The sequence below is a fragment of the Diadema antillarum genome, unplaced genomic scaffold, assembly GCF_040938485.1.
Source record: "Diadema antillarum isolate AM-2024a unplaced genomic scaffold, OU_Dant_1.0 scf00000131, whole genome shotgun sequence".
Classification (NCBI taxonomy): Eukaryota; Metazoa; Echinodermata; class Echinoidea; order Diadematoida; family Diadematidae; genus Diadema; species Diadema antillarum.
Window position 1 is genome coordinate 2599206 of NW_027271020.1, and position 243082 is coordinate 2842287.

Sequence of the window (243082 nt, forward strand, 5' to 3'; positions counted from 1 at the left end):
AACTATTTTGTGCATACATTTATGCAAACATAAGTTACAGTATATCTCTTGCTCAAAGACAAATTAGGCAATTCTTGATGTACAGAAATTCAGGAGACCATCGTCATAAGCAAGCTCTTGACGAGGACAATGGCCTCAGAAATGATTGTCTAAACAATACAACATTGTAAGAATATCACATAATAAATCACCATTCACTGAGTGGCGATAAGGAGAAAGGGAGGGAAGAATGAGAGGAAAAAGTGCAGTGGTGCATTGTGCATTCTGTTCTCTCACTTCAAATCCCAAGAAGACCGAGTTTCTTGAATCTTGTAATTACAGCACATATCCACAACTCGTCAACATACAATAAAGGGACTTAATGGGGATGGAGTCTCGATGTTTGCAATTGGGTAAAAGTTAAGTTGTTATAATTCGGAAGCAAAGGTGGGACTACTTTTTAGCAAGAAGGTAATTGTTTAATTGTCTCGCTCTGATGAGTTGATTTTCTGGGACCTAAGTAATACAAGCTGTGCTTTTAATTTCAGCTAGCCTATACATTGGTTCTTATTACCATTAAGTATTTACTTTTTGGCAAATGTGTATAGTACATTTATTAGAATATACGTTTCAATCAAAAGAAGTCAAAAAGTCAAAAAGACAAGATGTTATTGTGTAGGGATGTTAACTGTAACTCGGTTATGACTATCTTTTTCTTTATGCTTGTGAACGCAAAGTGGAAATAAATTCAAATCAATCAACTGATCAAAACATCAATTCGAAGAAATGACTCAGGGTATAGGCTATCAGGATACTATGGGTTGACTCAACCTTGTCGTATGGGGGTAATGAGAGCCTTAGATGTTGTCTGATACTGTGGGGGAGGGGGTTGCACGATTCTTACATTTTAGTGGCATACTCAAGTGCTGATAGAGGTCAATTACTTACTGGAGATGGGTACATTTCACTTTAACGGACAGAGGTAACTGACTGACTAAAGGTATAGGAGATAAGTGTGGCGAACAGTAATCACGTAATGGAAAGGAAGTAGGGCCTAGGTAGTAATAGATTTTCTTACATCACACAACAGTGACAACACCTTAACGTCACCTTGTTTCATGTCCATGATTACGATTGTGTCCATTTTCTAGCATACGAAAGTTGTTTATTTCATAGCTATTTTTGTGTGTGTGTGTGTGTGTGTGTGTGTGCGTGTGTGTGTGTGTGTGTGTGTGTGTGTGTGTGTGTGTATTATGTCAGCGTTTAACGAAACTTCAACTTAGGAACAATTCTGTTTGGGGTTTTTTTTTTCGCTGCAGAAATCCTCTTGAACAAGAGAGTGGCATTTCACTTTAACGACCAGCTGTGACTGATGAGAGTGAGTTGAACTGTTACAATGTTCGTAGATGTACTTGAAACTAAAGCAGGAAGGGCTACTTCGGTGTCTGGTTCCTACGTGCAAATAATCCAAACATAAAAGGTCAGATGAACAATCTTTAGATTGTGAATATAGAGTATTTTAATTCACTCACGCATACACACACTGATACACCTGTCAACATAGCTATAAGTTGTTCAAGATCACGTTTTCATTATTCCCGATCCATTGTGAAATTTGTTAAAAATTTGCTCGTTTCGAATCACTGTGTGTTTGTTGCTGTTGTTGTAGTTGTAGTTTTCTACGCCGCGAGACGTCCTTCATTACGCATCCTTTTTCTGATGAGTGTGGGTGGTGGAAAGGGTGGCCTGATTTGCATTAGTGCACTGGCCTGGGCAGAGGTTCACGCACTTCGCGAAAAATATAATCCCTGTTTAAGTTGCACTTCAGTAGGATATAGAAGTGAGGTAGTACCCCTCCCGCCTCCCTCCCGAAATAAGGCTCGTAATATCGAGTTTGTTTGTTTGTTTGTTTGTTTGGTGTTTTTTTTTTGATATACGCACCTTCTTTTTCATTTCCAGATTAACAAACCTTCAGAATAACGTGCCTCACCTGAATTTTTGAATTCAACCATCATGCGTAATGATAATCTTCGGGATTATTCATAACTCCACAAAATGTTCATCTTCCGATCTATAAACATCTACAGGTATAAAGAATTAGTGTTTTTCGGAGTAACGAACCATCAGAATAACAAACCTTATTTTCTTTTGGGATCAACGAATTTGAGGAATAGTTAACATCACTTGATTGAACCTACACTGCTCTGTTAGATTTAAGAGCCCCTTTATCAACATGATACTGTTTATCTGTTGTGTTCTTGTATTATTTACTTTGATAGTATTATATTCATACACCTACACACCACACACTGTTATAGTCAAATAGTAAATATGGATAAAGACTTGGAAAAGCCTGTTTTCTGAAGGAGCCATTTGTTTTTCGCGACGAATTTTCAGTGACGTATAGAAGTAGTAAAAAAACAAAAAAACAAAACAGACATATAGCTGAAAGGCGGACTTTGTGTCTGGTTGGTGATCATAATTTTGCTCATTACAATGTGCAGAGGTCCTTTGGGCGCATGCAAGTTGGCACTTACATGCCTATAACGTCCAGTGTATGCCAGGGCGTGTGTGTGTGTGTGTGTGTGTGTGTTTAATTGTTTGATTGATCAACCACTGGTTCTCACTCTCTACCAGGGTTCAAGGGTACAAACAGTGGTGATGACTTAACATTCATTATTGACCAATTGCAGCGAGTAGTACCGGTTCTCTCCGGTCACTCCCTTAACCTACCATGGGTAGCTCCATGCTCCATACCCATCATGGAGCAACAAAATGCGGTATGCTCGCCTGCATTCAGTGATTGTACAGCACAGCCAATACGGCGTTGATGACGGGATCAAGCTGACGTGAACGAGGACCAGACGTATCGGAGTCGGAGGCACAGAAAAAGGTGAGGTGGTAGCCTGAAGCCGCTGCGTCAGATTGTGGATAAGGTATATTCCTGAACAGGTTTAACGTTTTCATTATGTAGTGCACCATGACACAACCGATAACCTATATAATACAGTTCATGTACTAGTATACGCCATGAGGAAAAATCATACACCTGTCAATGCCTGTACAATTATTATTACAGTTTGGAAATTCGGTCAATACTCCTATTTACTCATATTCCTTTATTTGTTTATCTGACGACCACCCCTTTAAAAATGATACAGATTTTTAAATGATTATCTTAGATGATTTAAAGGAAGGAATTCTGTCCTTGTTCGTTCAGTAGCAAAAAAACCGAATAGAAATATGTAGAAATCATTTAAAGCAAAGATGTGACATTAATTTGGACGGTTGATGGTTTTAATATTCAAATAGGCTATTGTACATTCTTGATATGGGTCCTCTATTGCACAGTTTGGAATTCCTGATTATCTGATGAACTGAACATGATGTGACATTTATTAACAGTCACCTGGTGCCATTCGGATAGAAAGCCTGATCTGACTACTTTTATGGAGAGAGTAATATAAATATACCATCATGACTGAGACATTTACTAAAACAAAAGGTAAAGGGCACCTTACTAAATAATCGAAAATGCGAAAACCATATACCTCGTGAAGGCATCTCACTTCTTGGAGATAAAACATAAATTGACGTTTACTGCATGACTTTTTTTTTAGTAAGACGTAGTATGGCCATTTTGGCATTAATATCCGGGGACATGCCAATCTTTAATGGTAACCAATGGTTAAGTAAAAGTAGAGGGTCTCAAAATTTTGTCGCCGTAAGGAGTTGGTCTTATTAGAGAACATTGTACCCATTGCATTTTGGAAGTCCATTGGTAACACCACGCAGGGTAACAGAGGTTATAAACAATGTAGTAAGATGCGACCATAATATTATTCACGTAAATCATCTAAAAGCAAAGTGAAGTATTTGTTTTTCGCTCTCTTGCTCGACCTTTGCACGTCATGACTGAAGATCAAAGTCAAGCAGACAAAATAATTATTGTAGGCCACAACCGTTGCCCTACTCTATAGGCCTGCATAAAATACTAACTTGAATGGATGGAAAGATGACTCCGATTTCCATGCCAGGTGATATGATATGTGTGTGTGTGATATGGCATGCGTCTCAGGCATGCTGACATCAACACAATGTTGAAATGGATTCTTATTGCACAGATAAGAACCTATTGGTTGAGCTTCGTTTTGTTTGCCCAATAGTTAACCCCCTCCCCGCGCTTTCTTGTTTGACGTATCCCTGTAGCTTTATAGGTGTTGAAATTGGCAATGAATGCATATTGGATAAACCTTATAATCCAACAATCAGTCGAAAAGTACCAAATACTGGACTGGGATGGGGAGCTGACAGAATGGAAGTTGAAAGGGCCATTCCAGACGATTTTCATAATTTCACATCATGTAGTGCATAAATCGACAGCGCCATGTATAGATTTATGGAATTTATTGTGGTCTTTGAGCAGAGAAACCAATAGACCAGTTCGTAATTCCACTTTGCGCATGAGCAGAAAAAGGTCATTTGTACCAACATGCATTTTGGTTTATTAATTCACTGAGATAAGCATCTGTAATGTGATGATTATTCATGTGATCCTTATCTAAATAGTGCTTGCCAGCACATCCGCCTGACAGCAAGCCTGGTATTTGGCAATATCAAAAGAAAAAGGTTGTTATTGCATTCAATACGAAACAATGAATTAGATGCCTGCTAAAGTGTCAACTGACGGACTATTCTGGTCACCTGGTCTAAACACAAGTTCATACTTTGTTTGAACACGAATTCCATACATTGTATGTTGGGCAGCTTATGCATTATACCGCTTTGAAAACGAGTGATGTGCTTAACCAACTGAGAAAAAAATAAAGGTCATTTGTACCAAGGTGTACATGAGCTAATTACGAACTGGCTTCTGAAAAATCTTAAACAATTTACAATGAATAGCGTTGATGACATAGGAGCCTCACGTATTTCAGACAATAATGTAGCAGTGGAATTCCATTACAATACCGCTTGACTGACAAGTTCACCTGTGTAGGATGTATGCATACCTTCTTCTTTTGTTTTGTTTCCTTGAGCCCCAACTCATGCATTTTGATGGTGAGGCTGCCATGTCATCATCCTTGTTCATTGCAATTTGTTATAAATTTTGAATACATCCTTATTCATCATCCCAATCACTGTACATTCTCAAACTATGTATACGCTCAGTATCGTTGTTCAAATGTAATAGTCTGAAAAATCATCCGGAGGTCTCCCTTGATAGGAGCGAGGGTAATTATGGACACCTCAGACTCTGTAGCAGTCACTGTCACCAACATGTCGCGAAGCCAACGAGAAAAGATTCCGCCACAATATGTTGGACTCGGTTACCTTAATCGTACATGGGACCTTGCACCTTGCACTCATCTCGTCCTTGAACTTGAAGTCATACTCCCTTATCAGATAACGTCATTGTCATGTTAATGGCTATAGACCAAACAGCGCAAAATTTCTTTAACAGTGTTGTAATATAATTTTAGAAATACCCTTTTCTGCTGCGATTTATGTTAATGAGCTGACGAGCCCAACAGCCCAATATATCAACTGGTAATGTGCTAACATACGCGTGGGTATAAGAGAAGACATACCTTGGGTATAGCCGTGTGTACAGCACATCTGTAATGCATAAAAGGGGAGGTATTAAATTAAACGTCAAAATGCCAGTGTGCAAAGCGATATATTATGTATAGTAATCACTGTTAACACTGCCAAGGGACATTTACATTTTTTTAAAATCCTCAATCCAAGGAAAGAAAGGTTCCGCCCATAATGCCGATATGGCTTCGATATCTCGGACCAACCAAACTGAATATCAGAACATTTGAACATTCGAAGTTTCGTGTATTATCATTGTAGCGGATTCCAATTAGAGCCTACTGCCTACAGGAATCATCTTTCGTTGTCGCATTAACGAACATCATAGGTATACGAAATTTGTGTATTATTTGTGTGTTGAAATAAAAACCTTCGAAATGACGAACGTTTGTCCGTTTTCCGAATAACGAACCTTGAACTGTTCAAAATATTTACGAGTGTATCACCCACCTCCTCCATATGGCATTATTCTCCCAATAAGTCTAACAATACATTTTGACGGTGCGAGACACAGCAGTTTCACGTGACTGGCGAGAAACTGAAATCGCATGTTCGAAAGTTTGATAGCACAACCCTACATTGCATTGAGTTGTTGAATCAAGTTCAATTGGGATGACAAAGTTGTTTCAGAAAGCAGTATTTGGAAATTTCAACAAGTTTCATGATTGAACCTGCTCTGCACTGTAAAGGTTACAGGCTGTAAAAACAAAAACAAAACCATTAAAAAAAATGCTTCCAAGGACACTTCGTGGCGGAGGCATATGAAAAAAAAAAAAGTTTGGCAATGCAACATCCACTTCGACACGCATTCTTCCATATAAAATGTCAAACTTAATTGCCAGAGGAAGTGACCCTTTGTTATCAGTTATTTCCCATGAAACAGTACATTCCCCTGTCATTTGGTGCTTATTACTAAGAGGTTTTGAACTTGTATACTGGAGTATTGTTTTTTTCGCACTCCTCCTGGTTTCGCTATAGTATATAGTATGGCATGTTATTTCTTTTTTGGACTGTCGAAAACGAACCTTGGAGATTTCGTTTTCGGATTAACGCAAACGGTCGGAGTATAAAACCTTCGGAATGACAAACCTTATTTCATTTTCAGACTCTCGAACCTTCAGACTATCAAACCTCATGTTATTATCGATTTAATGAATCGACGGAATAATGGACCTTCTTAATTTCTTGATTAACAAGGCTCACAAATTCCAATGCTTCGTATCAAAGCCACAAAATTTCATCTTAATGAACATCTAGGTATATCGGCTTTTAGTATTTCGGAATGGCAAACCATAGCAATCATAACGGGCATCATCCGCCCGTATCCGCTATATCGCGTTCTACTTCCAATAGGTGTAGGCCTACAGTATGTTTTGACGATGTGAGATGACAGTTTTTCATGAGTAGCAAGAAATTGAAATCACTTGTTTGAAAAATTTGATTGCAAAACCCTTGGCGGTTACATGATTATTATACATTCTTGAACAAGTTTCGTCGGGATGACGTTATTGTTTCAGAGAGCAATAATTTGGGAATTTTGACAAGATTTAATTTCTATGCGGTGTTAGTTACTTGGTTAAGGTGCAATTTTGTTGATGTTTGACCTCATTACAATGTATATACTACCATTTTCAGCGATGACGAAAAATCAATGTCCCTCCCTTTTATATCACGGCCCAAAACTGCTCTAGAGATTTCAATTCTCATGATACACGACTTTATCGGTCTATATTCAAATTGCACGAAGAGACCTTGAGCCTTGCTTACAACTTATATGTAAAGAAATAGTATGAAGTAAGTAGCAGAATTACGGCACTTTCACTTGATATCTACCCTTTGAGCTGAATGACCAAAATACTTTCTCCAAATAGTCATGATCATGACGTGATATACACGTATGCCAATTTTCTGCTTTGCTTTGACCCATTCTCAAATTATGGGAAAAGTAGTGAAATTTTAGCCTTTTTATTTGACCTTTGACAGCCATGATCCCGTTTCTTTCCCGTACAGAATTACTGGTGCAATGCACGTATTACCAAGTTTAATTAGGTGTATGCATCTTTTCCCAGGTATGGAGCAAATGATAATTTCAGCGTTATACAGCGTAATCTCAGCATTTTAACCTGACCTTTGACCCTTGACCTTTGACCTCGATCATGACCCGAAACTTTCCAAGAGAATCGTTGTAAGACAGTATGTTGTAATAAGTTTCATAAAGACACCATTATATACACACTAAGAAAAAAAGGTTCAATAAGGGAGCTAAAAGGGTTCGAAGTCGCGGAAATGGGTGCAAATTACACGATTTGCGAAAATGGTGGAACTTTGCTTCTTATATGGTTCATTTGGGGTTCGATCTTGCCCCGGTCATTGACGGTGCAATATTGCGCCCCAAACTAGTCTCAAAACAAAGACCTCCTATGGTGTTGCTCGACACTAAAATGCAATATTACATATCCTTCTGCTGATATTATGAACATATATTTTTTGATATCAGGAAACTTAATTTTCTTTCATATTCTATAATCATTCATCGAGAGTATATTTTCAAATCAAGTTGAGTCCATGATGAAAGGGGTCTACTAAAAAAAACTAACGTAGAATACCTGATTGCTTGTCTGGTATTGACCAATCACATTGTACGAATAACCTAGGAGGTTTAACAGATGAAGTTCCAACTGGCTGTAATTATTCAAATAGTCGTCAGGTTTCCATTGCTGTACAAAACAATTCCACAGGTGCATTTGTGCCTTCACTGATCGGGATTCGATGCCGCCGTCTCGCTGAGCAATCTGAAGATTCATTTTGGACGTTCACATAATTTTGGCTATATTTTGCTTGTCTATCTATTAAATGAAATGAAATCCTATACTTTAAGATAAAAACATATAAAGCAAAAGTCAAATCTGAACAGAAATATTATTGTGCATAAGTGTTACTCTTAATCAGAGCTGTTTCATGTGAAAGTGTTTAAACTGTACCCCGGATAGCCGGTTTATTTTATCACTTTTCCTCATGATTCTGACAAAGCAAACTGACATGAATCTTCAAATAGAATTCTTTATCAATAGATACATCAGATTACTGCCCAGGCATGCCTATTAGAATAACGTTCGTTTTATTTTTTTTTTTGCGCAATTTCTATTCGTGTATCCCCGTGTCTTTAACATTCACTTAACCTATCTCTTATTGGTTGGGATGTCGAAACGTAATTACCATTACAAAGACATATCTTCCTGTCTGTGGGTCATTCTTGCTAAGGTGCAATATTGAGCCCATAACTAGTCTCAAAGAAAGACCTATATGGTGTTGAGCGACACTTGAATACAATATTGCATACCGTCGTGGTGCTACCATGTACATGTTTTTTTTTTTAAGATATCATAAAACTTGATATTCTCCCATAATTTCATAATCATCCATTGGAGCATTTTTGAATTAAGTTGAGTCTTTGATGGAAGGGTCTGCGAACAAGCTAACGAAGAATACCTCACTGCTCGTCTGGTATTGACCAATCAAAATGGAATATGTCACAGCATTCCCTGCATGCTTACTGTGCGATGATAGAGTCAAACCCTACTATACACCCTAAAGATTTTCGTTGCGACTCGATCTCGGGACAGCAAAAAAAAAATATATATTTTTTTTTTCAAGGCCCTCAAATCTGGAATTCCATCCACTCTGATGTGAAATGTAAGAAAATGGTACAAAGTTTTAAGAAAGCTTTCAAGCGTATTTTACTTGAAAGGTTTTCTGGAAGTTACCAATATCATTTTACGAATTTATAAGAGACTAGCAAGATAGGGTGTGTTTGTGAAAATGACATCTTGCGTATTGTTAATGTGCGCTGGTCCATGTTTTTGTCTGCGTATGCATTGGTGTGTATGTGTGTGTGTGTGTGTGTGTGTGTGTGTGCCAATGTTTTTCTCTGTATATACAATGTATTTACTTTTCCGGGATTAGTTTTGGATAAGGCCAATTGCCTTCTCACTCACCTCTTCACTTGATATCTTTTGCTGTTTGTTTGCTTTGTTTATTTGTTTGTTTGTCACATTGTCATTTTATACTAGTCATACTATTGTCACATTTTATGTATGCATATTTTATTAAGTGAAAATAAATGAAATGATAAAATAAAATCATTTAGAGAGCAAAATCGCGGATATGATAAGGGTGCAAACTACGCGATATATTTTTAAGGGTTGATTTTTTCCCTTTTTTTTTCATGGATTCATGCACGGTAAAGCCTAAGGGTAAAATGCATGCACATGAAAAATGTAAGCATATGTTTCCATGTGCTTGCAAACACCACATTTTAGAATGAATAAAGACTAGCTGTGATAGTGGAATTTCTCATGAATAAATGATAAAGCATTCACACCCTGGCCATTGTTCAACACCATTGTCAGGGTGTTAACCACATACTCCCATACACACCCATTGACCCCTGTGCAAAGTGAAAGTTTTGTACAGAGGGTTGGAAATAGAGCAAAATCTGTAACCTAACTGTGAAATTAATCATGGATTTCATGAAACTGATTTATGTTTTAAACCACCTCCAACAAAGTTGTGCACTATACAACTATCACCCATATCAGTGACAGTGTTATCTGATATATAGTTACTGAATTATTAAGAATCAAAAGTGGAAAATGTTTTTTTTTTTTAAACGCCTATTAATCCATAGAATACATTCGATGCAAAATAATGACATGGATGTTTCCTTAAGTGTCAATTCACGGACCCAGTCGTTTGGTCACCTGTTGTGGGCATGTTCATTCTTTTCTTGAACATGATTTATGAATTCAATGAATTGTTGAGTCGTGCGAACTTATGTGCACATAAGTTGACTCCCAGATGGCTCATTGTACAGCTCGTGCATGCGTAGGTGAGCTGAGCATCTAGCTCAAATTCCATTTCCACAGCAGATCAGCTCTTCTGAGGCTTTTCGTAACGGCTTACTGCAACTCTGACTTCAACATTATTTTGTCCACTTCATAATATCAAGACCCCGTAGATTCTTACTACGTGGAAAATGGTGAGTTCAAACATCATCGTAAAGCATGATTTTAAATATCCACAATGTTCTCGACCAAGGCCTTACTCTCGATATTACCCTTCATCAAATTTCTTGTATCTGTTATGTTTTTGGTTGAATAGCCATGTCTTATAATGTAGGCTTGTAGGCAGTAATATTGAAATGTTCATTTTAGAGTTCTGTTAAAATTGGCTAGTTTTATGCGTGCTGTTTTCTGTTTTATGCGTGCTGTTTCGTAACCATTCTGTGGAATTATATCAGCTTTAACGATAAAATGTCTTGCTAAAGACGTCATGGCATTCCGATTTCCGATTTCCGATTTCAGATTCATTTATTGTTCATTTAGGAAATTCTTTTTGTTGGCATATGGGCGTGCACACAGGAATGTCTACGTACATGCATAAACTTACATATATTATTCATGTACATGAACACATTATAAATGATACAATTTTCACTGCATACACAATCATACAAGCATAATTTATACTCACAATACAGTGAACACATACATCATCACAAATTTCAAATAATTCTTTACATTTACCGATCAACAACAAAACAAAATAGTTAAGAAAACGTGGAATCGGATATTCCTATAGGAAGTGTATCCTTTACATAACCTTTACGCCCCCCCCCCCCCCACACACACACATCCCCAAGGATAATACATCGCGTCGTGCCATACCACATTTGATTAATAACGAATAAAAGGAACTGAAGTTGATGAGTAATTGTTGATATACTTATGGATAAATAGACCAGTGCACTAACTAACCTTCTAATGGCAAACATTGCACGCTTATTTTAATGCTGGGATAATTCTCTATAGTCAGGTACAGTAGTGTTAGTGGTGGACTTAATTACACCCTGTATGCAGCAAGGCAGTGCATAAAAATTGAACTATACATTAAGCTGCCATGGAGAGAGTTATGTAGTCACATTTACATAAGTCAGCTCTTCTGCAAAATTATTACACACGCATGAGCAGTGGCCTTGAACTCATGACACTTGATTTTTTTTTCCTTTTCAGGTATTCAAGCAAGATACAGTATGATGAAGTTGCGCGCATTCTCCTGATCACGTAAACTTATATGCAATTCTGAAGGACAGAGTGATTCCTCAAAAGAATATGTAAGTTTAATTAATGGATTAATCCGTAATATATGTATTTTCAGGTTATTGATTCATCTAGATTTTCAGCATGTGATATCCGTGAAGTATATTATATTAAAGCTTATTATTACACATGAACGCAGTTTTATCTGTTTATCAGTTACTATAACGTAGCCACCGTTTAGTGGGTTGTGGAAAATTTGATAAGAATATAGTGCAATTTTTGATACCATCTATAATTGAGAGTTATGTTACTCAAGTGGACCATTGCGATCATTTATTCTTGCCTTTTGCGTTCTATGTCTTCTCTGTTTTTTGGATTTTTTCCTGAAAACTCCATGATGGATTGTAACTCATATACAGGCAGCATCTCTCTCTCTCTCTCTTTTTTTTTTTTTTTTTTTTTTTGGGGTGGGGGGTAATCTTCTTTTCTGTTACCAGTATTATTAAAGTAAATCAAGTCAATGTTATGAATAAGTAGAGAGGGCTATATTTTCACTTTTTTGCGTGTGTGGTAACAGGATTAGAGGTGTCAACCATAATGGGCATCATTACATCCACTGCCATGGCCAGCACCCGGACCATCATCTGTGGCAAGCTCAGCAACGGCTGAATGGCTGAGTCTTACTCCTTTCCTAACTGTGTAAAATATACAGCAAACTGATGTTAAATTGGCATGTAATATGATGCTGTCTTACTTTGTTATTTTATGTTATGAAGACTTTGAGTTGGTTAGGAAAAATGTGGGATTATTTGAATATGCCCTATGTCATAAATGTATGCAGGCCTACATAAAAGGTGTGTGTTTTCATCTCAGTCCAAATTCGCCACATTTGTTTTCAACATGACTTTACTCAGGCTATTCCACATCTATTCTTTTTCTTTTTCAGCTCTAACTTAGTGATGTTTGCATGCTGTCTCCTAATTTCCCGTCTGCTTGGAGACGACATGCTGTATGTCTGTGACAAAGTAAGTGCTGCATTTTTTTTTTTTTTTTTGTGGGAGACGGGAATTCCATCTGCTTTGTGACTAGAACTATACGAGGGATATTTCTTTGCAACATTATCATGTTTTACTTATATGACAACGAGCTGAAATAAATCTATCCGACCGGATTTGTTTGTAACCAATATCAAAGCTTAGAGGGATGGTATAGTATTGGCGGAGGCGAGGATTTGGGCTTTTAACTTTTTGTGATATACCAAGAACCTACTTATGAAATAATAGAGAGTATGCCATTCTAAGAGGAATTCTATTTTTTATTTAATGAAAATTGGTTTTGAAATGGATGAGGCATCCAAAAACAAAGTAAAACGCAGCGATCGTGATAAAAAGTGGGTCCTACTTATTATTGCTCTGTTTTGGATATCGCAGCTATTTCAAAACCATTTCTCATTATCTCAGCAAAAAATGTTAGAAACCTGAAGTAGATCTCAACAAAAACTATACAATCAATTTAATTTTCCATTTTCTGGTCAATGGTCTTAGTTGCAACCTGTTAGTTTATGTAAGCAACAAAATTGCGTAGTGTAAACGACCTATTTCCTTCGAAATTTTATTCAGTCATTATTTATTCATGCCAAAATCTCTTTCAGAACCTGGCAGGACTAAATCCCACAATCTCCACTGTGAATGCTGCGCACTAGTGACATCACTATTTGGCTGGATGGTTGTGAAATCTGCCCGAATTCCTGTATACAATCGTGTCTTCCTTCGCTACAATGTTTGCGGCCTTCTGTGCTCTGTGGCTTTGAGTATCCCAAACAAGGAAGAAACACTCGATGCATTCTTCAGCAGTACATTGCAAGCCTTGATCTGAACAGGCAACTATCACGAAAAAAAAAAAAAAAAACCTACGGCATTTCATTAACAATATTGTTCAATAATTGTCTTGATATAGTTTACCAGCCTAAAGTTTTCATGGTGTAAACTTTTACAAGGAATTGTCACCAGAGAAATGATGTTGTTCAGGTTGTCCCTCCGTTCGTACATCTGTCTGTAATCGATTATGGCAACGTTGAATCACGAAGGAAAATGAAACGAAAAGTACAAGTGGACAAGTTAATGCAGGGAGATTACTTTAGCAGTTTAACACATCGTGACAAATTGAGGAATATCGGAAAATCCGTTGAAGAGCTATATATACATATATATTTAGAGTTTCAGTGCCGCCATTTCGAGATGAGAAAGCTACATCTTTGACGTCAACCATGGATAATTGTATAAAGAAATGTAAAGAAAATAGGCATAGTTTCACGTTTCTAGCATTACAAAAGGAGCACTTGATTTACTTCTTCCAGAAGGGGGGGGGGGGGGTAATATTACCCATAACATTGTGGCAACGACAAATAAGTCGAGGCAATTTGTACTTTTCATACAGAATCAAATTTTATGGAATTCCCTTGATATTTTCTTCATGTACGTTTCCATACATGAAAGTGACACTGAAACGTTGAAAAATGCATAACTTCCACTGGATCATACGATTTTCCATGTTCACTTATGTGTTCTTATGATATTGCTCCAATCCACGGGTACATTTGGATTTCATTCCCCTTTTATACTATTTGAGGTATCCAAATTAAACTTTGCATATGTATGTACGATTGGACGAAGTTACTTCTACCACCTTGTGGGTGCCAGCGTTCAAGGTCAAATATTGTAGGTCATTGTCAAATTCTACAATGTCATTTCGTGCTCTTTCTTTGTATCTCACCTGGTAAGCACTGCCCACATAGTATTGTGGTGTTCTTTTAATAACTTTCAACACTTTAGAGCTATATGACCACCAAAGTCACTCCTCAGATCATCTAAAGATGGATGTCAAGTGTTTATATTGGGGAAGTCCGACTCCGTCAACAGTCAAAAAGTGAATGTCAATGAGCTTACATTTGAAAATCAGTGTAATCACAAATTCGATATGTGGGCAAGACATCACTTCGCTTTTACCATGTTAGATGGTGAATATTAACATTTTGTGAAGCTTCCGTTTCTAATTCATACAGCATCAGCATACCTCATGTCTGAGAATAGTGGTAAAGAAGATTAGAGACTTTGGCAACAGCGTGTAAAATTCGCAAAATTTTATTTTGTGCCTTATATTTGCTGAACAAACGTCGTAGGAGTACTACAATCTGTTAAGCAATAAAGCGGAACAATAACTCTATTATTAGCGTTATAGAATAAATGACAATGATGTAGTTCTGAAGCATACTTTTCATTAGATACTTTTGCAATGACTCCATGTATACTTTTAATCGAACTAGGTATATAATCACCAATGACTTGTACTTGAATAACGACAGAATGATTCGGTGAGGAAAGTTTTCTGTCACGTCATTAGGAAGAAGGGAACGTGTCAATATTATGCTATTTGTTCCGTAGTTATTTCTGAAGTGGTTAAATGTATTTTCCTAAAACATTTTTCATTTTATATATACCTACGTTGCATCCAGATGCCTATTCGTTGAAAAATGTGGGCAGTGTATTCAAAGGTCAAAGATCATACGTATGGGCCTAGGGTATACAACATTTCACTAGTTGTTGTTGTTGTTGTTGTTGTTTGGTGTTTTTTTTTTTTGGGGGGGGGGGGGACACGGTTCAAAGTGTCCTGAAACCTTGTATAATACATGCATTTAGTTATGTATGATGCCAAACTGTTGCCGCTCATACAAATGCAGCCGTTTCAAGGAAATAACATAAGATTATTCTTATTCTCCATGATTTGGTAATGCTAATGTGGTTCATAAGAGTCCAGTGAAACTGTGTATAGAACAAAAAATGGATTTGACAATGGTATACGATATCCGCAATTTACTCTTTGACGGGGTCTATCATCCGATTAATATGTATAAGCACGGTAGTCCCCTATTCGGAAACTACAAGTTAAGATAAGCTGCATTCATTTTGCACGCGACCATGGCGTTATAGCCAAAGGTGATCTGCAAATCACTGTGTGCCTACAGAGGATTGGAAAATGTAACAAATTTCTGTGTATGGAACAAAAAAAACAGAAACTGGTGCATGTATAATTGTCAGTCACTTTGTTAGTCGTTATGATGATTTGCTCATTGCAGTTCCGGAATCTCAGCTCGAGGGACTCGAATTGATCCCAAATCAGTCGGAATACGTGTATCACCCAAGACAAAATCTGAATACATAACTGCGATTCTGCCTAGTCTCCATTGGTAGCCCATAAGAGCTGGTATCAAGTTTGATTTTCATATTATAATCATACCTTGTATTTAGATGTTTTCATCGAAATGCCCGTATACCTGTATACGGTACACTATGCGGATGTCAATTAAGTATCTAAACGATGATAAATTGTAGTCGTAATCTAAGTGCCAAGAATCTCATGATTTAAATAAGTGTGAACCCCAAGACATGTCGTGATAAGGACTTTAAGACAATTGGCATCGTCATTATAAAACAAACTCCTAATTGTAAGACATGTAGATTCATATCTATGCTGGAAACATATCTTTTTGATGATTCATGATGACGTCACTGCTACATGAATACTGTACGCATGGAAATATGTAGGCCTATTCGTTTAAATGCATACAAACAACTTGTTAAATCCTCTTAACATCTTTTTTTTTTATAGATATGGTGCATACTTTAGAAATGTAAGTAGCATGCTCTTGTTTTTGAGGCTTTGTGTACTGGTAAGAAGCATATCTTATTCATATAGATTATGTGAATAAGTACGTATTCAAGTACGTTTTGAATAAAACGTATCCAGACAAATGTATATCATATTTTTACCTCTTCCTTCATGCAGATGTATACTCTTGCCTAGAGGGTTTGTTTGATAGATAGTGATAGTGCTCACCTTATTGGAAAGGTAATTGGGTAAATATTTGGTTTTAGTATGTCATTCAAACACAACTCTAAGTTAACTTCTATATTAACATTTCAGAACTCACAAATTCCACATACACATTTCATGATTCAAAGGATCCAAATTACACCAATCCTATTTACTGTGCAGAGTGCAACAACAGCATAAGTTTGATATACTGAGCAAACAGGCTTGCATTAGTTCGCACTATTCAAGGTTTAAAGTAGTTAAGTAACCAAATTGTACCCGGTTATGTGATGCTAAATATTTACCTTATAGGTATAATGTTGCAAATATGTGGTGCTTATTTCATCCATAACTGCTGCAAAATTGCTTCTTTAAAGGAGCCAATCAGTGTCACTGCCTGTTCCTCTAGAGACGCAATATTGCCCAGTAATCTCAAGGTGCACTTGAGGTTACTGGGCAACATTGCGCCTCTAAAGGCGTAGACAGTGACACTGACTGGCTCCTTTAAAGAAGCAATTTTGCAGCAGTCATGGATCAAATAAGCACCACAAAGGTGCAACATTATACCTATATATATGGCACAAAATCGCACCCTCAAGAGAGGCTACAATCTTGGAACTTTGGGTGCTTCTTTGCACCCTCACGAAAGGTATAAAGTTGCACCAAAAGTAGAGGCAAGAAAGGGTGCAAAGTTGCGCCGAAAATTAAAGGGGGAAAGATCACACCCTCAAGAAAGGTGCAACTCAGCACCAATTAGTGTGGGTGGAAAGATGCACCCTCAAGAAAAGGGTGAAACTTAGCAACACTTAGTGTGGGTGGAAGTATGCACCCAAGGGAAGAACTTCGCACCCTCAATAAAGGGTGCAATGTTGCAAAGGTGCGCCCACAGGGTGCACAATTATACCATTGCACCATGGTGCAACTTTTGCACCAATTTCTTGAGGGTGCAAGATAACACCCATAGGGAGCCACCAGTGTGACATCACTTTGCACCCTTAAAAGGTGCAAGAGTGAACCATTTTTTCTTAGTGTGTAGACATACATTTCCGAGATATGAAGAAAAGTGAAATTTGATCATTTTCACTCGACTTCGCACCCAAGAGCACATGGTCTAATTTTTCCTATACAGTGTATAGAGAATCCTTATCTGATAGAACGATTTACAGAAATACTCTAGATTCATCAGAATACCTTCAGGTATTGCAGAGGACGGGGGAGCGCGTGCGCCCCCAAGCTAGGCGCAGCTTCGTCCACTCAGTGGCGGATCCAGAGCTGGGGGGGGGGGGGGGGTGGGGGCGCAACCGGCGCAAGCCCCCCTTTATTTTTCGTTAAAAACAAAAGAAATAAAAAGACAAAAAATGAAATGAAACCCGGAAGTGGTACCAGAAATATTAGTTGCGCCCCCCCTCCTTTTACAGAATTCCTGGATCCGCCCCTGGTCCACTCATATACATTTCAAATATGCCAAGTTTCAGTTGGATTTACCTCAAATTGTTCTTAAGGTGTCCACAAAATTGATAACGGACCCATAGGGACGGACAGATGGACGGATAGACGGACAACCCGAAAACATAATATGCCTCCAGGACAGCAGGAACTAACCGAGGCGGAGGCATTTATAGAAAAAAGAAAAGCAGATTGTCAATGAAAATACCAACCCCGACGCGCAGTGTTATTCCACCATTTGAAAAAAGTCAAACTTATTTGTCAAAGGAAGTGACCCTTTATTACCAGATATTTCCCCTGAAACAATACGTTCCCCCTGGCAATGGGTTTGAACTGGTATATTGGATTATGCCTTACATTAAGACAACATAAAAAAATGCCTTACATTAAGACAACATAAAAAAAAATTAAGACAACATAAAAAAAACCCCGAAAGGCGCCTCTTTTTTTTTTGTTATGTTTTTTATCTCAGTCAGCCGATTGTAGTGGCACTAGAAAATTGCGCTGAAGCCTTTTTTTTTCTTATTTATTTGTTTATTTATTTTTATTTTACTTTTCTCTTTTATTCATTCATTTATTCATTTATTATTTTCATTTTACTTTTCTCTTTTATTCATTCATTTATCTATTTATTTATTTTTATTTCATTTTTCTTTTTTCTTTTTGCTAGTCACCCGCCGATGAAAACTAGAAGTGACACTAGAAACGAAAGAAATTGCACGGGAGCCTTTTTTTTTTGTCAGCTAATTAACCCCAGAAGTGGCACCAGAAATATCCCCCCCCCCACGGAATTCCCGAATCCGCCTCTGTACAATGCACGCAATTGAAATGCTAATTATGAATAGTTGATCCTAAATTATTTTGAATAGGTACAGGGTCACTGCGGCATACATGACTCTGAGATGTGGACAAAGAAGGAAAACGTAATGTTTCCATAATAAAAATGGTTGGAATATACATGTGACATTGTGAACATATTTATCAAGAACATAATTTCACTAAAAAATTACAAAGACAATGGGAAGAAGCAAAATCTCCCCTCCCCCCCCCCCCAAAAAAAATGCATATGATTAAAAACAAACAAACTGTGATAAAGACTTTTAATTATCCTTACAGTGCACAATGCACACAGTGGGAATGGGGACATTTCCTTGAATCACGATTTATTCAAGTCTATATTGAATGAGTATTCGATGTGCCCAAAATGAGCAGGAAACAAAGATTCATTTCTTCGATAAATGTCCAAATTATACAATGTATGAAGAGTATACTATTAGCAGAAACCGATGACATTGATGTCCATCATACTTTACCGTTTGTGGGAGCTAGTTACCCAAACCATAAATTATCAAAGCCCTTTAGTTCAATGTGTTCAAAGGACAAATGTATTCATCTTGAGTGTTAAACTCATTAGTGAACACTGATATTGAATCAAGTAATCCGCACAATGCACATATTATAGCCTTGATGTCTGCTCAATCAGCTAAAATTGTTATTACCTAATGTAGTTTCATGGTATTAAAATACGCGATATGGCCTGTCATGTGTTTGTTTGTACGTGAACTCTCACAAGCTCACCACTGAGGGCGGTAATCATCAAAATAGGAAGAAATACATTGGAAATATGGTAAAAACCACAGGTTTTCCTTATAATTTCCCCATCCCAAGTATGTATGCCTCTTTTTACACCAATTACTTTCATATTCGCCACAAAAGAAAAGTTTGTCAAATTTCATCGTGTTACGGTTTAAAGACATCACATGTTATGGGGGCGCTATTCATTACAATATAAAAAAGTATATGACACCTACTGTATGATGTGTTGTTTCGGATAGGTACATATATCACATTTCATATCTGCATCAATTTGGATTTTTTTTTTTTTTTGCAGATTGGTAATATCATAAAAAACTATATTAGGGACAAAACTTGTGTGAAAGATTCAGAGTGACATAAAATTAAAGGGTAATCTTTGAAAAAAATTTTTTAATAAGTTCGGATATTTGATTAATCATTTATCTCTTACTGTTAGATTCAAATAACATTGTACTCAGTCAGTTTGCTCAATCAATTTTGTATTACATCCATGTATGAAAAGAAATTCAGAAATAAATTCAGTCACTCACGATACTTTTTTCAAATTATCTGCCTATTACATTTATTGTTTGTTATCGCACGAAAAATAAGGTAAGTAATAAGAAGACAATCTCAGTGCCATTCAGAACTATGATTACTTCCTATTTTGGTCGTTCAGCATAGTATCATATTATCAACTGAAATTGGAACAGAAAAAAAAAACTCGTTTAGGGTTGCCATGGCAACCAGCAATATCGGACATAGCCAAAGTATTATCATCATCAAAATGTTGTCAATAAAATTTCAGGAAAAGTCACCAATAATGTGCACCCTCCCCGTCCCCTTACGTTTTATAGGGTTAAATATTGAGAAATGTTGTCAACTTTAAGAGTGCACTGATCGAGACTATGAAACGGGACCATGTGGGGATGGAGGGAGTTTACTGTAGGGGACTATTAAAATTGAACAAATTTTCTGTCAAAAAGTGCTATTCGATGAAAATCGACTTTCTTCACTTTTGTGAAAGCATATCTTTATAAATGCAAAGGATATTGTACAGATAGCCAACGATCTTCATTGACTGATCACTACTTTCGCGATAGTAAATGGTTATTTTGAAGCACTTTCAATATTTAAGGTACAAAGATTTTAAGAGGACAATGAACAGATGAGTAATACTTTCTATGCAGAAAAATATGTACCATTTTCTTAGTAAATATAATGTCCCGTTAGTGGCGTATCTAGGGAAAACGGCGCCCGGGGCAAGCGTGAAAATTGCGCCCCTAATTTCTGAAAAAGACGTTCAACCCCAACGCCATCCGTGTCGTCCACATAATATGCTTTTTCAAGCACTTAAAAGGGGTCTTTTGAGGGTGATTTAGATGTGATAAATTTTGATAAATTTTGGCGAGCGAGCGCAGCGAGCGAGCCGAAAATGTTTGTATTTCAGCTTACAAAACATGGAATTCTTGTCATTTTTTGCTTATTAAATCTTACAATTCTAATCAAGATATGACGGCCTTACAGATAACGATTTGTACCAACAAACTGAGAACTTGAAAAAACACTCTTAATTAGTACATGTAGTACGAGCGAGTGAGCCGAAATTTGTATATTTCCGCGTCATCATTACGTTTTCTTCTTATCTTGTTTGATTTGGTTTTTATTTTGCGCCCCCCCCCCGTATGTTCGAAACCGTTGGTGTCCTCTTTTGATCCAATCGGCAATCGCTTCAGAACGAAAGAAATTGCAGCCGCTGCTCCGTGTATCATTTTACCTGCTAAATATAAAATGGCATGTGTGAACACCATAGATATTGCCATTTTGTCCGCGTCATTATCACGTTTTGTTTTTATCTTTTCTTTCTTTTTTTTGGATAAATTTTGGCGAGCGAGCGCAGCGAGCGAGCGAGCCGAAGTTTTGTGTAGGCCTATTTCAGCTTACAAAACATACAATTCTTGTCATTTTTTGCTTATTAAATCTTACAATTCTAATCAAGACATTATGACGGCCTTATAGATAACTATTTATACCAACAAGCTGAGAACTTGAAAAAACACTCAAAATCAGTACGAGAGAGTGAGCCGCAAATTTGTATATTTCCGCGTCATCTTCACGTTTGCTTCTTATCTTGTTTGATTTGGGGTTTTTTTTGCGCCCCATCCCCCCCCCCCCCGTATGTTCGAAACCTTTGGCGTCCTCTTTTGATCCAATCGGCAATCGCTTCAGAACGAAAGAAATTGCAGCCGCTGCTCCGTGTATCATTTTACCTGCTAAATATAAAATGACATGTGTGAACACCATAGATATCGTCATTTGTCCGCGTCATCATCACGTTTTGTTTTTATCTTTTTTTTTGTTGATAAATTTTGGCGAGCGAGGGCAGCGAGCGAGCGAGCCGAAAATTTGTGTACTATTTTTTTCAGCTTACAAAACATATAATTCTTGTCATTTTTTGCTTATTAAATCTTACAATTCTAATCAAGATATAACGACGGCCTTTTAGGTAACGATTTATACCAGAAACCTGAGGACTTGAAAAAATACTCGAAATAGGTTACGCGCGAGTGAGCCGAAATTTGTATATTTCCGCAGATCATTACGTTTTGTTCATACATTTTTTTGGGGATAAATTTGGGGGAGTTTTTTGATAAACTTTGACGAGTGAGCGCAACGAGCGAGCCGAAAATTGTTATATTAACTTCAACGTACAAAACATGGAATTCTTGTCATTTTTTACTTATTAAGTCTTACAATTCTAATCAAGATAGACTTTATAGTGACTGCCTTATAGATAACGATTTACACTAACAAACTGAGAACTTGAAAAAATACTCTAAATTAGTACGAGCGAGTGAGCCGAAATTTGTATATTTCAGCGCCATCATTACGTTTCGTTCTTATCTTGTTTGATTTGGTTTTTTTTTGCGCCCCCCCCCTCCCCATCTTCGAAATCGTTGGCCGTAATATATAAGTGGCTATTAGCAATGGAAGTGGAATATATAAAAATTAATGCTTACACACGCAGTTAAACGGAAGTACTGTTCAAATTACTGAGACCATTTATACAAAAACCATAATAACCGGGGGGCCAAAAGCTAAAAACAGAGGTCGAGTTCCACTCTCTCTCCAAACTAAGTAGACCATGCTTATATTCAAGTTTTTATTGTAACAAACAACATTCCACTGGTCTACCTCAAAAAATTGGTTGCAAAAGCCTCCAAATCCAAGATGGCGTCCAAGATGGCCGCCATATTTACTAAATTTGTTATTTGAAGGATAGACTTTGATAGAAACATCAGATTTCAAAAAATGTGATGTCATATGAAAGAAAATAATTTTTTTTACAAGTTGATACCATTTTTGTGGATTATTGTGATAACTGGATTGAGATTTTAAGGAAAATGCACTCATTTTTTGATATTTTTTCTCAAAAAAGGAAAAAATGAAAATGCTTGATTCAGCATAAATCAGAGAAAAACCAAAGTATTATCTTGAAACGTTTTAAGAATTTTATTTGACATATAGTTAACATTTGGAGAAAATTAGGGGTCAGTTTCATTTTCGGTTCAGGAGTTATAATGTCTCAAACTTGAAAGCTCACTATGCAAAAATGGCCACTTTAATTGTGACAAGACCTTGTTGGTCGTAAACAGAGTCTGCGCGCGCCCAGACTACTACACGCACAACTGGCACTGGCGCTTGTAGAGGCTGCAGTGCCAGTGGTGCGTGTAGTAGTCTTAGCAAACGCAGACTTTTCTTTGACAAACAAGGGTTTGTGCCTGCAAACTAACTTTTCATACCAAGTGGTAGCTCACAGGTGACGCTGATCGCTATTACTTCAAAGTAGATTGTTCTGAAGCAGATGAGATGAAGCAAAAATCATTTTTCAAACAGAGGTAGTAGCTTGAAACTTGGCACCAATCTTGTTATAGATAGTTTAACAGAATTTACATCAACCACTCAAAAAAAAAATCATCAAGATGACAGCCATCAAACTTGACATAGTGTATTGCGCCCAATTAAATGTATTATTTCGATTTTGATACAATTTGGTCTGTTGTGCTATCTATTCACATATTTTTATATATTTTGAACATTGTAATGCTATTTTAAACCGTCTTAGGTTTTTATGGAGACATTTTTTTAAAACCAGTGATATTCTGCTCTGAAAAAGAAAAAATAAATCGAGTGGAAGTTTTCACTTTTGAAGGAGTGAATAACAGAAAACAGTGAATTTAGAGTGAAATTGGAGTGAATTTTGAGTGAAAATGTTCATTTTCACTCATTTTAAAGTGACCTTAGGGATCACTTGTCACTCTTCGAGTGATCCCTGAGGTCACTCTAAAAATGAATGAAAATGAACATTTTCACTCTCGAGTGATCCTGATATCTAACATGGGAAAGCATCTACCAATGGCATAAGTTCAGATCAATTGTGACACTATAACCCACATGAAATCAGCCTAACAATGTAAGAAAAATCTAATGACAGTAAATACAGTTTCAGCTTGCTGTTTTGTAAATGTGAATATACAGCACGAATAATCAATTTGGACAGTTTTATTCGAACAATATACTGAAAAGTAATTTCGCACAACACATTTAAGAGCAAATTTGAGAAATTGCCGCCATGTCGGATTTTTCGGGAGGGTTCTCGGATCAGAAGGGCTTTCAAGGACATCCACGGATCAGACATTATTACACATATACCATCATCATTCACGTTTCTACAACAGCACAGTAACATACAAGTAAAAAAAAAAAAACACCATATCTTTGATACAGAAGCATTTTTTTTTTTAAATCAAAGATCGGGCGTTACCCAAACACTGGAATGAGCTCCACCACCCCCCCCCCCAAAAAAAAAAAAAAAGAAGAAAGACCCTCAATATGGTTTACACTAGTACAATATCGTTCGGATGTATAGAAATATATAATAGACAGCAATATAAGAAGATTAAAAAAATTTATCAAATTATAAGTTCAGATTTAACTTTGACGCAACACACTAAAGGTATTGTCTACCATTGGGAGAGATGTCACATTCGATTTATATGTGCAGGTTAGTGCTATCACAAAACATTCTACTATGTAAAAAAATTATAATAAAGCCTAAAACTACGGAGATATCACCAATTCCTTTCAAAAAACTATAACCATGATAACTGTTGACTGCTTTTATAGTATAAAAAACATTCTTATCACATCTATTTGGTATATCTAACAATATTTAGCATCAAACATACTGATTCAAGTTTGTACATTAGTTGTTCTATCCCTAACTCACAGTTTAGAAATAGTTTGAGGAATTAACTAAAGCTGGGTTTTTGTTTTACGTGCACCAATGGTAAATAATGCCTTGAACGACAACCTCGATTAATAACCGCCATCTTGAATTTTGTGTGGATACTATTTTTGTCGCTAAATATGACATCTTGGCAAAATTTGTGCCAAATTCCAAGCTCCTATCTCTTTTTGGAAAATACTTTCTGTTCAATCTTATCTGCCTCAGAACAATCTACTATGAAACGCTACAGCAATAGCGACCAGCGTCACCTACCACTCAAATACTAAATCATGCATTTTTACATTTCTTCCTTTTTTCAAAGCATTATAAAAATATGGATTTCCTCCCCTCCCCACCAAAAAAAGAGAGAAGCAAACAACCCCCCCCCCCCCCCCATTTATCACAATACTCAGCTAAAGTGGTATCAACTTGTAGGAAGTTTTACTCTCCTTCGTATGACATCAAATTTGTTGCAATCCAATATCTCTATCAAATTTTATATTTGAAATGTTAAATTCAATAAAAATAGCGTCCCTATTAGACCGCATTTGTACTTTGGGGGTTTTTGCAACAAATCTACTGAGGTGTACTTACCGAACATTGCTTAGTATGTTTGATATAATGTATGGTCTTGTTTATAGAGAGAGTGGAACTCGAAAAGTAAGCACGAGCTTGGATTTGACCCTCTGTGACATCTTTGGGAACAGATGCGTGTTAATATATGATAGTATGTAAAATGGGATTTCAAGTTTGAGACATTATATCTCCTGAACCAAATACAATACTGACCTCTAATTTTCTCCAAATATTGATTATATGGGAAAGATGTTAATTTCTACATGGTTTTCATAAACATTTTTGAATCTATTTTTTTTTAACCTTTTAGAGAAATATTCATGGTGCATTCTGAAAAATGTCTCCATAAAAACCTTAGATGGTTTGAAATAGCATTACAATGTTCAGAATACATAAAAACCATATAAATAGACAGCAAAACAGACAAAATTTTATCAAAATCGAAATACTAGTAATACATTTACTTTGGCGCAATACACTATGTCAGCTTTGATGGCCTGCAATCTTGAATTTTTTGAGTGATTGATCCAAATTTTTTGTTTTAAACTTTCTATAGCACGGTTGTTTCAAGCTTCTACCACTATTTGAAAAATATTTTTTGCTTCACCTCATCTGCTTCAGAACAATCTACTTTGAAATAATAGCGATCAGCGTCACCTGAGCAACCACTTATGAAAAGTTAGTTTGCAGGCACAAACCCTTGTTTGTCAAAGAAAAGTCTGCGTTTGCTAAGACTACTACACGCACCACTGGCACTGCAGCCTCTACAAGAGTTGTGCGTGTAGTAGTCTGGGCGCGCGCAGACTCTTACAACCAACAAGGTCTGGTCACAACTAAAGTGGCCATTTTTACATAGCGAGTTTTCAAGTTTGAGACATTATAACTCCTAAACCAAAAATGGTACTGACATCTAATTTTCTCCAAATATTAATTGTATGTCAAACAAAATTCTTGAAATGTTTCAAGATTATCCTTCATTCTTTCTTTTATTTATGCCGAATCAAGCATTTTCATGATTTTCCTTTTTTGAGAAAAATATCAAAAAATGAGTATATTTTCATTAAAATCTCAATCCAGTTATTACAATAACCCACAAAAATGGTATCAACTTGTAGAAAATTTAATTTTCTTTCATATGACATCACATTTGTTGAAATCTGATGTTTCTATCAAATTCTATCTTTCAAATAACAAATTCAGTAAATATGGCGGCCATCTTGGACGCCATCTTGGATTTGGAGGCTTTCGCAACAAATTTTTTGAGGTAGACCAGTGGAATGTTGTTTGTTACAATAAAAACTTGAAAATAAGCATGGTCTACTTAGTTTGTAGAGAGAGTGGAACTCACTCGTTAAGTAAGCGAGTTTTTGGAGTTTGGCCCTCCGGTTTCAAAACAATATTATCATTTACCAACAATTTAGGTACATACCTATAGTTTATAGTATGTTTATAGATTAAGTTTAAAATTTTCCCCATGAGTTTTAACCCGTTGAGGACGAGTCCCGAGCAAACTCGGGCAAGCATCTATGGGAAATGCGTGTTGTAGCAAAATCAAACCGTCCTCAACGGGAAGATAAAACAGTGGAATTCGCTACACAGGTTTGAATTCGTTCCTGTGACAAGTTATGATAGGTAATTCGAGGGGTCTGATATCGATTGCTGATAGTCGTCGTCTTTGGACCTTGGGAATCCCTAATAAAAGAGTCCTATTATTTAATATCCTTGGAATGGCGAATGTGTATCGGTAATGCATGCGCACATTTATTGCACAACGTAATCCTCGGACACGCTCGGGTTGCCGGTGAGAATGTTTAGCCATATCAAGTACCTCAACCGTATCGTCTGTCTGCACGTAACTGTACACAAGACTCACAAGATCATAACAAGGAGCTAGTAAACATACACAGTACAGTACACCAGAAGCTCATATACCGCATGAACTGGTATCTCCATAATACTCAGACCGTGATAACCCCAGCTAGCAGCGTGGCCAGTGATAGTCCGGGGAAGGTTGGCCCGTAAACAAATTGAAGGGAGCTGGCTGTGAGGTGAGCAGCATTGCGTTTTTATTTTTGGCTAGGTGTAATAACCCACACGTATGTATGTATAGATAGTCAATTTCATCCCAAGTTGAAGTTGAACTTGCAACGGGTTCTTAACCCTTCAAAACTGGGAACAGTCCCGTTGTTGGTTTCAATAGGGAAAATGGTTTATTGGTCAAAAAAATACCAATAGAAAATGTCTTGTTCGGCCGATACAAATCCAACAGAAATCCAACAAACACCAATAGAAAGTCCTATAATAGGGTTAATAGAATACCAATTTTTTTTTGTTGGTCCAAAGGAATACTTTTTGTTGGACGAATAGAAAACCAACAGGCATCAATTGAAAGTTCTGCTAGGAATCTAGTGGGACCTATACAAATTATTTGAAAGCCTTGATAAGCATCTTCTTTTTTAATGCAGTTACATTAGCTAATTCTTTCCTTCACATAGACTTCTAAATTGCACATGACACATCCTCACTAGCTATAACTTATTGCTATACGGACTAATACAATACCTGATATCTAGTTCGTTATGATATTGCCGAGTATAGTTGTTGAGGTTTTAGGGTTGGTTACTAACTAGATCACACATTCGATATCATGAAAATACCACTTATTAACTAACATAAGTTAAAATTCTGAATATTATAACAATAACAATAATGTTTAGTTAGTGGCGGATGCAGATGGGGCGCACAGGGCGTGCCCTTCTTTAATTTTTTGTTAAAACAAAAGAACTAAAAAAGAAAAATTTGGGCGCGTCCGTCCCCCTTTAATTTTGTAAAAGCACCTCGATCCCCCTTTACGGAATTCCTGGATCCGCCCCTAAATATGCTTTACAAATACAATTAAATCTCTAATAAAGTTCAAAGTTAAATTTTGACTTCAAATACCGATAATAACCCAGTTGTCGTGCGGTATCTTGCAGACGGGACACCATGGTTTGCTTGGCCAGCTTGAGGACTGTTGTTCATGCCAAGTGGAGATGGGTGGTGGTCATTGCCTCTTCCACGCTCTGCGGCGTCGTCTACGGCTGTCTGTATTCCTTTGGTCTCCTCATGGTCGCCCTCATCGACGACTTCAGCAGCGGAGTCAGTAAAACGGGTACATGACGTTTTATCTTGTACGTAACGATCACCATCGCTGATCGGCGAGCTCGTCTTTTTTTTCAGCTTTAGTAGAATAATAAATTGAAGATGGGAAGCTATAGGGCAAGGGTGCATCCCATTTTCATCAGCATTATACAGCATCTACTCTCTGGAGTGTGTCGTAAATATGACTCTTAATGAGATACGAAGAAGTTTGGTTGTGGTTTTTTTTTTTCTTTTAAGATTCGATGCCTAAAAATTGCCAAACTCTTCCGAACAATTTGTAATAATTGGTATAGAACATTTTGAAAAGGATTTTGATCTAGGGATTTTGAAAAGCCAAAGCATTTGCAATCACTTATGTGTTTGTCATCGTTTTTCTTTTAATGTTAATGTGCTGTGCTTTGACGGACAGCACGATGGACATTATAAAATGATTGTTTAGGGATTGTATTGTTTTGTCGAGACCTAACTTCAAGTTTGTAACATCTTTTGGTGAGACAATAAGAAACCTCTTATGAAACGTGAAAGAGCATTTGATTCCAAGAGGAATTCATCGTTTATTTGATGAAAATTGGTTTTGAAATGGCTGAGATATCCAAAACAGAGTGATCTTAATAAAGATGGGATCCACCTTTTATTGCAGTCGCTTTGTTTTGCTTTGTTTTTGGATGCCTCAGCCATTCCCAAATATGTTTTCTTCAAATAAACTTTGAATTCCTCTTCAACCCGCTCTATTCTGTTTCATAAGTGGTTTGTTGGTATCTCGCAAAAAGTTCAAAACCCAATCAACATCTCCACCAATACTATACCATCCCTTTAAGTCAAAAAAGAGCTCGCAAAGGGAGCAAAACATAAAATTTCACCGTATATACAGACCGAACCTTCGACGTTCCCTTACAATCATCATAATGGATATGATCAAGGCGTCCTTTTAATTTCATCCGATTGCGTAGACTCTTTATACACTGTACTTTGTAATGTTCAGTGATGAAAAATAGATAATGTTGGTTTGTTTTATATTGAATGCATCGTCGTGAGGACATCAATATCTAACTGCCTGATGATGCTGACAAGTGGATTTCACGCAGCCGGCAAATAGCTGATAAGTACAAACATGATAAAAGTTGTAAGAGATCATGTTTATTGTTGCCAGTTGTATACGTTGTGATATCTTTCCAGGCTATATTGGAACATCTTCGTATGGGGTATCACTGGCGGCGTGTCTCCTCACATCACCGCTGACCACGAAACTGGGATACCGCCTTGCCGGCTGTCTGGGCGTCACCTTCTGTGTCGTTGCCTCGATTACGACTTCTTTCGCTCCCGGTATCTCCGTAATGTTCTTTTCCTACAGCTGTCTCTACGGAGTAGGATGCAGTTTCATTTTGTGCTGTGCGTTCAACTGTCCAATCGGCTACTTCCCCAATAAACATCGATCATTTGCACTGGGAACGGTGTCAGCTGGTGTTAATATCGGTAAAATCAAATGTAGACTGTAAGAAGAAAAAAAAAAGGTGTATGCATGCGTAATATATACATGTACATATATATATATATATATATATATGTAATATATACATGTATATATATATATATATATATATATCTACTATGTTTGCATTCTTTGTTTTGAATAATGAAACTCGTCAATATCAAAAGGAACTTATTGCATCAGTCAACTGACCCATTACACACGTTGCTCTGGTGTAAGAACTATTACAAATTTTCATGAGGGCTTGCTATAGGCTCTCCTTGGTACAGTTCGAGCTTAGGAGCCGCAGAAGTCACAACTCGTAGTGGTAACACGAGGCTTTCAAAAATTACGATTTAAGGGTTATTTGGGACTGGAGACAAAATTTCGTTTCCACTCTAATCTACATTAGTCTTTTATCTGTTTCTCTATTAAAGGACAAGTTCACCTTCATATACATAAGGATTGAGAGAATGAAACAATATTAGTAGAACACATCAGTGAAAGTTTGAGGAAAATTGGACAATCCGTTCAAAAGTTACGAATATTTTAAGTATCTGCGCAGTCACTGCTGGAAGAGAAGACTACTATAGTGTATGATGTCACATGCGTACAACTACATAAAGAAAATAAAAAGAGAATTTCACAAAACTTTACTTTTTGAATAAAGTGCACATTTTTTCGACTTGCTACTGACGTATGTTAAGGGTAATATTATTCCCCCTGCCTTCTGAAAGAGAGAAGTCGAGTGTTCTTTTGTTATGCGAGAAAAATGGAAATATGTTGAACTTTCTTTATTCTTTCTTTATATCGTTGTACTAATGTGACATCACAAGCTATAGTAGTCTTTTCATCCAGCCGTGACTGAGCAGAAACTTCAAAAATTAATAATTTTTTAACGGATTGTCCGATTTTGCTCAAACTCTCACTGATGTGTTCTACTAATATTGCTGCATTCACTCAACCCACATGTCTATGAAGGTGAACTTGTCCTTTAAGTAAACTATTTACACTCAGGGATTAGAACACGTATTCAATGCAGACGAAGAAATGAATAACTCATAATGTCGGCCTAATTTCGTATTTTACTCTCATAGTGAAAGTTTGTTTGTTGAGCTTAAAGCGATCTATTTTCGTTGGATTCTTTATTAGGTGTGTTGATATTCAATCCGGTCGTTTACGCCCTCATCAACCGGTTCGGTTGGCGTGGAATGATGAGGATCACGTCGGGAATCATTGCCATGGTCGGATGCTTCTGTATCCCAACGTTCACTTCTGCCCCAAGTGAGCCACGTCGGCGTTCTCCTCCGGAGGCAGATGGTCATGAAGATGGTCGCGTACTCAAGGACAAGGAATCTGAGCGAGAACAGTTCTTGGAGGACAGCGGTTGTGACCACGTAGTTCCTATTAGAACTAAGCCGAATGTGCAATCAGGTACCGTCAGTGATCATTGTGTTTCTAGAGACAAACTGGACAGCCGTAAAGCGAGGACGTTTATCGAAAATGATACAACGGCAGAGAAGTCGCTCCCGAAATTGCATCAAAACTGGAGCTCCAAAGATAGCCCTGAATATAGACTCCAGGGCAATGGTTCTGTCCACGAAGATGTTGATAAAACGCGTCATTTTGATCGTACCCCAGAAGGACTTCACGAAGCTAGAGAACCTTCGTCAGCAGACTCGCTGAAGGGTAAAGCTCACGGACAGACTGGCTCATCCTGCTCTTGGCTCCATGGACTCGAGATCCTGAAAATGCCAGAATTGTGGCTGATCCAGCTGGGCTTTGTAACGGCGGCTGTGGCTGTCTCATTTGCCTACTTCAGCACGGTACCAAATTTCGACCGATAGGCAGTTTTGCATCGTTTCAGTGAAGCAAACTATACCATGCATCGCTGCTTGTTCAAAGGTCTCTCTTTTTTTTTGTTCGTTCCAGTAGGGACACCGTGTTTTTGGTAAACTGACCTTCAGCGTGAAAGTGACGAAGAACTCCATTTGACACCATTTTCTGTTCAGGAATAGAATTTTGATCAATGAAAGAGTTAGAGGTTCAACCTGTTCGAAGAAACATATCGAAGTTAACGAAATTCAATACAGATTTACATGTTTTGAAATAATGGTAACTGGCGGCATACCTTTGATAAAGCAGTGTCATGTCAAAATAGGCTGCATCAATAATACTCTCCCGTAGGGCACATCAATATCAACACGGGAGTATCTTTACCACTTTCAGGAAATGAAATGTGAAGAATATGCCAGGTAATCAGTCCTTTGGTTGGGTTAAAGGCACATGAACAAACTTTGGAGACGTACACCACACGTGACGTCGTCGTCGCATTTACTAATAATATTCGTTTATTAAAGTGAGTGTCACGTTCATGAACAAGTGTGAACAGTTATACATTTAATTTACCGTTTTTCATGGGGGTCTCGGGTCTCCTATTCATAATCAATGCCACTCATGTTTATTTTTTTTTCTAGCTCTATCTTTATCGTTAACATGAATACGTTGCGGAATTTTTCTTTAATGGTTTGAAACTGTTGACGTCACAGGTCAACATGACCATTTCGTCGGGATTCTCGAAGAAGACGGCAGCTCTGGTCATGGCGACGATGGGTGCTACGGAGGTCGTCGGAAAGATTGTCCTGGGCGTGATAACCGATCGTCTGCCGATCCCAAAGATCTTCATTGCCATGGTGGCCAATTGCACTGGCGCCCTGTTCATGTTCTTGATGACACAGATTACGCCATCGAAGCCGTACATTTTCTTTCAGGCAACAGGTACAGACTCCAGCAGACCGAAGCTACGTTCAGACGGTGATCCCTATCAAACCTCGAGGATAGCTCTCTTCGAGGATAGGCTCGTAGTTAGGCACCGTGTTGGTGCACTCATTGGTAGCTATCTAGAAGCTAATTCGAAGATAGCTATCAACGAGATCAGGGTTAGCGCTCTATCAACGAGCCGGGGGTGGGGGGGGGGGGGGGGGGAGGGGTTCCACTCGTAGTTCAGCTTCATGTGGACAGAACTTGATAGGGGTTTGTAGATAAGCGTGGTTACGGTGACAGTTAGCCTATCCTCCAGTATAGCTAATTTCAAGAATAAGCTTCGTCGTGTGAACGCCCGCCAGAGCTTATCCTCCAAGATAGCTGTTTTCGAGGTTAGGGATCACCGTCTGAACGTAACTTAATGTCATTTGCGAAATTAGCAAGTGCTGATGTAGTGGCTCTTATTTCGTCCTTTGTCTCGTTTGTGATGACTTTCTGTTAAAGGGCTGTTGATAGAAGATTCGCAGCCTACCGCGTAATCTTGTAATAGGGTTGTAAGTACTCGCAGTCCTGGGCCCTTTTGCATAAAAGTTATGATCAAACGCAAGTCAAGAAAATCATACGCAACTTGATATTCAACCAATCAGAATGGAGCATTTGGGACTTGCGTGTGATCGTAACTTTTATGCAACGGGGCCCAGATCATACGGGACTTGCGTAATCACAACTTGATTCATCCAGTTCCTTTTCAGGTCTGTGCTTGATACTCATATTAGGCGTATAATTATTGGAGTATTATTGGAGTCAGTATCTCCAAGTATCTTTTTGTAGCACCGAGACAATGACCATGTTCACTTGTATGTATGCCCTGCGTGTAATTCAAATGATGAATAAAGAGAGTCATGTTTTATTCAGCACTCAATTTCCAGCCAACACAACTTGTTTCTGAAATCGATGTTTCTGAAACCGTAGTAAGAGAGGACTTTTTTGTTGTTGTTGCTAAAATATCATGAGTTTTTGGGGCTGTCGCCATATCATAATTGTAGGAAGATGTTTTGATTATTGTGGCATTACATGCAAATCTGTGAAAGAGTTGTGCAATATTCTTTTTAATTCATTTTTACTGATTTAAATGAATGAATCTATCAATCTATCTATCTATAGTATCTGTCTACGTAGTATTTATCTATCTATCTACTTAGTACCTACCTGTTTGTCACTATCACAATCACTTTTTATTTGTTCAACAGTGCAGGGGTTATTCGTACTGGCTTCTCTCGACTCCCTACCACATTCCATTAGTGAGCAGATCTTCAGGCACGAGTACCGGCTCCAGATGTGGGCAGGAATGTCAATATCCTTCGGCTTGGGTGGAACACTTGGAGCGGTATTCGGTAAGCGGCGATTAGCGTGGTAGAAAAATAAACCCTTTTTTGTGTCAGAAATTTTTGGCAGAATTCTATGAGGTTTCCAGTGCCAATTTCACATGATTATTTCTTTGTACATTCTGTTGAAAAAAAAAGTGGAAATAAAGTTTGAATCGATTTATTGGCTCTCAAAGTACACTCAGAGATAATGGAAGCTGAAACATGTGACGAGAAGCTATAGGCGGCTTTTGAAACTCACGAATGTGCCTTTTTAGGACGGGAACACTAGAATGCAAGAAGGGGTCGCCAGAAATCAAGAAGGCAACTTGTTTAGACTCGCCTGTTAAAGGGACTATACAGTACTGGTTGAGGTGAGGATTCAGGTTTATAACATTCCTAAGTGAGATAATGAGAAACCTCTTATGAAATATGAAAGAGCATATAATTTTAAGAAGAATTCAACATTTATATGATGAAAATTGGTTTTCAAATGGCTGACATATCCAAAAAAGTGATAACAATTAATAAAAGGCGACATGCCACGTCTTTTATTAGGATCTCTTTGTTTCACCTTGTTTCAGGATATCTCAGCCATTTCAAAACCGATTTTAATCGAATAAACTTTTGATTCCCCTTAGAATTGCATGCTCTTTGACATCTCATAGAGTGGTTTCTGAATATCTCGCATAACGTTAAAAGCTAAATCCTCACCTCAACCAGAACTGTACAGTCCCTTTATGTTCAGGAAGAGCAGAAGACAATCATAAGGTGCCTTGACGAATTACAAAGATTCCCTTTCTCTCCCCTGCTTATCCTAACCAACACGGCGTGGTAAGTTTCAGGAAGTCGCTTTCTCAACGCATGTTTAGCCACCTGAAACGGTCCAAGAAAAATTGTGCAATGCAATATTCTGAGCAGTTCTTGCCAGTCAAATTATGCTACATGTATTATGGTAGTCAAATATACAAAGAGTTACTTGAGGTTATATGGCTAAAATAATTATGGTCAAATCTTGTGAGGTGAACAGCCATGTATACGATAATTGTGTTTTATAATTTCATTACAGTTAAGATTTTATGTTCTATATTCAAGTCTTTTCATGGAAATTGATTTGTATACTCCTGTTCTTACTTTTGTCCGCTTTCTAAATATTTCAGGTGAGAGTGTTGATAAGACGGGCTCCTACCAAATGGCGTATTATGGGAATGTTGGAATCTTTCTTGCCTCCACGACACTCTTTGGTCTTGCCATTGTGTACCAGAGACTCTTTGCAAGGGACCGATTCATCTTGTTCCAAAGAGTTGGTCGCCGATATTCCGCGATTGATCAGAAGACTATTGAGAAATCTTCCAAGCCAGATCGTACCGATGGTCTTCATGATGACGTATCTTGGCGGAAAAGTGGCAACGAGTCTGGTGAATGGAATTACCTCGTAACAGAGAGAATCACCAGCGTGTAGAATATCAACTTTGAGTTTTCTGCTCGCGACGCCATACTACGAGCTTATATTCATAGAAGGCAAAATATAGAATTACTGAAACTGCATCTTCTCTATACACTTGACACTGATAATACGTATACTTAAAAAGACAAGCAAGCAAGATACAAAATATAGCATACAGTGGACCTTGACTTGAAAGTGTGTCTGCGTACGATATCTATACATAGGTACATGTGAAAGACTATACGCTCAATCAGATGTGAAATACATGTATGATGGAAAGGTAATAACCACGGGTTCCAGGAACAAATACCAATGTGAATACGTTTCGCAATGGAGATAGGACACAGAATACTGATGATGCATAGACATATGAAAGCTGAAATAGCAAGCTACAAAGGGCACAAGAAGTTATCAAAGGAAAAAAGAAAGAAGGAAAAAGAGAGACAGGAGAAAAAGAATTAGAACTGTAGAGTGAAATTGACATACAATAAATGTTGTATTATAAGCACATAATATTATACGAGCATATCCAACAAGTTCGTATACAAATTCAAGGTATAAGAACTATATAGTGTAATGATCATTATTTGATGGGAGCACATGTATAAACGTTGAAACCAGAAGTAAAGCAAGGGTGCACTTCAAAATGACCCGCATGCATTAGGAAAGGATCACGTGAAATGAAGCAGGTTGAAAGATTCTAGTCGGGCAAATTGTAATCATCACGTAGCATTGATTTAAGTTTTTCTTTTAAAATAAACAGAGAAGATGTACAGTGTATGTCGTTCCGCCCCTTCGTGAAGCAGCTGATCACATTAGATCTCACAGTCAAAACGGTTCTGGATCATTTTACCTTTCGCCTTCAAGATCAAGTTCAGTTCATAGCATTAACGTCGTCAGCCGAAAACTCGCTTAATGTCCAGAGTTAGTACTACCAAGGTCTACTGGAGGTCCCGCGTTGTTATTTATACTGTCAAAAATACATTCTACATCATTATTTTATGTGGCTACAAAATGGCAGATACTGATACAATGTTGATTAGAACATTAATGAGAAATGCACTGTATGTCGACATTTCTAAGCTCATATCAATCGAAAGGAAAACACGACACAAACAACAGCAAATTTGTTGAAACACAGCATTCTAAAATTTTGATTTGATTTGATTTGATTTCTTAAGGACATAAATTTTATTTACAACAAAGTCAATTATGTTTATATATTACAAGTCACAATAATCTTATTACATGTATTATCATGTCGTATCACAGTATGCATAGGGTTATTTTTTTTCCTCAATTGACAAAATCAGTGCATGGCCTCAGAAATGTCAGATGAAGTAATTTGTTTCCCAACTCTGCTCACTCGTCAAAATCGAATTATTTGGCAAGGAATTGGAAAGAATTATTTCAAAAATGTCTAAATCTTAAGTCTTTGCAATGTCGCCCATTAGTGAGACTAGTTATCATGTAACAAGCTTGTCCTGTATGTGATGGTTGAAAGTGAACACTTTGATATCACTATATTATTTACCTTCTGTTCGAATTTCAAAGGAGATATTTGGGGATATATGCGACTAAATTTCCGGTGCTGATGTGTGTGTGTGTGTGTGTGTGTGTGTGTGTGTGTGTATGTGTTAAATGTAATGTATTGCTATTCTGTTTCATTGAGCATACCACGTATCACGCGAATGCGTGCATTCCATACATGTTTGACTGCATTATTTGCTTAAAACTTATACACGATACTTTGCCACAATAGCGGATTGATGCAAATAAATAGTATCCCCTATACACTGATATGAAAGCATCGTATAATCAAGTCTTTGCCAGACCTTCCAGACCGGATTATTATCAGTGGTATTTTGCTATTGGTTGAAAACGTACCTTCTTTAAACTGAGACTCTGTCTCTCTATATATATCTATATTATAAACTTCCTCACGAAATATAGATATTTTTATCAATTAGCCTAACGTCCAGTTTTCTCGACCATAGTTATTATATCTTTATCTTCGATTCTCCATATATTTCAACCCTGCGTGTGGTTACTGTACCGATCCTATATATATATATATATATATATATATATATATACGTGTGTGTGTGTGTGTGTGCAAACGCAATTAGGACAGTTAACAAAGTGTGATTTTTTTCACACATTAATAGATAAAGCAGTTCAGTTACTGCAAAGTCGGTAGAAATCATTTATTTTTTAGTAATCTCGGATGAGAATTCGATTTGATGACCAAGAGATTTAATATTCCCCTATATTTTTGATATGCGCGCAGCCTAAATAGAGATGTAGGCGATAATTTGTAACATATAGGTAGAATCATCACAAAGTGAAGAGTGATATCAAAAACTAAAAACGTGTTCTATTTGCTTAAAAAAATTATAATGGTGCCATTCCTAGACTTATTGGATAATTTAAAATGTAGGCCCTACACACACACACATAGGCCCTATATATATATATATATATATATATATATATATAACATTATGGTGAAAGAAATCAGATTTCATAAGTCAGATATATGATGAAAGAAATCAGAAATTATAACATATTGCACTTATTACATCATGGCACATTATGTCATTGTTGCATCTTGTTGCGTGTTTTTGATACGCACTGTATATTATAATCATGGTCCTTCGCACTAATTTTTTTCCGCATTCCCTAGAAATTTGCTTTTAGATGCTCTATAAACGCGGTTTTTGTACTTTGTTTTTACAAAAAGTTTCAATCAACCGTGGTACCCCCTCTCGGTCGCTTCGCTCCCTCGCTGAGGATTTCACACCTGATTGCACAACATACTCCTTGGACACGCTCGGGTTACCGGTGAGAATGTATATCTAGTAGGAGTACTTCCATAACCACATTACCGTCTATCGTAATGCATAACTAGTACACAGCAATCGCATACCAAGGAGCTAGAAAGCATTATAGGCTCGGCTGTACACAGAAACTCTTACCATGGATCTGGTAGCTTCATATTCATATCGTGATAACCCCAGCTAGCAGCGTGGCGATGATAGTCAGGGCAAGGTAGGAACCGATTGAAGGGAGGTGAGCTGCATTGCGTTTTTATCTTTGGCTCCTTACATGAACCCACTAAGTACTGTATGTTTGTATGTTTGTATAAAATTGTGTATGTGTACAGCTAGGCGATTTCATCCCAGGGCGAGCTTGCAACATGTTTAACCCTTCAAAACTAACAGTCCCGTTGTTGGTTTCAATAGGGAAAATAGTTTATTGGTCAAAAAGAATACCAACAGAAAATGTCTTGTCGGACTGACACAAATCAAACAGAAATCCAACAAACACCAATAAAGGTCCTATAGGGTCAATAGAAAACCAACAAACAATTTGTTGTTGGTCAAAAAGAATACGTTTTGTTAGTCCAATAGAAAACCAACAGGCTTCAATTAAAAGTTCCGTTGGGGATTTATCGGGACCTATGCAAGTTATTTTAAAGTCTTCGAGAAAGCTTCTTTGTGTGTGTGTGTGTGTGTGTGTGTGTGTTTTATTGATTTTCAAAAACAAATCATACATAAAATTAAAACAATCAAAGCAAAAAACAAAACAAAACAAAACAAACAAACCAAAATAAAACAAAACAAAACAAAAAAAGCAGCCATACCAAGTATTTCACAAATAGGAGTTGTCACCCATTTTCACAAATCATCTTTATAAGCAAAATAATGTAGGATTACGAGAGATGTCCCAAGCAAACCGCCGACAAGCCCGCGAACATGCCAGCCGGACCGCCGCTCACTCCACCAGCACCAATTCAGGCCGCTGGCAGACTCCATTCTTTATTCGAGTGTTACATTTTTAGTTAAACATGACAAATCATCCACCCACAGTTACGATACTCTTTACTCAACCCTTCTTTCTTCATACACTTACGCAAACATGCATACACACACACACAATAATCAATATACAAAATGGAATCTGCCCACAGAGCCGATCGGATTAGGCCGGAATAGAGAGAGCAGCAAACCCACCCAGCAGGCACACAAGGCCGCCAACGGAGAGCCGGAATCATTCCCGAAACCTGCTGGCAGTATAAACTGTATGTGACTCGCTGGAATGGATGACAACCTAAAAACAGTACATGTAAACAAATTTTGCATAATACTCATACAAAACCCAAATAATAGTCATGTATGTACTATTGTACATAACATTCTTTCAGGTTTAACAAATAATAAATCTTCTTTTTTGATGAAGTCATATTAGCTTATTCTTTCCTGCACAGAAAGTTAGAAATTGCACATGACACATCCTTACTAGCTATAACTTCTTGCTGTACGGACTAATACCCGATATCTAAACGCATAAAACATTCAATGACTTCCTAGGTGCGTCTAACCCCAATTCAATATTCTTTGTATCAACTCATAGAGAAGAAGTTTTCCAAATTATGGATCTTCATGATAAGAAAAGTTCTGATTTTGATGGTATTAATAACCGTTTACTGAAAAATATTATTTTTTATGTCGGTGAACCCCTTGTCCCACATTCTTGATTCATCTGTTTCGACTGGTGTTGTACCCGACAATATGAAAATAGCTAAGGTTCTCCCAGTGTTTAAAAAGGGGGATGAAAGTGATGTTAATAATTACAGGCCTATCTGATTATCAAGTATGTCAAAGGTTTTAGAAAGAATTGCATATGTTAGAACATCTACATTTTGCCAAACAAATCATAATGTTCACAATTTGGTTTTCGTGAAGACCATTGCACATCACATGCTCTACTTTCATTTGTAGAAAAAGCGACACAAGCACTAGATATGTTTTGTCACATGATTATTTCTATGGTTAGTATTTTCCTGGACTTCTCCAAGGCCTTCGACACTATCAATCATTAAAATACTACTCAGCAAATTATATCATTATGGAATTCGTGGGAAGGCCTTGGAGTGGTTCAGGAGCTACTAACAGAAAACAATTTGTGACTTTCAACAATATAAACTCTCAGATGTTAGATATAAATTGTGGTGTTCCACAAGGTAGTCTATTTTACCCACTCCTCTTTATAATTCATATTAATGATTTTCAAAAATCTTCGAAATTATTGTCGTTTATACTGTTTGTAGATGATTTCATTTTTTTTCCCGCCCTGATCCTCATACTCTTCTTCATACCCTGAATTCAGAATTGATAGAAGTTTCATATTGGATCAAGGCTAATAAACTTTCCCTCAATATTGCTCGATCTAAGTTTATGATTTTCAGTAATTCAATAGAAATATTGCCTGGGGACATATTAATCGACAATATTCTTCTTGAACAAGTCAATAGTATAAGATTTCTTGGTATTTGTGTTGACAAACTTGGAGAGATCATGTCAATGATTTCTGTAAAACAATTTCACGAAATATAATAAAAAATATAAATATAATAAATAGACTGAAATATTTTCTATCAACTTCTTCATTAACTATGCTTCACTCCAGTTTTATTTTACCGTATTTGAATTGTGGGATTTAAGAGTGGGGCAACAGGCATCAATTCATTTTGGGAAAAAAAATCATTTTAAAAGAAAGGCGTTAAGAGTAATCTCTCATTTAAATCCGTGTGCTCATACTGATGATTTGTTTTTGTGACAATAAATTATTAAGCATAAATGATTTATATTTATTTCAGTTGGGTCGATTTATGTTCAAATATAATAATAGAAGTTTACCACAAATATTTGATCAAATCTTTCGTCGCAAGGATGCTGTACACAATATACTACTCGACGTTCCAGTGAATATCATTTACCATTTACTACGTACAATCCTCGCCCAAAATACATTTGTTTTCACTGGCCCGAGGTTCTGGAACAGCCTTGATAATACTCTACATAGGACCCCGTTTACAGGAAGTGAAAAGACCGGGCTCGGCCGCGGCCGAGTCCAGCCTTCATTTCACTGTACATAAACGCGCAAAAGACTTGTACCAAAATCGGCAGCGCATTTGGCCAAGTTCTGGAGGTAATCTCGGCCACGGCTTGGCCGCGACCGAGCCCGGCCTTGGCTTGGCCGCGACCGAGCCCGGCCTTTTCTCACTCTAAACGCAAACTGGGCCAATAATGTGGTAGCAAATCAAGTCTGGCTTCTAGACCCTTACCTCTGCCCGTACTATTTCGCTATTCAGGATATTAACGCCCTCAGTGTCGAAAACTAGTGTAGTCTAAGGTGGTTTTGTCCTGCAGAGGTCTTTGCCTTCGGCAAAGGCGGCGAATACGTCACCGCGGAGTCCAGTTTGCAAAGAGCCTGGAAACCAGACTATACCACATTGCGACCAGCGGCGCCCTCCCAATAATAGTGTTTGTTTACAAGCAGAGCACCACTACGACAAAATATTGAAAGGTTTGAATCAAAAGCCGGGCCGCGCCTGGCACTGTAAACGGACAGAATTGTGGGGCTCGGCCCCGCAATTGAGGCTGGGCTCTGCCGCGGCTCAGCCCAGCCCCGCCTGTGGGGTCTAAAAGATGCTCTGACTTTTCCTTCTTTTAAATAAAAGCTATAAAAAAAATATTTTGTCATCCTCGCGTAATCAAACAAATAGATAATTTCTTTTTCATAAGATAAATGAATAAATTAATGATTAGTATTTTTTAGATAATTAAGAGTTTGTGTTTTAAGCCAAATTTGTATAGAATTTTAAGTTCTTCCTCACGCCTTGGTGACCTTTCGAGTTATTGAATGTTGTATAGACATTGTCTTGGTTTGTTTCCCTCCCTTTCTTTTTCTTGCCTATCTTTAGTTTTATTTTCTTTCTGTTCCGTCCCTGCTTTTGTTATTGTCCTTGTCATAGTCTTTTTTTATTTTCTAATTATTTCGCCTGACATCAGGATATCAAAATTTTAAACATGGAGTGGTTGACGGATCTTGAGATGCCATCACCTCCTAGAATAATTAACAAATTTTACAAGCTATGCTTTTCTTGTAAATTCCTCTTTTCCATGTAAAGTTTTCAATTAAGATTGTATTGCTTACTTGTTTATTCATCCAAACCAGAGTTGATATCATCAAAATAATATATTCATGGTTTGTTGAAAATTACGTGATTCAAAGTTCCTTTTGAGATTATGTACTCGTGTAAGAGTTATAATACTCTGTATTACTTTACATGGAAATAAAATAATATTGGATTGAATTGAATTGAATTTAGTTCGTTATAGTTATTAACTAAAAACATAAGTTAAAAATGGGACTATCATAACAATAATGTTTAATTAGTGGCGGATCCAGAGGGGGCGCACAGGGTGCACCCCTCTTAGTTTTGTTTTGTTTTTTGTTAAAAGAAATGAAATAAAAAGAGGCGCGCTCGTCTTAATGTTTTGTTAAAACAAAAGAAATAAGAAGAAAAATGGAGGCGCGTCCGTCCCCCTTTCATTTTGTAAAAGCACCTCGATCCCCCTGTACGGAATTCCTGGCTCCGCCCTTAAATATGCATTGCAAATACAATTAGATTCCTAATAAAGTTCAAAGTTGAATTTTGACTTCAAATACCGGTAATAACCAAGTTGTGCGGGATCTGGCAGACAGGACACCATGGTGTGCTTGCCAAGCTTGAGGACTGTTGTTCAGGCCAAGTGGAGATGGGTGGTGGTCATTGCCTCTTCCACGCTCTGCGGCGTCGTCTACGGCTGTCTGTATTCCTTTGGTCTCCTCATGGTCGCCCTCATCGACGACTTCGACAGCGGAGTCAGTAAAACGGGTACATGACGTTTTATCTTGTACGTAGCGATCACCATCGCTGATCGGCGAGCTTGTCTTTTTTTCCATCTTTAAAGGGATCATATAGTTTGGGTTGAGACGTAATTTCAGGTTTCTAACATTTTTTTGTGAGATAATGAGAAACCCTTAATGAAATATAAAAGAGCATGTAATTCTATGAGGAATTAAACGTTTATCTGATGAAAATTGGTTTTGAAATGGCTGAGATATCCGAAAAAGAGCGATTCTAATAAAGTGTGGGACCCACACTTTATTACGATCTCTTCGTTTTACTTTGTTTTTGGATGTTTCAGTGATTCCAAACCCGATTTTAATCAAATAAACTTTGAATTCCTCTTAAAATGGTATGCTCTGTACTATATCATGTGTTTTCTTGGTATCTCGCAAAAAGTTAAAAGCCCAATTCTCATCTCCACTAATACTGTACCATCCCTTTAATAGAATAATAAATTGAAGATGGGGAAGCTAGGGCAAGGGTGCATTCGAGTCGAGTAAAAATTCCAGAGTTATAGCCTTTTATCATTTCTAACTTCTCACTGCCGCAGCATCCAGCAAACGTCTTTCCCATTTTCATCAGGATTTTGAAAAGCCAAAACATTTGTAATCACTCATCATTGTGTTTGTCACAGTTTTTCTTTTGATTTTAATGTGCTGTGCTTGGAGGGATAGCGCGGTGGACATTGTAAAATAATTGTTTAAAGGGATTGTATAGCTCTGTCGAGACCTAATTTCAAGTTTGTAATATCTTTTTGTGACATAATGAGAATCCCCTTATGAAATGTGAAGGAGCATGTAATATTCCAAAAGGAATTCATAGTTTATTTGTTTAAAATTGGTTTTTGAAATGGCTGAGATATCCAAAACAGAGTGATCTTAATGAAAGGTATAAGGACCCACCTTTTATTACAGTCGCTTTGTTTTACTTTGTTTTTTGGATATCTCAGCCATTCCTTAACCGATTTTCATCAAATAAACTCTGAATTCCTCTTAGAATGGTAAATATGCTGTACTATTTCGTAAGTAGTTTCTTGGTGTCTCGCAAAAAAAGTTAAAAACCCAATCCTCATTTCCACCAATACTGTCAAAAAGAGCTCGCAAAGGGAGCAAAACATAAAGTTTCACCGTATATACAGACCGAACCTTCGACGTTCCCTTACAATCATCATAGTGAATATGATCAAGGCGTCCTTTTAATTTTATCCGATTGCGTAGACTCTTTATACTGTGTAATGTTCAATGATGAAATAAAGATAATGTTGGTTTGTTTTATATTGAATGCATCGTCGTGAGGACATCAATATCTAATTGCCTGATGATGCTGACAAGTCGATCACATGATATAATTGTACAAGTTGTACTTGATCATGTTGTTTATTGTTGCCAGTTGTATACGTTGTGATATCTTTTCAGGCTATATTGGAACATCTTCGTACGGGGTATCACTGGCGGCGTGTCTGCTCACTTCACCGCTGACCACGAAACTGGGATACCGCCTTGCCGGCTGTCTGGGCGTCACCTTCTGTGTCGTTGCCTCGATTACGACTTCTTTCGCTCCCGGTATCTCCGTTATGTTCTTTTCCTACAGCTGTCTCTACGGAGTAGGATGCAGTTTCATTTTGTGCTGTGCGTTCAACTGTCCAATCGGCTACTTCCCCAATAAACATCGATCATTTGCAGTGGTAACGGTGTCAGCTGGTGTTAATATCGGTAAGGTCAAATGTAGACTGTAAGAAGAAAAAAAGGTGTATGCATGCGTAATTATATACATGTATATATATATATATATATATATATATATACTCTGATTGTGTTCTTTGTTATGAATAATGAAACTCGTCAATATCAGTAGGAACTTATTGCATCAGTCAACTGACCCATTACACACGTTGCTCTGGTGTGAGAACTATTACAAATTTTCATGAGGGCTTGCTAGGCTCTCTTTGGTACAGTTCGAGCTTAGGAGCCGCAGAAGTCACAACTCGCAGTGGTAACACGAGGCTTTCAAAATTACGATTTAAGGGTTATTTTGGACTGGAGACAAAATTTCGTTTCCACTCTAATTTACTTTAGTCTTTTATCTGTTTCTCTATTTGTAAACTATTTACACTCAGGGATTACAACATGATTGTATTCAATGCAGACGAAGAAATGAATAACTCATAGTGTAGGCCTAATTTCGTATTTTACTTTTATGATGCAAGTTTGTTTGTTGAGCTTAAAGCGATCTATTTTTGTTGGATTCTTTGTTAGGTGTGTTGATCTTCAATCCGGTCGTTTACGCCCTCATCAACCGGTTCGGTCGGCGTGGAATGATGAGGATCACGTCGGGAATCATTGCCGTGGTCGGATGCTTCTGTGTCCCAACGTTCACTTCTGCCCCAAGTGAGCCATGTCGGCGTTCCCCTCCGGAGGCAGATGGTCTTGAAGATGGTCGCGTACTCAAGGACAAGGAATCTGAGCGAGAACAGTTCTTGGAGGACAGCGGTTGTGACCACGTAGTTCCTATTAGAACTAAGCCGAATGTGCAATCAGGTACCGTCAGTGATCATTGTGTTTCTAGAGACAAACTGGACAGCCGTAAAGCGAGGACCTTTATCGAAAATGATACAACGGCAGAGAAGTCGCTCCCGAAATTGCATCAAAACGGGAGCTCCAAAGATAGCCCTGAATATAGACTCCAGGGCATTGGTTCTGTCCACGAAGATGTTGATAAAACGCGTCATTTTGATCGTACCCCAGAAGGACTTCACGAAGCTAGAGAACCTTCGTCAGCAGACTCTCTGAAGGGTAAAGCTCACGGACAGACTGGCTCATCCTGCTCTTGGCTCCATGGACTCGAGATCCTGAAAATGCCAGAAATGTTGCTGATCCAGCTGGGATTTGTAACGGCGGCTGTGGCTGTCTCATTTGCCTACTTCAGCACGGTACCAAATTTCGACCGATAGGCAGTTTTGTATCGTATTGTAAAGCACACTATAATCATGTATCACTGCTTTTTCAAAGGTCTCATTTTTGTCTCTTGTTTATTTCAGTAGGGACACCGTCTTTTTGGTACTCTGAACTTCAGCGTGAATTTGAAAACGAACTCCATTTGACGCCATTTTCTGTTCAGGAATAGAATTTTGATCAATGAAAGAGTTAGAGTTTCAACCAGTTCGAAGAAATATATCGAAGTTATCGAATTTCAATACAGATTAATGTTTTGAAATGATGGTAACTTGCGGCATACCTGTGATGATGCAATGTCACGTCACAATAGCTAGACTGCATCAATAATTCTCATTAATAATAGGCCTACACATTAATATTAACACGGGGTACGTATATTTACCTCTTTAGGATAATGAAATGGGAGGAATATACCAGGTAATCAGTATTTGGTTAGATCAGGTTGAAAAGGGAAATGTGGCACATGAATAAACTTTGGAGACGTGCACCACACGAGGTGATATCGCCGTCGCATTTATTCATTTTAATAAAGTGAGCGTTGCAATTTCATATGTGCATGAACAAGTAAAGTGTGAAGCGCTATATACATTTACAGAGACTCCAACTCTCCCGTTTTCGACGGGAGATCTCCCGCCGAAAGCCCATTTTTGCAAAATCTCCCGTTCTCCCGCTTGAGATTTGATTTCTCCCGCCTTGGCTCTGTGTCTCCCGGTGGAAAGGATTTCTTACTTATTGCTATCGTATGTTGAAAAAATAAGCCTTAGATAATACCAGAGAACATCTAGAACCCTAGGAACTTCGCGCTTCGCACACATCAACTTGGAGTCTCCCGTTTGCTAGGGGTTTCGGGCGGGAGAATCTCCAGATCAGAAGGTGCTTGGGGTTGGAGTCTCTGCATTTAACTTGTCGTTTTTCACGGAGATCTCGGGTCTCCTATTCATGATTACTGCCACTCTCTTTATTTTTTTTCTAGCTCTATCTTTATCCTTGCGGAATTTTTCTTTCATGGTTTGCAACTGTTGACATTACAGGTCAACATGACGATTTCGTCGGGATTCTCGAAGAAGACGGCAGCTCTGGTCATGGCGACGATGGGCGCTACGGAGGTCGTCGGAAAGATCGTCCTGGGCGTGATCACCGATCGTCTGCCGATCCCAAAGATCTTCATTGTCATGGTGGCCAATTGCACTGGCGCCCTGTTCATGTTCGTGATGACACAGATTACGCCATCAAAGCCGTACATTTTCTTTCAGGCAACAGGTACAGACTCCAGCAGACCGAAGTTACGTTCAGACCGTGATCCCTATAAGCCTCGAGAATAGCTCTCTTCTAGGAGAGGCTCGGTGTTAGACATCTTGTTACAGACACACTCGCTGATAGCTATCTTGAAGTTAACTCGAAGTTAGCTATCCACGAGAAATCGCAGGGTTAGCGCTCTATCAACGAGCCGCGGGGGTTCCACTCGTAGTTACGCTTCATGTGGACAGAACTTGTTGATAGGAGCTATTGTAGATAAGCGTGGTTACGGGGGACAGTTAGCCTATCATCGAGGATAGCTACCTTCAAGGATAAGCTTCGTCGTGTGAACGCCCGTCGTATAGTTAGGGGGCCAGAGCTTATCCCCCAAGATAGCTATTCTCGAGGTTAGCTGGGATCACCGTCTGAACGTAACGTAATGACATTTGCGGAATTAGCGAGTGTTGATGCAGTGGCTCTTATTTTGTCCTTTATCTCGTTTGTGATGACTTTCTGTAATAGGGATGTTGATAGAAGATTCACAGCCTACCGCGTAATCTGGTCATAGGGTTGTAAGTACTCACAGTCCTGGGCCCTTTTGCATAAAAGTTATGATCAAACGCAAGTCAAGAAAATCATACGCAACTTGATTTTCAACCAGTCAGAATGGAACATTTGGGACTTACGTTTGATCTTCTTGACCTGCGTTTGATCGTAACTCTTATGCAACGGGGTCCAGATCATACAGGACTTGGGTAATCCAAACTTGATTCATCCAGTTTCTTTCCAGGTCATGTGCTTGATACTCATATTAGGCTCATATTTGATAAGCACAGTCAGTAACTCCAGTATCTTTGGTGTATAGCAACGAGACAATGGTCATGTTCACTTGTATGTATGCCCTGTGTGTAATTTAAATGACATGTTTTATTCAGCTCTCGATTTCCAGCCAACACAACTTGTTTCTGAAATCGATGCTTCTGAAACCTTAGTATGAGGGGACATTTTTTGTTATTGCTAAAATACCATGAGTTTTTGGGGCTATCGCCATATCATAATCTATAGCAAGATGTTTTAATTATTGTGGCATTACATGCAAATCTGTGAAAGAGTTGTGCAATACAAGTATTCTTTTTAATTCATTTTTACTGATTTAAATGAATGAATCTATCAATTTATCTATCTATAGTATCTATCTATCTATAGTCTTTATCTATCTATCTACTTAGTACCTACCTGTTTGTCACTATCACAATCACCTTTTATTTCTTCAACAGTGCAGGGGTTATTCGTACTGGCTTCTCTCGACTCCCTATCACATTCCCTTAGTGAGCAGATCTTCAGGGTCGAGTACCGGCTCCAGATGTGGGCAGGAATGTCAATATCCTTCGGCTTGGGTGGAACACTTGGAGCGGTATTAGGTAAGCGGCGATTAGCGTGGTAGAGAAATAAACCCTTTTTTGTGTCAGAAATTTTTGGCAGAATTCTATGAGGTTTCCAGTGCAATTTCACATGATTATTTCCTTGTACATTGTGTTAAAAAAAAGGGAAAATGAAGTTTGAATCAATTTATTGGCTCTCAAAGTATACACTCAGAGATAATGGAAGCTGAAACATGTGACGAGAAGCTATAGGCGGCTTTTGAAACTCACGAATGTGCCTTTTTAGGACGGGAACACTAGAATTCAAGAAGGGGTCGCCAGTAATCAAGAAGGGAACTTGTTTAGACTCGCCCGTCAAGTGTACGTTCAGGAAGAGCAGAAGACAATCATAAGGTGCCTTGACGAATTACAACGATTCCCTTTCTCTCCATTGCTTATCCTATAACCAACACGGCATGGTAAATTTCAGCAAGTCGCTTTCTCAACGCATGTTTAGCCACCTGAAACGGTCCAAGAAAAATTGTGCAATGCAATATTCTGAGTAGTTCTTGCCAGTAAAATTATGCTACATGTAATATGGTAGTCAAATATACAAAGAGTTACTTGAGGTTATATGGCTAAAATAAATATGGTCAAATCTCGTGAGGCGAACAGCCATGTATGTACGATAATTGTGTTTTATAATTTCATTACAGTTAAGATTCTATGTTCTATATTCAAGTCTTTTCTTGGTAACATTAGTGAATTCCTGTTCTTAATTTTGTCCATTTTCTAAATATTTCAGGTGAGAGTGTTGATAACACAGGCTCCTACCAGATGGCGTATTATGGGAATGTTGGAATCTTTCTTGCCTCCACGACACTCTTTGGTCTTGCCATTGTGTACCAGAGACTCTTTGCAAGGGACCGATTCATCTTGTTCCAAAGAGTTGGTCGCCGATATTCCGCGATTGATCAGAAGACTATTGAGAAATCTTCTAAGCCAGGTCGTACCGATGGTCTTCATGATGACGTATCTTGGCGGAAAAGTGGATGGAATTACCTCGTAACAGAGAGAATCACCAGCGTGTAGAATAGATCAACTTTGAGTTTTCTGCTCGCGACGCCATACTACGAGCTTATATTCATAGAAGGCAAAACATAGAATTACTGAAACTGCATCTTCTCTATACACTTGACACTGATAATACGTATACTTAAAAAGACAAGCAAGCAAGATACAAAATATAGCATACAGTGGACCTTGACTTGAAAGTGTGTCTGCGTACGATATCTATACATAGGTACATGTGAAAGACTATACGCTCAATAAGATGTGAAATACATGTATGATGGAAAGGTAATAACCACGGGTTCCAGGAACAAATACCAATGTGAATACGTTTCGCAATGGAGATAGGACTCAGAATACTGATGATGCATAGACATATGAAAGCTGAAATAGCAAGGTACAAAGGGCAAAAGAAGTTATTAAATGAAAAAAGAAAGAAGGAAAAAGAGAGACAGGAGAAAATTAATTAGAACTGTAGAGTGAAATTGACATATGTTGTATTATAAGCACATAATATTATACGAGCATATCCAACAAGTTCAAGGTATTCAAGGTATAAGAACTATATAGTGTAATGATCATAATTTGATGGGAGCACATGTATAAACGTTGAAACCAGAGGTAAAGCAAGGGTACACTTCAAAATGACCCGCATGCATTAGGAAAGGACCATGTAAAATGAAGCAGGTTGAAAGATTGTAGTCGGGCAAATTGTAATCATCACGTAGCATTGATTTGAGTTTTTCTTTAAAATAAACAGAGAAGAAGTATGTCGTTCCGCCCCTTCATGAAGCAGCTGATCACGATAGATCTCACAGTCAAAACGGTTCTGGATCATTTTACCTTTTGCCTTCAAGATCAAGTTCAGTTCATAGCATGAACGTCGTCGACCGAAAATTCGCTTAATGTCCAGAGTTAGTACTACCAAGGTCTACTGGAGGTCCCGCGTTGTTATTTATACTGTCAAAAATACATTCTACATCATTATTTTATGTGGCTACAAAATGGCAGATACTGATACAATGTTGATTAGAGCATTAATGAGAAATGCACTGTATGTCGACATTTCTAAGCTCATATCAATCGAAAGGAAAACACGACGCAAACAACAGCAAATTTGTTGAAACACAGCATTCTAAAATTTTGATTTGATTTGATTTGATTTCTTAAGGACATATAAATTTTATTTACAACAAAGTCAATTATGTTTATATATTACTAGTCACAATAATCTTATTACATGTATTATCATGTCGCATCACAGTAGGGTTATTTTTTTTTTCCTCAATTGACAAAATCAGTGCATGGCCTCAGAAATGTCAGATGAAGTAATTTGTTTCCCAACTCTGCTCACTCGTCAAAATCGAATTATTTGGCAAGGAATTGGAAAGAATTATTTCAAAAATGTCTAAATCTTAAGTCTTTGCAATGTCGCCCATTAGTGAGACTAGTTATCATGTAACAAGCTTGTCCTGTATTTGATGGTTGAAAGCAATCAACTCATGTTCAGGCGGCTTATTAACAGTGATATTGTGGGTACAGACTCACAATCGGTTTTCACATCAGTACAATAATGATCACTAGAAACAAATATAAGTCAGTAATGGAATCACTTACATGTATTGCAGGCACATAAATCATAAAATCCCTACAGTTCCCTGGTAGTGTCCAAATACGATGCTTGATGCACAGGTGAATGATCCGCGATGCACCGATGAATGATTCCTTCGACGTAAATCCAGAGGCACAGGTTACAATAGTCCGCGTTATAAATCCAGGGTATATGTCCACAATAGATCCACGGTATAATGTTCACAGCGAAATGTGCAGAATCCAACGACCACGTCCAGTCGATGCGTTGAATGATGATTCGCTCAATAATGTTCAGCTAGGAATCCAGCCCGTCACAGCTTTTCCGTAGCAATGTCCATTGACACAAAAATGGAGTCTATCTCCAATGCAGGCAAATTAATTATCTGCAGGCAAAATGTCTCCCAGGCCTTATCTCCACAAACATAACAGGTCAGTAGGTAACACAGGACTGACTATAAAGTCGCTTCAGAGCCAGAAGTGACGTAACTCTCAGAGCAGAGGTGTTGGGTACTCTGCCTAATGCAGAATTTCTCTGGCTTATATACAATCCATTCAGCCCCTTCTAGCACATTCTGTAACTCTCTCCAACCTGGGGCCACCCACCTGAACATACTAGCAAGTCCTAGTTCCAGGAATCCTGGATGACTCACTGCATAACATCATTGCCAAAATTAACTACCAATCACATTGGGCTACAGGGACAGTGCCTCACTCAGCCAAACATGTAAGCACTTCCTTGAACATTCTGGAAAGGGTGAAATCATTCTAGATTGAGTGAGCTATAATGTTTTCCTGTTGCATGCATGTACTGTATAGCTACATTGTATACCACCTAGAAAATTCTCCACTGATCTGGTCAGCCTATATGTACTATATCTATACCACATAGAATGTTCTCCATTAATCTGGTCAACCTGTGTACATACACATTAAAATAGCCATGCATACAGTACATCATACATGTACATAACTACTAGTGTGTACATTTGTGACAATATATATATATATATATATATATATATATATATATATGTGTGTGTGTGTGTGTGTGTGTGTGCAAACGCAATTAGGACTGTTAACAAAGTGTGATTGTTTTCACACATTAATAGATAAAGCAGTTCAGTTACTGCAAAGTCGGTAGAAATCATTTATTTTTTATCAATCTCGGATGAGAATTCGATTTGATGACCAAGAGATTTAATATTCCCCTATATTTTTGATATACGTGCAGCCTAAATAGAGATATAGGCGATAATTTGTAACATATAGGTAGAATCATTAAAAAAAATAAAGTGCAAGTACTTTTACTTTTGCTAACCTTATTAAATCAGGACAAAGTGAAGAGTGCTATCAAAAATTAAAAACATGTTCTATTTGCTTTAAAAAGATTGTAATGGTGCCATTCCTAGACTTATTGGATAATTTAAAATGTAGGCCCTACACACACACACATAGGCCCTATATATATATATATATATATATATATAACATTATGGTGAAAGAAATCAGATTTCATAAGTCAGATATATAATGAAAGAAATCAGAAATTATAACATATTGCACTTATTACATCATGGCACATTATGTCATTGTTGCATCTTGTTGCGTGTTTTTGATACGCACTGTATATTATAATCATGGTCCTTCGCACTAATTTTTTTCCGCATTCCCTTGAAATTTGCTTTTAGATGCTCTATAAACGCGATTTTTGTACTTTGTTTTTACAAAAAGTTTCAATCAACCGTGATACCCCCTCTCGGTCGCTTCGCTCCCTCGCTGAGGATTTCACACCGTCACAATGTGCCCCCGTCGAGATCCCCCCCCCCCCCAACCAACCAAAAGTGTTCCAGCGCGCTTGATTGCACAACATACTCCTTGGACATGCTCGGGTTACCGGTGAGAATGTATATCTAGTAGGAGTACTTCCATAACCACATTATCGTCTATCGTAATGCATAACTAGTACACAGCAATCGCATACCAAGGAGCTAGAAAGCATTATAGGCTCGGCTGTACACAGAAACTCTTACCATGGATCTGGTAGCTCCATATTCATATCGTGATAACCCCAGCTAGCAGCGTGGCGATGATAGTCAGGGCAAGGTAGGAACCGATTGAAGGGAGGTGAGCTGCATTGCGTTTTTATCTTTGGCTCCTTACATATACCCACAGAGTACTGTATGTTTGTATGTTTGTATATTATGTATGTGTACAGCTAGGCGATTTCATCCCAGGTCGAACTTGCAACATGTTTAACCCTTCAAAACTAACAGTCCCGTTGTTGGTTTCAATAGGGAAAACAGTTTATTGGTCAAAAAGAATACCAACAGAAAATGTCTTGTCGGACTGACAAAATCAAACAGAAATCCAACAAACACCAATAAAGGTCCTATAGGGTCAATAGAAAACCAATAAACAATTTGTTGTTGGTCAAAAAGAATACGTTTTGTTGGTCCAATAGAAAACCAACAGGCTTCAATTAAAAGTTCCGTTGGGGATTTATCGGGACCTATACAAGTTATCTTAAAGTCTTCGAGAAAGCTTCTTTGTGTGTGTGTGTGTGTGTGTGTGTGTGTGTGTGTGTGTGTTTTATTGATTTTCAAAAACAAATCATACATAGAATTAAAGCAATCAAAGCAAAAAACAAAACAAAACAAAACAAAACAAAAAGCAGCCATACCAAGTATTTCACAAATAGGAGTTGTCACCCATTTTCACAAATCATCTTAAGCAAAATAATGTAGGATTACGAGAGATGTCCCAAGCAAACCGCAGACAAGCCCGCGAACACGCCAGCCGGACCGCCGCTCACTCCACCAGCACCAGTTCAGGCCGCTGGCAGACTCCATTCTTTATTCGAGTGTTACATTTTTAGTTAAACATGACAAATCATCCACCCACAGTTACGATACTCTTTACTCAACCCTTCTTTCTTCATACACTTACGCAAACATGCATACACACACACAATAATCAATATACAAAATGGAATCTGCCCACATAGCCGATCGGGTTAGGCCGGAATAGAGAGAGCAGCAAACCCACCCAGCAGGCACACAAGGCCGCCAACGGAGAGCCGGAATCATTCCCGAAACCTGCTGGCAGTATAAACTGTATGTGACTCGCTGGAATGGATGACAACCTAAAAACAGTACATGTAAACAAATTTTGCATAATACTCATACAAAACCAAAATAAGTACATGTATGTACTATTGTACATAACATTCTTTCAGGTTTAACAAATAATAAAGCTTCTTTTTTGATGAAGTCATATTAGCTTATTCTTTCCTGCACAGAAAGTTCTAAATTGCACATGACACATCCTTACTAGCTATAACTTCTTGCTGTACGGACTAATACCCGATATCTAAACGCATAAAACATTCAATGACTTCCTAGGTTCGTCTAACCCCAATTCAATATTCTTTGTATCAACTCATAGAGAAGAAGTTTTCCAAATTATGGATCTTCATGATGAGAAAAGTTCTGATTTTGATGGTATTAATAACCGTTCACTGAAAAATATTATTGTTTATGTCGTTGAACCCCTTGTCCCACATTCTTGATTCATCTGTTTCGACTGGTGTTGTACCCGACAATATGAAAATAGCTAAGGTTCTCCCAGTGTTTAAAAAGGGGGATGAAAGTGATGTCAATAATTACAGGCCTATCTGATTATCAAGTATGTCAAAGGTTTTAGAAAGAATTGCATATGTTAGAACATCTAGATTTTGCCAAGCAAATCATAATGTTCACAATTTGGTTTTCGTGAAGACCATTGCACATCACATGCTCTACCTTCATTTGTAGAAAAAGCGACACAAGCACAAGATATGTTTTGTCACATAATTATTTCTATGGTTAGTATTTTCCTGGACTTCTCCAAGGCCTTCGACACTATCAATCATGAAATACTACTCAGCAAGTTATATCATTATGGAATTCGTGGGAAGGCCTTGGAGTGGTTTAGGAGCTATTAACAGAAAACAATTTGTGACTTTCAACAATATAAACTCTCAGATGTTAGATATAAATTGTGGTGTTCCACAAGGTAGTGTATTTTACCCACTCCTCTTTATAATTCATATTAATGATTTTCAAAAATCTTCGAAATTATTATCGTTTATACTGTTTGTAGATGATTTCATTTTTTTTTTTTGCCCACCCTGATCCTCATACTCTTCTTCATATACCCTGAATTCAGAATTGATAGAAGTTTCATATTGGATCAAGGCTGATAAGCTTTCCCTCAATATTGCTCGATCTAAGTTTATGATTTTCAGTAATTCAATAGAAATATTGCCTGGGGACATATTAATCGACAATATTCTTCTTGAACAAGTCAATAGTATAAGATTTCTTGGTATTTGTGATGACAAACTTGGAGAGATCATGTCAATGATTTCTGTAAAACAATTTCACGAAATAAAAATATAATAAATATACTGAAATATTTTCTATCAACTTCTTTATTAACTATGCTTCACTCCAGTTTTATTTTACCGTATTTGAATTGTGGGATTTAAGAGTAGGGCAACAGGCATCAATTCATAAAAAAAAATATCATTTACCATTTACTACGTACAATCCTCGCCCAAAATACATTTGTTTTCACTGGCCCGAGGTTCTGGAACAGCCTTGATAATACTCTATATAGGACCCCGTTTACAGTAAGTGAAAAGACCGGGCTCGGCCGCGGCCGAGTCCAGCCTTCATTTCACTGTACATAAACGCGCAAAAGACCATTTAAAGGGATAGTACAGTATTGGTGGAGATGAGAATTGGGCTTTTAAATTTTTGCGAGATATCAAGAAAACACTTATTATGTAGTACAGAGCATACCATTTTAAGATGAATTCAAAGTTTATTTGATGAAAATCGGGTTTGGAATGACTGAAACATCCAAAAACAAAGTAAAACAAAGCGATCGTGATAAAGTGTGGGTCCCACACTTTAGTAGAATCGCTCTTTTTTGACATCTCAGACATTTCAAAACCAATTTTCATCGAATAAAAATTGAATTCCTCATAGAATTACATGCTCTTTCATATTTCATAAGAGTTTTCTGATTATCTCACCAAAAAATGTTAGAAACCTGAAATTAGGTCTCAACCAAAAATATACGATCCCTTTAATGCGGTACAAAATCGGCAGCGCATTTGGCCAAGTTCTGGAGGTTATCTCGGCCACGGCTTGGCCGCGACCGAGCCCGGCCTTTTCTCACTCTAAACGCAAACCGGGCCAATAATGTGGTAGCAAATTAAGTCTGGCATCTAGTCCCTTACCTCTGCCCGTATTATTTCGCTATTCAGGATATTAACGCCCTCAGTGTCGAAAACTAGTGTAGTCAAAGGTGGTTTTGTCCTGCAGAGGTCTTTGCCTTCGGCAAAGGCGGCGAATACGTCACCGCGGAGTCCAGTTTGCAAAGAGCCTGGAAACCAGACTATACCACATTGCGACCAGCGGCGCCCTTCCAATAATAGTGCTTATTTACAAGCAGAGCACCACTACGACAAAATATTGAAAGGTTTGAATTAAAAGCCGGGCCGCGCCTGGCACTGTAAACGGACAGAATTGTGGGGCTCGGCCCCGCAATTGAGGCTGGGCTCTGCCGCGGCTCAGCCCAGCCCCGCCTGTGGGGTCTAAAAGATACTCTGACTTTTCCTTCTTTTAAATAAAAGCTAAAAAAAAATCTTTTGTCATCCTCGCGTAATCAAACAAATAGATGATTTCTTTTTCATAAGATAAATGAATAAATTGATGATTAGTATTTTGTAGATAATTAAGAGTTTGTGTTTTAAGCCAAATTTGTATAGAATTTTAAGTTCTTCCTCATGCCTTGGTGACCTTTCGAGTTATTGAATGTAGACATTGTCTTGGTTTGTTTCCCTCCCTTTCTTTTTCATGCCTATCTTTAGTTTAATTTTCTTTCTGTTCCGTCCCTGCTTTTGGTATTCATATTGTCCTTGTCATAGTCTTTTTTTATTTTCTAATTATTTCGCCTGACATCAGGATATCAAAATTTTAAACATGGAGTCGTTGACGGATCTTGAGATGCCATCACCTCCTAGAATAATAATTTTACAAGCTATGCTTTTCTTGTAAATTCCTCTTTTCCATGTAAAGTTTTCAATTAAGATTGTATTGTTTACTTGTTTATTCATCCAAACCAGAGTTGATATCATCAAAATAATATATTCATGGTTTGTTGAAAATTACGTGATTCAAAGTTCCTTCTGAGATTATGTACTCGTGTAAGAGTTATAATACTCTGTATTACTTTATATGGAAATAAAATAATATTGGATTGAATTGAATTGAATTTAGTTCGTTATAGTTTTGCCGAATAGTTGTTGAGATTTTAGGGGTGGTTACTAACTAGATCACACATTCAATATCAAAATATAAAAATACCACTTATTAACTAAAAACATAAGTTAAAAATGGGAATATCATAACAATAATGTTTAATTAGTGGCGGATCCAGGGGGGGGGGGGGCGCACAGGGTGCACCCCTCTTAGTTTTGTTTTATTTTTGTTAAAAGAAAACAAATAAAAAGAGGCGCGCTCGTCTTTATGTTTTGTTAAAACAAAAGAAATAAGAAGAAAAATGGAGGCGCGTCCGTCCCCCTTTCATTTTGTAAAAGCACCTCGATCCCCCTGTACGGAATTCCTGGCTCCGCCCTTAAATATGCATTGCAAATACAATTAGACTCCTAATAAAGTTCGAAGTTGAATTTTGATTTCAAATACCGGTAATAACCAAGTTGTGCGGGATCTGGCAGACGGGACACCATGGTGTGCTTGGCCAGCTTGAGGACTGTTGTTCAGGCCAAGTGGAGATGGGTGGTGGTCATTGCCTCTTCCACGCTCTGCGGCGTCGTCTACGGCTGTCTGTATTCCTTTGGTCTCCTCATGGTCGCCCTCATCGACGACTTCGACAGCGGAGTCAGTAAAACGGGTACATGACGTTTTATCTTGTACGTAGCGATCACCATCGCTGATCGGCGAGCTTGTCTTTTTTTTTCCATCTTTAAAGGGATCATATAGTTTGGGTTGAGACGTAATTTCAGGTTTCTAACCCCTTATGAAATGTGAAGGAGCATGTAATATTCTAAAAGGAATTCATAGTTTATTTGTTTAAAATTGGTTTTTGAAATGGCTGAGATATCCAAAACAGAGTGATCTTAATGAAAGGTAGGACCCACCTTTTATTACAGTCGCTTTGTTTTACTTTGTTTTTTGGATATCTCAGCCATTCCTTAACCGAATTTCATCAAATAAACTCTGAATTCCTCTTAGAATGGTAAATATGCTGTACTATTTCATAAGTAGTTTCTTGGTGTCTCGCAAAAAAAAAGTTAAAAACCCAATCCTCATTTCCACCAATACTGTCAAAAAGAGCTCGCAAAGGGAGCAAAACATAAAGTTTCACCGTATATACAGACCGAACCTTCGACGTTCCCTTACAATCATCATAATGAATATGATCAAGGCGTCCTTTTAATTTTATCCGATTGCGTAGACTCTTTATACTGTGTAATGTTCAATGATGAAATAAAGATAATGTTGGTTTGTTTTATATTGAATGCATCGTCGTGAGGACATCAATATCTAACTGCCTGATGATGCTGACAAGTGGATTTCACGCAGCCGCCAAATAGATGATAACTACAAACATGATATAATTGTACAAGTTGTACTTGATCATGTTTATTGTTGCCAGTTGTATACGTTGTGATATCTTTTCAGGCTATATTGGAACATCTTCGTACGGGGTGTCACTGGCGGCGTGTCTGCTCACATCACCGCTGACCACGAAACTGGGATACCGCCTTGCCGGCTGTCTGGGCGTCACCTTCTGTGTCGTTGCCTCGATTGCGACTTCTTTCGCTCCCGGTATCTCCGTTATGTTCTTTTCCTACAGCTGCCTCTACGGAGTAGGATGCAGTTTCATTTTGTGCTGTGCGTTCAACTGTCCAATCGGCTACTTCCCCAATAAACATCGATCATTTGCAGTGGGAACGGTGTCAGCTGGTTTTAATATCGGTAAGGTCAAATGTAGACTGTAAGAAGAAAAAAAGGTGTATGCATGCGTAATTATATACATGTATGTATGCATATATATATATATATGTATATACTCTGATTTTGTGTTCTTTGTTATGAATAATGAAACTCGTCAATATCAGTAGGAACTTATTGCATCAGTCAACTGACCCATTACACACGTTGCTCTGGTGTGAGAACTATTACAAATTTTCATGAGGGCTTGCTAGGCTCTCTTTGGTACAGTTCGAGCTTAGGAGCCGCAGAAGTCACAACTCGCAGTGGTAACACGAGGCTTTCAAAATTACGAATTAAGGGTTATTTTGGACTGGAGACAAAATTTCGTTTCCACTCTAATTTACATTAGTCTTTTATCTGTTTCTCTATTTGTAAACTATTTACACTCAGGGATTACAACATGATTGTATTCAATGCAGACGAAGAAATGAATAACTCATAATGTAGGCCTAATTTCGTATTTTACTTTTATGATGCAAGTTTGTTTGTTGAGCTTAAAGCGATCTATTTTTGTTGGATTCTTTGTTAGGTGTGTTGATCTTCAATCCGGTCGTTTACGCCCTCATCAACCGGTTCGGTTGGCGTGGAATGATGAGGATCACGTCGGGAATCATTGGCGTGGTCGGATGCTTCTGTGTCCCAACGTTCACTTCTGCCCCAAGTGAGCCATGTCGGCGTTCCCCTCCGGAGGCAGATGGTCTTGAAGATGGTCGCGTACTCAAGGACAAGGAATCTGAGCGAGAACAGTTCTTGGAGGACAGCGGTTGTGACCACGTAGTTCCTATTAGAACTAAGCCGAATGTGCAATCAGGTACCATCAAAGATCAAAGTGTTTCTAGAGACAAACTGGACAGCCGTAAAGCGAGGACCTTTATCGAAAATGATACAACGGCAGAGAAGTCGCTCCCGAAATTGCATCAAAACGGGAGCTCCAAAGATAGCCCTGAATATAGACTCCAGGGCAATGGTTCTGTCGACGAAGATGTTGATAAAACGCGTCATTTTGATCGTACCCCAGAAGGACTTCACGAAGCTAGAGAACCTTCGTCAGCAGACTCTCTGAAGGGTAAAGCTCACGGACAGACTGGCTCATCCTGCTCTTGGCTCCATGGACTCGAGATCCTGAAAATGCCAGAAATGTGGCTGATCCAGCTGGGATTTGTAACGGCGGCTGTGGCTGTCTCATTTGCCTACTTCAGCACGGTACCAAATTTCGACCGATAGGCAGTTTTGTATCGTATTGTAAAGCAAACTATAATCATGTATCACTGCTTTTTCAAAGGTCTCATTTTTGTCTCTTGTTTATTTCAGTAGGGACACCGTCTTTTTGGTACTCTGAACTTCAGCATGAATTTGAAAACGAACTCCATTTGACGCCATTTTCTGTTCAGGAATAGAATTTTGATCAATGAAAGAGTTAGAGTTTCAACCAGTTCGAAGAAATATATCGAAGTTATCGAATTTCAATACAGATTAATGTTTTGAAATGATGGTAACTTGCGGCATACCTGTGATGATGCAATGTCATGTCACAATAGCTAGACTGCATCAATAATACTCATTAATAATAGGCCTACACATTAATATTAACACGGGGTATATTATACGTATATTTACCTCTTTAGGATAATGAAATGGGAAGAATATACCAGGTAATCAGTATTTGGTTAGATCAGGTTGAAAAGGGAAATGTGGCACATGAATAAACTTTGGAGACGTGCACCACACGAGGTGATATCGCCGTCGCATTTATTCATTTTAATAAAGTGAGCGTTGCAATTTCATATGTGCATGAACAAGTGTGAAGCGCTATATACATTTAACTTGTCGTTTTTCACGGAGATCTCGGGTCTTCTATTCATGATTACTGCCACTCTCTTTATTTTTTTTTCTAGCTCTATCTTTATCCTTGCGGAATTTTTCTTTCATGGTTTGCAACTGTTGACATTACAGGTCAACATGACGATTTCGTCGGGATTCTCGAAGAAGACGGCAGCTCTGGTCATGGCGACGATGGGCGCTACGGAGGTCGTCGGAAAGATCGTCCTGGGCGTGATCACCGATCGTCTGCCGATCCCAAAGATCTTCATTGTCATGGTGGCCAATTGCACTGGCGCCCTGTTCATGTTCGTAATGACACAGATTACGCCATCAAAGCCGTACATTTTCTTTCAGGCAACAGGTACAGACTCCAGCAGACCGAAGTTACGTTCAGACCGTGATCCCTATAAGCCTCGAGAATAGCTATCTTCTAGGAGAGGTTCGGTGTTAGACACCTTGTTACAGACACACTCGCTGATACCTATCTTGAAGTTAACTCGAAGATAGCTATCCACGAGATATCGCAGGGTTAGCGCTCTATCAACGAGCCGCGGGGGTTCCACTCGTAGTTACGCTTCATGTGGACAGAACTTGTTGATAGGAGCTATTGTAGATAAGCGTGGTTACGGGGGACAGTTAGCCTATCATCGAGGATAGCTACCTTCAAGGATAAGCTTCGTCGTGTGAACGCCCGTCGTATAGTTAGGGGGCCAGAGCTTATCCCCCAAGATAGCTATTCTCGAGGTTAGCTGGGATCACCGTCTGAACGTAACGTAATGACATTTGCGGAATTAGCGAGTGTTGATGCAGTGGCTCTTATTTTGTCCTTTGTCTCGTTTGTGATGACTTTCTGTAAAAGGGATGTTGATAGAAGATTCGCAGCCTACCGCATAATCTGGTCATAGGGTTGTAAGTACTCACAGTCCTGGGCCCTTTTGCATAAAAGTTATGATCAAACGCAAGTCAAGAAAATCATACACAACTTGATTTTCAACCAGTCAGAATGGAACATTTGGGACTTACGTTTGATCTTCTTGACCTGCGTTTGATCGTAACTCTTATGCAACGAGGTCCAGATCATACAGGACTTGGGTAATCCAAACTTGATTCATCCAGTTTCTTTCCAGGTCATGTGCTTGATACTCATATTAGGCTCATATTTGATAAGCACAGTCAGTAACTCCAGTATCTTTTGGTGTATAGCAACGAGACAATGGTCATGTTCACTTGTATGTATGCCCTGCGTGTAATTTAAATGATAACATGTTTTATTCAGCTCTCGATTTCCAGCCAACACAACTTGTTTCTGAAATCGATGCTTCTGAAACCTTAGTAAGAGGGGACTTTTTTTGTTGTTGCTAAAATAACATGAGTTTTTGGGGCTATCGCCATATCATAATCGTAGGAAGATGTTTTAATTATTGTGGCATTACATGCAAATCTGTGAAAGAGTTGTGCAATACTAGTATTCTTTTTAATTCATTTTTACTGATTTAAATGAATGAATCTATCAATTTATCTATCTATAGTATCTATCTATCTATAGTCTTTATCTATCTATCTAATTAGTACCTACCTGTTTGTCACTATCACAATCACCTTTTATTTCCTCAACAGTGCAGGGGTTATTCGTACTGGCTTCTCTCGACTCCCTATCACATTCCCTTAGTGAGCAGATCTTCAGGGTCGAGTACCGGCTCCAGATGTGGGCAGGAATGTCAATATCCTTCGGCTTGGGTGGAACACTTGGAGCGGTATTAGGTAAGCGGCGATTAGCGTGGTAGAGAAATAAACCCTTTTTTGTGTCAGAAATTTTTGGCAGAATTCTATGAGGTTTCCAGTGCCAATTTCACATGATTATTTCTTTGTACATTGTGTTAAAAAAAAAGGGAAAATAAAGTTTGAATCAATTTATTGGCTCTCAAAGTATACACTCAGAGATAATGGAAGCTGAAACATGTGACGAGAAGCTATAGGCGGCTTTTGAAAATCACGAATGTGCCTTTTTAGGACGGGAACACTAGAATTCAAGAAGGGGTCGCCAGTAATCAAGAAGGGAACTTGTTTAGACTCGCCCGTCAAGTGTACGTTCAGGAAGAGCAGAAGATAATCATAAGGTGCCTTGACGAATTACAACGATTCCCTTTCTCTCCCTTGCTTATCCTATAACCAACACGGCGTGGTAAATTTCAGCAAGTCGCTTTCTCAACGCATGTTTAGCCACCTGAAACGGTCCAAGAAAAATTGTGCAATGCAATATTCTGAGTAGTTCTTGCCAGTAAAATTATGCTACATGTAATTATGGTAGTCAAAATATACAAAGAGTTACTTGAGGTTATATGGCTAAAATAATTAATGTCAAATCTCGTGAGGCGAACAGCCATGTATGTACGATAATTGTGTTTTATAATTTCATTACAGTTAAGATTCTATGTTCTATATTCAAGTCTTTTCATGGTAACATTAGTGAATTCCTGTTCTTAATTTTGTCCATTTTCTAAATATTTCAGGTGAGAGTGTTGATAACACAGGCTCCTACCAGATGGCGTATTATGGGAATGTTGGAATCTTTCTTGCCTCCACGACACTCTTTGGTCTTGCCATTATGTACCAGAGACTCTTTGCAAGGGACCGATTCATCTTGTTCCAAAGAGTTGGTCGCCGATATTCCGCGATTGATCAGAAGACTATTGAGAAATCTTTTAAGCCAGATCGTACCGATGGTCTTCATGATGACGTATCTTGGCGGAAAAGTGGATGGAATTACCTCGTAACAGAGAGAATCACCAGCGTGTAGAATAGATCAACTTTAAATTTTTCTGCTCGCGACGCCATACTACGAGCTTATACTCATAGAAGGCAAAATATTGAATTACTGAAACTGCACCTTCTCTATACACTTGACACTGATAATACGTATACTTAAAAAGACAAGCAAGCAAGATACAAAATATAGCATACAGTGGACCTTGACTTGAAAGTGTGTCTGCGTACGATATCTATACATAGGTACATGTGAAAGACTATACGCTCAATAAGATGTGAAATACATGTATGATGGAAAGGTAATAACCACGGGTTCCAGGAACAAATACCAATGTGAATACGTTTCGCAATGGAGATAGGACACAGAATACTGATGATGCATAGACATTTGAAAGCTGAAATAGCAAGGTACAAAGGGCAAAAGAAGTTATTAAAGAAAAAAGAAAGAAGGAAAAAGAGAGACAGGAGAAAAAGAATTAGAACTGTAGAGTGAAATTGACATATTGTAAGCACATATTATACAAGCATAGCATATATCTACCAACAAGTTCGTATACAAATTCAAGGTATAAGAACTATAGTGTAATGATCATAATTTGATGGGAGCACATGTATAAACGTTGAAACCAGAGGTAAAGCAAGGGTACACTTCAAAATGACCCGCATGCATTAGGAAAGGATCATGTAAAATGAAGCAGGTTGAAAGATTCTAGTCGGGCAAATTGTAATCATCACGTAGCATTGATTTAAGTTTTTCTTTTAAAATAAACAGAGAAGAAGTATGTCGTTCCGCCCCTTCGTGAAGCAGCTGATCACATTAGATCTCACAGTCAAAACGGTTCTGGGTCATTTTATCTTTCGCCTTCAAGATCAAGTTCAGTTCATGGCATTATCGTCGTCGGCCGAAAACTCGCTTAATATATCCAAAGTTAGTACTACGTAAGGTCTACTGGAGGTCCCGCGTTGGTACTTATAATGCTCAAAATACTTTCTACCTCATTATTGCATGTGGCTACAAATTGTCAATGTCAATACAATTTTAATTACAACATTAATGAGATATGCACTGTATATCGACATTTTCTAAGCTCATATTAATCGAAAGGAAAACACGACACAAACAACAGCAAATTTGTTGAAACACAGCATTCTAAAATTTTGATTTGATTTCTTAAAGACATATAGATTTTACTTGCAACTAAGTCAATGATGTTTATAATTACAAGTCGCAATAAACTTATTATCAACATGTTGTGTCACAGTGTTTCTGAACTGAGAAAATCTGTGAATGGTCTCAGATAATGTCAGATGAAGTAATTTGTTTCGCAACTCTGCTTACTTGTCAAAATCGAATTGTTTGGCAAGGTATTGGAAAGAATTATTTCAAAAATGTCTAAATCTTATGTCTTTACAATGTCGCCCATTATTGTGAGACTATAGTTATCACGTAACAAACATGTCCTGTATATTATATAATTGTGATGGTTGAAAATGATGAGTTTGATATCATATCATTTACATTCTCTAGGAATTTCAAAGGATATATTTTGGGATATACTAATGTGCGATTATATATTTCCGGTGCTGACGTGTGTCATGTGTGTGTGTGTGTGTGTGTGTTTTAAATGTATTGCTATTCTGTTTCAGTGAGCATACCGCGTGTCATGCGAGTGCGTGCAGTCCACTACATGTTTGACTGCATTATTATATGTTTTGCTTAAAACTTATACACTATACTTTGCCACAATAGCGGATTGATGCAAATAAATATTGTCCCCTAACACTGATATGAAAGCATCGTATATCATAGCAAGTCTTTGTCAGAGCTTCCAGACCGGATTGTGATCAGTTGTATTTTGCTATTGGTTGAAAACGTATCTTCTTTTTTTCGGACTGGGACTCGATCTCTCTAATTATATCTATGTTCAAAACTTCCTCACAAAATATAGACATTTTTATCAATTAACGCCTTGTTTTCTCAAGCATATAGTTATTATTTCCTTATCTTCAATTCTCCACATATTTCAACCTTGCGTGTGGTTACTGAACCGATGCTGTAATGAACACCATATTAATATATATATATATATATATATATATATATATATATATATAAATGTTTATATATATATATATATATATATATATATATGTACACTCAACCAAAAAAGTAAGTTCCCCCGAGCATTTTTGGATATATCTCAAAAAGTATTTTACCGATTTTCATAATTCAAACGGGAATGGATAGGTAATTTTATTACTCATAACATGAATGGCATATCATTGCCACCAGATGTTATTTATGTGAAAAAATGCATTTTATGTCAAAATGCATGGGAAAAAAAGAGGCACTTAAGGGTATATGAAGCATACTGTGTACATTTCCCATTCAAGTTAGCAAATGGCCTTTTTGAATTGTTAAGTAATTCTCAGGTATTTCTAGTCTGGTACAATGTGCTTCTCTGTTAAACAGATGCTATGCATGGCCTTTTCAATATGAAAATGTTGCTTTTTAATTCCAATTGGGTTGATCACAATAATGTGCTTATGAATATTTTGCATCATGCTGCATCTGCAAATTTTTGAAAGAGGGAGAGCTACAGCTTTCCTTGAAGACGGGGTTCCGTTTAAGGAGGTGGCCAGGAGATCCAGGAGTTTCTCCCAATGCCATAAGGAAACTTAGAGCAAAGGTTCAGGAAACTGGAGTGGTTGTTTGATTATTTGTGTTAAAGTCAATGCAAATCACTAAATTGCAACTTTATGATTATATACATACAGTTGAACCTCTCTTATCCGGCCTCCCTTTGTCCGGATCTCTCTGTTATACGGACGCAATCTCACCGTGATTTTTTTTTAAATAATTACGGGAGGAAAGGGGGATTCCCAACTCCTTGAGAACTCCTACACAAACACACATGAATTACACATTACTTCCAACATGATTAATATACATTACATCAAATTTTCTTCCAAATTGCTACCTTCAGACATTTTAACATCCCCAAAAATCCTCAAATCATCGCAAGAACATGGACAGATTATGGGCTCGAGTCCTCTCATGTCGCATTGCCACATAGGTCCATACACAGCCGTCGATATGATTAGATAGGCATGTATTGTTTCGAGTCATTGGCTGAGCAACGAATGATATTGAACACTCAAAAATTGTTCACACACAGTACACACACAAAGAGAGAGAGAGGGAGACCATCTAACAATGGCGACCTACAGTCGATTTTCCCGAGCCGTGATTATCGAATTTTGAAGCGTAGTTTCGTCGACTCGTACTGTTTATTTTCAAGATCTACTTGATGCATTTCTTAATAATTATTTAGGTAAATCATCCCAAGAATTTATTTAAAAAAATGATTTCATTCTTGCAAACACGAACCTCTATTTTGGGGTCTGTTACTGAGTGTAACAATGGAAAGGTTGCAGTATACACATTACTACATGTGGTACTACAATGGGCTACATCAGTACGTGTACATGTGTATGTATATTATGTACATGTATAAAGCATTGAGTCTCCCGTATCCGGCCAAATCCCTTACCCGGATGAGCCCCGGTCCCGACTTGTCTGGATACGAGAGGTTCAACTATATATATATATATATATATATATATATATACATACATATGTATACAATTATATATATATATATATATATATATATATATGTATAGTATTACATATATCCCGATATAGTTCGTTTCTGCTCACATAGAGAACAAAGAACAAAGAACTGGGGATAATAGGGGTTGGTAGGATATCATAACCTTATCGGTCAGGGGAATATTTGGGGCAAGATGATTTGTGACTTATTACTTCTTTGGCATCATCAATTAAAACAAGGCAAGTGCCATAATGTGTCTCGCTCATTCGCGTACAAGAAATTGTACGCGAATGGGATATAACAGATGAAAAGAGATTAAAAAGGGTAAGAGTTTATGGCAAAAAAAAACCGTGCCATAAAAACTTAACATTGGGCCCTTAAAGTTCGTTGACCCCTGCCTGTGACCATTGACCTTGCGGTGACCATCCACTCCCGAAGGGACATCTACCACCCAAGTTTGGTCACAAATGGAGTTATGGATCAAAAGTTATGACCCATGATAGAAATGCGCCATAAAAACTTAACATTGGGCTCTAAAAGTTCGTTGACCCCTGCTTGTGGCCTTTGACCTTGTGGTGATCATCCACTCCCCAAGAGACATCTACCAACCAAGTTTAGTCACAAACGGACCTATGGATCAAAAGTTATGACCCATAATAGAAACGCGCCATAAAAACGTAACATTGGGCTCTAAAAGTTCGTTGACCCATGCTTGTGACCATTGACCTTGTGGTGACCATCCACTCCCGAAGGGACATCTACCACCCAAGTTTGGTCACAAATGGAGTTATGGATCAAAAGTTATGACCAATAATAGAAATGCGCCATAAAAACTTAACATTGGGCTCTAAAAGTCTGTTGACCTCTGCTTGTGACCTTTGACCTTGTGGTGACCATCCACTCCCCAAGGGACATCTACCATCCAAGTTTAGTCACAAACAGACCTATGGATCAAAAGTTATGACCCATAATAGAAACACGCCATAAAAACTTGGGCTCTAAAATGTCGTTGACCCATGCTTGTGACCATTGACCTTGAGGTGACCATCCACTCCCCAAGGGACATCTACCTTCCAAGTTTGGTCACAAATGGAGTTATGGATCAAAAGTTATGACCCATAATAAAAACACGCCATAAAAACTTAACATTGGGCCCTAAAGTTCATTGACCCCTGCCTGTGAGCTTTGACCTTGTGGTGACCTTCATAATGGCAAAATGTGGATCTTTGTATGACCCCTCTTCCCTCGAAGTTTGATTGCAATTGAAGCCCAGAGTAAAGAGTTACTGAAGTTTTTGTAGCGTTACGGACAGACGGCGGACTGACGGACGGACGACGGACGGACAGACGGACAGACGCCGCAGGCGATCCCTTAGGGTGGGATTTCACGGAGCACGCGAACGATTTGCGAAGGACGCGAATGGCAAAATCCAGCATTCGTATTTTAGTCTGCAAAAGATCGCCAAACGAACGTGAGGGTTCGGAAGCGTCGTCAATTGTTCGCGAATGTCGTTTTTACTTCGGCGAGAATTTCAAAAAAGTTTGAAATTTTTTGCGAACCTTTTCCGCACACTTGGTCGTGATTTGCTCGTGAATTGTTCTCGAAAGTGTCTTTAAAGCCTCGTCATAATACATTCTTATGCGCAAGACCTTCGCAAGACACGCGCGATGTTCGCAAAATGTTCGTGAAACCCCAAACAGACTCCGAAACTTTTGAGAATGTCTCGCGTATGTTGCGCGAAATCTGCGAAGTTTTTCCGATCATTTTACGACGTAATCGCAAACTGTTCGCGTACCTTTTGAGACATTCTCGCGAACGTTTAGCGCACGTTTGGGGGATGTATGACTTATACGTTTTCTACAAATAAAAATCGTAGCATACATCTAAACATCAAACAATTATTAACAACTATAGTAACAAAAGAAATTAAAGACTAGCAAAGAGAAACTTTAGTTGGTCAAGACAAACATATCCGTTCTCCGTGTAGAATTATATGCCTATGAACTCGGGAACCTACAGTTTTACAAGCTTTAAAGCTTTTATGTAGGCCCCATCATATTTCTTATACTTACTAGTGACATTTTCACACGATATGACCATGCACATTGTGTCAAGTACATTTTCTTTTTCTTTTTCTCCTACAATCAAAAGACATGATTGTATATATTTTGTATTCTTGTTTTGTGGTCAATAATTTTGTAATTTCATCATTGAGAAAATGGAAATATGAAATAAATTTGAACTGAACTGAACTGAACAGAAACAAATGTTAGATACAAAAAAAAATCGCAGAATACGCTTAAAATTTATCTAAAGTATGTAAAATTTCATTTGAATTATAGACATTATGTGTTGGAGGAACTGCAAAAAAAAAAATCAAATGCTTTACTAGTGGAGATAGGTCCTAGGAAAAAAATGTAGGCAAGCACACGATAGAGAAATGAGAGAAAAAGAAAGGAGAAATAGAGGAAAGAAAAAAATCAACTCAAGACAGCTTCCACCTCTCCTTGGCTACATTTTCTCTCATGATTATTCAAAAATTTTCGTTGTTCGCATTTCTGTCGCGTGTTCTTCGTGTACGTAACATGCTGTACTTTAGCAACGATACACACGACATTCGCACATACGTCGTGGAAACTTCGCACAAAGTGCGCAAGAATAGTTTTCGAACGGCTTCATTGTCGGAAAACATTCGGAGAAAAAACTTTTCCGAATGTTGGATTTTGTCATTCGCGTCCTTCGCAAATCGTTCGCGTGCTCGAGTACGCGAACGATTTGCGAAGGACGCGAATGGGTGGGATTTCACGGAGCACGCGAACGATTTGCGAAGGACGCGAATGGCAAAATCCAGCATTCGTATTTTAGTCTGCAAAAGATCGCCAAACGAACGTGAGGGTTCGGAAGCGTCGTCAATTGTTTGCGAATGTCGTTTTTACTTCGGCGAGAATTTCAAAAAAGTTTGAAATTTTTTGCGAACCTTTTCCGCACACTTGGCATTTCTTGGTCGTGATTTGCTCGTGAATTGTTCTCGAAAGCGTCTTTAAAGCCTCCTCATATGCGCAAGACCTTCGCAAGACACGCGCGATGTTCGCAAAATGTTCGTGAAACCCCAAACAGACTCAGAAACTTTGGAGAATGTCTCGCGTATGTTACGCGAAATCTGCAAAGTTTTTCCGATCATTTTACGACGTAATCGCAAACTGTTCGCGTACCTTTTGAGACATTCTCGCGAACGTTTAGCGCACGTTTGGGGGATGTATGACCTTTACGTTTTCTACAAATCAAATCGTAGCATACATCTAAACATCATTATTAAGAACTATATAGTAAGAAAGAAAGTAAAGACTAGCAAAAAGAAAGAGAAATGTTTGATGTAAAAAAAAAAATCGCAGAATACAATCAAAATGAATCCAAAGTATGCCAAAATTACAATTGAAACGAAAGATCATTAAACGTTGGTGGAGAAACTGCCAAAAAAAAAAAAATCAAATTCTATACTAGTGAAGATAGGTCCTAAGAAAAAAAACTCTAGGCACGCACACAATGGAGAAATTAGAGAAAAAGAAATGAGAAATACAGGAAAAAAAAATCAACTCAAGACAGCTCCCACCTCTTCTCGTCTACATTTTCTCCTATGATTATTGGAAAATTTGTGTTCGCATTTCCGTTGCGTGTTCTTCGTGTACGTAACATGCTGTACTTTAGGATTGATACACACGACATTCGCACATACGTCGTGAGAACTTCACACAAACTGGGCAAGAATGGTTTTCAGCTTCATGGTCGGAACACATTCGGAGAAAAACTTTTACGAATGTGAAGGCCGTGTCACACCATAACGCGGGCTTGTGGCGAGGAGGTAGTTTCCAGCACGTAGAAGATTTTCAGCGGGCGAACAAGAATGTTTGCAATTTTCATTCATGCCTTGTCATACCGTACGGGGGAACTTCTGCGGCTTGACTTGCGGGGAAACAAATTTACTCCAAGGAGCTCTCCGCAGTTGGTCCGCACCTGACAGTATCTAGCGCGTAGTTGCCCGGAGGTGCTCACGCAAGTCCGATTTAACCGCAGCCAAGTTTTTAGCATGACCAAATTTTTTTCCGGGTGAGTCGCGGGAATGCCCGTAGAGGTCCACGCAGAACGCCAGTAGGAGACCCTTAGCGGCAGTACTTCCCAGGCAGTTCCCACGCAGGTACTTCGCAGTCCCGTATGCAGCCAAGATAATGAAATTCTGCGAGATTTCAGCCATTCCATTAGAGGAATTCCTTCACTAAGTTGTCAGCCCCCACCCACGCGACTGGTACAAAGGTCACACAGTATACTCGCAAGTATAACGCGTCCAGCAAGTAAGACACATGCGCTGACTCGCACAAATCCTTTTCCACCCTCAGGAATGTCCGGTATGCTAGAAAATCCCTACACGTAACAAGCCCGAGTATAGCTTGCCCGGAAAGGTGTGACAGGGCCTAAACACGGTTGCGGGTAAAAAAATATGCGTGCGCACCTCCGGGCGACTAGTTTTGAGATACATGCTAGGTGCTGTCATGTGCGGATATCTACGGGGACCTCCGGGTAGTCAAAATTGTTCTTTGCAAGTCGCACGCAAGGCTGGTGTGACACGGCCTTTAGATTTTTCCATTCGTGTCTTTCGGCGCAAATCGTTCGCGTGCTTCGTGAAATCACACGGAACACGCGAACGATTTGCGAAGAACGCGAATGGCAAAATACACAGCATTCGTATTTTAGTCTGCAAAAGATCGCCAAACGAACGTGAGGGTTCGGAAGCATCGTCAATTGTTCGCGAATGTCGTTTTTACTTCGGCGACAATTTCAAAAAAAAAAATTGAAAAATTGATTTGTTCTCGAAAGTGTCTTTAAAGCCTCGTCATATGCGCAAGACCTTCGCAAGACACGCGCAATGTTCGCAAAGTATTCGTGAAACCCCAAACAGACTCCGAAACTTTGGAGAGTGTCTCGCGTGTTATTTTTCGCGAAATCTGCGAAGTTTTTCCGATCATTTTACGACGTAACCGCAAACTGTTCGCGTACCTTTTGAGACTTTCTGACGAACGTTTAGCGCATGTTTGTGGGATGTATGACCTACGTTTTCTCCAAATCAAACTCGTAACATACATCTAAACATCAAACAATTATTAACAACTATATAGTAAAAAAAGAAATTAAACACCAGCAAAGAGAAAGAAATGTTTGATGTAAGAAAATTGCAGAATCTAAAGTATGCCAAAATTACATTTGAAACTAGAGATTATGTGTTGGAGAAACTGAAAAAATGAAAAAAAAAAATCAAATGCTACACTAGTGGAGTTAGGTCCTAAGAAAAAACTCTAAGCACGCACATAATAGAGAAATGAGAGAATTACAGGAAAGAAAAAAAAAAACCCGCTTAAACTCAAGACAGGTCCCATCCACCTCTCCTTGGGTATATTTTCTCCCATGATTATTTAAAAAAAAAAATGAGTTGTTCGCATTTCTGTCGCATGTTCTTCGTTTTGTAAGATGATGTATTTTAGCAATGATACACGACATTCGCACATACGTCGTGAGAACTTCGCATACTCCGCAGTTGGTCCGCACCTGACAGTATCTAGCGCGTAGTTGCCCGGAGGTGCTCACGCAAGTCCGATTTAACCGCAGCCAAGTTTTGAGCATGACCAAATTTTTTTTTCCGGGTGAGTCGCGGGAATGCCCGTAGAGGTCCACGCAGAACGCCAGTAGGAGACCCTTAGCGGCAGTACTTCCCAGGCAATTCCCACGCAGGTACTTCGCAGTCCCGTATGCAGCCAAGATAATGAAATTCTGCGAGATTTCAGCCATTCCATTAGAGGAATTCCTTCACTAAGTTGTCAGCCCCCACCCACGCGACTGGTACAAAGGTCACACAGTATACTCGCAAGTATAACGCGTCCAGCAAGTAAGACACATGCGCTGACTCGCACAAATCCTTTTCCACCCTCAGGAATGTCCGGTATGCTAGAAAATCCCTACACGTAACAAGCCCGAGTATAGCTTGCCCGGAAAGGTGTGACAGGGCCTAAACACGGTTGCGGGTAAAAAATATGCGTGCGCACCTCCGGGCGACTAGTTTTGAGATACATGCTAGGTGCTGTCATGTGCGGATATCTACGGGGACCTCCGGGTAGTCAAAATTGTTCTTTGCAAGTCGCACGCAAGGCTGGTGTGACACGGCCTTTAGATTTTTCCATTCGTGTCTTTCGGCGCAAATCGTTCGCGTGCTTCGTGAAATCACACGGAACACGCGAACGATTTGCGAAGAACGCGAATGGCAAAATACACAGCATTCGTATTTTAGTCTGCAAAAGATCGCCAAACGAACGTGAGGGTTCGGAAGCATCGTCAATTGTTCGCGAATATCGTTTTTACTTCGGCGACAATTTCAAAAAAAAAAAAGAAAAATTGATTTGTTCTCGAAAGTGTCTTTAAAGCCTCGTCATATGCGCAAGACCTTCGCAAGACACGCGCAATGTTCGCAAAGTATTCGTGAAACCCCAAACAGACTCCGAAACTTTGGAGAGTGTCTCGCGTGTTATTTTTCGCGAAATCTGCGAAGTTTTTCCGATCATTTTACGACGTAACCGCAAACTGTTCGCGTACCTTTTGAGACTTTCTGACGAACGTTTAGCGCATGTTTGTGGGATGTATGACCTACGTTTTCTCCAAATCAAACTCGTAACATACATCTAAACATCAAACAATTATTAACAACAATATAGTAAAAAAAGAAATTAAACACCAGCAAAGAGAAAGAAATGTTTGATGTAAGAAAATTGCAGAATCTAAAGTATGCCAAAATTACATTTGAAACTAGAGATTATGTGTTGGAGAAACTGAAAAAATGAAAAAAAAATCAAATGCTACACTAGTGGAGATAGGTCCTAAGAAAAAACTCTAAGCACGCACACAATAGAGAAATGAGAGAATTACAGGAAAGAAAAAAAAAAAAACCCGCTTAAACTCAAGACAGGTCCCATCCACCTCTCCTTGGGTATATTTTCTCCCATGATTATTAAAAAAAAAAAAAATGAGTTGTTCGCATTTCTGTCGCATGTTCTTCGTTGTGTAAGATGATGTATTTTAGCAATGATACACGACATTCGCACATACGTCGTGAGAACTTCGCACAAATTGCGCAAGAATGGTTTTCAGCTTCATTGTCGGAACACATTCGGAGAAAAACTTTTCCGCATATTGGATTTTTCCATTCGCGTCCTTCGCAAATCGTTCGTGCTCCGTGAAATCACATCTTTTAGAATAGTCTCCCCTCACCTCCGGTGGGCTCGACAAAAATTAGCATGTTTGACTGTAACAATACGTGGTTTTTCCTTTGTATCAAAATTTTCATTTAAAAAAAATATCGTGTTAAAAAATCTGGTTTAGTGAAACTTTTTTATACGCAATACTTGGATAAGAACATTTCCACACGGAGTATTTTCATGATATCTATAATGGGATGCATGAGAAGGCCTACATTTACACTCACTTTTCTCCTTCTAAAGATTTCTCCTTCTGAGGGTCATCTTGCTTTATGTTTTGTTTTCGTATATTGTAGACAAGGCCAAGACACGATATTCGGGCCTATATAGAGGCTTTATATGTAAAATTCTCCTTTCTGCTGATTTAATGGGTCCCTGTACAACATCAGTACCAGGTAATTAAACTCAAATTATAATGTTCTTTCATCATGGCTATATTTTAAATATCGTTCATATTTTCGTTGACTCCGAGTATGTTTTTGTTGAATTCAGATTTGGAGTTATCCATTTGTAGCATCATTATTTTTACAACTTCCGTAACATGACCTTGGTCTCATTAGACTCGATAATGACAAAATAAACTTCATTTCTGGTCAGATCTATAAGGACAACTACTAGTATTGCAAATCTTGCCACAATTAAGGCGCCTGATAAAATTCATTGTTCATCGCTTCAATTTAGACAAGATATTTTGTGCTTACCACAATCAATCGAACATGCAGACTGATGGCAAATAGTGTGTGTGTGTGTGGGGGGGGGGGGTGCTATTCTTCATTCAGTATTGTGGAGATGGCTAGAGACACACTCAACAATGAATAAACCTGGGGGGCGTTTCATCAACGAGTTCGTCGGAGGTTTTCACCGACGAATTTGCTATCAGCCAATCAGACGCAAGGATTTACACTGACAACTGTTAAAAGCTAATGAAATCCATGGTCTGATTGGCTGATAGCAAATTCGTCGGTGAAATCTCCGACGAACTCGTTGATGAAACGCCCCCCTGTACACAATGCTATAGTTTACAACCAAAAGCAAGGATTCAACATACCCACTTTTAAGCGTGTGGGACCACAAGGACGAAAAAAAAAAAAGTAATTGAATGGTAGTTGAAGGTTTGATGGAAGATCATAAACCTTACTGAACTTACACGAGCAATAATCACAGATGTTGATAGATATGTATTATCGTAAATTTTATGAGAGAGCCATATTTAAGCAGTATGCATTGACTACTAGTATATTAGCCAGTAGCAGAAGTCAACAAAAAGGCGGAAGCTGTCCACAGCGCGTACACATTATTCCTGCACTAATGAATGGAGCGCATTCGTGGCACGTCTCGTACGTACTTATGTACGTTTTGACGATTGGACCAGGGAGGTGGAAGAATGATTGGACTTCTATGGTACATATACGTGGAACGTTACTGTGTCCTGCCGGCAGAGCCGAATTCGTATTTTTACATGCGTTAAAAACTCGCATTTTGTCGCTTTTACATTCACCCGACTTACATGTAGTACCTATACTACGGGGCATCAAGAGTCAACAAACGAGAAATCGGTAAGACACCATGACATGCGCTTAAGCATACAACATGAGGAAAGTTCAATGACTGGAATTGGAATAGTCTAGACCCGGTGTTATGGGTGCACCGCCGACGGTGAAGTCTTGCCGTAAAGTTGTTCGATTAGACCTCTGCTGCATTTGCTTGCTAACTGCAGACGGGTGTGTATCTAGAGCCCCTACGCATTACGGTACGTGTGTCGACGGTAGATCCTATATAACTGTTAGGCCCTAACATCCAGGTATTTTCAGTGTCTAAACACACATGCCTTTCATTGGCACGGTAGGGGCGTATCAAAACTCACATTAAATCTATGTGGCCATGCACCATCCATGATGGCCTGGTTTAAGTTCTAGACCCTTCAATCATGCTACAACAACTCTTGTTTTTTTTTAATATAGATTTAGCCTTTTTTTTTTTTTTTTTTTTTTTTTTTTTTTTTTTTTTTTTTTACTAACCACGGGCACGGAGCCGAGTTGCAGTTGTAACTTGTTTCTAAGATCCATGACCAGTGATGATGACCATTAAAGGGATGGTACAGTATTGGTGGAGATGAGAATTGGGCTTTTAACTTTTTGTGAGATACCAAGAAAACACTTATGAAATAGTACAGAGCATACCATTTCAAGAGGAATTCAAAGTTTATTTGATGAAAATCGGGTTTAGAGTGACTGAAACATTCAGAAACAAAGCGATCGTAATAAAATGTGGGTCCCACACTTTACTAAATACTAGAATCGCTCTGTTTTAGATATCTCAGCCATTTCAAAACCAATTTTCATCAAATAAACATTAAATTCCGCATGGAATTACATGCTCTTAAATCATATTTCATAAGAGGTTTCTCATTATCTCACAAAAAAAATGTAAAAAACCTGAAATTAGGTCTCAACCAAACAAAACTATACAAACATTACAATCCCTTTAATTAGTCAGCCCGACCAGACGCAGTGCACTAAGCAATAGCACAACGACTATAATTTAATACACTTGTGTATAGTTACCATTTAGTAAATTATTACACAATACACTATTACTGTAGACTCAAGGGGTGTATCCAGGTTTTTTTTTCGGGGGGGGGGGGGGGGGGGGGTCGTAACCACAATTTTTGGACCTTTACCTTTGCGAGGGAGCGGAGCGACCGAGGGGGGGGGGGGGGAGGGTGTGGGAAGGGGGGTGTCCCCCCTCCCACGGTAGGGAGTTTTTGAATTTTAAAGTGGGGCCATTTGGTGCATACCAAAGTGACTTTTTTTCCTGTTGTATGTAGGGTAAAAAGCCCTCAAAAATGTCTTTTACAAAAGTGGACCTTTTGAAAATTGGGGGGGGGGGGGGGGGTCGTATGACCCTCCCGACCCCCCCCCCCCACCTTGCATACACCCATGCGACTGTATGTAGAAATCTACACTGTACTTCTACCCTTATGCCTAGCACTAGGCACTGCAACTGCAAGTGCTGTATAACGTTACACCTCTACAACAACTAAAGAAATGTTAATATTGGACTCTCGGCAAAGTAGGATCTAGAATCTAAGTTAGAAGTTTAGTCTCCAGGGGGTGTTTCAAGAAGAATTACGTCGAACTTTAGATTTAAGTCTTAAGATGACTTAAGAGTAATGGTATGCTGTGTGGGTTTTCAATGTTTGTCAACTTTCTAATGAAAATGAAGATTTTGGAGACTTTTTTCATGTAGGCCTCTAGTCATTGATAATAAGCAAATAATCAATGCTGTTATTGTAACACAGAAATAATATATGTATTGATTTTTTTTATTGATTGATCACCGGTAATATTTGATATTTTATGTGTGATATGGGTTGCAATAATGTAAACTCTAATTTTGATGTTTTGTACCCCCACGTACGTGTCTAAACCTGCCATTCGTTTTGAATGAAACGGTGGACCCGTTTTTTTTTAGTATTCTCACACTTTCTTGAACTCGAATAAAGTCATGATTAAACAAAACATAACTATAAGCTGATTATTTGCTTTATATTCCACATCTAGGGTCCTAGTAGCCCGATCAGACGCTGTTAGTACGTTGTGCGAATACAGCGTCTGACAAACGAGGCATGCTCCATAACACGACTACAAAGCAAAGCGTTTCTTATGAAAATGTATACGTTACTCACGTTAAGCGCATGCTTGTATTACAGAAGGTTCATAAGTCCATAGAGAGCCCTCCACGATAAGTCCATTGAACAAAAAATGGTACTTTCTAGCACTGTAGAACAACACAGGAGTCCCCGACCGTCGGGTTCATCGTTGCAGAATTTAAAAATGGCGAGTTGACTTTGACTTACAATGTACGTACCTTGAGTATCTATACCGATTCGGATTTGTTGAGGGCAGCAAACAAGTTGTGGTTACGGGGCGCAGCAATTAGCTGTAGCTGCAGTGTCCCTGCCTATGTACTAAATTGCGCAATTAATCATATCAAAATGAAAAAGTTCTCTCCTGTGGCGTTGGAGGGAGAGACCCCCTCCTGCACCCCCCCCCCCCCCCCCAATCATTTCACATTCTTGCAGAGCTACAGTAGTTAATCCTACCCAGTTTGGAAACTTGGCATCCCTGCTGTGTGAGACATACAGATTCTTTGTTTTCAGTCAAAAATGGGGTATTTATTACCATACATGATGTACTACAATGTACTCCATTCTGGAAAGTGATATCCTACTAGTGTTGGTAAAATGTACATCTGAACTGGAGCTCTGTAATTCAAGCCTCATTTTCAAATAACCCCATGATAAAAGTTTCAATCGTGGCTCATGCATTGTGTTATTATTCGAGAATGGAGGCTTGAATTTAGAATTTGAACAATAGTACAACACGAGTACAGTGGTAGGTAATCTTACCGTCATCACAGTCTCGTGTACATTTTGTACATTGTGGTAGTCATAGTGGTAGTAAATACCACATTGCATAATGTAGATTGAAATCCCTACACAGCAATCAAATTTTGAGAAAATATTGCTAAGATTTGGATTGTACTTCAATGCCTCATGATAGATTTTTTTCCCTCTTTTTTTATTGGGGGGGGGGGGACATCATCTTGGAAGTAAAATTTGAAACTTCAAATGGAATGGGTCCAACTTATCTCATCGAATGGACATTTTTACAAATATGTCTGTGATATATTTAAAATGTTGCAAGCATACATGTGTGCCCATCTATCTTTATTTTCTCAACAGTGAATGGTCCATTCTCTTGTGCAAGGAAGCATGTGCCTTTGTAATTTATTACAATTCTCCCTGCCAATGAATACACTTGAACTTCATCTGTGATGTGGTATTGTCAATTGCTGCGCTTTAATATCAAAGCAGTATGATGTTAACCCTAACTAGGCTGGGGGGGGGGGGGGGCTCCAAGGCCCCCCCTCAACGTTTTGCGCGATGTATCGCAATTGCAAAAAGCTATCGCTGCGACGTTTCATGACTTTTTTCTTTCGAGTCTCCCGCATCTTTTGACACCAAATTTGCGACGCCCGAGCGCATGGTTCTGAAGTTACGCAAAAATATGTACATGCATGTCAGACCAAAAATTGCTCAAAAACGTGAATTCGTGTACAATTTCAATGCAAACTTTGCTTACAGGCAAATTTCATAAAAGCATGAGTATTTGGGGGTTTTATTGATTAAAATCAATGAATAACATATTTTCTTGTTCAGAGCGATGTCCCGGACAAATTTCATCGAAAAAACAATGAAAAAAAAATTAAGTCGAAAAAACAAAGAAATACATAAGAAATTATAAAAAAACAATAAAATACTGAAGAATTTTTTTCTGATATCACAATTTTTTTATTACGCTTGCTAAGGACACTAAAAATAATATTCACACAAAAAAATGTGCCTGTTTTGAGCTTTATTTTGTGATTTATACCAAATAGTCTGATTTCATGCATCATTATGCAAGAATTAGCATAGTTTAGCATAAATGATAATTTTTTGAAAAATTAACTTCAAGGTATTTTAGATTACATCATAGGCAATGTGTGTGCCAATTTTCGTCGTGATTGCGCGGTTGACGGCCAAGATCTGAGGGGGGGGGGGGCCTGGGAGGCCCCCCCCCCCTACTACAGTGTACCTAAATAGCCCGTGGTTAAAAGTCATAGTCATGTAATGATTTGCATTGAATTTGTCCTATTGACAAATTAATTTCTTTCTTTCTGTAGATCTGTGTGCTGACCCAGAAGCTGACATTTGATTCAAGGTTGATGTAGCAGTGAGCGGACAAATCTTTGAGACAGAGAGAGAGAGATAGAGGAGTGGTTGGAGGAAGACCATGGCATCCAGTGATGTCGACAGGACCTCGCCTCCCGATATCTCGGTGACAGTTCCCAGTCCTGAAGAGCCAGCTCCAGGAACCAGAGACCTACAGAGAGCAGTCTCGAGTGATGGCGGGCCCAACGGGAATGCGTCCGTTTCCAGCTCCCATGGTAGGCAGGATTCGACCCACTCGGTGGAGTCTGGCATCCATGGCTTGGACTCTGATGGCGGCGGAGGCGACACGGCCAGTTTGGAGGACGGGAGTGGTACCCTCAAGGCTAACCCCAAGCAGAGGGGCCGCCAGAGCATGGACTCTCTTGGGGCAACCAGCCAGGGCAGCGGTGATTGGGACACAAGTAGCCTGGCCAGCGAGGGCAGTAGCCCGGGAGGGGTCGCTCTGGGCAAGAGTGGAAAGATAGAGGTCATGAGGGCAAGCACAGAAGAGGAGCTTTTAGCGTTAATGGAAGAACAGAACAGGTATGTATGTAATGTAGTGTAACTGGCGAGCTACACGTGTATAGGGCTTACACTCGAGGTCTTATAAATTACGACCTCCTCTCATGAACAGATTTATCTTTTGCCTGTAAATAAGACTTTAGAATAAAGAGAAAGATAATTACAAACAAAACGACTGCTTCTCTCCACCTTCTAACACTAGTTATAATTTGATAACTATACTTATAGTTTGCTAATTTATTATACTAAATTTGAAACAACTTTCATAGAACTATTTTGGTGTTGTAGGTGCCCACTGATATCATGCCCGGGTGATTTTATCAAATGAGCGTGCCAAGATGGCTGCTTCAGAATTGAGTGCATGCAAATACATCCCAAGTGGTTGGCTCAAGTTCTCAGGTTTGCCTCTCCAACATGCATGTACATGTATCCCATGTATAAGTGTAAGTATCGAATCATGATATTGGAGCACTATTGTTTTTGCCATAGTTCATTGTACATTTTTGATTGACAGGCATGAAATATGTGTCTGTTCCCAAGTCCTTGTGATGGGTTGCATTCAATCTTTGTAATTGTAGGGTTGCATCTCGGACACTTGAGGCTGAATTAGCACTTGTATAAGTGAATAAAGATACTTGTAAGTCGTAGAGAATATAAACAGGATTATCTCAAATGGATCTTTGAGACAAACCTGAAAAATAATTGGAGAACTTCATCTCAGTAAGGAGAAAACTTACTTGGGTACATTTACCTGTTTTACTTCTGAGAGATTTCCTTGGGTTGTCTACATGTAATCTTTTATTTGTGTCAGATTCTAGTACTAGCAACCAATGTGTCACTGCTTTAAGGTATTGTTTACCATTGGGAACAGTGATTTCAAAAATATTGAGTTTAATTTCTCATTTGATGCATTTTATATTAACAAAATCAATACATTAAATGGGTAACTTAACTGGCCAACAACATTACCGCAAGAGCGGCTCAAATTTGTAATACTGCAAGCTTACAAAAAAAAAAAAATAAATAAATAGAAACACCCATAACTGCTAAAATATCATTTAGTGCATTGAACAGCCTGTAAATATCTCGTGAGGTAAGAAGATACACTCTGTAGCTATTAAAACCTGTGACTTCCTCTTTCTGCAGTTTTAATTTACTGGAATATGAATCACATAGATTTAACATGTACATTTACATATATAGTTATAAATAATACACTTACTTTAATATTCATGTAGGTACTTATAGATAATTGCTGCTTTTCAAAAAACAAGGATATAATAAAAAAAAAAATCTAAGGTAAAAAAAAATAAGATGAATGCATGTAAGTAATACAACTTGAACATGGAGCACAGTATTTCATTTAAACCTGCTCAGTACCATCATGGTAAAATGCTGACATTTAAGATGTACAAAATTGTACTGTAGCCATCACCGGTGATAAGAGTTGATCTACCATAGACTGAATATATACTGTGTGAATATTGGGTACCTTCACTAGAATATGGCAAATGAAGTCTACACATGCCCGATCAGGAAATGCAACATGAGGAAGACATTGTAGCTGTGCATTCTTTTAACACCAGATGTGACATACAGTTGTACTACCTTAGTGTCTGTATATTGTACTCTTATTGTACTCTTAAAATAACAAGAGACCTTTGATTATGTGATGGAAATACCAGATTTCAGCTGATCCCCCTTCACATTAATAGTCCACAGCTTAGAGAAGGCTCTTTCACACGCCCACACACACTTGAAATTACAAAGTTTTTTCAAACATTGATTTTATACATTATGAAGTATCTATGAAAACCGATAATTCGCATTATGTATGGACACACACAAAGCAATTTTCATTCCATTTGCAAAAATCATTTCTTCTTTTTTTTTTTCTTTTTGAAGGAAACCTTCGTAATGTTTTGCTACATTGTACGCCCTGTCAGTGGGAACAGCACACTAAAAAACCCTTGTTTTTAATCGATGCAACTTGTCACACTACTCTACAGATGTAGAGTGTACATTGTTTGTATTTCTTGTATTAAGGTGCCCAGGTTTTAACTGGGTCATTGTTTGGGGATTTTAAGTGCAGGTATTTCAACTGCTTCACTTACTGCTGAATGAGTTTTGTTGGGTATGTGTGAATAAAATCATGTATTAATTAATTAATTAATTAATTTATTTATTTATTAATTAATTCATTTATATTTATTTGAATCTATTTCTTCCAAATTGCTGTGTGAACTAAAAACTGAGATCTCTTGTGTATGAACGGGCCTAGAGAAAAGGTATCTACAAATGTACGTAGGATAGCGAGTGGATGTACGTTGTATACGTGTTTGTGCTGTGGCTCATAGGGTTTTTGATGTTTTTGCTGTACAGGTCTTAAAGTTGGCAAAATGACATTAAGTTGATCAATACAGTAATGTAAGTATGATGATTAGACCGAGTGATTTGATCCCATTGGCATTGTACACTGTACAACCCAGCTTACCAGTCAACATTACATGTAGTTTGTACTACCAACTGAGCTGAAGCCAGTTCAGTGATATAAGAGTGACATGAGTAGTGTAGAATTTATATAAAAATATCTCTTATCTTTTCCTCAGATTTTCTTATTTTGGTCTAATTGAAAATATGAAATCATTCATCCATAATTTATAATCATTCCAGGAGTGCATGTTATTCGGAATCATTTGATCGGAGGCAATGTAAACAAACATTTGTATGAATACATGATTTGGACTTTTTTGTTCGGTTTTTCATTGTTTTGTTTTCTGCTGCAGCCCTACATTGTACAAAATGTAGCTTTCATGCAGTATTTAAAAGTCATATACAGACCATGGAGCTACAGTTGTACACGCTGGTGTGTTGCAGCTCCTTGTTGAGTGTTAAACCATGGAGCTACATGTGTTGTACAACAGAGATTAGCTCCATAATTTAACACTCTGCAGTAGGTACACTGTACAATGTACATAGTGTATTCACTTACAAGTTTTCATCGAATTTCAACAATTACGTGAAGCAGTACACGTAAAGCCTGGCTTTCAGTTGTGCTTTCAAGTGTAAAGTACTCACCCAATTTCTTTTGCAAGCTTGGAATGGTGCATTAAACGGCAGTGCATTCAATCTTGCTTGTTTATGTGTACGTGTCTTTTGTAGCATACCACATGTACAGTACATTGTAATGTTACTGATTTCATACTAATCCACTTCAAGATTGAGCACAGATTTAATAGTGTTTGCTTAAAAGCCAGAGACCTATTGGAGGGAGTTCAGTTAAGAAATAAAAGAAAAAAAAAAAAGTGGGCAAGCTACAATGTCTCATACTGCGTGACTCACAATACAGCCTTCTTTGAATACAGGTACTCATCATATCAAGTGATTGTGGTATAAATGTACACTTACACTGTGTACCCTACAAATGTATACTAGGCAGTCTCCATTGAGTCATGTATACATGTATTCTACATTATAACATCTAAGTACAAAATATACTGTATTCTCTCATTGACAAAGTTGATCTTCTATGTACAGTTAACGAGGTATGCGGTACAGTTAACGAGGTATGCGATTCAGTGTGTTTGAACCCTCTCATTGAAAAAAAAAAAGAATATCGTTGTGAAAAGACTGGTTCTTTTATAGTCGTGTCAATGTCTTGATGCTATCAACAGTTGGGTTACCTGGGAAAGTGTCCCTATTCAAACTCTCAAAATCATTGGAGAAAGGCCAATTTCTGTGCAGATCTTTTTTTATTTTTTTTCCCCCCCAATGCTCTATTCAGAGTGAATGTGTAAGGAATACAGTCTCTGTACAGACCCCCCTTTTTTTTCAATGCTTTATTCAGAGTTAATGTGTAGGAAACACAGTTCTCTTGTATAGTGATAGATGCTATGGGAAGCAAGTTGCAAATGAAAGTATCTTGATTGCTCTCAAGTATGGGTACTTTGCACATGTATGAGTAATGTTTGCCATGCAAATAATGACAGATGTAGGACACGTTTGTCTACATGTATTGCTTGTGATGTGATATGAAGGATGGGTCTTTATACTTGGAGGCATTGATCATGCACTTGAAATGAAGGACGAAGAAGCTTCAGTGTACATGATGTAAAACTATGTCAGAACTTTTGTACTTAAGTATCATCGATATTGATATGGTGTACACGATTGTGTATGAACACAAAGTTTTCAGTTTCATACAGTGTGTGCAACATACATTTTCTTCAATGAGACTGGTTAGGAACTCATTGGCCCTGTGATTCTTTTTTTTTTTTTTTTTTTTTGCCTGTACATTATTCTCTATAGAGTGAGAGAGAATGTAGTTCTATCTATCAATACTCAAATCATTCAAAGAATCATCTTTTTCAATTACAACTTTTTTTTTTTTTTTTAGTACCAACTGAGGGTAGGAGAATAGGGATTTTAGTTGTGTTTTTCTTTATTTCTGTTTTTAGGTACAGTATAATGGTATGAGCAGATGTCACCGCACAACTCATAATGTCTACATTGTACAATCAAATGTACATGTACATTATGTACACTGTAAATTGTGAATGTTTGTACTCTGTATCGGGCAGTGTTGAGACAAGGGGATATTCAATCAGTTGGTCTTTCGCATTGATTAGTAATGAATAGATATAGCAGTGGTACTGTACCCCCCCCCCCCCACCTTTAAAAAAAAAAAAATACCAACTGAGGGTAGGAGAATAGGGATTTCAGTTTTGTTTTTCTTTATTTCTGTTTTTAGGTACAGTGTAATGGTATGAGCAGATGTCACCGCACAACTCATAATGTCTACATTGTACAATCAAATGTACATGTACATTATGTACACTGTAAATTGTGAAGTTATGTTTGTACTCTACATGTATATCAGGCAGTGTTGAGACAAGGGGATATTCAATCAGTTGGTCTTTCACACTGATTAGTAATGTTAGTTATAACAGTGGTACTGTACACCCCCCCCCCCCCCCCTCCCCCGGACCTTTTTTTTTTAAAATACCAACTGAGGGTAGGAGAATAGGGATTTCAGTTTTGTTTTTCTTTATTTCTGTTTTTAAGTACAGTGTAATGGTATGAGCAGATGTCATCACACAACTCATAATGTGTACATTGTACATGTTTGTATGTTCGCTGTAAATTGTGAATGTTTGTACTCTGTATCTGGCAGTGTTGAGACAAGGGGATATTCAATCAGTTGGTCTTTCACACTGATTAGTAATGAATAGTTATAACAGTGGTACTGTACACCCCCCCCCCCTCCCCGACCTTTTTTTTTAAAATACCAACTGAGGGTAGGAGAATAGGGATTTCAGTTTTGTTTTTCCTTATTTCTGTTGAATTACACTAGGTACTGTGTAATGGTATGAGCAGATGTCATCGCACAACTCATAATGTGTATGTACATTTGTTCATTGTACATGTATGTACACTGTAAAATTGTGAATGTTTGTACTCTGTATCTGGCAGTGTTGAGACAAGGGGATATTCAATCAGTAAATTTTGGTCTTTCGCACTGATTAGTAATGTTAGTTATAACAGTGGTACTGTACATCCCCCCCCCGGACCTCACAGCATAGTTAAAAGCCGTTTTCACACGGCGGTATGTAATATGAATCCTGATTCAAATGATGCCAGATGTGTGTAAGTACACATGTATGCAGACTGGGATTGCAGAAGGTGATTTGAATCACAATTCAAATCGTAATTAAACTGGTGGTTCAAAGGTGTTTTCCAGATCACGATTCTTTGAAATTATATTGAACAAAATAGTTGTGTGTACAGATTGACCTCCAAATCATGTTTTTTTTTTTTGTGTGGGGCAGAGCTATACTGTGTGGTCACCTTTCAATCAACACTTTCAGCAGAAAAACTGCACTCCTAATAAATGCTTTTAATACACTGTAGCACTCAAAAGCGCAAATTACTTGCCTGCTCAAGAGTGACTGATGGGAACTCAGAAAGAAGCCACACCTCTTCTCCTGGTACTGAAATTAAAATCGCAGAATCCGCGAAACCTTTCTTGGTTGTTCGTACGGACAATAATTTTAATCGTAATTGTAATCCTAATTGTAATTCAGCATGGCAAAACATTTTTTTTTTTCAACCCGTGTGAAAACAGCTGTAGATTCAGAGGAGACGATTATTGTCCGATTAATACACGTAGTGCGAATGCTTAGTCTGCCTCAATCCATAATCTAAAAAAAGACTGCCAAGTATGAATGCATGTTGTTTTACCTTCAGACAGATTTGCCTGTCACAATCAATTAGTCATATCATTATTTTTTGCAAAATGTAATATTGTATGCTCTATCTAACGTAGGAAGGATGCAAAAGTATGCAGCATAGCGCTAGTTTTTCTTTCAGGCTCATTGACTTCTCGGGCTTTTCAGTAGAGATGCATTGGGGCCATTCATACACGTATTGATTCGCTGCTGATGTACAATGTACGAGCAGAGGAGGTTTATTTGTACATAGATCGTGTATCAAGAGTATGACTTTCGCTTTCAGGCAGTTTATCTCAGCGAGGCACCGTAGAACCATGATTATAGAATGCATTATGCAGTGTACAATCATACATGCATGATGCAGGTAGTCAGAGTACTTGTACACATTATGTCCTATAACAAGACGACTACATACGTGTGGAGCGAACCTCAGAGCCGGGCTGTGGTTATGCTAAATACACTGTACAAATCAGTGATTTCCTGATTGGAGGCTGGGAATCACCCTGATACTCAGAACCCGAAGGCTGCATACAATCTCCAGCTTTTTCTCCTTCTCCTTATTTTTTTTTTCTAGCACCTCTGGAAATGACAAAATTACCAGTCAGTTTATCTGTCAGCTTATTACTCTTCATAATGCACATTTTGATGATCATTCAAAGAATCACATTCTGTTATGAGGAGAATCAATGTGTGTGTTGTATAATAGTCCTTGAAGTTAGCAGAACACTCGTCAGTTGAGAATGAGAAGGGCATTATTAAAGTTGTCTTGAACACTATGGGTTTAGTGGCAACTTAACACCCTTCTCATTTTCACTTCAGACATGACCAAATGCATGCATGCACTGAAATGTATGGTATGTGTACAGTTTTGTGTTTAAATACACCACCATCATTGGGAAATAACATAGTTAAGTATCCTACTTTGCTGCTTTCAGCATTTAATTCTGGACAAGTGAGTCAGAAGCACTTAAAGGACAAGTTCACCTTCATAAACATAAGGATTGAGAAAATGCAACTATATTAGTAGAACACATCAGTGAAAGTTTGAGGAAAATTGGACAATCGATGCAAAAGTTATGAATTTTTTAAATTTTTGTGTTGGAACCGCTGGATGAGGAGACTACTACAGCTTGTGAGTCATATGCGTACAACAGTATAAAGAAAATATAAAAGAAAATTCAACATATTTTCACTTTTTTCGCATAATAAAAGAGCAATTGACTTGCCTCTTTCTAAAGGCAGGGGGAATAATATTACCCATAACATTTATCGGTAACGAGTCAGGGGAATGTGTACTTTTTTCAAAAGATGGAATTTTGTGAAATTCTCTTTATATTTTCCTTATATTGTTGTACGCATGTGACATCTAAGTTATTCATGCACTGCAGTAGTCTTCTCATCCAGCGGGTACTGCAAAAAAACTTCAAAAATTCATAACTTTTGAACGGATTGTCTGATTTTCCTCAAACTTTCAATGATGTGTTCTACTAATATTGCTACATTCTCTCAATCCTTATGTTTATGAAGGTGAACTTGTCCTTTAAGAGACCTTTTAGGAAAAAAAAAATTAGTGCTACGCACCCCCTTGCTATATACTTGCCTAGTGCAACCAGAGTAGAACCCACTTTCTGTTTCAGGCCAACAACATGAACCATTTCTGTGTCAAACAATTTGGACGGATACAATTACGATCAAGGAGTTTCATGGTACAATGGGCTGATACAATAGAGTTTTGTGTGCTAATTGACACTTGAAAGAACACAGTGGGTTGATATTTTAGGCACTTTCCTAATGTGGTCCTTGCCCGAACACTTGTAGAAAGGAAGTGAGAGAAGCAGTCTGTTTTGATTTTCAATTCATAGCATAACCTCTAATGCATGATTAATTAATTGATTGCAATCAAATGACTAATGAGTTAATTAATTCATTATGATTAAATATGTGAGGAATCCTGCTTATGTACACTTGTATGTAAACAGTCTTGATGTAAATGCAGCTGCCTATTGCAAGGAAGGAAAAAAAGGTCTGCATAACAGCTTAAAATACACTGTGGCCAGTGCTGTTTACATTGAATGGGAATTTGGTGAAAGAATAGAGTGGTAAAATGAAAACATCATTATACCCGAAGGACAAGTTAACAATAGAAACCCCAAACAATGTCTTTTCAGGCAATTTGATTTCTTTCATCCACTTCTAGCGAGTACCACAGTTTCACTTAAATGCTTTCAGGATTTGCATTTTGTCATGGCCTTCTCTCTCTGTTCTCAGGGTGGTGTACAATACCTCGGGTAATTGTGATATGATGCAGTGGAGGTTTGCGCCATCTTTGCCATTTACATACCTTAAGATTTATGATCAAGATTAGCGGGCTGCCACCATGGAGTACACAACACGCCCCCATTTATGTACAGACTTGAACTGTTGTAGCAAATTTAACCACAATTATGTCAGTAAATGAACAATTGTTGCTGTGTCATTGGAGGATATGATACAGTAGGGTTGTATGCCATCTAAAAAAGAAAATAGAAAAAAAAATGATAAGGTGATATTGGAAACCTGCTCCTCCCCTTAAGAAAGGCAATATACTGGAGTGTAAGAAAGCAAATTCCATTAGACAATTGTCTGTGTTGAATATCAGCAGAAAAGACAAGTTTTAAATGAAGACTATACTTCTAAGTTTTTAATGAATAGCTTACAACTTCTGCTTTTGAACTGTAATAGCTTTTGCGTAATTGCCTTGTTTGGCAGCGAGTAATTCAAGGTATTGGGAAACATGCAATGGCTTGCAGATGAACAAGTAATGACATCCTTGTTCTCTTTGTATTGCTTTGTATATTTCACTCAATCTTCTGATTTCCTTACACTACAGTAAACATGTGCAGTGTAAACCATTCTAATTACTTGTTAATGTTTAATAATTCAGATAATTAGTCATCCACTCTATTTATTTGCGTGCAGATTTTCTATAAGAATCATTAAAGAGTGATGTATACAGCATACATTAAAATCATGTTTTACAATCTACATGTATTCACATCAGTTTTGTACACTTTTAGCTATAATCCTCTTTCATAATCCTGTTGAAATGACATAATGAAGGATTGCAATTGATGCAACAAGTCAGATCAAATCAGGGTAAATGTGACTGAAATTTGAAAATCTCAAAAATAGTTGTCACAGTGTTCATTGTGCTTACACAACAGTGCACAGTGTTTTTATCTGTCAAACAACATTTTTTTTTTTGCAAAAGTTTTTTTTTTCCAAAAGTTTTTTTGTTTCCAGTACTCAGTCACCACTACTCATTTTGTGTTAGTGTTTGTGTTCCTAGCATTGACTTCAAGTGACATTTTTCTTTAAATAATGCTGATTCTTGTTTCAATTTCCTTGCAAATCTTTGCCCAGGTTGCTGGAGTCAGACTCCAAGTCACTGAAGTCCATCTCAGAATCCGTCAAGTCCTCCCGTCGTGGCTCTAACGCCAGCCAGCAGTCCACCAGTTCCTCTACCAGTAACCTTAGCAACCAGGCCCTGGCAAACAGTGGCGGCAGCGGAGGTACAGGAGGAGGAGGAGGAGGAGCAGGAGGAGAGGGGGCAGAGGGGATGAGCTGCCAGGACCAGTGGCTGGTATGGGGGAAGATTGTCAATGACTGGGAAGAGTACTCCAGGAAAAAGTCAAAACAACTCAAGGTGAACAAAAATATGAAGGCAGAGAACCTTCTGCCACCTGTTACAGCAATGCTGATGTTGATATTACTATTTTGAAAATAAAAAACTATTTTTTTTTGTCCCCGCCGAACGAGTTCGAGCAGGGGACTATGAAACGGGCTCCGTACGTGTGTGTGTCCGTGTGTCCGTCCGTGTGTCCGTCCGTCCGTCCGTCCGTCCGTCCGTCCGTGTGTCCGTGTGTGCGTCCGTGTGTGATCAAAATCTTCAATTTGCTACTTCTCTGTCATTTATGAGCCAATTTTGATTCTGTTTGCTTTATATGATAGCACTACATGGGAGCTTTGAAACTTCTACACAGAATTTCAGTCGTGACCTTTGACCTTGACCTTTGACCTATATTGTACATTTTGCTACAAAATGCTACTCCTTCGCCATTTCTAACCCGATTTCGATTCCGTTTGCTTTATGTGATGGCACTAGGTGAGGGCTTCAAAACTTCTACACAGAATTTTGACCTTTGACTTCTTTGACCTTTGACCTTGATTTTTTGACCTATATTGTACATTTTGCTACAAAATGCTACTCCTTCGCCATTTCTAACCCGATTTCGATTCCGTTTGCTTTATGTGATGGCACTAGGTGAGGGCTTCAAAACTTCTACACAGAATTTTGACCTTTGACTTCTTTGACCTTTGACCTTGATTTTTGACCTATATTGTGCATTTTGCTACAGAATGCTACTCCTTCGCCATTTTTAACCCGATTTCGATTCCGTTTGCTTTATATGATGGCACTAGGTGAGGGCTTCAAAACTTCTACACAGAATTTTGACCTTTGTCTTCTTTGACCTTTGACCTTGATTTTTGACCTATATTGTACATTGGCTACAGAATGCTACTCCTTCGCCATTTCTAACCCAATTTCGATTCCGTTTGCTTTATGTGATGGCACTAGGTGAGGGCTTCAAAACTTCTACACAGAATTTTGACCTTTGACTTCTTTGACCTTTGACCTTGATTTTTGACCTATTATTGCACATTTTGTTACAAAATGCTACTTCCGGCGGGGACATATGTTACGCACCGCGTAATTTCTACTTTTCCTTGTTTTCATTTTGTTTGGTTGTTTATTTTAATATCAAAAGTACTTTGTACTACCTGTGTCCTAGGTTTGAGATTGTGGAATATCCAAGTGCTTTTAAAAAAAAAAAAAAAAAGAGTGATGGCTGCTAATCTTTATCTACAAATCATAATTTCATTCATGAATATATACTCATTTCAGATAATAGAAGCAACATAATATGGCAAACTGTTGACAGTTAATTCAATGTTTGGTATTTTCTCACTTATTCTTTGGTGAATATTTCTTTCTGGATTTTGTTCACAGTGCATTCTGCTTTCCAAAAACTTTATATCTGATTGAAATTGATACTGAGATGTGTCTACATGTATATTGTCACCACTTCATACTGGCAATCATGAATCTGTGAAGTTTGTCACTCCTATAGATACAGAGGAAAGTTACTCCAGTTGTGCAGTTTTAAGTTACGTTTGTAGGATTAGTTTTTCAACTCATGAATGTCAAGTTTAAAGCTATGCCAGTAACTTTCCTGCATACACTACATTAGGATAGCCACAAGATAGGAAAGTGGATCTTTTGACTCCTTTTTAACCTTCGTCAATCCCTTTCCCTTCCCCTGCACTCTTTCCCAGGATCTTGTTAGGTTGGGCATCCCCCACCACTTCCGGGGTATCGCATGGCAGCTATTGTGTGGTGCCTACAATTCGCCGCTCAAGGAGCAGTACGCCCAGTACCTCAAGATGCAGTCCTCCTATGAGCGCGTCATTCGCAGGGACATCGCCAGGACGTACCCCGAGCACGAGTTCTTCAAGGAGAAGGACGGCCTCGGACAAGAGACGCTCTTCAATGTTATGAAGGTGGGTGATGTGGTTGACCAATTTTGAATTTTCATTGTAATGACTTATGTTGTTGGTGGTTTACCATCATAGTTCAATATGCATATTAAACAGATAACTTATAAAAATACTGCTAGGATTAGGTTAGATGTGAGAAAGTTTTGCAAAGTTGAAGTTAGTTTTCGGCGACCGTAGTCCTGACGTGCCATGGTCGCCGATCGGCGACTAAAAACAGCGAGAAAAGCATTGATCATTTAAGTTCTTGTGGTACTGTAATGTGTTACACCAAGCAACTGCCAATGATATGTACTGGCAGCTGATTAGCATAGCCATCGTTTCCACTTAAAATATAAGCATGCTTACATAGGAAAATTTTGAGTAAATACACGATTTTTCAGCTAGATGTATTTTTGTTCACATCGCGAAAATCCGCAGCGGGCGCACCCTCTGCGAGATGTGTATGGATCAAAAGTCTCATAGGTATACCACGCGTGTGTATGCTACTGACTCTGCGTGTATTGTCTATGCGGTTCCATTCGCATTGTTCCGCTTGGACGCTGTCCTGCGGGAAGCTGCTTTGATTTTGTCCCTCAAAGAGGGTCAGCTTTCGTTCGTCGGTCAAGTCTTTCATCCTTTTGTTTTGGTGAACGTCACTAATCGTCCCCACGCTAGCATAGGAATTGCGTGTGGACAAAGGCCTGCCGATTTCAATAGAGTACGTCTGCCCGCGGTCCGCGTAGACAAAAGGAGGATTAGCAGGTTCTTCCTTCTCAGGTGGACAAAAGACACTATTCCAGGGCCCGGGACAATTACTTTAGTTTCAAATACAGGATCTGGGACTAAAGGACTCAGATTTGGGAATGAATATTATTGAGGCAGAAAGAGAAATTGCTAAAGACAAAATAAACTGCTAGTATCTTTGGAATCATACAATTCTAGGAGGCAATTTTGTTATCATTTGAAAGAGGAAATGTTGCTCTAAAACTTTCTCACAGAGTCAAGGGAGCGTTCCATTGAAGAAAAAACAAGACTGACTCTTTTTCCATACTACACAAAAATTTCTAATAATTTTTTTGATGTATCAAATATTTCTGCAATATTTCAGATTCAGATAGATATTGTGGCAAACTGACTGCATGACACGAAAGAGCAAACATTTCTTGATACATGTTGTGTAGAACTCAATTCAAAACAGTCAATAGTTTCAGAGATATGGCGGTTTTAAATTTCATTGTCAGTCCAGTTTCGAAACGTTCTGGTGTTAGGTAAAAACCTCTGGCACGTTAGGGGTTTTGGGCCTGGCACATTAAGAGTTAAGTGTCATGTGATCAGTGATACATTGTATCCTGCAGAATCGTAAATAGAGTAATGTCCTACAAACAGTGATCCACAGTATGATGCTTTAGAATTTCGAATAACGACTTGGGCCCTTGCTATCTTTGATTTTTATAGTTCCAGTTGTATTTTGCACGACATAGTAGAAACTATCACTGTAGCAGAGGCATTATTGTTTAGTGTTTAATACTTTTTGCGGAAATGTGATGTGGGAAGTCATAGGTTCAAACGTATTACAGTGAAAGTTAGTATTGTGAGACTGCCAAGTCTCTCTGATTCTATGTGAGGGTCCCTGAAATCGTAAATGTCTCTTCATGTCTTCAAATGAGATTATGAATGCCTCCCGATTTGGAATTGCATTTGACAAGTGAGCTGCATGCCACACACAAGTACACGTTGTATGTATCTCCCTAATTGCTCACTGGAAGCTTTCTGATTTTGACGTGTGAATATTGGCAACCCTGATGTAATGTAATTAGTCTGTGGTCTAACTACCAATGTAGAATAGCTGAATTTTTACATGGTGTACTGTACATCCTACAGGCTTACTCATTACACGACCGGGAAGTCGGCTACTGCCAGGGAAGTGCCTTTATCGTGGGCCTCCTGCTCATGCAAGTAAGTATTAAAACCTTCAGATACAAAGCCTGCCAGCATCATGATATACAGTCATGCTGTGTAGTGTGTTAAGATATATAACAGTTGTGTAAAGTGTATCTTATGCAGTAACACCAGAATTGTAATGGCAAAACCTGTGGGTACAAGAATACTTACTTTTATGAGGCTACCCTGTGTGAAAAGACCATAAAATTGTACAATTTTACACAATTTGTGCCATGCACATTACTCCTTACTTTGGATATTTGGTATTTATGCCAAATCAAATGAACAGGAAATCAGTGATATAAATCAACCACATGTGAAAGCTTATGTTGATTCGTGAGCAGTGGCACTTGATATGAAGTGCAATGACATTATAGTGATTGATTGAGTGTACTTCAAAATGTAGCCCTAACTTGTGATGTGATTGAAGCTCCCACTTGAGTGTGGGCCTAGGGGTTTGCAGGTACATTACAGTGTGATTATTTTTATGTTTCAGAAATGTTTCCATCAGCATACAGTGCCAAATTTTGGCTTCAACATTGTTTAGAAACCGTGCATTTTCTCATATTCTGTGTTGTTTGTGGATGGATCGACCATTAACCCGTTGAGGACGAGTCCCGAGTATACTCGGGCAGGTGTCTATGGGAAATGCGTGTTGTAGCAAAATCGAACCGTCCTCAACGGGTGAATCCAAAATTTAGCTGTAATTTGTCTTGTGCTTTCTGCAAATCATGCCAAGGTTCTAGATTTAAATTTTATTTTCTCCCTGTTCTAGATGCCTGAGGAGGAAGCATTCTGTGTTCTGGTCAAGTTGATGCAAGATTACGGGATGCGAGAACTGTTCAAGCCAAACATGGCCCACCTGGGCTTGTGCATGTTTCAGTTTGAGTGTATGATTCAGGTGAGACCACCACAGGAGACTGCTCGACCCCCCCCCCCCCCCCCCCATTGTCTTGGAGACGGCCTTTGATAAGTCACCCGTTTTTGGTTCTTGCCAGTGTGAACACCTTCCCTTCCCTCAACTGAGGTTATAATAGAGTCTGAACAAATGACCTATTTGTTTTCCCAAGCAGTATAAGATGAAGCACGAAGATTTTAGATATTGTGTTGATTTCAGTTCTTTCCGGAATGGGTGATTTAGAATGGACATTCATGGGAATGCGTAAATTTGAGAGGTCTTGCAGGCTGATGAGCCAAATAACTGCTCAGATGTTAAAAGAATCTAAAGTCTTGGAGGGGTATTATCTGTGGGTATTGATCTCTTTGTGTTCTATGCATTAATCTGTTTGTGTTGATCTCTTTGAGCTCATGGACACAAGTATCACAGGATTTTTATGGGCAGTGGATTCGATTTATGAAAGTTGGTTTGTTCTAGCATGGCATGTATTGTACAATTTTGTATGTATCATGTGTTAAAACTTGTAATATTAATCCAAGTGCTGTTTTCTTCTTGATAAGATCAGGGAGTGGTAATGTTGTTATGCGAAGGTGCATCTTGTTCTTGTCTTTCCCATAGGACATCCTACCAGAACTCTACAAACACTTTATAGCTCAGGGCTTCCACACATCCATGTATGCATCATCCTGGTTCCTTACACTCTTCGCCGTCTGCTTGCCAATATCTCTCTCCATGAGAATTATGGACCTCTTCATCTCAGAAGTGAGTATCTTTGTTCACATTTGCCAAGTTCTCCCTCTTCTTCTTCCTACTCCTCTTCCTTTTCCTCTTCCTCCTCCTCCTCCTCATCATCATCATCGTCATTATCATCATCATCATCATCATCATCATCATCATCATCATCATCATCATTATCATCATCATCATCATCATCACCATCATCATCACTGTCATCACTAAATCGTTATTTCTATCATTATCTGCATAACTAACATCACCGTCATCATCATTACCATTAATAGATTCTTCTCTTTCATCCATATCATCTTCTTTTTCATGAGTAGCAAGGTTTAGATAGATCTGCGATATGAACACGAAGACAACCAGCTTCCCGGGTTAGGCAATGGAAACAGCTGTCTCGTGACTGTGCAGAGCACCAGTTTTTGCCTAATTAGCATTGTCTCAGCATTTGCGCCGCAGATCCAAAGCTCACTATCATCATCATCATCGTAATCATCATCATCATCACCATCATCATCACCTATCACTATCACTAAATTGTTTCTTTTATCCCTATCATCTTTTTTTTTCTACTTCATTTTAGTAAGCAAGCATGTTCTAACCATCTTCATGAGAGTGGTAAGAAGAGTATGAACATGCTCACCGGAACACTGAGATTGAGAAGGTCCTTTCAGGACCACACTGATATTTAGTAAGGAAAGGATACCTGGTCTACCATGAAACCACTCACCACTATTAACCCGTTGAGGACGAGTCCCGAGTATACTGGGGCAGGCGTCTATGGGAAATGCGTGTTGTAGCAAAATCAAACCGTCCTCAACGGGTTAAAACGTTCTCCCAGCATGGAAACATGCATTCCATTTTGCATTGGTTTCACCTGACCACAAAGAACACATTGAATGCAACCTTGGAGTGATGGCTTAAAGTCCCCTCAGAAGGTAGTATGTCCTGCCTATCCAGGGGCTCAAGTATACACTGCTACAGCCAGGGAAGTTTAACCAGGGACATGTGATGGTGATTGATAGTTTTGTGGTTGTATCCCTCAAAGACCAACAGCTCTTTCCTTTTTTTCCCTCCTTTCTTCCTCCTCCATCTCTTCTATCATGTCTTCATCCTCTGTCCCGTATTAAATCTATGTCGTTTTATAATAATGATAATAGTGAAAATAACCAGTAATGTTGATAATAACCGGTATTTATATAGCCTGTTTTTAAATAGATTCAAAACGTTCACACGATTACAACAGAACACAAAAAAAAGGTCAACAATTCATTTACAGAGCTAAACAACAACAGAGAAAAAGAAAAAAAAAATACACAAAACAAAGCAAAATGTGATTACCGATGATGATAATGCCATTTCTTAATCCACATCATACCTGATGGTAAGATATTACAGTAGAAACTCCTAATACAAAAACAAACAAACAATAACAACAAAAAACACAAAAAAACCAACAAAAACTAGATACTGGAGGAATGACTCCATGCAACATTGGTTGCATTTATAGACGTGATCTGCTTTTCATGCTTTCTTGTTCTTCTTTCTTCACCAAAGGGAATGGAAGCCATCTTCAGGATAGGTGTGGCCATTCTGCAGTTGAACTGTGAAGACCTTCTCATGCTGGACATGGAAGAAATGCTGAGGGTGAGTTTAGATGGCTAGAAATGAGCAGGGCAACTCCAAGGCATCCACCCCAGGTCATGTTCATTGTAACCCATAAAGACCCAGTGTAGCTTTATGCTGTATTGTTCTATTCTAATTTTTGTGATTCATTGGTAGTAAATTTCTTAAGGTAGATTTGGTTGATTTTGGTCAAAGACTATTTTCTGTTTCATTTTCAGAATTCCAGTAAGCCACTTCAGCTACAATTGGAGCATGTGCAGATAAAGGTCATTGCAGACCTTCTCTTGAAATTGACATCTATTTTGAGGCATTTGAAAATGGGACAGGTCTTCATGAATGTAAAGAGTCATGTATGAACCAAGTACATATGTGACCGTGCATCACAAAACGAACAAAAAGTCGCGCACACTGATTTTGCGTGAGGACTGAAAATAAGTGCAATGGGTCAACCTAGCCGATCTTGACTTTTTCATACCTTCTGAAAGAGCAAGTCTTCTTTTACATTATGCTAAAATTTTGGATCATAAAACAGGCAGGAAAGTGTGTTTTTTAGCAGTTTATCTCAAACATTTTTTTTTTAGAATAGAGTGGATAGGTGTGTCTTTAGAGTCTCCTTTTCATTTCTGAGAAACCTTGTACACACTCGTCACTTTCAACTCTAATAACTTTTGAAAGAATAATGCTACTGCTTTGAAAGTTGGCATTAATTATGGACAGAATGTGTTAATGAGGCATGCTCAATTTCAGTGTAATCTGATAATCCCTTCATTGTTGTTAGTCCAGTGGTTTACTTCCTGTTTTTTGTCCCATTCATTGCGCAGCCAGCACAGCTTGGTAAAGATTAAGCGCTTGAATAGACACTGTACTTCAGAGCCTCTTTTCTCAGTTCACACTTTTCCTGAGTTTGTGCTTTCATTCCAATATTTAGATAGGTTAAGAGAGTCCATTTGATTTGATTTATACATCATTTTAAAGCTTAAAGTCTGCTATTTCAGAATATGGTCTTAACTCAAAATTCATGTCTGGCGACTTTTTGTTTGTTTTGTGGTGCAGGGTCACATATATCAGAATATACACGTGAATTTGTATTCTTTCCAACCAATTAAACAACAGCCATTCATGCAGCACTTACCAGCACATGCAAATCACCACCTTCTGCTTGGCTGTTTTCAACTAGTCTTCTTAACCCATTGAGGATGGGCTGATTTTGCTACAACATGCTTTTCCCATAGGCACTTGCCCGAGTATACTCGGGACTCGTCCTCAACGGGTTAAAGGTTCCATATTTTATAAGATCAGTGGTTCCCAAGGTCATCGCTTGATAGTGCTATTAAACTGTGAACTGGCTTATCAAAAACCTGAAGGAACTTGATTTATAAATCATCCGTACAATGGGCCACACATTTGGGAAAATTCAAGTACAGGCTTCTGTAGGCATTTTTGTACATTTTTTTTTTTTTGCTTTTGTGCAGTTCATGAATTTAATCTATCCCATCTAATCTTTCTCAAAATAAGATATGCTTTCAAATTCAGAGTTGCCAGTTTTGATGAGGATGGGGTGATAATTTCTGCAGCATAAATCCTCTAATACTTGAAGGAGTTCAATGATTGCTCCCTGCATTATGCTTTATAATCATCTGAGCCTGTATAAAAGTACTTTGACATATGATGATTTTTGTTTACCCTCCTTACACTGCAGTTTATTCAGAAGTTGGCTCCAAAGATCCATGAAGATGAACCTGAGCACCTGTTACAAACATCCTACCTAGTGAAGTACAATGCCAAGAAGATGAAGAGGTAGGCTAACGCTTCGTATGCGCAGGCACCTAGCTTATAAAACTTGCTACGTCTAGCTTTTTTACTAGCGTTCATTAATCCATTCAAACTAGACTTGGTTTTTGAAGGTTAGCTTGCCGTGTTGTTTGTAGCAATGATCCTTAGCTTAACAGGAAGGCCATGGTGGCGCAATATCTTGTAATCTGTATTCATTGATGTTTAGTTTCCAGACGCTTCAAGCAAATTGGGGAACAAAGCACAACTGGGTCAAATGTAGAAACGTGAGAATAGAGCATGATTTAATGTGATTTGCTGAGTGAAATCACTTGTGGTAAATATTTGAATCCCTCATTTTTATCAATGTCACAGATGTAAATCACACTACTGTAAAACCAGAAATGTTTGCATGCAGTTTAATCTAGTGAATTTCATGAAAACAAATCAGCAAAATCAAAATGCACATGAAAGTTCTTGTCCACGCTATGCATTGAATGCCAGTGGCAATTTGCAAAACTTTCATGCCGTGAAAAAGGCCGCTGGCTCCAGTTCGTGAAAATTTAATGCCGCAAAAATATCTTGCTTTTGATACACAGTTGAAGATTTCTTGCACTGGGAACACATTCACCATGTGTGAGCCAAGAACATCAAAAACTTCTTCTGTAGCATATTGCGTACAAATTCAAATGATGTATAAGAAGTGATATTCAGAGCATTGAGTCAGTTGACAATATTTCTGTGAATGTACACTGCTTAAAAAAAGTGAGGCAAATCTGCACATTTAATCCTATGAGTTCCCTGAGACTCAGTCATGTTAAGGCCACAAGGGGTATTAAATGTGATGTCATCAATTGTTTGTATCACATATTTAATGGATGCTTGAGAGACTTAATTCATTGTTGAATCATTCTTCCTGCGATTGTTCCCGTCTTTTTGATGTACAGATTAGAAAAGGATTACTTTGCCTTCAAGGAGAAGGAGACTGAGGAACAGATTGAGATGAGGGTAAGATTGTATCTCTGTCTGTCTGTCTGTCTGCTTGTCTTTTTGACTGGCTAACTGTCTGTGTGTACATCTGGCTGTCTCCTTCTGAAAATCAGTCTGTCTATACGAGTTTGTGTGAGTGTTTACTTTGTCAGTCTTTCTTTGTTCTCTTTGTGCTTCTGTCTGTCTGTGTCTATATCTCTGCCAGCATGTTTGTGTGCTTCTGTTTTAATATCTGTATGTCTGTCGCTTTGTCTGTCTATATGGGATTTTGTGCGATGTGAATGACTATTATAAACAGAGTTACGTCTATCTTATGTTCCTTCCTGTAATTGCCTGCCACCTGCATCACTTCATCGTAATTCTTTTCAAGAGAAATTCCAGAATGACTTTCATTTTTTGGAAAGGGCTTCTCGCTTTGGAGGATTCCAATCATGCAATTACCAAACAAAACAACAAAACAAAAAACAAACCAAAAACAACAAGAAATCATTTGTTGTCGGAATGAAATTAAGGTATATTTGCGGGGGGTAGTCTTTCGTCCAGACTCCCTATCTCATCCTCCGTCGTCTATCCTCCCCTCCAGCGACTGCGGACAGAAAACAGGCTGCTCCATCAGCGCATCCAGTCTCTGGAGAAGGAGAACGAACTCCTGGCCGACAAACTCATCCAGGGTCAGCTGACCCGCGCCATGGAGGCCGAGGAGAACTACGCCATCCGGCGGGAGCTGGAGCACACCCGCAATGACCGGCTGGCCATGTCCAAGGAGCTGGAGGGAGCGCAGACCGTCATCAACGACCTCCGGGAAAAGGTAAGATCCGGGATGAATTTGCAGACTCTGTGTCACATTTTTGTGTTTTTATTCATTTATCTGTTCATTTGCCTCTCGCTCTAATCTTGACTAATACGAGCATGTCTGATCATTTTATCCAATGTGTTTTCTTGTGTCTGTAATCTTTATATTGTTCTTACATTTTATGGGACTAAATCAACACTATTTAAGACTTACAACCACCATATTACATTGTATTTACTTTCTACCTTCTGACATGTTTACATGTATGTTTAAACATGCGTGCATACACGTACTGACATGTACATGTGTACATTCATACATCACTATACATATACGTACATACATGTACATACATTGTACATACATGCACATACAAGGTTTTGTACATTTTCATGTCTGTACATTCATATACACAGATTTTACAATGTATAAATTATACATTTTTACATACCGGTACACATATTCATACATTCATATGGGTACAATACTTTTGCTCAGCTATACTGTAGCAATCTTGCAGGATACATTGGGTGATTTCAAGTTCGGTGCTAGTGCTAGTGCTAGTGCTATCTCAGCACTAGCACCGGCGATAAAACCGAACTTGAAATCACGTCGGTGTTGGGAGTTGACCTCAAAAATTATGACGTAATTCCGGTTGCTGGTGCTGGGCTCGGTGTCGTCTGCTGAACCGAGCTCCGCCGTCTGTGTTAGCAATTTACGTGCATTTTCCCTATTGACCAACACTAGCCCCTAGGGATTATCATTTTCTTCATTTCAAGTTCGGTGCTGGTGTTAGCGTTGCCGTGCGAGACCCGTATTCACTTCCATAAGAGATGCACGTTTTACGTACAAAGTCTATGCTAATGCAATGGTCACCCACGTAAAGAACACAAACACTACAGACATGGCCATAGAAATCTGAACCTGGGAGCAAAATAAAGATAATTGTGTTTTAAAGAAGGGATGAAATTTGTGGCATTTTAATCAGTCTTCCTCATTACGTGTCTAAAACTAAGCAGTTTTGGCTACATCTTTTTATATTTGGCTTCAACTATCGGCCGTCACTTTTTTCGTCGCGCAATTCCCGCGGAGCTCGCGGTGCTGTGATTCCAACACCTAGTGCTGGTGATCGATAATTTTGATCGGTATCGCCTCGTTAATCTGACCGTCGGTGTTGGAGGTCGATGTAAGGCTGTTATTTGGCTGCTAGCACTAGCACTAGCACTAGCACCGAACTTGAAATCACCCATTCTCTCAGGCAGACCAGTGTATAAAGAGTGATGTTTTTAAAAAAAAGATTTGAAAAAAATATTGCAGTGGTAGATTCCAGTGTTGAATGGGTGTTTCAGTGAATCCTTCTTCTGTTGTTCTGTTTAATCATGATTGTTTTATGTTTTGTCACACATTAACATGCAAGCAATAACACTGCATGGCATATATTGAAATACTAATTACACCTGAACACAATTTTCACCATGTCCAGAATTCTTCTTTTCAGCTATTTCCTGTGATAATTTTGTGTGTATTTGCGATTATGTGTTTCACATTACTTTTGTATTCTGTCACAGTTTTGTTTTATTTTGTTATGTCCTTTTAATATCAGTATTTTGTTTGTCCCTTTCACATATTGTGATCATTTTGTGTTCTGCACTTTATAGCTGAGGTACTTTTTGACTTGATTTCTCCTTCTCTTGAAACATAAATGCAGTGTGTACAACAACAGTCGAAGTTTGGCTGTTTCTCTTTTTTCACTACATACAGAAAATTTAGAAAGGTAGTTTGGCTTCATAGGGAAAGGAATATTCAATATGTGCATTTCTCTTTGTATCAACTCATGCAATATCGTTTCTGCATTTGCATCTGTACCTGCACATCATACCTGATGTATGGATATGTGGTATCTGTTGTGATACAACCCTCACAATGTAACTGTCTTGGCTTCTGACACACAAATTAAAATACAAAGTAGTTTGTCTTATAAACAACATTATTGACCATGATGCCTAGGAATATATCTCTTTTGAACTGTCATAAATTTTCCTAATTGTCCTCGTTCTGTTTCCATGTATGGGTTCTGTTAAATGTCCTCCTTATATGAAGTCCAACAAATTAGCACACCAAAGTAGAAGACGAATATTGTCGGTTTCATCGACAATAGTGCAAAATTCACAATTAATAGACTTAGACTGTTATTTTGCCTAGAGAATATTTATGTGAATGTTCAAGTGTGGACAAAATGGGAAAATAAGGTTGTCATGAATAGAAAGCAGGTTTCATATGTTTTTGCAGTGCCAGCATTGTGAATTGTTTCTTTTCTTTTTGTTTCATATAGCAGCATGTGTAACAATGCATATGGGCTAAATGTGCAATGTATGGACATCGATAATCATCAGTGTTTTATCAGGGAGGCGGAAGAGACTTTCTTCCACTTCCCAGGTTTTACCACTTGTGAGAGGCACAGCTGACAGAAGTCAGCCCCCCAACTTATTCTCTCTTATTTTAGATTAGAGGAATAGTATAGTTTCGGCAGAGATGAGGATTAGGCTTTTAACTTTATGCAAGATGCCAAGAAACCACTTATGAAATACTACATACAGGTTGTAGCATACTATTCTAAGAGGAATTCAAAGTTTATTTGATGAAAATCGGTTTTAAACACATTTAAAAACAAAGTAAAACAAAGCAATCATAATAAAAGGTGGGTCCCACCTTTTATTAGGATATCTCTGTTTTGGGTATCTTGGCCATTTCAAAATCAATTTTAATCTAATAAACTTTGCTGCATTCCTCTTGGAATTACATGCTCTTTCATATTTAATAAGATATTTCTCATCTCACCCAAAAATGTTAGAAACCTGAGCTTAGATCTCAACCACAACTATACAGTCCCTTTAACTCCTGTATGCCCAGATGCTTAGCCTTACTCACCAAGTTTGTTTTTGTTTTTGTTTTTTTATTCCATCAGCTTCCAGTAATTCCTCCAAACTTGACCTACAAAATGTAGATGTAAATTCAACAAGCCCACTCGGGTGTAGCATCTTGCCTTTTGAGTCCACAGGAAGGCCGTAGTGACACAGTAAATGTCGTAGGGGGATTTGATGATCTCCATTCATTGACAATTAGTTTTGAGACATCTATGCCAATTGATGAAGAAAACACTGCAAACAAAGCACAGATCTCCCAACTGTTCGCAATTTTGAGGGGAAAAAAATCTTTATTTCGACCATTCCCAGTTCTTGTTTTCTATAGGAGTTTCTTATTTTGCTTGATGATTTTACTGTATACACTCCTACGGGAATTGCTCTTTCTCTCCTACTTTTGAGCCAAATCATCCCTATTTCTTAGATACAATGTAGACAGGTTGGGAGGTGGGGTTAATGCAATGGAGGCAAAAATTAAGATATTGATGGGAATCAATATGGTGATGAGATGATGAGAATTTGTGTTTGTGGAGTACCGCATTGAACGGAGAAATGTATGCGTGCACTTCACATTCATTTTAAGATTAGAGTTCATACTTTTGTGTGTTTTTTAATTCGCAAATAGCACCTGAATTGCAACATTTGGGAAAATAAGAACCTCATGAAATAATTGGCGTATACAGTACTTAGTCCTACTGTAGTCGTAGAAAGTCTTGTGACATTTGCGGCAATGTGTAGGTGCAATAATTCAGCAGGTGTGGACAGAATTTAGTCACTCTTGATGTGAGGATGGAACTAAAAGCATGACAGTGTGCTGCTTGGATTTAATACAGTACTTGTACGTTTGAAACCACTTTCAGACTACATCCATATTGCACCATGCTGATTGACAAATGCCTTGTGTCTTCTAATAAGTCTCAGTAGATCTATCCACCAAAGAAAGCAAGATTTTTTTTTTTTCAACATGATTAGTGGGAGGTATCTTTGATATGCCAGTGTACGTGTCAAAACAGGATGGTGACATTTAGTGCTGTGAATTCAGATTTTTAGCTCACCTGAGCCAAAGGCTCAAGTGAGCTATTGCGATCGCCCTTCGTCCGGCGTCCGTCGTGCGTCGTGCGTCGTCCGTCGTCCGTCGTCCGTCGTCCGTCATGCGTCGTGCGTAAACTTTTTACATTTTCATCTTCTTCTTGAAAACCCCAAGACCGATTTTCATCAAACTTGGCAGGTAGCATCCCTAGGGGGTTAGGAACTCAATTTGTTAAAATGGGCACCATGCCCCACCCAGGGGGCCCCCAGGGGGGCCCAAACCCCCCCAAATTAAGGAATCTGTAAAAATCTTCTTCTCTAGAACCAGAAGTGATAGAGCTAAGTTAATACTATGAGTTAGTACATTGATGACTGTAGTTTCAAGTTTGTTCATGGCAGAATCAGGGGTGCCCCCCTTGGGACCCAGGGGAGGGGGGTGGGGAAGGGTTCTAGTGGGGCCTAAATTGTACATTTTCATCTTCTTCTTGAGAACCCCATGACCCATTTTCACCAAACTTGGCAGGTAGCATCCCTAGGGGGTTAGGAACTCAATTTGTTAAAATGGGCACCATGCCCCACCTAGGGGGCCCCCAGGGGGCCCAAACCCCCCAAAATTAAGGAATCCGCAAAAATCTTCTTCTCTAGAACCAGAAGTGATAGAGCTAAGTTAATACTATGAGTTAGTACATTGATGACTGTAGTTTCAAGTTTGTTCATGGCAGAATCAGGGGTGCCCCCCTTGGGACCCAGGGGAGGGGGTGAGGAGGGGTCCTAATGGGGCCTAAATTGTACATTTTTATCTTATTCTTGAAAACCCCATGACCCATTTTCACCAAACTTGGCAGGTAGCATCCCTAGGGGGTTAGGATCTCAATTTGTTAAAATGGGCACCATGCCCAACCCAGGGGGCCCCCAGGGGTCCCAAACCCCCCAAATGAAGGAATCTTTTAAATCTTCTCTAGAATCAGAAGTTATAGAGCTGAGATAATATTATGAGTGAGTACATTAATGACTGTAGTTTGAAGTTTGTTCATAGGAGATCCAGGGGTGCCCCTCTTGGGTAGGGGGGGGGGGGGGGGGTGGTTGGAAGGGTCCAAATGGGGGCCTGAATTGTACATTTTCATCTTCTTCCTGAAAACCTCATGATGGATTTTTGTCAAACTTGGCAGGTAGCATCCCTAGGGGGTCAGGATCTCAATTTATCAAAATGGGCACCATGCCCCACCCAGAGGGCCCCAGGGGGCCCCAATCCCCCCAAATTAAGGAATCTTTAAAAAATTGGGCCCTTATTGTACATTTTCATCTTCTACTTGAGAATGCCTGGTCAAATTTTAATTTAGATTAGTGACTGCGTGAAAGGTGAACTTGCGATACTCAGGTGAGCGCTAGACCCGCGGGTCTCTTGTTTAATTTCTTCTTTTTTTTAATGTGTGTCAATGTTATGTCTCTTTTAGAGAATATTCTTGTTGGTTTTTGTCAACTATGACAATTTTGTGTCTTTTTCTAAAATGTAGTTGCTTTTTGCAATAATGTAGTAATTACTTTGATCAGTCCAAATAAGTCATATATTAATGATTTCAGTAATCTTGAAAACTTTGTAAGGATTCTCATCATATTAATCACGAACCTCTCCTTCTTGATACTAGCTGTAGAGACGTGTTATGCCTTTATTCCTTTAATACTTCCTTGATGTGTTGTCTCTGGTGTTTTGTCGTACTAATCATTTCTCACTCTCACTTTTCTCACTTTCCCTTCTTATAATAGATATTTCAATTACAAAACAGTGCCAAATGATATTTTGTAAGTATCTGTCCATGTGTGCATATTTTGTGTGTGTGCTTGACAGGGGAAAACCAAAACAACAAAGCCCTTTCCCGCTTCTTGCCATTTGCATTATAAAGAGTCAAGTCTTCCTCTGAAACGGGTTCATAATGTTATCATTCTCATGACGTGTGTGTATCATGCACCAAAATAAAAGCAAATGTGCATACAGATAGCATGGATCCAAAGAGACTTCAAATGGACAGGCTGATGTGTGTGAGCATGCAGGCTTTCTGGGTTTTTTTATCTGCAGGTGTACATCTAGGTACATGTTAGTATTAATCTCTACCTGATGATATGTTCTGCAACCAGCGTCAAGTTTGTTGAGACAAAACAAATTTATTTGACACGGACCGAAAGCAAAAGCCGCAAAGTTGGGTTCATGACATTTCTGTGAAAAACAGACATTTCGTCAGTAGGTACACTACGAAGGAGGTTTATAAAAATCTGTTCATTTCCGAACTTTTTAGCTATCATATGATGAGAGACGTACAAATTGTAGATGTGCTGTTTGTGATGACTTGAAAGTGATTGTAATCAAAAGTCTTCCAGTATGTTTCGCTGTGTGTAGCCTTACTAGTTTCTGGTATGTTGTTCCCTTTGTATAATTGTGACAGCATGATGTCACACTTTAGACTGATAGCCTGTATAACACAATGCAACATGGTTGGAATTACTGGCAGACAAAAGCCACTAGCCCCTGTGGTTACAAGCAAAAATGTCTTATTATTGCTGAATGCTTGTACAAACAATGAGATGAGATCGTGAATTAGGTGAATAATAACTCTCTGTGCAGAATCTCAATCCTTTTACATTTTTTGGGAAAAAATGCAAAATTCTCCACAAGATGAATACAATCTGTAGGTTGGTAATGACTTTAGAAGGAGGTTCACGTATCAGTCCATGGCATACTGAGTAGTGGGTATTTAACCTATTCCCTCTGAGATTGTAAAATCCTGATAAGTTTCGCACAGGGGCCACTAGGTAAACATTCAAAATGGGTTAAAAAACAATTCTGGACAAGAAATGATTTATGTAGCCACCCCCCCAGTAAAACAGAAGAAAAAATGAAACCATTTGCAAGTGCAAGAATGACAATGATATCAAAATCGGATTAAGAATATAAGGAGAATTGTAAGTGATAGTTGTAATTCATAAGTGACACTTTAAAGATTTGGATCACTTATTTCTGCAAAACGGTTCTGAAACAGTTGATGTGAATGTGCAAATGAGTGAGCTGATTATGTTATTACCTCCCAATTTTTTCTGTTGATTGTGTACAAAGAAAACTGACAAAAAGTTCAATTCTTCTGCTTGAAAAGTGTCAAACATATTTTTTCCCTAGCTAAATAAGTTCAACACCTAATCTCTCACTTACATACAACCCATTTTCTTACTTCGTCTTGTTTTACTCTAAAGCATGACATTGTCCTTTGTCCTTGGACTTTTCTTCTTATAAATTAAAATCATGAATTCTTCATTATTGGTCAATCATGATTTTATACCAAAGTGCATTGTGAATACAATTCAGAATTATTAGGCATGAGATAATGTTATCATTTGTAGAAAATGTTATTATCATCGGTATAGATGAGAGTGTTTTTCTGTTAAATGTAAAAATGTTGTGAATGTCTGGTGTGCGTGTATGTTTCTAGGTGCAATATCATCTGCTATCAATATAAAGATTGTCCGAACCGACTTCGTGCATCGTAATAAAATAGTATCTCCAATATCTGGAAATATATTGGTAAGTTTGAATATTTTGATTTCACCTTTATAGATTATAATTTGTATTATTATAATGGAAGTCATTGAGTATAACACCCTGGTCCATATTGTACCCTTTTGACTTATATTTATTTGATTTATTTATAAAGGATTTAGAATATGGATACATGCTTGAAATATGACATACTTATAGTAAATGAAGGTGTCCCAGCTGTCAGTTGAATTTGTTTATTTTTCTTTCATTTTTGTTTGTTCGTTTCTGTTATTTGAATGCAGCCCCACCGTTCAATAGAGATTTGTGTGCTAGATTATTATGTTTATTAACACCTTTTAGTTCGTAACATGACATGTGACTGCAACTGTCTATGGATCTAATGCATATAATTTCTATGTATGGATATATATTCGACACATACAGTAGGAACATGTATTAAAACAATAAAGATATTACCCAATGACTTCAGCCGTGATAGCATGTTATTGTACGATGGCTGAATCAGAATGTTTTAAATTTTGATCCGTTTATTGCATACAAACTACTAAGTTCTAAACTGTATGCTCATCTCAGTTGATTAAAAAGCAGTAACCCTGTTCAAAAATGCTCCATGCTCAGTATGACAAATTATCATGATGTTATAAAAAAGAAAATAATGATAATACTCAACAGAGACTGGAACGTGATCCTGAGCATCCGAGTGTGAGAACCTGCTGTGGCACGTTGCATTATGGGATTAAAACACCTGAATTTCTCTCTGCATGACCCTTTACTCTCACAGCTCAGGGCAATTCATCATGATGATTAAAAATATCTAAATATCATATCAAAAGTCGTGGATTTTTTTTAGTGATACTTACAATCTCAATGATTAACAATTTGCTTGTGTCCCCACACAGGAGTGGACAGTTTTCACATAGCATTGCAAAACTCAGGTTTAATTTGTTAATTTGGGGATGGGGGATGTGAGCAGCACTAGTGTGTGAGACATTCTAGTATACCCTGCAGGGTTTCTCACTCCCCTCCATCTACTAGGCTAACTAGTGATATGCACAGTACATGTGTACAGGTACCTGTACAGTCTTCTACTGGCTTGAATTTTTAATAGGTCTATACGATAGTTTACGGTGATGAATTGAGTGTATTGGACTTTCTGTTTTTGTAGCCATTTTCAGTATGTCATATCCGTTCAGTATTCATGGTACTGTCTGTCATTGGCATATCTTCTTTTGTACTTTTGTATGCAAAATATGAATATTCATGAATTCATCATAATTCAGTGGATCAACACGTGTGATATGTGAATCAGCTTATTTTTTTCTTTCTTTCTTTCTTTCTTTCTTTCTTTTTTGGGTAATACTACTTGGAAATCTTGCCCTTTTGATACACCTTGAAAAATTTAATCTGTCAAGCCAATTCACTCCTATTATGTGTCACATGTCATGCAAGAAATAAAACGTGCATGTTAACCAGAGGAAAAAAAGATGTCAAGCAATGCTTTTTCTTGGGGAGAATTTGATTCTCAAGAGGCATGCACATTTGATGTATGCATTATGATCTGAGAGAATCCAAGCACTCAATTATGGTGACTAATCATACTATAAATTTTCCAGTAAAGAAGCAGCAATGACTTAATTGAATTCAAATTCCTGTGGATATACTTGTATAATCCTGTACTCAGTAGTCATCTTGGCTGCGTCTTGGCTGTTCTTTGCATAGTACTGATTTTTTTACTATTTACAACAAACAAATGCGATATCACTGTTCTCCCTTTTGTACAAAGACAATGACCTGTTTTTGTTTTGCTTCATTTTGTTTTGTTTTTCGTCTAGATAAAAATACATGTGATGTCACATGCTGGACATACATTAATGTACCTTTATGATAGTCTAGAAGGAATTGTGTATAAATTCCTCTCTCATTCATTATTTGAATATATACTGACATTTTGCGTACAAAACAAGGGAAGCAGTACTTTTCTGATATTGTCATGGTCACATGACAAATCACATGACAAAGATGGATCTTAGTAGATTGTCACCTGATCTTAGATTGTCACCTGATATGTTTTGGGCCTTTTATATAAATTAGTCATCATGCACAACGAATATATCCACAATGACCTGATATTCTCATAAATGGCATGTAACTCTTGGTATAGTTGCATATTATGATATCCATTTTAGCTTTCTATAACAAAGTAAAATTCGATGATATGTATGTGCATATGTAGACTCAGTGAAGGACCGTTGTATAGCTGTTTTCGTAAATGAGATGTTGTTTTCATGAACTGACACTGACACTATCGGTAATGCGCTATTACCTTAGTGCATGTTGTTAAATTCGCGATCCAACTGTGATTTGCAAAGATAGCAAATATTAACCCTCGTGAAAATAATAGCGTAAACAGTACACTGTTCCTGTGTTTGTAGGAGCTCATGATTTATGCCAAAATAATTTGCTGGCTTTGACCAATTTAGGTTTATTTCATCACAGTATTATATTAACTAAGACAGAAAGAGAAAGAGAAAAAAAATAGACAAAGACCACAGGCAGAGACAAGCGAGAGAAAGATAGATGGAGAGAGAGAGAGAGAGAAATGTGGCAATTTTTAAGCAGCTATATCATGAGAAAATTAAGTATATTATGTAACATGCAAACTTCTTTTTGTGTGCAACTTTTGTATACATCTATTGTAATAAACATGCACCGTATGTATAATATATGATATTATGACAAATTATATGTAATAAATCAATTTTTATTTTTCCACTCATATGTTGGAAACTCAGCAGTACTGATTTTTAAGGGGTCATTTACACAAAATGTGTTTAAAAAAATGATCAAGAACAACAAACAAATGTGCTGGAATGAATGAAAATGTATGATAACATATGCAAAAGCTTGAACGTTATCAACTGCGGGAAGGTGCGTTTCATGTGCGTTTGTGTTTTGTGTTGTCAGAAGTTTAAAATACGGGAACCCAAACAGTAATTCATACAGATAATATTCCATGAGTATTCCAAGTTCAGTTAAAGAGGAAATGGGAAGTGGACTGTTAGAGGATTGGTAAAGGAAAATCAACTTAAGTAGGCACATGAAAATTGTGCTATATTTAGGAGTCAAGGTAAAGATTGATTGATGGTTTTTGAACAACAATGTGCTTCCATGCTTCCAACTTCAAATGGTATGAATATGAGGACAGGACTTTAAAAAAGAATACCTCAAACTGTTTACAATAAAAACTATACAAATCTTAAAGTTTCAATTTTGAGTGAGGTACAAATGGTATATTTACTCTCTACGAAGAGCAAGAGTATAGTGAGAGTATTCATTTGTGCTGTTTGTAAGTGCTTAGCATTCCTGACATTTTTCAAAAGTTGATTTATTGTGTGAGCACAAACAACATGGAGTGCTAGTATACATTACACTGACCATAATGTGCTATGTGTGTACACATGAATTTGATGTATCATGCCCACTCAAAAGTGAGTTTGTAATAACAAATGTTCTAAGTCTTCAATCTGATATATGCAGTGAATTTAGATACTCACCAGTTTATCAGGTGTTCATACTTTTCTCAATGGATTTGCAAACATGGACAAGTGCTTCTGTGTGAATTGCTGTCCAGTAGCTGTTGGAGAACTGACTTTGTTCTTTCTACGGTATCTAGACAACCATTTTGAAGTGATATATTTTTGTACGCTGATGTGGAAAAAATTAACAGATATTTTATCTTTGTGATAAGGAAGTTAGTTTCAGTGAAAGGTTTTGAATGTAAAAAGGCAAAATGGAAGTGGAGAATTTGTAATTTTGGTTTGAGTCTATCAGAAGTTTATGTACTAGCTTCATATCTGAAGCAGATAGAAGGCAGCCATTTTAAGATTTCTCAGTAGTTTACCAAAAATACAACAAAAAAGTTTTTTTTTTTGGGGGGGGAGGGTAGAATTTTTCTGAACACAACTGAAATATCACGTGTGTGCGTGTTTGTTTGTGTGTGTGTGTGTGTGTGTGTGTGTGTGTGTGTGTGTGTGTGAAATATAGTATTTTCTCATGGGAAATATTAGGATGTTGCATAAACCATCTTTTTTACTTGAATAAGCTGAGTTATGTTTGGGTCTGTGAGTATGACACGGTGTGATATAGGAAGTGGGAAAAAAAAGATTTTTGGAGATTTCAACCTGGACATTTATATAATATTGGATGGCCTTGAGATTAATACAAGGAAATATTGGACGAGCTATGCACAAATATTGGACGAGTCGAAGACGAGTCCAATATTTTGCTTAGCGAGTCCTATATTTCCTTGTATTAATCGAAAATAGGACATCTAATATTATCATTATTATCCTACCTTGTACAGAGGATTTTAGCAAAGAATATTTTCACTTACCCTTTCTGTTTCAGAGTGCTGTATGGTCTTCTACTTAGCTACTGTACTTGATCCTGACATGGGGTGTATGGTACACTCTTCAGTGTTATTTAATCTACTTCATTCCCTGATAAAACAGTGATCTATGTATCCATGGTAGCAGTCATGTTACTGTTAGGCCGAGATCTAGCTAATTTACACCAGAATTAGATGTTCTTGTATCCGAGATCTGAGACACAATTCACGCCACATCTTCCGTAGATCGTGAAAGATCAAATTACTCGTACACTGTACTGTAGTCCTATGACCTACTGTACTTAGTATACACATAACGTAACATGCATGCAAATGCAAGCGGCAGTGGCCGGCTACATGTATTTGTATATCGCGCACGGGCTATCTAGCAGTAACGCTGAGCTGATCAATCGTCTCCTTTGTTTTCATCAAACCTAAATTTAATTTCCTGGTATGAAAGTGATATTTTGTAAATTGTATGCAAAACAATTTCAACTAATTGATATATGAAATTTGTTTGTATAAACACAGAATTTTAGAAAAAAACAATGTTTCAGTTAACTCGTGATTGACCAATCACAGACGTTTTTACTTCATATTTCATGTCATCTCGTATATATCTCAGCCAATCACGGTGCAGTTTATAAAAAACTGTGGGGAATCCCCCTCTTGCCGTCCAATATTTTAAATATTGGTCGCCTCGGCAAAAAAATATTGGTCGAGTTCAACCAACTTTCTAAGTGGGTCGGAAGTTATGATGTTCGTCGACAAAATAAAACTTGTATTTGGGCTCTAAAAATCCTCTGTATGGATAATAATCACAAATATTGGACAGTTATCGAATGGTCTATGTCTTCAATGTTGAAATATCTTAATACATTTGTAAGTAAGTACTGATCATGAGGTTGTTAGCCAGGATCCAAACAGAGGCATAAAAACACAACACAAAGTTTATCCTTGGATCTATTTTTGTTTTTTCGAGAATTACTAGCAATCTTTAAATAGCCAGTACTTGCCCCAGATACACACCATATAATGCACACTGACTTATTTTTGGAGAGCTATTTTAATGAGCTGGATTTGCTATAAGTGGAGACTGATTTACTGCAGCGCACACACCTTAATGGCCGACAACAGCCGACATGTAATCTCTGCAATACCAGTCAATGGTCACAGTGAACCTGATGTTATTTTCCTTTCAGTTTTGAAATTTTCTGGTGCGAAAGATTCGCTTCAGCAAGCAAACCTACCACAATGCGACAGATGTCTACTAACATCAAGTCGCCATTGTGTGGGTAACATCGGAATGCCAATGCACCGTGCTTCGAGTTCAGAGCTGTGATTTCCTCTCTCTCTGTCTGTCTCTCCCTCTCCCCTCTGTCATTCAATAGCCCCCCCCCCCCCCCCCACACACACACACACTCCATATCTGGGACATTGCAAGCTCACAAGGTTTTTATGTCAGTCTGTCTGTCTGCACTTCTCCCTCCTTTGTTCTGTATTTATCTGCCACATTATCTCTTCTCTGTGCTGGGAAATATATTTCAAAGGTTTCTCTTTCTCTTCCTCTTTATCTCCTTCCTTCTCTCTCTATTTATCTCTCTTTCTCTCTCTCTGTTTCATTCTATTTCTATCTCTCACATTATCTCTTCTCTGTATCTGGTAATATATTGCAAACTCATAAGGATTCTCTTTCTCTTCCTCTTTATCTCCTCCCCCCCCCCCCTCTCTCTCTGTATCTCCTACCCTTTTTCTGTATCTGGGACACTTGGCTAGCTTCAAAGCATTGTGTACCCATAGAGACACATACATGTACATCATGTACTCTGATTAGCCTGGTGGTGACACATATGGCTCAGTCTGTGTGTACCGTGTCCCAGCAAGTGTTTGAGTGCTGTCTTCCCTGCAGCAGGTTGAGATCGGAAGAGACGGGGGAGATATATAGAGAGACGGGCAGAGAGACTTAGAGAGAAGGAGAGAAGGGGGAGATAAAGGAGGGAGAGAAAGAGAGCGCAGGGAAGCGTAATTATATGCGGCAACACCGACTAATGATGGGCGAGCAGAGGAGTGGATAAAAACCGTGGCGAGAGCCGACTGTGACTATCAGCTGGCTGTCCGCGCTCTGTGCGCCGTCATCGTCTGCCGGAGATGGAAATATTGACTCGCCGGCAAGATTTCCATTTTGAATAATTCCAGCGGTGTATTATATATGGCTATTGTTTGTGTCCTGTACAATTGTATATGTGTACGTGTGGTCCTGCACGCCTTCATCACTGTCCACCGTGTCTCTTACATAATCAGCTTGCCGAGGAATTTGAGCGGTGCGTTTCTCCGTTTGAGATCTCGAGGAAAACCGCTGTTTTGTAATTTGCTCATTAATCTTGTGCTGAAGTTTGGATCTGCTTGCAGCTGACCTTGTTTGGACTGCACTCATCACATCACATTTGGGCTTAAGCCATGGTCACCTCAGGACAACACTGAATTGTTGTTCTTCACCTCCAAACAGTTTCAAGTGGTAAATGCAATTCATTTTGACACATGGACCTTGCATGCTGTTTCAGATTGAGGTAGTAATAGGGTTACTTTACACACTCAAGTTTGATTTAAAACTGCAAATAAAAGCAGTAGCATATAAAGGTCTTTTTTGGCCTTTTTCAGTTTGTGATGATATGCAGTGAATGTATTTTTGTGGTATCACCCTCTTTCTATATCAAGTTGACATGATTCAGTGGTGTTAAAGTTGTAGTACATATTACTAATATTTGTATTCTATATCATGTGCCCCATATGTAGACATTGCATAGCTTTAACAGTAATGTTTTCCTTGTCTTTTGAATCCTGAATTTTGCTGTACATCGGATTGAATGATTTGATCTCAATGTTAGCATGGGTGATAAATATCATGCTTTTGCTGTTAATTTCAGACTCTCAGAGATACTGCTTTTATGGAGGAATAAATTCCAAAAATGTAAATTTTAATGTCAATTTCTGTACTGTGACATAATTTAACTGCTATTGCTAACACAGTCGGCATGAAAATTTTATTTTGGATTTGTATTTAAAGTTGATTACATGGGCTGATGTGCACTGTGCTGAGATGAGGGCTGGTTAAGTCGTCATCAAAACGTGACGTTGCAGCCGCCTGTTAATGAAGCATAATAATACACACTGATGAGCAGCATTGTGGTACAAACGACCCGTTTACATTCAGCTAATAATTGCATCATCTATTGCTAGAAATGTGAGCACCCATGTGAAATGCTCCCCCAAGGTTGTTATGTGTTCAAATTCATGTGTGCACCACATTCAATTGTTGCAATTTTGCAAATGAACATGCCCACTCAGAGATGGCCAAACTGTAATTTGCTTTTAGATGAAATTTGCAGGGCCTATGTACTAAAATAGAGCAAACTTGATGATTCTTTACTGAGTAATAACCTTCAAAACATGGTTGCTGTCTTTAGTCTAGTATTTTTAAGAGAATGAAGCAAATATAACCTAATATAGTGTAATATTGCAATTCATACAAATGCTGTATCACAATAATGCTGCTCATGATAACAGTGAAATGTTTTCATGGTAGAAATGTCTATCAAAAGGAATCAAAACATGACTCAGTCACAGTGTATTCAGAGGATTTTAAACAAAGGAGATCCATGATTTGCATAATGCATGTTACAATTAATATTCTTTTTAGAGGGGGTGGGACACCAAGAACTGTAAATGAAATTGGGTGAAAATTTCAAGGGATCCCAAGGGAGTATTAACACAGTTAACCCTTTTGTGTACTTTACATTAAGTGCAGATTTGCACAGTAATCCCTATGGCATTGTACATACATGTATTGTCCAAAGTCCCTAGCACAGAAAGGGTTAATCCTTATTCTGTGTAATGGAATCAAGTTGTTGCATGCTTGTGTTAGTGCTCAGCATGTACTGTAAGACATGACTCACACCAAACGCAGCCAGAAACGAGTGGTATTTTGATGTCATCCCTCTCTCCCCTGAGTGGTCCTCTCTGGTTACTTCTGGATTGTTTGTAGAGCTTGCCTCATTAGTCAGTTAGTGTCCCCAGATGACTCCACTCCCATCATTCTTTCCTCCTCCCTTCCTCCATCCCTCCCCCCCCCCCCCCCCCCCCCCCCCGCCACTCAGTCACCCCATACATTTATTGATCTCTAGTTTCATATCAAGTTAAAGGGAAATGCACCCCCAAACAAATTTTGTGGATTCGGTGGGTGAAAACATAATATAGCATGTCAGTTTAGTTTGAGGAAAATCAAATGATCTTTTACTAAAATAGATACATTCTTAAAGTTAATGTTATCACTGGATGGGAAGACTACAGCAGTTCTGTATATCTCAATAGTAGGAACCTATTACATTATAAAGAGAATTTAAAAACAATTGTACACATTCACTGTGACATCTTTAGCATAATGAAGAAATAAGTTATTTCCCACTTTCAAAAGTTAGAGGCAAAAAGTATTACCCTTGGCACATGTTGGTATCAAGTCGAGGGTAAAGCTTTGTGCTGTCCACAGAAGATTTTTTTTTTTTAAATTCTCCATATATTTACTTTATGTTATTGTGCTTCTTTATTAAACATTTTAGCACTACATGTATTTGATTTTCCTCAAAATTCACTGATGAGCTGTAGTAGTATTTCAGCATCTACTGAATCTACAAATTCATGTGTCTGGATCAACTTCCCCTAGACCCTCGAAGCAGAAGTTGCATCTGTATTCCTATCAAAAGATACTTGCACACTTCTATTTGAATACAACCAATTTAGTTTGTTTCTCCCAACCCCCCTCCCCAATCCACCTCCTTCCAAAAACAACAACAACAACAACATAAAAATCCACTCCTACCATCTTCCACATAGAGTGTCCTTAAAATGAGTGTCATAAATTTGTCAAAGAAAACCTTGATTTTGGCATGCATACTTGAAGAATAATGTAAACTTAAAGGACAAGTCCACCTTCATATACATAAGGATTGAAAGAATGCAGCAATATTAGTAGAACACATCAGTGAAAGTTTGAGGAAAATTGGACAATCCGTTCAAAAGTTATGAATATTTTAAGTATCTGCGCAGTCACTGCTGGAAGAGAAGACTAAACTACAGTGTATGATGTCACATGCGTACAACGATATAAGGAAAATAAAAAGATAATTTCACAAAACTTTACTTTTTGAATAAAGCGCACATTTCTTTGACTTGCTACTTACGTATGTTAAGGGTAATATTATTCCCCCTGCCTTCTGAAAGAGAGAAGTCGAGTGTTCTTTTGTTATGCGAGAAAAATGGAAATATGTTGAATTTTCTTTATTCTTTCTTTATATCGTTGTACTCATGTGACATCACAAGCTATAGTAGTCTTTTCATCCAGCCGTGACTGAGCAGAAACTTCAAAAATTCATAACTTTTTAACGGATTGTCCGATTTTGCTCAAACTCTCACTGATGTGTTCTACTAATATTGCTGCATTCACGCAACCCACATGTCTATGAAGGTGAACTTGTCCTTTAACTGAGTTGGTATAGGCTGATGTGTGACATTTCAATGTTGCATCCCATAGATGTGGAATGCCATGTATTAACAATAGATTTGCCAATTGTGTATGAAGAATAGTGCTTCTTGTCTTACACGTATAGCAGTTAACTAATCACCTCCTGTAGGTTTTCCTTTTATTCTCCCCTCCCCCATGCCCTCATATAACTTTTCTTGTTCACAGATTAGGGACAAACACAAAAAAAGATACATGCAAAAAAGGCTTTCACACTTGCGAATAACTTGGTTGTGCTTTAATTTCTACACATGTTATCAAGTTTTCCCATCAAAAGAGGTTTCTCATTATCTTTTAAAAAAATCATCAAAAATGTTTGAAATCTCAAACCCGATCTCCACTGAAATTGTACCATCCCTTTAGATGCAAATTATTTCATCAAAAATGGTACAAACAATGTATGCTCACATGGACAGGTATAAAATGTGTCTGCAAAAAACATTGCAAAAGAAAATACGTGGTTGAACCATTTACTCCTCATGTCTGAAATTTACCCTAAAATGTCAATCTGTTCAGGTTACAGTCACAAAACTTCAGGACTATAGTTGGCTGTAGATACATGATTTTAGAAATGTATTTAGGAGAATTTTGATTCAAGTTTGTGTTTAGATTACTCTTCATGAAAAAAATACTTGATTCACAACAAACATGTTCACAATAAGTTAAGTGCCAGTGTGAAGACCTCAGAGAAAGACAGAAAGACAAGTTTACAAATCCTTCTTCACCTCCCCCCCCCCCCCCCCCGGTTAATTTCCCCCATTCCTTTTTCATCCCACTTGTAACCTATTTTAATGACAATAGTTAATGCTAAGTGTTTCATTGGAAATTGTACAAAAATGTTTGGATGGAATTTGATTTTGGTCAATGTTGATATGTTGACAAGTAGCTAGTCATATATATGATGGCTTATGAATTGATAAATCTGACAACTTTTTTTTTTTTCGAAACAAGGCAATTTGTGCTTTTAATACAATGCATTGATACAAGGATTGCAAATGTCTAGACAACTTTATCTGTTTGATTTGAAATGTATGAAGTATTGATGAAATTCAAGCTGCTCCTATTAAAGCAGACTGTATACATACAGTATGCATGTATGTAATACCTGTTCATATTTGAATACTTAGAGCATGACACTTTCATGTGTGAACACACACCTCTCATTAATCAGTCACTCAGATGCATTCCGTCTGGAATGTGGCTGACCAATGGCAGTGTTATTCATCCCCGTCCCCTTTCACATTTCACTCGTCGCCAAGCATCCATAGTAACCATTGTCTCCTGCTCATCTATACCTAACACAGACAATGGAACGCATCTCGCAAGCGTCCGCTCGCTTCAAAGAACTCTTGCGAAGGGTAAGATTGCCCACGTCCGCATTAACCAATTCACTTGGGCTCGCCCTTTCTATGCTGTGAAAAGTGTTTGTGCTTCTCCTTGATCTCAGATTTTTTTTTTTATGTGAACTGGTGGTCGTCATGTGATATTCCGATGTCTTCTAACTTTTCCTCCTTGTCCTGCTGCTGTCTTCTTGCACTTTCATGCGGTGGTAGCCATATTTAAAACAAACTCGCCATTAGCTGACGTGTAGCTTTGTGTTGCTGGTTAAAATTACCTCCTTCGCTAGAGGTACGCAAAGGGGTTGAGCAAAGCAAAGTTTCCTGAAGATGCCAGCTTGAACATTTATTAGAGCCTGATATATACTTATTCCTTTCAAAAGAATGATAGTATTATAGACTTTACCGTTACGACACACTCAGTGCATATATTATGGTTCACCTATTATGAATTATTACAGTTTACTTTTATGGTATATATGCAGAAATTGTGTTGCTAAAAATATCTTAAGCATATTTTTGCGCATTATCAATTCTATATCAGGCTAACTTGATGGCATCCTTGATTTTCTATATGCTTGCCAAACTGTTTTATAGAGCTTCTCCGCACACTCTTCAACTGCGTTTGGTGCACAAGTGAATGTCTGTTGTTCTTAATAGAGTATTACATGATAAGTTTTGTTGTACACTATTTTATTGTCTCACACTTGTAAACTCTGGTATCAGTCTGTGATTGTATACCTCTTTCTCATTCTGCAGCATTCAACAGATATTTCTTTAGAAATGAATATATATTATTTCCTTACAATCTAGCCTTACTGTTGAAGGTCATATATCTTAATTGAAAAGCATCAAACAAGGTAGGACAGGGTCTTTCCTGGAGATTAGTGTCATTAATACCTGAAACAAATCTCTGTGAAGAAGATTATCCTTGATTTATCCCGCTTTTTTCAGGACATGAGATATTTATTAAAGATGTCACAGTTTCCCTGATTTAAGGAATTAATCTAAGCATACACAATATAATCACTATACCTTAGAAGAAATGTAAAAGGGATTTTCAATAGCTGATTCATGAGCAAATTTTGAGAAAAAAAAATCAGAAATATTCAGTTTCTCATACCCAGTTGCAGAAGTTGTCAAATTTAGAATTGAAACCTCCTGCTGTTCTAATTCTTTGTTACCGTCTGGAAACACAATGTGAGAAGACAGCAAAAAGAACTTTTGTACAGCTGTACATTAAGGCATATCAGTTATGCACTTGTCAATGTAATGACTCACCCCACTACCCCTGGACATGGGTGCGTCATTTCCTCGTTTGGTCCATCAAATTTGTGACCCAGGTGTTCGTCATTTTACCAGCTTTGTCCGTCAAATTTTTGACCGAGGGGTGCGTCAAAATCCCATCATTGTCGGTCAAAATTTTGACCGAGGGGTGCGTCATGGTACGTCACTTGGCTATGGAAAATAACACGCATAATATTTTGAACCGAGGGGTGCGTCATGGTACGTTACTTGGCTATGGAAAACTGCACGCATTTTTGCACGCTGCCGGTCCCGGATACTAGTACACGTACTGCGAGTGAAATTACAGTGAGCGCTTTCCCGCTGCAAGTGAAAATCAAAGTCGGGAAGCGTTTTGGAATAAGAGGAAAAAGAATTTAAAAGCCACCCTTTCTCCTTACATTTTCCCTCCAACAAACCCATGAAATCATGCATACTCAATCTCAAACCAGGGACTGTTCGGCGATGTAACAACTTAGTTCAATCTTTCCTGTCGAAACGGCAGCAGAAGAACTGCCTGCCGCATGCCATTTTCTGCTCGCGGGATAGCCCGACTATTGACCAGCTGGCCAGACGCGCGCGCGACGCTGTTAGCTGTGCGAATCTCTACGTACCGCGACTAGGCTGTAGTTACGCAGTACTCGAGCGGGAATATGAATGCCGTGGCGTGGTGTGTACCTACCTGCGCTGCAGCTGCAGCAGTATGCATCCACCGCACTAGCAATGGCCGCGCACACACAGCGCATTCTGCACACATGTGATTGTCATGTATGGATTGCATGCACAGAATACATACTACTGTACAGAATATCGTAGCAGCAGCGTGATGTACGGTGAATGACAATACGGTGCTTACATGGTAAGCAGAAACTTTTACAAATTGAAATTATGTGTACGAACCAAAAGAAAATGAAATTGCTTGAATAAAACGTACGCAAAAATCGTTTCAGTATTGACGGGGGTGCGTAAAATGTACCGAGGATGTCCGTCAAAAAAGTGACCGAGGTGTGCGTCACTTTCAACGTGTTGTCCGTCAAAAAAGTGACTGTGGTGTTCGTCACTTGCAGCGTTATGTCCGTCAAAAAAGTGACTGTGGTGTCCGTCAAAAACCCTGTGTGGTCAGTCAAAAAATGACCATGACGCACCCATGTCCGGGGGTAGTGGGGTGCGTCATTACATTGACAAGTGCATTATGGCTAGGTGACACCTCTTTAGTTTAGTATGGTGTGTACGTGCCAGGTACATTGGGGCACTCTCTCAGAAGAACTTCCTACAAGATGAGGTTTGAATAATGAATGGGAAACACCATAGCAACAGGCAATCAGTGTTTTTAACATTTTTGCAAGTGGGCACAATAGCTGTATTCATCGTACCCAAGAATTTACTATGGTAGCAAGTCTTCTCATGCATTGGAGTCTGACCTAAGTGTATATTGTGAAACGCTTAGAGCTCGTTAGGAAATATGATAACGGATCAAGAGAAAAAAAAAAATGTCAAGCACCATTATGCCTGAGACCTGACCTTTCAAGCTTTGCAATGATGCAATTTGGAAAAATGATTAGATTTCCATTCTCCTTTGTACAGCCATTGCACTTCTGATTGTTGGCACACACACTGGATTATCTGACATTGTGAATATAGCATTACACTGAGAACCCTCACCATGATATTTTGTTCTTCAGTATTAAGAATTTGGAATATTACTGAAATATGCTTCTTTCTTCTGTGTTGTACAGTCTTGAAGAAAATGTACCATTTCTCTCTGTGAGTTTTCCTTATAAAGCCCATTGTACCCCTGAAGGTGCCTCGGAAAGTGGCCAAATTTACCCGTTTGTGGTTACAGCTGCTGTCACTTTGTATTCTAACTCTGTGAAAATGATACACTCATACTTCTCAAAATTTTATGTTTGTGATGTAGTGGGTAAATGGTACATGTACTATTAAAAGGAAAATGAACCAAAGTATGTGGATTCCATAAATGCAGTTTAATATTAATAGAACTTATCAGCAAAGGTCGAGGAAAATCAGATAATCTGTTAAAAAGTTATGAATTTTTTAAAGTCTTCAGTACAGCCATGGCTAGAATAAAAAACAACTCCAATTCATGATGTCACACATGTACAATGATGTAATGAAAATATAAAGAGAATCCCATAAAATTTATGGCACTAGGTGAGGGCTTCAAAACTTCTACACAGAATTTTGACCTTTGACTTCTTTGACCTTGATTTTTGACCTATATTGTACAATGCCTACAAAATGCTACTCCTTTGCCATTTCTAACCCGATTTCGATTCCGTTTGCTTTATGTGATGGCACTAGGTGAGGGCTTCAAAACTTCTACACAGAATTTTGACCTTTGACTTCTTTGACCTTTGACCTTGATTTTTTATCTATATTGTACATTTTGCTACAAAATGCTACCTCCTTCGCCATTTGTAACCCGATTTCAATTCCGTTTGCTTTAAGTGATGGCACTAGGTGAGGGCTTCAAAACTTCTACACAGAATTTTTGACCTTTGACTTCTTTGACATCTGACCTTGATTTTTGACCTGTATTGTACATTTTGCTACCAAATGCTACTCCTTCCCCATTTCTAACCCGATATCGATTCCGTTTGCTTTATGTGATGGCACTAGGTGAGGGCTTCAAAACTTCTACACAGAATTTTGACCTTTGACTTCTTTGACCTTTGACCTTGATTTTTTACCTATATTGTACATTGGCTACAAAATGCTACTCCTTCGCCATTTCTAACCCGATTTCGATTCTGTTTGCTTTATGTGATGGCACTAGGTGAGGGCTTCAAAACTTCTACATAGAATTTTGACCTTTGACTTCTTTGACCTTGATCTTTTTACCTATATTGTACATTTTGCTACTAAATGCTACTTCCGGCGGGGACATATATTACGCACCGCGTAATTTCTACTTTTCCTTGTTTTATTCCTTTCTTTAAGTTTTATACACACATTTTTTTCACTTGTCCCGTATTCCTTCTGCTTTCTGAAAGAGATAAGTCAGGTGTTCTTTTATCACTCTAGAAAAGAGAATGAAATAATGTTGAATTTTGTTGAGGGTTTTCTTCATACATTCTTCCTATTTTTTAAACATGAAGTCACAATGTGTCATAGTCTTCTCTTCCAGTGGTGGCAGCATCAAAACTTGAAAAAAAATAACTAGTTAACAGATTGTCTTATTTTCCTCAAACTTTCATTGATGTGTTCTATATTGTAGATGTTGTAGATAGAGAGTCATTTGTATCATTCTGTTATTTCTAAAAGCCTGTGAACGTTAAGTTGTTCCACTATTCACTAAATTGTTTAATTATCAAGTGTGCTGAATGTATTTTTACTATCAATTAAATTCATGGTGGCCAGTAATATACTGCAACAGACATTTTCTTGTATAGAATTAGAAAGTGCTTGGCTGTTCATTTCTTCTGGCTTTGTCTGCTTACTGTTGCTATGGCATCATCTGCTTTGTTTGTCTGACGAGTTGTTGCTTGGTCAGGCAAACCTGGAGCAAACTTTGGTTTGTGGGTTTTTAGTTTAATGTGGAAGACAGCTTCAGTGCAGAAAATGTAGCCTGTACACATTTAAAACATCTTTGAAGTATACAATCTAATGCATTGAGTCCTTTTCTGTTAAAAGGGATGGTCTAGTTTTGGTTGAGATGAGATGGGGCTTCAGGTTTCCAGCTTCTTTTTTGTGAGATAATGAGAAACAACTTTAGACAATAAGAAACATCTTATGAAATATGAAAGAACATTCAATTCTGAGAGGATTTCAAAGTTTATTTTATGGAAATTGGTTTTGAAATGGCTGAGATATCCAAAAACAAAGTGGTCCTGATAAAAGGTGGGTTCTACCTTTTATTAGGACTACTTTGTTTTATTTTTTTTAAATATCTCAGCCATTTGAATAGCAATTTTCATCAAATGAACTTTGACTTCCTTGTATGCTCTTTAATATTTCATAAGTAGTTTCTTGTTATCTTGCAAAAAAGTTAGAATCTTAATCCCCATCACAATCAAAACTTCACCATCCCTTTAAGACTTCAACACTTGTACTCTTCCCCCTCCCTTATTCCCTGCATCCCTCCCCTGCATCCCTTCTTGCTCTACACCTCACCCCCATCCCTTCTTTTATTCTTCTCCAGTTTCCCCCTTGCAAACCCCTACATATAGCCCTCTCCCCTCTGCTCCTAGGAAACTAAAGCACCTTTATTTATACCATCGCAGTGTGAGATCCATCGGTAAAATGCGCTTGATAATTCGTGAAATGAATTACGACTTGAACAATCCTGCCAGCTTCAGTTTCATTGAAACACTTAGTGAGGCATGTTTGTTAATACACAGCGCTGAGATCATATGGCTCATTAATGTTTCAATACGAGCGATGGAAATTAATGTGTGCCATGATTACTAGATAATTACCTGTTTACTGTGGTAGGTGCCAGAAAATTGCTTGTGGAGGAGAAGTGATTTAGGCAGTTGATATCATAGCCATGTGTTTTAAAATGTACATCTATGTTAATTAGTTTTTTTAAATATATTATATGGCAACACATGTATGATTCTTGTTTGATAGTCACTTTACTTTTAATAAAAAACAAAAACAAATGATAATTCTGCAGATGCACAACTTTTTGAACTAGTGCTATGTACTATCCTTCAATTTCATTATATGCACTGAAATAATTTCAAGTCAAGTATTGTTGATCAGTACAGCAGAGCAGGGAGAGGATCAAAGGCTATGTCCGATGATTTTGAGGGTGGATGTACAAAAATGATATCAGGTTTAATTCACAATCTTCCCAATGCACGTCCTCTCTGATGTGTGCCACATGCAAAGGGCATAAAGTCTTCAGCGGGGAGAAATTGGGCTTGACAGTACTATACAGAAGGATAAAGGGAGAATGTCTACACACAATAGGCAATTGAAAGGCACTTTTGCTCTCAAAGACCACAATAGCAGTGGAAGATAATAATGTTATTGAAAAAAAATCAACAACAAATACACACCCTTTGCTGTCAATATACATATTGTTGATATTTCACTCTCAATTTTCAATCACAGATTTGAAAAGAAAAGTTATAAAGGATTATACGGCCAATATATTAGCTGTGACAGCTTACTGATGTAGTGAAACCAACTTTAGAGGGAAGAAACGAAGGGAACCTTAGTCAAACTTCATATGTTATTTTTATATTTTTTTGGTGTTTACTTTTGTTTTGTCAACTATCTTCCACCTACCTTTCTGTCAAGGGGAACGCATGTGTCAAGTTCAGTGATACATCATAATGATGACCTGAATTAGATTGTATTTCAAACTATATCGAAACATTTAGATAAGGACAAGTTACTTGAGAAGTAAGGTGTGAAATGTTTTGAGACCCTGGCCTTGCCTTTGTTATGCTCCGAAGTACTCTCTGTAAATTGAACTGATCTGGGTTAAAACAGCATCTACACAATGACTGCAATGGTGCACTTGATGTGACTTCAGATCATATAATTAAATTTTATGATTGCTGCCAATGTTGGCGCCATGTTTTTGATTAGTGTTGCAGACAAATCTTGCTGCTGAATGGCCTTGAACAGGTCTGGCTCTTACTACGTGAACGCGTGATAACCATTGGCAAGCAAACTGTGTTCAATGTCAGAGCCATTTTGAGAATTTGACCCTGAGGGGGTTAAGTTTGTTAAAAAACTCAAACCAATCTTAAATTTTCTTAACTTATGTTGTCAGTATTAGGGAAAACTGCAATAATGTCATATCTGATGATGTTTGCAAATCTCTCTTTTTAATGGTAAGGGGTAAAAAAAAAATGGTATAAATTTCCAAGTAAGCATTACTGGCATAATAGAACTGTCCACAAACAAGTGGCAGATGTAGGTCTGTTTGATCTTAGTGTAGACTAGCAGGCTGGATGGTGGACCCATTGACAGGCTATAAATAGACTATGATGTCGCACATACAGTACATGCTGGTACCAGCTGAGAGATGCTGCGTCAGGTTTCGCTCTTGAAGATGATCATGGCTGGGCAGCGATCCTCTTGAGATTCTTTTGGTTTTGATCTGTTTCCCCCCAAGGCTTCTCTTATTTCTCCATCTCGTCTCCTCCTCAGACTGTGTTTTTAGCTGTTGCCGTTCATACCAACACTTAGATTCAATTTTGAAGGGAGTTTGGAATGACATTCATAGGATGTCGTCCAACTTTCTGATTTTGACACGACTGAATTCGATTTCAGTGAGGTGACACAAAATTTTCTGGCCCTGAAAGTGCTTGCCCTGAGGCAGTGACATTTTTTGTTTGATAGTTTGAGTGCCTCATGATACTTGACTTCATTTATTTTGTACCTCTGTTACTCACTTCATCTATCTATCTCTACCTGTCTGTCTGTCTGTCTGTCTGTATCTATATATGCATCGATTTATCTATCCACATATCCTACCTATGTACTTTAGTGTATATTCCTAGCTATTCTTCTTACTTATCTATACACTTCTCTATCCATCTGCTTCTCTGTGTATCTATCTATCTGTCTATCTGTCTGTCGATATATCTATTATCTATCTATCCACCTATCCACCTATCTTCCCATGTACCTATTATGCCTACCTATTCTTCTACTTATCTGCACACCTATCCATCTATCTATCTATCTATCTATCTATCTATCTATCTATCAACTTGTCTTATCAACCTACCTTTATTATACCTAGCTATTCATCTACTTATCTATATACATACAGATCCATCTATCTGTCTATGTACAATGTATCAACCTGTCTTTCTATCTATATCTTTTTCTGTAATTTCCTGTTTGTCACAGTAGTCACCTTTAAATAGTAGTACTCCATTTTATCATACATGACTGCTTGTGAGCACCTTTGCAAAATTGGTAGAAGTGGCTTTTTGTTTGCCTGCCCAAATCTTCTTGAAAATGTTTCACGGTCTTTAGGACTTTCTGTGCCTTTTGCAGTAGACTGTGTTTTAGTTTCTTTCCTCATATGATGCATTGTATCCTTTATTCACTGGGATGGTTTCTCTCAACACCACCACAACCATCAGTGTTGATGTTCAGAATTACTTCCTTCACACCTTTCCCTCATCCCTGTTCTCCTGTTTTGTTTTGCTTTGTTTTTAGGGTGTTTTTTTTTTTGTAGGTTGAATTCATTCACTTTCCCTTATACATGATGATTATCCTCTTTCATCCAGTCTGCATGAAATAACAAAATTGTGTATTTTTGCAGGGGTGCTTCGACTTCATTCAAAGAAGCAGCAACATGTTTAGGTCGAGAGAAAGAACTAGTGAGTTATGCTGCTGAACACCCACCCCCCCCAAAAAAAAAACCACAACAACAGCAAAAACAATAAACAAACAAACAAACAAACAAACAAACAAACAAATACACATCTCTCCCTTTTTCTGGTCTTCATAGTTATTGCATATGCCATAATAACTAAAAATTCCCATTTGATGAAGCTCAACAACCAATAATAATAATACCACACCACTTGGCCACTCCCATCTCTGGGGGTCAAGGGGGAGGGTTTACAGCATCAATGACTTTTGACATCCCCTTGAATGCCAACCTCATATTAGTCTGTAGGTACAGACCCTTTGAATTTTTAAACATTGTTACAAATGAAGCTTCTATACATGCTCACTGTTGAAAAATTCTTTTGTCACTTACGGTCAAAAATCAAGGGGATTCATATGGAAACGTCGGCTCACAACACAATTTCAAGGACCCATGATGTTTCAGCGTTGCATCTTTTATCGCTTTGAGAGAGTAATAAGATATCTATTTATGTTGGCAGTTTCCAGAATAGAACCCTATTTTCTCTTTGTATATTGAGCATTCCCAGATCTCTTAATGGGTCTGAGTCATCTTATAGATGATGCCTCCCATCATTTAAGGAGGAGTAAACAGCCATTAAGCAATGAATGACAGAGAAAAGAATGAATGGCTTTGGGGGACAAAAAAATTGTGGCACCTACATTTTCACCAAGATTTTTCTACTTGGATGTGGTAGAGTCAGGAATGAAAATAAGAACCAATTTGGTTTGCTGATGCGATCTCTAATGCTGCTGAGCCATCTAGGTGACGTTGCTCATGCCATACGAGAATCCTCCTCATGTCAGAGTGTGATAGAGGGTAGAGCAGTCGTCCTAATAAGCAAGTAATAGATTGCCCAGCCGGAGACACGGGGCAGCGCACCAGTGTCATTAGCCAAGGGGATGACAAGGAAAAGGTAGCCAGCTAGGCTCTAGCGCCCGGCTTTGTGCACGACGAGAGATGGTTGGACCTAGATATCTTCACCTCAGTGCCTTTAGTACAGGGGGCGACATCATGCATTGTGTTGTGCTGTAAAAAGCGGGACTTGAGTGGTATTGTTGTTTCTGCGGGGCTGCTTCAAATCTGTAAGGCAAAGATTGGCTGGCAATAAATCTGTGTAAGTATCCCGCAAGCCTCTCTCTCGGAGGGTTTACTCTTTTTTTTTTCTCCCCTCGCTATGACTTCTCAGTTGGGATAGCTGTAGCAGTGATACAGCAGTAGAATGCCCAGAGGTGTACAGGCTTATGCCATATAAAACATCCACTGTATATACACAGCCTCCCTTCCCGGGCTGGTATGCCCTGCTTGGTTTAGGCAAAAATTGTAGGTCAGTGCAGTTTGGATTCCCTTCAATTTGTCGACACTACCATGAGATGGACTGGTTCTCTTACAAGTATAACCTCTTTGGATCCAGTCTTTGGGATTCATATTTGCAGTAGCTAACAAGCAGAATAAGGTAGGGTATGATCATGTGTATCACAAATTGCTTATACTAGTGGAAATGGTACATGTATTATCTTCATGTTTTGAGTCTAGGCACAAAGTATAAAACAAAAATTAATGTTTTTGTTGTAAAGTGAAGTAAAGGCAAGTTTATACCTACATGTACATGTACAATAGGATATTCCAAGTATGAAATTCATTTATGTTTTTCAAGTCAAATCATATGTTTTAATACTACTTAATTTAGTGGAAGTGAATGTTGCAACCCAATATTTTCTGAGTATTTCTAATTCCTATCCCAAAATATGTAAATTGGTATCTTTTAGAGACTATAAACATGATAAATCATTACATTAGAACATTGTTAAAGTTAAAGAGCATGCAGAGTTAGTGATGCATGTTTATATGAGGGCCAATCCATCAGCCTTTATTATTAATGCATTCTGCGTATTTTACATTTGTATGCATTTTCTAATGAGATTTGAATGTTTATCGCTTATCATACATCCTTCAGATAATTATATAGAATAAGAGATGAATTAAGTTTGTAAGATATGGTAGATGAATACAGTGATCACATCAAATGTTTTTATTCAGCGATTATTATTAAGTGAGAAATAGCTTGTTAAGGCTTATACAGCAAAGCATGAAATTGCTTTGTTGTTTCAAATTGCTTTAATTTTTTTCTATAAAGTAGAAATTTCCAAATTTGAATGTAATACAACTTGTTTTCATTCATAATCATCTCTAAGGAGGAACATACTAATGCTATAAATGGATGAGATACCACCGGTACATCTGTGTAGGTGTATCATGACCTCCAAGTAATGAGATCTTGATAGCTTTCTTGAGGTGCCCAGAGGAATTCCATTTTAGAGATGACTAGCTCACAACTCGGTTACTAGGCCTGTCTTCATCAGACTGAAGTTTCAAAACAGTACATTATTTTGTGGTTTTAAGAAATTAGCACAATGTCAAATAACCCACTATTTGTGTAATGAAGACGGAAATAGTGAAGTATTTGATCTGGAAAATTCCCCCAAAGCTTTGTCTACAAAGTAGTTTGTGAAATAGTGCGCTAATTTCTATTAGCACGCTAATTTGTGAATTAGCACACCATTTGGGTTGTGTCTCCATCACCGCGAAATTTTCTTGATCCCATCATTATTTGGAACCCATGCACTACGTAGAGTTCTGTGGCTAAGCCAAGTAATGATGCAAAGTACAATTGTACTTCTGCTTCATTTTTGGGCTAATTTCGTAATGTGTTCTGTTTTCAAGCTAATGAAGATGTACATTTGTAATATCGGACCATTATCCCAAACTACAAAATAGCCCGCTAGTTTGAACTTCAGTCTGATGAAGACACACAACTACTGTAAATTGAACTGCTATTTTCTGATTGTTTTCGTGTGTAGACTACAGTCATTCAAAATAACCTTCTCTTTGTTTAGGAGCAAATGTAGTAGACGTCTTTAGTCCCATGTATATTTATAATGAAGGAAGCAGAATGTCTCCCTGATCATGACTTGAATTGTTTTTAATGTGAACCCAGCTGTGACTCACCTGATTTTTGCCTTTGACCCCACCCACCCGCCTCCAGCCATAGCTCAACTCGGTTGTCATGGGCAACACACAGAGTGGCGATCCTGAGTATGAGCTCATTTATCAGATCCTTAAAGTTCGTGAGCAGGTACAAGAAATCACATTATCAGTGTATCCGTCATTTCCCAAGCTGCATCTAATCCCACACATATACTAATGGGTCGTATCGAAACAAGAAGATGCAATCTAGTGGATTACAGGAAGTTGAAACATTATAAAAACAAAACAAGTCTCAAAATGCTTCTCTCTTTCAATCATTTCAAATAAGACATTAATGAATATTTATGGCCAGTTAAATGATCAGTGTAAATTGTCATTTTTGTGTCTTTGTGTAGTTGGTTATGATGTGTTTGGAATGAATGAAATTCAGATGACTGTCAATTTAAGTTACACATCAATGTGTCATAAATGAAATCTTAAAGCTACATTGTACTCTAAACTTCCAACTCAAAAGTTTTCATTCATTGCTGTCTCCATCATTAAACACATCTGTCCTTAGTCAAAAAAAAAGAAAGAAAAAGAAAACCAAACACTCTAAAAATTCCGAGTGGAATACTGCTGTTTAGGGCCACATGTGGTTTACGGGTTCATAGACGACTTGGAAAATCCCACGCCACATATTGTAGTTGCCACTGCAGAGCAAAATTTGTTGGCAAAACCCTCCTGTGTCTTCTTGTTCAGATTTGGACCATGAGCAAAATTTACTCGTTATATACTACCATCCACTGTACTGATAATGGCAGTGTTATGTGATTGTTTTGTGAACGAGTAGAGGAATGAAGTATGGAATGCTGACTGTGAATGATGAGTTTGTTTTTCCCAATGGTTTTGTCCTTGTCTTCCGTCTCCTGTAGTCTGTCTCGTTCATGGGAAAGAAGGAAAGCAAAGAGCCGCAGTATAGCGTGTTTTATCAGGTATAACGAAAGAAGTTGCAGTGATTTAGAAGCAGACATGTCTTGGTACCCTTTGGGTGTAATGGTAACCTCTCTCCTTTCGCCAGTGAAAGTCATTACTCTGTGAAGAATCGTACTTGGAAAATTGTTTTGTCATGATGATACAGGATGATACAGGATGCTACTTTTCATTTGAAATGCTGGTGGTAAAGGCGTGTAGCTCAAGCTGTAAATGCTGTATCTTTGGGGTGTGTGTGTGTGTAGGGATTGAGCTTTGCTATACCTTCTTTCTTTGTAATTTGTAGAGAATTAAGTTATTGTTAATGAGATCTTCGTGTGCCATATATTGAATCTACAATGTATGTGGAATTAATGTTTGAATGTTTGGGAATCAGTTGGGTAATTACATGTACGTGATGCATATGTAGCTTAAGTTTTAGATAAGCTCTGAAAGGATTTGTGAAAGTGTTTGCTGCATTAGTCCTGCACTTTGTCTTTCTCTCCCCATCCCTCTCTCAACCTTTCTCTCTGTCTCTTACTTTTTCATTTGTAACTTTTTCTTTCTGCTCAAAAGGAATTTTGAGAGATGACCAGCAAATTTCTAATAAGCCTCATTTCAATTGCCTACTACTACATGTATATTAGCACTCACTATAAGTATGAAACAAATCAATCCAAAAAAAAAAAAGTTATATGATAACAGAAGGAGGGGGAGGGGGGTTAAGCTTTATGCCGCTTGTGAGTTCAAAGGTCAAAGAAGAAAGCATTAACACAGGAGGAAGACAGCTGCTCGTAGGTTCAGTTATGCTGGGTAAAGATTTCAATTTATCTTTTTAGAGTGCCTCTTTCCTTTTCCATCATACTGACATTAACAAGCTTTGGAGATAGAAAATTGGACACTGCTTTCCATCACAAGAGAGCAGTAAAGCTGCCTTGTTTAACCACAGTCAATCAAGTGGTGAATATTTATGGGGATTAACAATTCCCTGTGCAAGGGAACAAATGTGTTGGCCATTCAACCTATGGTAGAGGGAGAATTAGCTCTTGATTAAAAGGCATTGAGCCATGTCTCCCTTTAAAACAAAATCACTCATGTATGCATCAGGTTTGAAGAGGTAGAAAGTTAGTAGACAAAGAAATTTGGGAAATGTATATCAGCAAAATAAAAACATTCAGTGTCTACAGTGTGAGTTATTTCATGAGTGTATGAATTTTGTCTTCATACCAGGTCACTTTAAGCTTCTTCTTTCTAGTAATTGATAAAGGTCTAAATTGATGCAAAGATAGCAAATTTGATGGTACATGTACACTTGCAGATATTGTGTAGTTGCATGGAAGAGGAAAACATATAATTCACTGTCTTCAGGTACAGGCCTTTAGTATTTTTTATGGATGGGAGAGGATTAGTAGAAGAAGATCAAGGTGACCAGCAGGGAAGAAAAATAAGATTTGTTCATAAGAGAGGGTTTTGAACCACTTCTAGGTTTGATGTCATTATAATGTAGCATTGTATTCAAGCCACAGGAGACTCCCCTCCCCCCCCCCCAAAAAAAAAAGAAAAAAAAAGAATGAAGAAAGAAAGAAAACCCATGTTTTTGAGAAGGGGGAGATCAAAGGGGGCATTACCTGACACACAATCTGAAGCAATACTGTGCTATTTCAAGTGTTGCAGTATAATTGCATGGCCATTGAAAAGTGAAATGCACCTTTAATTCAAGTATCAGCTATGCAGGCACCTGTACCTTAAAGGACAAGTTCACCTTAATAAACATAAGGATTGAGAGAATGTAGCAATATTAGTAGAACACATCATTGAAAGTTTGAGGAAAATCAGACAATCCGTTCAAAAGTTATGAATTTTTGAAGTTTTTTTGCAGTAACCGCTGGATGAGAAGACTACTGCAGTGTATGAATAACTGAGATGTCACATGCGTACAACAATATAAGGAAAATATAAAGAGAATTTCACAAAATTCCATCTTTTGAAAAAAGTACACATTCCCCTGACTCGTTACCGACAAATGTTATGGGTAATATTATTCCCCCTGCCTTTAGAAAGAGGCAAGTCAAGTGCTCTTTTATTATGCGAGAAAAATGAAAATATGTTGAATTTTCTTTTACATTTTCTTTATACTGTTGTACGCATATGACTCACAAGCTTTAGTAGTCTCCTCATCCAGCGGTTCCAACACAAAAATTTTAAAAATTCATAACTTTTGCATCGATTGTCCAATTTTCCTCAAACTTTCACTGATGTGTTCTACTAATATTGTTGCATTCTCTCAATCCTTATGTGTATGAAGGTGAACTTGTCCTTTAAGGACAAGGTGACCTCTTATGTGTCATAAAGGTACATATTATGTACAATGTACACTAACATTTCCTCCTTGAAAGGTAGTCTAAGTTTCAGAGTTTATAGTCAGACTGAATTTACTTTAACATATAAGATTGAAAGGGAGCCAGAAGGACTGCATATATGCATGGGAATATGTCTTCTTCTTCTTCTTCTTCTTCTCCTTCTCGTTCTTTTTCTTCTTCTTTTTTTAGGAATATACGAGGAAAAAGTAGAATTTAAGGATTTTTCTGCATGATAAGTTTACCCTCTTGCAAGTTTCATGAGCATGCACAGGTGATGTTTTCATGGTTCTACAGTAGTTTCCGTGAAATGAAGGGGACTTTACAGCAACTTAGTGGTGGAAAATGGCTGAAATTGTGCATGTACATGTAAGTGTGATCAGTATGGTTGATAGTGAAGATACAGTAGTTTTATATTATAAGCTGTGGTTTATTCAAATTAGTTTGGTTTGATGTGCTGCATGCTTGAGGCTGAAAGAATGGCATGGCGTGCGAGGGGACGCTTGGAGGACGTGTGGTGTTTGGCTTTTGGTTTACATGAAGCTGGGATTACTGGATTCATGCTTGATATTCAAAAGAAAAACAACTGCAAAAGTTGTTTTTGTTATAAGATATAAGATCGGGTGCAACTTTGCATATCAGCTGTTAGCTACCTCGATCATAACTTCTTCATGGTAGATGGTCTCATCATGGCATGTATCCTGATATACTGTAGGGCGGAGAACCATGCTCACTATGAAAATGTGGTTTTAGCACAACTTTGACATTAGTTTAATATTAGTCGTCATGGTTTCTGGTGCTCAATCTGGTTGTGATTCTTTCTTGTACTGTATTGATGTAGGAATCTGCTCGATGAATTTCCTTTCAATGCAGCGGGCAACAGCCGTGTCTGTTGCGACCAGCATGTTGGTTTGCTGTGGATTGCATGAAGTCAGGGTTCAATAAACACTGTCTGAAAACCGTCAGCTGAATATTGGCAAACATTCTCACTCCTTGTTTTCTCTCCTGTCTGTGTAGCTGTGTCTGTCAAGGACATGTCTTTGTGTGTTTTTTCATCCATTCTCTGTCATTTTTTCATCATTTTTCTTAATGCGTTCTATACTCAATTCTGAAATCCCCTTTCGACGTAATACACAGACCACCAGGTTCCCACATTGGGAACAGTTTAATCTTACTTTTGCCCAAGGGAATGAAATTTGAGATTCATTCATTTCCTTTTATGTCACGTCAGTTATATTAAAATTGATTTTCCCCATATTCATGCAGGACACATTATTAAGAGATATCATAGAACAAATATTTATCGGTCATTTTCTACCACATTCTTTGTCTTTCTCCATTTCTCTCATGGTGAAACTACGTTGAGTCAATGGGGTGATACTGACTATATATTCACAATGGATTTCCACACAGGTCAGTTTCACTGATGGCTTTAAGTCATTAGACATTACAGATTTTTTTCTTTTTGTTGCTTTTTTTGCCTTACCAGTTCTCCACTAGTGATCAGTTAGCTATCTCAGTTTAATTGACCACTTTGTTTTGCTCTTGTGGAACACTTTTGATTTTTCCTGTCATTGCACAGTCTTGCTGCTCAAGTCACTGTTTTCTTGAACTACCTTTTTGATACATAGCAAGCCTTATACCCCTATCAGGTAATCGTGGATGCGGATAATAGGAGCACTAAGTCGTAAAATTTTGATTACATGAACGGGAGAGGAGTAAAAAAGTGGGCATTATTTTGATGCTGCTATTATCCACATTATTGCAGCATGAGGAGTTGATCGAGAATACATGAACGCGTTTCACGACTTATGCGGACTAACATTCCACAGTTCGGTCAAAGGTCACTCGATTTCCCGCACAACCGCTGATTGACGTGAGTATATATCACCGGAAACATTACGTTATTATAGAGGCGTGCGCAGTAACCATGACAAATACTCCCGTCTTTCGCACCGTTATATGAACGGGCGCTCGTAAAAGTAGTGCGCACTTCATGGGATATATGAACGCGATTTTGATTACTTCATCCGCATTATTTGGATGCGGATAATTGAACCACGATTACCTGAAAGGCGTATAAGATCTGCAACGCAAACGCTGTAGATGACGTGGCCTCCCGGGTTGAACAATGGAAACAGCTGTCTTGTACATGTGCAGAACACTATTTTTAGCCTAACAATATTGTCTATATAGCGTTTGCGTTGCATATCTAAAACTTGCCAATAACTTGTAGCTATTTCATTTTTTTTTTGGGGGGGGGGGTGAGGATGCAACTCTGCATTGTCACAAGCATAAAAATGGAATAATGTAGATTTTTTTTTTGCTAGATGTGCTTACCATACAATAGATCCATCTGCACTGTATCTAGTAAGCAGTAGCTACGTGATGGGTTGGTGATAGTTTTTGGTTACTACGACGTGTTCTGTTTGTTTTTTATTTGTATTGTGTTTGTTTGCCTTTTACTCTTCTCAGTCCTAAGTCCTGTATGAAGTGTAATAATGACAGCCACATGTATGTGAGCTTCCTGGTTTGAGCATCTTACAATGCTCATGCACTCCTGCCTTTTCATTTTCTCTCTAGTGCATTGTAGTGAAAGGGTTGACCTGGTAACGAGACTTTTCTAAGGTTGTCTCTTTGTGGTTGTCTGTTTCTTTGGCTGTCTATCTGTCTGTTCCGTGTAGTTGCTTAGCTTGATAGGGACCAGCTTCAGGTATCATTATGAAAATGAATGAATGCATATTTTTCTAATTACAAAATTGTATGGGCAAACGTGCCGAAGATAAATTTCTGGAAAACCCAGAAGCATGTCGAAATGAAGAAGAACAAGAAGAAGAAGAAGAAGAAGAAAAAAGATACCTGTCTGGGTGTCAAGTCTACTCAGAAACAAGAAATATTTGTATTTAAGAACATTTATTGTCAAGAGACCAGATGGAATATCTGGAGGGTTAAAGATGAAAGGTCAAAGGTGAAAGGTCACTGTGAAATTCACCTGCTTCATGAAGAATATTAAGCATAGATCAGAAATATTAGTGTGAGAGTGTGTGAGGAACATGTAAAAGGATGGATGTCCAATGTGCAATATCAAATTTCTCAAGTTGTAGCATGTAGGGCTGCCCATTAACCCATTATTTTGGGCCAGAGAGTCGTATGTGCAGGATCTTGTCTTTCATGTTTTGGGATGATACTGAACATACATTGTACTCTGTATTTGGAAGTCATTGAGCATTTGTTTCATGGATTGACCTGATGAATGGCAGTGAAATCATCAATTTATTTCTCACCGCTGAATGTGAGATTTAATGTGATGAAGATTTTGATATGTTCTGGTGATATTGCCTCTTTACTCTGCACCTGACGAGAAGACATTTGAAGCCAGGGTCATACCTGAAGCATGATCATTTTTTTTTCACCGCTTATTTTGCAGTTTTCAAACCTGAAGCTAATGTACAGTATTCATCTCAAGAAGACATACAAAATTGTAGAATATATTGACTGGTCAGCTGCTGTCTCCACGAACTTTGGGTGCTAATGGTTGCCAGGCTCATGATTATTCCAGTCCTCAGTGTCTATTTGTTTTGTTTTGTTTTGTTTCTGTAGTTCACAATTTATGTGATTTTTCTGCTTGCTAATTCTTAGCATTTCCCATTTTCTCATAGTTATTTTTACATCTGTAAGATGTGCCCTTAGGGGCATTTTACTACAAAGTTTGTGAAAGTATTTCTAGGCAAACTGACTTGAATTTGTAGAGCAAGTTCGTCATGGTAACTTCAATGCATCTTCTATTGATCTTTTTTTATATGATTGTATATTCCACTGCCTACATTTACCTACATGTGCATCATTGTTGTTATTATAGTCATAACTTCATTGCATGAAATCCTAGACATTTCATAATTGGTGATTGTGCATGAAATATCTAACCCCAATTTGCTAGTATGCTTAACTGCTAATATTGTGTTTATGCACACATATGTAATGCTGCATGATTCTTTTCGTATTACGTTTTCACTGTCAAATGTTTCATTTTCCCTTTATTTACAAATGTATTTCAAGTCTGTCATTAGTTTAGCATTGGAAATCATCTCTGTCATTATATGTTCATGCTGGACTATTGTATTATTTCCATCTGTGCTTTCAGTTTGCTTTTTATGTTGGTTTTCACAAATATTTTCAGTATTCTATGTTATTCCCTTTGTATATAAAGCATATACTCTGCAAATACATATAAAAATGAATGTGACTACATATTTCGAAGAATTTTATAGTTAATTTTGCATAAAGGCCAAATATATTGACTATGCAGCCTTAATGTATCCAACCAGGGTATTTAATGTCATACTCATATATTCATCATTCACCTTATCTCTTTATGAAGTTTATCGAATCATCGTCACAGCATAGAATTATAGTCACTTATTCATGCCCAGAACCTACTTCCAGATATATACATTAATCTCAATTAATTCATGCAGTCAGCCAATTTCATTTATGTTAATAATTTCATCCAGAGCCTCAGGAAGAAAAAGAAACTGATTCTGATATTCCCAATCAAATGAGCTGCATTTTATACTCTGCTATATTCTCACACAAAGGACGGATCCATCTGCCCACAAAGTCTTCCAAGCTTAGTACTGTACCGAGGGATAGAGAAAGATTCATCCATCATGCTAAATTGAGCTTAGCAGCAGGGAAAAAAACAAAACAGAACCAAGCACAGAAAATGGAAAACAGAAAACCAGAAACCGAACCTTTAATATAATGCCGTATAGTCTCATCTAACAGTTCATGCTGATCGCTTTAATATACCATACTCAGTAATCTTTATACTGATGAAATGAGAGATTATGGCACCAATGGACATTATAAAGGATAGTGATATTGTAGACATTGCAGGTGCAGACTTGAATCCAGACTAGTTTATGGCTGTCAAAGCAAATGATGTTGACAGTGTTAGCCTACCTTACAAGCCATGGAGCATTTTATTTTCCCTCATTCCACACAGCTTTCCCTTGTGTTCTGTAAAGAAATTCAATCGTGACATAAATGATTCAGATGTTGATATGGCAATAATGCCCTGTGTCATGATTTGGATCAAACAACCAAGACTGCAAAACTAGACAAATTAGGTAGAATAAACTTGACTTGAGACTTCAGGAAAAGGAGGCCTACAGCCTGTAAACCAGGCTAGCTCTATCCTGTGTGTAACGGAGCAAAACACATGCACGGTTTGAATGGGAATATCAGTGCAGGGGTGTTTGTTTGTGTGTGTCTGTTTGTCAAGGCCAAATATGCTCATACAAACTGATGTGGACACATTTTGTTTATCTGCCTTTGATCGAACCGAGACCATGGAATGTGTGAGGCTCTGGCAGTAAAGAGAAAATTCATTCCTTCCCCACCTCCCCCCCCCCCCCCCCCCCCCCCCCTTGAACCAATTATTATGATGCTCCAATTTTAACCACACAAGGTGTATTGCCCTTTGGGAAGAAGATTAAACTTGAACAAGATGACCTTTCATTCTCCCAGCTATCACTTATGACAAATTCTGGGTACAAGAAAGAACATGGTAGTCTGTTCACTGCATATGTTAAAGGAATGCTATATTTTTGGTTGAGACCTAGCTTCAGGTTTCTAACATTTTTGGTGCTGAGACAATGAGAAACATGTTATGAAATATGAAGGAGCATATAATTCTATGAGGAAATCAAAGTTTATTTGATAAAAATTGGTTTTGAAATGGCTGAGATATGTCCAAATCCAAATGATCCTAATAAAAGGTGGGACCCACCTTTTGCTAGGATTGCTTTCATTGTTTTACTTTGTTTTTGGATATATCTCAGCCATTTCAAAACCAATTTTCCTCAAATAAACTTTGAAATCCTCTTAGAATTGTATGCTTTGTAACATTTCATAAGTGGTCTCTTAGTATCTCACCAAAAAAAAAAGAGTTTAAAGTTCAGTCCTCATCTCCACCAATAGATACCATCCCTTTTTTATTGCAAGAATTTTGCATGATTGTAAACATACAACTTCAGTTTTTATTTTTTCCCTGAAAGTGAAAATCTGTTCCTTTGATGGAGAATTCAAATTTGATAAAGCCCCCATGTTTGTCAACAAGTCTGAAAAAGTTCCCAACCCACAAAAACAATTTTATATGGCTTCTAAAAAAGCAGTTCATATCTCTTGTCTGTGTATTGTCAAAAGGATAGTATTCAAATGACACCTAAAGAAAATTTAAAGATGGTTTGAATTGTTTTGATACTTTAATAAATAAGTGAATTATGAATTTCCTTCCATTTACAATACAGTTTCATTAAATGACACAAACCTACTTATTTCCCCCTTAAAAACTAGATTTCAAAAAATGCTTCGTCCATTTGTCATTAGATTATTATGGCCTTGAAAAATTCTCATGAAGAATGTAAATGGTACGAAGGAAAGAAAGAACATAGATTTGAAATGTGTGTGTGTGTGTGTGTGTGTGTGTGTGTGTTAATCCCCCATCATTTATTCATTGGGCCTTATCTCTATTTCATCCTTTTTTGTTACTCATGTATTTGTTTGTTCATGTGTTTGTGTGCGGGCATCATCAGGCTAAGAACGAGCATACTTCGGTGTTGGACAAAGAGGTTGAGTCCGTCGTCATGGAGCTGCAGGATGAGCTGATCTCTGTCCGGTTAAAAGAGGCGGAGTCAGCCGAAACGCTTAAGGTTCTAAACAGCAAGATAGATGGGCTCGAAAAGGTACACACATCGATGAAAGAGAACATGAAGTATATGGAGGAACTACAATTGACCAATATCAGATCTATAAAGACGTTTGAGTCTGAGTGATATTACAACAGCAATAACATGTTCTCTAATGCCACTGTATTTGCACCAATCTGTATTTGGAAAAAAAGAAGAAGTTACATTTACATTAAAGTATGCGATGATTGTAATGTGCACTGCTTTTTAAGTTTGATTTTTGTCACCATTGATCCTCTTTCCCCCCTCAGAATGTAATCATCATTATTTATATATTTCATTCTCTCTTATTCCGATGCCTATTAGTCACAATAAGCACCAGTTTGCTTCATCACATGCCATTGATTTTCACTTCAGGGTTCTTTATGAGAGATGATGATTATTTTATAACCCTTTTTCTAATATTTTCTTTTGCATGTATCATACATTAACATAATCTTATTTTTTTGGCTTTAAAAAGATAGCTTGAGAGAAACTAATTGATGACTCTTTAACAATGCTGATGCTGCAAAAATCTATGTTTTTGACAGCTAACATGTACAGATTTTTTTTTTTCAGTTCAAATGTGTACAAGAAATGTACAATTATGTAATTGTGATGAGGGAAAGTCAGGTCATTAAATTAATATGAAAATTTATATTGTGTAAGTTATAACTTGCAATGCCTTGAATTGTTTATGGAGTGTTGGCACATATGACAATATTTCATTAAGTTCATTCACTGGGAGTTTGATATTGTCCATCTGTTGAATTTCCTTCCAAACCATCAGTCCCAGAGAAAATAAAACAGTCAGTGATGTTAAGTAAGATATATGTTTTATGGAATTTCTGAGAAAAAGAAATATATATATATTTCATTCCAAGCACCAACCCATATGCCAGCTACATTGCTACATGATATGTATATTCAACATGATTGTTGTGTGGCTAAAGGTACCAGGGTTCAACATTCATCGAGCAAACATAGCCCCTTTATGTTTCTTGCCATTTTTAAATTCACATATTGCACCTTAATTGACTTATGAACAAAATTGTTACATGTGTCTAATGACTGAAACACTACCATTAAACCAGCAAAGCAGACTATTACATTGAAAACTACTGTGTGATGGCATAGATACTGTATGCACATAAAACTTGTCCAGTATCATTTTTGTTATATAACCACTTTTTCAAAGACATGTATTGCACTCTCACAAAAATCCTGCTTGTGCCACTGACCAGGATGAAATATGAGCTTATAAAATTTTTACAGAGATTTATTTGGCATTGCTACTTTCAGAGCACTATAAAAGTACATTTGTATGTAAACATACAGTATGTATGTATTCCAAAGAAACCAATATTTTTTTTTTCACAGCATTTCTGTCTATTTAATTCTAAATTTTTGTTGAAATATATGAATGAAAAAGGATGATCTTGTTTTAGTAGACCCATTATCTGATGAAAATCTGATCTAAACAAGACATAAAGGGAATTATGGAAATACTTTACATACTGGCAACCCAAACCGATGACTGATGATAACACAATTAAATTTTGTAGATGTTGTGAATCCAGCTTAAATTATGTACATGTAGTCTTACTACTCTGCCATGAGTTGTAGAATGCCAAAGTCAATGCAGTTGCAAGGTGTATGATAATCATGATGTTTGTAAAACAACATTTCAGTTTAATAGAAGTACATCAATTTGATAGAATGTTTACTGTTTTTCCTGTGTTGTTTGATATTCTATGGATGTTTGTCTCTTATTAACTATCCCATCATCCATCTGGTGCTCCAGATCAACAAGAAGCTACGGAAGGAGCCGGGGCATTCCGTCGCGGCGCTACAGGATGAGTTGATTGCCGTCAAGCTGCGGGAGGCGGAGGCCAACCTCTCACTGAAAGAACTCAGGGAAAAGGTCAATGATCTTGAGACTCACTGGCAGGTGAGAGGGCTTGTTAACATGTCAAACGTTACTTTGGAATTTTTAGCTCATATGACTTTAAGACCCCGTTTACAGTGCAGGGCTGGGCCGAGCCCGGGCTGAGCCCAGGCTGAGCCCGGCCTCAATTGCGGTACTCGGCCCCGCAATTCTGTCCGTTTACAGTGGAGCGCTTAGCCCGGGCGTTTAATTCAAACCTTTCAAGATTTTGTCATAGTGGCGCTCTGCTTTTAAACAAACTATTATTACTGGGAGCACGCAGGTCGCAATTTGGTTCTACATTTGGCCCAGTTTGCGTTAACAGTGAGAAAAGGCCAGGCTGAGCCCGGGTCGAGCCTGGGCCGAGACTACCTCCAGAACTTTGACAAATGCGCAGCCGTTTTCGGTACTGCATTTGACCTTTTGCGCGTTTACAGTGAAAGGAAGGCCGGGCTCGGCCTGGGCCGAGCCCGGCCTTTTCACTCACTGTAAACGGGGTCTTAGACCTTTGGTTTATGGCCTTCAGTTTATTCATTAGAGTCAGGTGAGGTACACTTTGTATTTTGTGATTGTCTATTGTCCATTATTGGACATGACTTAATATCTTTTCTTCGTTTAAATGTTTTCCATAGAAGTACAGCTGAAATGCATCATCCAATTGTTGTGGTTCAAGGGGGGAGGGAATGAGGGTTGTTGCTAGTTCTGAGGATCATGGCCATGAAGATGGAGGGCAAACAATAGGCCCGAATTGCAAAAAAAAACAAAAACGTCCTTTCTGCAACCAGAGTTGAGCTGATAGAGCGAACTTTTAGCTGTATGAAAGTATGTTGTTTATGGGTGACGAATTTCGTTTAAGAGTTGATTGCGGATAATCCAAGGTTCTTCCTAGATGGTCTGATGAAGGGGTTAGATACTTTTAGACTGGTGCAAAAAACAAAGCACCACTTTTTCTTCCCTTCTTTAATGTACATGTAACTTATTAAAGTACGTCGTAGATGCAAGAGGATAAAGAGTTGCTTATGTTGAATTCAAAAGCAGACTCTACACCGATGCATTCCACATTCATTTTGTGTTAAGAAAATTTGAAATAAAAATGAAACAAACACAGATTCAGCCTGTGGGCATCAACAGGAATGTATTTTGACCAGCATGCACCAAATGGCATCCAGGAACCATGCTGGGATTTCTTTGTGTTACTAATCTGCATCAATTCAAGTGCCAGGCAGCTGTTAGGATGGAAAGAGGTCACTTTGCTCGGACAAGTTGATATATTTCACATTTTACTTTTAGCTTTGGTTACAGAGCTATGGGTGCAGGGCATCTCAAGCATCACATAGTGCTGTTTGTGTATTAATGTACTGGGAATGTATAAATTGAATTTCACATACAATTGTATTATAACATTTCAGTTTATGATCATCTGGTGTTTCTTAAATAGCATGAGTAATTGTGTTGTTCACTCACCCAGCCAGGCAACTGTGCATGCAGAAGTCAAAGAAAATAAAGGAATTCGAAGAAAATAGTAATCCTGGAGATTTGGATGCATACGAAAGTCATACTATTTGTAATTACATGTGTACTGATATTATATCTCCTGAGATGAAATACTTTATTACTTCATTGTAAAGGTGTACACAAGATCGTACTAATGAAAATAATACTATTTGTATTACTGTTACCAGTGTTTCTTGCTGCCTCTGTTTCTTCTTTATAATAATGATAAGAATAAAAATAATAATGAATCAAAGTTATTTTATGATGTTATGGATATAATCAACAGCCACCATTATACAAGTGTATCTACAATGTCAATGATAGCAATAAAAGTGAAAAGTATTTGCAATGTAATAGTGATATTCTTAAATGTATTTCATCATTATCATTATACACATTTGTATGTGTAGTTACTGTTGTTGATGTTATCAGTACTATCTTTATAATCATTACTGAATTTGATCATGTTGATCTCCAACTTCCGCTATAAGTTTAGTTGTCATTGTGGTGTATGTGTATCGCTCATACCGAAATGACAGAGGCACTTGGAGAAGACACTGGGCAAACAGAAAGGGACCAACAACCGACCAACCGTTCAGCAAATCACTGAGGAGCTCATGTCGGTGCGGCTGCGAGAGGCGGACACAGCGGCCGACCTCAAGGAGACGCAGCAGCGGGTGATGGAGCTCCAGACACAGGTATGGCCCAGGTCACTGGGGAGATGGCAGTGGGGCATTGACACAAAATTTGTCTGGGCTCTTCATGTGCGGTATTCGAGTTTGCCAGTCTTTCCTAACGATGTAGTGAAGATCATTCACAAAGACAGGATGATGGCATCTTTAGAACAGGCTGAAAAAGTTTTTCTTTGTATCAAAATGCAACCACCTACAGCCATGCGATAAAATCGTCTTCCTCTAACAAAGTCTTTTCTAACACTATTCTCTATTCACATTCAGTGCAGCAGAGAAAGTCATTTTCTTCACATGGAATGAAAAGAAAAAAGAAGAAGAAAGAACACATTTATTTATTCATTTGATTTGTCTTAACTACAAATGTAAACATTGTGGTGTTTGACTATCTGCAGTAATGTTCAGATACAGTGCCGACCGCGGGAAACGTCACGCAAACCCCTAGGGCAAATGCGGGAAGCCCTTTCGTCCGGGCGTACTAGTTTATACGCGGGCGTTTGGACGCGTACAGACGAGGGAAGTCGCCCGCACTTTCACGCTCGTCTAAACACCCGCATTTGCCCGAGCGCTCCAGCGCGGAATTAATGATATGAAAATCAAACTCTCCCGTCAACCATCGGCTACATGAAGGAAATTAGCTGAAATCGATCCGCGAAAATCTTCTGAAAAGTATCAGTAATTTGCCGGATGTTTGCTTTTACGTTCGAAAGTAAAATAATAACCATGACATTCAGCTCCCGAATATGCTAAAGCAAATGTCGAATGATCCCTTTGACGTTTGGAAATGAATAACAATAATACTCCGTACGATGATTAAATAAATGTCGCATGTTTGCTTTTACTTTCGGAAGTAAATAGCAATAACATTCATCTCCGGAAGATGCTAAAATAAATGTCGGATCTTTGCTTTGACGTTCGGAAATGAATAACAATAATATTCAACTCTGTACGATGATAAAAATAAATGCCGGATGTTTGCTTTTACGTTCAAAAGTAAATAACAATAACATTCAGCTCCGGAAGATGCTAAAATAAATGTCGAATGATCCCTTTGATGTTCGGAAATTAATAACACTAATATTCAACTCCGTATGATTATTAAACAGATGTCGGGTGTTTGCTTTTACTTTCGAAAGTAAATAGCAATAACATTTGGCTCCGGAAGATGCCCAAAAAATGGCAGATGATTGCTTTTTACGTTTGGAAGTGAATAGCAGTAACAGTCTGCTCCATATAATAAAATAAATGTCGGATATTTGCTATTACATTTCGAAATGAAGAACAGTAACATTCAGCTGCGTTTGATGGTAAAGTAAATGTCTGATGTCTGCCTTGACGTTCAAAATGAAAAACAGTAACATTCGGCTCCGTACGATGCTAAAATGATTGTCGGATGTTTGCTTTTAAATTTGGAAATGAATAACGGTAATGTTCTGCTCCGAACGATGCTAAAATAAATAACAGATTGTTGCTTTTACATTTGGAAATGATTAACGGTATTAATCGGCTCAGTTAGATGCTAAAATAAATAGCGGATGTTTGTTTTCACGTTTGGAAATGAAAAAGGATATCATTCAGCTCCGTAAGATGCTAAAATGAATGTCGGTTGTTTGCTTTAACATTTGAAAATGATTAACGGTAACATTCGGCTCCGTAAGGTGTCAAAATACTAGTAAATGTTGGATGATTGCTTTTACGATCAGAAATGAATAACGGTAACTTTAGCCTCTTTACAATGCTAAAACAAATGTCGGATAAATCAGATAATTTTGCTTAACATTCGACGTCGTGCGATCAGTACTGCGTGCGATACCAAGTTGATTGCATAAACCTTCGACACTTCGTTGCTGCTCAATTTTATTTGATCTCGACATTATGGACGCTATACCTATTTGATTTAATTGTCCTTATTTTATCAACCTTCGACATCAGCCGCTACTTTATAGTTTTCTCGATCACTGACGTCGGACGGTATGACCTAATCAACTTTGGTCATTGGTCGCTATTTAATAATTTCATCAACCTTACACATCGGTAGCTATTATTCCGATGTTCGTTATTCCGAAGGCTCTCTAGTCCGAAGATTCGTTATTCAGAAGGTATATTGTTCCGTTAATTTCATTTTCGGATTCATGAATCTTCGGAATAACGAACCTTCGGAATAACGCCACAAACGTTCGAATTAACGAACCTGTAGGTTTAGGGAATTTGTGTGTATCGAATTTAACGACCCTTCGGAATTACAAACCTTCGGAATATTACGAACAGCACCCATCCGATTATCAACCTTCGACATCGATCGCTGCTTACTGATTTTATCAACCTTCGACGTCGACCGTAAATAACGTATTTGATTGACACTTTCGACGTCGATCGCTGCACATTAGATTGGCAAACCGTCGAAGTGTCGATTGCTGCCTATTTATTTACTGGTTCCCCAATATCTGACTTAGTTACTGATTTAATCTACCTTCAACATCGGTCGGTCATTATATTGTAAGTGGCCACTTATTGTCTCGAGCTTGATATTTCCCAATGGCGTCCACGTCCACACACACACACACACACACAAAAGAAAAAGATCTGAGTCTTAAAGGTCTAACGAGGCGTGAAAGTCTTTGTGTGATGCTTTTAATTGTGTCATTCACAATAGTGTCACGGTCCCTAAGATGGATGAAAGAGGCGCAGATCTTAAGAAGCCACTTGAGTTGAAGTTTAACACCGTCTGTCTATTCTTAAAGTACACGATTTGTAGGGAAAAAAGAAAAAGACAAAGAGAGGGAGAAAACAAAGAAAACGTAGGAGAGAGAGAAGGGTATGGCGAAACCACCAGAGTGGCATTATGTAATCAACAAAGCTGCGTTTAACCATGGAGCTACTAACAGAATAGCTCCATGGTTTAACTTTACTCGAGTCCCCGAGAAGTGGTACTACACGTGCATGCATAATGTTTATCTTGGATACATGTACTGTAGGTACCCTTCTCTCCTTTCATGATAAATTGTTTATACGTATCACATAACTATATCAATGCATGTTTACGTCGCAATTTGTCCAATCGGGGTTTTCCCTCTTTAAGGAGTGCTTGCTTTCCAAGAAAAAAAAAGGATGAAATGATTATGAGCAAAACTGAATGCATTTAAGCAGCGGAATCGCGCTACATCAATAGCACTCCAAAATCTTCGAGTGATCCCGGAGGTCACTCCGAGTGAAAATGAACATTTTCACTCAAAATTCACTCCAATTTCACTCTAAATTGACTCCGTTTTAAATGTATCCACCCCTTCAAGTGTGAATGTTTTCATTTTTTTTTAAGAGAGAGAGAGAGAGAGAGAGTAGGCCTACTGTGCATTGGAATACGAATCTCTGCTGTGCAGCGATATTATGATCGCTATAAAAAAGCAAAGCACGTGCTTGCCCTGCCAGCAGTGAGTGCGCCATGTGGTTCCAACATACTCATCTTGTGTGCCCAGCGTGTTTTTATCACAGAACTCTTGTGTGTAGAGTTCTGTCGTTTTTACGTTATGGTCAATTCATGACGTGTGAGTGCTTCGACTTGAGGCCTGTGAGATTGACAGGTGCCGTTTACAAGAATAAAAACTGTCAGTAGTGACTATCAATCCCAGAATCAGTTGCTATAGTAATCAGACTAATTACTTAAGTGTAGAGTTACATGTAGTTATGTATTTCGAATGACAATGCGCACATCCCCTTTATCATCACACTTTTGATACGGCGGACAGAAGGCCGTTAAATTTCATTGCTCTCAATGATTCGATACAATCATAGCTTTTAAAAGGTCCAATTAAACAAATCGGATATGAAATCACGGTTACAGCTCGTTATTCCGAAGGTTCGTTAGTAAGGTTCTTTAGTCCGAAGGTTTGTTAATCCGAAAATGAAATAAGGTTCGTTATTCCGAAGGTTCGTTAATCCGAAAATGAAACAAAGCTCGACTTACTTCGAAGGTTCGTTACGGACCCTATATCATTTCGGATCCTATATCATTTCGGATCAACGAACCTTCGAGATAACGAACCCTATTTCATTTTCGGATTAACGAACCTTCGGAATGACGAACCCTATGTCATTTTTGGATTAACGAACCTTCGAAATAACGCCGCAAATGTTCGAATTAACGAACCTTTTTTCGTTTTCGGATTAACGAACCTCTATGGTTTAGGGAATTTGTGTGTTTCGGATAAACGAACCTTCGGAATAACGAACCTTCGGAATAACGAACAGCACCCGAAATCACACGTCTTTATCTTGTTAAGATATAAGACAAAAAAAAAGGTCTTTATATGGCAGTGTCAAACATTCTTTACGAGACGCTGTTGCCCCGATTTCGTTGCTGTTCCCACGGCCCTCAGTTCATGAACTTGCGATGTTTCTTTATTGCGTGTGTTTCTAGCTTGTATTTGGCACTCACGGAATGAATGCGCGTACAGTATGGTAGGCTACATACTCGTGCTCTTGTTGTTGCTGAACATTTCCCCTTCACAGTGATTGTGTGGCATGATCGTTGAGTATGTTCAGATGGTGTTAGTGCGTTGATTAAAATGTTACCACAATAGATGCACGTGTGCTATAACAACGATCTGAGGTCTTTGCTCCGCGCTGCTTTCTTGTTTACAAACATTGAATCTTGGTGAACTTAATTCACTATCGTCCCCATGCTAACATGCAAAAGAAGAAAACGCTTTTGTTCTTGTTTATGTGTACCATGCAGTGAACAGAAGGTAGACCTGTAAACTGTGCCGCTAGGCCCTAGCTGTAGTTTGCACTTTGACGGATTGTCACTGCTCGTCTACTATTCGAAGCGAAATGAAAATCAAACTAGAGATCTCGTGCTGTATACTTTCTCGTACTGTGCACTATATACCATATTTAAAATGCAATTTGTGGTAGTACTTGTCAACGCTGTGTTTTTGGCTCAAACTTTTCTCTCTCAAACTTACTTGGTTACGCAGGGGCGGATCCAGGGAGGACCGCAACCGGCGCCCGCCCCCCCCCCCCTTTATTTATATTTTTTTTTGTTGAAACAAAAGAAATGTAAAAAAAAAAATGGGGGAGGGGTGCGTGCGCCCCCTTTAATTTTGTAAACGCGCCCCCACTTTACGGAATTCCTGGATCCGCCCCTGTTACGGGATAATACCTATCAGAATCTTCATGTAGTATTTCTTGTGATTTTGGTGCAAGCTGCATGGCAGTATTGATTTTGAGACACTTCTATGGTCCGTCAGCACCTGATTCTCTTTATGTGACGATGTGCACGTGAAAAGCATTCAAACTTTCCCATGTTTTTGCTCTTGCATTAAAGGCGTATTAATTCACCACGTACATGAAACAAAACCCCCATAGTTCTGAAATGTGAGTTATAGGGATAGAAACAACCGCTGGAAAAAAAAAAATTGAATCCGTATGATCGAAAATACAGTACACAATGTGAACGGTTACAGTTCGCTATTCCGAAGGTTCGTTAATCCGAAAATATGAGGTTTGTAACTTGTTATTCCAAAGGTTCATTTATCAAAAAAAAATGAAATAAGGTTCGTTATGCCGAAGGTTCGTTAATCCGAAAATGAAACAAAGGTCCTAATTCCGAAGGTTCTTTACAATCTATAAGAGAAATACTGATATCTCCTTATATTCTAGGCTTTATTACAAAAAAAAAAAAAAAATATGTAGGATGCTTTGCACAACGGACCTATTATGCATCACATGTGATATCTAAAACATCTTTTAAATCACTGCTCCCAAAGGTAAACATATGACCTTTGTGTATCTACTCGTTTGTGTGTATGTGTGTGCGTGTGGGGGGGGGGGGGGGGATAGTTTCCTTCTTCTTTTTTGTTAGAGTTTATCTTAGTTGATCTTGATACAGTGTACCTCTTTCGGTGCGCCCTTTCTCTTGTTACGTCACTTCATCTGTTTCTACATTTTGAAGCAAAGTAATTTGTTCAAGCATTGTGTATGTCCTCGTAACCGTAATGTGTCATTTTGCGGCGATGAGTTGGTTCTAGTAGGCCCTATTATCGCTGAGATGTAATTTTTGTAATAACGTGTAGAGAATAACAGATTTTTGTTTCTGAACGAAAGGAAAATGACGGAATTGTTTTGATAACCAATGTGGATGACGTGTTGAGAATTCTGATTCCTGTTTCAGAACGAAAGGAAAATGACAGAATTATTATTTTGATAACCAATGTGGATGACTACCTTCTATAAGTGATTTTGGTGTGAAAAGAGAGTTTGCTCAAAGAAACGCTTCTCATGAATGGTCAACGAAACAAAATACATCATACAATGCAACGTGACTCGCGTGCATTTAGCAAACGAAATGTCTAGACCTCCTTTAAGTTCAAGTAAAATGCATAAAACACAGAATAAGAAAGCAGACAAACTAACAAATACGGAATTAATGACCGCAGACGTAACGTAGGAAAACCTGACACCTATGCTTGAAGAAATTCCCAAAAAAGCAGAGCGCAAGATAAAAGAATATAATATGTGCGTAGTCCATACAGGTCGTGATGCGCTCGGTCGAAATGCGTATGTCGCAGTAAACGAAATTTTAGGCATGTCTACACATGTATATATAAATACTTGAATTCTACATACATTGTATAGTTTTATCTTTACAATAATATATAAAACAACCCCTTTCCGCATCCCTAGAAGTCATAAAAGAAAAAAAAAAAGAAAATCGCCCTTAAAGTTCAGGTTATGTTCAAGCTCACAACCCGTTCCCCCCCCCCCCCCCCATGATGCAACAGTCCTGCTTAGCGACGGCGTTAACGCTTCATCGCACACACATAAATGGCGACAGCTTGGGTGTGTGAGAAAATTCATTCTTAAATGGATGCACCCCCATGGCACTCAGGATTATCACTGACCCTCCTATGCCTTTTGTCTATCCACCCTCCTGCTTTAATCCCCCTCCCTTCACCTGTTGGCCTCCTTGCCCATGACCTCCCATCCTCTCCTTTTGTTTTCTTTGTTCCGTGTCCCTAGCCTGTCCCTGACTGTTCGTGTTGTGTGAACTTCTTTATAATGTGATTGCTTTCCCTGCCTGATTATCATTTTGCCTCTGACGAATATTCTTCTGGAATCAAAAGCTCAGGCCCCTTTAGAGTATAGACTCCATTTTACTCCTTTGGCACGCCACTGATATTCGATAAGCAGTTTTCAGCATTTTTGTGTTTGTTTGTTTTTGTTTTTGTTTTGTTTTGTTTGTTTTGTTTTGTTTTTGCTACAGATAATTAGTCAATCACAAGACAGATATAATTCGATTCTAACCAATACCAAAATACGGTTGCCTGAATGTAAACTTTGGTGTGTTTGTGTGTGTGTCGGCTGCAGTGTAGTTTGAAACAACAGAAACAGAAAAAAGAAAGAGGCACGCAATGTGTGCTATATACGAAAAGCCTCATTTACCGAGAAAGTTGATCGCTTCCATTCTCCTCCCATGTTGTTGTCAATGGAAGCTAAAGAGAATGCTTTTAGCAAGTATACCAGTACCTAAAGAGGACCTGAGGAACCCGTTGTTTTGAATGCTGTGCTCGGTACGAATTCAAAACGCAGTCGAAGTTATCAGAATGCCATTATAATAGAACTGATAGCTCTATAGAAAACTTGTTTAGGTCAGTAAAGGTTGCCGTAATGCAATCTTTGTGGAATTGACTCATTACATCTGAACATTTTGAAAAACGTGTAGAGTACTTTCGTTTTGCATATAAATGTTAAGAAATAGTTTGAACTATGAAAATAAAAAAGTATGGTTACTTCAACGATGTTGAATAGTTCGATTAGCCGTGATGCATAAAGTGAATTCATGAATTCATCTGACTAATCCTTACCGATTGATGATCACTTCTATAAGCCAACAGTTAAGCTGAACTGCTTTGGAGTGATAAGACGCCAACTAACGAACAAAATGCCACATAATCGCGCGATTTTCAAACATTTTTGTGAGCGTCACCCGACCAATTTCAAGTGACGAATGTAACACTATTATATTACTGTATAATAGCAGACTGCTTTACAATTTGTAAATATTACGATCAACTGTTAATAAAAAAATAAATAAAACGATGAGGCAAAGATGAGGCAAAGTACGGGTAATTGCGAAAGGGTGTATTCCCCCCTTTTCTAGACAGGTAAACGATGAAAACTTGGTACATGTTGTATGCTATTATAATTATTATAAAATCCTGTAGCCAGAACTGATTTTACGATCATCTTTAACCTTTCAGAAAGTTCCAGTTTTCAACTTAAATAGTAGCGATAGCTTGTAAGAGTAAATTAGCATCCCTCTGACTATTTTTGGTCAATATGCATACTCTTAACCCTATTCTAACTGGGGGGGGGGGGGGGGGGGGTCAAATTGACCCCCCCCCCCACGTTTCGCGCCACGATTCTGCAACGCGCAAAGATTTTGCCGCGTCGTTTCACAACTTTTTTCATTGAAGTCTTCCGCATATTTTGAGACCAAATTTGCGACGTCTGAGTACACCGTTCTGAAGTTACGTAATGTTATGCAAATGCATGTCAACCGGAAAACAGCTCAAATTCATGATATCGTGTGCAAATTGAATGCATAATTATTATTGTGTTTTTTTGGTTAAATTTATATAAATTAGAGTATTTCATCTTTGAACCATTGAAATTAATCAATTCTAGTGTAGATAAGCCTGAAAAAGTGCCTGCAACAAATTTTGAAAAACAACAGAAAACAAAAGGTCGAAAAAACAATAAAATACATAAGAAATTAACAAAACAATAAAAAACAAAAGAAATTGATTTTGATTGTGCTTTATTTTTAAATGAAAATTGGTTTATATGTCTTGAGGAATTTTGACACAAAAATTTAGCAATACTTCAGTCTTTTTTATGGAGTTATAGGTGAAAATATGATTTCATGCACAACTTTGCATAATCAATTTATTAAAAATAGAAAGGCAATATTTTTCTATTGTATGACCATGTAATCTTGTAGTTGACATCCAGCTCTATCTTCAGGAAAAATTTCGCAGCGATCGCGCGATCGGTGGCCGAGATCTGAAGGGGGGGGGGGGGGGGGGGTCACCCCCAGTAAAAACTCCTCCCAGTTAGAATAGGGTTAAGCCAACTGGACAGAGCGATCAATGGGCGCGATTATCACCACGCGTGGTTAACCTAAACAATGCTCGGCCGGCTTGTTCGGTTTCAGTGTTGTTTTTTGTTTCTATTTCCCCCTTTTAAAAACGAAGGTTCCTTAGTCCAGCCATTGTTTTCGCTTCCTGCTCAAGACATTGAACAGTTCAGCAAAGCTGAAGTTTAGATCACTAAACGGCGACATGAACTCATGATGATAATAGGACTTAGATCACAGCCGAAAGTGCGCTCCTTCATTACTCTAGAATGAGAAAGAATACCCTGTCTGTGTTCAAAGTTGGGTTACGGACGATGAAAAAAAAAGGTTTGAATCATGAATTGTCGGATGACGTCGACAGGTTGATGATATAAATATTAGCGTATCATGGGAAAGATTAAGTAATGATGAGCCCAATGATATCGCAGGGCTCCAAACTAATTTTTATTTTTTGACCACCAAAATCATTGATTTCTATTTTTTTTTTTGGTGGCCAAAAAAATCAAGAAAAACATAGGAAAAACTAAATCGGTCCTGCTAAAAACAATTATTAAGCATTACTGACGTGACAGGTACCCATGTCTAAAATAAATGAATACAAAAGTAGATCATCTTATCACCATTATTCTGAATTCTAAGATTTAGCAAATAGGCTTATAGATAATTATAAAAGTTGATGCCTATTAGGTGGTCATAGCTTACTTTTGGGATGAGAAAGTGGGAGCATTTCCAGATTGTTTGTTTTAGCATTGTAAAGAGCCGAAAGTTACCGCTATTCATTTCTGATTGTAAAAGCATTCATCCAACATTTACTATAGTATGTTAGAACCTTACGGAGCCGAATATTACCGTTAATCATTTTCAAATACACTGTATAAAAGCAAACAACCGACATTCATTTTAGCATCTTATGGAGCTGAATGTTACCCTTATTGATTTCCGAATGTGAAGCAAACATCCTCTATTTATTTAAGCATCATACTGAGCCTATTTATACCATTAATCATTTTCAAATGTGAAAGCAATAATCTGTTATTTATGTTAGCATTGTACCAGAGCTGCCAACCGTTCCGAAAAATTCGTATACGAAAAATCGAAGGGAATACGACAATATGAAAACGTCCTTAGAAAGTACGAATTCACAGTGGGGAAAAATAATGGGTAAAAATATAGCAAACGCACGTCGCATGTGCCATGTTATCTGTATTCAGCTGGGATATCGATGCAACGCGTACGCACCGTATGTGGAAAGCGCTGAATAGAAAAATGTGCGCACACGCATATCGCTGCTTGCGTACTGTGTACACCGAACAGAACTTCGCGCGCGTGAATCCCTGTCGCCTACGGACCCTGGATGTTTACATGGATCGCCGTGGTATCCCCATGTGTGGCCGGCCGGCTGGGGATTGTCTACACACTGTAGCCAGCTGCCACTACAGTACCGTATGAGGCGGGCTGCGCATTGTAGCAGACATGATCATGACAGGCGAAGTATAGCGCCTAAAAATCAATATGAAATCGCAAAAATTCTGCAATATGAAGACTTACAGGTGAAGATGTAATGTTGAAGACTGACTGCGTTCAACTTTTGGTTCTGGCAATAGTCCCTTTCTGCTCGGTTTGATGAGTTAAATGCGACTCGGTCGAGAGGAACTCGGGAGAACTACATCTTATACAGTCAATGGATTTGAGATTTGTGCGCATGCGCTGGCCGTCAAGTCGTGTAGCTTTGGGGCAAGGCCTTATCATACTGTTGGCAAACCCTCTCGCTGTATATTGCGTTGCTTTCTGGGTGGGTGCGCGCGCGCAGGCCTTGTCAGAAGGCTAAACGCATTGCGACTCCGCCAGCACATGAATATTTACGTGCGCAGTGTACTGCATACTGATTTCGAAAATGGTGAATGGGATGGGGAGCTAGGACTACGGACCCGTATATGGCCGTGAAAAAAACGTGGGTGAAAGCGTCCCGTTGTGCAATGTCTGCTTCTTTTTCTCTTCTTTTCATCCTCTTGTCCCTTGCCTCCCAAGTACGAAATGATTTTTAGAGTGTTGTGTGTTTTTTTATAACGCTATTGCATCATTTTCTGCGAGGAAGTTGTAGAGGTGAGTTTCTGTTCGTGTATTGATGACTGATGTGCACTGCCCTCTGCAGTATATGTGCAGGTGAAAAGCGTTCGAACTTTCTTTCCCGAGTATCGTGGAAACTCGATTATTTCTAGGCCTATTAAAGGAGATCTCATATAACAGAATACTTATAACAAACTATTTTCCGGTCAAAATGAATCAATTTCCTTTGTTTTGTATCGTTTATTGACTTGATCCCATAGGATCTCGTCGCAATACCGAGTTTTATATGTGTGTTTATTTTCGCGTAGCTTTCGGTGCTGCAAAACTTTTGCTAGGGCCTAAGCTTACTACTAAACTTCGTTTTATTTCCGTCGTTTCTCACACCTCGTTTAGTACGATTTCTTCCATTTTATATCACTTTATCCGTTCCCTTTATACTTTGAAGTATTTAAACGTAATTCTCTTAGTGTCTCGCACTGTTATTTTCGTAACGGCGATTTCTCCGCTTCGCTGCAATCGAAGCGACGGAGTTTGATCCCAGCCGCTTCGATGTGCTATTTGTTGTCTTTTCTAAATGTTTGTGTTGTTGGGAGGTGTTGATACTTTGTATTTATTATTGAGTTTCCTAGGTATTTATCTCGAGGGGTTATGCGTGTTTCTTAATGTTGATCATAGGAAAAGGCTAAAATGATCTTGAGTGATGTCTGATAGTGATGATAACTATGCTGGTGGTGACTGGTGTAAAAAGACGGCTTCCTGTGAATGCTTAGCGTACGTGACGTTTGTTTTATTTCCCTTTCCCTCTAGTCTTCTTTCCCCCTTACTCTTCTTTCCCCTCTCAAGAATGATTAAAAAAAAAGAAATTACGTACACCTCACAACAAAACGAACCATGTGCTATAGCAACTTTCGTAAAGTTAAATCTAAATGTTCAATATCAGCAAAGAATAAGGCGAAAACACGAATGACAATAAATAAAAGCGAAGAGATTGTGTATGCAGTCTCTTCGGCTCGAAGAAACTTGACACCCCACCCCTCTCCATCGTGGAAATTTCCACAAAAGCAGGTGCCACACCCAGGTGCGTGCCAGACGAAAGAATGCGCGCATTGGAATAAACAGCGTGTAAGTGTCCTGGAAATATCGATCGAAGAACCAGCTCATTAGTTGAATTAAAGGAATAATTCCAAAGATATCATGATTCTATGTCTATAGCCTTTCTTTTGGCGCATAGTAGGGAACATCGAACAGTCGATTATAGTGTACTTGATCGAATATCTAATGTTCCCTGAACAATAAAAAAAAAAAGGATTGATTATTCAGTCAATTAAAAATGCAATCACAGAAATACATGAAAGGTCTCGTATGCCCAGACAAATTCACTACGAGAAGGTCCAATGAGATGCAGTCATCACTTGGTTAGACAGCAAAATACAACGTGTAATGACAATTAATTTCAGTTCACGCGCATCAAAACTGCTTATTACTTTTCAAAGTTTTGGCTATCAACATTCGTTCGTGGGTGTATTTTGTTTGTTTGTTTTGTGTGTTTTTCCCTCGTGAAAGACGTAATGATTTCTTCATATCGAACGTAAACTGCATGTTTACCGTAAACAAGCCATTCAGCTCAGCTCAGCTATGGCGCATTCGATCCATCGAACTTGCAGTAACCTCTTATAGGCAGGAGCACATGGCGCATTCATTTAAACTTGAAAATGAAGCCACGTGTTTGCACCACATCGGCGCTTCCACACACAGCGCGGCATTTTGCGATCATCGTTATAGCAGACTTTCCGATTCCAGTCAGGGGAAAAGGAATTGGAATACTTCGAAAAATACTGATGTTTAAAATCCAATAAAATGAAAAAAGCCTGAAAACAACGCATGATTATGTTTTGATAGTACATAATTGGAAACACAGAACAGAGTTTTGCATCCGCTCACACAGAAGCTCTCTTGAGAAGATCAAGCATTCCCCGTCCCCTGCTAGAAAGTGGAAGCTTCCATAATCAGCCCAGAAAGTTTTTGGAGGTACAAACTTGCACTTGTACACATTGCGAGAAAGCAATCAATCAACGCTGAACATTGCGTAGTTTAGAATCTTTATCGTGCTGGTGACCAGCTGGATGCTTCGGCATGTGTCATAACGTTATGTTTAGAGCCTGTAGGCCTCATAGCAAAAAGAGGGAGATTGAAAAAATACGAATTCTGGTGGATAATACGAATTTTGGAGCTGCTGAGTACTAATTTGTGCTTCGAAAGGTTGGCAGCTCTGTCGTATACGGAGCAGAATTTAACAGTTAGTCATTTCCAAATATAAAAGCAAACATCCGACATCTATTTTATCATCGTACGGAGCCGAATGTCACTGTTGTCCACTTGCGAAAGTGAAATGAGTCATCTGACAATTATTTCATCATATCGTACGGGGCCGAGTTTTGAACGTCAAGGCAGACATCAGACAGTTTGTGTGTGTGTGTGTGTGTTTTGTTTTGTTTTGTTTTTGTTTTGTTTTTTACCATCAAACGCAGCCGAATGTTACTATTCATTTCGAAATGTAATACACATGTAGCAAATATCCGACATTTATTTTAGCATAGTACGGAGCAGAATGTAACTGCTATTCACTTCCAAACGTAAAAGCAATCATCCGGAGCCGAATGTTATTGCTATTTATTTGCGAAAGTACATAGCAATACAAATTATAAGCAAGCATCCGACATTTATTTAAACATCGTACGGAGTTGAATATTATTATCATTCATTTCCGAAAGTCGAACGGAGCTGATTGTTATTGTTATATTTCGAACGTAAAACTGAATATCAGACATTTATTTTATCATCGTATATATGGAGTTATTTTGGTTATTCATTTCCGAACGTCACAACAAACATGCGTTATTTATTTTAGCATCTTCCGGAGCTGAATGTTATTGCTATTTACTCTTGAACATAAAAGCAAACAGACATTTATGTTATCATCATATACACGGAGTTGAATATTATTGTGTTCATTTCCGAACCATCGAACGCAGCTGAATGTATAGTGTTATTCATTTCGAAATTCAAAAGCGAACATCCGACAGTTATTTTAGCATCGTATGGAGCAGAACATTACTGCTATTCACTTCCGAACGCAAAATCGTATATACGGAGTTGAATATTTTTGTTATTAATTTCCGAACGTCACAGCAAACATTCGACATTTATTTTAGCATCTTCTGGAGCTGAATGTTATTGCCATTTACTCTTGAACATAAAGGCAAACATCAGAAATTCATGTTATCATCGTATACACGGAGTTGAATATTATTGTGTTCATTTCCGAACCATCGAACGCAGGTGAATGTTACTGTTATTCATTTCGAAATTTAAAAGCGAACATCCGACAGTTACTTTAGCATCGTATGGAGCAGAATATTACTGCTATTCACTTCCGAACGTAAAATCGTATATACGGAGTTGAATACTTTTGTTATTCATTTCCGAACGTCATAGCAAACATTCGACATTCTATTTTAGCATCTTCCGGAGCTGAATGTTATTGCCATTTATGTTATCATCGTATACACGGAGTTGAGTATTATTGTGTTCATTTCCGAACCATCGAACGCAGCTGAATGCATACTGTTATTCATTTCGAAATTTAAAAGCGAACATCTGACAGGTACTATAGTATATAGCATCGTATGGAGGAGAATATTACTGCTATTCACTTCCGAACGCAAAATCGTATATACGGAGTTGGATATTTTTGTTATTAATTTCCGAACGTCACAGCAAACATTCGACATATATTTTAGCATCTTCCGGAGCTGAATGTTATTGCCATTTACTCTTGAACATGAAAGCAAACATCAGACATTTATGTTATCATCGTATACACGGAGTTGAATATTATTGTGTTCATTTCCGAACCATCGAACGCAGGTGAATGTTACTGTTATTCATTTCGAAATTTAAAAGCGAACATCTGACAGGTACTATAGTATAGCATCGTATGGAGGAGAATATTACTGCTATTCACTTCCGAACGCAAAATCGTATATACGGAGTTGGATATTTTTGTTATTAATTTCCGAACGTCACAGCAAACATTCGACATTTATTTTAGCATCTTCCGGAGCTGAATGTTATTGCCATTTACTCTTGAACATGAAAGCAAACATCAGACATTCATGTTATCATCGTATACACGGAGTTGAATATTATTGTGTTCATTTCCGAACCATCGAACGCAGGTGAATGTTACTGTTATTCATTTCGAAATTTAAAAGCGAACATCCGACAGTTATTTTAGCATCGTATAATGGAGCAGAATATTACTGCTATTCACTTCCGAACGTAAAAGCAATCATCTGACATCTATTTTGTCATCTTCCGGAGCCGAATGCTATTGCTATTTACTTTCGAAAGTACAGGCAATCATCCGTCATTCATTTTATTATCGTAAGAAGTTGAATATTTTTGTTATTTATTTCCGAACGTCAAAGGGATCATTCGACATTTACTTTAGCATCTTCGGGAGCTGAATGTTATTGCTATTTACTTCCGAACGTAAAAGCAAACATCAGATATACATTGTATATTTTATCAACGTATATACAGAGTTGAATGTCATTGTTATTCATTTCCGAACATCAAAGCAATCATTGAACATTAATTTTACCACCGAACGCACCTGAATGTTACTGTTATTCATTTCGAAATCTAAAAGCAAACATCCAACAGTTATTTTAGCATCGTATGGAGCAGAATATTACTGCTATTCACTTCCGAACGTAAAAGATCTGACATTTATGTTAGCATTCTCCGGAGCCGAATGTTATTGCTTTTTATTTTCGAAAGTAAAAGCAAATATCCGTCTTTTTATTTTATCATCGTACGGAGTTGAATATTTTTGTTATTCATTTCCGAACGTCAAAGGGATCATTCGACATATAGCCTACTCAAGCATCTTCCGGAGCTGAATGTTATTGCTATTTACTTTCGAACGTAAGAGCAAACATCCGGCATTTATCTTATCGTCTTACGGAGTTGAATATTATCATTCACTTCCGAACGCCAAAGCAAACATTCGGTATTTATTCCAGTATCATACGGAGTCAAATGTCAGCGTGATTCATTTCTAAAATCAAAAGTAAACATGCGACATTCATTTTTGCGTCTTACGGAGCCGACTGTTACCGCTGTTCATTTCCAAAAGTAAAGGCAAACATCCGACTTTTTTTGTAGCCCGATTGGGCCACCGAATTTTCAGCAATGAAATTTTGGTGGCGCAGGTCGTTAAAAGTCGTGAATAGCGAGATGATCGTGACCGATGTCGATATGTTCTAATAATTATTGATACTTGAGTGATGAACGCATGTGCACAACTTCCGCAGGTGTACTTCTTTAGAAAGTAGCGAACAATCAAGGCAGTGGACATCAGAGTGTGATTAAATCGAAAAGAAGCCCCTGAAATCGGAATTTGATGAAAATGGGCAAAGTCGGAACTCCATGAAATGTATTTTGATTGAGCGGTCAAAATAAAGCTTAACGGGAATGTGCCCTTGAATACCCTCGTCCACCCTCGTCCACCCTCGTCCAACCCGCGTCAATCGAGACGCATATTCCCGAGGATGGATTTTCCGTGCGGGCGGATGGACTCGTCCACTGAACGCGTATACCCGCGGGTACCCGCGGGGATACGCGTCAGTGGCCTCGTCCAGATCTCGGAAAAGCGTGACGTTTCCCGCGGTCGGCACTGTACCTACAGTTTGCACTACCACACAATTAAATCATGCTCAAACTGTTGTAATGATTTCCTGACATTTGTCATATATGTTTTTCTAGATCTAGTGCTTTTCATTGCAAAACAACATTTTTTTTTTTTTTGTAATGGGGTCTATTCTCTTTAAAACTCTAGACTTCTTGCTCATTATGTGTGAGCTAATACATGTTCTATGAAATTGGGCCGTAACGTGTACATCAATATCCGCCACTCCAGAATCAAATGACTAGCAACCAGATGCGGAGGATAGAGGAAGAGCGGCTGGAGCTCAAACATGACCTGGAGGTCAGTGAGAAGAAAGAGCAGGAGTTGCAGAGCGCCCTCTATGAGGCCCAGAAGGAACTATGCAAGCTGGAGGCCAGAGTGAGTATACAAATGTGACCTGCCACAAGAAAAGGGTCCAAAAGTCGCTGGAGGCTGATCCGAGGAAATCGAGGTTGAATTCAAATCATCATAATCAGTCAAAACCATAAAATTTCTGTGTTGGGCATAATTTTGTAGTCTAATGGTTTGTCTACCATCTGCCGAAATTTTGAAGCTAAATGACCAAAGGAAAGGCAAGAAATTTGCATTTTTATGGGCCATGATTTTCAGCCTTTCAACGGAACAAAAATGTATCCGAAGATTTGGATATAGCGCCGCAGATAGACTCCGCCCCGAGCAAGGAGGGAGCAATCTTATTAGTCAGTGCTTGGCATCCTAGTTACTGATGGGTTGTGCAGAGACCGCTGGCGCTAAGCTTGAATGAACATCACGGAGGTTGCTAGGAGCATACCTTTTATTGTCAAACAGGTGAAAACTGCCTTACCTCCCCTTGATCATGATTGCGTCAGAAGGAAAACTTTGAAGGTGGTTTTCTCAAAACACTGATTTCTTAGACCACTCAACATGACCTCATAAAATCATTGATATCTCTGCAACCGAGTCCTTGTATGAGTTGTGAAAAGTATGAAATTAGAGCGAAAGAGTAAGGGAATAATGTCATGTCATTTTCAGAAAATCAACCTCCCCCGACTTTCGGATCCATTTGTTGAAGTGGGTCACTACTGATGCACAGGTGTGAGTGCACCAGTGGAGACACACTCAAGGGTATGTTCATACTGTTGTGTAACATGCACGAGGTGCAGCTGAGTGCATGCTACACGACATTATGAATACCAAAGAGTGAGCTGCATCTCCACTAACGCCATGAACATAAACCTGTGCATTATTTGGTTTATAAAATGGGTCTATGAACGATATTTCCTTTACAATCTGGACTTTTGTGGGTAAATGCCAATCAGCTACAGGAACATGTGAAACTTGCTCAAAAGCCAAGATGTCCAAAGGAATGTTCCAAACACATTGAACACAAACTTTGAAATTGTGTACAGTATTCAATACAAAGTGATTGAGAGTGCACTCATAAGTGATTGAGTGCACGCTGCTAAAGGGTGCACTTGTGACATCAATGAGCATGATTATGGCAAGCGCAACTGAGTTGAGCAAAGTTTCGTATTTGAGAAATCACTCTCTGAGCGGTCGTTGGTGCTGGTCATAAGCGCCAGTCATATAAAATTATATTGTCGGGTGAGAATGAGGAGGGCGTTAAGTTGCCACTAAAGCCATAGTGTTTGAGACAACTTAATGCCCTTCTCATTCTCAACGGATGAATTGTCACATAAAGGCAAAATGACAGACTGGACATGTGATTGCTCTTGGCCAATCATTTGATTAGGATCCATATTGTAACAGCTCATAGGGACCTCACTGATTGGCGATGTTAGATTGTGGAGCTGACTGAAGTCCAGTCAAGTCCCACAAATTACATTTACGTAATTCAATGCTGTAGTAATTGGTTAAAGTCCTTACTAACCGGATTTTGGTCATATAACATAATTTCTTTGAGTTGCAATTTCCCAAAGTTAGAACTGGTCCTCTCAACCATTTCTGTTTGGTTTTTCCTCCATTATTTATGCTTGTGGCGCATGATAGTAGTATACATTTAAACCCTACAGAAGCTACAAAGCAGCATCAAAATTGATACCATATTTCATGTGAAGCAAAAAAAAAAAAATTGCAGTTTCAATTAGGTGAGTAAATTACATCCTTTTCTTTTCTTTGGCCACACATTTGAAAGACTCAGCAATTGACTTTTACATGGGTATATGTACATTGCTTCATTTTTTGTCCTTTTACATCTTTTTTTTTTTTGAACATTTGACTCATTGTGGCAAATTGTAGTCACAAATCCATATTTATCACTCGACTTATTCCATTCATGTAACATGCCAATACAATACATGTTTCAAGAATCTATTCATGCACATTCAGGCATTCAGATGAAGGTTGATTGGTGTTTGTTAGTTTTTGTTTTTAATCCAGTAAGAGCATATTGTGTATGGCAAAACAAAACAAAAAAACACACAAAAAAACAACAGCAACGAATGGCCATGATGATTTCTATGAGGAGCACTTTCTGGGTGCTCATTTTTCCCTAGCCCGCGCCACTTGGTCTCGTGTTTACCCATTTCTCGCAGTGCTCGGTGTGGTGAGTTAGTCTCAATCTTCAGCCACGAGGCCTTGTCAAAAGGCTAATTTTTCTCCTGCTCTGTTACAGCAAGAGCACCCTCTAGTGGTGATGGGGTGCCAATCATTGTGACCTTTTGAAATTGTGCTCAAATATTGGACTTTGGAACATTTTGCCAGTAGAGTTGTGTTAATGTTCCATGTGACTTTCATGGGTATGAGATTTGTGCTTTGTTTCTGCAATACACCGAACATGTACATGTGTATGATCTGGGAGCTCAGTGGATAAGAACGTGATCTCTGAAGCTTGAGGTCCCTGATTCAAGTTCCCAACTTGTCTAAAATGATCATGCAAGTATAAATCTCAAGGTATTGCAACTCATAATTCTACACCTTTACCCATAGTTTTGAACTTTGCAATAGAACATGTACTTGAAGAAGTGTATCTAGTTTTCTTAACATCAGTCCATTGATTTATCGGTGAACTTGAAACACATCTTTAATATTATTCTCACTGACTTAAGTTATCTTTCCCAGCAGTGTGCTTGGTAATGCATTGCTTATCCAGTAGTGTTTCATTCCTACCAAACTAGATATGAACAGGTGGCAGACTTTTCTGTTGGTGCACAGTCTTTCAGTGAACAATGCCCTCTAGTGTTGAGAAAGTGATAATCAATTGGCTTGTAGCCAGTGGATGCCTTGGGGTAGCCAGTGTTACCCTTGTTCCACTTCTGTAATATCTCTGTTAAGTAAGTATCAGTGATTGTCATAAATTGACTCAGTACTAGTCAAAGGTGATTTGATAGTTACGCTATATCATAAATGATTTTTATGGCATTCTCACCCGTTTGTCAACATCCTTTTCCATGATTCAGTGACTGTGATTCAGGGATAGTCATGTCATCAATTTGTGTATATTTTGATAACAAGTCTATTTCTTGGTGAATTGGGACGTCCCAACAATTTCGCAAGAGGTAAAATTTGTGATCGTGGAGTCTGATAATGAACAGAGAAATGTACACGTGCATGGCATGTCACATTTATGTTGGGCTAAGAGGTAATATTTTCGCATGTTGTTGAATTTGAGACTAGCACCTGACTCCTGAAACTTGCAAAAATGAGAACCCCACAAGATCTACTGTATTAGTCTGGTAGGAATGGGGGGTCCCCATGCACCCCCCGAACACATTTTTTTAACTTACTTTTTTGTAACCCTTAGGGTGTCTAGTTAATGAATTTTTTTGTTCCCAGGAAAAAATCGTGTCCCATGGGGGTCATTGGCGGCCATCTTGGCAGCCATCTTGGATTTTCAGTGAAAATCATTATCTTCCATAACTTTTGAACTACACAGCATAAAATTATAAATAAAGCATTTCTGCAGGGTAAACATGACACGAGGAATCGATTGCAATGGTTATTTACATGATTAAAGCAAGTCTGAAATAAGAAAAGCCTAAAAACATGCAAATTTCGGTGTCATTTTCACCGAAAACTACCCAAATAGTTTAACTTTTGAATAACATAACATACAGGGACAAATAAAACAGTAATTCAGAGTTAATATGGCATGAGGAATCGTTTGAGAGAGTTATTTACATGATTAAAGCAAGTTACATACAAGAAAAGTCCAAACATGCGAGGAAAACCAGTGTCGTTTACTCTAGAAATATTCCCAAGTAGTCTATATACATATATACATGACAATCTCATACCTCCTAAGAGTAAACTTACCTCTTTTTCTTAACAGTCTGGTAGGAAAGGGGGGGGGGGGTCCCGTGCACCCTCCTTTTTGTATCCCTTAGGGTGTCTATTTGATTTTTTTTTTCTCCAAGTGAAAATCGTGTCACATGGGGGGTCATTGGCAGCCATCTTGGATTTGCGAGGAAAATCATTAGTTTCTATAACTTTTGAAGTTTCCAAAATACAAGGAAAAATAGAACATTTTTTTCAGAGTAAATGTGACATGAGGAATCGATTGAGATGGTTATTTACATGATTAAAAAGTGCTTGATACAAGAAAAGTCCAAAATATGAAAAATTCTGTATCGGTTACACTGAAAAGTACCCAAATAGTTCAACTTTTGAACTATACACAACATACAGGGGTCAAATAAAACATTTCTTCAGACGAAACACAGCATGAGGAATCAATTGAGATTGGCATTTACATGATGAATGCAAATTTGATACAAGAAATGTCCCAAAAATGAAAAATTAAGTGCTGTCACTCTGGAAATGGCCCAAATATTTCATGCTACATACATGACAAATTGCATACCTCACAAAAGTGACTAACAACTCTGTCTTTAGATCATTGCCCAAATGGGCCTTTTTTGTTTTGTATCAAAAACATTAAATAGAATCTGAAGAGAAAATCAATATCTAGCATTGTCACCCGTCACTTGGTAAAATAGAATAAGAATGTAAGCACTGTGGTAATTCATATGCAAATACCCGTAAAAAGAGGTGACACATTGCATGATAATAATGTTGATCACAACACTTAAAAGTGACTAATGGACAAAGATAAAACTTGAACTGAAATTTAACACTCTTTGTGCGCATTCAATTTCGTTTCATTTTATATTTAAAACGAGTTTGAGTTGGGATATATTCAAGGAAACAATCACTGTGTCAAAATGTCGAGCCGATTTAAAAAATTTAGATGCCAAAATGGTTTCATTTATTCTCAGGTTAAAAAAGCAGTTCATTCAAATGTATTTGTTTAAAGTATATTGTCCGAAAACAAAAAGAGAAACATTTCATTTGACAGCCGGAAATCTAGCCTATGAATAGGGACTGTATATCAATGTGGATTGCTGCTACTTTAATTTAGAAATATTTGCATATGAATCGCTCTTGTGCTTACATCCTGTATGCATTCAATTCAAGTTCACATTGATCGGAATTAAGTTTCCTTTCGAATTCTGTTAAAAGTTGTCTGATATAAGACGCAATATTCAAGCTATTATCAAAAGACAAAACGATATTTTGAAAGGATTAGTCACATACCGATTAGTGATTGGCTGAACACATTCACGTGATGGAAGTACATTCGTTATGTTCGCCCATGGGCGAACATTCTTGTAATGTTCTCCCATGGGAAAACATTTCCACGTGACAAATGACAGAATTAAGGCCTAGGACCGCATCGCACTTACACGTGTATAACCTCCCTCAATAGCATTTCAAACCCTTCGAGTGGAACATTGGGTATGTTCCCTCCGCCGCCAGTCATCATCTATATATTTCAACGTTTGTGACATGACATTGTGTATATGCTTTTCATGAAGTATGGAATTAACGTATATTGAAAAAATATAAAGTAACACAATATGACTTCACTTTTCTTAAAAAAGTATTCTGAATGCTCATCCTGTGTAACTGTACAAACCACAGAAGCGGTTATGCGATATATCAGGTTTTTATTTCACACTTCTTTAATTTCTCTACCGGTAGTCATCATCAAAACGATAATTGTAATCAATATCTGGCTCCTCTTCTTCATCCTCCTTCATTTCCTCAGTAATTTTCTGAAGCAAGTCAATGAGGGAAGTCGGAAAGATAGGGCCACTTGACCACACTGGCTCCATCATAACAAAGGCTACCTTCTGCCATCCTTGTCCAGAATCAAAGGAGTCATATACAGAGCACCAGAAGATTGGTTGGTCAGCTCTCTTTAAGATGGCAAGGCGATGGGTCACACATTTTAAAATGTGTGGGATAAGGTTGTCTCTGCAAGGTGGGAGCATGAAGAAATCCACATTGGAGTTTGTCGTCATTTGTTCGCCCTCTCCCATCATCTGCTTTGGATGATGCTGCTGTAAATAGACTTCTCCACCTCTTATGGTCATACATTAGGCATGTGAATGCTCCAATGTCTTCTGTCACCTTTTATTGGCTCTACAGACCACCCATCTCCAAGGTTTAAGTGGGGGACAAAAAACATTGGCACATTTCAAAGTCATGTTGTAAGATTTCAGCAGTGTTCATTATAATGTAATATTGAACAATTTACCACATTTCAGTAAAATATTGCAGAGATTATAATGTCATACTACTCTCTCCTGAATGCTGTATGGTACATGGGGTAGCTTTGTAGATTCTTTAGGGGTCCGACTTTGCCCCTGCTCTTGAAGGCACTTGTTACATCTTCCCCTGTAAACACATGTCGTCCAAGTATTGTGGTACAGTAGCCAGCTCCCTTTGATTCTGTGTGCCAGTTCAACGACATTCACAATCTGGCAATGCTCGACAGTCCATTTATCAAGGAGGATAGTGAGGGTGACTGAGTAAGCATGGTGCAAGAAGATCAAGAAAATGTCTGTGTCTGGTGTCCTTACCACAGCTGCGTTGTACCCAAGCTTAATAGTGGAATACTCGAGGTAGAGCGCTACCCTGGTGTCCTTCTCCTGGTTAGACGGCAGCTCATGGATAGAGCTTATTGTCTCCTGGGATGAATAATTAGGTGAACAAAAAGAATGTAACAGGAATCACTTAAGCTTCAGATAATGTGATTTCTGTTACATTCCTTTTGTTTACTCGTGCTCTACCTCAAGTGCGCTGCTAAACTTGGGTACAAGGTAGCTTTGGTGAGGAATCCAGACACACATTTTCTTGATCCCGTTGATCCTTGCTTAATCCATTCTACAATGTAGTATCTTTCTTAATAAACGGACTGTCACGTATTGCCAGGTTGTCAATGTCAATTAACTTGCATTTATATAGAATCAACGGGAGCTCATATACTGTATACCAAAATACCTGGACTGTATGTGTTTACCGGGGAAGATGTAACAATTAAAGTGCCTTAATGGGTTGGGAAAAGTTGGACCCCTAAAGAATCTACAAAAGTCTTCCCATACACCACATAGCATTCAGGTGAGAGTTGTTTGATTTCATGATTTCAGAAGTATTTTACTGAAATCTAATAAGTTGCTCAGTATTATATTATCATAATAAACACTACTAAAATCTTAGAATATGACTTTACAATATGCCAAGTTGAGTGTTTTTTCCTCACAAATCTTGGTGATGGGTGGTCTGTGGAGCCAGAGGTGACAGATGACATTGAAGCATTTACATGCCTAAAATGTATAGCGAGGCCCGGGAGAAGTCTATCATAACGGCGTTCGCAGCATCATGCTGAAACAGATGGTGGGAGAGGGCGAGCAACTGATGACCAAATCCAAGGTGGATTTCTCCTTGCTCCCACCTGGCAGAGGCAACCTTATTTCACACTTTCAATGTGTGAACCATGGGTACCACCTTGCCGTCTTCAAGCGATCTGACTAGCCAATCTTCTGGTGCGCTACCTCTTTAATCCTGGACAAAGGTGGCATAAGACAGCCTTCGGTATCATGGATCCGGTGTGGTCAAGTGGCCCTATCCTTCCCACTTCCCTCATTGACTTGCTTCAGAAAGTTACTCCGTAGACGGAGGAGGATGAAGAGGAGGAGCCAGACATTGATTACAATGATCGTTTTGATGATGACTGGAAATTACCAGAAGTGTAAAACCAAAAGCTAACATATTATCGCTTGCCGAATCTGTGGTTTGTATAAGTGCATAGGATGAGAATTAAGAATATGTTAGACAAATTAAAGTCATAGAGAGAGAGTGGATTTCTGACTGTCAAGTGATTTTCATATGTTTATTTTCAGACAGGAAGGCTTTAAACAAATACGTTTGAATGAACCATTTTTAACTTAATCTTAAATAAGTTTAATGATAACAATCAGACATCTAAATTGGTGAAACCGACAGAGCGTTTTGGTACAGTGATTTCCTTTATGAAAATACACTTACTCCCACTCTTCAAATACAAAATTATAAGAAATAGAAGATGCACACAAAAAGTGTTCAATTATATTTTAGGTTTGAATTTTGTTGATTAGTCACTTTCACATGTTGTTATCAAAATTTGTATGTTCACCTCTTTCGATCTGCTTTTTTAGGGGTATCTGCATATGAATTGCCATTGTGCTTACATTTTTCATTTGATTTCAACAAGTGAGGCGTCAAAATGCTTGGAGTTGCATGTTGCATATATATATATATTTTTTTTTTTTTGATATACAAAACACCATATTTGAGCTATGATCTAAAGACAAAGTGCCAAGTCACTTTTATGAAGTATAGTTTGTCATGTATGTATACGGATTTTGGGTACTCTACGGTGTAAATGACACCAAATTTTTCGTATTTTGGACTTTTTGCATCAAACTTGCTATAATCATATAAATAACCATCTCAATCGATTCCTCATGACACAGTTACCCTGAAGGAAATGTTATATTTATCCCTGTATGTTGTGAAATTCAAAAGTTACAGAATTTACTGATTTTCCTCTCAAATAAAAAATGGCCGCTAATGACTCCCCCCCCCCCCCCCCCCCCCCGACACGATTTTTACTTGGAAACAAAAAAAAAAAATCATCAAATAGACACCATAAGGGATACAAAAATTTAGGGTGCATGAGGATCCCCCATTCCTAGACTTTAGTGGTTAGTCAATCATATGAGGTATATAATTGTCATGTATAATAGAAATGGACTATTTGGGCAGAGCAAACAACACTGTTTTTTTATTCGCATGTTTGGATTTTTCATGTATCATAATTGTTTTAATCATGTAAATAACAATGTCAATCGATTCCTCATGCCAAATTTACCCTGGAGAAATTATTTATTTGTCCTTGTATGTTGGAAAGTTCAAAAGTTATAGAAATTAATGATTTTCCTCGCAAATCCAAGATGGCTGCCAATGACCCCCATGTGACACGATTTTCACTTGGAGACAAAAAAAAAATCAAATAGACACCCTAAGGGATACAAAAAGGAGGGTGCACGGGACCCCCCACCCCCCATTCCTACCAGACTGTTAAGAAAAAGAGGTTAGTTTACTCTTAGGAGATATGAGATTGTCATGTATATATGTATACTTGGGAATATTTCTAGAGTATACGACACTGGTTTTCCTCACATGTTTGGACTTTTCTTGTATGTTACTTGCTTTAATCATGTAAATAACTCTCTCAAACGATTCCTCATGCCATATTAACTCTGAATTACTGTTTTATTTGTCCCTGTATGTTATGTTATTCAAAAGTTAAACTATTTGGGTAGTTTTCGGTGAAAATGACACCGAAATTTGCATGTTTTTAGGCTTTTCTTATTTCAGACTTGCTTTAATCATGTAAATAACCATTGCAATCGATTCCTCGTGTCATGTTTACCCTGCAGAAATGCTTTATTTATAATTTTATGCTGTGTAGTTCAAAAGTTATGGAAGATAATGATTTTCCCTGAAAATCCAAGATGGCTGCCAAGATGGCCGCCAATGACCCCCATGGGACACGATTTTTTCTTGGGAACAAAAAAAATCATTAACTAGACACCCTAAGGGTTTCAAAAAAGTAAGTTAAAAAAATGTGTTCGGGGGGTGCATGGGGACCCCCCATTCCTACCAGACTATATGTGGGATGCAGTATTACCCATAAAAATATATGTACAAAAGCATCTCTACAGGAGATAAACAGTTGACTGTATATCCAGCCTTACAGGTGGAATTTCCCATTTGCGCATATCATTGGGAAGGGCAAGAATAAAGAATTGTTGCGTAGAAAGTTTACCAAGTGTACAAAATAGCTGGAAATAATGCCACATGTAAACGGGATACAGCACAGTGAAAGCAATTGCAAATGAAAGAATTGATGTTCTTGTTTTATGGCTTCAAGAAAATGTTGTCCCCATTCAAAGAAAACAACAAAATTGTGAGTTAGTGTCATCATTGCATCACTGTCAGTATCACTAAGTGACACATTTGAAGGGGAAAATGAAAAGCAATAGGCATGTGTTGGAGGAATGACTGCTCTCTATTATTTTGATGACGTTGACGACCAACCTCTAAGCCCATTTTTAGCTCACCCAAGCCAAAGGCACATTAAGTGAGTTTATTCAATAGCTCACCCTGCGATGTGTGTCTTGCATAAACCTTTACATTTCCATCTTCTTTTTGAAAGCACCATGATGGAGTTTCACCCAAGTTAGCAGGTAGCGTCCCTACGAGGATTTGATCTCAACTTGTTCAAACGGGCACCATGCCCCCCCCCCCCCCCCCCTTACGGGGGGGCCCCGTACGTGTATTTCTCTTTCTTTACTCATGTTGAATCACAGAGAAGAAATCTCACCTCATTGCAGTCAAGACTTGCAATTGTTTGTATTGCGGCAAAGTCTTTTCAAGCCATTATGAAATGATATCGGATGTCCTGAAAACACTTCAATTAATCATAAGTGCACCCATGATCCTAATGTGCTATGCCGACAAAGTGAGCAATTGTTTTCTTTTTGTGACCGTTATCAGAAAATACATATTGATCATTATTTTGCCACATGTGCTGCTGACGAGCCCTCTTGTTTTGTTGGTAAAACAAGGTGCTGATTTCGTTGACTACTTGAGGTACTCAACTGTAAGAGTTTAATCAGCTTGTTCTTCAATATCAGATTTTATGGATCTGCAATGTTTGCTGTGGGAAGTGCACACAAAAGTTTGGTTAGTTTTGTGGGAACTTCAAGGAGTTATGACACTTTTTATGATCCATTGTGTGAATGTTAGCAGCATTGACACACTATCTTTGATATTCATTGCACAAGTACTGATGACAAGAATGATTCCACCGTAAGATTTGTACTAATCCAAATTCATGACAGAGATTTTGTGTTTCTTTTATATTTTGCATGTATCTACTGTATAGTATTAAAGAATTACCATCATGGCTAGTTTAGATGTCTTTGGCATGAGGCATTTTCAGTTTGATGGGACAGGACTTAAAAAGATGTCTGGGAGAGTGTGTGTGAGCAGGAGGATTTCTTTTTTTTTTCATTTCCATGCCTAAAAAGAAAAAAAGAACCAGCAAAGAAAACTGAAATTTGTTGACAACACCACAAAAGGGCCCCCTGAACCCCCCCCCCCAAAAAAAAAGGGTTCTGTGATTTTGTTCTGTGATAGATTACATCTACATGTAGATTTGTTGTGAAGACAGAAATCTGGAACAAGAAAATTATAACTGTAGACTCTATATGACTTTTTTAAATAGTTTGAACATGTTCACATTCTGTTTGCTCTCATTTGACTAGTTTTCCCATGGTCGTTCTAACTTCATAACGGAGTGAAATTTTGCTACTCATGTGCTACTCCATATTGTCAAATGATTACCGAGATGACAGGTGACAGAACAAAGGAAGTGAATGGGGACACATCAAGATATATATCATTTGTGAGAGCACCTTTTCAAACACCTGGTCAGCATTACCTCCTCAAACACTTGTGAAAATAGTACATAACAGCAGATGGTAATACTCTTGATTTATTTGTTGTTGTTTTTTTCTACAATCTTCCCAGATCTGTTGGTCCATTCTAAATTAGTCGATAGAGCTTGGTGTATAACTGCAGGCCAGGGGTGTATTATATGCATAAAACCAACAAGAGTTGTTGTTGTCAAAAGTGACATGATGTGGTTTTATGTAACATGTTGTGTTATATAAGAAAGGGAGTTTATTGTCCATATTATGTGCACACACGCCAAACTACCCATCTTATTTTACCAGGGTCTTTGAAAGACGCCCCAAGCCTGCTAGAGAACAGACCAAACAAAACCAACTTATCATTGTTTTATTTGCCAAGCACTGAACCCTAGATCATACTCAATGAGTGGATTATGTCTACATCTCACGTTTTTTTAAACAAAGAAGGGGGAGGGATGATAGAAAGAGTACTATCAGAGTGAGCTGACTCTGTAAGACTTCATTAATGTCGTAACCAAAGGTTAAGAGATTGGCAAATAAGATAGTGCTAATGACTGTAAGACCCTCTGACTCTGCGTAAGGCCTGTTGAACGCCATAAGCTGTCATTTCCACCTTTTTTTTTTCCTTCTTTTTTTAACCTGTTGAGGACAAGTCCAGAGTATACTCGGGCAGGTGTCTGTGGGAAATTCTAGGTGTAGCAAAATCACACCGTCCTCAACGGGTTAATGACTGATCACAAGCCGACAAATTAATCCCTTGCAGATGGCTCAAATGGTCGGCATTATTGATCAGAGAATATGATTTTTTTTTTTGGATTAATTTTTACAAAATTGATTAGAGAAGGGGATTTTTTTATTTACTTGCTTTTTATATTACATGTACTTATATAGTTCTTGGAAAGTTTGGGGTATCTGGAAAGTAATCGTTTGAACTTCTCAGCAAAAAATGCCGGTATTTGGAAATTTGGGCAAAACATGCTTTGCAGAATAGGTCTCAATGCCTTCTTGAGTTATGACCTCTCTGATGATAGGGATTTTGCCATTTGCCATTTTGCCATTCTTCTTCTTCTTCTTCTTCTTCTTCTTCTTCTTCTTCTTCTTCTTCTTCTTCTTCTTCTTCTTCTTCTTCTTCTTCTTCTTCTTCTTCTTCTCCATTCTCTTGTAATGAACTGGTGATTGATTACAGCACAGATTTATTTTCCTGAACACATGATCAAAGAAGACTCATTTCTAGATACAGTCATCACACGCCTCATTAGCAATATCTGAGGCAGGTGTCAAATAAATGTGCATTGCTCTATAATCTTCTTACAAGGTGATACATAAAGTAGTATAACTCTGAAAATATTTTGACTTTCAACTAAAATGTATGAAATAATTGGTTGATCACTTTTTTTTAATGTCTTAATTCTTCAGGCTTACACAGATGTGTCAGTTGGGAAAGTTAATCAGAACTTGAGTAATGCATTTGACCATTCTGATTTTATTTAGTATTTTTTTTCTCCATTTAAGGCTAATATCAAATTTCCCATTCCAGTCAGTTTTACTTCTAAACATGTTCTAAAGTCATGTGATAGATATCATTGTAAATTTGCTAGGCATAATAATGCTTTACTACCATACAAATGAAAGAACCTTTGCTCTGAAATGTTTCCTCATATGCTTATCATGTTTAGTTTTCTTTTGTTACCCACTTTTAAAAGCCTATCTCAACTGTACCAAAGTGAAATTGCTTAAATGATTATTTCTTTTTGAAGCATTGGTGATTTGATGATATATTTGTTCTCCCTTTTTATTATTATTATTATCTTTATTACATATTGAGTCACATCATCGTAGTTTGCAATGCAGTTAGCAGACGACACAGAATTTTCATCCTTGAATCAGGCTTGAAAAAAAGAAAAAAAGAGGAACAGCACGAGATTGATATGCGTGCTGCTTGTGGACTTAAAAAACAAATGCAAAACAGAACACAGTCATTAACCCTACAAGAACAACTTTCCACAATCTTTCAAGTACTTGTACAGAGAAAGGGTTAGGGTTTAAAATGTCATCAAAATTAGCAGTGATAGATTTATTTTATTATGATTTTTTTTTTTTTTTTGGGGGGGGGGGAGGGGGGGGGGTTGTTGTTAATTTAGATGTCCTGAAGCAGTTCGTTCTGAATTCATACTGTTTCTGACGATTGAATGTTTGTTTGTTTGTTTTTTAATGCATTGAATCACAGTGTTGTACCTTAAATTTTGCATTTCAGTAGTCAAGAGTTTCTTGCTTTGGTAGATACTGTATAACAAAATATTTTCGCGGCATGAAATTTTCGCGAGTTGCCCATAACATTCAATGCGTATAGTGTAGACAAGAACTTTCACTTGCATTTTGATTTTGCGAATCTTTGCTCTAGCGAAATTCGCGAAATTAAAATGCATGCGAACATTTCTCGTTTTACAGTGTGCTGACGAGAATGTAAACCTTGATACATGTAGATCTTGAAACTTCCATGCTTTAGCAACGAACTTTATGGCTCCTTGGGTAAATTGAAACCAGCCTATTTACTTGTATAGTGTTTTTCTTCTTTTATCTTTTTCTCCTTTTTTATTCTATCTTTTGGTCTTTTTTTGGTCACATTTCCTATCTCTGGAATGGATGCCAAGGCCAACATTGTGTGGCTTGAGATACCTGTATCTATGCAGAAGAGAAAAACCCTAAGAATGATGCTATTGGCTCTGTCTGTGTGCAGAGTTGCGTGATCGTTCTCTGGTCTTGAATAGTCTCAGCTTCAGGCTGGGAGAAAATTAAGTTTGAGCTCTGCTCTTCCGCTCTTTTTAAGCTGTTGAAGAGTAGTCCCGAGTATGCTCGGACTGGTCTCTGTGGGAAATATGTGTTATAGCAAAATCAGCTCGTCCTCCCCGGGTTGATAACTAGCTTGGTTAGATTTAAAAACGGTCATGTTCATATCCAAGTTGATGGCCGAAGACCAACAATTACACAGAACTTGGTATTTAGCATAAGACACAAAACATGCTTTGTATAAAAGTTGTTGAACTTTGCAGGAAAGTCTGGTACCAATCCTACCAAATTTGTTTAAGATTATCCCTATCTTCTCTCCTTTAGTCTGTCTTCATAGTTTTAATGCTTTAAGGAATACTTTGAAATTGGTTTTGACTTTGAAGAGAGCCAATCAAGGTTTTGAAAGAAAATTAATTTCCCAAATTTTACAATGACGTGAAAATAAAATTGAGTTACATAAGATATGAACATCTGAATGTGTTCAACGAATATTTTGTTATGCACATGTTTGGACAAAATGAAATCAGGTGTAAATGAATAAAGATATGGAGAGAGAGAGAGAGAGAGAGAGAGATACAACTACTACAACCTTATGCCAGATATCTAGTGTTTGATGTACATGTCTACATCCATAGGCCTAAGAGTCTTTGAACAAACTGGGTTGCACTTAGCATTATTAAGATGACACTTAAAATCCTGTACAGCAAAGTGACAAGGGACAGCATATTAAGCCTCCTATTTTCATATCTTGTCTAGGTCAATTTTGGATTATGATTTGATAGCAGATGTCAATCAAAAAGAAAAAATGGACAATTGACTTGCAATGACCCAACAGCTTAAGCTCAAAATAGTTTTAAGTTTGCTCCTGATGGCACCAAGATAATTGTGATGGCTTGTAGATGGTTGCTTAGAGAAATCGTTCATCACTTTTAATGTGTATGCCAGTAATCTCCTCCAAATTGGATAATTGAATGTTTATAAATGGGAAGATAAGATACTTGAGTTCAAGGGGGACTTATCAAATGATGCTGATATGTGCACTTGCTCGCTTTGTCATTACATCGCCAGCAGTTTGCTTAGTTCTATCTCGGTCAAGAATTGTTTGTTTGATGTTAATTGATAGTATGATTGGTGTAATGACTACCAAGGTTAATATACATTCATTTCAAGTAAGGTACAATCTGTACATCTCCACATGGTCCTTGTGCATTTGGAGCCTTGCAAGTGATTTAATAGTTACTGGAATAGTTAACTGGAATAGATTAAATCTGGAATACAGGTACACTCTGTAATATACAATTCATACTATGCCAGTTTCCTGCATAGATGTCGAAATGCATAATGTCGTACATACAGTAAGACTGGCCTTCACTGATAATTTGAAATTCAAACATGAAGAGGAAAGATCAACCCATGCCCCCCCCCCCCCCCCCATCCTGCCATAACAGGTCGTAGAAATCCTGATGAATTAAACTAATGTATGGGTGTCATAATGTATAGCACAAACTGATAATCCCAAACCTGAATAGGTCCAATTAGACCGTGACTTGTCCCAGGTCCTGTTTCGTAATACACAGTGACATTCATAGACTGAATGTAGTCCATTGTACTGAACATACAAGTTACAAGCATTAACCCACTGATGGTTGATTTTACTATTACACACATTTCCAATATACGCCTGCCCAAGTATACTTTTTGCAAGTCTTCAGCGGGATAATACAATAACAGTCGGATTGCTCGTAATATGATTTGCTGTTGCTTTTCTGCAATGTAGGAGACTGAAGTAGTTTCTAGGGTGCCATTGTAGATTGCTTTAAATATTGAGACCTGTTTCTGTACGTTGTACCATAAAATACCCAGAGATTGCAACTTTACGAGAGTGGGATTTCAGCCCATCATGCTATCCACTATAGATTCACCCATTAACATTGCCTGTGACCAATCCAGGGGGTCAGACTTGAGGTCATTACATGTGGCCAATCCAGGAGTCAAACTGAGGAAAATTGCATGTGACCAATCCAGGAGTCAAACTGAAGAGCTTTACATGTGACTAATGCCGTAGTCATACAGTTTGTATTAAGAACATTGCATGAGAGCAATCCATAAGTCATTACTCAAGGTCATTGCATGTGACCAATCCAAGTTTTATTACTCAAGGTCATTGCATGTGACCAATCCAAGAGACGAAGTTCACTGTATGCAACCAATCCAGAAGTCATAACTCAAGAACATTACAAGTGACTATTAAAGTCTGTAGTCAAACTCCAGAACTTACCAATCTGGAGATCAGACTCACAGGGATTGTGTATTGCTAAGTCCCTGGCAGACTGAAGGGCATTTGCATTTTACCATCTCTGGGAATCAAACTCAGGAATGTTGCATATGACCAATTGAAAAGTCAACCTCCATGACATTAAACTAAGCAAGGAAGCTCAAATGATGGATATGGTTTGACACTAAGGGAAAGGTCAAGTCCAAGAACATGGTATATTGATGAATCAGCATCGAACTCAAGGATGTTGCTTGCCACCAGCTGAGGAATCTATTTCGATAACATTACGCAGCACACACAATGTACATTATGTAACTCAGATCAGAATCAGACTCAAGGGCATTGCATATGACCATGTGTGGTGTCATACATGACCAGTCTGTGGTCAGACTCAAGAACTCAGGGTAGCCAGACAATGCAGCTTAATTTCAAATTATTGAAATAATGATATGAACAAACAGAAGTTACTCTTTAATATCTTTGGCATCCTGTACCACTGCTTCAAACTCCTTATTCATTGATATTTCAACTTCTTTGGAATTCAACTGTTGTGTGATCTACACAGGAGGAAAAAAAGCTGTACATAATGATATAATCAATAACCACTTTTCCTTTTTCTTTTTTCTCTCTTTTTTTTGTTACTCCAGAGTAAAGAAGAGATGATAAATGTCCGGTTACGAGAAGCAGAAGCAAACGCGGAGCTGATTGAACTGAGACAGAGGGTGGCCGACCTTGGCATCAAGGTGAGGTTTGATGGCAAGATTCATTTCCTTCCTTCCCTGGTTCTTCTCATCCTCTCGCCTTTCTTGATCAGGTTCACTGTCCTGCATTTTAATGACTTGCTGTAATCTGAGGATGTCATACCCTGTCAGAACCTGTCAGAACCTGTGACAGCAATTATGAGATGCTCAGTTATGAATGGTATCTGCCAATTTAACTGGCTGATACAAATGCAGGAATCATCAATTCAAGTTATTATTAAAGATTACCTGTTCATTGAGAAAAATTGTTCATTGAGATCAAGGCATGACGACTATATAACTGGCTTTTAGATTTTGGAAGATTTTATTTCTAAAGGTAATTTCTGTGATTTCTCAATTTACCATGTAGAATTGGTGTTGCTGTTCTTTATGCCTATGTGTTTGTTGTTTGTTTTTTTAAGATATGGAGAAGCGCAATGAATTATTACAGTTTCTTCATTGAATGTGTTTTCTCCCCTGTGACTCTGACAGAATGAAGAGCTAATGACCAAAAACACCCTGATTGAAGCCGAGGGTACCCACAAGTTTGAGGAGCTGAAGGATAGAATAGTGGAGCTCAAGAGAGAGGTGAGTCCAAAATTAAACAGTTTCCTCAGTAGTACACCCTGCATGAAGCAGGCAAATTACACTGTATCTGTATTTTGACTCATTGCCACAATAGCCGGGTAATGCCTCCAATCAATGGTTTTATTATTTTGGTATCTAATTAAATTCTTCAGACTCTATGCTTGCTCAAGACAGTCCCACCCACTGTATCTCCAAGCACATACTGCCAGAAGTTTTAACAAAGCCAGTTGTGAAGTTCACACATCAAACCAGCGTGATTAGATGCCATACACAGCATGGTGTCTGACAAGCACCCGTATATTCTCATCAATTCTCATCATGACACCTCCACCCCCCCCCCCCCCCAGCTACAAAACTGTGGAATATTTCTATATTTAAACACAAAGTTTAGATGTTTTTCTCGCATGAAATCGACTGCTTGAATTTTAGTGTGCTGTAATAATCCATAGCAAGCCACGGAGCAAAATCTAAATCTCTACCAGTCAAGCCTGACTATTGCTGCACAAATTAAAAATAACGATTTTGACGTGACTGGAAGTGTTCCGTAACAAGCGTGGGTTGATTGTTGAAAGTGTCACACAAACCTTGCACCGCAGCACAGCCGATTGTGTGACCTTTTGAAGTGCAGTGATACCCCTTCTAGGTCACTTCAGCCATGGAGCTACAAACGAACTTCGTTTGTAGCTCCATGCTTCAGCCTTTACTTAGTGGTTATTGTGCGGAGAAAATAATCTTCAGTGTGCAGACAAAGCAATAAATCTTCATTTTTGGGAAGTTGTAAATTGTGTTTGTCAATATCGGTAACACCAATGTGTTCAAGTTAAAAGGATCAAGTTTATTAAAATTTATGTACAGCTGTAGGTCTAAGGTATGTACCATACATGATGTAATTGATTCAATATCTGTGCCATTGTACTGAGTGGGCAGGTGTTATGACCATGAGTGGTACAGCCCTGTCGCTACTTGCTGTGCAGCGACAGGGTTGTGTATAATTACTGTCGAGCATATATCATTTGCTATTTAAAGCATTAATCGGTCTCTTCCAAATAACATTGCAACACTATGCTTCTTAAAAGACCACAAATTTGTAAATCTGTAAGTGTAACTAGACATTTTATTTAGGCAGTAGGTCATTAAGTTATCAAGCTTTAAGTTGAGTAGTGAACAAATACATATACACGTATCAAATTTCTCAATTTTCAGCAAGCTAGTCTCAGCTTGCAGTCTTTTCAGCTGTAATTGTTTGTCACTATAGCCAGGGAAACAAGAAAAGTCATATTTGAGCTTGGTTAGAGTTCCTTGACTTCAAACATTTTGCGGTTAATTTGCATGATTATGCCACCTTGAAATATTGAGCACAGACAAGGAAATAAATCCTCAATTGTCCCTTCCAACAATCAAATGTGAATGTGAGTTATTTCTGCCACTGTTTAGCTTACAGTTTAAAATCTGGATGCACCTTGTATTGCTGTACTGCCATTAGTTCCCTGACCTGTGCGGAGATGCCAGCTGGCAGTTCAGGAAAAAATGGTTTAGCCAAGACAATGGTCACTGGAGGTCAATATTGACCTCAGCTGATTAGAATGTCTGGGGAGGTCAACTGTCTCAGACCACTTCTTGGACGTCGGCTAACTTCACTCGATATAGACGCTCAGTCACATACTCATCATGTACTTTTCAGGTGGCCTGTCGATAAAAGTGTGCAAACTTGTGCCTTGCGTCAGAGCAAAACGTGATTTCGCAAAATTTGTAGTGTTTTTTAGCAATTGTTTTGGCATGTGGCAGTAGGCTACTCAATACGTACCATTGAAACTTGAGATTAGGTCCAGTCTTCGACATTGTCCTGTACCAAGAAACACCACGAAATCTCGACTGCTCATATCCCACTTAATATTGACATATTCTCAAAACTGCTTGCCAAGTGGTTTCAAAGCAGGGGTATAATTCAGTGCAGTCAGTGGACTGTAATATCTCAAGACAAATAAACAGTAATTCGGTCATTTGATTCATGTCAAGTCCACTCATTTTGACTGTGTACCATTTAGGCGGGGAGGGAGGTGTTTGCTGTTTGTCATCTAAGAAGTTTGTCGACAAATTCATGCCCTCTTACGAGTAGTTCACCATTTTAGCTTCGAAAAAGTTTGGCATTAACATATAAGGGATTCATTGCCCTGCCAAACCGCATTAGCGGCCAGTGTATGAAAGTCTGCAGAAAGTTCTATATTACTTTTATTGATTTCAACAAGATAATCGATCCATGCGGCTTTGCTGGTATTTAGCCCTAAAACTTTATCGAACAAGCTGACATTGACAGAATTAAAGGACAAGTTCACCTTCATAGACATGTGGGTTGAGTAAATACAGCAATATTAGTAGAACACATCAGTGAGAGTTTGAGGAAAATCGGACAGTCCGTTCAAAAGTGATGAATTTGTGAAGTTTCTGCTCAGTCACGGCTGGAAGAGAAGACTACCATAGCTTGTGATGTCACATGTGTAGAACAATTTAAAGAAAGAATAAAGAAAATTCAACTTATTTTCACTTTTCTCGCATAACAAAACAACACTCAACTTCTCTCTTTCAGAAGGCAGGGGGAATAATATTACCCTTAACATACATCAGTAACAAGTCAAAGAAATGTGCACTTTATTCAAAAAGTACAAGTTTTGTGAAATTCTCTTTTTATTTTCCGTATATCGTTGTACGCATGTGACATCATACACTGTAGTAGTCTTATCATCCAGCAGTGACTGCGCAGATACATTAAGAATTCATTACTTTGGAACGGATTGTCGGATTTTCCCCAAACTTTCACTGATGTGTTCTACTAATATTGTTGCATTCACTCAATCCATATGTATATGAAGGTGGACTTGTCCTTCAATGTGCCCGATGTTATCCATGTTCATAAAACAGTAATTCTTTTATCATGTAGTGATAGTTTGTGTTTGTTTGGTAAGCTTTAAATACGTTCAATTGGAAGTTAGTTGTACATCTTCATTGTTTATGTCCACACTAAAAGGACATTTTTTTTTTTTCATTCTAGAATTTGTTGATGATTTTTTTTTTTTGGGTGAAAGAAATTTGTATTTATGTGGGGAAAAAATGTAATGAATAAAACATGTCTACATGCTTCAGTAGTTGTTTTTATTTGGGTAAAATTTCTTCAAAAAGCAGCAATTGTGCATCATAAGCTGGCTGTGGTACTTCATCGTCACTATTTGATTTGCATGTGCAGTCATGACTGATGTCATTTTATGTTGAAATCGTATGAAATTTCACAAGTCAATAACTTTCTCTTGATTTGATGGATTTCATGGAAAATAACTTTTTTGGTTGACAGTACTCTTAGTGTGAGCATTGATTTGAACATAAAATGGAATTCCCCTTTTAGATGTTTGTTCATTTGCCAACTTGCCTTTTTTGGCAAGCAAGAAAACATTTTAAGAATTCCCAGGTCATTTCGCTCAGCGTTTTAACAACCATCAGGTTCATTCATAATTATGCACATAAGGTTACTTGCACTTTTAATCATAGGCTGTGTTATGACCAAATTTGATTTGGTACGACCTGTGATGATTGTGGTTGAACTTGTTGATGGAATTGTTATAATAACCTTGGTGTGGGCATGCATGTGTTTAAGCCGTCATTTAGCTGATGGGTGAAAGTCATTGCAGAGTATGCTCCAACTTTTTCTAGACTTGATATCAATGTAGTGTTCATGTTTGGAAAAGCACTGTCAAGAAGATTCCAAATGTTTCATTTTTCTCAATGACTTTACAATATGTTGCTTTGATAAGCACCTGCCCAGAAGTGTTTTCACAGCATGTTACGTATCCGTGTTCAGGCAAAAAGGCTTTTACCTTGTCCAGAGACATTTCAGATGTCGCCGTGGGTTCACCTCATGGTGAGAGCAGAATTAGCCTTTACCGAGAGCTGCATATTTTATTGACAGACCATGGAGTTTTTGACACGGCTGTTGTATAAATCACATTAATTTGCAGTTGGTGGTTGACAAGGAGATGTGTTCGGTATTTGATGTGTAGAAACATATCAGGCTTCCAGGCTTCCATAACGTGATTACAAACACAAGTTCTTCCCAAGTGTGAAACCTTTATAGAAGGCTGGATAACCTTCCAGCTTGTGTTTGTGTGTGTCACAGTACATGTAGGTAGGTAATGAAATTAACAACAGAATGCAAATTGCATGAATTCCGGGATGCTGTATGTTTCTTCCACAAGGATACTTGTACGTGTAGATTGAATCATTCAACTTCCTGACAAGGCTCTTGAAAGAATTAAGTTTGATTCATGTACCAGCATTTTCTCCTTTTTTTTAGCCATGCTAGACAAGTATCATTTTTGCATATGTACATTTATGGAGTGGTGTTTACTGGGAACTAGTGATGAGAAGCGAATACTCTGAAATCACAGGATGTGTTGAACAGTGTGTCACAGCAGCTAGTCGTGATCGTAAAACTCTGATCAGCTGTAAACACTTGTAAAGTTAATCGCCTTACTCTGCTGAACCCGAATCTGAGTCCACTGAGTGTGTGGCAGCATTCACGTGGACTCGTAGAGTGCCCGTATCTTATCACTGTTTGTCTTGCAGCGATAACGAGTTCCCTGAAGATGTTGCTCACTGGCAGTATCTGGTGTTTACTTCATGATTTGTTGCCAAATTTCTTTGTTTTTGCAAGTTTCAGTGATTGCAGTGGCCTTGGACAGAAGGGGGGGGGGGGGGTGGGGGGAGAATGGTCTAATACATTTGTGGTGCAATCAGCCATGTACCGCTGTAGGAGAATTAAAGCTCCAAGCTCCATTTCAAATGCTCACTACATACAATTGTACTTATTTGAAAACTTTGATGTGACATGATTTTATGAATATATTTCTGCATGATTTTCTGGTTTCTTTTGTGGTGGAAAAGTTTTAGAAAGTGGGAATTTTTATGAATGATAATGTCTTTGAAGTAGACTTCTTCAGAAACTTTACAAATTAGCTTATTATACTGTACACGTAGGTGTCATACCAATGATGTGATCATTAACGCTTTTGATGCAAGCTAAGATTTTTTTATAATTTGTTGATTTTGAATGCATTGTTTTGTTGAAATAAGTTGACAGGGTGTGATTTGGGAGATTCCACTATAACTTTATATCAACTGTCATAATATCTTCATATAGGCAGGGAAGCTAAGATAAATGAGGCTTGTGAATTAAAGGTCTGAAAAGTCATACTTACTGTTGAACTGTCTTGTAAACATAATTGCCTCTTCATGATCAGTTTAGTAGCCAAGTGGTCAAACACTCCAGAGATAGGGTAATCAAAAAGCTGGCATGAACGCAAGAGGAGTACTCTTAATTGATTTCTGTCATGTTTGCCTGTGTCGTCATCGGCCATCGGTCATCAAAATTCGTTGTTATTGTTGTCCAAAGTTTGCTGACCACTGCTCTGGGGGCAGTCATGCCATGTCCTTAACATGCACACAGTGGCTGACCAGCGGACGATTGATTGTGTAGTCTGAATCATACAGACTTTTTTTATGCCTCCGCAACGAAGTGGCCGGAGGCATTATGTTTTCGGGTCGTCCGTCCGTCCGTCCGTCCGTACGTCCGTACGTCCGTACGTCCGTACGTCCGTCCGTACGTCCGTCCGTCCCGTTTTGTTTTTGTCGATATCTCAAGAACCGTGTGGTGGTTTTACATCAAACTTGGTATGAGGGTATATCCTTGGGGGATAATACTTTGTGTGGATTTTAGGGTCACAGGGTCAAAGGTCAAAGGTCATAGGTTATTTTGTGAAGAAAAAAAAATTGAAATTTCATGTTTTTCTCCATATCTCGCAAATGGTTCAAGGTATCTTCATGGAACTTAGTATATATGCTTGTACCGATGGGCAGTGATTATCTAGGGAAGTTGGGGGTCATGGGTCAAAGGTCAGGGGGGTCAAAGGTCAAGGTCAACTCCTCAAAATATTACTACTTTCCTTAAAATGCAATATGCCTGAAGGTTTTTTTTTTTTAAACTTGATGTATGGCATGTATTACCCAATATATATTTTTGGGGAAGTTTCTTGCCAAAAGGTCAAAGGTCAAAAGGTAAAAGGTCAAGTGAAAGTGCTAAATTGCACTTTTTCCTCCATATCTCGAAAGTAACTCCAGGTATCATCATGAAACTTACATATTTATGCATGTTCAACCTAACAGTGATTCTCTTTGGAACTGTGAGGTCAAAGGTCAAAGGCCAGGTTTAGATAATGCTATTTTCCCATTTGATACTGAAATTATACTTTTTCTCAATACCTTGAAAATTACTCAATGCATAAACTTATAAAAGGGTCAAAAGTCAAGTAAAAATCATCAGTTCCCCAAATACCTGCACTCTGACATTTTAATCATTCATCCAATTGAACCTAGTTCTCGGAAAGTGAACTTTCAGCACATTTGTGTCAAACCTGTCATTTTAATATTTTGCCAATTGTGTGAAACTGTCATCACACATTGTCAAGACATTGTACTATAGACCTATTAGGAGAACCATGCATTATGGCGGAGGCATATCAGTAGCCGTAGCGATATATCTAGTTACAGGAGCGATCTTATTTCATTGTTGCATTCTTTTGCATGTGCCGTCCTGTTGTGTTGCTTACATCACCATGCTTTAGTACTTAATAGCAACTTATTTAAGTCCAACATATGCATTTCTTGTGTGTTTGTTCATTTTTGTTTGTATGTTTGTTAATTTCCACACACAAATAAAAATGTATAGCTTTCAGTAGCAAAGTTTGCTGGCTCATAAGATGATGTTAGATACAACACCAGATGCTTGAAATGAAAAAATGTCTATCTCTATGATGTACCTATTTATTGCTTGAAATTCCACTGTAGAGACTTCTTTCTCTTTCTCTCTCTCTCTCTATCTCTCTCTCTCTCTCTCTGTCTCACTGAGATGGAGCATGGGGAAAAGTGACAGTAAATTTGCATAAGATTTCCCACCACCAACACTGCATTGAAGTTTTAATCTGAAATCTAACTTCTGCATTGCAGATATATCCTTCACTACCCTGAATCCAACTGAAGAAAGAGAAATACTACCCATAGAAGGATAAAAAATAGACAGGACAGATTGTAAGAAGACTAACCCTTTCCCATTTTACACCTGTGAGATCATTCACTTTTACAATGTACCTTCACTGGCTTCTACCCTTGGAAAAATAGCACTAAATAAACAAGGATATTAGGCCATGAAATTGTCTACATTTCTCTCCATTTCTTGTTTTTGTCAGTTGCCAAGGTTGTAGGAAAATGATTGTTGGCACATAATGTACAACCTCACCCAGAACAATGACTCAGGATCTTCTGTAAGTTCATGATTATTGATATTGCATTTTATAGTATTCAGGATTAGATTCGGTAAAACAGTCAAATCTTCTTCACCAACCATCTGTTTATAAAGATGACAACACATATCCATTAAATGACCACAGAATTTATAATTTCTCCTCAGAGCACACTACAAGTGACTGAACCTCTCTGCAGAGACCACTTGCAATGTTAAGTAGAAGCTACTGAAGACAAGCTTCTAACTCTTTATGAATACCAGTCGGTGACGTTTTCATTTTTATGATTTTTTTTTTTAATTGGTTGTAGCTGTGAAGGCTTCCTGAATCCTTAGGTCATTGTCATGATCCGTGTGAAAAGGTATTACACTTCATTAGCAGAGCTCTGCTCTGACTCTATTGATGGCTCTCCCATCAGGGCCCCGTTGCTAGAAACTTTGCGTTTAAACGCAACTTGCAACTGATTGTCACTGGCCAATCAAAATCATTGTTGCATGCATGTCTTCTTAATAGGGCAGACCCTGAGCCAATCAGAATGGTTGTTTCAAAACTAGCAATTATTTGCAATTGATTGCAACTTTCTTGCAACGGGGCCAGGTACAGTAATCCAGAAATAGCAATGCACCACATCCAACAGCAACATACATTTGTACTTCCTTCTGTTTTGCTCTGTCAAAAAGCCATAATAATTATGCAGTTGTTTTTTTGTTGGAAAACCCAGTAAAGTTTTGGTTACCCCCAAAATTGCCTTTTACAACTTTTAGAATATACATTTCATTTATACTCCCTCTCCCATAAAAGAAAAAAAAAATTAGATAAATAGTTTTAAGACTTACCAAAGAAAATTGGTGTTGGATGGTTTAGATTTACACAAGTATGAAGCCATTGGTCAGGAATTGATGGTTCAGCCACTGTAAATGTACAGACAACAGAGTGTATTGAAGACTTTCAGTCCTGAAATAAACTTAAACATGGTTGCGGGTGCAGCGTACAATAGTGGAATGAGCAATATCTACTTTGTATTCCAACATGTTTTTGTTTTTGTTTTTTTCCTGTAAGAAACCTAAGATTTGGTCCGCCAGAGATAAATGTCAAATTCTTTCTGAGTGAAATCTGAGTGTCTGCAATACCTTGGGGATTATTTTGGTTACAATCTGTACATGAAGACTCAGAACCTTTCTTTTTTTTTCTGTTTCTCTTTTATAAAGATTTTGTGTATTCCAAGGTTAAAGGTATACCGGTACCCAAAACCTCCACTAACTAACACCACCACCACCTCCACCACCACCACCACACAACTACAGTATAGCAACAATCACAGGAAGTAGAGAATAACCACAAGATATTGTATATGCCTTACACACTGTGGATGGAGTCATCCTTTTTTTTTTTTTCTTGTGATGTTCATTATTCTCCAAAGGTTTATTAATCCAAAAATGAAATTAGGTTTGTTGTTCCAAAGGTTCGCTATTTCTGAATCACGCAAATTCTGTAAACCATAAAAGTTCCTTAATCCGAAAATGATTTGGGGTGAGTTGGTGTTATTTTGTTTTCTTTGACTAATAGACCCTACAGTATACATGGATAGTGATAAGATTTTATGCAAAGTGCAATGGTTTGCTGATATGAAGTTCAGAAGTCGAATGTAATGGGAGGGGAGGGGGAGGGGGAGGGGGAGGGGATGGGTGGTGCATGACACACCTGTAGCATAGTGTCTAGTGTAGTGGTGGTCACATGGCTATCTGTAGTGCCTCAAATGTTTCACCTCCAATGAGTGGATGTTACAGAGGGGGGTCAATGATCAAGAGTAGTGACCTGACAAGATCCTCTGAGGGGATATCAAAATCATAATCAAGCTTTCCAGCAAGAAGTTGTTGAACTCATTCAATGGATCATGATATTTGCTGCCCCCCCCCCCCCCCTCCCCCCATCACAAGTAAGATCAACTTAACTTGTTGATTGCCACCAAAGTTATCTTAGGCCTATGGCCTATTGAAGCTACAGGTTTCATCAAAAACAAGCAATATTCATTTGTTGTCTGTTATGTACTACTACACCTGTCTATGCTAGGAAAGGTAAAAATGTTGTTTTTCCACCAAAAATATGCTTTTTTTTTTACCCTCAGAATAATGCAGTGCTGTGTAAAAGTTTGCATTCCTGTTCTAAAACTTTGTTTTGATATCTCACCTTTTTGTGTGTATAACAGTCAAACAGACATTTTGAGGAATGATGATATTGTAAGCATTAATTGTTAGCATTAATTGTTAGCATTAACTCATTTAAGACGAACTGATTTTGCCATAACACACATTTCCCATGGACACCTGCCAGAGTATTCTCAGGATTTGTCTTCAGTGGGTTTTGTTAACAATAATTGTTAGCATGAATTGTTATCCCTATGTGAGTTCTTGGTGGCAAAATGTACCAAAGCACCCTCAAAAGTGCTTTTATTTTGATATAACATGACTAAAGGACTTTGTTTCGTGTGTAATTTCAGTCATGTTATGCATTTCAGTCTGTGTGCAGTACAGAATCTTGTGGGAGCTGGGTGCCTTTAAATGTTTCTACAGATAAATGACACTCTATAAATGCTGTTCCCTCTTCGTCTTCTTCCTGTCAATGCCCATTCTCCTGGATTGGTAAAGTAAAAACCAAGGGTCTGCGATTGAAGACTAGTGTTTGTAGGGCTACCCTGGATTACACCTATTTTCCTCCTGAGCTCACCCGCCAGTGCCAAGGGTCGCTCGAGGTCATACATGGCAGCTTCCAGGGGTTACTTAATATGGGCCGCTGGGTTCCCTTGACTGGGGATTGCGCAATCCAATGAGAATGAGCCACCAAGTCAACATCTATCCTCGTTGATGACCACATCTTGTTTGCTCTGGCATGGTGCGAGACCAAACCGCTTTGGGTTCGTCAGGAATCATACGATCCCAATGTTGCCAAAAGGGGTCACATGACTTGGGAAGCCTCACCCCCACCCTGCCCCCCCCCCCCCCCCCTAACTTCCTCTGGTAATTGCATTGTGCTGATTGTTCTCCCTGCCCCCCCCCCCCCCCTTATTATTCTAACATAACATGAAGTGGTTGATGCTCAGAGAGCAATAAACTTGTTTCTGCTTATCCCTAGGGCTGCACATTGATCTCGATGCGTCAGTGTCATGCTTCTGAAAAGTGTGCAGAAAAGGGGATTTGAAATAATAGTTTAGACCTATATACATGTACGATTCCGATCATATGTATTAGCAGATAGTCGTGATAAAAAAAAACACCAAAAAACTTTGCAGGCTTCTTTCAACACATTATCAGTAAAGACCAGACCACACACACACACACAAAACATGTGTTAATTTTGTCAATTTTATGTTTTTGAAAATGGAAATTTTGTACAATTTTGTGTGCAGGTCAAAATTTGAAAAACTTCTGAAATTAGGGAATCATCACTTCATCTCATGCAGATTTGTGGTTGCTAGTTCATTGTATATATCACTGTTTTTCATGAAAACATACATTGTATCAAACTAGAAAAGCTTTAGTGCACACATAGGCAAACCTCAAATGTGCACAGCTTGAGCTCATCAGAAGTTCATTGACCCTCTTTGCCAAAAGATAACAAATCTTTCAACATTTCATAGATATTCCCAAATCACTACCAAATTTAATCATCTGTTTCTTCTATCATCAATTTTTCCTATAAGTTTCATCCAAATCCATGCACAGCTTTTTGAGTTATTTTGCAAACAAATAAACAAATCGACGTAGACAAAAACATAGCCACCTTGGTGGAGGTAATTATAAACTTCCATCACTTTTGGATAGTAGGATCAAATATGAATAATCTCCCACCACTCTCTTTTTTTTTTCAAATTTTATTTTCTGTATGTTAACCCATTGAGGACAAGTCCCGAGTATGTTGTATACTCGGGCATGTGTCTTTGGGAAATGCACGTTGTAGCAAAATCAGTCCGTCCTCAACGGGTTAAGGCCAACTTGAATGCAGTGTGGAACTTTTCCTTGAAAGAAGTTAAAGATCGTTTCCTCCAACCGTCCATCTATGTTTAACATCAAGCTGGTATGCCTCCTCCTCCTCCTTGCATTATGCAACAGCTTGTAGTTCTAACCTTGCATACTTGCGGTGCTATTCTATTCAGATTGTATTCTGAGTTTGCTTGCTTGTTTTGTTTTGTTTTATTTTGGGTTTTTTTTTTCTGTGTGTGTGTGTGTGTGTGTGTGTGTGTGTGTGTGTGTGTGTGTGTTTTTTGCGCTCATTACTAGCTACATGTACAAACAAAGCAAGTGAAAACCCTTCCAAGGATGTAAAGTTGAGATCAACAAACTTTCTGGTCAGTTTAAATGGCCAATGTGGTCAGTCTGGTCCAGGTGTCCAGGATGAACACAGGCTATAATGAAATCTTGCAGATGTTCTTATGATATTCCTTTCTTTTGTTTTTCTTTCATCAGCATATCAAATCACAGTGTAATTGTGTTGTATGCCCAAATTTCCATCCATAATTATTCATATGTGCCAAAATGCAGCTATAGCAGACATCAGTCAGTTTTTAGTCAAACCTGGCATATAGATGCAAGAAGACAGAACACCTTCACTACAGGTATTTTAGACATTGAGAAAAATTGATGGATATTTCTTAGGTCAGCAGGCAAAGTCAATTATTCAAAGTTTGCTCTGTCCGATGATAAGAGAAACATCGGACAAATATGTGGACTGACAGAACAATTCACAATATTTAATTTCTGGGCAAACTTTCAAAAAGGTGTAGGAATCCACAGGTTGGAGCCATCTTCAGTACTTTATCACGTTTGACCACTCATGTATCAGTAAAATTTGTTGATGTTCAGAACAGGGTTTCAGTGCGCAACCTCTCGAGCAAAGAATTCAATTGCACTGTGTTATCAGTGTTTGGCATATTGAGACAGTGTTGGGGTCATTACTGCATGCAATGAACATAGATTAGTGGTACAGCAGTTTATTTTATGGCGGTAGACTTGAGTGAAATTATCTGAGCGGTGGCAAATCTGTATTTTCATTGACAATTGTACAAGGGCCTGGCTAGTTGGGAATTTTTTAGTCAAGACACATATGGGAGAAACAGGTCTTAATAGGGTATTGGTCATTGTCCATTTTGGGTTTGTTTCTGAAGGAATTAGGAAGTGTGGAAGAGACTGTGATTTAAGGGAGGCTTGTAATCACAAGAGAGAATTATAGCTAGATCAAAATTATCGTTTGTTCTATCTGGGCAAGTAAGGTAGAGCAGATCAAGGTACATGTACACTTGGGTTACACAGCAGGACGACAATTTTGCGGACTAGGTTGGTGCAAACCTAAACCATGCCCTTCTTGCTCCAAACTGGTGATGTCATCAGAGGCACATGTATCTCTCCTCACTTGTGACCTCCCCCTCCACCCACGACATCCAAGGCGTAATGTCGCACCTCATTCATCCGCCATCCCATCACGTGTCGCATGCAGAACTTTGTATCTCTGGGAAACGGGCCAAGCGAGGTCGATGGAACCTGCCACTCACTTGATTAACCAACAACCCCACCTCTTGTTTTACCCGGAGATGTAGTGGGGTCGACCCTCACTGTGTGATATTGATCTCCCGTGAGTCGTTTGTCAACTGTGTAATCTTGCAAAACGATAACTTCATGACCCCCGCGAAGTAAATGTATGACGTATTCTTTCATATCTGATGAGTTTATTTTTTTAAAGACACGGCGTATTGTGTGCCTGTTCATTGACATGCCAGCTTTTCACACTTAACAAGGATTCCTTTGCCTTTTGCAGTAAACAACAATTTCGTACAGTTACAATTGTGTCATCACGTATGTATTTTACATGTGAGCACTCGCATTGTGTAGTGAATTTATTTTGAAGGGATGGTAAAGTATTCGAGGAGATGAGGATTGAGCTTTTAAGTTTTGTGAGATACATATACAAAGAAATCGCTCCTGAAATGTTACAGAGCATACATGTACCATTCTATGAAGAGGATTTCAAAGTTTATTTGGTGAAAATCAGTTTTAGAATGGCTTAGATATTCCAAACACAGTGTGAAACGAAAGCAGTCCTAATAAAAAGTGGGTCCCACCTTTTATTAGAATCACGTTGTTGTGGATATCTCTGCCATTTCATATAACCAATTTTATCAAATAAATGTTGAATTCCTCTTGGAATTACTTGCTCTTTCATATTTCATAAAAGAGGTTTGTCGTTATCTCATTAAAATAGTTAGAAACCTGAAACCAGGTCTCAAGCAAAACTTTACCATCCCTTTAAACTTTTAGAAGGTATCCCCTGGAAGAAAAACAAAGGAAACACCATCCCCACATAAAGAAACCCAAAAAACACCATAACAAAATGAGCGAAATAAGTTCATCCTAGAGTATGATATGGTATTCAGTAAAAGACAAAAGAAAAGAAAAATGCCTCACAAACAGCTGGAAGTGAGCTTTGGTTTATATAATAGCTCTGAAATGATGCAATTACAAGGTTCAATGACCAGACCCCACACTTTCACTTTGTTCTACAGCTAAGATAATAAAGCATGCTGAGCATGTGTTTTCCTGTAGCTAATGCATTTTTTCTTCTTCTGCATGTATCTCCGGGTTGAGTAATAAAAGTCCCATTTACACAGTTTTTAAACAATAACAGTTTTCAAAAATTTTCTTTTGCAATGGGATGTGATGCTAATTCTATCCACATTGCTATGCAAAAAATCAGTTCATCTTGATTTTTTTTAAATCCTTGTGATAATTTGCCTAGTACAATGGGTGTGAAGAACACATGTACAGTCGTACACACACACACACACACACACACACACACGCACACACAAATTGAGGTCTTTGTTGTAAATCCTATGATGTCACTTGAGATAGTACATTGTATGTCTGCACACTACAATGCCCAGGGTCACACTCTGGCATCATTTAGGCATATTTTACACAGTTTGCAGATTTAAAGTGTTTTAGGTGCATTCCAGATTATTGTTTTTTTCTTGATTTTGCCATGTGTGAATTGTGAAAAGTGAAATTCCCATCAAACTTGGAGCTTCGGGATGGGAAGTATCACATATTCCAGTGTGTAGGTCTCCTCATAACATGTGCTCAATGTATGTCATATATGTGACTGTGCACCTCAAAACGAACATAAAGTCGCACACACTAATTTTACGTGAGGACTGAAAATAAGTGAAATGGGTCAACCTAGCCGTACTTTACTTTTTCATATTTTCTGAAAGAGCGGGTCTTCTTTTACATTATGCTAAAATTTGGTATCATAAAACGGGCAGGAAAGTGTGTTTTTTTAGCAGTTTATCTCGAACATTTTTGGTAGAATAGTGTGATTAGGTTTGTCTTTAGAATCCCTTTTTCATTTCTGAAAAACCTTGTCCACAATCTTCACTTTCAACTCTAACAACTTTTGAAAGGATAGTGCTACTGCTTTGAAAGTTGGTATTAATTGTGGACAGAATGTGTTAATGAGGCATGCTTAATTTCAGTTTAATCTGACAATCCCTTCATTGTTGTTACTCTGGTGGTTTACTTCCTGTTTTTTGTCCCATTCATCGCACAGCCAGCACGGTTTGGTAAAGATTATTCAAGCGCTTGAATAGACACTGTACTTCAGAGCCTCTTTTCGCAGTTCACACTTTTCCTGAGTTTGTGCTTTCTTTCCAATATTTATATAGGTTAGGAGAGTCCATTTGATTTGAGCTATACATCATTTTAAAGCTTAAAGTCTGCTCTTTCAGAATATGGTCTTAACTAAAAATTCATGTCTGGCGACTTTTTGTTTGTTTTGAGGTGCAGGGTCACATATATAACTGTCATTCCTTTATTTTCCCCTATAGTGGCGTGAAGACTCAATTAGATACTTGAAGGAAACAAAAGGAACTTCAAAAGAGTGTAAAATTGGTGAGATGCCAGGTGACACCTTGAGATAAAGCACAAAGTAACTTTGCAGGAGTTGCAGTAGAGAATAATTGTTCACAATGTGATCAATCACATTGTGAAGAAGCCAAAAGGAAGCAGAAAATGTCTCTGCTTCTTCACATGAAGTTCTCTTTTCATGTTCTCAGAAGAATAGCTCATGGTTTCATGTAAGCCAAGGGGGAGGCAGATTTTAGATGCTGCCTATTGCCTGTGTCCTGGTTGAGATTGTTCAATGTTTGGTGTCTTTGTACCTTCAATACCCAGATCGCCGAAATGCGAAAGAGGGAGCGCCTGCGTTCGGGAGAGAGCCGTGCCGCCATCGAGGAAGAGATTGAGAAGGATCCAGAGCTGCTCCAGCGAGAACGTCGCGTCCTGGAAGACGAGGCCAACCAGGAGGAGGTGATGGGCATCGACATCTCCGTCATCGAATCCGACGGTGATGATGACGACGCGATACCGGAGATAGTTGATGAAGAAGTGGACATTGCCATGAGGAACACAAGGAAGAAGAAAACATCGAAGGAAAGTGACGATGCCGGCAGCCCCCACGCCAACCTTGAGAGGAAAGAAAGCACAGTATGATGAGAAAGCACCTAAGCCCATGCCATGGCATGTTTTCAGCTGTGGAAGATTTATAGGAATGTGAACAAGGTGGCTTCCAAATGGACATTTTTATTCAGACTCCCCTGAAGTGGACTGACTTTTCTCAGAAGGGAACTTTTTCAAGGAGGGACAACTTTTCACTTGAACTGGGTTTTTTTATGGCATCAGTTTTTATTTACTTCATGTCTTGAAAAATCCTGTTCTTAAAGTTGTTTACCATTTGGTATAAAGTGAGAGGTACATTCACATCTGCACTGACAAAGTTGATGATGTCTACATGGTGTGTGCGATTGCGTATTTAGTTTGAATGATAAACATTGTCAGTTTCTATCATGGCCGTATGAGGGCATTTTCATGAGTGCTTGTTGAATTATTATGTTTAAAGATGGAAAATTTTGCCACTGGTCCAAGGGTGCTAAGTTCATACATTGTATACCAATAGGATGGTTTTTTCCAGGTGTGGTTTTGAATATTAAGAAGCTTAAGTTGCAATGTTGAATTGTACATGGGATTCCATATTTGAATACAATCATGCTGTGGGAATCATAGTTGGAAATGTTCACGATATGAACTTGCCTTTGCTACTTCTGAGAGCAGGAAATGCACTTGAATGACACTGCAGTAAATGAGAGAATCTGTATTAGCAGGAAGAGGAGGTACAAGTTCCTGTTTTGTGAGAGAATGTGCTCTGCTTCTGTGTACACATGTTGATTTTATCTACATGTACCAAATATATTCAAGACTACATTGCTTCCTTTGAATGCCAGATTTTTTTGTTTCTTAAATGAAATCCTCGACTTGGATGTGGGAGTGTGACTGACCCATTCAGTTTGAAGGTACAAACATTGTATGGTTAGATAAAAAAAAAAAAAAAAAAAAAATCAGTCTTACAGTGATTACTTACTGGTGGCATGATATGTGAACCTGTTTGTGACTCATGGACTCTACGATTTAATTTAGATGGTAATTACAGCGGCCACACAAGGTGAATTAATTTTGAATGACATTTCAAATAACCAGGTGCTTAGAAGGAAACTCCTTGACAGGTGATGAATAGACTTGAATGTTAGTGGCTGGCCGAACATACAGGAAGATTTGGTGTCAAGTTCAACTCTCCAAGACAGTTCAGAATCTAATAGTCAACCAGATTCATCTGCACGTTGCATAATATCACAAAAATGTTTCATTGTAACATTTGTCCCGTTTTATGATGACTTACGTGTACAGACTGGTGAACTGAATAAGGTCAGATGGGTTAAATGCCAGTGGAATTATGAACAGAAAAGTGTGAATATCGTCTGTTGAGAATGATAAGGGCGTTAAGTTGTCACTAAACCCATAGTGTTCGAGACAACTTAACGCCCTTCTCATTCTAAGCCGACGATATATTCTAAACTTAATTTTCAATTGAATGTATCTCTCATGCTTCATGACAAGATACAATTTGTATTAACTGGACTAAAAAAATTTAAAAGAATAAAAAAGTTGAAATCATTGAAGTACAATTTCCATTCTTAGAAACTAATCACAAAGGGTTAAATTCCAGTAGAATTATGAATGGCAAAGTCTGCATTCTGCAAATATGCGTAATTGCATTTTTAAATAAACATATTTCTTGTAAGTCACAACAAAAACAGTACATATCACCGGACAAAATTATTTGAATATTTTGGTTCTGATTTTGTCCGGTGAGTATGTACTGTTTAACCAATATATTCAAATCATCAAAATATAATTCGAAACATAGAAAGTAATCCAAAAGCAGAGTAGATGAACAAGCAAAAAGAAGGAAAAGGCTTATTAGCAACTATTCTAATAGCTCGTTTCTGGTGGAGAAGAATCTTATTACAAAGAAATGAAAAGAAATTTGTCCCATGATAGAATGCCATGATACATGATACAATGTTTTTGTAGTACATTGTAAATGTATGACCTTGCTAGAATACCAAGCTCTTTGTCTAGGCTGTTATCTGACATTGTGGAATACAAACAAACACACTAGTAATAATATTATATCTATTAGTTGATTGGACAGTATGCAAAAAGCATGTTTCTATTTAATTGCTTTGTCCTGGGAAATAAGATTCAGAGGTATTGCAAGTCAAAAAAAAAAAGTGTATATATTGCATCCCATTATGGGAGGCAAAAATACTCAAAGATACAGTCAAGCAGATAAGACATGGAAAACAACAACAACAGCAGCAACAATAACAGCAGCAACAACAACAACAGCAGCAACAGCAGCAACAACAACAACAACAACCATGGCAAGTGTGTCCAAGTCTATCAATACAATGATTAATGGGTTTTTTTTCTATTTCTTTTCGTATTGTTACTACTACCATGAGCTGAACATCAAATAAGATAAACAAAACAAGACAAAACAAGAATATTTGCCTTACATAGAAGAGTTTGATTCAAGAAATGTTACCATGATTGAATATGGCTGAGAATTGCAATGGACTGGGAAGAGCATTTCACTCATTGTGAACAATTCATGCATTTCACACAAATGCAGGACGGAGCTTTATTTTGTAGCTATGTCAGCCATGTCTGTAGACATTGCAGTTTGATGCAAGTGTTTACATACTGTATCTAAAGTATCTAAAGGCCATTTGATTTGTTTTACCACCAGTATTTAGGTTTGAGTGATTAACGGTTGCCTTCGTATACATTTTGTTGCATCGTATCCCATGTATGTGTACGTGTGTCGGGAAGTTTTGTATTGAAGAAAAGCTTTTTTATTTGTAAGAAACACATTTTGTTATGAATATGTTATAATTTATGCATTTTCTACATGTATTTTAGTTTGTTTTATAAAAGAAGAGAGCAGTTTTTGTCTTTCACAGGGTTAATTCATGCTGTACCGTGCATTCATGTAGGCATAGACTTGACAGGTAAGGACGTCTTTTAAAGCCATTGCATATTGGATCCTGATGTCTCTCTCTGCAGAGTCTGTAGCCACGGGCACACTTGCAAAAGAACGTGAAGTGTAAGGTCACGATCCTTATAAGATCTTGAAGTTTTACCAGTGTGACCACAAACTTCCAAAAAACGTCTTGCGAAACGTCCCAGTCAAACCAGGGATATTTCCTGGACCCTAGTCAATCTTCTTGATCATTAGGCGGTGTGAACACTAGCAAACGAAATTTTATGAAGTTTGTCACGTGACCTGTCCACCACCTGTTTGCGGGCAGTGCCTCAGAAGCGTGCGGCCACTGTGATGTACAGGTGTTCATTGTTACGTTACGTCACAATCACTAGCCATCAGACGAGCGTACTCTTTCTTCCTTCTTGCACTCACGCACTTGTGACCCAAACTTCAAGAGCTTAAAGATTGAGAAGTCTGACTGCCAGTGTGGACAGACGACCAGAGATCACAAAGACTTTGCGAACGTTAACTTCGCAAACTTTTGCCAGTGTGATTGTGGCTTGTGAAGATGTAAAGACTCTTAGAGAGAATGGCTTAAAATCAGATGAAGTAGGAGAGAATCTTTGCAAGATGAATGTTTAAAATTGTCTGTGACTCTGTTCATTAACATATGGATGTCTTCCATCTATCTGTCTTCATTGCCATACTGTTTTCTTTTCCTTTTAATCCACCCCCTCTTAAGTTTGACAGTAAGGTATCTAGTTCTTGCTCCTCAATGTAAATGTTTATTATGTGGCACATTGTTTAGAGTGGAGCAGCTGTTTGACGAGCCCCCTCGTGTTGTTTTACATCACTGTGTGACGTGCTTAAAGGTGATGTGTCACGGACATATTATGATACCTCTCCTCCTGTTGATACCAAACATTGTCACTAGTTAAGAATTTTCCCACACTTGTGGGAAGGTGATGGATGTACCACATTGTTTTCAGGATGTAAACCTTTCGTTTACTTGTTATGCACAGTCAAGACCCATATTTCAGTTGTTTTCTTTGCTAGAAAAGGTGACATAATCTTATAATGTTTTAAAGAGCTTTATGTCTGTTTTTTCCTCCTGTGGAACAACAAGAAGGTTTGAGTCGCTCATTCTTCCTATGCATCACATGTTATTTGTACTCATTGACACTCGTTTTATAACTTCTTAGCACAAATATTTTTATCGTCTGTGTAGAGCCATATGTCAATATTGTACATGTCTTCATAATCTTTGTCAGACTGAATGCTATACGTGTATCTTTTTACTGAACATGGATGATTACATTCTACAAAGAAAGTTAGACCAGACACGAGGTCTCAGCTAATAATGACTGAGGTAAGATTGTGTATTGAGTACTACTCACAAACAATAGATTATGCTATGAAAATAATAAAGAGATTGTGATGAGTTATCATGACACATGTTACAAGAGAGTTCCAGTGCAAGCAAGACTGATAACTGATAGCATGATTAACTAATTTTTCCAGAGTTTCAAAAATGCTTAATGGGTAATTAGATTTTACTCTAACTAGTACACCACATTCCATACTCAAACTGTGCTTAAGACTCTGCATCATGTCCAAACTGTGTATTAACAAGCAGTTCATTTGATTTTGTTTGCCAAACACTATTTAATTTGCTCACTTTTGAAAGTTTATGAATTCATCAATACTCCTCTCTTGTCATGTGACTGACACTGGTGTCCTTCCAGAAGAAGAGTACATGAGTTGGAAATTTCATCAAGACAGTGGAATCTCATTATAAAGAGGTCAGATGTAACAAAAGCCCTCATACAACAACATGATTTTCAGGTCCCAGAGAGTATCCGTGTTGGAGATAGCATCAATGCAGTGGAACCTCATTATACAGAGCTCAGATATATAACAAAACCCTCTTACAACAAGATGATTTTCAGGTCCCAGAGAGTATCTGTGTTGGAGATAGCATCAATACAGTGGAACCTCATTATAAGGAGTTGAGATATATAACAAAACCCTCTTACAACAAGGTGATTTTCAGGTCCCAGAGAGTAACCGTGTTGGAAGTATCATCAAACCTTTGTTATGAGGATGTCAGATATAGCAAAACCCTCTTATAACAAGGTGATTTTGCAGGTCCCAACTCTTAATATATCTTTGTTTTTGAACACTGATATAGTGAGAAACCTGGTATAACAGGTAGATTGTTGTGGTTCTTACACTGTAGGTCCTTATTATAACGAGGTTCCCCCGTTTATTCAAAGATCTTGGAGAGAATGAGAAGGCGACTCCTTTCCTTCAGTTGACACCAGGTCAAAGGTCAAAGGTTACATGCAGCCAAGAAAGTAAAGTTCTGTGCCTCAGCTTCCCTCCCCTTGGCCTCTCTCTAGAATTACCTTTCTCATCATCTCTACAGAGATACTTACATGTAGATGATAAGTGGGATAGATGCCACTTTCTATTTATGAGAATTTCTGATGAAAAGAAAACTTAATGGTGTATGTAAATCAGTTGTAGTTCGGGTCTGCCTGTACTGCAGACTTGGTAGATACTGATCATGATTCATCTTGATTCTTTCTTGATCTTGTAGTATTTATTTACATGTAATTGACATTTTTTTTTTTAACAGAGATAGAAATGTGCAATTACATGAGAGATGTTTATAGTTTGCAAATAGTGAAGAGCCGAATCAGTTTGTAAGAATATTCATAACTTGTAAGAGGAAAGAAGTAGAATTTGAACTTATTTTCGAACAAGAATAGTTGTACATATTAATAACGTTTAAAGTCGCACTTGCCATATACCAAACTATATCTATACTCATGTTAGACAGAAAGATCATGTAAAGTAGACACATATTTTTTATCACTGATGTATTTTTATAATTCATGTTTGCTGGAGGCTGTATTTCCAAAGTGGTAATGGTCTCTTGCACATTTTGATTGCAACATACCGATAATTTCGAGGAAGCCGTTTCCATATTCCTGCTGGTTATCATGATGGAAAGTGGTGTTTTTACATTTGCCAACTAACACATAGAACATTGTTTACCGTAATGAAGTATATGCCCAGCTATCAGACAAGTTTATACACCAGATTGTATATTTGTTTTCTTTTCTTTTTGGTCCCCATTGCAAAGATATGTAATTTGAAGTAGTCAGTGTATGTGTCCACATGTTAGCCTTTTGACTGGATATGTACCAGGTTTACTCCTCCTGGGAATAAAATTTAAAATGTTGTAATCTTATTGAGATGCTGTAGAAACTTTGAAGAGACTTTAACCATGGGGTGAGGGTTCCTCTCATAAAAGGTGCAGGTGTTAACCATCAGACCCCACCCAGGGTCCAAAAAGGCAGGCCCATGGACCACACCCTCCTGTCATCTTTATTTTCAGTCGGGGATCTTTACGGTTGGCTAAAATGTAGTCCAGAACATAGGCAGATCTCTGCGTGTCGAAGAAGTTCTACTAGAAGAATTACTCCCCGCTCTCCGTGTGCACGTGGTACACACGGTACTTAGAAAGGGGAAAACGCTTTAACCATGCTTCTGAACCCATGTTTTTGAAAGGCACACATGTGCGTGTGCATACGTGTATTCATGACACTTTAATTATCACGAGAATAAATGAAATAAATTTCACGATGTTCTGTCAAAGTACTTTGACCTTCCTGTCTGTTTTTGTTGTGGTTGGTCATGTTTGGTTCATGCCATTATTAGTCAAACGAGATTATGTTCATGAAAATGTATGTGTGCGTGCGTGTGTGTGTGTGTGTGTGTGTGTGTGTGTGTGTGTGTGTGTGTGAGTGAGTGTTTCTATGTGTATATAGGTGGTGTTTGTGTTTATTACGTCTCTGTTCTGAATGGTGCCAGAGAGAAATTGTTTTCGGGTTGTCCGTCCCATCCCACATTTCACTACCGCAATTAAGAAAAAAATGCGTTAAATATTTGGGGTTTGGGATTTGTTTTTTTTTTTTCTTTTTCTTCTTCTTCTTTTAAGGCACTTGGCCCACGTATCCTACGCTAGGTGAAAATGCACTGATGAAATTTGGACAAAATCCCCAAGCTAATGATCTAAGGGAAGTCACAGGAATCATGTTCACAGCAAAGTTTTCATGGGCTACACATTCTTCTTCCCCAGCATGATGATGATAATTCTGATAGTAGAGGTCTTATTGGTAGGGGTATGATAACGACAGTAATGAAAATTTATGTTAATGATTGCAAACTTGTACTGATGAAAAGACAATCAATTTCAATTCAATTTCAATTCATTTTATTTCCATACTTCTCATTTATGGGCATTATAACAGAAATCAAACAAGTTCTTTCACCTTGTAAACAATGTGCAAAACACAACAATATACATGGTGATAACACCGTAATTATACGTAATAACTGGTCAAATTCGAAATCGAGATGGGGTTGATCAAAGAAAAGTATGGCGGGACCTACATGAAAGCAAGCTTGTTTGGCTGTAAGCCCCGAGTAATCAGTGTTTGTGAAAAAGAAACGGAGAACGGATAGTAGATAAGACCAGATGATGTAAGGGTGCCAAATAAGAAGAAAAAAAAAAACTAAAATGTGAACTATTACTGTGACCGAGCTATCATTGGTTTCAGGAGTACAACATGATTTGCATAATCATAAAGCCTACTTTGGTATATACAATGCTTCTCCATTCAATAAAAGACATAGAAATACGTTGATAATTGAATTCGGATGGTTCGTTAATCCAAAAATTATACAAGGTTTGTAGTTCCGAAGGTTCGTTAATTCGCAAATGAAACAAGGTATGTAATTCCGAAGGTTCCCGTTAATCCGAAAATGAAATAAGGTTTGTAATTCCGAAGGTTCGTTAATTCGCAAATGAAATAAGGTTTGAAATTCCATAGGTTCATTAATACGAAAATGAAATACGGTTTGTAATTCCGAAGGTTCGTTTATCCGAAACACACAAATTCCGTGTACATAGAGATTCGTTAATCCGAAAAAAAGGGTTCTTTAATCCGAACATTTGTGGCGTTATTCCGAAGGTTCGTTACGTTCGCAATTCCGAAATGAAATAAGGTTGTCGTTATTCCGAAAGCTCGTTAATCCGAAAATGAAACATTGTTCTTTAATCCGAAAAATGTAAAGATAGCGCGTACTAACGATCAAGACCTCCGGAAGTACTAACCTTCTTTTATTTTCGGATTTAACCTTCGGGTTAACGGACCTCATTTCATTTTCAGATCAACGACCCTTCGGAATTATGAACGGTAACCAAAAATACAAACTATGAGATATTTTGGCATTTTCATGGCATTGATGTGGATGGTGATTGTCGGCATATTTATGTATAAATTTTCTGCCAAGGAGTTACCGGATGTTTTCACTCGCATGTTCAGGAAAAACTATTTGATTCATAATTATCCTACCCGCCAAAGTGACGCATTTCACCTTCCGCGTACTCGAACAGTTTTCGCTAAAAAAAACGATAATGTATACGGGCCCTAGATATTGGAATGACCTCTCCCCCGAAATAACAAGCTGTTTGTCTTTATATTCCTTTAAACGCAAATTAAATAATTGTAATGTCTTATGTAATATTGTGGTATGTTATTGTCCGATCTAACATTCTTGTCAACACGCTGCAGACTCCATTTTGGGTCTTGCTGTCAGGCTCTCCGAATTCATCATTATCAATTCCACACTCTACTTCGCTTCCCTCTCTTCCTCTTTCCCTCTTTCTCTCTCTAACTTTCTATACAGAGCTTGACGGCGGACACCAAATGGCTTGCAAATATAACAAAAATGTTCAGCGAATCATCAGGTCTTGCCTGCTTACCGATATGATTATTAAATTTTGGAATCCGAAAAGGAAATAATATTGGTTGTTCCGGAACAAACAAATCCCGTATCATGCCTAGAGGTTGGTTAATCCGAAAATGAGAAAGGTCGTTAAATACGAACATTTTGTGGCATTATTCCAAAGGTTCGTTATTGCGAAAGGTCGAAATTAAGAACCATACTTCATTTTCGGTTTAACCATGACAGGAAGGTGATCCCTGGTTTTAAATAACGAACCTTCTTAAGAACGAACCTCATTTCATTTTCAGATTAACGAACCTTGAGAATGACGAATTTTATTTCATTTTCGGATGAATGAATCATTGGAATGAACGAACTGTATCCATATGCACTTCTAGCGTGATGGAACTGGAATTCCCCTGCATCAAAGTCACATCCCATTCCCTGTCCAAGTTGACCACAATACACAGAGCAAAATCAGGCCGAGCGGAACGGCACTAATCTCATTAAAATTGATATTAGCATCTAAACATTTCAGAAAATGGAGATGAAAGTCGTAACTGTAACTCTCATCACAAGTGGCCCATTTTAACCTTCATAGAAATGTTCACGACCTACCGGTATCCTTTTTTTTTTCTTCTTTTTTTTTTTTACATAAAACCAAATGAAGAGAGTTCTTTCCTTTGCATCAACTTGTTGCGTTTGAAAAACATATCAGTGACAATTCTTTTTAGGAGGAAAGGGTCGCAGCTGCTGAGTTTTCAGCCAACATGGCCAAAAAGCATGGTTTTCCTGATATTTGTAGTGCAACAACAAATGGGTTGGTTGTGTAGTGATGATATCATTACCTCACCCAACCGCAGATGGGCACGCGGCCAATACCATCAATATTCCATGAAAATAGTAAGAAAAAAAAAGTCCCTGCCGTTTTTTCTTTTTATATCTGCAATCTTTACGGAACTGCTATACTACCAGATTAATTTCACTGTATTTTACTGAATCAAAGAGGTTTCCCTGTGAACATGCAGGAATCAAAATTGAAAAAAAGAAAGAAAAAATCGGGTCGCACTGAGTCGCCTTAGCAATCAATAATCAATGTTGGATAGGGGAGGTGGAGCTAGAGTACAAAGATACAAAGACTCATACACATAATATAGGCCTACACACTTTTTTATGACGTTCTTTATTTGAATTTCATGCAATACAGCCATCATGTTCACAATGAAACCAATATAAACAAAACTAAGCAGTTATGTTCTTCTAACTTGTGCTGCTAAATCACAGTGTTTTTAAACATATAATGAAATATTTTATGCAAAACCATATCATACTCTCTACATATTATGATACAAGATTCAACATCAATATCACAATAGAAATATCCATCACTTGAGTTGAACATTTTTCACTCAAAATTCACTCAAATTTCACTCAATTCAGAGAGTGAATATTTTCACTCGATTTTTTTTAGAGAGTACATAAATACTCAACATCAATATCACAATAGAAATATCCAATCAACTTGATCAAACTCATCAATACTGTGCTTGGTTGCAAAGAATGTCTCGAAAATCTAACATTTCACAAAAGCCTGCAGCACACTAAAATGCCATTAACCATAATCTAACTAAGCGAAGGAAATTCATATATATATATATATATATATATTATATATATATATATATATATATTGTTCACTCCCACAGACACACCCTATAAGATTCTATGTATAGTCATGTGCACACAATACGTAGGCTACATACTGAACATTGCTGAAAATTTGCCTGTGGTGGTTTTAGTTTCAGTTTGACATTATAATTATTATTGACGATATTTTTTTTCAAAACAATTTGTTTTTGGTCGTTTGTTCCTTCGTTGGTTCGTTAACAAAAATGTTAATATAGCTATAGTGCCACAATAGATCTATTTATTTCAGAGTTGACGAACATCATGTTTTGACACTTTAAGCCCATAATCATGTTTTCTATTGATTACAAAGCAATATAATTTGATCGAAGTTCATGAACATTTTCTCATGTGATGTGCTAGAATCTATGTCGATGTTCAGGGTCACAAAGTGTAAGGAATTCCAAGCAGACAAAATATTTTGTCTATCTGTATTTTCCTTCACATTATATATGTGACAATGATATCTTTTAGACCCTTTCGTGAACTATCAAACCACCAAAACAAAACAAAAACCTGAATGAAAAGTACACATTCCCTTAACTGATTAATGGAATATGATAATAGAAGTATTCCTCTCCATGACTCTTAGAGGAGCATGGTCGATATCTCTGAGAATCACGTTTTGTGATTTTTTTTTGTGTGTTTCTTTTTATTTTTCTACTATACTACAACATCATACATTTTCTTCACTTCCAAGCTATAGAGGGCAACACGCGGAACTACCCAAAATCTCCAACATCAACAGCGGCAGCAGCAGCAACAACAACAACAACAACCACAAAAACAACTCACCCACGTCATTTTTATAATTTTTAGAGAATGATTCATTTATTTTACTGCTTCATCGATTTTGCATAATATTTCAAATTTGTATTAGTTACACTTTTCCTTAAGTCATGACTGATACACCTTAATTGGGCTTCCGTGTTGGTAATTTGGATTTATTTCTACTGTAGCAGTTTCCGTAGGAAAATCATATATCTGTATCTAATAAAGAAAACGTACCAAGAGCTTAAGGAGGAATGAGACCTGATTATAGATATGCATGTGGGTTGACTGAATGCAACTATCTAAGTATGACACAACAGTGAAAGTTTGATGAAAATCAGACAATCCGTTCAAAGTTATGAATTTTTAAAGTTTCGATACAGCCATTGCTGGATGGGAAGACTACTGCAGTAAAGATATAACGATATAGAAAAAATGAGAATAATCCACAAAATTTTATTTTTAACGAAAATTACACGTTCCCTTGATGTTATGTGTAATATATTTCCCAGCTTTCTGTAAGAGGTAAATCAAGTGCTCTTTCATTATGCTAGAAAAGTGAAAAAATGTTGAATCTAATTTCTACTTCCCGAAAACTAATGGAAGATTGCTCAGTGAGAGTCAATTTGATGATGATTGATTGATTGATTGATGATTGATTGATTGATTGATTGATTGATTGATTGATTGATTGATTGATTGATTGATTGATTGATTGATTGGTTGGTTGACTTTATTTCATCACGGATAAAAGCCAGCTTTCAGCTGATAGCTGGTTTTCAGCAAGGCTGTGAACATTAATTTAACAAAGCTTGTGTTTACAAACAAAGTAACAATGAATAAAATAATTATAATCAGAACGTGTAACATGTTGCGCTATATGACTAGATGGAGACGTTGCCATGAGAGTGTAACGACATCCGCTGCTCTTGATGATTGTCGATGATGGTCATTAACACCATTATTGACATGATCGAGAAAAGGGATAATGTAAATAAAACTTACCAAAAAGTTATGATGACCACCAGTCGGTTATAGATTGCCACCAGCCAGACATGGCGGAATATAAAGGGAAAGAAATGTAAAGATGCTGTGATTATAATCAGATCAATGTGGATGTTGACTACCACTCTTAATGATGACGAGAAAACAGAAGATAGGAGACGAAGAAAAAAGATGCAGAAACTGATGTCATCATTGTAATCTCATGTGAAGCAGATTATGATTAGTGTTGGGTAATGAGGACAGGATGATTAAAATCACATTGGTGATGTTATGATGACAACCACGAGATGAAAAGCGTGATACCTTATATTACAAAATAGAAGGCTATTAAAGCTACTGTTTACCTTAGGGGGTAGTGATTTAAGAAAAGGTTTGAGTTATCACATTAATTTTGATACATGTACATGTAGGTCAGTCGTACTACGGGAACATCCTACCATGTAAAAATATTGCAATAAAGCCTAAAATAAACAGGGATATCACTATTTTTCTCACTAAGTCGTAACTGTAGACAATTTCATCAGAACTATTGTTCACATTTTGTATAATTATTTTACAATACTTCACATTGTTACACTAAGTAACTTTTTTTTTTTTTTACACTGCTTGTTTCTATCCCTAACTCACATTTCAGGACTGTTTTGAAGCACTAAAGCTGAGTTTTTGTTTCATCTGCAAAATGGTAAACGATGAAAGCAAAAAAAGGTGAACAGAAATAACATATGATTGACGTCCATTTCGAGATAATGAAGGCAGAATGATTGAAAAGATCATGAAACTGATGTAGTTTCTGTCTGCAAAAATATTCAGAGTTGGGAAGTTAAAGGGATGGTACAGTATTGGTGGAGATGAGAATTGGGCTTTTAACTTTTTGCGAGATACCAAGAAAACACTTATGATATAGTACAGAAAATACCATTTTAAGTGGAATTCAAAATTTATTTGATAAAAATCGAGTTTGGAATGACTGAAACATCCAAAAACAAAGTAGAACAAATAGATCAAAACTGATTGATTGAAGAAAACGATGCGCTCCTAATCTGTGTTATGACTGATTTGACTGAGACAAGTTGTATGCATGGCATAAGAGGGACTTATTTTGCATTATTTGTGCCGTATCTATAGAACATCCTCACAATCAAAACAAGCAAATAAACAAGCCTGCTAAAAAGATTTTAAAAATGTTTAAATACTGTTTGGTCTGTGGTAGGGTTACAGATCGGGCGAAGAGTGCTGATGAGAGGAGATATAGCTACATTTTTTCTTTTTTGTTTTGTTTACGGGAGGATAAAGGAACGATGGGTATTAAATCTTATGACAACATTAAAGCGTAATGATGACAATGATGATACAGATGTAATAATAATGACAATAATGACAATATTAATAATAAAAATAAAAATAAAATGATAATGATAATAATAATAATGATAATAATGGTAATAATAATAATAATAATGACAATAATGACAATATTAATAATGGAAATAAAAATAAAATAAAATAATAATGATAATAATAAGAATGATAATGATACTACTACTACTACTAATAATAATAATAATAACGACAATAACAATAACAAAACAATATTACATGTATTGTCATTGTTACTATCATCATTATCATCATTATTGTTGTTGTGTTTATCTAAATCGCTTCTTGTAAATGATGACGTCCATTTTGGAGCTCTGTCAGTTACTCGCACACATATCATAGGCCCTATCTAAGAACAAATGTTGCAGATTTATGGTTGTATCGCATATGCGTATCCGGGCAATTACCCCCAGAGGGCAATTACCCCCCGGCTAAATACTGGTTAGTGGTAAGGTTAGAGTTAAGATTAGGGTTAGGGTTAGGTTTAGTGTTAGGAGTTTGGGTTAGGGTTAGGATTAGGTTTAGGATTAGGATTAGGATTAGGGCCAGGGGAAGGGCCCGGGGTAATTGCCCAGGGGGTAATTGCCCTAGACCCTCGCATATGATACCATGATGAGTTGCACGGATGTAAAACTCCCAAACTATCACGTATGAACAATATAGCTCTTTCTACAGGGATGACCATGCAACACGCAGATCATTATCACTTCAGTGTATTTCCACTGCAGCAGGAACAGAAAAAGAAAAAGGATATCACCTATGGAGCAAGAATAGGGACAAAAATTCCCGGTATAAAATGAGGTCACACTTTTCCTCACTTGGGGAGTGGTGATTGGATTATCAATATATTTTGTCGTATTGTGTATTATATTTCCGAGGCCATTATCATCGTCAAGTGTCTGCCTATTATAATGTGCACCTGCATTCTATTACTCTAATATATGCTTGAGATGTATCTCTTGAACCACAGGTACAAGTTGTTGTACATACATGATTTTTTTTTTTTTTAGAATGCACAAAATGGTACCTGTTCTTCACTTCGTGTTAATATGAAGCGATGATGTACATTTACTCAGTCATTTTACTCTTTCCAACTATTTCTAGTATTAGGATTAAATATTATACTCAAACTTTGTTCAATTGACTTTATGTAACATTTCTATATGAAAAAGGAAAGCAGAAATCTAATCAAATCTAATTAAATCATATACCTACTATACGGTCACGAGTTGATGTTGCTTGCCTCCTTGGGTGTTATTTCTACCTAAAGATTATAACAATACTAAGCATATATTTACTTGTATTGCGATTGTTTTACGCGTATGGCAATTAAATAACATTTAGATAATTATGTAACTACTGGTCTATTCACTTGATTTACTTGTCATACTTATAATACATGTAGGCCTATGATGTGTTCATGTATCATGTATGTAATACTATGTGTGAGACTGTGCGTGTTTTTGTGCGGATTGACGTGCACTTTTTGTTTTGTCTTGTCTTTTTTGTGGGGGCGGGGGGAGGGAGGCAAGTATACTCTATTGTACTGTCCCACTGTGCCGTATAAGGACAAAACAGTGTTTTCTGCAGAACCCTTATTTCCTTATATAGAGTAAGCAAACTTCGCTGTATCGTATAGGCATTATAGTTCATCCATTTCTACCCACTCGCAATTTCATGCTATATAGACTTATACGCTATGTCTTTTAAAACCTAAAAAAATCAAACTCTTGCATCTTCGTAATGTCATGATATTTATAAAATGAGTAATCAGCCACTTACTAGCATGCATGATAAACAACATCATGTCTTTATTGTTCTACATTGTTCTGGACATAGTTATGATACACAAGTGCATAATGTAATCGATAATTCTGTTTCAGATTTGTTCGCAATCTACCTTGAATAATATTTGCTCAGTGTCCGTCTTTCAAAGATCCCTTTAAAAATCAAAGTCCACAAAAACGTTCTTTTTGACATATCTAGAGGGTATATTGACATCTACGTAATTGATATCAGCTTTATAAATCTGGCCAAATTGTTGTTTGTCAATCGTTATGATAGTGTTTGATGTGAGTGTGAGTCACGCATTGTAAAAGGATATTGTTCAGTTGTCATCTCTTTTGTACGTTAAAACACAAAATGATGTTGTATAAAAACTAATAGAGTAGAAACTTTGAGCTTTTGTTTGATCTATTGCGCATTAAATCCAGGGTTTTAATAACAAGGGAAGGGCCGAACCGCTGCGCTGGTGTTGGTTCAGGAAAACAGCAGCAAGTACAGTGTACAGATTTCTTGGTGTACCGACACGGTGCCCCCTACGACGTGAAGTTGGGAACCGTGTCACAGAAGAACGGCAAAATGTCCGTGCTTTAGTGACGACTGTCTCTTTCACTGCAATTTCTTCATGTGATACTCTATTTTGCATTTCAGAAGGGTATTGCTAGCACCATTGTGACCGCAATTGGAGTGATTACAGGAGTTAACTTGCTGGAATAGTTTGATTTCGTCTGCATACGAGTTCATTGTATACTTCTATTCAACGAAAAACACATCTCCGTGAGACTATAAAACATATCAGACCTCTGTAATGCAATTTCGATCGACATCATTTGTAGAAACCTGCTGCAAATTAAGGCTACATCTTTCATTCCAGTATTTATACGGATTATCGTCACGAGATTTCTCTTGTTCAAGTCAACTTTCAATTCAAATCAATTCTAATTTTCAATATCACATTTCTGTTGTTGATACAAGTTCAAGGAAAACAAAACGTACAAAGTATTACAACAATATCAAATTGTTAGCTATCAATAATTCATCTCCCCGCATAATCTTGAATTTATCATCGCTTTCAATTTGATGAATATTTTGATCTCACTTTTTTTTTTATGTTACCTTTCGCTTTGATAAAAGCTGTGCAGGTAATTAATACAGTAAAAAAAGCCCCCCCCCCCCCCTTCCGACCGCCAATGCTTGGCCCTACTTGTATAAAGTCCCTCGTGTTTTACAGTCTGCTCTGGCAATTATTCGCTGAGAAATTCTGTCTCATAAAACATGCAGTGCAGAGTGGCTGTGTGTCAAAAGAAATGTATAAGGCCACTGCGCTTGAGGTCACAGATTCGAATCTGCTGTGAGCATGCAGCAGTGCTCTGTACTTCACCCTCATTACCAAGTCTTTCGGAAGGGACTCAAAGCCGCTACTCGAGTGGTTGCATGCTTGCTTGTAAGCCTTTCATCAATTAGCTTATACTTATATCAGGCTAAGTACGAAACGCCGATAAGCGTTCCTGCTGATTTGTCCTCCTTCACGAAAAAAAAAAAAAATATGTAAAGACACAATAATGTAGATAGAACATATTTTTACGCCGATGACGTTGTCTACACACATTAAAAGGAACCGATATGTTATCAGCATAATCATGACACTATATCCATACAAAGTAACTGTTCTGCAGTTCCGAAGTTTGCATGGCACAACGTAATTGAGAGGAGTGTAGAAGAGGGGAAGAAGGAATCATTTATACGCTGGGTGCATAGTGACAATATTGATCAATAGAAGAGTATTGGTACAGATTGGATAGAGCCAGATTGATTTGATTCTGTCAAACGAATAATAACTGTTTTGTCACGTTCTACCCTGAAACTTGCTTGAGATGAACACGGCAGACGCTATAGCAAATCTTTCAACGCTAGCTTTTTACTTTTGTAGCGATGAAGTTGAATATGCAGTGCATCGTTCAGATATTGAGTAGACGTACACGTATTTTCTATACTGTATTACCGAATGCTATTTTAGCGAAGAGCGACGATACAGATAGAAGGCGAATATTTGCCAGAAGATGTTGGTCCTTTATAGCAACATGTAACTGCAGACAGGTATAGCATTGAAGAAAAAATACAGTCACATTAAGACAAAGGAGTGAACACAGTGTTGGGAGAAGGGAAGAAAAAGAAAGAAAAATGAACCGACGGAGGAGAAAGAAATAGAGAAAGAGAGGGAGAGAGAGAGATAGAGAGAGAGAGGGGGGGGGGGAGATAACACCTGAATAGATCCACAACATCACATCACGCCATATGAATTAGAACCAATCACTTTACATGTATTTGTCTGAGCGAAGGTCGACCAATGGTTTGCAGCGGAGTAGTTATTTCCTTTTAACAGCGCCTAACAATTCTGGACTTTTCTCATTCTTAATAAACAAAGAAGCGGAGACTCCACCCACTGATCCGTCCTATCGGCTTTGTGATTGGATAGCAGTTACATTGTATGCAAATATCTTTGTTGCTACCTCAACATGTTCCACAGTAATCCAACTATTCGCAGTAAACTCACTACTCTAAAAGTTGTGAATAAGACAAACAAATATGAACACAAAACGATAAATTCATCCTTACATCGTTTGCTTGCCTTCCAATAACGTCAATGCTATTATCTCGTTGAATTGTAAAGTGCATAAAATAAAATAAGACTAGAAAATGAGCTTGTATTTTCCCCAGGGTCAAAGATCCTATTTTGCAAGTTATTGTCTCATGCATATGCAATAGTTTCTTGGAATGATCGAACAGCATTCGACCAATGACAAGCGAGCGGCGGCGAACTTTTCGACATGCGCGTGTAGTGTGACGAGCTTTTGCACTTCTCTCGCAAGCAACCCCATATCTTTCCAGCGGCTGGCAAAACGTATAAAAGGACCAGCCCAGACGGAGGATGGGTTACCCAGCAGACAGGCTACCAGCAGGTCTGACTGAAAGAACGATCCAGAAAAGCTCTTCTCCTTTATTTTCTCCAGGACTCGTGAGAGTTTGGAACTTCAGCATCATGAGGGTCGCCCTTCTTCTCTGCCTTGTGGCTGCTGCCCATGCAGGTAAGCGTCAGTCGGTGTTCCGTGTTCTCGCTTGTCTTCATAAGACTTAAGATCACCGCACACTATACGATTTTTGGTCGCACGACTGACAGACTTTGGATCCAAAGAAATCACAATAGCCTCAGAATAAACGCGCTTGTTTATTTCAGATCCAAACTCGCCTATTCGTGCGATCGAAAGTCGGATAGTGTGCGATGGCTTTTACTCTCTGTGGCTCTTCCCGGAGGAGGAAGAGAAAAGGGCGTTTGTAGCGTTTACTGATAGTTAGTCATCTCCACCGCAACTTCTTGTAGATCGATTACCAGACTGCTCTTCTTTGGATATGTTGACTATCATCCCATATAGTGACTTCGTTCATCCGTTCATTTGCGGATCTAAAATTGTGTTCAATACATTGCAGAATATTTCTCATGATATAGATTATGATACCATCTTCACGAGATGTTTCTTTATCAAAATAGACAGCAATGTCATAGAAGCAGTTCTGCCATCAAAAAGGTCTTCAGACGTTACGCCTATATACATTCTTATTCATTATATATTTGGATTTCAATTCCAGAGATAATGTGTTTTGCCTTATCATACAAAATAGAATCCAGGTCCGTGAAAGTATGCGGATTGGTCTAATCATGGCTGACTCTTACTTTTAAAAGACTTAACCTTATTCAGTCGACACTCTGAAATTCCAGAAAACTTTGTACAAAATGATTATAGTTCACATAGTCTGTGTTTTGATAAACTTTACGATTGTATTATCGCTATAATGGTGACATCAGAGTTGAAGTCATAGAGTCTTTTTTGTTTTGTCTGTTGTGCAATGAGGGGTGGTGAATACGAGTTTTTCTTTGTGGTACGTTCTCCTCGCCCAGTGCCACCCCTGTACGCCAGGGATGGGCTCTGCCCAACAGAGGCTGAGGTCCAGGACCCCGAGAGGCTCCTCAGGTGTACCGGCTACGACTGGGGATGCCCAGGCGTCAAGAAGTGCTGCCAGGTCGGCGAGCTGCAGGTGTGCGTTGACCCCGTCCCAGTCCAGCACGGTATGAGATCCTGACTTTGATTTGACTTGATTTGATTTGATTTGACCTAGTTGACTTCCTGCTTGCTCGATTTATTTCATTTCAATTTTACCATCCTAATCATGAAGACTAACCTACCATTTCATTACAATACGCAGAGTAAAAAAAAAACCAAAAACAAATTGTGCAGGTGTTGCGGGAAAGGAACATGCAAAGTAAACTAGATTAACCCATAGTTTAATGAAAAAAAAAATGATATTGTTGGACTTGGGGTGTCTCACAATAATTTTTGAAAGGGCATATTGATCCTTAACTTTAACCTAATTTGACACGTATGGTTTTCCAGGTCACAAGTCTCTGTTGACCGAACAATTCTCACTATTCCTATGTTAGTCCATATATGATGTCAATACGTACTTCGTGTCTACATTCAGACGATTGTAACTTTTTATAATCATCAGTGATTTGCTTCATTCTTGATAAACGTATCTTTAACCATGTTGACCCTGCGATTTTGAGTGAGTGTGAATAATTTAAAATCACTACATTTTCTGCTCTGTTATCCGCTATGTAATTTTATATCTTGTCAAAAATCGTGCGTATTCTGACTAGTGTGACCTCTCCCTGCTAAATTCCCTATAGTTCTTGAAAGACGAAACAAGTCAATACGGAAATAACGTGTTTTTTTATTTCTATTCACTCTCTTTTCTCCCTTAGCTGTCCAACGGCCAATGCACCTGGTCAAGAATCTGACCGAGGAGGAGTTCATCACTATGCGCCTGCGCGAGACCCGTGATTTCCTGCAGAAGCTGGAGCGCTACTCCACCCCACCCCTCGAGAAGATCACCGTGGTCGAGCCCGACACCATCAGGTGGTGCGTCTCCAGCCCCTGCCAGATGAAGAAGTGCCAGCGCATGGTCAACGAGTTCACCTACAAGTCTCAGCTGACTCCCAAGAAGATCTGGAGCTGCGTCAAGGCTGAGTCTCAGGAGCAGTGCATGTTCTGGTAGGTGTTGGCAGAGGGCGCTCTAACGAGGGGGCTATCTGAAACGACGGGAAGTAAGCTTAAACGGCATCGGCCCTATCAATGGATTTAAGTTTTATATTTTATATCTATACTCATGTCTTCTTTCGTCTCAGTTCGTGAATTATCGAGGTGTTCAAGGAGAAATTTGCGACTAATCAATAAACAGACTGAAAGCGTATCGCTGTCGAAAGTTTCTGTGCAATCACCCTTGAACTAATAACGATGAATTATATGGTACTAGCAATGCCCCTTACCACTCTGAGTGGTCAAAAGGCGGGCGAGATTACGCAGAGAAGGCTACAGATGATACCTAAGACTCACAACACAATCGTGATAGATTTTTGCGGAGATTGCGATTGATATGATATTTGTCTTGATATTATCTTTGTCACATATTGCCTGCAATTTCTATAACCAACCCTTTCCAGGATCGAGCGTGGCTGGGCTGACATCATGACCACCCGCGGGGAAGAGGTCTACGTGGCCAACACCACCTTCAAGCTGGAGCCCATCGCTTACGAGAAGACCATCAAGCCACAGGAGCAAGAGGTGAGAGGTCACCACTTAACACTATACTCTCTTCCTTGCCACTAATCAGACCCCGCATCGACACTTTGTCCATTATCTTTGGGTAAATGATGATAGTCATAAAAGAACTCAAACTTCAATGTCAGCATTAGTGAATGTAATCGACTCTTGAAATACTTTTGTGCATGCACAAGAAACCTGAAATCAGTTGTTAGCCACGAGAACTTTAACGCGCAGCATTTTTTTTCTTTTAGAAGATTAGAGTGTTCTTTTTGCTTTTGTCTATTACTTTGGTTATCAATACAATGATTATCTCCCGTCGCTCTTAAAAAGGACCCCCCCCCCCACATAAAACCTCCCCAAACAAACAAACAAACAAACAAACAAACAAACGAATAAACTTCAAAAGAAAGAGAAAAATAATCCTCACAGATTGATACAAAATGACAAAAATCCGATAAAAAATGAGATATGACATTTTGAAATTTCACATTTTTCTATAAAAAAAACCAAACCAAAACAATTCTTGACCAGTCAAAAGTTAGCCCCAGGCTGATCATCTTCTCCTTTGACCATCTGTCATTCTTCCCCTGCCCTTCACATTATCGCAGGTCCTGCCCCTCAAGCACTACCAGAACGTGACCTTCGCCCTGAAGATGAGCCACCAGATCGCCCCCATGACCTGGAGCGAGATCCGCGACAAGACCACCTGCCATGCTGGAGCCGACTTCCCAGCCAGCTTCAAGGCCCCCGTCTGCCGCCTCATCGCCGAGGAGGTCATCAACAAGACCGGTGACTACGCCGAGAGCGTTGCCGAATTCGTCGAGGAGAGCTGCGTTCCAGGTACCCTTACAGATGCCAATGGAGGGGGGGGGGGGGTATCTAAATTAGACCAATCTGGGGGGGGGGGGGGGGGAGAGTATCTAAATTTGACCAATTTATATGTCTTTGATCAACGATCTAACTAACTTCGATCAATATAAGCAAATCTAACAACTATTGGCCATAACTAGTTGATGACTAGCTAGTTTGTAGAATGGTTTATCATTCAAGTAGTTAAAGATGTAATTTCACAATGAATGAGTGACGTTTTCAAGACAAGACATGCAACTGACATAAGTGGATTGAAAATGTAAAGCGTGCTCCTGTGGCAGTCAACATACTTACATTCTTACCTTCTCTCGCTCCATCTTCCCAAAGGCATTCTCAACAAGACCTACAACAAGAACATGACCTACCCCATGAACCTGGTTTCCCTCTGCGAGAAGGATCAGCTCAAATACTCTGGTGTGGAGGGCTCCCTCAAGTGTCTGAGGTCCGGCAAGGGACAGGTCACCTTCGTCGACCACAAGATCGTCAAGAAGCTCATGATGGACGAGAACGGTAAGCATGCAAGAGACTCCTTCTGTAAACACCACTTCTGATGATAAGCTTTGAGAAACAGGACAACTATACTTCAACTAAAAATAAATCCTTCTTTTTCACGATTCACAAATTGATTAATCTACGCCCATTCTAACAGCTAATTTTACTTTCGCAGTGTACACTGTCTGAAATAAAGAGTAATGGTGACATTGATTAAGTTTAATAGTTCAACTGGTTGTTCATCTGTGGCGAAAAAAAAAATGATTACCGATATGAAGATTAATATGGATTAACTAAAGCTGACATTAAATTCCTTCTGATGATTGCTTATGAGTATATTGTTGAAACAAATATGAAATAGGCATGAAATAGATATTACCGACGAACATAAAGTTAAAGAGGGACTTCTTTGAACGTTCTTCAAAAACAGAGAGGGACAACTACATGGTTGTCTGCCAGGGCGAGAGCAAGCCACTTGACCAGACCATCTTTGAGGATACCACTTGCCACGTCGGACACGTTGCCAACCCAACCGTCTTCATTGCCAGGAACAACACGGAGGTGAAGAAGGTTGAGATCAAGGACCTCCTCAGGAAGATCCTCTCTGTAAGTATATAATATGTTCTTTTTTTGGAACCGGTAAAAACAAAAGACGCCTCTCAAGTAGCTTTGTATCGAAACACTCATAAGAGCTACAGGAGCTGTGAAATATAAGTGCTGTTTAGAAAATTGTATTCTCTTTTTATCCGTGAATATCCTTTATCCGTAAATATTGATATGAGATCATATCAGTGACATAAACACTAAGACTTATCTCCCTATATCCAGTGATATTTAACGAATGAATAATATCGAACCAATCGAACAGGCCAAACGTAGTATCTAAGCTCGATGAATTTATTTTGTGATTATCACTAGTTTTCTCCATTCGTATTCACTTCTGTAACGGCATTGGTCCCCTTCCTTGCAGCTGTACAGCACCACGAACCCTGAGATCGAGCTCAACATCTTCGACTCCTCCGTCTACGAGTGCGAGCCCTGCTCCTGGACCGGCAAGAGGACCAACAAGGACCTGATCTTCCTCGAGGAATCCACCACCCTGAAGATCATCGATCCTTCCAAGGTCTATGCCGAGAAGTTCTTCCAGTCCTTCAACACTTGCGTCCAGCTGCAGCCCAAGCCCCGCGCCAAGATCTGCGTCACCACTGTGGAGAAGTACAACTCTTGCCTGGCTTTCAAGGATATCGCTGAGAAGTTCATGAAGGTAAGCCGCCTCCTCAAGGCCTTTCTCTCACTTCCGTCTGGTTTAAAATTAACAATGTTTCTTCTATGTGTGTGTGTGTGTGTGTGTGTGTGTGTGTGTGTTTGTGTGTAAAAACGTATTGTATACAACAGACCTCGCCCTCACCGATATTGCTCGACTTTTCCATCCACGTACGGTCTTGGACCGAATAATGCATGCATTAATTTGCATACATATATATTCATTACGATAGCCTGTTAGGTGTCAAGACAATCTCAAGTCTTACGTCATGTGATGAGCGAAGAGAACACATCGTGACCATGGTTTCCTTCTTCCATTCCATTCTAGGTGAAGGATGTCGCCTGGGGCTGTGTCCTGGCCAACTCCTCCCTGGAGTGCATGCAGGCTGTCCACAACAACACCGCCGACCTCTTCCAGGCCGACCCAGTTGAGACCTTCATCGCCGGCAAGGAGATGCTCCTTGAGCCTCTCATGTCAGTCCACAAAAACGTGAGTTTGTCGACCACAAATCACGTTCGCGGAAGTTTGTTAACCCTTTCTGTGCTAGGATCTTTTTTCTTTCACGTGCCTACAACGCTATCGGATTATCTGTGCAAGTCGGTACTCAAAGCACACAAAGGATTAAGGAACCAGCAATGTCTTACTATACTGAAAGAATGAGAACTTTGGCGAGTTTTTTTTTTTTTTTGGTTTTTTTGGTTTTTTTTTACAAATCAGCCCACGCCTTCTGCCGTCATAAGGTACAAGGGAAATGATACATGCATAAAATGACACATACCTACATAGCAGATGAAGAGCATGACACATCGTCAATATACGAAAAAGAATAGAATTTAGCATTAGTCAAATACCACGTATGGAGGTTTGTGGTATACAAGTTAGCCCATTTCCGAGATGTTCGTGTGAAATATAGCTATAAACAAAGCGAAGATTCCACACCAATAACATACAGAGTATATCTATCGACTTCTTACGGTTCATGACCAGTAAGGACTGCAATCCAATCCCGTATTCAATCTGAATTTTGTCGCTCAATCATCATTGAAGAGATGATGAGTTTCTGTTAATTCTTCTATTAACATCGTATAATTCTGCCCAGAGACTATATAGCTCATTAAATTAAGACTACTGGCTGAGATCATCCGTTTCTTTTCTTTTTGCCACATTACAGTTCAGCATCTCCCCCAACCACACCTTCACCCGCACCCTGGCCGTCATCAAGGCCTCCTCCCTCAGCCAGTTTGAGGAGATCATGAGGACACCCGAGGATCAGCCCAAGTACATCAAGGATCTCTGGAAGCTCAAGACCTGCCATGCTGGACTCAAGAACGTAAGATTCAAGAGTTTTTTTTTTTAATTCATTCGGCCGATTCAGTCACCATGGTCACACTCTGTGCTCACGCAGTTGTCACAAGCATCATGGTGATCGCGTAGAGGTTACAAGTATAGCAGTGTAATTACCATAAAAATGATAAGTGCAGTGCAGTTGCCACAAGATGGCGATAATAACATCTCAATAAAGACTGTGGTTGTATCACTCTCAAGATGCAAAGATACTTCAAGTCATAGATTAAAGATTCGGAGTGAGTATATAGTAAAATCAATATTGAATATTCTACTCCTATCCTATTGATGTGCACATCACACCTAAACAGAAATTAGCTAAAATTGAGTCTTTATGATCAATATGTCACTGCTTTATTTGGATTCGCTATATTGGTAGCTGCAATTTAACATTGGAAGTCCTGGTTTTGAAGTCATAATTGGTATGAAATAGTCTCTACATGCTAACATTGTTACTTCAGATAAGTACCTGTGAGTAAGCCCCGCCCAACTAACCCATCTCCCTTATCATGCCACGCCCCCTTTGCCTCTAGGTCTCTTCCTTCCACAACCCTATTGGCTGGCTCCTGTCCAATGGCACCATCCCACGCATTGGATCCGTCTTCGAGTCCATCAACCGCTACTTCAAGTCATCTTGCCTCCCAGGTCAGTGGCGCAAATTCTTTAGTGCTTTTTTTAAAAAGCCTATTTCGTGTGGTTGCTGATGAGAATTTCAACATGCATATCGTAATCTAATTCACGACGAAGTACACGTTGCAAAGCAGTAGACTAGAGAAACATCAGCAATATGTGAATATGCCCAATTAGTAAACAGAATATTAATGAGCTGCAAACACTATTAAAAGCTTCACTGCGGGCTAGCTTCTAAGTCTCAATGGACTGTACATGGTTTGGTGCAGGGAAAAACAAAAGCAATTGCCAACTTAATGAGCTAGCAGCTGGACGAGCATCCAACATCGTCCGCAATTGACGGGTAAACGTGATAATGTAGTAGCTACATGCGAATGATTCAGAAGTATGAGTATACTAGTAACGGTATCGTTTCTATAAATGCCCTCCCTCTCTTTCCCTTCTGTAGACGTGTCTGACCAGGATATCTGGATGAAGGACCTGCTCCTCGGACACGAGCACAACTGGGGATACCCCACCCTCAACATGTACAACTTCACCGGACAGGACTGGCTCCTGTGGAACACACCCGCCACCTGGAACTACCTCACCTACAACAGGAAGGCCGCTAGGAGGTGAGTGCAGTAGACCTATGCATGGGGAAGAATCAGGGCGGGACAGGGAGGGGAGTGGGATGAGAAGGAGCAGTGATGAAATACATTTGAACGACTGTAATGATGATGAGGATGAGGTAAAGTTCAGGAGTAGCAGGTGGAGGGAGAGACTGAAAAAAGAAGAAGAAGAATAGGACATGTAAGACACTATTGACCACAACATAGAATCATGGCACTAGCTAGACCTAAATAGGAAGGGCTAGTGGAGACTGGAACATGAAGGAATCGTCTAACACATGTGACTGAGAACTTTGCTGTAAGGCAAAGCTATACCATAAGTGAAAAGTAATCATATTCTCCTTGTGTTATCAAATATGTTCTATACAGAAAAGACGTGCACAATGTACAACGATTAGGTAAACATGTAGTTATTTCATTAACTCGGACGTCCGTTAACACAATATAAGGTAAACATGTAGCTATTTCATTAACTCGGACGTCCGTTAACACAGTATTGGACTGATGCTCTTTCATATAGATCTCCAACATATATAGGTCTTACAATGCATTATTCTGATGAAGCTATACGTCTGTAATATTTCCCCACAGCCTTAACCTTGCCAAGCTTGTTGAGCTGCAGAAGTTGAACCTGACCAATCCACTCCTCGAGACCGTGCCCGAAGACATCAGCAGCCTCCACATGATCGACGACATCATGGGCGTTGAGGGTCTCACCGACGTCCTCCAAGAACTGAAGACCGTCTCCGGCAAGAGGGAAACCAAGATGTCCATCTTCCGTGATCGGTGAGGGCTCACTTCAGGGTCTATTTCTTGGGTGAAGTGCAGAGTGCTCATCTCTGGGAACACGAACAACATCTTCCTTACTAATGGGCAGCTGATTATGCAAATACCAAATAAAGTCTTTCAAAAAGTTCACTTGATTCAGTCACTGTCTCTACAAATAAACAATACTGATTTATTAACGTCCATTCAGAGCAATTGTGATTGACAGGAAATTACTTAACTTAACTTTACTTTACTTTACTTTACTTTACTTTAACATAAAGGCTTCTTTGTTATTGTCCGATAAACATCTAGCAAATCGCACGTTATACAGTACCACTGTAAGTTTCCAGAAAGTTTCCAGATTGCTTTTTTGAAAGATCTTATGTGGAAAAAATCCCCTAGAATAAAAAAGAAACCGACTGACGAGATCAATATATTTGACAATCAAATAAAAGAATAATAAAAACGACCAGGAATTCTAAGACAAGAAAAGGAATAGAGACAACAGCAGTACTGTGACAATGAAGGCAGAGCCCTACGGTATTCAAAAAGTTGATTTCGTCATTTTCTTTGTTTGTTTCTTTGGGGGACACAGCATGAGCACCTCTTACCCCAACATCCAGGGCCTGATGGACCAGACTCTGAACAGCAAGGTCGAGCGCCTTGATGCAATCCGCGAGGCCAGCCGATACAGGAGCGAGATGCGCGAGGGAACCGACCTCGAGTTCCTCAACCTGATCAAGGAGTGAGTGACATTAAGTCTTCCCTTGCTCCTGACCGATACATGGCATGGAATTGCCAGATTCGTTTTCATGATGTGGTGCCGCGAAGGTTAAGCACTGGGTGATTAGAGATATCATTATATCTAAGCTCATGAACAAATGGACACAATGCATAACATTCTATGATAAAAGATTGACAGAAACGCCGGAAACAAAAAGATGTATCATGCAAGCATTATACGGAAAACTAGAGGACGGTCCATCTCTTTAGCTGGCTTTCAGTAAATTAATATCACTCTTTTAATCAACCCTACGTCATCTTCATTGTACCATTTTGTCCACAGGGCTTTCCTTTTTTTTTTTTTTTGCTGTAGATTTATCTTTGTATCTGGTTGTCCTGGCGCCCTTGTTTCTGCTTGGGTGCACGTTTCTATGTATTGACTGCCTTTGTCCTTAGTGATTAACAGTCCGTCTGTATGTCTTTCCGGATGACTATGTACGACTGACTGCCTGTATCCCGGTAGTGATTATCTTTCCGTCTGTCTGTCTTGTCTGAATTTTGTAGACAAATGAGGGTTCCCCTCCTCACCACCATGTTCAGCCGCCTCCTGGAGATCCGCAACGAGAAGATCGCCACCCTCGAGGAGCTCGTCGCCCACGTCAAGATGATCCCCAGCATGAGCGATTTCCAGGACAAGGAGATCACCACCATCCTCAGCCACCCCGCCATCATGGTAAGCCGAGCCGAACCATCTTCGTTTGTCGAGGGTTCGAGAGGAGAGGGGGCTACAGAATAAGAAAGAATGTGTCTACAGCTCATCTAAGGCGTAACAAGTGATTCAAGATCAAACACGTCACGGCTGAACCAAACGATTAATAACAAGATATAAAAAAGCGTGTAGACAAACGGTAGACAAGCAATCAACACAGTTGTACCTGCCTCTGCGCGGCATTTTTAATTTCAAAACACAGATACAGGTCCTTCTATTCTCTGTCGCTGTTGTCATCGAGAAAAGCAAGAAAAAACACATCCAAGTTTTCACCTAATCATTCAAGGCTTTAACAGCGAGTCGGGCCAAATCAATGTGTGCTACTTTTCTAAGGCGAAAGACGTCTACGTGTACCCCAACAATACCCTGCTAGTGTTCTTTTTGTTGATTCTCTTTGGCCTTAAGCTTTATATTCGTCGCTATTCATCTTTCTCTAACCTACATTCCTTCTCATTTTCTGTTTGTTGTAGAGCTACGTCCAGATCTACTTCCCACGCCTCTCACGCACCTTCGTTGAGATGTTCGACAACGCCGAGCTCCGCGAGCGTGAGTTCAACCGCTACACCAACCCACTCTGGCTGTCCCCTGACTACAGGAAGTTTATCGAGGTCATCCAGGTAATGCGAAAAGTTTCTCCCTTTCATAACTATTCACCTGCGCTGAGCTGTGAGATATTATTCAGAAGTAATGTTTATGGTGGACAACAAGGCAAAAACCATCTGACTATTAGGAGGTAGTGAGGGTGATTGTTAGGTTCTTCTTTTTTTTAACGTAAATGCACACATGTCAAAAACGTACCGCATGAGTTTGAGATGTGCTTATATCTGAGACATCTGAGCTCATCCTATTGTCTATTTGGCGGACAAGTATACGATGTCATCTACATACGAGCTATAAGTCTGTAACAGCGTATGTGCGCCGAATATTTCGTCAACAGAAGCAGCAGAATGACATCAACAAGACCTGCCACTCCAACCTGCCCCTCGAGTTCTCCGGCTACGAGGGAAGCATGCGCTGCCTCAAGAGCGGCGTTGCCGACATCGCCTTCTTCGACGAGCAGGCCCTCCGCAACGAGACCCTCCTCGCCCGCGTTGGCTTCACCCTCAACGACCTCCGCCTGCTCTGCCCCAACGGACAGGTGGTCGAGATCGATCCCGAGATGAACATCACCAAGGTCTGCAACTTCGGCGAGGTCATGAACCCCGCACTCCTCACCTCCTACAACGTCTCAGGTAAGACGCTCCTCGACCCTGTAGTCCTGATGGATACTGCCAACATACTTCTTTCCCCAAAATTGATTTTGCCGACATGGCACATTAATGAAAATAATCCGACAGTCAGTAACGTTTGTTACCCTTGAGCAGCCTTCATATGATTCATCTTCCAGTCTTCACAAAGAATTTTCTGCCCCTCTGCGACATAACTTACGATTTTTGCGTCGCATTCGTCTTGACCTTAAAGTTATCCGATGGCACAGTTTGTGCATTTCCCTCTCATATGGAACAGATTTTTCATGGATAGAGTGCAGTGACTACATTTAGTGGATACCTCCCTCTCTGACTGTCAAATTCCTTTCCGAAAAGAAGAAAACATCGATTTCCGAAATGCAATCAAACATTTTGACAGAACTCACCTCTTGACCTTACAATTTAGGTAGAAATTCTAACGTTACCACTGTCCTCTTAACATCTTCCTTTGTTCAAGACTCTTCAATAGCACTTGTATAATATTGTATAATATCATTCCCTCGTTTCCGGACGGATGGGGCGAACTTTAACCTGGGATCACAATTCTCGACTTGTTTAATATCGTAGAATGTTGTCTTGTCTTGATAAAGACGCTGGGTTACCAGGAGTTTGTGGCAAATATGCCAGTATCTTTGTCAAGCTATAAGAACACAGTGAACACAACACGAAAATTTTGATCCGTTCTCTGTTTAAACCCGAACAGGAAGCCACCGATGGAACATCACCAAGGCCCTCATGCACGCCCACCAGAGCCCAGCTGTTTTCAAGATGTTCGGCAAGAAGTCCCTCTTCGGCGTCGAGTTCGACAAGCTTCTGCCCATCGACCTGCTGAACCAGACCCACCAGACCTACCTCGGCCCCATGGTCCTCCGCTCCTTCGAGGCCATCATCAAGCCTTCCTCATGTAAGATTCCCTTCTTTTAATCTACCTCGTTTGATAATCTCACTAAAGACTCTTGAGAACTAATCTTGGTTGGTCTACTGTATGTATCACAAGTATTCTGCGGATGAATCCTTTGACAGATCCCCAACGCTTACTCATGCGTCGTTCCAGACTATGTATGAAAATACATGGAGTCAGAAGGAAATTTTCTTTTTAAGTCTTTCATAACCACCTGAGAACAACTTCAGAATAGTTTTTAGAGAATCTTGTCAATATAGCATTTTCCTAAGTATACATCTCGAAACAGATAACATATTTCATTCATCTTGATGAATTATGCCTACGAGGGTAATTACTAAGAACACAAGGAGGAAAGACAGTTTCTGGCTTGTTATTATATTGAGGTGGGTGAATGATTAACAATGCCTTTCTCTTCGCTATAACCAGATGACTGGTTCAAGGATCAGGGTGGTGTCTGCTATGGCGAGACCTTCACCAACGTGATCAAGCAGCGCAACGACTCTTGCCAGGCCATCATCAAGGACGTGACCTGCGTGGGAACACCAAGGCCCAAGAAGATCAGCGTTGGCCGCTTCGGCGAGAAGAAGTACATGATCGTCAAGATGTGCAGGTCGGTTTGAATGATCTCCTTATTGTTTTAATTTTTTATCTTTAAGCTTTTCGGTTTGTCTTTGCGTCTTCGAAAACTATGTGGATCTGATTAGCACTTTGTGATTGCAAACAAACCTTCGTATTAAAACGAGGAACAGAATGAATCGTGTTCACGAATGCTCACTCTAAACCAGTCAGTATGATAGAATGATTATCAGGAATACCAAATAGTTGCAATGCTTGATTACATGATAATTATACACATCTTAGGAGTTTTGCTCTTATTATTTCGCCCTTTCACGTCTGCTTCTACCCCGGTCTATTGCATGCAGCCGCCCATCCAAGTTCGTGCGTAAGATGGCCGAGTTCACCTGCGACAACGGCTATGGCTACCTGGCCCCCGTCACCACCGCCGTCGGCTGCGAGTGCGTGCCGTGCGAGGAGATGATCGAGTTCAACGCCACCTTCACCGAGGACGAGATGTGGAAGCAGGAGACCACCAAGTTCACCCCTCTGTACCCCACCTTCGACAAGATCTACCACAACATCTCCATCTGGGGTAAGGACTAGCATATAGAATGTCGCGGATTTTTTTTTTTTTTGTATTGGTTGCATCATGCCCGGCTCAAACGGACGCCACTCATATTGCAAATGAATAAACGGACTTTTTGTAAGAGAGCCACTCAAGACCACTATCTCGAACTTCTGTTGATGTAGCACGTGATAATCTTGGCTCTAGCTCTGACAGGGAAAATAATAAGATTGACTTGACTGTATATTCACCTTTGGATCCTCACTACAAGCACTACTGCATTATAATTATAATTACATGTTTAACAAACAACAACGAAAGACATTATTACTTTTTTTTTGCTATAAAGTGCAAACGAGCACCGGCGAGAAGAAAAATTTCCAGGACGATTTAGGAAAGTTGATAGAAAACATTATATTGTAAGTTTAAGTCGTCATGTTTGGATGGTAACATTGAAAAAAAAATAGTATGCACTGGTGTGTCATTCTGAAGGAACTTACCCCAACACACATGCCCAGTGGATTCCCCAACTGCACCCAATACGAGTATGAGTTTTTGGTGAATTCGTGTAAAGCTTTGAGAATTATCACCCTTTTTCGCCGACAGGAAACAACACCTTCTGGTACAACCATCAGCTGAACCGCAACTTTAAGCTCGGAAAGGAGGCCGTAGTCATTGAGCATATCAGGGAAGTCATCCAGGAGAGGCCAACGTAAGCTTGACCTTAAGCTTTCCTTGACCCTAATGTTCGATTTTTTAATTTCGTTACACCAATAAGAAAAAGGAAACAAAAACAGGTTAGAATTGTTGATATTCAACCAGTTAAGATCACCTATTTTAAGGTTTGCTGAAAGTCAAATTAGATTGCAAGTACATTTGTTTATCCTAATTTTACATAGGTCTTGTCTTGTCTATATTATCGATTATTCGTGGAATATTAGCTCGTATGACACGACCTCAAAACACCGTCATTCTTCCATGGTAACTGAAATTCAGATGTTCGATTATTACTTGTTCCAAATTGCAGCAAATACTAAGGTCATGAATTTTGTTTTCTTAACCTCCAGTATATCTAATGTGTTTTAAAATACCTTCTGCTTGGTAGCAGCAGCCATTATTGAATAAGTTTTCTTCATATACATGTATCATAGTGTCGAAAATATATGAACTATATCATAGATTCTTGAAGTAAGAGATGACCAACCATGTCGAGGTGCACTTGAACAGGTTATCTATTCATTGGCTCTTGCCCCTTACCCCCACCATCTCCCAATTTGTCGATTTGATAAAGTCAGCCATTATATTTACAACATGCTTGTGTGTAATGACGATGGTATGATGATATTTGTATGACGGTTAATAGAGGTTTAATAAGTCTTTGATCTGCCACCTGTTCTTTGCAGAGTTGGAATCCTCCGCCAGATCGACCAGCGCATTGACGAGGAACAGGCCCGCCTCATGGACGTCAGCACCGTGACGAAGGTGTGCGAGCCCGTGTGGAAGGGTCTCTCCTGGAACAAGGAGTGGTTCCCCACCAAGAACGTTGGCACCTGCGTGGCCCCAGTCACCGGCGAGAGGTTCCAGACCCGCATGGAGCGCGTCCGTGAGAACTTCCTCCGCCGCTCCCGCGAGCAGTAAACCTGCCGAATGCCATTTTCCCCCCTGACACCACTTTCCGCTTAGGTTTTTTCCTCTTTCACTTGATTCTATGCCATTACCAATAACAATATGCAGCCTTTTTTCTACAAATAACGAATTCCTTTCCGCATATTTTTCAAATTGCGATTGACTACCATTTTTGTCGTCTGTAAGCACTCGTTGCCAAGATGTAGAGAAATTATGTACGGAAAGGAATCCATCAGAGTATGAAGTATCATTTATTGAAGTACTTACTTGTACTTTGAATTCCCAGTTTAGCGATTGCCATTTGAATGCCATTTGAAGGCCATTAAATGGGAAATTGAAAGCCTTACAACTCCATTGGCATCTTCTCTCAAATCGTACAGGGTGACAGGAATTTTGCAATCAAAACATCGTTAAAGAATGCTATTTTTGTACCATGTATAGTACTAGTCTAATTCAGCCTAAGAATGAAAAGAATGTATATCTGTGATTTATGAATCAAACGGTGACGTTAGATTGAAAATTAAACTTTTTTTGAAGCACTTCAGATCTACTCTGTCAAATGTGTTATGTATTTAAATTGGCTCTACACTGCGTCCGATTGTACCTTAGACCAGATTGAGTACATGATTTCTGGAGTGATGTGATATGTCGTTTTGACTGATGTTGAGTGCACAAAGAAGTATTCGAGATAAAGAGATGGATAGATAGATAAACAGAGACAAGGAAAGAGAGAGATGGAGAGAGAGAAAAAAAAGGAGAGATGAGGAAAAAGTAGAGAAGAGTTTGAGAAACTCGACAAACAGACAAAGCAGATGTCAAAACGTTTTGATTATGCAAAACTTGATTTTTGTTCACCGTAATACAGCGACAATTATGAACATTTAAACGGAGGAGAGAGAGGGAGAGAGAGAGAGAGTTAGAGTAGAGAGAGAGTTTGATAATCTCAACAAGGGTACAAAGAAGACATTGATATCAAGTCTCAGAATTTGATTGGTTTGTGTTTAATGCAACATTGTACATATGCATACATACAAACAAACACACACACACACTTTTTTGTTTTCAGTGATCTTTTTATTAATTCCATTTCCTTTGAGAATAAACAATTCAAAAAAAATTACACACATTCTACATAACATCTGTCATAAATCATGTAGATATTCCTACAGTTATGAGACATCATAATCCATAAAACAAGAATAATCGTTCAATTCATTTTAAGGCAGAAATCAAACAGAAGAGGGGAAATAGAATGAATTATCCGATCATTCCTTTTTAACTACAAAACAAACAAGAAGAATTCATATGCAATTGTGAGCAATTTAGCCAAACACTAAAAAAACAGGAAATGAAATTTCTATTATATCAAAAGAACAATGACAACAACAACAACACAAACCACCCTCATTCCCACCTTTCCACCATACCCAACCCTCAACTACTCATAACTTTAAACTTTAACCCCCCCCCCCAAAAAAAAAAAAACCGTCCTTCTCATCTCTAAACCACCTCCCCACCCTCTACACCACATCCACCTCCTTACCCGAGACAGACACACTCCCTCTCATCCACCTCTCATCTCATCCACCTTTCATCCACCCACCCATTTACACACCCACCCTGCACACACACACACACACACACACACACACACACACACACACACACAGATAGTTTCAATAACTGCTGGAAGTTGTTAGATCGAATCCCACTAGGTGTACATGGTGTACATACTCGGACAAGACTGGTTATAATCGATTATCAGCAATATATTAACTTACTGCGGGAACCCGCCGCGGCGGGTTCCCGCAGTAAGTTAATATATTGCTGATAATCGATTATCCTTATTCCTATCCTTATTCACGGCGCGCCGTAAATAAGGATAGTGTTAATGGAATGCATAGAGTTAACTCGTAATCGAGGTCGTAGATTCCATTGGTTCTGGTGTTAGACTATGGCACTTTAAATCTAGTCATCTCAATCTTGACCTCCTATTCTTCTTGACATTTGGAGAAAAAAGAATCACGTTTACAAGCACTGAGCCTTACCACTGCATGCTTAGCGGCTGTATTTTTATTCCTCAGTGGTACATTACGGAGAGTAATAGAATCATATCAGAATATTATTCTTCTCCATACGACCTCGACTAAATACACTATAACTCACTGTATTGCTATCGCTACCACGACCAATAGCTTTATACAAAACCACAGATCGACAATGATTCATGTATTCCAAATTTATATCATTACTGTATATATTCTTGTCTAACTTTACAAAAATGAATTGAGAGGACGCAATGGTCACAAAGCAGTCTGTTCTGGAGTACATTGCGCGAGAACCAGGGCATAATGGACTGCTTGGAGGGGGAAAGAGAAGGAAAAAGGAAGGGGAAAAGAGGGGAAGAAGGGGGAAGGGAGGGGGAGAAAAAAACACGGATTTCTAAAAAATATACTGAAAAATACTTGGTTTTCTGTATATAATCATTCAATTTTGGGACCTTTGACCTTTATAATAGTCAGGTCAACTTGATACTTACAAATACTGACTAGATTTGCACCCTACAGTGAGAAAAAATGGCAACATATTTCAGGATCCTACTTCAAAGCTTTTAAATCTTAACCTTATATTACTGCATCTTCCACGCAAAAAAAAAAAAAACAACAAGTTTTTGTAGATAACAAATGAACATCTACACACACGTAACTCATGACAATTCAGACAAACACCAAGCCATGCATCATCCTCGCCCACATAAATATTACACTCTGTCATTAAAATGTTTTTTTAAGTGTATTAGTTCTAGAGTTTTACTTCTGACCTTTTACATTGTTCAATTTAACCAAGTACTTGACAGGCATATATCTTTAGCAGATGTACCCATGTTTGAGTTTTGCGGACATAGCTCGAAGTTGTGGAAATTCGTTATTGAGATCAAACAATATATGACACTAAATCAGAGAAAGTTCATTGACCATCTGACCTTTGACCTAGTTCCTAGAATATTTACCAATATTCAAACTTGAGCAGAATCTTCAGGTGATATGCATGTGGTGTTAATGTGTGGCTATCATAGCTCTCAATGTGGAAAGTTATTGAGAGTACACCACAATGTGTCCTTATATTGTTTCAAGTGCTTATTAAGTACTGGTAAAGTTCACTGACCATTAATTCCATTAATTTGACCTCTGAATTTGTTGAAGCAGACTGTGAGGATAAATCACTACACATTCGGCCCGTCCAGCTGTGATGGTCACCACTTATTAAAACAAACAAACAGAAATCTTCTCACGGCTGTACCGGTATCTGTGCGGTCATTTTCCATAGCCTTCTCAAAAAAGATGCTTGAATGAATGAAAATAAATGACCTTCTATTCTGACTGTCTGTATTCCTTCATTGGTAATGTGATTTCTTAACGAAAATGATGTGTCAAAGAGTTCATGGAAGAATGACCAGTGTTGAATATTTTAAGAAAAGGGAAACTATGTCTTCAAGAGGATATTCACGCATGAACAGTATACATTCTAATAATGAACTTGTGTGAGCGCATCTTGTTTACAGTTTTTGTGTGAGGTACGTGTACGCTGAATCTCACACTTCAAATGTTAAAATTAAGAGAGGGGTGTGGAGCCGGGAAATGTGCAAACGCCGGGAGATGTGCAAAACGTCTTGCCGGCAAATGTGCAAACGCCGGGAAGTCTACAAATGTCTCGCCGGGAAATGTGCAAACATCGCCGGGAAAAGTGCAAACCATTTTATTTCATTTTATAAAGATGATAGCTAAACTCCATGTCAAAACTGCGCATGAACCTCCACCATTAATATTTTCTTAATAAGATCCTAGACAGATTTTCAACAAAAAGTGGCAGGTAGCACCATTATTGCAATGGGATTTTAATTTGTTTAGACTAGTCATACCCCCCTTTTTTTCGGGGGGGGGGGGGGACCTCAAAGTCCCAGAACTACGATTTTATGAAAATTCTTCTTATATTCTATACCCGAATAAGATAGAACTTGTTGGTGGTATAAAACATTGATGACAGTAGTTCAAGTTTAATGGCAAATCCAGGGATTCAGGACACGAGGCCATGGGGGGGGGGGAGGCTTCAACACCCCTCCCCAGCCCCCTTTCGGGGAAGGGTAGGGAGTTGAAGCTTAAGATTTCTAAATCTTGGGAATTTTTAATCTTCTGTCGAACACAAAAAAGATAGAACTACGTTAATGCTATGCAGACACTATAGTTACTGAAATTTCAGGTTTGATGATGACGGATCCAGGGTTGCCCTGATAGGGGATGTGAGGGGAAGGAGGGGAATTGTTCACATATTCTGGATGTTCATGAAAAATCTTAACGGATTTTCACCTTATTTGATTTTGATTTGTTAAAATGACCAATGGGGGGGGGGTGTAAGCCTCAGAGAGTCCCTATAAAATCTGGATCTCCCGTAGAACCGAAAAAGATAGAACTAAGTTAGTGCTATGAAAGCATTAATGACTGAAATCTCATGTTTGATTATTGTGGGTGCAGAGCTGCCCTGATTGGGGATGGGTCGGGTGAGGGTGAGGGGGAGATTTTCCTATTTTTTTTTATTAATGTTTTCATAGCACTAAATTAACCCTATCTTCTTTTTTTTTCGACAGAAAAAGATAACATTCCACAGTTTAGGGACTCTGAGGCTTACCCCCCCCCCTCCTTCAGCAGTGTATGTGTGTGTGTGTGTGTGTGTGTGTGTGTGTGTGTGTGTGTGTAGGGGGAGGCTCATTTTCTCAAATTAAGATCATATCACCATAAAATGCAATCTGCCAAGTTTTGTGAAAATCCGTTGTAGATTTACCAAGAAGATGCTGAAAATGTGGAAAAACCCTCTCCTCTCCCTCCCCCCCCCCCCCCCATCTTGGCACCCCAGGGTTCGCCATAATCAAACGTGAAAATTCAGTCATTAGTGTCTTCATTAGCACTAACTTACCTCTATCTTTTCCGGTTTGACAGAAGAACAAACAAAAAATCCAGAGTGTAGGGACTCTGAGGCTTCAACCCCCTCCGGGGAGGGGGGGGGAGGCTCATTTTATCAATTAAGATCATACTACCATAAACGTGCTATTTGCCAAGTTTGATGAAGATTCGTGGTAGATTTTTTAAAAAGATGCTGAAAATGTGGAAAATCCCCCTCCTCCCTCCCCCCCCCCCCCATCCCCCGATATGGGCACCCCTTGATCCGCCATAATCAAATATGAAATTTCAGTCATTAAAGTCTTCATATCACTAACTTACCTCTATCTGTTCTTGTTTGACGGAAGAAGATTGAAAACTTCCAGAGATTAAGGATCTGACGCTAGGGTCATTTGCACTCATTTTAACAAATAAAGATCATATCACCGTAAAGATGCTGTCTGCCAAGTTTTGTGATAATCTGTCGTGAGATTTATCGAGAAGATGCTGAAAATGTGGACAATCCCCCTCCTCTGCGTCACCCCCCCCCCCCCTTTCCCCCATCAGGGCCCCCTGGATCCGTTATAATAAAAAATGAAATTTCAGTCATTAATGTCTTCAAAGCACTAACTTAGCTCTATCTTTTTTAGGTTCGGCAGAAGAAGAGAGAAAAAAAATCCATAGTTCAGGGACTTTGAGGGTTCAGCCACCCCCCTCCTTTGGTGGTGGTGGTGGGGGAGGGGGGACTCATGTCAAAAAATTACAACCACATCATTATTAAGATGCTATCAGCAAATCTGGTGAAAATTCGTTGTGGGGTTTACAAGAAAATGTTGAAAATGTTTAAAAAAGACAAGTGGTCACTACATAGACAAGTGGTGGCTAAGACATGTGGTAAAGGTAGTAATGATTCATCCGCAGGTTTGATTGAGAGTTTCTCTTCCATCCATACATAATATAGGTGAAATGAACGGTTTGCACATATCCCGGCGGCTTTTGCACTTTCCCCGGCAAAATTGAACATTTGCACATTTCCCGGCGTCACGTTTGCACATTTCCCGTTGATGAAATTTAGAGATTTGCACATTTCCCGGCAAGACGTTTGCACATTTCCCGGCGTTTGCACATTTCCCGGCGAGACGTTTGCACATTTCCTGGCGTTTGCACATTTCCCGTTGTTTGCACATTTCCCGGCTCCACAAGGGGCAGCTTGAGCAGTGCTTTGTATGTACAGTGTATGCATCGGGGGCGTGACTCTTGTGTCCTTGCATTTCGCGCCTCTGCCTGCCTTGTCTTATCTAATATGGGTAGAAATTCAGCCTCGACACTATTAGAACCGTTGTATTCTTGCGTATTCCGTTTAGAAAACCCGGCAAATTATCCACTTTAGTCCTTTGAGCTTCAATCCTCGACCATGCCGTAAGAATACGATTTGGCGTCAAAGTTCCTTTTCAGCGACAGATAAGGTCTACCAATTACAGGTGTATTGAAACTGCCATCACTAATTACTATTCACAACCTGTTGTACACAGAATCCCTGGAACTCGATCCGTGGGATTGTGGTTTGGAGGGGGTTAATTCTCTTTTGTGTAGCTACATTGTGGGCACTTGATCTGGACAATAAAGGATTTAGTCTTCACATGCAAGCCATTTTCACATCTCCCCGCATAGGCCTAATGTGGTTGTGTCGTCTTGGACACTGTCCTTTCCAGATTTTAGAGAAAGCGACTGACAAGAAAGACTAGGCTACTCAGAAATCATTCATGCAGAACAACCAGAGTCAATAAAAGAGATGCACACCCCGGATGGTTGGGCGTGAATTATATAAAATATAAACCCAAATATAAATCAGTATATTTTTATTTAATATAAACGCATATATATATGTATATATATATATAATTAAGAATTTATATAATAAGCATAATGATATATAGATATGTACTTATATTACTGCGTCATTATACAAGCCCATATTTTTTTATACGATATGAAACCAATATAATATATCGTTATTCATACAATATAAGCTCAATATATATTTATATTGTTTTGAATTTATGTAACATGAACCCATATATACATTGTTATGAATAACATTACATAAGTATCAATATATAAATGAACCAATCTATACAGCTATGAACCCAACACATCGCTACATCCCCCATTTCATCTAACAATCCACCCATCCTCATTAACAACACATAATTTCATATAAAGAACATGTACATTGTGGGGAAAATTGTCCATGGATAGATCCCCATTTAAATAGAACAATAGAATATAATAAATGGTTGGGCGGAATTCTCCCTGGTGGTCGCCATGAGTGGACGTGCAGCACAAGCTCCCAACGCAACCGGCGACACACACCCATGGTAGACAGAGACACACCCATCACCACCATCACCATCCAGCACATCACCTAGACCATCCAACAACAAATTATCTGTAGCCCAAACAAGGACAGCAGACACCCAACATTTCACATTTTTTACAGTTGTACATAATGTTACGCTTTGAGATATTCATGATGACCAAGACGACAAGCATGAATATATACGTCTTGGGAGTCACCATGGTGGTCATCTTCTTGAATATTCTTTGTCATTTTGTTATAGTCATCTCACCAATATAATGCTATAGGGATCACCGAAGTGATGCAGCTTTTTGAGTATGTAACAAACGCAAACAGAAGAAAACTGACCAGAAATGAATATAACCTTCATATTAAACTAGTCTAAGTTACACTAGCTAGATAAGCTAGTGAAAGTTCGCTAATTTCTGCAGAACAGTTCTCGTACAGTTGATACACACAATAATCAAAACATCTTAAATGACACCAAGGAAGTGTTACTGACAACGGCTGACGAAGTGCTGGGGAAGCAGCAAAGGAGATCCAAACCTTGGGTCATGACGGAAGTGCTTGACCTCTGTGACAAGAGGCGAGGGCTGAGGCATGCAGAACACACCATTGATGAGGCAAGAATACAGTGCCGAGAGATGAATAGGGAAGTCAGGAAGAAAATGAAAGCTGCCAAGGAGAACTGGATTGAAGCACAGTGCAAAGTCATAGACAAAGGACTGACTGCAGGAAACATCAAGGAGGCTTACAACATCCCTTACGAAAAAGTCCTGTGGTACTCCTGTGGTAATTACCACAGGACGGTACCACAGGACAGTACCACAGGACAGTACCACAGGAAAGTACCACAGGACAGTACCACAGGAATTGTCCTGTGGTATTTTGGGACATACCACAGGACAGTACCACAGGAATTCCTGTGGTATTTTGGGACGTACCACAGGGCAGTACCACAGGAAAGTACCACAGGACCGGTACCACAGAACAGTACCACAGGACAGTACCACAGGAATTCCTGTGGTATTTTGGGACGTACCACAGGGCAGTACCACAGGAATTCCTGTGGTATTTTGGGACGTACCACAGGGCAGTACCACATGACTAGTACCACAGAACAGTACCACAGGAACTGTCCTGTGGTATTTTGGGACAGTACCACAGGACAGTACCACAGGTCGATCATTATCACACAGCATTACCACAGGGCAGTACCACACAGCATTTCCATGGTACCACAGGAGAGTACCACACAGGATAGATCGAAAAAAAAAATCTGGGAGAATTTTAGCCACATATCAAGGAATATTCCTGATAGGTGAGTGATGGATTTCAGGACAAACATGGCCCTACTTAATAACCTGTCCTACTCCTAACATATAACCTCAAAAGAGAGTCTAATGGCCAAGTGCCAATCTAGTCCTATAATAGATCTATATAGGCATATTCTATTCCTAGGTAGCCATCGACCCTATCAGTACATATATATATGGCCGTCTATCCGTAAAGCATTAAGGCATGGTTACTAACTCGATTATACTTTATTATCAAGATATGAAATTACACTTTCATAACAATATCTATTATATTGGGAATAACATAACATAATTAGACAATCTTTCATAAAGTTCAAAGTAAGTTCCATCATTAATACTTTGACTTTTTAAGTCATATATGTCTTTTCTAAAATCTAGAGTGCTTTTTATGAATATTCATGAGCTATGTAAAAATTTGTACCACAGGAGTACCACAGGAGTACCACAGGAGTACCACAGAAGTCCTTATGAAATTTCTCATGCTTTACATCAGGACTTTCACTAAATAGGTAATACTGTAGGAGTATAGGACAAGATAAGTAATGGCAAATCAATTGTTATAATTCACAGCATAACTCATCTATCAATTAATTGAGGAATATTAATATGTGCTTTTTTGTTTGTGTTTTTGTTATAAATTTCAGTTGATTCTGCCTTACAATTTTCCTGTGTGGTACTCCTGTGTGGTACTGCTGTTTGATATTCTCCTGATGTGATAGTCCTCTGGTATAAAATGTTAAGAAAAAAAATATCCTGTAGCATTTTTCTGTGGAACTTACGAATTTAATTTGCTGTGTGGTACTTCTGTGTGGAATAGCACCATATTATGATTTTCCTGTGGGATTTTGGACAGTTCCTGTGGTACTCTCCTGTGGTATACATCGAAAATTACCACAGGAATTCCTGTCGTACTGTCCTGTGGTACGTCTCAAAATACCACAGGACAAGTCATGTGGTACTGTCCTGTGGTACTATCCTGTGGTACTTTCCTGTGGTACTGTCCTGTGGTACTGTCCTGTGGTACTGCCCTGTGGTACTGTCCTGTGGTAAGTCCCAAAATACCACAGGACAAGTCGTGTGGTACTGTCCTGTGGTACTATCCTGTGGTACGTCCCAAAATACCACAGGACAAGTCGTGTGGTACTGTCCTGTGGTACTATCCTGTGGTACTGTCGTGTGGCACTGCCCTGTGGTACGTCCCAAAATACCACAGGACAAGTCGTGAGGTACTGTCCTGTGGTAATATCCTGTGGTACTGTCCTGTGGTACTATCCTGTGGTACTTTCCTGTGGTACTGTCCTGTGGTACTGCCCTGTGGTATTGTCCTGTGGTACTGCCCTGTGGTACTGTCCTGTGGTACGTCCCAAAATACCACAGGACAAGTCGTGAGGTACTGTCCTGTGGTAATATCCTGTGGTACTGTCCTGTGGTACTATCCTGTGGTACTTTCCTGTGGTACTGTCCTGTGGTACTGCCCTGTGGTATTGTCCTGTGGTACTGCCCTGTGGTACTGTCCTGTGGTACGTCCCAAAATACCACAGGACAAGTCGTGAGGTACTGTCCTGTGGTAATATCCTGTGGTACTGTCCTGTGGTATGTCCCAAAATACCACAGGATAATTCCTGTGGTACTGTCCTGTGGTATGTCCCAAAATACCACAGGACAAGTCGTGTGGTACTGTCCTGTGGTACTTTCCTGTGGTACTTTCCTGTGGTACTGCCCTGTGGTACTGTCCTGTGGTACGTCCCAAAATACCACAGGACAAGTCGTGTGGTACTGTCCTGTGGTACTATCCTGTGGTACTTTTCTGTGGTACTGTCCTGTGGTACTGCCCTGTGGTACGTCCCAAAATACCACAGGACAAGTCGTGTGGTACTGTCCTGTGGTACTATCCTGTGGTACTTTCCTGTGGTACTGTCCTGTGGTACTGCCCTGTGGTACTGTCCTGTGGTACGTCCCAAAATACTACAGGACAAGTCGTGAGGTACTGTCCTGTGGTACTATCCTGTGGTACTGTCCTGTGGTATGTCCCAAAATACCACAGGACAATTCCTGTGGTACTGTCCTGTGGTACTATCCTGTGGTACTTTCCTGTTGTACTCTCCTGTGGTACGTCCCAAACTACCACAGGACAATTCATGTGGTACTGTCCTGTGGTACTGTTGTGTGGTATACATCCCAAAATACCACAGGACAATTTGTGTGTATACTGTCTTGTGGTACTGTCCTGTGGAACTTTCCTGTGGTAATGTCCTGTGGTACTGCCCTGTGGTACATCCCAGAGTACCACACGAGCCTGTGACACAGTACCACACAGTTCCTGTGTTAACATATATTTGTGTGGTACATTGTGTGGTACCAACCAGTACCACAGGGAGTACCACATGAGCCTGTAAAACAGTACCACACAGTTCCTGTGGTAACATTTATTTATGTGGTACATTGTGTGGTACTGACGAGTACCACAGGGAGTACCCTACAAGCCTGTGGTACAGTACCACACAGTTCCTGTGGTAACATTTCAAGTGTGTGGTACATTGTGTGGTACCGACAAGTACCACAGGGAGTACCACAGGACTTTTTTGTTAGGGCACTCTTAAAACCCTGACCAAAACCAGCCAGCCAAAGTCTCCTGTCATAGATGATAAAGATGGTAACCTCCTAATAAACAGCGAAGACATTTTGAAAAGATGGACTGAGTACTGTAGTGACCTCTACAACTATCAGCTTCACCTAGACACCAGTATTCAGGCAGACACACAGGTTAAAGATGATGAGGAAGATGAGCCCTCTGTAATAAAGGAAGAGGTAGAAAAGGCAACCCTCAGTTTGAAACCAGGGAAGTCACCGGGAGTGGATAACGTCCCCACTAAGCTCTTAAAGTGCGGAGGAGAAGCCACAGTTCAGGCCCTCACAACACTATGTCAGAAGATATGGGAGGATGAAAGATGGCCAAGAGAATGGACCCAGTCCCTGATCATTCCACTTCCAAAGAAGGGTAACCCAAGGCAGTGTCAAAATCACAGGACCATAAGCATCATTAGCCATCCCAGCAAGGTAATGCTCAGAGTTATCCTCAACCGACTGACTACAAAAGCGGATGAGCTGTTGGCAGAAGAACAGGCAGGATTCAGAGCTGGCCGGAGCACAGTGGAACAGATCTTTAACTGCAGAGTGCTGATCGAAAAGCATCTACAGCACAAGCGAGACCTCTTCCACAATTTCATCAACTTAAAAAAGACTTTCGATAGAGTGTGGCACGATGGCCTATATGGAAGATCATGAGAGATTTTGGTACAGACGAACAATTGGTGCAGGTTATTCAGGCTCTCTATATGCCAACTCTAGCAGTGCAGTGCTTTTGAACGGCCAGTTGGGAGAGTTCTTCAAGACAACGGTTGGAGTGAGGCAGGGTTGCTTACTCTCTCCTGTCTTATTCAATCTGTTCCTGGAGAAGATCATGCAGGAAACTCTACAGAACCACCGTACTTCAATCTCAATTGGCGGTAGACCCGTCAGTAATCTTCGAGTCG

The 243082-nt window shown here is 38.5% G+C and overlaps 5 protein-coding genes across 5 annotated transcripts; all 5 read left to right on the forward strand.

Moving 5' to 3' along the window:
* The first annotated feature begins 2611 nt into the window (after positions 1-2611).
* On the forward strand, positions 2612-36317 carry LOC139720625 (monocarboxylate transporter 7-like). The gene is made up of 7 exons (XM_071631980.1): positions 2612-2872; positions 28407-28582; positions 29749-30045; positions 31193-31866; positions 32590-32818; positions 34054-34197; positions 35328-36317. The coding sequence occupies exons 2-7, from the start codon at positions 28417-28419 to the stop codon at positions 35627-35629; spliced, it is 1812 nt and encodes a 603-aa protein (XP_071488081.1). The 5' UTR covers positions 2612-2872; positions 28407-28416; the 3' UTR covers positions 35630-36317.
* Positions 36318-43174: 6857 nt separating this feature from the next.
* LOC139720662 (uncharacterized) lies at positions 43175-49998 on the forward strand. The gene is made up of 6 exons (XM_071632018.1): positions 43175-43340; positions 44771-45067; positions 45611-46284; positions 47341-47569; positions 48823-48966; positions 49712-49998. Exons 1-6 carry the CDS (start codon positions 43175-43177, stop codon positions 49996-49998), a joined length of 1797 nt encoding a protein of 598 aa, XP_071488119.1.
* An 8369-nt stretch (positions 49999-58367) lies between these two features.
* On the forward strand, positions 58368-64257 carry LOC139720664 (uncharacterized). The gene is made up of 6 exons (XM_071632019.1): positions 58368-58533; positions 59325-59621; positions 60169-60842; positions 61593-61821; positions 63078-63221; positions 63971-64257. Exons 1-6 carry the CDS (start codon positions 58368-58370, stop codon positions 64255-64257), a joined length of 1797 nt encoding a protein of 598 aa, XP_071488120.1.
* A 12295-nt stretch (positions 64258-76552) lies between these two features.
* LOC139720691 (ecotropic viral integration site 5 protein homolog) lies at positions 76553-200526 on the forward strand. The gene is made up of 19 exons (XM_071632046.1): positions 76553-76691; positions 80866-81436; positions 91048-91330; positions 93022-93246; positions 95104-95178; positions 95939-96064; positions 96680-96823; positions 98360-98449; positions 100128-100225; positions 101146-101206; positions 101772-101996; positions 120739-120792; positions 142299-142448; positions 144235-144381; positions 146391-146549; positions 163730-163876; positions 181036-181131; positions 181621-181716; positions 197276-200526. Exons 2-19 carry the CDS (start codon positions 80976-80978, stop codon positions 197591-197593), a joined length of 2955 nt encoding a protein of 984 aa, XP_071488147.1. The 5' UTR covers positions 76553-76691; positions 80866-80975; the 3' UTR covers positions 197594-200526.
* Positions 200527-215897: 15371 nt separating this feature from the next.
* Positions 215898-231451, forward strand: LOC139720626 (major yolk protein-like). The gene is made up of 22 exons (XM_071631981.1): positions 215898-215995; positions 216865-217032; positions 217729-218017; positions 218467-218587; positions 219178-219409; positions 219767-219949; positions 220362-220537; positions 220902-221195; positions 221523-221684; positions 222367-222525; positions 223073-223184; positions 223618-223783; positions 224372-224566; positions 225144-225293; positions 225836-226004; positions 226511-226657; positions 226978-227272; positions 227991-228191; positions 228618-228801; positions 229115-229341; positions 229921-230026; positions 230718-231451. The coding sequence occupies exons 1-22, from the start codon at positions 215950-215952 to the stop codon at positions 230950-230952; spliced, it is 4017 nt and encodes a 1338-aa protein (XP_071488082.1). The 5' UTR covers positions 215898-215949; the 3' UTR covers positions 230953-231451.
* Positions 231452-243082: the final 11631 nt, after the last annotated feature.

Coding starts and splice junctions, on each gene's coding strand:
- LOC139720664 (XM_071632019.1), top strand. CDS start 58,368: ATGGTGTGCTTGGCCAGCTTGAGGACTGTTGTTCAGGCCAAGTGGAGA. Junction 58,534..59,324: donor CAGCGGAGTCAGTAAAACGG/GTACATGACGTT, acceptor ATATCTTTTCAG/GCTATATTGGAACATCTTCG. Junction 59,622..60,168: donor GTCAGCTGGTTTTAATATCG/GTAAGGTCAAAT, acceptor ATTCTTTGTTAG/GTGTGTTGATCTTCAATCCG.
- LOC139720691 (XM_071632046.1), top strand. CDS start 80,976: ATGGCATCCAGTGATGTCGACAGGACCTCGCCTCCCGATATCTCGGTG. Junction 96,824..98,359: donor TGGACCTCTTCATCTCAGAA/GTGAGTATCTTT, acceptor TCTTCACCAAAG/GGAATGGAAGCCATCTTCAG. Junction 101,207..101,771: donor AGGAACAGATTGAGATGAGG/GTAAGATTGTAT, acceptor CCTCCCCTCCAG/CGACTGCGGACAGAAAACAG.
- LOC139720626 (XM_071631981.1), top strand. CDS start 215,950: ATGAGGGTCGCCCTTCTTCTCTGCCTTGTGGCTGCTGCCCATGCAG. Junction 221,685..222,366: donor TCATGTCAGTCCACAAAAAC/GTGAGTTTGTCG, acceptor GCCACATTACAG/TTCAGCATCTCCCCCAACCA. Junction 223,185..223,617: donor CAAGTCATCTTGCCTCCCAG/GTCAGTGGCGCA, acceptor TCCCTTCTGTAG/ACGTGTCTGACCAGGATATC.
- LOC139720662 (XM_071632018.1), top strand. CDS start 43,175: ATGGTGTGCTTGCCAAGCTTGAGGACTGTTGTTCAGGCCAAGTGGAGA. Junction 43,341..44,770: donor CAGCGGAGTCAGTAAAACGG/GTACATGACGTT, acceptor ATATCTTTTCAG/GCTATATTGGAACATCTTCG. Junction 47,570..48,822: donor CATTTTCTTTCAGGCAACAG/GTACAGACTCCA, acceptor TTTCTTCAACAG/TGCAGGGGTTATTCGTACTG.
- LOC139720625 (XM_071631980.1), top strand. CDS start 28,417: ATGGTTTGCTTGGCCAGCTTGAGGACTGTTGTTCATGCCAAGTGGAGA. Junction 32,819..34,053: donor CATTTTCTTTCAGGCAACAG/GTACAGACTCCA, acceptor TTTGTTCAACAG/TGCAGGGGTTATTCGTACTG. Junction 34,198..35,327: donor AACACTTGGAGCGGTATTCG/GTAAGCGGCGAT, acceptor TAAATATTTCAG/GTGAGAGTGTTGATAAGACG.